The sequence below is a fragment of the Ixodes scapularis genome, unplaced genomic scaffold (assembly GCF_016920785.2).
Source record: "Ixodes scapularis isolate PalLabHiFi unplaced genomic scaffold, ASM1692078v2 PGA_scaffold3__209_contigs__length_174095766, whole genome shotgun sequence".
NCBI classification, from domain to species: domain Eukaryota; kingdom Metazoa; phylum Arthropoda; class Arachnida; order Ixodida; family Ixodidae; genus Ixodes; species Ixodes scapularis.
In genome coordinates, this window is record NW_024609868.1 from 22,276,512 (window position 1) to 22,563,650 (window position 287,139).

Genomic DNA, 287,139 nt, shown 5'->3' on the forward strand with positions numbered 1-287,139 from the left:
TCCTATATACCTTCTTTCATACATGTATCAAACAATGGTGGAGCCGTCTTTCGAGCTACGCATGAAAAGACATGGCTACCAATAAACCTGCTCTTGTCTAATACCAAGATACCCTGACATTTTTATGCTATATAATGAGTCAAAATTAACCAAACACAAAGGTATTCAAAGCACCTGAAAGCCTGAGAGGGGCTTACGACGTTTTGCTAAAAGAAGCTAAATGTATTGGCGCAACGCCGGCTCTCAGTTTGGGAACTCCTCAAGCTTCCTTTTTAAAGCAAACTGAGCCAAGTTGTTAATTATCAATGTTACTCATTATGTTAATATACGCTCGATTACAACGGGTTTGATGGTGGACAGGACGAAAAAATAAAGCCTGGTAATGCGGGTTTAAAAGGCACGCAATTAAAGAGAAACTAAAGTGGTTGTGGATTTGAGGGGAAAAAAGCGCTTCGATCATTTTCATTAGGCCTACAGCATTACGAATATCAAAATTATGTTTCGCATTGTTGCCTCAAAACAGCGCATTCAAAGTAGCGCCGAAGCCCTTCCTTCCCGTCGCGTCCGGTGTGAGGAGAGATATATGGTGTATTATACAGAAACCTGAACATTTCCGGATTTCCCGCAAGCCTTACCAGAGCCGTCAAAAGCGCTGCTTGCGTTCCCTCACGAGCGGCATGCGAAAGGCAGCTGAAACCTCTGGTTATGACGTCACACTCAGCAGTTGGTTTCGGGTCAAATGATTGTGATATCCAAATTCACGAGATAAAAATACGCCAAAAACCGCCGCCGACTCGTTTTTCTTTTTTCGTTTCTTTCTTTTTCTTATAAGATATATTTTTTCACTTTTTTCTCTAATAACAAGGATAACATCTGCAGGCGCCGGGCTGGTACAATACGAAGTCTGCAGATGCGTGTCAAATGGAAATAACAAATTTCCGCGTGGAACCTTACTTAACTGACAACATAAAGAATAAAACAAACTCCGGACAAGGGACAACGAACATCTCTTTCTGCCAGTCATTGTTACCGACACGCTCTTCAGTTAATGTGAACCCTACTTACTTGTAAACGTCTAAGGTATATTGCTCGACATTAAGGCTGTATGGAGCATTAGTGACAAGCCTTGAAACAGCGTGACCGACAAATTGTTGTCATGTCTGAACTCTTTTCTTTGCAGCGCACCCTCTCAGAAAACGTTCATAGATTTTTCAATAGTATCTGTTAGCAGTGTAGAACTAAAAAAAAAGTGCGTTAAAAGTAATATTTTTATAGTGAATGTTATTTCACATGGTAAGCCATACGATATTACATATATACTTAGCTTGTTGTTCGAAAAATATTATTATAAACTTTTACTGGAAAATAGCCCCAAGCTAGAGTAGATCGTTGATATGTCCAAATATGTCTAAATATGCCAGTGTGGACATCATCTTTCGCTTTCAGTTCCTCCATCGTTTGACACGATAAGTAAAGATAAGATCTCTGTGCTCGAAGGCGGATCTATAAGTCTAGAATGCAAGCCACACGGAGTTCCCGATCCTGTTGTGTCGTGGATCAGAGATGGAAATAAGGTTTGTTAACATTTCAGTCACCTTGAAAGTGCGCGCTAGCTTTTGCAGCAATGGTATATATTACTTGGGCAGCGAAACTTTTTGTTGATGTCTACTGAAAATTTCTTGATGCTTGAGCACGAATCAAGGGGCATTAGGAGAGTTAAAAAGAAGCATAAACGTATAACGCAAGATAATTCAAGAACTTTAAGTACTTCCGATTTCCTTGCATGATTCTCCTGCTATTGTTTGAGAAAATATTTATTAAAACTTAGTTAATCACGTCTGTCCTTTCCAACCATTTCAAACTATGTGTATATCAAATGAGTAATAATATTAACCTAAACTATAAAGTAGTTTGCTATATACTTTAAAGCTTTTTTTGAATCTTGTAGTTTATACCCAAACATATCTTTATAGTAATGTTTGAAAAAGTTAAACGAAATGTTCGCTGACCTTTCAAAATTATATTTTAATAATTATCCCTAACCAATTGCGATATCAAAATACTATTAGAACTTGAGAGTGCCTGAAGAGTTACTATCTCAATCCGAAATTCATGAAACATTTCGAGGTTCGGAAATTTTGCTGATTAACATGAGACACACACTGCGCGACACAGCTATTGCGGACACGACTTCGGCGCGTTTTCGCCGGAACTTTAAGTCTTGAGGACCGTGTTTTATTTCTAACAGAAAAGCTGGGGAAAGAAACGGGAGATTGCTTGTTTGTGCTAACAACGTTGGACTACAAAACGGCACACTGTTAGCACAAACAAAACAAAATATTTCAGACTTTTTCTTCAATGTTTTTTTGTTGTTGTTTTTTTTTAGAATGGAAACAGTCATCAGAAATAGTAGTGTAGTTTAAGGTGCCCACTCGGTGAGCCATTCTCTACTATAAAAATTGATGGTCGATCAACACCCTTCTCGAATAAAAGTATAGAAAGCCTCGATGTTGTGTTCCCGTATTTCTGTTGCGCGGCGTAGCTCTACTTTGTCACTGGCTTAATTAAACTTTCCGTAATCTTGAGAGATAGGTCTGCGCTTCAATATATCTTTCTCATAATTTGTGGCGTTATTGCTAGGGTAGACTTTACAATTTAAATATAATACATATCGCATGTTATTTGTTCTCCCAGATTCTTGTAGACAACCCTATCCTGGCATTATCTAATGTAAACCAATCGGATGCTGGGACGTACTCGTGTGAAGCATTGAATGAAGCAGGAGCTGCGCAAGTTGATTTTATACTTGATGTTTTGGGTGAGTTGCCACAATTGTAACTATAAAGAAAAAAGTCATGCATGCATGCCCTGTCTCAAAGGTTTCTTAATTATACATATATTGATGTTCACTTTAGTTAATCAAACCTAGCTTCGATTAACCAGCCTAATGGATTATTTCGAGTTTGTCACAGCGTAGGACATAATTTTTCGTAAACTTGCAGGAAGACCGTCAAAATTCCACATTTAACTGATTCAAAGTGGTGCTAGCGTCGCACTGCAATTTGCAACTGGAGGCCTCACTATTTTGAAAATAAAAAAAATAAAGTAGATCTAAGCAAGTCTGTTTAACTCTTATGAGAAACCTCGTCACTCCGTGTTAAAAACCGCCCGGCCTCTGACGGTAGTATGTACGAAAATATAGGGAATGTTACGGAGACTCGCCAGTTCTCTGGTGCACTTTGCGTGGATGGAAGCGGAGAATATGGAAAAATAAATGGATGCATAAAATAAACCCTTTCCAGTGAACAGGACTGCTGCGTCAGCGGTTGACTTGCAAGCGTGTAAAATCAGTGAGAATATAAGTCCCAGCATGACTTGTGAAATGAATTAATACGGGTGCCCTCATTACTGCCGTATTATTCCGAGGTCGATTTAAAAAATTCTTGATGAAACTGCCATATTTTATATGATATTTGGTAGAAAAAATATTCGATGAATTTACCACCACTCGCTAAAGTGTCATTAAGACAGACAGCGTTTTTTGAGGTTGCATTTTTCATATTATGTCCTGCACATATTCCTAATGTAAATTGTGTGACGTCCAGCTTGTGTTGCAACAAACAAAGCCCCCTGGTTTGACATCTCGGCTGGAAATTTTGAAATAGTTATCCTGGCGTCAATATTAGAGAGACTTACAATCCTGCACATTTTCCTAACACAAATTGTACGTTTTTCGCTTTGAATTGCAACAAACAGAGCCCCCCTGGTTCGACATTTCGGCTGGAAGGTTTGAACTGACTGTCCTCGAGGGCGAGGAGGTCATCCTCAACTGCCCGTATAGGGGCAAGCCCGAACCACGCACGTCCTGGTACAAGGAAGGCAGGAGAGTTCATCCGGGTCCCTCTGTCAAGATCTCCAACGACTCCCTCACCATCACCTTCGCGCGTTCTCACGACAGTGGCACATACGTCTGTGCTGCCATCAGTGAGGCAGGGACAGCTGAGGTCAACCTCACCCTCACCGTGTACGGTAAGAAACAAGCGTGTTGCCGCTATTTGGTCATGGTGCGCGCACGAGCATGCATTTATACCGAGTTCACCGCTAAGCTGGCAGGGCTATGGTAGCTACAAGCTCATTAAATCAGTCATGCGTCGATCTTTCGCCACGTGATCACGGCCCTGTTCAAATGTCAGATGATGAAACGCACGCGGTTGATTGAACGGTCCAGCGCGTAGCTCCCACCGCACTCTGAGGTTGCAAGAGGACGGGGTGTAGTAAACTGTTCGCCTTAAAGATCCTACAAAACGCCTATAGAAAGAGTTGCCCTTCCTTGTGATTAAAATTGACAACCAGAAAAATATTGCAGGAAGATTCATTATTGGATTGTTAAGGAATACGTTAGCATGACTCTTGGAAACGCCACACACGTTCCCCTTTGGGAAACGCTAATTTTATTTTATTTTCTTCTGGCTTTCTCTTTTCCTTCCTATATTTTTTCTGCCTCTTTCTTGCCTCGTTACGGGTCAGTGTTAGTGTTTTCCAAAGCGGGACGTGTGTGGCGTTTCCTAAAGGTCATGCTAACGGATTTTCTAAAAATCCACCAAGGGATGTTCTTATAATTTTTTCACCCCTTTTCTGTACTATCTGCCTGTCCGAGTACGTCGACGCCCTTGGATACGGTCATCCATACCACTCGTGGAAGGAACCGCATCCATATCCTTCGTTGAGGGAGCCGCATACATCTTTTTAATTACACACTCGCATCACAGCCCACCACCGCTACCATCATCACCGCTACTACGGGAACCCAGAGCGAAGAACAACCGGCGACGACAAAGCGGCAACTGCTCACACGCGTAAGTGGCGTCACAAGGGCGGGGCGGGGTGGCGAACCGTCCCGGGTGCAGCGCTCAGGGGATGCAGCTGGGCAGTAAAAGGGGAAGGGGGGCGGGGTCGCGGCGGATCAAGAGAGCGGGGGAAGGGATCACGGCGGGCTACCACCCCAGGTGCCGCTGACCCTGGTGACGCCACTACGCCCGCATTCCACCACGCCGCGGCGCAACACCTCCTAGTTAACAAAGCCGGTGCGCTGAATAAGATGACGTCATCAAAGAAGGTCAACATTGGGCCCAGATTGGACACGACGATTTCGTCAACGTTCGGTTCAAAGTTCAAACTTCTCTAAAGCTAAGCGCTGACGCGGCACTCGTTTCCACTCTCTGTCCAGCGTTGGCCTTCTCTGATAACGCGATCTCATTCAGCCCTAAGGCTTATTTTATCTGGGGGATGTTGCGCTTCGCCTCCTCCCCTCTGGCGCCGCGCCACCTGTGCTCGTGATTTTGACGAAAACCGAAGGGCTCGTTTCGACGAAGACCCGGCGGTGTCATTCAGCTTGTAAGTTACAGGGGAAGAGAAGGAGGAGGAGGGGGAGAGGTTGACGTGTGTTGACGTCAGCGTTTCGGACCAATGGGAGCGTCGTACGCGTCACCCTATCCCCCCCCCTCCTTCTCTCTCTGTCCCTGTGACTGATAAACGAAAGACACCGCCATGTTGTCGTCAAAACGAGCATTCTAGAGCTAACGCATTAAAAAAGTAAGCACATTTGCCGTGGTTGATACGTCACTGGGGCAGTATAATTAAACCTGTTGAATATATATTAAGTTCTATTGATATGCAGCTAGACAATATGTCTTGATTCCAGGAGTACTAATGGGATTTCGTTCAAGAGTTAATGTTCTAGGCAGAACAGATTGGCACTTTTTGTTCCAACCTGTTTAATTTTACAGTGATGATGTCTTACCTTTTCTTGTTTATTTTATTTCTTTCGACATTTTCCTACATTTTGCCGTATCCAATATTCAATATGTTTGCCGTACAATGGCTAATATGACTTGTTATTACCAAAGCGTCATGGAGCATCCCACAAGTGTAGTTGCACGCGCTGTGTACTAGTGGCTGCAGCAGTCACAGTTATAAAGTGAAAACCTCAAACAATGTGCACTCTGTACGTGAGCTCTTCATAAATTTTATGCTGATAAAACTAGCTCGTGGGGCACGTGCATCCACGTTCCCAGCATTCGCATTGGTACTTAGGTAATTTGGCAAAAAGGCCTTTGGCAACCAAATGACTTTTTACTGGTTGTTGTTGTTGTTGTCGTTGTTTTTTGCAGTGGAGCTGCTAAGGGCTAGTTTCCCCAGTATCGTGTCCGTCAGAAAACAAATGATGACACAAAACTCTAGACAGCTACCGCCATCTATGAGCGATGGCGGTAGCTGTCCAGCTTTTCCCATAGCCTCCGAGATCCCGAAGCACGCGCGCGCGAATCTCGGGATCTCGGAGGCCATGCTTTTCCACACTGGCTTGCCGACTTGCGGCCGGCCATTACATCATTCCCACCAGAGTACAGCTTCGCTGGTCTTCCTTTTTCACCAAAATGGAAACGCTGAAGGTTTTTTTTTTTTTTTTTTTTTTTTTATACGACCTTTTTGTCAGCACCTGAGCAAGACGACTTCAAGATCCTTTCTAATTTAAATCTCTCGTAATGTAATCTTCCCCGGAGACTTTTTCTTCCCACTAATTCGTTGTCACCTTTTACCGTAGTGCCCCCTAAAATTCATCAGATCGAGTCCAGCCCCATCAAGGCCATCGACGGTCATCCCGTGAGACTATCCTGCGAGGCCAGCGGAGTTCCCGCCCCGTCCATCAAGTGGTTACGGAGTAATGGAAGCTCTGCAGCAGAGACGAGCAGCGGACGAGCGACGACAGAAGGCGGATTCTTCCTGGACTTCTCCGACGGCGTCCAGATGGAAGACAGAGGTCGCTACATTTGCATGGCGGAAAACGAAGCCGGGGTCGAGCAGGAAGAGGTCTTCTTGGACGTGATTGGTTTGTGCATGCTTTGGAATCTGGCGCTTACTTTTGAACACCTTTGTAGCATTATTAACCATGTATACCCTCTTTTATATGAGCGTGGTTTGAGATCGCCCCGGGCAGCACGCCAGAGGAACACCTAGCATGGCCCAAGTTTGCAAATGTAGGGGCCTGTCGGGTCTAATAAGGTTTTGTTCCAGAACGTTAGGAGCGCCAAAGTAATTTTTTTTCTTTGTGTTGTTGTTGTTTTAGAGCGCAGCTCTTAGGCGCCCGTTTCCGGCTTGAGCGGCGTCGCCGTCGCCGTCGCCGTCGCCGTCGGCGTAACCGCGCGGTGCATTATGGGTAAATTTCCCCGCTAAATCTAGCGGAAAAATTTCCCCGCTAAATTTAGCGGAAAAATTTCCCCGCTCAATCTAGCGGAAACATTTCCCCGTTAAATCGAGCGGAAAAATTTTCCCGCTAAATCTAGCGGAAAAGTTTCCCCGCTAAATCTAGCGGAATATTTTCCCCGCTAAATCTAGCGGAAAAATTTCCCCGCTAAATACAGCGGAATAATTTCCCTGCTAAATCTAACGAAAAACTTTCCCCGCTAAATCCAGCGGAAAAATTTCCCCGCTAAATCTAGCGGAAACATTTCCCCGCTAAATCTAGCGAAAAAATTTCCCCGCTAAATCTTGCGGAAAATTTTCCCCGCTAAATCTAGCGGAAAAATTTATCTTCAGGTCAGGTGACCCCCCGAGGTCACGTGACCCCCGTGGTCACGTGACACCCCCAGGTCACGTGACCCCCACGTGACCTTGGCGAGGGGGTCATGTGACCCCTCCAAGGTCACGTGACCACCCCTCCCCCCCGATAACACTTGAACCTCAGTACCCTTCCCTCCTCCTCCTCAAGAGCTGCGCTCTAATTCGGCGTTACAGGGAGTTGTAAACGGCTTTCATTTTTTCATGTTGTTGTTTTTCTAGGGGGTACATAAATGCCGAAGTGTCAGCCATGAGCCAGAAAGTCCAGGTATCAACCAAACAACCTACAGGGAAGCCGAACTCTGCCACTTGTTTAGCAATTTAAACCCAAAGTTGACAAGGGACGACCAAACAACCAGACTGTGATGCCAAACTCTGCACTTGTTTAACAATTTAGGGCCAAAATACCCAGACTTTAGCCAAAGAATATGAAATTTAATTAACCTCCGGCCTCTTTATGTATATATTAGATGGACTTTCGGGGCCCTAAATTGCAAGACGAGAACCCTATCTTTGTCCAGAAAACTGAGCTACTCGGGACCGTGTTTACCTTTCCCGATTACCAGATTTCTTCAGTCGTAATTTTTAACTTCACTCGAGATTGTCTTTTTTTACACAGATTACGTTTTCGGTTTGTGGTGATTCTTAAAAGATATGCAACATTACGGACAGATGTAAGATCCTGAACAAATGCAACGTCATGGACAGATGTCAGATGTTGCGTAATGGCCAGACGCAGTGCGTCGTGCATCTTTTACACAACGCATTGCATCTGGCCATGACATCTGCATTATGTTTAGCCTACACCAACTAGCCCAGCTTTCAACTTGGGCGTGGAAGTTTACTACATCACGTGACGGGACCACGTGACGGGAAGTCAGTGTCACCTGATACCCCTTCGAAAGACTTTGACGGCGACTTCAGCGGAATAGTTCCAACTCATTATATGGTAAAGAAATATAATTCCGGAAGACTTCAGGTCTTCCGGAATTATATTTCTTTACCATATCATAAGTTGTAACTATTCCGAGTGATATTTGTGACTAATCTGGTTCTTCTTTCTATCTATTTGTTTTCCTGAATACAGCCCCTCCTTCAATCAATCAGTCCGACTGGTCTGGAGTGGACATCCTGGCGATTTCTGGACAGAACACCTCTTTACGGTGCCCGGCCATCGGCAGCCCGCCTCCTGAGATAGAGTGGCTCCGTGACGGACGGTTAGTCCAGCGGGCCGACGCCGCCGCTGCGGAAGAAGAGGAAGCGTTCAGGCCAGCGTCCAGGTTGCAGGTAGACGGCGCACACGGGGAAGTCTTGAAGATACTCAGTGTCCGAGTGGAAGACGCCGGCGAGTATCTTTGCCTGGCGAGGAACGAGGGCGGTACCGTGGATATGAAATACAAGCTTGAAATAGTCGGTGAGTTGTGGTCGTGGTTTCGTAATTAAAACGCACATTTACCAGTGCTTGTGTGGGAGGCAGAGACAGCAGCAACTCGTCTATTTATTTATTTATTTATTTACTCTGAAGGCCCTCAGGGACATTACATGAGAGAATACATCGCACCAATATTTTTTTAAAAAAACAAGCAGCAACACACACACACAGAAAAAGAAAAAGATACAATGCATACATACTATAAAACATTTGGGCGCATACCGGCATTTTCAGCAGTAACTGGATATATGCATAGGGTGACTGAAGTATCGAGGCTGCATTTAACAGGGTTAAATTACAAATAGCGCAAGGACGAGGACAGACGAAGAAGTGGACAGAACAGGCGCTAACTCACAACTGACGGTTTTATATGCAACGTTAAAGAAGAAGGTGAAGGAAGTGTCTGGAGTTGAAAAAAGAAGAAAAAAAACAAGAAAAAATTGGTCTTTTTCTAACCGGGCGCTCTAAGGAGATTGTTAGACTAGAAAGATTAAAACACAGCAGACCAAAACGAAATTAATAAAAATTAAACAAAGGTAATGATTTTGAACTCTATACGAAGCTATTCTGAAGGGTTAGAAAATAACCCCGGACCGTGGGAGACAAATTGAGAATAAAAATATTGGATAAAAATTAATAGAAAAAAAAAAGAGTGATCGTCCAAAGGCCGCCGATCAGTGCCTCGTACAGCTTATTTACCTTTTTACATCAACAGACACCACAGCCAAAGCTATACCGGTGCGAGCGCATAGACCCACCCGGTGCACCACCTCACGCGCTCACGTGCAAGCGTTATTATGTATAGTGGTTCAAGTACTGAACCTCTTTGTTCGTCAACGCCAAAGATGGTGCGGAGACGCATTTTTCTCCATTGGCTTGTATGGTCTGTGCTTCATAGATTTCCCTGTTCCTCTTTTCTTTGAAACGTCCGATCACTTTTGTGTTTGAAAGCAAAGGTGTGCAGGAGCAATCTCGCACATGCATGGCTAAATGTCCAGAAGGTGTTGACTGCAGGGTCAGGGCATGTTCTCTCAGTCGTGTGTTTATGCAACGTCCAGTCTGTCCTATATACACTTTCCCACATGTGAAAGGGATTTCATACACCACTCCGCTGTTGCAGTCGACATACTGGTGCTTGTGGTTTATGTTGCATTCATGATGTTGTTGCTTGACATTGTTGATTTTTGGGCACATTCGTTTTAATTTATCCGGTGCCGATAGGACGGCTTGGACTTCAAACGTGGATGCTATCTTCTTCATGTTGTGCGAAATCTTGTGGATGTAAGGCACCACAGCCGGACGGCGTCTCTTCTCTTTTATTTTTTCTCTTCTTTTGTTCGTTGTCAATAACTTCTCGGCGATGTCAGTCAGTACTGGAAAGGGGTACCCCGAAGCTTTCAAACGAGTCACTTGTAATTCGAAGCTTGACTTTGCTCTGTGCTCACATGACTTGTTTAGCGCCATGCTTAAGCAATTAGACACTATGCCTCGCTTTACAAGTTTGGAATGGGATGAGTCATAGCGCAATAGCCGTTTTTTAGAACGTGGGTGGTACATCCAGCAGGTCTGGTTCTTGTTGAAAGTAATCTGCAGTTCTAAAAACTGTAGGATGCCGTCCGTTGGTACTTCAATGGTAAAGTTGAGCTGTTCAGCTTGTTCCAGAAATGTGGCACGCACACTGTCAATACGATGACTGTCACATTCATCGGGACGAAAAGGGAGGAGGACCAGGTAATCGTCGACATATCGAAAGATACGCGAGACTTGGTTGGTTGATTTATTATGTGTAACCAACTAGCCCGTCAGAATGTTTTAATTTAACAGGGGCCGTAAAAATCAATGCCATCAATTAGTAATCTAAACTTTTCGTCAAAGGTGTATTTCACAGGTGGGTTTTACCTCGTAAAATCACAAAGCGCAGCTCCCCTTCTTCAAAAAATATCGCCAAAAAACTCTCCACGGTCAACGTCGCACGGCGACGCAGACGGTCGAGTCGAGTGGAGTGGCGGGTTTCGTGCACGTATTCATAGATGGCGCTGCCTCCTCTTGTGATCGGTTTGCCTTGCTGCATACCCGACCCGGAGGAATAACACGGAGCCAACGGTTTCAACAACAAGAAACTACATTTAATGGGACATGGACGAGACGATTAACATGGTTACCACCGGTGCCTGAGTCCAGGCAGCGACCCTCTGTGCGCCGCCTCTGATGCGCCTTATCATGGCGGCGCACGCGATGTGCGCGTGGCTGGCGTGACGTCGCCGCCACGCGGGAAAAGTTCGGCACCCTTGCCTCGCAGTCGGGCAACTGGGCTGGGGAGCCGCCAGGGTGCCCACACTCTTTGAGACTCCTTCGGGAGCCATATGTTTACCTTTCTCTCTTCTATTTTTAGGATTTTCGCTTCCGTTCATTTCACAATGTAGCAAACCAGCGCTAGGCGCTGGTTGACATCATTATTTAATAAACGACTACCTCTGTCTCTCTCTCTTCTGGAGCCAGAGTTGCGCATTTGGTTGCGTGTTAATCCCCGTAGCGCCGTCTTTCTTGCACGGCACGTTGATCCTGCTCCTCACGTGACTGAATTCGGCGAATAGCGGCGCCGCGCGTTCGAGGCACGCGGCGCTCAAAAGCTGGGGAACGTACGCAGGGGCGCGTGCAACGTCTACTTGTCTGCGCGGCATTTGATCGGGCTCCTCACGTGATCGGATCTCAGCAAATAGCGTCGTGGCGGCACGTGGAAAACGGACACGCAACAGGAGCATATACAGGAACTCTAGTTGAGACTAAAGTAACTGTATATGCTACGCTTCGAGCAGAGCCTATACAGTTGCTCTAGTTGATGCAAGAGTGGTCGAGACTGTTCACGACGACCGGGGGTTTATTAAAATAAACATAATATTTTTGTAATGTACCAGTCTAAAAACAAATGCGGACAATGACAGAAGAACTGAAAGTAACAGAAATAAAAGAAAACGCGGTTGCATAACAACGGCGCTCTTGCTGCCGACGGATTTCGTTTGCACGTTTTCTGCTTTCTTTCGCTTGTGCGCTACAGGTTGGCACCTGGAGCGCGTCTCCGACTACACAAATGCTTATCTTTGCAGATAATATGATATCGTACACTTGCAGTATCCACTGCAACACAGCCTCCTCATGCACATAACGTAAAGAGGATTACGTTGGTAAAAGAAGCGAAAGATTATAGCAATAAAATGGCGCATCACTACGATGTGTTTAGATGTAACAACAAATGCACTTTGGGAAGACCCTTGAACATGAATACAGCTTTTTATTTCTAGCTTATTTCATGAGCAAGGAAGGTCCTGCAATTCTTTGCAAAAGACCTGCAAATGGAGTTCAAATGAGCAGCAGATTAATATGCCATAAGTTTATTCAAATCCATGACATTTCGATACCAGGCCAGTGTTCTCACTCATCCATATATCAAGTACCTTATCCGGTAAATGCAAACGATTATTGGGTTTTCCAGTGGTACGTTAGTTGGGCCTGCCAACCCTGGCTCTTATCACAGCGCCACCCTTAGTCCATCCACTCCATAACCAGTGTGCAGACTCAGTCGCCTGAGACAGACAGCAGGGGGTCATGCCACCACGTGAATGACTATATTTTCAGCAACAAGAAATATACCGTCATTAGTATTGTATGAGCAAATAATTGGCGCTCGAATAATTATCATCGCGGAACTGCACCTTTTACAAAACTCTGCAAGTACTTCGAAAGTGCACACGAGGTAAAATGAAAATTGATTGAAGGAATAAAAAAAAATGGGCTCGTCCGGGATTTGAACCCGGGACCTCCGCACCCTAAGCGAGAATCATACCCCTAGACCAACGAGCCCGAATGAAAAGCACGAGCTTAGTGGACAGTGTAAATGGTACGACTTAGCGAGACGGTACAATTTATTGGGCCGCAAATATCCGAAGGACATCCGGTTCAGATCCGGACGTCCATGACCCAAACGACCGAAACGGGACATCCAAGGGACTAACGCGGGTCGTGTGATTCTGGTTATAAAGAACGTCCTATTTTATCTGCTCTTGTGGATGTCCTCTCAATGTCCGCTGAGGGATTTTCCCGATCGATCCCGGGCTTGATACCCCCTGGTCGTCTATTGTAACGCAATAAACATCACTTCGCGCTCGCTCGTGCGCGTCTCCGACTGGTGTGTTCACTGTTTAGCGCCCTCGGCTGCCCATGCATCGAGGGTGGTCCGGAAGTGGCAACAAATGACGTCACATAAGCCGGATGTCGGATGTCGCGATCCTGGCGGTTGGTCGTAGAATTGCTTGCGAAAAGCGCGAGAGACCGCGAGTGTCGCTGCCTTTGCGGCGTCCCAACGTGTAGCTGCCGAAACCTCCGTGTACTGTCACACTGGAGACTGACCTGCAGCACAACAGGCGTCTGCCACCCACACCACCGCTGTTGAAACACCGCCAGGATCGCGGCAGGCGACAGCCTGTCACTTCCATGACACCACCAGGCAGAAACCGAAGGACCACTTTTTTGGACGCGGTAAACACTGCATTCGGAGACGTGTTGCACCTTCCGATGCTGCTCCCGACACCACCTATCAATACGAGCGCCAAACGCGCCCAGTCACTCGACCACTCGACTCGGCCGTCTGTGCCGTCGCCAGCCGTTGATCCTAACAAGTTTTTTGGCACTATTTTTTTTTTTTTTTTACAGAAAGGGAGGTACGTTTTGTAGTGTTAAAAGAAAAGACCCACCTGTAAAATAGTCATTTGACTGAAATTAAGGTTGCTACGTGCAGGCGCCGATTTTTACGGAACATTTTAGATCCAGTCTTAGTATTTCAGACACCTTATATATGGGAAAGGACCTATAAGAACATGTGCATAAAACAAAGGACGAGAAGGACAATTAGACTTAGCCAACTCAAGCAAGACAGAGGCTTGCACAACAACCTTCTGTCTTCCTATGTGCAAACTGTTGCGCATTTGTGCGCAGCGCTGCGTCTTCAATAAGGCACCAACCGCCAACTATAAATGAATGCTGATATAATAGATAAACTGTATTCTTAAGTACTGTGCTTTCTGAGCTGAAAGTAACTTAAGTCGTCTGTTAAATCCCTAAGACCTGCCACGCTTCCATAACTTTTATTATCAAGATTACTTTCCTCTGAGAGCTTATCAGAAGGGCGCCCGAAAATATACATAAATATATTTGAACCTTTCCATTTTAGCATCAGATTACTCTTGACATTTATTCTGGTGCGTATGATAGTTTATAGTCACTGACGGGCTTAAGAAACGCAAGGTGTGGCTTATTATTATCACACTTCTCGCTTTTTCATTCGTTCTTCGACCTTCTTTTCGACCACCGCTGCATTTTCATTGGCTGCGAAGCGAGCGCAAGTTCGTCTGCTTCTTTTGCAGAGGTTGCGGTGACGTCAGAACGACGCCCGACTCTGATTGGCTGTGATTGAAGGAGAGGGCGTAGACCTCGAAGCAGCTTGCTTTGAGGTCTGCCCACTATCCTTCCAATCAGAGCCAATCAGAGCTCGGCGTTGTGACGTCACCAGAACCCCCGCAAAAGAAGCAGACGAACTTGCGCTCCGCATAATAAGGTTCTCAAAACTCGCCACGCCTCGAGTTCTTTTTTTTTTTTTAAGTTGTTAGTCATTAAAGTTGTTAAAAGCAAACTTTTGTCGTTTATACTTCAATGAATCGCAGTGCCGCCATACTTTCCGGAAGATCATCCAGAGTTTCCGGCGAGCACCCGGGTCGTGCTGTCGAACCATCCGTTCTCGTTGACGTGCGACGTGGTGGGCGTGCCTTTCCCCACGTTTACGTGGAACAAAGAGGGCGTGCCGTTGCCTCGTGATACCCTGACCAGTGTGAGGGCCAACCGACTGCACGTGTCGTCGGCCAAAGAACACCACTCGGGCTTGTATCATTGCGAGGCCAGCAATGTGGCCGGATCTGCGCAGCAGAGCTACAATGTCACCATTTTGGGTGAGCGAACTGAAACCGTTTTCCTATTTTATTTGTTTGATAAAAAAAATGGCACGGGGACATCTGTTCACGCACGTTTCTATGAGGAAAATGTTTCTGTTGCTGCTGCTGTTGTTGTCGTGCGTGTATGTTTCTTTTTTACCCTCTAGGCACTTCAACGACAGACATCAGTTTCGGACTGAGCGTTTCCTATATTTGCTATATCTAAACTGCCACAGCCTTACAGACCTTTTCCTGAATTTTCCAAGCGCTAAGGAGAATTCTATAAACGTGGGCACACACGCTGCACGTGCTAACCTTCTTTGTACAGAGGATGGGAATGAAATAACCAAAAACAAAGGCGTTACAGAACGCACATGCAAAGTGCCATTTGTTTTAGATTTTCGCTTTCGAACAGTTACTGCTGCAAACGCCAGCACGTGCAGCGGATGTAAGTACATACGTTCCCAGCATTCTCCCTCGTGCCTGGGTAATTCAGCAAATGATCTATTGCGCTCTTTTGTTGGAGGCATTTTTTTCATTAGTAAAAATAAACATATGGCTCCCGTTAGAAAATCGCTGAGCGTAATCAAAAACCACTAAATTAGTAAATTTTAGATCGACTGATCACGTGTGAAGCGCATTGGTGCGTTAAAGTAACAGCCCGTGCTACACACACAAGGCTAGTGGGGTAAAAGCACGGATAAGAAACGAAAAAATATCGTAGGCGTGTCTAAGTTTCATGCATTTTCTGGATCCAGAAAAACGAAACACGCGCCCCAAGTATTTCTACATGTATTTATTGAGTGATTGATTGATTGATTTATACAAATACCTGCTGCACCGTCAGTATGCAGGGGCACATGGATTGCGTACATCATAATAACGATATTCAAAATGCATGCACACACGCAAAAAGAATAATAATAATAATAATAATAATAATAATTTTATTTGCACTTCCAAGGGCGCAGGTGGTGGTGTGCTGGGCTGAACAGATAGGTGAGAACCCTTACGCGGAGCGCCTGTCAGCCCACCACCACCTGCGGGAAAAAAAAAACGAAAAAAAACAACAAAAAAACAATAACTTAAAAGTATGAATAATAAATAAATCTGACCACTGCAGAAAGGAAGGGAGGGGGAGGGTGGAGAAGAGAGAGAGGTAGTATTGATCATGAGGATGCCAATGTTGCCCCATACACCTTCGACAGTTCCTTTGAATCAGTTCTGTTGGTCGGCAAAGGGTTCCGCACATTAGGGGGGAGTCTCAAAAACTCTCTGATGGCTGCTGGGAGCGTCGAAGAAGTGTGGCGCATCGTTCTCCCCCGCAGCTCTTCGGGTTGTCCGGTCCTCCTCCCAACTCGCACAACTGTGGTGAGGTACGAGCCGGTCAAAGAACCGTCCAGGACCCGACAAGCCAGGCTCACGCGGGACACTTGCCGCCGGTGTCGAAGGGGACGCCACCCAAGCGTCTTCAGCCGGTCGCTGTACATTGTGTCCGGCCCGAAGGCACTGCCGCCCACCCTATAGCAGATAGTGCGAGATGCCTTTCGCTGTATGCTCTCGATGCGGTCGACCAGGTGCTGCTGAGGTGGCGACCACACGGAACAACAGTACTCGAGAGTTGGGAGCACCATTGCCGTGTACAGAGTGCGTAGCGCACCTGGCTCGCAGGATTTGGTTACACGTGCGACAAAGCCCAGCATACGCCGGGCCCTGGCGACAACACCAGCGATGTGGGCTGAAAAATCCAGCGTTGGAGAGAACACCACTCCAAGGATGGTGAGCGTCTTGCAAGGCACCAGGTTGGCGCCCATAAGTCTGTAAGCGGGTGGATCAGTTTTCCTGCTGGCACTGAAACGCATCACGCCACTCTTGTTGGGGCTCAGGTGGAGGTGGTTGGCCAGGGCCCAATGCTCCACTTCCTCAAGGTAGTCCTGGAGGTGCTGACAGCTGCTGGGGTCAGAGGCGGGCGACAGGATGGAAGTATCGTCAGCGTACTGGACCACTAGAAGCCTCTCGCTCTGCGGCATGTCATTTACGTATATAAGAAACAAGGTCGGTCCAAGAACCGAGCCTTGCGGTACACCCGACTCAACCTTCCACTCATCAGAGCGAGTGCCCCTATATACTACCTGCTGGCTGCGGTCTGCAACAAAACCACACAGCCACACCAGCAAAGGGCCCCCTATGCCTGCCCCTCCTAATTTCCGCCTCAGGATGATTAGGTTGAGGGTGTCGAAAGCATTCGTTAAGTCCAGCTGCACCAGGTCTGTTGCCACTCGGTTGTCCATGTTGTTGCTGATGTAGTGGGACAGAGTAGCGAGAGCAGTTTCGCAACTCCTGTTTCGTCGAAACCCATGTTGCGATGGCGATATGTGTGAAGTGTTTTCGAGGAAGTCCAGGAGGCATGAGTTGACAACTCTCTCAAAAGTTCGACACACAATTGATGTAATCGACACAGGGCGATAGTTTCGGGGGTCGTTGGAGGGTTTCCCATGTCCTTTGTGAACAGGGGTAACAAGGGCCCGCCGCCAGGACTCTGGCACAGTGCCTTCATCCAGAAGGCCCTGGAAAACCATTGCCAGGGACGGTAGAGCGTGAAGTGAGACCATCTTGAAAAAAGCAGGTGATATTCCATCTGGTCCCTCACCTTGGGTGGGCCTGATTTTACTGATGGCCTCCCGTAGTGACTCAGATGAGAAGGCGATGGAGGAGAGTCCCGTCTGAGAACCACTGTGCATGTGCAGTTGAGGGTGGTCATTCAGCTCGGAGCCATCCAAGCAGTCTGATGTTAACCTAGCGTTAACCGAAGAGAACTGGTCAGCGAAGAGTTTGGCGATTTCCAGCGGTTTGTCTGTGACGTGGTTCTGGTGGGCGAAACAGGGCCGTTGAGATGTTGTTCTCACTCGGCTGATAAACGACCAAAACACTTTGGGGTCATCTTTGGCCTTTCTTGCAATGCCTTGCACATATTTCTGGTGAGCGACATAGATGGAAGTCTTTACTCGACGTTGCTGGTCCTTTGCAAGCTGAAGCGTGGCTGGGCATTTGGTGCGGGCAGCCTTTTTAAATAGGGTCCTCTTAAGTCTGGCGGCTTTGAGAATGTCTCGAGTTATCCAGGGAGAACGTTTCCGCTTTGTACTTTTGGTGGCACACGGTACAGAGTCCCGCTGAATTGCAGCGGCGAAATCGCACCAGAGGTCATAATTGGCCAGTTTGTCCCCGCCACCAGATGTCATGCACCAGGGTGCGATATGGGCAAGCATGGCCAAGTGGCCCAGGTCTGCTTGGTCGTACCTCCATAATTTCCGTGCAAAGTACCCCCTTCGAGGCACAGTCACCGCATAGGCCAGTTCAATAGCACGGTGGTCACTTCCCGGTAAACCGTGGGACACCTCGCACGACATTACCCGTGTTGGGTCGGGCGTAAACACAAGGTCCAGGTAGCTGGATGCACCGCTCCGCGTCGTGTACGTAGGCTCAGAACATACCTGGGCAAAGCCAGCAGTCGTCACGGCGTCAAGTAGGGTGTCATCAGCACAGTCGCAGGGAATGGGGTCATCGTGTGTCAGCCAGTCAACGTGGCAGTTAAAGTCTCCAAACACGAGAATGTTGGTATAATTCTTCTGTGATGCGCTCTGTAGCGATCTGTCGAGCAGCCTGTATGATTGCTCACGCGACGACGGCGGACAATAGACGCAGCATACAAGTATAAGTCCGCGGGGAAGATGGTACTCCACAAAGAGTCCCTCCAAGTCCGGGTGCTCGAGGTCCGTCCGGCGGTTTACACAGAACTGTTGCGGAATCGCCATCAAGACGCCTCCTCCAATACCCTGTCGGTCCCTCCTGATAATGGTGAAGTCGTCGAGGTTAAGAAGCTCGCCGTCCGCTACGCTGGGATCAAGCCAGGTCTCTGTGAGCAGGAAAGTCATGTTTTGTGGAGATGACGCACAGAGAGTTTGAAAGTCCAGCAATTTGTTTTTTAGGCTTCGGCAGTTATTATACCAGAAGCTGGTTGTCTTGTTGATGCCTGCTCGTTGCGCTGTAGGTGACGAGGGATACATATCTATACTTCAGTACAACTCTGTAATCTCTTATAACAAAAAACAACGTCATCAGAAACCGAGAATAGCTCTCCTGAAAGCGAATTCCACTCCATAATAGTTAGAACAAGAAATTATCAGGAAAAACAGTCAGTTCGAAAACAAAACTCTGACACTTTTTTCGACTGATCCAATCTCACAGATACATGATGCTGCTCCAATATATACAAACTTTGTTCAATACCTGTTCGTCCATGATACACTGTGTGAAAATATGTTCAACCTTAAACACCTTCTCCGATTTTTAGGAGTGACAAAACATAATTTAATTTATGTACTACTTGTGTATGGTAGTCTGTAATCTCCTGTCACAAGCTTTAATGCCTGATTCCAAAATATATCTACCTTTTGTACTCTGCTGCGGGTCCCAGTTGACACACCCACATTCTAGAATTTGTCTGATAAATAAATAAATAAATATATATATATATATATATATATATATATATATATATATATATATATATATATATATATATATATATATATATATATATATATATATATATATATATATATATATATATATATATATATATTTATATATATATATATATATATATATATATATATATATATATATAACGTTTGTTTCACGCTACGTGATATATTTGTAAAATTCCTACAAATAAGATACCGGGCGTCACAAAAAAAAAATTTACAGGTTTTTTTTTTATTGCAAAAATAAACTAGGCATCGGAGAACACTCATTCTCCGCCTAAAGGCCTAAAGGGCTAAAGGCGCTAGAGGTCACAACCAGATAAAGCCCCTCTATCCTTTACAACCAGGTGTCAAAGTTTCAGCCCGATCCGATAACTCAATCAAAGCTTATAAGTGATTTTCTGAAAAGTTCAATGGGAAAATGGCGGCCGACGGAGTTCTCGAATACACGGGGCTCTATGGCACCAGAAACCGAAAACTGGCAAAAATGGGCTCCATTTTCTTATTGAAATTTTCGAAAATCACTTATAACTGTTGAATAATATATCGGATAGGTGTGAAACTTTGGCATCTGGTTGTGACCTCTAGCGCTACCTTTGGGCAGAGAATGAGCGTTTGGCGATGCCTAGTTTAATTTTGCGGTAAAAAAGACTGCAAATTTTTTGCTGACACCCTGTGCAACATTTTACTAGCCTTTGCAAGAGTATTAGTCATTCCATTTTTAACTAGAAGAAAGACAGACACTCATGTACTTATAGCTGTCTACACGTTCAAGTATGACATTTTTTCTGTTCATATGCAGTTAGCCAGAAATATACCACGTTGGAAACACATATATCTACACTTTTTTTTTCTATTTAAGCTTATTTTCCAGCTGTCACACCAGCTTTTCAGTAGTTATAAATTGTCATGAAGTACACGAGCATCCGCGTCATGTTCAACTATTCTGTATACCACGCAATCGTCCGAAAATAATTATATATGATATTGTACATTCACAAATATCATTGATAAGTGTAAGAAATAACAAGGAGGGCCGGGCCGTAGCGCGCACCCCTGTGGTACCCCTGAGGTTACTAGAATTGACGAAGATTTCTGGCCTTTCTTTACAACACTTTGTTCACGACCGGACAAATACAGTAATCAGTAACCCAATTGACGATTTTGTGGTGGATACCTATAGGGATATAAGTTTTCTAATAATAAATAATGCGGCACAGTTGCGACTGATTTCGTGGCTTCCGACTATGCCCATCAAGTTTCTAATTAAAATTATGTCATTTTCCCTAATAAAATCACTAATTAGTAAATATTAGTTCGTAACTTAGATCATTTGTGTGTATTTTGCAGTCTCTGACGTGAACCGTGGCTGGCAATTTGTTCCCGAAAATATTTTTTTTAACCACCGTATTTAGGCATTTCTTAGTCTTCATTGAAACACCCGCTATAGGCATTGTATTGTCTTAGGTTCAGTGCTTTTAAAGGGAAGCTGAAGAGACACTTGAAGGAAAAAAAAACGATTAGAGGTGAATCCTAGTGTAGTTTTGTACTGTGAATTTGAATATCACAAGCATTTGACCCGAACGTGTTACCAGGACGTGAAAAACCGAAAAACCAACAACTGGGTATGACTAAGGCCTGACGTCATACCCAGAGGCTTCAACTACCTTGCGTGTGCCGCTTGTGAGGAAACGCGTGGAGAGTTTCTGACTGCTCGGGTAAGGCTTGAGGAAGGCGTGGAAATGTTCACGATTTTCTCCTCCCACCGAATCGCCGGGAAGGAGTGGCTCGTGGCCAAGCACTGCGATGAAGAGAATAGTTGAACTCTAAGGATGCCTGGAGCTCAGCACGCGTGTTCTACTTTGCCAACCCCAGCGCCTGACTATTATTAACGTTGGCGGCATAGGATAGGCGCTAGGTAACTTGGCTGCTTGTTCGGGCTCCGAGTTGAGGGGTTGAACGATACTCATATTTCTCGAATTTTTTTGGCAACTGCCATTGTCTAGAAATAACAAAATAAGGAAAGTTTATTTTGTTATCAACGTTAGAGAGTGATTCTAAGTAGTATATTTAGCGAAAGTAGAAAATAATTATATAAAGTTGTTCAGCAGTACTTCAGGGGTTTCGAGGCTCTCCCTCTTTTCTGGTTTATTGTCGAAAGCGTTGAATATCTTATTTTTTCATTATCGTTTATAATTGAACTTGTCTTATTTTCACATTTCTGTAGAGCCACCCAGGATATTTGGCAGTCAACTTCCGATGCTGATAACCTCAGTCGTTGGAGAACCTACCATGTTCGAGTGCCCCGCCAGAGGATTTCCGCTGCCGAGCATTTCGTGGGCGAAGGAGTCAGTCGCTCTCGATAGCTCTCCAAAAAATGGGACCTTGCTGATTGAGGAGACGCAAACGAGCGACGCCGGGACTTACGCGTGCACCGCCACAAACAGCGCGGGAATAGCCAGCCAAGAGTTTGTGCTGACTGTGCATGGTACGCCTATCTCGTCTCTTATCTGTTGTTCTACATGGGACATGGGAGTTCTTTTTTCAAGCTGTACCATTCACCCGATTAAATTTCCTCTCGTTTTAACAAGGCAAATGCTTCTGACAAAGCATTTCACCAATTATTTATTTAGTTCATAGATTTAGAGGGCTCTGGCGACTTTGTATTTGAGAAAAAAAATCGTAATTTGTCATAGAACTTTTACACTGTATAGACCAACTTAACTCACTGACGTCACGCTACTGCGGTGGCGCTGCTGTCGGTACTGCGGATGCGCAAACACTATACTCTTCTCGAGTTTGGTTTCTGTGCACGCTCAGTGCCCACAGCTGGTGTGGGTAAAGCAGGCTCCTCTGGAAACACTGTGTTGGAGTACACTTAAAATATGTTGCTTCCTTTTTTTTCACTTAGGTTTTTAATTATAATTTGAGTAAAACTTTTGCAACGTTTTTGTTTCGTTTTTCTTTTTGCATCGCTGTGGTATTGTTATAGAAAACAAAAACGTTAATCTAAGTAAATTATGCGGGTTTTTTTTGTTTGTTTGTTATATGTTATAAAGGAAAAGTCGTTTTTCCACTAAGGACATAAGTCCTTGACCTCCAGACTTCACTTTTCGAACAAGAAATATATTGTTTGTTTTGAAGATCCCGATTAAAAAAATATATACCCATCACTTCTACCGTACCTTAACGATGCAGGCGAGTTGGTTCATGACTAAATCGGAAAAAAAAAACGCCGCAACAAACACAAGGACGAGTAGAAGAAGTAGACGGGACGAGCGCTCGTCCCGTCCACTTCTACTTGTCTGAAGGGTACATGATGGCTAAGACTCAGTTTAATTCAAATTCACGTAAACTTCGCGGCATTTTCTTAACGGGACCGCAGTTCCGCCCAAAATAAGGGACCTTCCTGGAACGATGGACGTGGTGTCTGGCAAGCCCCTGGTGTTGGAATGTGTGTCGGACGGCTTTCCTCGGCCCAATTTGACCTGGCACGGCCCCGTCATAGCCGAAGCTGTGCACGAGCACGGACTGCTACGCATCGCTAATATTGGAAAGGAACATGCTGGGAACTACACCTGTACGGCGGCGAGTGAAGCCGGTACCGATTTTAAGACGACAGTCCTGAGTGTTCTCAGTAAGTGATTCGTTTGATATTCACCTCCACACTTGAATGTGTTCCCACAATGGTAAAGAACTGTCCGCGAAAAGAGTGTTTTTTTGTTGTTGTTTTTTTTCTCTTTTAGAATACCACAACTGACGATGCTCGTGGTTTTTCGATAATCTTGTTATCTCAAGTTACCTCAAGATTTCCGCATCTTTAGTGAGATTTTACTGTTCGTTGTATTCTCGTACGTTCCAGGCTTGAATCTCACACAAGCCAAATTTACGAACTAGAGTACTCAAGATACCTCTAACGCTTTGAGTGCGCGGTACAGAGCTTAAAACAGTTGCATCTAAATGAAGTGCACTTTCGCAAGACGAACCCCAGCACACGCGTCCAAACTTCCATTATGAAGCTGCAGTCGCTTCAGTGGTGGAACGCGATGATAACCTTATCGTCTGCGTTCCGCCATTGCTAGCTTTGCGCCTGCTTCACGAGTGGTAACTTTGGCGCGCCCCCGAGTTTCCCGCGAGCTTCAAGTTGTTTTAAAAGAGTTGATTTAGTGGTTTTCGATGACGCTTATGAAGTTTCTAATTGAAACCATATGTCTATTTTTACTAATTAAAAAGTTACTTGACGAATTTCAATTACTTAACCGACTTATGGCAAAGATTAGTCACCCACATAATGTCTCCCTGGCCGTATAACTCACCTGCACAAACCGCATAAATGTAACTTTCCCGGATTTTTTTTTAACAAATCTGTAAAGCTTAAAAAAAACACCCTGTATTGTTACGCACTAACGTATTTTTACTGATAAAAACTTCAACTCCACTGTCCTTCTTTAGCGGCTCCCACCATTCAGAAAAGTAGCGAAGACGTCGTGGTGGTGGCAGGCCAGCCTGCCATATTGTGGTGCAACACATCAGGAGACCCTGCACCGCAGGTCACGTGGCACAAAGACAACCGTCACCTTCAAGACGACAGCGATGGTGAGAAAAATAGCTATATCATGCTAAGGTCACTCTCAATTCTTGTCTGGCATGCTTGGGTCAATGGGGTCACAATTTGCGACGTTCCACAATACTACCAAGAGTGTGGGATTTTTGCTTTTTTCTTGGAGGTATATGTTTAAGCCAGCATGAAATGTCTTCATGCATTCATAAAGTATTCTGACTCTGTGTGTGTTTTCCCTCTGAAGCAATGTGGCGTCGTGTAGAGCCTGCTAAATTCCTTTAGAAAAGTTATATTTGATTTTGTTGTTCCCCGTAATAAAAATTAAGATTTCTTACTCGGGTCTAGAATTCTCAAAAACAAACAATTTTAAGGTTGCTCTTTCATTGCGACTACAAATCTGGGCATTTAAATCAGTGGGCAGCTACTAAAAAAGAATCCAGAAACCAGACAGAGACGAAAAGTACAACTGTTTCAAGAGGCGTACCTTTAGTATCTTATAAGTTATATCATGCCGGTATACAACCACTATACTGCATTCTTTGGTTCATTCGGCCTCAAATTAGGAAAACTTCGCTATTAAATTTTATTGTCTTTTTATAGGTGCTTCGTAGCTCCGCCCTTAAAATCTGCTATTCCGATTTCCAGCTTTCGAGATCCTGCCCAATGCCGTGTATATCTACACCGCCAACGTGTCGGACAGCGGCCAGTACGTCTGCACGGTGCAGAACCACGTGGGATCGTCGCAGGCCGTGAGAAACCTGGACGTTTTGGGTACAACCGTTTAGATGAATTGCTCGTTCTCTTCCTCGTATTTATAGTCATAGTCACAGTCATAGTCAGTCATATTTATTTTGGCCGAGGAGAGTCGCGTCGCCGCAGAAAGGCAAGCCGGCCTACCATGAGAGTATGCGGAGAGCAGGTCGTCTGCTTCTTGTACAGGAGTTGCGGGGACGTCAGAAGCTTTAATTGGCTCTGATTGATGGATAGTGGGTAAACCTTAAGCCAGCTTGCTTTGAGGTCCATCAACTATCCTTCAATCAGAGCCACTCAAAGCTCGACGTTCTGACGTCAACACACAGCACCTGCAAAAGCAGCAGACAAACTTTCGCTCCGCATTTGACGTTGCCGGTGATGACGACCCAGCGTTCGTAAGTGCGCAGTTTCTGGATTGCTCATTCTGCCCATCATGTCCCACCAGTGACATTACAAGCTTGTGCTGTAATGTGTGGTTTTTTTTTATGATTGTGATAAGTTTGGAGCCACAATCGAGATTATTAAAACTGAATTCAGTTGTTGCTGCTGTGACAGATTTGAGCGGATCTTTATATATGGTGTCAGCAATAGACCTGTTGCTAAATTACCCAAGCATCAAGGAGAATGCAGGGATTGGTGTTCCATACGCCGCACGAGCTGGCCTCAGCAGTAGTAACCTTTCTAAATCAAATGCCCCGAAAAATTGCTTCTTGCACGAGTGTTTGTCAGCGCACTATTTTTTTTGGTTGTTTACTTCGAATCTTTTGTACGGGGAAGGCGTGCGCGTGTGGCGCGTGGAGCACCAGTCCCTGCATTCTTCTTGATGCTTGGGTAATTTACACCTATTGCTAAATTACCCACGCATCAAGGAGAATGCAGGGATTGGTGTTCCACGCGCCGCACGTGCTGGCCTCAGCAGTAGTAAAATTTCCAAAGCAAAAACCTAAAACAAATTGTATCTTGCACGCGCGTTCGTCAATGCTTTATTTTGGTTATTTATTTCGAATCTTTTATACGGGAAATGCGTGCGCTTGTGGCGCGTGGAACACCAATCCCTGCATTCTCCTTGATGCTTGGGTAATATAGCAAATGGTCTATAGGTCTTTTGAGTATGAGGCAATCATATTAGTCGTTTCGAGAAAACGTTGGCTGTGCAAATGTGTACAGCACGAGGTTCGAGCTTTACGTGTGTCTGCTGTGCGTGTGTCTGCTTGTGCATCCGTACAGGCGTTAGTATATGTGCACGTGTGTGTTCACGTGCATTTGCGTGTTTGTATGTAAAAGCGTAATGCTTGCTGGTACATACGTTTGTTCGTGTTGTGTGCGTAAGCATCCGTTGGCACGCACGAGTGTGCGTGTGCACGCGTGTTTGTGGACGTGTGTGCGTGCGCGCACACGTGCGTGTGCGCGTGCGTGTGTGAATATGGGTGCGTACATGCATGTGTGTATGCACTGCTTGCGGACTAAGCATTAGACTCTAAAAGTAGTATAGCTTCTTATATAAACAAAAAAAAAATTGAAAAATGACCTCGTGAAAGCTTTCAGTCGCGGACATTTCACTAAGAATCCTGAAGAAGCTGCCGCTCTTGGGCAATCTCTGGCTGCTTTTCAAATTTCTTCAACCAGCTTCGGCCACCTTTGCTTTTATTGCGTAATTAAAAATATTATTGATTTAATCAACAGTATTGAGCAGGATTGAGTAAAAAATTATATTTAGAGGCAATGATCACAAACTAGGATTGCTCATTTCTTTTCTTTCTTTTTCTCTCTTTTTTTTTTTTTTTGCTTTATTTTTGTAAGAAGTAAAGCTATTTTTCTCTAGCAATCAATTAATGTTCGATCGACCAGCGTTGAACATGCCATTTCATCCAGTCCGACTTTGGACTATTATTTTTTTTTTTAATCCCAATTTGACAATGTCAATTTTACTCGTTGCATGTCTTAAAATATTTGTATGTCTGTGACTTTCGCGGTCTTCTTTTTGGAACTTTCGCTCGGCCAGTTCTGGGCTTGCCTTTTTGTCCCCGGTCTCTCTTCAATGAGCTCGGACTTGGAGTGGCTTTAAAAAACTCTTTTTTTTTTTTTGCCTTTTTTGCTTACTTGAATCCCGTTTGCACCCGTATGAAGTCTACAAGCCTCTTTTAGCCGTGCGTCCACGGGCTAGTAACGAGATCTAAAACTTGCACCATCATCAGTGAAACAACAACACTACACTCGTAAGATCGCAACTTGAATACGCGTCATCCATCTGGTCCCCTTGGCAAACATGCATTGATAACAAACATATAGAGGCACTACAAAATCGCGCAATTACATTCTTTTTTTTTTTCGGATTACTCACGAGACGCCAGCATCACTTCTTTACGAATGAAAGCTAACTTTGATCTGCTCTCATCGAGAATAAAATTATCAAGCTTGTATCCTTTTCACAATATTTACTATCATAATCATGACATCAGAACTTCACTATTATTCACAGCCACTAGCATATTTCCTCTCATTAATAACGTCTGCAAAGTTCGTCCAATTTTCGCCTCGTCTGTTTTGTTTCTTGACTCCCACCTTGCCATTAACAATAAAAGACTGCCTAACAGTATCGCGACCCAGACAGATCATAACACATTCATATCCCAACTGACCATTCATCTGCAGCTGCACTAATAGCAAAGTCATTTCGTGTTTATAGAAATGTTTTATATATGTATGTTTCTGTTTAATCAGCTGTATTTCCATAAATATGTTTTCAATGTTTATTTTTTCTTGTTTTTGTTGCTTTATATAACAATGTAACCCACCTTTTGTTTGCTCCTTTATATCATGTTTTTTTTTGTTTTTGTTTTTTTTTTGCAGATACCCCCACTTTGTGTAATGGCCGTAAGGGCCTTCAAGGTTTAGTAAATGATGATGATGATGATTATCCAGAACCTCATTGAAAATGACCTCAGGTTCTCCTTAATTCTCTACGCTGATTCAACGCGTTGCTATTCCTTCCCAGATCCTCCGGCGATCACCGTGTTCTACCCAGAAGAGCGCACTGTGGTGCAGGGCAGTGAAGTGTCCCTCGTCTGTCAGGCTAGAGGCCACCCGAAACCGACTGTGTACTGGGAGCACAATGGCAATCTCATCAGCAATCAGGAAGCGAGGTGCTCGCAAAACTCAATTTGTTTTCTCGTAGCTGTATCTACACGTCATTGAGCTTACATTTGCTTATTCATGCTGCCGAAAAGTTTTGTTTGTCACAATGAAGGCTCTGCTTCCATTTTATTCAGCCTGAACCATAGGTACATTTTTGTGACCGGAGGTGAACTCAAGATACCCGTTGCCGAAGTCAAAGAGGCGGGGGAATACAGGTGCACTGCCAAAAATCAGGCTGGCTGGGATACCCGAACGACAACGGTCACTGTTCACGGTAAGTGGTGCTTTTATTAGATATATTCTACTTTGAAAACATTAGCTCTTTAATATATTTGAGTTGGGGAAAATGGCACCTTTACGCATATTCATGACACCTGAAACTTTGCTTCATTGATTGGATCACGCGATTACTTCGTGTTCTAAAGTTAACTTGGAGACAAAGAGACATGATGTGTGTTATGTGTAACATAGGGCACGATGACGTAGTACTGGAATTATTACTTAGCTCCACGTCGGTTTCTTTTCTATCTTTGATTTTTAGAATGTTAACTGTGCTCATTGACAAGACGAGAACGGCAGGAAGGTCTTCCAGTTCTTCCACCTCCAGCGCCAGCTTCCTATTTTCAGTGACACTTCGACGTCTCGTGAGCTTCGAGCGTGCGCGCACAGCCGAAGCACGGCGGAAGGCAAGGAACACGTACTGAAGGCAGGGCTTCGAAAAAGGCGCTCGCTAGGCAGCCTTCAGAACGAGAGAATAGCTACCAAAACATCCGATGTTTCGTCGGGACATATATCCTTCTTTTTTCTCTGTTATCTACAGTTCCGCCGACAATATTGAGAGAAGGCCAGGAGGAAGAGCTGACAATTCAGAGGGGAGGCCAGGCTGTGCTGCGCTGCAAGGCAGACGGGTTCCCTCTTCCAACCATCTTGTGGACGAGAGAGGGAGACCCCATCTCAAACCCCAGAGCTCGCACAGAAGCCTCCGGGGATCTGATCATCGACTCCGCCGAGGTGAACCTTTACCTTTGCCGTTGGTAGGGACAATACATATCAGTTACGTCAGCAGATGAGATTCTTTGAATACCCTGGAGGTTTGTTGGTTAATGTTTCCTATGCATTCGCAACTCGATCTTACGACCATATGTGTGTAAGTGTACAAATGAAGTATGCGACTTTTGCGGTCAACATTTCAAAATGTTTTACCAATGATGCGAAAAACAACGTTCAAAATGAAATTGCTTTAGGTTCCAAAGCATTGTCATTCAAATGCTTCCCAATCAAATAGTCTTCCATTTGGCACCACAGAAGTGACTCATGAAATAGTTGGAGTGTTATATTAACAAGTTGTACATCCCTTACTCAAATAATACAGTGTTTTTATTTTGTTCGTCTTACGAAACTCAAAAGGTAGCTCACCTCTGATGTCAGACACAAAAATATTACTGTGACGGTTGGTGTTTTTCTTTTTCTTGCTGCGCAGCTTGACGATAGCGGCAGTTATGTATGCGTGGCGACGAACGCGGCAGGTGTGCACCACAGAGTGGTATCGCTGGCCGTGCTAGTGCCTCCCAGCATCAGCCGACTTCCCCGAGACCAGGAAGTGGCCATAGGACAGCCCCTTGAGCTTTTCTGCCAGGCACATGGCTCCCCCGTACCCACCATTACCTGGACGGTCAACGACACTGTGATCACTGGTAGGCATACGTGGTACACAGATGCCATGAAAAATACCAAAAATGATTATATATCTAAACGGACTAACTTAAATCTGAGTTACGGCGAAAAAACAAAATTTGCATTAAACTTACACCCCAAATATTAAAAAGAAGTTGCCATTATAACATTTAAGCAAACAAAAACTTAGTTAACACCTAGTCACGTAAGTTAACCTACGTCAACGCCATGTCAGGTCAAAAATGACAAAACATGGCAAGGAAGTAATCGCCCACTTAACCAGAGAAGCTTATCTCTCTTCAGCAGAGTCAACATTGTGTTGCCTCTTCGAGAAACCCGTGAAGTTGAAGAAAAAAAAATGCTTCCAGGTCGCAAAGAAGAAACATCAGAGGGCGTCAGTGTTCTAGCACTTGACTCCGTGTCTCAGCTGGATCAAGGAACCTATGTCTGCGTGGCGGCAAACAATGTTGGACAGCATAAAGCCTCCGCTGATGTCAAGGTCAGGGGTAAGCCTTAGAAAAAGCATTGATAATTGTTATCTCAAAGCTGTATATAAAGTGTTATCACCAAGTGCCGAGCCGGCAATTGTCTCTTTCACTTGTCTGCTAGGCAAAAAAAAAATATATATATATATTACAGATAAGAAATTAACCAGTAAAAGGATTTAAAGGATTTGATCACTAACACCTTTCTAGTTACATTGAAGACGACCTCTTCTGTAAAAGTTAATAAAAATAACTTTCTAGAAAACAATTGTATATATTTTTAACGTCCAGTACCTCCGAGGATTCTAGAAGCTCCTGCAGCCCAAGAAACCCACGAAGGTCACAGAGCAATGCTGCACTGCGTTGCTCAAGGAGATCCCCCGCCTAAGGTCTTCTGGCTCAAAGACGGCCACCAGGTGCTAACAGTGAACAGTCATGTCCAGCAGTTCCCAAATGGCTCCATTCTCATCAGTCCCACAAAGGTGATTACCCTATTTATGGTTGAATGAGTACGGCTCAGAAATTGCTCACGAGAATGGTGATACCATACGCCACAATCCTTCGAATATTTTTGTTTTTCATCTACTATATTCTTATGTGTTTAAGGCAAACCGCCAGCAATACCCTTTCCAGAAATATTTGGTATCTATAGCCCAAACTCTGTACACCGCAAGACTTGACAAATTTAATTAAGCATGAAAATGGACAGCTTGTCCGAATATTAAATATATTTTGTGTTCAGCCTGGGAAAACAATTGTCTGGCCGGCCACGATGTATACCATAATTTCAGCCTAAAGTATAAATTATTAGAAATAACAGGGAACATACAGGTGATCTAGTGTACTTTCAACCTCTTGGAAACATGAGATCAGACACAAAAAGAAGGACGATACATGTGTCGTCCCTCTTTATGTTATAAATTATTAGTCAATTTTCGGCGCACCAAATTTTAAGAGCGTAAAGCGCTATGTGATATCAAAATGGTAAATAAATTTTCTATCATTCCGAACAGTGTGTTAAGTCAATCATAGCCATGAAAACAGCTACTATCCAGAAATTCCTCTAGGTCTTTCATTTTTTGTTGTTATTTCATGGTTTGATTAAATTTGCCTTTGAACTTTATTCCTAAACATTTCTGGTCACTTTAATACTTGTTTTCAGTGCACTGCAGACACCAATTTTCCATCATTGTTCATTTAAAGTTCCTGTTAACTGTAATGTATTGTTGAATAAACTACCATTCTTTCTTTCCTCAGGCAAATGATACCGGTGAATACCGATGCCTGGCAACCAACAAGTTCGGGGTCTCCGAGGCAGGTGCTGCCGTCACCATACTCACGCCCCCTAGCTTTACAATAAAACCACAGGACACCTTGGTTGAGAATGGGTCCACTCTGGCCCTCGATTGCTCTGCCCGAGGGATCCCACCCCCTGAACAAAGCTGGTCGAAGTTGGGCCATGTAATCATGCTGGCTTCTAACAGGGTCGCCCTGCTGACCAACGGAACGCTTAGAATTCATATGGTAAACGAAGCAGACGAAGGTCTGTACCAATGCAAGTCACGCAGCAAGGCAGGGGTAGCCACCGCAAACGTCCAGGTCAAGGTCAAAGGTAAGGCGAAGGGATATCTCGCTTTCTTTACTCCCTTTTTTAAATGAATTGAATATTTGGTTCGACAGACGAGGAACAAGGCTTGGCACCTATAGACCATTTTAATATTTGCCTTCTAGAAGTTGCCACCTTTGTTTACTGGGCTGCGTAACACGTTGTGGCATGCGCAGTAGCCCCCTTCTGCGACATATAACACGCCGCGCATGCTTCCAAGTTCCACCGACAGCTTGAAAATCGCAGTGGGGCTTAATATGTAAATTTATTATTTGTCCTTCGGCGGTCTTATCGGCTAACACCGCAATGTCATTGGTTGCATAATAAGACGGCCAGGTCTCGCCACGCCCTGCATTTCTTGAGATGTCCGTGAATATGCAGATCGCAAGTTCGTCTGCTTCTTACGCACGCCACTCGTGTTATTACCAATCTTGCGCAGGGATTGTGGTGACGTCAGAACGCCGAGCTCTGATTGGCTTTGATTGGAAAGTAAGTGGGCAGACCTTAAGGCAGCTAGCACTGAGGTCTACCCACTATACTTCCAGCAAGAGCCAATTAGAGCTTGCCTTTCTGGCACCCCCGCAACCCCTGCGCAAGTAGCAGACGAACTTTCGCTCCGCATAGGCATGTTTTCGCCCGAGTGATAAGCGGTGAAAAGGTTTACACAGACCCTTTGTAATTCGACCAATCTAAACTAAAACAGCGAAAGAATAGCAGAGGTCGCGCATGAAGACGCTTTGTTACTCTATAGTGGCAGGTGGCTGGTCCTCCTGGTCACCCTGGGGAAACTGCAGCTCTCTTTGTGGTGGCTACCGTTCTCGGAGTCGTCGTTGTGACAGCCCTGCGCCACGCAACAATGGTTTGCAGTGCCTAGGCGAAGCTTCCGAGGTTGCGCCTTGCCTCGACTGCCCTGGTGAGCTCAAATCGTCTCCTGGTGTTGCATGCTTGTATGTTAAGAAGAAAAAAAAAACTGTGGCCTCTAAATCTCTAGCAATATCGAGTCAATTTGCAAATGTCCAGTGCTTGGCTTGTGGCCTTTACAAAATCATCATCATCGTCATCATCATCATCATCATGATTTATTTTCCTTGAAGACCCAAAGGGTATCATTATACAGGGGGTGAGTATACTTATATACAAAATAACACTCCACACAACTTGAGCAAACGCTAAGGGGTTGTGGGTAGTGGCAAGGGTAGTGGCAGCTGCAAATGTGTAATTGTTATTAATGGAAACAATGTGGGCAGGAAGCGCGTTCCAGTCTTTCATAACCAATGGTAGTGCAGACATTTGATAAGAAACTGTGGATGATGAAATTTAACATAATTTACGAGAATGGTCAAGACGAGGGAACATTCGGTAGTTCAGGTGATTGCAAACATTCGTTGAGATGCTTGTTGTGATAAAAGGTTCTATAAGGAAGGGAGAGGCAGGACACACTCCGGCGGATAGAAAGTGTGTCCAGGGCTTATTATTGCAAAACATATTTTAGTCGTTATTGGAATTTTTAAATTCGTTATTATATAACGAAGTTATAAATTCGTTATCAACGTTAAACATTATTATTGCAACTCATATTGTCTATAAGACTATTTGGAAATTAGTATCAAATTTAAAACTCGCAATATTTTTTGAAGCACACTCAGTATTGAACGTTTGAATTTGGTTAAAGCGGAGTCTAACACTAGCTGAGACAACCAAAAATTAACAAAATGTTGTCACTTGTAGCGGAGTTTCCAAAGTATCACAAAAAATCGTTTTTTTTTTTTTGTTTTTTTTTTGTAAGTCAAGTTGTAATTAACAAATTTAAAACTGACCTGCAAGCAGAAAGCAAGAACCCCAACCCCGCGTTTTCAGTTTTTCTCTTCACCGTTTCTCTCACAACAAGAAATTAAGAAACCACACTAATTTTTTAATTCTCTCCTCTTTCCGAGCACATTTCTTGCCTGTATTCCACAGCACTGTTTCTCAGATTTCGTCGCGTTAGATTACAGTACGAATTTTAAAAAAAAAAATTAAAATTAATCCAGGCACTTGTGTGAGGACGACGTATGTTTTCTTTTTTCTTTGGGGGGAGGAGGGGGTCATTAACTCTTCCACAGAAATTTTCACTTATTTATGTTGTCACCCGAAACAAAACAACATTATCTAGGAGAAGGCGTTGGCACACTACATCGATGTACATCGAGCCCACATTAATGCAGTGAGGTCAAAAGCTGGGCATTACACCCAGAAGAGGGCTATTAGTGCACCAGTCGCAGTGATCGGAGGCTGGGAAAGTGGTCCAACTGGAGTAGCTGTAGCGCCAAGGGATTCGGGAGAGAGTTCGCCGCTGCGACAACCGAAGCCAGGGTTCTGAAGGACTCCCGTGCGTTGGACAATCCCAAGAGGTCATAGCTTGCTTATTTCATGAGTGTTTCGGTGAACATTAACTCGCTACGCCTATTGTACCTACGCAGGAATCATACAGTGATGTAGTGGCATAACCAACTTTAAAAGATTATGTCACTAAAATTCTTCACGTAGGAGATGGAAATGTTTTGCATACAGAAAGCAATATGAAGCTCAGTCTCCTTTGCATGTTTGTGAAAAGTATTGCACCTTTGCAGGAATGACACAGTGCTGCAATGGAAAAACCAGTTTTAAGAGATTGTCTCAAAAAAAATTCTTGACGTAGGAGATGGAAATTTTTTGCATATAAAAAGCAAAATGATGCTCAGTTTCCATCGCATGTTTGTGACAAGTTGTCGAAAACATACACCATTACCAAATGTTTGTGAATTCCCCGCCATCTGTATTTCTCGCAACGTTCTTCAACGTGGAACTACCAAAGGTAATGAATTCGCTCGGTAGCCACGCCAAGGAGTTAAAGAAAGTTGAGGTGTTCGAACGGGCAGATCATAAGATGATATTTCTATTGGCAGGCTGTAGGATCCTCTTGACGGTTGAAGGAAAACAAAACGACGCGAGGAACGCACCAGGATCGATTCTTCGACCTATGTTGCCATGACACTTTTCTCTTACGGTGTTCTGAACTCTCTTGTGCGAACGTTCCAAACAAAATGAAAGCTAAAGTTGGGTTGGAACTTTTGAAAGACACACCCAGAATTTTAAATATTTTTGGAATAATCATGATCCGGCTGAATAGAAGAGTATAGTTATCAGCTCCAACGTTTTTGTCTGTAAGCTGTGGAAAGGGCTGCGCGGGAAGATAATTGCAAACGAAGGTGCCAATTCTGATCATTAGAAACGAAAAGTGCCAATTGTAGTCGCCTTTGTTTAACGGAGACAGCCTTTATTGCAACTATTGCAACAACGATGGTCTGTTGACAAGGGATCTTCGATTCTGGCCCATTGCCGTTTGGCAATGCTCATCAAAATTAAAGGGTCGGCAACGTTTATTTCATTTTATCTCTGCGCGTGCCTTTATAACCTCGAGCTTAAATATTTTTTTTATTTGTTTTTTTATATTATAAAATCACGGGCATTATTTTTGGCTCAATATATCTGAGAAGTACCGCTTCCAATGATCACACTTTTCTGATTGTTACACTTTTCTGATTGTTGGATTTTTTTTTTTTTTTTTAAACAAAGTGGTGTTCTTGCTTTGCACTCTTCAGCTTCAGTGAACGGAGGCTGGAGTCCCTGGTCCCTCTGGTCCCAGTGCACAGTGTCCTGTGGCGGAGGCACTCGCTCTCGAAGCCGTCTGTGCAATTCTCCAACGCCAGCTTTTGGCGGGAAACCTTGCCAGGGAAACGACATTCAGACAGACTTCTGCAACTCCAATGATTGCCCCGGTAAAAATTGGGGGGAGCCAAAGGATCCAGAATAGTAGTTTATATTTTCGAGATGAACAATTCCTGCACTTTTTTTATGTTTTTTTTTCAATTTTTTTACTTTGTATTTTTAGCTTACTTAGTCTTTTCGCGAGCAAAATTTTTGAATATTATGTACACTGTCGAAGGACATGTGCATGCTCTTAGGATTACTGCGTTGTTTGCCTTTTGCCAAGTCAACGGCTAGGTGAGGAAAGATAGAAAATCAAACTATTCCGCAGGCACATTGTGCTATTTACCTAATATACTTTTGGTAAGTTATCCCACTGCCGTACGTCTCATCTACAGCGTGAACCAGTGTCGTCATGTTTCAAAGGCAGATCGACCACGTGACCTCTTGATTTTCTATAAATTATTGTTATAAACAGTCACTTGACTCACCCGACACAAAATCAGATGCCGCGAGTTGGAGAGAAAGATACGAGTCTTGCTTCTCAAGAGTGCGCACACACGCGACGCGGATGACGCTTCCCCACTTTGCAACTGCGCCGAAGGAGAAGCAGATTCAACGGAGCTCTCTCTATATTTTCGGCTCACCGTCTGTTTCATTCTAAGCCGGAATCAAACTTCATCCTTCGAATCAATATTACGTAATTTCTAACATTTTCCGTATTTTGTGTTCCGAGCTTACTGTGTCAACACCGAATACACCGTCCTGTGGGGACATTGTACTTCCATTCACAGTTGGCGCTAAGTGTGCACTTAATTGCACGCAGTGTAAGAGCTTTCTGAATTTTGGAACCAAAACATTTCCATGAATGCAATGATGGTTTTCCGAAATGGACGCGGAAAAGGAGTTATTAAAAGCAGCGCGATAATGGACGAGGGCCGAGTTGACGCACACAAACCGAGCGCTGTCTGTGTGCTTCTACAGAAACAAAAGGTGTTGAGAAAGATGGTGTTCCCTCTAAAAGAGTGATAAGTAAAGACAGCTAGCATATTTAAGCGCTGACAATCCCCCAAAATTGTGTTGAATACGAAAATGCTTTTTCTTTTTCTTATAGACGCTTTACACACGCGCCAAATTACAGCCGCCATTGCTGACCTTCTCTCGTCTTACCGAGATGCCGAGCAACTGAAACGGTAGTTGCCGATCCTTTACAAAGGCCGATGCTTTAGAGAAAGACCCAATTGAATATAATGTGGCAATAACCTGGCCTACTATGGTAATCATGAAGTGCAATAAACGAAATAAGAGGAAACAAAAACTGAAGGTCAGTTATGGCGGCGCCCATGCACAGCTGCTGCAAAGCGTCTATATGTTTAGTGTTTCAAGGGCGAACGGTGTCCAGTATTGAGGTCGTTCAAATTGACTTGAATACCTTAGGCCTAGCTTACCCGATTGGATTCTGGGGTGACAGTTATTACTTCGACGACACTAGGGGGATTGTTGCTATAAAGGACGAAGATCACTGTGATTAAATTAATTTTTCAGAGGTATTTCGAGACGTTATAGTGTTGTTGTTGTTTTCCTTTCTTTTCTTTTTCTTTTTTTTTTTCTTTTTTTACATAATGGCGTTTCCTGAGACGGGGAAGGCAAATAGGGATAAAACAGTAAGAGAGACGGACAAAAGGGGGACATGCAACGTCTTTTTTTGTCTCATGTTACTGTTTTTTATATCTTTCTGCCACTCCAGTCTCAATGTCTACCATCATCTTCAATTTACACCAAGTCACCTGCACCTTAATTTTGTTTTCGATTGTTTACAAACTAGTTTTTACGCTAACTCTTATTTCAATACTCCTCTTAATTTCTATACACGATTAGATTCGAATGCGCAAGGGGGACATAACCTTTGTGTGCAGTTCACGGCGGATGGTCGGATTGGTCAACCTGGGGCGAGTGTTCGGCTACGTGCGGTAGGCGCCACCGCCGCAGATTCCGCACGTGCTCCAACCCCGAACCATCACATGGAGGTCGCACGTGCGTCGGCACTGACCAGGACGTCAAGCGCTGCGCTCCTAAACCATGCCCCGGTGAGAACTGTTCTTTTGTCTTCTGTCAGCCCTACTCATTTCTTTTCCGGTAGGGAAGGAAATTTTTTTTATATGAGTAGTTTGCTATCATTGGACAGATACTGTACATCCAGTAATCCTGGTGAAAGTTGTATTGATTTATGCATTTGGCTACAAATGTGGGTGGTTAGTTAATTTCACCGTGGTGCCTATAATGATGAGCCTGGTCTATCGAAAAACAAAAAGAAAACAAATCAGAACTGCTGCAATCATTGCCCCAGTGATGCTGAGTGTTGTCTCACTACCGTTTAATAAAAACAGCTTTTTTTTTTTTTTGTCCTGTGTTAGATAGGAACAGAAAAGTAGTAGTTAGACCACTTTGGAATATTTTACTTCTAAGCACTTGCTTATTTTGTCATCTCTCTTATTCAGCCATGCAATAAGCCATGTATGCCGCTGTTTATAAGCTAGGTTACTACCATTATATTGTTGCGAATAACAAAGAGCAGATGAGAGCAAAACTGAAACTTAAAGTTTAAATAACGCATGCCTGTGCCTACAAACAAAAAAGAGAAAAGTACCAGTGGCGTCACTAGGGTCAGCGGCACCCGGGGCGGTGGCCCGCGGCGACACCCCCTTCCCCCCCCCCCCCCCCCCCCCCCCACTCCGCTCGTCGCCGGCCGCCACTCGCCCCCCCCCCCCCCCTCATGACCCGCCGCGACTACCCCCCCCCCCCCCTCCCCGCACCCCGCCTGTGACGCCACTGAGTACAACGTATCTTGAGTCGGCGACGGAGGGGTGACTGTCCTGAAGCACCGCGTTACCGTGGCCCTCATACACGTGGATACATCCAGGGATGTTCTGCACCAGAGCACGCAATGACAACCAAAAAAATGCTGTAAAAAAAAAAAAATTGATTGATAAAAAGAAAACGCCGCGTGGGGTTCAACGTGGCAGCCACGTGCTTGGCCAACTCCGCCACGCTTCACTTTTTTCTTCTTCTTTTGTTGAATCTCCGCCACGCTTTACTTTTTTTTTTTTTCTTTATTGCGAGACAACACCGAATGTCTCTTCACCTTAAAAATGAACTGCAAAAATTTTGCAGCACCTCCTAAACTGGTCTCATCTCGAGCGCAGCTTTACAGGTGCCCAGTCACTCGGGCTTGGGCCACGGAGGGCAAACACACCTTCAACTTGTTTAATATCCGCCGCACTTCACAGTGCGCTGCTCATACATTATACAAAATACAGTGTGCAAACAGGAGTCACCGCAATACCCGTGGTTTGAATGTCGCGTGCCAAGTTTATCCTTGAACTTATTGCCATGAGGAACTCGAAGCACGGATCTCGCAGTGACACGCGTTCGAATTTGTACGCACGCTGTCTTCTGTATGATGTATAAGCAGTGTGACACCAGCTTGGCAGTAAAGAGTATGACGAATGTCCTTTTGTACACTTTTCGATTATGTCTCGCCTCCCGTGCTTGGCTAAAACGACTGCCAGGAACCATATGGTATCATGCCGGAATTTCTTGAGCTCTTCGTTATTGGCATAGTAAACCACTAGACGTTTGTATGACACTATCGCATACAATTTTGTCTTCCAGATTTAAGTAACAGTGGGGACATGTTGGGAGACAAAAAAGCGTTACTGGAACTCCGAGCAAAACCAACTGCTTTTGCTGACAGTGTGGCATGCTCCAAAGGCTATGTGTTGAGACATGGCACCTGTGAAGGTGGGTAGCAGTGTGTAACTCTATTGAAAATGTAATAACATTTTTTTAGAACTATTTGTCGCATTTTGTCATACATGTATTTGCGTTTGGAAACAATCTTGCATCTTTACTTTCATAGTAGCAATTGTACAAATGATGTTATCTCTGGTCTCAGGCACGTATCCAAGAAAAGGGGGGAGGGGGACACACGCCCCTAAAGCCCCTGTATACGGAAAAGTAGCGACATCCTCTGAAGAATGCCGCCTGCTCTCCTGGCGCGATCCAGTCGGCGCTACCGTCGACGCGCGAGTGCGAAAGAGCAAAATATAACAATAAGAGTGTACATGAGGCCCAAGAAGGGAGAAGGAATGCCTATGCTGTCGGAGTGCAGTGCATGCTATGAGTTCATGTCGCCAATCAAATAACGCCGACTGTGTAACGTCACGGCTTTCATCGTCTTTCTTTGAGCACATTCTCGAGGCTGGTAGACCGTGACAGTGCGTTTTTTTGAGCCTGTGTGTATGTATTTTGCGTGTCTTTCAGCCTTTGACTTTGCTCTGACTCAAGTATAGGAAGGCCGTCTGATATCTTGGAGCGATCCAGGCGGCGCTACAATCGACGCGTGGATGTAAAAGAGCAAAACACAAAGATAAAAGGAGTGCGCGTCAGAGGAGAAGGGAGATGATGTCGCTACCTTTCTTATTCAGGGACATTACACCCCCCCCCCCCCCCCCCGAAATCTTCTATTCTGCTGGGGCCATACTCTTACCACTCCCCTTCATACATCATTTTATCATAGGCAGATTCCCTCCCCCCCCCCCCTTTCCCCCCTCCCCGAATCAAAATCCTGGTTTCGTGCCTGTCTAGTGTCATGAAATACATATATTCGGACATCATTGCCTCCAATGACTCATTCCAGTTGCACATGCATCTTTGAAATATTGGAACATCCTGCACAATATCGAAATATAAGTGTGTCAGAATCAGAGGTGTGTGCAAGCTCGAACCAGGAATTATGCATAACTTATACGCCTGACCAGTTCTGCTTTAAGGAAAAGAATGAAGCCCTGCTTTAACAAGATTGTGTGGTGCAGTATTTCACTGAAACTCTCACCGCACAAGGGGATCCGTACTAAGACAGCTTCCTCTTTGGAATGATATGATCGCTGTCTAAAGCCCCACTTTTTGTCCCACAGATTTAAATGAATGTTTGGACGACGATCGATGTCAGCATAAATGTGAGAACCTACAAGGAAGCTACAGATGCACCTGTCCACCAGGGTATAGAATTGCAATTGATGCCTACTCCTGCCAAGGTAAGCAACAGGGCAACAATGGTTGTAGGGGCACAGGCTCCGCCTCTACATGCACCGGGTGCCTTCTGCCAGTTCAGTGTGGTTGCATGAAATACTTTGGCAGCAATGAGGTGGTTTAAGTAGTTTTGTATATATATACTGAGTATGTATTCTTTTGAAGCCAGTTAACATAAGGGTTGCGGCAGTTTAATGCGGCCCAGGGCACACCAAAAACGTCCTCTGTCGCTTCCTCACACAGACTCAAGAACCACACGGCAGTTTTGACCTCAATTGGTGTTAGACAGCAACAAGCGCTTCCAATTGGCATTGTGCAGAGAATGTCTTCACTTTTTGCCTTTCCTTCGCCTGCCCCCCCCCCTCCCCCCCCCCCCCCCCCCCCCGGCCCCCTTTCACTTCGCCACTTGCCGTCCGGCCCTCTCCGTGACGACTCGGCCCACCCGCCTGCCGCTGCAAAAAGGTTGGCGACCCCCGAGTTAACAGGTTACACCATGTCTTTGATGGCGCCAACTGCACTTCCGAATTTCAAATCAGTGCCAGCAAGCAGAGAGCCAAGATCAAAATTTCTGGATAAGGCGTTTTCTAGACTTTGTAATTTGCTAGCTATGCCACCATAGATCAGTGATTTATTCTTGGGGTCCTATGCTACACGGCGTGACCAAGGGACCGGGACAATGCCGTCTGCTGCGATTAGTCAGCGCCTAGCAGCTGACCAATCGCAGCAGACTTGGTCCCTTCATCCCGTATCGTAGGGACCTGAGTGCGCTCTATGGGAAACTAGACGCACGGGCTTTGTTCGTAGCCGAAGCACGTAAGGATTTAGCAAATACGGTACATGGCCCATGTTCTCTGCATTTCGTAGAAGAAATCAGCGCACAAAGATTTGTGAGTAAAACCAAATGGCATTTCAAGGCAGCTCCGTACGAGCAGTCCATTTGCCCTTTCCAGATATTGACGAATGCGAGGACGACGTGAACTGTGGCAGGAACCACATATGCTTCAATTCCAGGGGAAGCTACCAGTGCATGTACGCACCTTGTCCTGACAACTATGTTCGTGACACGGAAGGCAGGTGAGCTACTCTGAAGTTCTGAAGGCCAGCATACCATGCAATCCCGAAAACTGTAATGTCCTTTGTGCCCAGCATTTTTTTTTTACGTCATTACAGGGTAAAGACGCTGAATCACTTGGTCTTGAATAACCTTGCTGTTCAGCAACTCCCCCCCCCCCCCCCCCCCTTTTCTCTTTCCTATCTACGTTCGAAGCAAAAATTCATAAGTTAATGTACAGGTACTTAGAGAATCGTTGACCGGACATTCCGTCTCTCCACATGCTCCTCGGCATGCGCTGGTTCAGATTCTATAAAGGCCACCACACTAAAATCCCTTAGAGTAGAACATAAGTATCAATAATAAAAAAGGTGGCCCTTGTAAATTTTACAAGCATTCTTTATTTAAAAGTCTAGAAGCTTTACAAAAGTAAATTCATGCATACGTAAGATACTAATGCCAGAACTCGGTTGTAACGGTCACGTGGCAGTTGCTGGTTATTGTTCACGCAAACAGGCATGCGAAGGAAGCCACGGTCAAGCTTTGCGAACAATCTTTGAAACTGCCCAGGATTTTAAACTTTTTCCCGCAACGTCATCCGCAGCTCCTGCAGGCTAAGCTGTGGCGACGAGGCTGCCTGCGAACCCAGGGCCCACTTCGCAGACGTCCTCACTTTCAAGACGGTCGCCTTGCCCAGTGGCGTCACTGCGGGCAGAGACGTCGTCCGGCTCTCCGCGCGGGACCATGACTCCGCGCTTCTGGCACACACGCTCTTCACAGTCCTCAGCAACAAAAGGAATGTGCCTTTCGACGTTCGTGTCAGCAAGGGCGTAGGGATCGTTTTTGCGACGGAAGATTTACCAGCGGGCTTTCAGTATCGCATCACGTTGCACGCCACCACCCGCGACGACGCCAACAAGACGGCTCTGTTTGAGACTCGATTTTTCCTCTTTGTCTCCACTTCTCTTTATCCCTACTGAGAAAAGTGTTGGTTGAGCGGTTGAGGAAGTTACGTATCCACCATAGAAATCATCCACAAGTGAGAAAGGAATAAACACGCTTCGTACAGCGGAAGAATGGCTGGCGTATGTATCAAGCAATGAATATATACGAGTCAAAAACTAAGAAAGAAACTCTCTTTTTTACCAGCCTACAGAAATTGAGAAACCATCTGCAAATGGTGAAAACATGATCTAGTGCGACGGTACAGGATGCTGACTTACGTTTCGCAGTATTACTTTCAACGTGGTGAGACTTTCCTTTAGTTCCTTAATCAGAAACTTGGATAAACGCTTGATTTCTAATTAATCCCTAGCATCTCCTATCGCTGCACAAGTGAGGTCGCACTACCTCCAAGTGGTTGACATGGATTCATATGACACATTTTATTTTATGTCTGAGTATAGTTTCATCTATATTTTGGTATAATCGTTTGCTAACGGAAGAAAAAAAAATAAACGTCAGACATCCCCAACTCTGTTGTGAATTAGAGCCACTTGCATTCTCATGACCCATCTGCCTCATAAGAGTCAATGGAAGCAGGGCATTTGCGTGAAGTGCTAAAAGAGAAAGCATTGCGTATCAAAGAAACCTTTATACTCCAACTTGGATTTCTCAGTGTAATGTTGACAGATCTTGCTTATGATTGCTGCACAGAAATCGGTCACAAATTAGTTGGATGTATCAGGTTACTTTATTTACATGCCTACAGTTTTACAAAATATAGTATACTCCATATTCAGATTTCTTACAAAACTATACAGTTGCCGCAAGCTTTTGTGCTCAGATGTACTGTTGCCAAATGCTTCACTTGCAGTCATGCATCCAAGAGAAACCGCCCCTGGTTCAACCTGACATCCCTGAATTAAAGTGTACCTGCAATGTTACAACTTTTAGTGTGTGAAGTCAATTCCTTAAAAATAACCCGTGAAATAACCTTTGTAAGGTGTCAGTGTGTAACAAGTGCAGACATTTGTTGCCAAACTAATTACTGTGTTTATGCTGGTAGTGAAACTCTCTGATGACAAGTGTGTTGAAACAGATCCTTCCATTATTATGTAATGCTACCAAGAAAGGTTTTGCTGTTCCTCCAAAAGCTGACTTCTGATGGCATCTTCTTGGGCCCGAATTTGCTCCTGATCAAGTTCTTCATGACTTGGGTGCCACTGGGCAGCAAGGGCTTGTTCTATGCTCTTGGTGTACACAGTGTGTGAGGGAATACAGCTTTTGTGAACCTGCAAAGACAGTACAAAAGACATATATTAAAGGCTTACCTAGAAGTCCCTTTATGTTGAACATTGCTCCATGTGTCTGTTTGTAATTGCCTATTCATGCATAAATGTAAACAGAAACGCAGGCATCTATTCAGAAGAGCCATAGAAATAACTCGCAAGATAAAATGCTTTTTTTACGATTAACACAAAACCACAACATTTCTATTTGTTTTATTTGAAAACCTCAAGACTAAAAAAAGGCAAATTGGTTGTACCAAAAGTTTAGCCAGTGGGAACTTATTCAACCTTGAGACAGATCAACCTGCATACCTTTGTTGCAGAGGCACAACTTGGCCAGAGCACTACAAACTACTAACCCACACTTCTCCAGTGGTCACATAAGTGCAGAGTGGTAGTTCAATGCCCAACCACACAAAAACCAGCAACAGTAGGACCTGAATTTGTAGCATCTGAACACACAATGCCAGCTTTTGCCACAAATTCTGCTAAGCTGCAATGCAATACTAGCCCTTCCCCACCCACCCACCGAGCCCATTTCTTTAGGACCACGAGCTACGGCACTTTGTTTTGGACATGACAACAAAGCATTGCATACACCCCTTTTTTCTAAAAATATATAATGTTACAGGGTGAGCACTGAATTGTTATATGACACACATATTCTTTATCACAATCATCACTCCAATGAGCTCAAGAAAAAGTCCTATAAAAGATTAAAAAAAACATTTCTTTCTGAAGAAAGTTAATTCCCAAGTCCATTAATACTATGGTCTTTTATTAAGCATTAAGCTCATACACGACTTCCACATGGTATCTGAAAACTTTGTTGTTCTGACATAATCACACATGTGGAGCCGAGACCTCACTCTCACCCCTAAGAAATGGGACTTGAAGTACATGCACATGCTACAAACCTTCCAAGACAGGATGAAGTAAAGAACATTGTCACTAAAAGGCCCACTTAAGAGCTTTTTGTAGAAGCCTGTTTTTGATGGCATATCGTTTGTTGGGCTTTAGTCAATAAAAATTACCAGTTCTAGATGGCAAGATGTCCAGTAAACTCGCAGCAATAAAAATACACAGGCACTATTTTCTTTTTTTTTTTTTTTTTTTTTTTTTGGGGGGGGGGGGTTATTCTTAGGCCCACACCACCTCCATAAAGTTTCATCATTGAAAATAGTTCATTGCATGGAGATTCCGAATGCAACCATTATTTTTCTTTTTATGTGCAAAAACGTTGCATCTTTGGGTGTAGGAGATGTAATAAAGCAATTATTGTTTGAAAACGCCATCCGAAGGCGCCCCCTGGCATATGCTTCAAAGCGCAAAAAGGGGGGCGTGTCACAATCCTTGATTAAATTTTTAATGGGAGAATCGGCCATCTACGAGTGTAACTTCTGACTTTTTAGGATACTCGGAGCACGTAGATTGAGCTATCACCATAAACAGACAATCTCAGAATCCATTTGAGTGTTCCTTTAAAGGGACACTGAACCAAAATTTGTAGCTCACGAAACAAGGCTGGAGCGATAGGCGGGGACGCTGCAAAACCCAAAAACATCACTCATACAGCCATATCTCTAACAGTGGGCCGTATATTTGGAAAAGAAGTGAGCAATTGAACACGAACGATGAGACATCTGATACCCCGATTCTCATTCCCTCTCCTCTTTGCTTCATCCCCTCGAGCAGGAGAAACGAAACGAGGAAAAAAGAAGCAACGCCACTTTCCCTCATCCCTAACTGTTCCAGGAGGATCGTCGCGTCAGTCCTCACTTGATCGCGCCCTTCTTTTCCAAGCATATAGCCATCCAGTTAAGATATTGATGTATGAGTGATGTTAAGAAGTTTCTAGCGTCCCGTTCAACGCTACTGCGGCCTTATTTTGCAAAATTTAAATTTTGGTTCAATATTTTTCAAACGAAATTGAAGTACCTCAAACCAGAAACAGATCTGGGCCAGCTCACTCAAATTAGAAAGCACAAAGCTAGCAGTCACTCCATGATTACTAGTCTTGTGAGCTAACACTCCGCACACTGCTGATAAGCAGGCCAGTGAATGAGATTGTCTCGGCGGCGGTTATATGCACATCGAGTAAGTCAGCCTTAATTCCCCGATAAACGAGAAGCAGCATGCTCCTACCTGTAGGGCTTCAACCAGGTCCATGGCGGAGACCGGTGGCAGTCTGGGACGTGGCGTGGGGTCGCAGGCAACCTCGAGTGCCGCCTCACTCTCCGCCCAGTCGAGGGTGGGCACCATCTCTGGGAGGTGCTCGCCCGTCGAGGACACCGTTGTTGGATGGCTGCACGGCAGCAGGATGCCACTAATCGTCACACACACTCATTTTACAACTCGAGAGCAGAAATCGCAGAATGACAAACAAGATTTGTATATATGTAAAGGGCTTCCGCAGGGTTGTTTTGAAAAAGAAAAAAAAAAGATATATAGATATAAAATTTTCATTTCAAACATTCCACACATCACTGGATAGAGGAAGGTTCAAAGTTCAAATTTCTATGGTCCTCGGGGGAAGGGGGGTTCACTTAACTTGAGCACCATGTGTGTTGCGGTCAAACATCAAAAAGGTAGTACATTTCTTGACATATACAAATCAACTGGTCTCTAGTTACTGATTTCACTGCTTCAACAATTCAGTGTTTCATATCCAGTAGCAGTTATAGACCTTTCCAAAAAGAGCTCTCTGGCCACCGCCATTTTGAGATTGTCGCGACCTTATCAGCTAGAAATTTCTATCATCCACCCGGGTTGTGAGAACCCGGCCAGCGCGACACTCCACCTGCGTTGTAATCGGGGTTCACCGACTTTTCTTGAAATTTCTTACTTTATTTGCCTATTCAGGATGCTTACACTTTTTGTGTTATTTTCCTCTATGAGAACCACAGGACACCGGGGCTCGTAGTCTGTTCAATTTTCGCGGGAAACAAACAAAAGAAAGCTAACGTCGACTGGCTCGCGACGCAGGCCGTTCAACGTTCCTCAAATATTATCTCCGCCGAAATATTCTCCGGAAAGCCCCGCCCTTTGCGGTTTTCGCGAAAAATAGCTGCTCAGGTGAGGGGTAGGGGCCGAAACACACTTGTCCGTCCCTTTGCTTCACTGCAGTGCAAAAAACAAGCTCTCCTCAAAACATGCCCTAAAGGAAGTGCGGATTTTGTCCACTCATCGTGGAGCGACTGTCGCTGACACTGTAGAATGGATATGATGTGTTATTTGAGATCTTTCTCAAATAAACCCTGTTCGGATGACGCAGCATCGTGAGGTAAGCAATACGTTGTTCGATTGATGAGGGCTGTTCAATTCACCGTGGAGTATGTACAATATGCTGTTTGATTGATGAGAGTTGTTCAATTTCGTGTTGTAAACAATGAGTACCCATGCCTTTTGGCCATCTTGTGTGGTCATATATTTCCGACACTTAAGACCTTTGTAGACTGACAAGACTGAGTGTATGGCGTCGTGAAAAATCTGTATAAAAAGAAACATTCCAGTTGCATTTTACTTTGTTCTGCCGTGCACAGATTCACCATAAATGATTTCATTTGCTTTTTGTGCTATAAAACACAAAAGAAACAATAAAATGCAGCAATTTAGCCGCCCCCAGCATCTGGAATTCTGCCTATGCAGGCTACCCCCGCACACTGACGAAAAAACACACAGCCCAGAGCAGTCGTGCAACACTGACATATACTCTCAAGACCAGGGAGGCACGCTGTAAATCGCTTCATGTTAAAGTGTCGCTGGAAAGGTCTATAGGTGGGACAAACACCCTTTCTTATGTACCAATGGACTCTCATTTCACAAACTACAGCGCACAAAAACACCTGTCCTATGGTGTTGCCATTTTCCTATCAACAAGAAACAGCACTTCTGTGTGGCACTGAATGGAACTTCTTGGTGGGCTTTTGAAAGCTTTGCACCTTCCTCTAATCAGTGATGTCTGGAATGTGTTCCTGTCTTTTACAGTTTGTTTTAAACAACTTTTTAAATAGGTCCTTTTTCTTTTTTTTTTTTTAAATAGCCTGGCATATTCGAAGACACACTAAGTTCATAACAGTTCGCAGGTGGATCCCTCTTCTCCTCACAAGGCCACTTTGCAATCGATGGGCACCGAAGAGAGGTTGCCCCTGGAGTCACTCGAAAGCTATGCTCAAACCAGTGGTTCTCAAATGAGGTTCCGCAGACCTGTTGGGGTCCGCGAAGCCCTCACCTCACCTCAACCCTTACCGCACCACCCTCCCCCCCTTTTCTTGAGAAAAAAAATGCTTTTTTTGTTCACCATGGCTAGATAGTACAAGCTACCACCCATTATAAAGGATACAACCGTTACCATCTACCCATCCATTCATCCTTTTACTTGATGCTTCTCATTTCTCATATTTATTATGACAGTAGAGGATGCCCTTTTCACACCGCGATCCCCCTAACCTTTCCCCATTGCTACGGCTGGTCCCCAAGGTGTTGCCCATGCTTGAGAACCATTGCCTCAGACTATCGCCACCCTTTTCTCTTCATTGTCTGGCACTAACATGGAAGCTATTCATTCGTTCGAGTCAATGCAACATTCAATTCCATGCCAGCAGCTCATAGGTGCCGACACCTCTCTTCATAGAACAACGCACCTTGCTGAATGCAGTGACGGATACGAAATCAGACTTTTAGAACTTTAACTACAGAGTAGGAAGATTCTTGCAATATTGTGTTTCGCCGCCATGGTATGTTTTAGCAAGCAAGACGCCGGAAAGGGCTTTTCGCGTTTTTCATCAGGCACAATGGCGGAAGTTAGTGGCAACTGGCAATACTTATTATATGCAACAATGAAGCTGAAGTGATGCACACTGAGTGTACCATATTTAATTGCCTCTAGTCGTACCGTCTGTTTGAGGTATAAAAGTCTGCAGTAAGTACACATAGGGAATAGCAGTTTCCCCAACAAACGTCTTTGAGACAAAAAAAAGGCCGGACATTCCTCCGTCACAGCCAAATTCGAAGGCTTCCGAACGCCTGAACCCACCTGTGGCACTGGAGATTTGAGAGTATCCTCGAGTTGCGCAGGTAAGGGTTGGCCGGGGTACAGCCAAGAGCAAACTGGAAGCGGCCCTCCCTCAGTTTGTAGGCATTCCTCCTACTCAGCACTGCCGTCAGCACTTCCTTTACCTGGTGCTGAAAAGGACGGAAGATGAGACTCGGGGGCACTATAAACGCTCAAAGACATAGGAGAGAAGGCTACGTAGAAACTGTAAAGGTCGGTTTAGACACCTGCGTTTGAGTGCGTTTGACGGCGTTGCGTCGAGAACCGAAAGCGAGTCACCGGCACATCTGTGTTTCGTATGAAGAGTGGAATCCAATTCAAGGAAACATCTTGGCAAGCGATATAAGCAGCAGGAATGTTCTGGTTTCTCGCTGCCGCAATGCAGTCAGACGCAATTAAACGCAACTGTCTCAACCAGGCTTAACTCTTTTCTGCCATTCTCATCTGGTCAGTGGCTATCGCCTCACCTTGACTGCTGTCATGACCAGCTGCACGGCCCTGTCATCCACACTGTCGAGCCCACAGTCCCAGGCAATGACAAACATGCGTCCGTGAACCAAGAGGGCATCTGGTAGGCAGTGCTCCCTCGAGCAGAAGCCGAGGCTCTTGGCACTCTCCGAGGGGTCTCTTGCCTTGGCATGGGGCACGTGCTTGGACGGGACTGCTGGCACAAAACGTTTCTGCAAAGATAACATTGACCTCTGGTTAGATAACCAAAGCACTAGAAGCCAGCGATTAATAGAACCCCCACCAATAACCATAACCCCCCCCCCCCCCCCCCCGGTTAAGCTGGACACCTCATAAAATTCGCTAAGCAAAGTATGAAAACTTTGACCATACAACCCTCAAAACCCCAATAGAGCAAGAATTTTTTTCTGAAGAAACCCCCACTAGCAGTATGGTCTTTCAGAATTCACTCAGCGCATGACACAACAATTGCTCTCATACTAGTTTTCAGCTGATCAAAAACAAGAGCAAAACATGTTTGGCTCCTCGTGGAGCATTGATAACTTCCTCCTTTATGCGGTGAATTAAGATACTTGTATGTGCAATCGAGATTAGACATTTCTTATTTTATAGAATCATGCAAGTTTCAAAATCAAAATGAACCTGTCTTCTTCTACAACCACCAAATCTTGTTGAGAGAGCTACTTTGCACAGCCTAATGCAAAGTAGTTTAAGACTTGCTGTTGTCTTGGGTTGATGAGTGTAAAGACCCCTCAGTAATTCTGTGGCAAGATGATTAAATTAATCAAACAGTTTGATTACAAAAGTGTTTAGGGTGATACTCCATTCATCCCTAAGCTGACAGTGCAGCGGAAGCTATGTGCCCGTTGGACCAGTCATATGTCCATCTTTCGCCACATGATTATGCTCCCTCCTCGTACCCAAGCACAGAATCAGGTGATGAAAGAAAGGCGGTTAACTGGTCCGGCAAGCACGTAGCTCCCACCGCACTGTCAACTTGAGGGTGGATGGAGCATACATCCTCCTCCCCTGCAGTAGTTCCCATGAAGCACAATGCAGAGAGGAAAAGAAAAATGCGGGGAAAACGCACAGCCGCAACTCACTTCGAATGTCACCCGAACTGGTCTGCCTTTGGCTTTTAGCTTGGTCTTCTTCGTCTTGTCACGGTTTTGAGCACTGTCGCCAGAAACCGAGTCACGGCCTGTTGTGCAAACATTTTGCCAATATTTAACGGAGCTGGCCAAAACATGTAGCAATGCGGAGAAACAACTCAATATTTCACCTGTGCATGGGCTTTGGCACTTGTTGAAGAAGGCTAGCAGAAACTCGTTGTGTGCATGAACTAGATGGATAAAAATCAAATTTAGTATAAATTAAAAAAAAAAAAAGATTGCAGTTATTGAGGGAACACTACTAGCATATGAACCTTTAATTGTACTGCTGTCGTTGCTACATATTACAATCAGGAACAGATGTTAATGACTTAGGGAAAGTCCCCAAATCGAAAAAGGTTCAAGCAAGCCTGAACTGACTTTTATCCGAGGTAAAACCCCACTAATGTCGTCTAAGCAACTGAAAAATCCGTCAGGTCCCAACTTTGACCTTAGGACCACTTCAAGTCTAGTGGAGTGGTCTGCAACTGAGCCAACCAGGATTTAGCCGTCAGTAGAGCAAATGAATGTGAACAGTCGACACCTATGTTAAACATGCAAACCATAGGTCTGATGAGCACGCTGAGCCAACACCTGATCAGCTCAGTTGGCAGGGTGCTCTGCTAGTCTTGGAGAGGGTCTAGGACCAAAGTCAGGATAAAGCACATTTTTTTAGCAGCACATTAGTCAACCAGAGGGCGCGAGTTACATTCCACCTCAGGTAAAATTAAGTTTATTGTGTGTATCAGTGAATGAGCTCTATAGCAATCAATTAAGAGTAAAGCTATATGCACGACGTAGTGCAAATCAACCGGAAATGGCTAAACACACAATGCGAACCTTGTTGGGTCTCGTATAAGACAACTCGTCAAAACAAGCATCTGAAGCTGTAGCAAAGCTTAGTGGAAAGGTGTCTGCTTCATATGCAGCAGACCCTGATTCAATCTAAAAAGTGGGCATGCTTTTTTTTTTATGTCAAACTTCTTTTTTTTTTGGTCGAACATTCGGCAATATTTACATTTCTTTTTTACAATTATCACTGAAAAATACAAATGTAGACGAAACTACACTGAACTAAATGGTATGGGACTTCCTTTCCGAAGGGGCAATGGGGGACGGCGTGACTTGGGTTGCCGGCTGGACATCGCGAAGTGGCGTGTAGGGGGGGGCCAGGTGGGTTAATAGTTTTGTAATGAGCAGCCTTAGACTGTCATCACAAAGCAGGGTGAACTCAGGCAAGGGGGTGGGTTAACATGCTCCCCAGTGATACAGGCACCATCCGAAAAGGATGACCCAAAAGGCATGAACTCTCCATGTTGCGCATATACCTATTTCCTGTTAAAGTGCACGAAGTCGTGCGTATAGCAACACGCAGCAACTGCAGACACTGTGAGCAGACGACACGACACACTACTGGAAGTATACATGGCTTACGACCGCCTCCATGGGTTCTGTTTAGGCCTCTAGAACGCAAGACGTAGAGTTTGAACACAAAGATCCTTTGGGTTCTCGCTGATCATTTTTACATGTGACGACACTTCGTAGTGCTGGTTGTTGTTCCTACTTACTGCTTGCTTTGAAGCATGCCTATGCAATAATATTAACGTAGTAAAATAAGTTCGCGACCTCGAAATCAAGAAAAGCCCTCAAGTGGTTACAGGCAGGACCGTACATAACACAGAAACAACACCATCATGACGTTAATGCAACAGGAAAAAATGAACTCTCCCGAGTTAAATAAAGGAACAAACAGACACAGATTGTCTCAAACGTACTCGATTCGCCGCTGAGTATCTTCCTGGCTTCGATGTCGAACTCGTCCTTTGTGAGCTGAAACGCACAAGGGAAAATATTTTCTAAAAAAAACCTTCATCAGCGCTCGTTTGCGCGCGCCCTAATTTTTTGTTAGAAAACATTTCTTTTATGAAGCAAGTCGCTCCTAAAACGTGTCGTTACTCACCTTCTGGCTGAACCAAAGTCTCAGGCAGTTTAAGTATCTACAAGAAAATGAACATGTAAGTGTGAATGAGCGAGCGACCGAACATAGCTATGGTACGACAGATCGGCGTCCGTCAGATCGAACGCACTGCGCTCCGCGATACGTCATTCTAAACAAAAGTTTATTCACGAAAGCAGACTGCTCGTGTTTAGAGCGTAGCTTGACCGGTGAGTTTTAACAAAACAGAAAAACGAACACGTATCACTCACGTTTTAAATCGTTCACCTAAAACTTCAGAAAGTTTCTGTTTGGCTGCCAGGAGTTGGTTCGTGGACGCCGCCATCACGCTTTTACCACAGGAACCGGAAAACCGGAATTCCCCAAACTGCAACCTACCAAAAACGTGTCAAAAATTGTAATTAGACAGGACCTTCAATTTTTATTACGCCCCATATATAACTTACGAAACTTTATGAAACAAAATAAAAATTAGTTGAATCTTTTATTTTTGCTCACTCAAATTTTAACCACAATGTTGCTGACATTTTGTTTGACGTGTTTCTCAATTCTTCTCCTTTTCACTTTTCGCCTGTGTGCGGCTGGGAGGTTAGGATGGCGAATGTTCCAGCGAGGGAAGTTATGAGCACCGCCGAAGATTTAGCGGACCAGGTAAGCGCCCAAAAACCGTCTCAGAACACTTGACGAACCGAGCGTCGTCGACCGCGTGCCCCAGCGCCGGCTTTTCTAGCGGTACGGAACGGGCCGCGCTAGCCCGCACCGATGAGCGGGTGACACGTATTTGGGAAGGATGACTCTACGTGTCACACCTTATCGCACGAGACACGGCACAGAAGCACTCTAGTTCGCAACGTCTAACGAGCACGACATCTTCATAGCACGCGGAAAACTCTGTGCGAGAGTGTAATCAGCGGTTACCTAGCATTGCGTGCTGGAAGTCGCAGAACTGCTGCACGGGGTTTCAAGTTCGCCGTCGATCGCCGGTTTCGCCGACCTTTCGAACCGATATCATCTTCCGTGCTCTGCCAGATCTTTAGATGAGACGCATTTGTGTTTTCTGTGCTCCCGAAATCGGTCAGCCGTATTTCTTCCCCTTCGTCTATTTTGTGTTTGTCAGAGAGGCCTGTTGACGTGCATGAGCTAGCGTAAACAACTAGTGTGGCATATGTGTTTCAGTCAGGTCAATTTAAAGTTGTAACTCGTTTATATTTTTAACGTGATAGAGAGGTGTTGTTTCACGCTCTTTGAACATGACGTCTATCCGCATGGGATGTGCTACGTTATTACGTCACGTAGCTTCCACAGGTGGTTGAGGCCAAAGATGAGAGAAGCACCCACTCTTCCCGGCTAATAGCAGCAAGTTGTAAGCCGTAGCTACGTTGGTATTCAGACATCGCCCACACAGAAAAAAAAAACAAAAAAAAACGTCTTCGGGGACTCTTCACACATAAATTTTATGTAAATATTCGTACCTCAGTTACTCGTTGCCCAAAAGCAGTAAGCTCATTTAGTGGTTTATGTGACAAGGATTAAATTTATCTCTACGCTTCTCTGTGCGATGTGACATATAGTAGCGAGTGTAGCATTCGTCCAACTGATTGTCGTCTTGTGGAGAAGAGAATTTTGCTTCAGAGACTTCCTCCAAGGCCTTTTGACAAAGCTCATTGTCTCAAACACAATAACTCGGTGCCCATGGAAGGTCCCTTCTAGGGATGTGTTCTGCTCAAAACTGTTCTCTATGACAGCACAGCTTTTTCTTTGTAAAAATTTGCACACCAAATTCTAAAATTTTTATTGGGAAATGCCAGGGATGGGCAAAATACGTGCAAATATGTATGAAATACAAATACAAAATACTTTGTCAAAAATGTATTTAACTGCAAATCTAATTAGATTTCTAAAAAAGCATTTAAGTACAAGATACAAATGCAACCAAATGTATTTGGTCTCCTCCAAATGCTTTTCCAAATACATTCCTCAAAATTTGTGTCGGCGACTTCAGGGCACCTGCGACGGGTTTCTGGGTATCTCATTTTAATTTTGCCTCGCACACTCGGGAGTTAGTGTGCTGTCTAGTAATGTAATAGAAATGTTGGACGTAATAGGTGAAAAAAGTACAGAGCTTCAAGCAGCTTTTTTTTGTCTATTACATTTTGGTATAGACCAACAAAGAACCGATACGACTAAGACGCGCAGCACTAGCTAGAGATTTTTTTTTATTGTTGCAACTCGCACCAGTTACGAAAATCTGGACGACCCGCGCATTTAGAATGTTCCAGGCAAAAATATGGATGGAAATCGGGCTGGAAAGCATCGCAAGTTGTCACAGGCACTTATTTAGCCAGTCTGCCTGTGAACGTCGATTTCGTCACTATTCTCGCCCTGGACTAGCGCCATAGTCACGGTCACTAAACGCTTGTGCTTGATTGAGAGACACTTCATTCGGTGCAGAACATAGTTTTCTTCCTGCTCTGGACAGTGACAATAAGTTTGAGGGATGTATTTTCGCCCACAAAATTGTATTTAATTACAATTGTATTTGAAATACCCACATTTTAGTATTTAAATACACACATCAAATACATTACCCAATTTGTAATTAAATACAAATGCAAAATACACAAAGTATTTGAAATACATATTTAAAATACTTGTATTTGAAAAACTGCCCATCCCTGGGAAATGCTTTATCCACATATTGTGATGCAGGTCGCCCTAACATGAGGTCAAGCTTGATCAAAATGTTTGACTTGTTATCATGTAACATCAAACTTGATAACTTAAGCTGGTGCTGCACATAGTGCATACTGGTAAAGTAATACAGCGAGTAAGTTTGTCTGCTCCTTGCACAGTGGCGAGCTCTGGCATTTTCTGCTAGTACCGAGGTCTGTTTTGCCTTTTCTATGACTTTTGGATATCTGCCAGCTCTTTACAAACAAGGACTTAGCCTTCAAGAAAGGGGAAGTGAAATAGTTCAAAGGGTAAGTTGTTCTTTGTGGGATAACAGCTACCAGAAGCGGTACAATGGACAAAGAACTCATAGCCATGATGTTGTTTGCCGTCCACCAAAGCTGTAGCCTCTTCGTACATATGATAACTCCCTTTGATGTTTTCGTACACTTGCTCTTATGTTCAAAGGGACACGTTTTGGTTGAGTTGCTCGCCGTACAGCTTCTAGGACAGCCTTTTGGTGGTTTGCTATAAGGTTACAAAAACCCACAATGGCATATCTTCACGCTTACTTTGCTGTATTCTGTGCATCGCTCACAAGCTAGTAGTACTGTGGTCAATATTTTCAAAAGAATGAGTGGGCAATTTCTTTTGGGGCATGCAGCTGTGACATGTAGCCTTAAAAACCAGACCTCTAACTGCTGTAGCAGGAGTAAACAAGACCCAGAAGCAAGACAATAAAACAATGGCAGGAAAGCATCAGTGTCACTTTAAAAGGGCAGCCCGGTTTTCGTCTCTAAAGTGAAAGCCAGAATTGCAGAAATATTGGGTCATTGCCACAGCTTTAAGGGGCACTGAAGTCATTTTTGAAAAAGGTCATTTTTGATCTTATATTGTTTAAAATGTGTTAGTTCCCGCATATACCAAGTCCTATATTACAAAACCGCCTATTCGTCTCGGGGCAATAGAAAAACATGTGGACTCTTTTCTCTCGAGGACTACATTGGGTTCCGAACGATTTTACTAAAACTCGTTTTGTAGACAGTCTGGTGGGTACACATTCGGATAAGATTCCTCTTTTTATTCGGGGGCGAAGCCATCGCTTGCAACTCGCCGACAAGCGCCCTTCGTCTACAGGTTCACTCGGAAAAATTCTTCCCAAAAAGGGCGTGTCGCAATCTTTGAACACACGTTTAACGAGGAAATAAGCTACACAGAATTCTGATTTAGGGTTTGTTGAGTTGCTTAGAGCGTCTAGACTGAGTTGTCACTACAAAAGAATGATCTCAGAACCGACTTCAGTGCTCCCTTAAGTGTACAGCTTGTGCAGCGAAACAGAAATGCTGGGATTATATTGAAACCTGAAGGTGCACCTTGTCTCTGAACAGAAGGGCCTCAGTGCTTCAAATTTTTCCATTGCGTGACTGTCACCAGCAGTGCTCCACGTCACTTTAATTTTAGTGTGATAGTGACAACAATAAGACTGTTTTATCACCAGTGTTGTTGGTGAGTGCCAGTTTGGTGCTTTGAGAACTGGAAATTGTTCACTGAGGGAACTGAACAGGGAAGGCAAAGTTTGACCATTAAGATCTTTAGACATATAGACCTGGCTCTATTGATCCCTCGTAGCTAGGTACCCTTTAAGAGGTTATTGATAGACAAGTGTAAGGAATTCTTAAATTTTCCATATAAAACAAAAGTGCACTCATTAAACTCAATGAAAAAACAGTGAGTGCACAGGCAAGCTGGTGGATGTTGATCATGATGTGGAAAACCCGAGACTGTGGCAAAAGCAGGGAACCTTGGTCGAAGTCTTTTTTTCTTCGACCAAGGTTCCCTGCTCTTACCACAGTCTCGGGTTTTCTACATCATGATCATTAAACTCGTGGTAAACAAGCTGCTATATCACTGGGAAGTCGGTCAGGTTATTGACAATCTTATACAAAAGGAACCCTGTGAATAAACTGTGTCCCACATGACTGATTCCAAACAAAGGAATCTTGAGAAGTGCTCACTGCCAGAATAAAGCTTAATTCTTTATGACTTCCTACGTGACAATGAAATTATTTTCTTGATATACCACTAAATATTCTCAGAACTAAGAGCTTGGGAGAATCCCGGCTCAGGGGAAGGAGGTTAAAGAGGCTGTGCAATGATATTTGTACTTTCAGTAAATACTGCCTAAGGTTAATTCTTGACATCCATAACGTAAAAAGCATGCATTAGTTTCTCTCCACGCAATGGCAGTCGCACAAACAATTGAGAAAAAATGTGATATGGTGTAAAGTTGGACTAGTACTGTCGAGACCGGTTTTAACGAAGTAAACAGGATTTGAAATCGCTTCACTATATCCGCTTCTCCGTTATATATGAACTCATACAAATAACATGAAAACAAAAGATAACATGGGTTGTCATGGGCACATGTTTATCGAGCCTGCAGAAAGCAGTTAAAGCCTCTCTGCATGCGTCCTCTGCTAGATCGGAGCCGCTTCTCGCCAACTGTGAGAAGCTCCGATCGTACAAAGATCCTGCTACGTATGGACCGTGTTGACAGCTGCGACGGCCCCGCGGAGGACGCCGGCAGTGGACGACATCCTTTACGTTTATGCGCACTCCGTCGAAAACGGCATGCTTTCGATTTAGGGAGATTGCCTTCGTCTTCCCCTTCGAGGTGCTGGCGGTGCCGGGGCTCTCCATCGATGAGTGGTGATGATTTGCCGAATCGGTGCTTGAGCGAAGTATACATTTGCGCAAGAGCGGCCTCACTGACCAGACACCGACACTGATCACGAAGCAAACAAAGAAGCACGCTCAAGTTTGTCTCTCGTCGGTTTAGAGAACCTAGATTTCAGAGATGGGGCGACCGCTCGATCGAGGTCACGTGGTTTGTGGGCCGCATTTTCAAAACGAGCTGCAGCATGCAAGGATTCAAAACTCAAAAGCTCTCAGCTTCTGCACACCTCGCCACACTGGCCATGCGACAATCAAATGCAGGCGTGCTTACTGCTCCCTCTCTTAAATGTAGGTTCTCTCCGTCATGTCCACCGGAACGTAGTCTCTAACGCTCTGAAATCCCCTATCGGCATACCACGACGGCTTCTCCGCGTACGATTCGGTAAAGCCGCTTCCCAGGTAAGGAGCGGGGAGCAGACGACGTTGCGGAGACTGCTGCCAGTGGCCTTTCCAGCATTTTCTGCAGCCTGTTCTGGGTGGCTTCTTGGCAGAGGCAGCAAAGTGCGGTGGTCCGAGAATTAGTAAACTTTCAGAATTTTATTGTTTTTTTTTACTTATCACGAAATTTTTTTCGCTTTATCCGCGGGAGCCGCTCAATTTTGTGCGCTAAAAACAGACACAAATCTATTGAAAAAGTGCAAACAGGAATAGGAAATCGTGATCGCTTTGCTGTAGCCGCTATTTCGTTATAACCGGTTTTGGCAGTAGTTGGTAATGCATAGTTATAAAATAAAAAGTGTAAAAAGGCTAGACATAAACAAATGAAGTTCAAACACACGTCTATGAACCTAGTCTAGTTGTCCCTCATTTTTAACATTGATTTTATTTTATAACTAAAGAAGAAAATGAGCAATGTTCATCTTCTTCACTTGCAGCCAGAATGAGTGGCCACATGATCTGGTGCAAATTATATGCCGCCAATGTTCATCGTAGCCACGCGGCGGCTTTGATAGAGCACATAACACAGCTGAGCACCAGACATTGTTAGAGTTGGACTATTCCCATCGTTACAGTGATTGGATACAAACAAATACTTGAAGGTTAACCCTCTTACGGAAGGTTGCTAGCCCAAGTCGAGTATTTGTGGTGTGCTTGTGTCCAATCCACGAGCCACATTTGACTATCTGTTTTTTTAGTTTGATACCCACAGTGCCCTTTGGCATTACAGGAGAGGGCTTGACAACAAATAAATAAAACAGCTGGTAGATGATATTAAAAGCACGGTAAATATAATTTTCGAGAACAAACTCACAAACACTTGTCAACAAGGTTGCATACGGCAGCTTTTAAGTGTGAATACTTGAAAGAATAAAACATTGAGGACGAGACAGGAACGGTACTTCTTTCCTGAAAGAAGTCCCGTTTCTGTCCTCGTCTTCAATGTTTTATTCTTTCAAGTATTCATAATAGTTCAACAACACGCTTGCTTTCAATTATTCATCTTTTAAAAAGTTGACAAATAGCATCAAGATGAGTACCGATAAAAAAAAGAACCTATCAACAGTTTTCTGACATCCCTACAGAAAGGTCTTGTTTGCTAATATGAGATTTGCAGGACTGTAACATGACACTTGGTATCTTGGCAGATAAAGGCCATATCTAACAAGGTTTTATATTCAGCTTTGGCAACAGTTCCTACACTTAGCCTGCTTTTGAGATTCCATTAAGCCTGTCAGCCATATTACATTCCTAGTTCAGGACTTCAGTGTGGCATGGTTTAAATGTTTTTTAATGGCACAGGGAACTGAAAAAATCCCTTCGCTTGTAGGATCTTGCAACCAGAAAATTGTAGGACGACGAAAGTAATCCCTGGAGAAGGGGAACAAGAGGGACAAAGGACAAACATAAATCTCCAAACACAGCTAGGTGACTGGTGAGCGACCGAAAAAATCCGCCTGGTACGGGTATCGAACCTGGGACCTCTCCATTACAAGTGGAGCGCTCTACCAACTGAGCTAACCAGGGGTTAGACGTTTTGCACAATATTGCAAATTGCAAGCTTCACCCTTGTTGGTGTTCGACTGGTGGCAGCTGATAAAACCCGTTTGCTCTACTGACGTCTAACCCCTGGTTAGCTCAGTTGGTAGAGCGTTCCACTTGTAATGGAGAGGTCCCGGGTTCGATACCCAAACCAGGCGGATTTTTTCGGTCGCTCACCAGTCACCTAGCTGTGTTTGGAGATTTATGTTTGTCCTTTGTCCCTCTTGTTCCCCTTCTCCAGGGATTACTTTCATCATTCTTGTCCAGCTCGCTTGCACCTTTGCATTCAATTGCATTATAAAAATTGTAGGACTATCATCATATGAAGTTGACTGGGATTAAACACACTAGCAAAACAGAAGTAACATTTTATAGCAGCCTTACTGGCTGTGTCCTCCCTATTCCCACTAAGAATCTCCTTACACAACATCTACATGTTAAGATCAACAGCGCCCTTCGACGCAGTTGGGACAAAGTTTTGCTGGGTGCCGAGTCACGTTGGAATTTCGGGCAACGAAGAGGCGGATGAATTGGTCATGTCTGCTCGAGGCTCATCAATAACATCCGATGGCTTACCATACCAATATCTGAAACCGCTTCTGAGGAAATCTATTTTTCACAAATGGCAGCTGGAATGGTTACAGAGAGCAACAACAAACTCCACATTATCAAGCCCGTTCTGGGCATTTTAGAGAGCTCTTGTAACAGGGAACGTTGTGTGGAGGCTTTTCTCTGCTGTCTAAGAATAGGGCACTCCCATTTGACAGGTCAGTATCTGCTTCTGACCATTTTACACATTTGATGGCATTGTTTGTCCCATCAACTACTCCGTCGATCATGTTTCTTCAAACTTTTTAGAGATCACCTTCCATTTCATCCCTCTTTTTTGCTTGGCGATAAACATTTAGTTCCTCTTGGCCGTATTTTAGACTTTTTAGAACAAACAATATTTATACCATTTGTAATTTTGTTATAGTGTGCTCCAAATATGGTGAGCTTGGCGCATTATAGCCCTCGTTGCTGCTGCTCCAGTAATCTCATAATCATCATTATCATCATGCCCGTGACATCACATCCAACCGTCCGTAACGTCAAATTTTGTTCCCCCCTTCCTCCCTCCCCCGAGGTTGACCCATAAATCCACCCCCAAATATACACCCTGGGATCCGCAACAAAACTCCGCCAGTAGGGGCAGTCGCCGTGAAACGTTCGGTTGGCCAGTCTCAAAACGTTCCTTTTGGGGGACCGCCCAGGTGCTCCGCAAAGGCAAGCATGTGCTACCGCACCTGGCCCGCTTCTGCCTGGTGAGCACCTTCCTGGAGGACGGCTGCCGGATGTGGTACCAGTGGGGGGACCAGCGGGACTACATGAACCACTCGTGGGGCTGCGGCTGGTTCCTGGCCACCCTGTTCGTGTTCATCAACCTCGTCGGGCAGCTGGGCGGATCCATTGCAGTGCTCGCGCGCTTCCAGGTGGCTCCTGCCTGTGGCCTGCTCTTCTTCATCGTCGTGCTTCAGGTGAGCCAGGCTCCTCTCTGACGTCTGGAACCAGTACCACCCAGAAGACAAGGCCTCCGTTTTTAACCCTTCCCTATTCCTCACTAGTGCATCCACGCAGCACCGCCAGCGAGCCTTGCAGCATCTTACAACGAACATGACACTTGCATGTGGCAATGCCGAGATGAACGCGTCTGCCGCTTTACGGCGAGGCGCATTTGCTGCTTGCGGCCTGTCGGGCATCCACTAATGACGACGTTAACGAAAGACCTCGTCTTCTAGATGGTAATGCTGGAATGCGTCTCCAACTAGCATGTTTACCGTGTCCTCCTTCGTGGTCCTTTGATGTTCGCTGGTTGGCATCGTTGAAGCATCGTGGTATTACCTGCCGAGATTCTGGCTGTGGCACAACAGCAGAGGTGAAGATGGGGGTATTGCTGGTCAGGCATGTCGACGCACCGCAGTTTGGAGCGAGTGGAGCGAAAGCTCACGGTATAGCGCTCGGGGATCCTGGGTTCAATCCCCACCCCTTCTCATTTCAATTTGGTCGTGCAATCACTGCTGCATGATTCGCATTAAAGACCCCAGGCTTGCAGTGGTACCGCGCAGGCTAGGCTTCTCACCCACAGCGGTGACACCAGACGCACAGTAGGGCGCTGACTAACTTATTGTCTAAACATGTACGCAGCATAATTACTTTTTCACAGAAACTGTGTGGCCTCAAAGGAGCCTTTCATGGGCTCTTTATTTTTTCAGTACAGAAGCATGCCTCTGTATTGAGTTATCTTCACTGTGTGTGAATCAAGCTTTTGTATATTGGGCTTTTGGTGTGGTAGTAATGTTTGAAGGTGGGTTAAACATATTATTGAAATAGCTTTCAGGTTCAAGTTGATAGATTAACTTTAGCAGGCTTCCCAAAACATGTCATATAGTGAAGGTAGCAGAGTCCCTTTTAAAATTGTTCAGCAATCCCCTTGGCATACTTTACAATGTTAGGCAAAAACCTGCTTCTTGACTGGTGGTAATAGCATATTTGCACAGCTTCTCCCACAGGATTAAGAAAGTGGCTGATAAGTACAAAGTCCCTATAATCTTTTCAGCGCCTTCTAAGTTATCTCGTTTGTGTGCTTCCATTGAGAGAGCAGGACTTCAATCTGTGGGCAGATTGAAGTCCATTATTATTTCATTATTTCAAATATGTAGCATTATTTCAAATATGTAGCATGTGCTGTCGGGGTCGTTTGTAAGAACCTTTCTCCTGTGGTAAAGTGTATATTGGGAAGATGGGTAGATGTGTTAGTGTTAGAGCTTGGGAGCATTCTCTGTCTCTGAGATCTCCACCTTCGGTTCACCTTGCTGTTCATTGCGGTAGATGTGGCTGTTCACCTTGGATAGGTGACACTAAAATTTTGGTTAGACATTCACAAAAAATGGCTAGGGAAATTCATGAAGCATTTTACATTCGGCTGCACGGTTCCGATCTCTGCATCAGTTCAGAGTCAATTATGCTATCCACTGAAGAGTTCGAGTTTGTTCATAGTTTGAGCCCGTTTGTTTGATGCTTCGTTTCAGCTTCCGTGGGAACAATTCCACGGATAAAACTGCGTACATGCAGCCTGAAACGGTGCCTACACTCCTCGAGGCCACGTGCAAGACGGGGACGCACAGGGCATTGGGGTTCGCGCTGTAGTTTTGGCTTGGTTCGGACCTGAAGTGGAATGATGTATAGTCTTATTTTTTTTCCAGTTTTTATTTGTATTTTTCTTTAAATGGTACTTTCTAATGATAAATTTTTCGGATGGCAAATGACAGTGAAGACGTCCTACATGTGGGATTCTTCTCTTTCCTTTGTTTGCCTTCTTGTTTTGATGTGTTTTAAGAAGACGAAAAAGAGAGTGAGTCGTGAGTCAGCGCTGTGTCTGTGTCCTTCTTCTACTTCTCCTTGTGTTTTCTTGTGCTGTTTTAATCATATGTTTTCTGGTATGTGACCCAGAAAAATTCTGGGCCACATATCAAAAGCTTAATAAAAAAAAATGTAGAGAAAACTTGTTAAAACTCTGTAAATAGTTATGTTTTGCAAGATGTGATGCGTGCATGAACACCTGCTGCTTATCTGAAAGAATTGTCCCTAGTTTTGATTTAAAGATGTCTGTTGTGTGGATTTTAGCTTATTTGTGAGTGTGATTCCAGCTTCTAGGTGTTTGTAACTAGGTGGAAGATGACTTCAGATTTCTGCAATAAACCAAGAAATATTAAGGATCTTTTTCTCACAAAGTTAGATAGGACAGAGATGTTACGATTGAAGTAGGAGACTGCGCATTCTAATATATCGTGAGTTTCAATATCTTTTAAATCAACCTATTAGATGAAATGAATGTTTTGCTATACTAAACTCTATCAATTAAACAAACTTCACAGTAATCTTAGTATTGGTATGCATAATATCAAATTCCTAAAGAAGTCTTCTTATGCTTCATAGTCGCTATTGCATTTAGTTTCAAGCACAATTTTTACGTCTTTGCCCTCGTTGCATCATGCTTCGTGGCCTGCTCATCAAATGAACTGTCTTTTCATTTTACTTCTACAGACATTTGCCTACAGCATATTGTGGGATCTGGGCTTCCTGCTTAGGTAAGCATTAAAGCTAAGCTGCTCCTTGTTTTTGAACATGTTGCCTACTTTACCCCTTGAATAGAACCGTTACTATAATCCTCAAACAATCTTACGCCTCCAGGTCAACTTTTGAGAGGTGTCCAAGATGGGGTACTCATCATAATATCCCGAGATGTAGCCTACCCAAAATCGAAGGCAAATCAAGTGAAAATAAAAATTGGGCCAACTTTGAATGTGCAATAAAAAGAGTAAAATAATTATTTTATTTTTATCTTGTGATTGGCAGAGGCTTGTGATTGCAGGGAGGGGCGATGAACCAAAGACGAGTGTTCTTCCCAGTCAGCAATGTTCTCTCATCTACCTCCGTGGCCAAGTAACACCAATTCTGCCGAGGTCACCATTGGCCAGGGTTTTGCAATTACTAGAAGTGGGCTATCTTTCAGTGTAAGAGATATTACATACATATTACGCTTTGACGGGGCTCCCTTTGGCCACTGCGCATCAGTTTCCACGACCGACACCCCATGGCGCTGCGTGTTCGTCAACGCGCCGCTAAAGCGCTGTTCACATATATGCGACCAAGTAAGGTTGAGAGAGACCAGACCGGTTTTTAAGCAGAGGACATTATGTATAGCTGCATTTGGTTCACCCATAAGCTGACAGACAATGGGGTGAAAGCTATGCGCTCGTTGGCAGTTTCGCCGCGTGATCGTGCTCCCGCCCACACCCATACGCAGAAAGCGGGGTTGGGCGACGATAAGGAGGCGTCTGATTGGTCCGGTGAGCATGTGGCTCCCACCGCACCGCCAGCTTATTGGTGAGCCTCCGCTCACCAATAAGCTGGCGGTGCGGTGTAACAGTCGGGACACGGTTCAAAGCCAGATTTCTTCGCCCTTTCTGCAGGAGCGTGTCCCTGATGGGAGCCCTCCTCCTGCTGGTCGCTGAGAGCCGGGTGGAGGCCAAGAGCCTGTTTGCGGGCGTCCCGTCCCTGGGCGAGAACAAGCCCAAGTCTTACATGCAGCTCACGGGGCGCATCCTGCTGGTCTTTATGTTCATCACCATGCTGCGCCTGGAGCTGTCCCTCTTCCAAATCCTTCAGAACCTAGTGGCCACGGCCCTGATGGTCCTGGTCACGGTGGGCTACAAGACCAAGCTGTGCGCCCTGGGGCTGGTGCTGTGGCTTACGGCGGTCAACGTGTACTTTAACGCCTGGTGGACAGTCGAGTCGTACAAACCCATGCGAGACTTCCTCAAGTACGACTTCTTCCAGGCCATGTCGGTCATCGGAGGCCTGCTCATGGTCGTGTCCCTCGGGCCGGGTGGAGTTTCGCTGGACGAGCACAAGAAGCACTGGTAGCCTCCCGCCGTCCGTTTGTCCGCACTCTCCAAGAAGAAAAGGAATGCGCGAGAGGTTGGGAGGGGGGGTTGCTCGTCATGTGTTGGACGGCATGCCGAACAAGATTTTGTTTTTCTTCGCAAAGGCTGATCTGTTGGATCGAGGTTTCGTACGATTCGTGGGCTTCATTTGTCCGTATTATATGCCCCATTCACACGACCGGCGTAAAGGTGCCTTTAGCAAAGGTAGGTAGGTCCCTTTGCCATCGGCAAATCAGCCCATGCTCTTGGGTTGCGGTTACATGGCACACGCATAGGATCACAAACTGATTCGTCGCTGACCATAAAAGTCCCTTAGCCGAAGGCACCTTTATTAGTTTGTAAATAGGGCATTACTTTGTTCCTTTTTCTTATTTGCCTGTATAAAAGGAAATTGATGGTAAAACAGTAAAAAATTATGTGATTTTTTTTTTTTTACTGTCATTTTGCTGTTTATCTTTGCATTTTTCGTTTTTGAAGAGACGAGAAAGTGGGACATAAAATACAAATATGTTTTTTATATATGTATGTCAAGAAAGAGAAAATTTGCATGGACGCGTATGTTTGGTTTTTCTTGTTAAAGATTCTGCATAATTCATTCATTAAAGGGGAGTGTGGAAGTGCATAGTTGGGGCAAACTTTGTCAGCCTCGTCAGGTTGCAGGGCAGCGACTGCCCCCTCCTTTTTTTTTACATGCCAACGAAGGAGTGGACTCCAGGGCGAGGAAATATAGGTTTGTTTTTAACAAAGTAGCACTTGGGTACTGGTCTTGCTTTGATTTTCTATGCGGTATCGGTATACAAGTTGGGAAGAATTAATGATTTTTTTGCTTGGGGGATTGAGACTCTATCCGCTTCAAATTTACTTACAGTGGGCGAGGCATTTGGGGTGGTCCCAGTTTTTAAGAACTCTTGGATTGTTTGGAAGTTGTAACTTTCCTAATGGTCCACATCTACATCGCCTTCCTTGCGGAATCTGGACATTGTTTCCGACTATGGGAACCTCGCTTGAGGAGCCAAACTATGTGTCACCGAAATCCGTGAGCGGTCACATTCTGGAGCCTGATTTCGTTAATTAGATGTTAGCTGATCAAAATTATTTGGCCATGACACGAATATTTATGTCTGGATTAGACTACGTAATCGAATCCGTGGCTGCGAACAAACAAGAGGTGTGGCACTTTGGAGGAGACAATTTCGCTCTGTTGAAGCACAGGGCCAAGGTGATTTTGTCTTGCGTGCTTCCTAGTCCCCTGTCTGGGTTTACATGGACGGGGTTTTTGCGTATAATCTTCACTTGCCCCTAGCCCTCTCCCTCCTTGCAACTCCTTGTCTCAGCATCTCTGTCATTACCTTGACAACATTCTTTTTCCAAATGAGATCTAAGCCAATAAAAGCCTTTCCTCACTTTTTTAATGTGTTGTGCTGCTTCTGGAGTGCACAAAATGCCCTTTTTGATAGTGCAGAGAGGTGACCTGTTGAAAGTCTGGCAAAGCATTTGCCAGACATTCAAGCCTGGGGTCACTCCTCTGCACTTCCACTTGCTACATATATATGTATATATATATATATTTTTTTTAAGCATGAGTGAAGCACTTTGCATTATATCACACTGTAGGGCCATGAGGCTTGTCAAACATTTAGTAGTATCCTTTTACTTGAAATCTTCAATCTGCGTGTGCTTTTGCTTCCACAGTTGCTTGCCAGTTTCGGCATTTGCTTTTCGAACAAATACTACTTGCTTTTTTCACCACCTCATTTATAACATCTACACGTGTATGGTTCTTTTGGAGACCTGAAGTATAGTCTACTTTAGCTTATATGTGAGCAAAGCCGAAGCTACATGCACGAGCATGTTGCAGTGTGTTGCACTGTGCAAGCAACATGCACGAGCATGTTGCTTGCATTGTGCGAGCTTGCATGCTTGGCAGACGGGTATGCTGAGAGCCCGGAGCTCACTCCTGTAGCTCAGCTGTGCTTGCAGTAAGCTGGTACTGTCATGGCATGCGATTGCTTCAGGGTGTTTCTGAACCATTGTAGAAGTCTCTGAGGATTCTTTTGCATTCTAAAACTTGGTTTCTTTGGAATCCAGGAGTCTCACCCCAAAGTACATTTCTGTAAACGATGGTTGAAAGGGGTTGGTGAGGTGCTTAATTTTTGTCTTAAATATTACATTTGTTGCCTTCAAAATAAAGTTTTTAGCCTAAAAACAAAATGGGAGCAAAAATTAAAAATATTCAGTGCTGCCATTTGTTGGCAGAGCCACAAACTAGCAATGAGCAAGCCTGGTTCGTCTGAAACGGTTGAGTGCATGAACCGGGGAAAGCAGACGAGCTATACTCGTCATGAACGGTTTAACTGTCAAGGGGTTAATGCACCGCATACATTATTTCTTGATAGCTCAAGTTATCATTCCGGAAAGACATAATTATGTAGCAGGCTTGTGTTTTTAAGGTTCCAGCATTCGGTGCATGTTTTAAAACCACTTTTAACAAAGTATGTATGGTCCAGCTCCTGTGATTTCCGTTGTGGAACAGGAATATCAGTAGAAGTATAATTAGCCGTAACACTTCTTTGCAGGCAAGTCATGAAGACAAACATATCGTCACGACAAGGTTGAGAAAATAATACATTGATAGCATACACAATAGACCTCTTGCAAAATCTAAGCGATCCTACCAGCGTAGTGCGGCGCAAAGCACCTTGGGATCTCATTGGCAACAGCTTCGGTTTGGATTTTTCAATCTCTCTTCACGACACCCTGTCACGATGGAGTACAGTGCTTGCATTTTCGAATATATGACTTTTAAATTTGTAATGCCTGCCAATACGGATAGAATGCTGGGGCCCTTTTTGGGGGCAGATGCCCTGTTTGCAATCATTTAGTTAAAGAAATTGCAGTTTTGCCAAACAGCCTGTGCACGCTGAAATATTTCAGTGGTTAAAATTTGATAAACTGGTCAGATAAAGCATGCATAAATGCGCACTGGGTTCAAGGGCTATGCAATCTAGTCTTCCATGGAAGAATGGGTGTTGTTGAAAGTGCCTCAGCTACAAAAATGCTCATCTTTGCGGATAATATGACATTGCACTTTTGTAAATCCAGTGAAACTAGCCTCATCATTCTCACAACATAAATAAAATTATGTTAGTATTAGAACCGAAAGATGATATCATCTTTCGGTTCTTTTACCACGCCACTATGGTGTCGTGTTTAGATAGTACTAGCAACAAATGCACTTTGGGCAGATCCTCGAACATGTAGAGAGCTTTTTATTTCTAACTTATTTCATGGGCAAGGTCCTGATATTCTTTAAAAAGGAGCCCTGCAAATAGAGTTAGAAGGAGCAGCAGATTAATGTGCCACCAGTTCATTCTAATCCAAGGCGTTGCGATACTTGGTCAGAGTTCTCACTCATCAATATGCCAGATCTGGTAAATGCAAACGATTATTGAGTTTGCCAGTGGCACGTGAAGTCGACCTGCCAACCATGGCAACCTGGAGCACTGTATGGTTTGGCACTTTCTAGCGACTGAAGCCGGAAACATTAGGTATGCCTGAGAGTGGGCATTGTTCAAACGTGGGCTATGCGGAGAGAAAGTCGTCTGCTTCTTGCGCAGGAGTTGCGGTGACGTCAGAAAGACGTCGAGCTATGATTGGTTTTTATTGAAGGATAGTGGGTATAGCTCAAAGTAAGCTGCATCGAGATCTACCCACTATCTTTTATTCAGAAGCAATCGGAGCTTGGCGTTCTGACGTCACCACAACTCCTGTAAAAGAAGCAGACGAACTTGCACTCCGCATTGCTCCGGTGGAGCCGCTTAGCATAGCAAAAAATACTGGGTAGGCCAGGAAGCCATAGAGTAATATATTACTCTATCAGGAAGCTGGCGATCGCATAACATGCCAGTATTGTCGGAGGCTACCGACCTGGCGAGCCAATCGGAACGTGACCATGTATCACCGGAGTGCGCTTTTAAGCTTTTACTACGAAGGATAAGTATCAGGCTTTTCGTTGGGTCATATGCTCCATTATGTGTGCATTGCGCTCGTATACGTAGCGCGTATCGAAGTTGTCGGCACGCAGTGTGGGGCTTATTGTTCCCCCTTTGCCAAGTTACGAGACAGGGTATAAGCGTGGGCTCTTGCTCTGCTGGCGCCACGTGACCGTTGCCATCTGGCTATTGTGCAGACTGAGATTTCTGAGACGTCCGAGACTGACATAGTAGAGCTAGTGCCATGCCATCACGTCAACTACTGTAGTTTGAATAATAATAAATAATTCGTCATCAGTTTGAACAAGAGAACCAAATGTGTTTGTCTTTCCGTGTTCCCAGAAAAATCCGAAAAACACTCGCCAGTAAATTTTTCGTCAATTCGGATATATCCGAAAAACTCCGAATGTCAAGGTCACAGCGACAAAAGAAACAGCAAAAAAGACGGAGTTTTACAACTTAACTTTTATAAGAGCACAAGGCAGTGGTCTTGAGGAGATTCCACTTCAGTTTCATTTGAAATTAAGAACTACTGACAAAAAGGGGTTTGCTTTTTAGCACGTCAATGTTCCTTCGGGGGTCATGGTACCAGGACCTTATTTATGTTTTCGAATTTTTAATTTTATGCAGTAAAATAAACTTATTTCTAAAGAATAGTCAATCTAACAAAACTATATATTCCGATAAACCCCGAATCCCCTCCGAATAACAAACTCCGAAAGACATCCTCCGACTTTCACGAGAAACTTTGAGAGAGCTCACGTGGTAAAAAGAAACTCGACTGAAGGAGGAAAAAAACGCGGGCTCGTCCGGGATTTGAACCCGGGACCTCTCGCACCCTAAGCGAGAATCATACCCCTAGACCAACGAGCCAGGTTGGAAATCGTGTGCTTAGTTAATGAAACAACTAGTACGACCTGCCAAAAGATACAACGATAGATTTTCTTTTATTGTAATTGCTTTATCGTTGCTTTTGTTTTCATTTAATTTTAGCCCGCTTAGATAAGTATTTCAGCTCATTAGAGCCGCGGCGCCGCAGAGAGGCAAATCGCCTACCTTGAACGCCTGCGGTGCCGCTGGCGCCGGTCAAAAATTGCCGGTGGGGGCGCGTTTGTGTTTGAACCTCCGCAGTGCTATGCATGAAATCCGAAGTGCATGCGAAACTAGAAATAAAACAGCGCGGAGTAGGTAGACTGGCTTTGGGGGCGCATTGCAAAACGCCAAACCAGGGAGTACAAGGAGACATGGGATGGGCATCATTTGAGAGCAGGGAAGCGGTGAGCAAGGTAGAATTTGAGGATAGGTTGAGGCTAATGGATGGGGAGCAATGGGCACGAAAGGTTTTCAGCTATTTATACATGAGGAGTGTAGACACAAAGTGGAGACAGCGCACTAGGAAATTAAGAGGAAAGTTTTTGGGCTATAGCGAAGATACGGAAGAGCAAGTCTCAGTTAAGAAGAAAGTTAAGGCCACAGAAAGAGATCGGTGGCTAGAGGGAATGCAGGCAAAGACTGCTCTGGAAAGCTATAGATTAAACAAAAGAGTTATTGCCAAAGAAAGCATTTATGACAATTCTAGGGGAAGCTCATTGCTGTTTGAGGCAAGAACGGGTGTTCTGCGAACCAGAACATACAGAGTGAAGTACCAGGAAATTGATACAGTGTGCACTGCTTGTGGAGAGGAGGACGAGACGGCTGAGCACTTGATACTCTACTGTAAAGGGCTTCACCCTATGCCTACCGAAGACAACATAGATTTAATAAAGTCATTGGGTTTTAGAGACAGCGAAGGGAGAGTGGATTTCAAGACTGTAGAGATTACCAAGCAAAGATTAAGTGAATGGTGGCAGAAATCGAGAGAAAACTAGGTATTTTCTTATTCACTGATGGCAAGGGGGTTTCATAGCCTCACTTTCTTTGCACTGCGGAGTGAATATAGATTTCACATTTAAATATTCTAAGCTTAAATGGTAAAACAAAATGGCTAGGTGGCGTAAGCTACCGCCTGATCCAAAGGGCTCAGCCGTATTCATCCATCCATCCATCCATCCTCCGGCGGCGGCGTGTGAACGGCGCGGGGCCCGGTGCAAAAATGCAAAAACCTCGAAGGTGCACGCTTTTTTTAGTGCGAAAGCATTAAAGGGATACGGAATCGAAACTTGGAATATAGAGAAAACATCAAGAAATGAGTTCAATATGATCAGCTAAGCCTGTAATGAATAATCGCACTGTCGTATTTTGAGCAGATGGCTATATTTTATGCTCTAAATGCCGCGATTTTGGCGAGCGCTTCAAAATCAGCCATGGAGGATCAGAGTAGCGATGTGGGCGAGTTGGTTCATGCTTAGAAATAATGGAAACAGCGCGCAAACGACAAGGACGGGAGCGCTCGTCCTGTGTACTCCTTTTCCTCCCGTCCTTGTCGTTTGCGCGCTGTTTCCATTATTTCTAAGCCATGGAGGAGCGCGATGCATCTCGGGAGATCCGGCAGACGTCTTGACGTCATCATGCCTCGGACGACCAAGCGTACCGTAGTGACGAGTTTTGCCACTTGGAGGCGTCAACGCGTTACAATCTCGCTTTGTCGAAGTACCCAAGGGCTGTAGAGATCGCGGGGCCAGCACGCGCACCAAACCTGAGAACGACCGAAGCACGCGTTTGCACGTCGCGCGAGAGCTGAAACCAAGGTTTCACTTCGTTTTGGCTCTTTCCACCAAGACGCCTCGGTATTGCGTTCAGGCCTAGGCAATCTATACCAGTGAGCGGACATACCGCTGCGGCGCTGCTTTCAGAGGCCTGTTGTCGTCACGACATACCATTGAAGCTTCATAACCAACTACCAGGTGGTTTTTGATTATCGTTTAATTCACTTTAAAATATGTTTTCTTGCGTTTTCTAGCGCAATATTTATGTTTCTGTGGTTGTGCTGCTACCTGCGTCGTGTTGAAACAAAGAAATGAGCTCCAGAATTTGGTTTTCGTACCCTTTTAACTGTGCCAGGGAGAACAGCCGGCGTTGTCTGTACTCGCGAAAAATGGCACCTAAATTCTAGCGACGATATGCGAAACTGCTTGGCGGTTTAGCAGCTGCTGGCAGCTTGGCTGGCAGCACTGTGCACGCGGCCATCTTGGTAGTGTCAGGCATCTTGAGTTTCGTTTTCTCAGCATTTCCTGGGCTGCCGCTAAGTGCGATTCGGGAACTTTATTGTTTTCTGACTTCCTATCACCCAACGTGGACAAAGGACTAGGCCATCATGCCTTTCATCTCTGAGGGCACTTTGAATTATTTTTTTCGATGCAAATAAGCATGAAGTCGTACTGTTTAGTAGTAGAAGGTTAATATACAGGGTGAAACAAGGAGACGCCAAGCTCTTTAAATCGACCGCGAAATTCGGTTTCTTAACCTATCGCGCCACGACTTTGTACAGCGTTGCCCACAGATGGTGCACTTTTTTTGTAAAATTTGCAAAGAGCGAACTTACCTGAGGAAAAAGTAAAGAAAGAAAAAGGCTTAGCTTCTATGGAAACGCAGCGACGCCACCGGTCTACAAACAACACGGCGCTGTTTCGCACGGGAGACAAGAGATGGCGCAACAAACTCCGCCAACGAACGAGCATACGGCGCCGAGAGCCAGCGTCTTTAGCAGACGATCTTTTCGACTCAAAAGCGGCGCGCGTTCCGCAGGCGGCGACTAGTCGCAGAAACAAAAACAGGCCCGGTAACAACAAGGAACCGCAGTTCCTTGTCTGCTAATTACGCCGGCTCTCGGCGTCGTCTGCTCGTTCGTTGACGGCAGTTAACGTCGCAACCGCTTGCGCCATCTCTTGTCTACCGTGCGAAACGGCGCCGTGTTGTTTGCAGACCGGTGGCTTCGCTGCGTTTCCATAGGAGCTAAGCCTTTTTATTTCTTTACTTTTTCCTCAGGTAAGTTCGCTCTTTGCAAATTTTACAAAGAAAAAAAAATGCACCATCTGTGGGCAACGCTGCAGAAAGTCGTAGCGCGATAGGTTAAAGAAACCGAATTTTCCGGTCGATTTAAAAAGCCTGGCGTCTCCTTGTTTCACCCTGTATATATATATATATTTGTTACTGCCGAAAGTTTTCTGGTGGAAAATCGTGTGTTCTACAGGAAACTGTGCCCTGAGCAATATTTTTCAGGCGTAGCAAAAAGCTCAAATTGGTTTCAGATAGCATTGACCTCAAGCATAGCTGACGGATGTTTCTCTATAAATGAAGACGTGTCCAACACCGGCAGAATAACTGCTTTGACTTTCTCAAAACTACCTCTCGAGCTTCTTTCGCACTAAACAAAAATTGTGCCTCACAAAAAAAAAAAAAAAAAAAAAAAGGAGTTTGTGAAAATGAAGTTGGCACGGTTGTGTTGCTCCACTTGACGTCTGGAGCGCAAGTTTTCGCCGCCGCCGACATCAAAGTTTTAGCCACTGCGATGAACCTAAGCCGAACGTGGCGTCCTACAAAAAAAAAGAGAGCAAAATCCTGTCTCCGTGAGTGTTGAGCAAACAGACACGTCGTCCGTGCCGGCCAAGGAGGTTAGAAGTACTAGGAGGGGGCACGTTGCAATATTGGTGAAGCCTAGTCATAAAAAGTTTAAACGATTTTGTGCCCAGCGTGACCGCAGATCTCTCTGGCGATTGGTGCGCGTGACATGTCACGTGTGAGATGGATGGTTGATTGCAGAAGGACTCCTTGCATGCTTGAGCGCGCTCCGTCCGGTAGGTTTTATCAGGTCGAAGTCTAGACTGTGGTGTATTCTATTTCTAGTACCCCACAGCAAGACGAAGTCTAGCTACGGTCACGTGATGTGGTCGCGTTGGCATGGTAAGTGAGGAGAGTAAGGAGGAAAATGAGAAAGAGGCGAGCCGTCAAGGGAGCATGGCTTGTGGAGGCTACGCGGCCGACGTCATGCCCTCTCCTACCCTTCTATTCTCCATGGTGCCGGCTGTGTTTTCTATTCTCTCTCACCCCGCGCGTCATCTGCTCCGCCGTGTGGGATGTGTACCTAACATCCGGCTGGCGTTCAAACTTTGTTTGAAATCGCGTCATTTTGGAAATTTCAAGCGCAGACGCGCGGGCTTCTGATATGCAATTTATCGTGTAATGCTATGCTCGATAAAAAGACTAACCGGGTCCAATTTTGTTGTTTTTTGTTTGCAAATATAAAAAAGAAATGGGAAAACTGTGTCAGATTGGCCGATCTCTCCGGCGAAAAGTAAATCGGGTTGCTGTAGCTTTTTTTTTACTATTAAAAGTCCTTCTGGTGTGGGCCTTTGCCGACAATAAGTGCAAGTCTGGAATAATAAATAAAAACGTGTTGTTTTGACACAATAGACGCAGTGGTTCAGCCTTCAGGGTAGTACTGCTGGTGGAACAAAGATACGTTAGTTGATCATTTCCTGAAATAAAACAATTAACAGAGCGCTATAGGCTGATTTTGGAGTAGCTTTAAATATTCGAAGAACGCAAATCACTTCACAACGGCAGCCACGAGCGAGAGTTCGATGTTCGGTACAGCCCGCTGGTACAGCCCAAAGATGGAGAACGGCAACCTTTCGGTTTGTCGTCTGCTAGCGGAATCGGGCGCGTGTTCTCTCTCGTTTTACCCATAGAGTAACAAAAAAAGGGAGAAATCGCATCAAGCAAATTGAAATTTCATATGATCGGCAGCAATAATTAAAAAATTTAACGAAAAAATAAATGGCCTTTTCCGATAAAGTGGCTTCAAAATATCAGTTAGTTTCATTTTCGACGATATTTCAAATAATGTCACTTTAATAAGTGACAAATATAATCACTAATGAGTTACAAGGCTCGGATATGTCACCGGATTGTCAAAGAGACGATGTTTGGCATTTTTTACCTCAATAAACAAAACTACAAAAGTATTTTCTTTTGAACCAAACAATAGTCCAAATAACATACAAGAGCACAAAAAAATAACTGTGAGTTTTGTATGTTTCCCGTATTCATACCAGCGTACAGAACTGGGTAGAAAAATCACGGAGTAAAAAATAGATTTTCACCCTGCTTCACTCAATAATTTTTTGTGAAGCGAAATATAAGCGTCTTTAGCAGACAAGGAACTGCAGTTCCTTGTTATTACCGCGCCTGTTTTCGTTTCTGCGACTGTCGCCGCCTGCGGAACGCGCTCCGGTTTTGAGTCGAAAAGATCGTCTGCTAAAGACGCCGGCTCTCGGCGCCGTATGCTCGTTCGTTGGAGTAAAGCACTGGATAATCCAGTGCTTTACGTTGGTGGCGTTCGTTGCGCCATCTCTGGCATCCCGTGCGAAACGGCGCCGTGTTGTTTGAAGACCGGTGGCGTCGCTTAGTTTCCATAGGAGCTGAGCCTTTTTCTTTTTTTACATTTTCCTCAGGTAAATTCGCTCTTTGCAAATTTTACAAAAAAAAAAAAAAAAAAAAAAAAAATCACCGCCTGTGGGCAACGCTGCACAAAGTCGAACCGAATTTTGCGGTCCATTTAAAAAGCCTGGCTTCTCCTGAATCACCCTGTAGTGCCGTAAATCATATACAGGATTACCCAAATTTCTAAATGGCTTCACGCCGCACGAGAACGTCCGTATTTTTCTTCGCGTTGTCACCGATTGTTTCAATCAAAAGCAGCTGCGGCTCAAGCAATGAATAAAAATAAGAAAAAATTGTGAACCCTGCTCACGATTGCGTTCACGTCACGCACGAATCAAAGGTTTATCGCTGCATCCGCAGCGGAACGCAGCAACAGTAAATCAAGCGTGGTCGCTTGATTTACATCGTGTCTTTGCCGCTTGGGTCACTGGTTTCGTTTTTCGCCTTGTGGTCGTTGCTGCTGATGATGATGATGGTGATGATGATAATGGTTTGCGGCTGTTCCCTTTTGAATCGGGCGGTTCCGTAGAGTTTGGGACCCATAGAGTTATTATAATAACTCTATGTTGGGACCTAGCCAGTGGGGATTCGGTTATCCCCGTTGGTGAACTAGCATCCACCAGTTCTCTAATCTTGAGTAGGGAGGCTGAGGTGCACACACCGCGCCATCCAACGGTACGATTGTGAAACTTGTGGCGTCCCTAGACGGCCGGCAGCAGTGGCAGCAGCCATTAGTATGTCAGTCGACGTAGCAGCGAAAGATATCTGTTAGCAGAATGACGCCTGGCCAGCTTGTTGGACTAACCACGAAGATAAATGATATCCCCGATACTTTGCAGCAATTGTGATGCCTTTCAATTGCTGCGTGCCACTCTGCAAACAAAGAGGAGTGAGAGATGCCTCTGGAAACAAGGTGAGCCTCCCTCAACAAATCTAGCGTCCTACTGGGCTGCTGAGCTCGCGGCTAAAACTACCCAGCCGAAACAGAAAAAACAAAAAACATGCCCGCATAAAACCCGTAAAAAAAAAAAAAAGAAAATGCTTTATTTTGTGAAATTTTAAGCCATGCATATAGCTGTTCTGAAAAGTGAGAGCAGCATCCTTACAAATGTGAACAGGTATGATTGCACATGAGAGTCATGAAAACGTCCAACTACCCCAACGCTGACTTTTCTTTTTTTTTTTTTTCTTAACGTAAGGGATGTGTTTTATCAACAGGTCGCATCGAGCTCTCACGTGTATTGTCAATCAGTAAACATTTTATTTGCTAAAAAGGTATGTACATCATGCATGTCTGTGACCTTTGATGCCATCTTCGATAGAAACTCCACACCTCTGACCACACCTAACTCTTAGCCCATCACCATGCTCTGTCCATGGCCTCCAAGAGTCCCGGTGTACTCCAGCCATTCCAATATCCCTCCGGAGAGATTGGAACTGAAGAGGCTCGTGCTAAACCCCCAACTGCTTTAGCTGCAGGTCGTTGGATGTTGACCTTCTGCTAAAACTGCAGGGTTTGTAGAACATTACATTATCTAGACAAATGACATTTACTGCCACCGTGCCGTGGTGCTCATTGCCCAAGAAGGGATGGTGCACTCAAGTCTCGTGCTCCGAGCGTGTAAGCCCTTTTCACACAACGAGTGCCACTGTGCTATGGCAGTAATTATTCTGAGGAACAATGGCTAGAAAACTGATGTGTCGTCCCAAGCTGGGAACTAACCAGCGACCTCCTTCTAATGTGGCTGGTGCTCTACCACGAGCAATGCTTCTCAATCATAGTATCTCCCAACGAATGCAACGGCAGAGGAAAGCTTAGTGCACCGGCAGTTTCGGAGGCCATGCTAGGCGTGACTCGGTCGTCCCTGCAATCAACCGTCATTGAAATTTTCAGGGATGTTGTCATTTTTCAGGGAAACCAAGGTATGCCGTGAAAATGCTCCAAAAGTTTCCCCTCCCCCAACATGCACACACACACACGAAAATACAACACATTTAATGAAAATTCGAGCTTGCTATCTGCAGTTGTCGATTTTTCCAAAAATAATTTTACTGCCAACCTCAGGATCGATGCCACCCTATTCAATCAATATCTAGAAAGAAGGGTTGTGCAAAAAGGTTTGAATCGAATAGCGCAGTCATCCCTAGCTTCTGCACTGTTGAAAAAACTGTCTTTCTTGGCTTCCCTTGCACTGTCAAGTTTATGAATGATGCAGCGCTATTTGATTCAATTACCATTTTCACAACCCCAGTATAGACATAAAGGTAGTCAGTCAGGTGGAATGATAGAGTACCTGTGGAAACGTAAGTGGATTTCGCAGCTTGCATGTTTGCGAGCACTTTCGTGACAGAAGGTGCACGCTCGTCGTACCTTTCTCGTGATAAACGGAAGTTGCATTGCCGTGCATAGGGGTTAAGACAGTGTCAACATGCTGCGACGCTGAGATTCAAGCACTGCGTAGGAAAACTCATAAATTATCATGCTCTCTTCCTTCCAGGTGTCCATGTTCGCCTTCCCATCTGATCCGGCTGTCCGGAAGAAGTGGATTGTCGCGATAAAACGCGACGACGACGAGTACTTCAGGGTCACAAAGTATACTAAAGTTTGCTCTGGACACTTTCAGCAGTGTGATTACCTTCCCAAAGTTGCTGGTGATCGCCGGTTCTTGAAGAAAGAGGCCGTGCCCAGTGTGTTTGCCTTCGGCAATGCTGAAAGGCCTCCGAGGAAGAAATGCCGTCGGCGATGGCCAGTGCCGGCAGTGCAAAAATTCACCGTTGCCAACGGAGGCGTAACGAGTCATGCACTCTCCGATTCGGCCACTAAAGATGTGGCAGGCAAAATGGCAAGTGGTGTAATCGCTGAAGTCAGTAGCAATGCCATCAGAGACTTGACAGGCCACACTGTTGCCGATGTAAACGGTGCAGTCGACGAGGATGCTACCATCGGTGCAGTCGTCGACAAAGCTAGCAAGCTCGTGCACGTGCGTCGATTTCAAGACCTACAGGAACAGACCGAGTCGCAAGCAAAACTGATTCAAGTTTTGGAGCTTGAACTCAAGAAATACAAAGAACAACTCAGATTAGCTGGAGACGCGTTGTCCAACGCCCATTCAGCGCTCAACTGTGCACTCTCTAAATGTGAAAGGTTCGACGATCAAGAAAGAGAGCTCAGAGATACAAAACAGGCTCTCACCAGAACTCAAAGAGAACTTGAGCTCGCACTGGCAAGATGCAACTCTTGAGCCATAAAAATAAACATTAGGCTTTCAAATTGCACCAGAACTGATTTTTCCACCATCAGCACTTAGAAAGCAACCCTGGGGCAAGTACCATGCACTACCTGCTTGATGCATGTCGTTACTGCAAGAATGGTACCCCGAGACTAGTCGCAGCTCATGTGCTTTATTCCAGTTTGTTACATGCAAGACAGTGAGTTGAAGTCACAGTGGCAAACTTTTTGCCCCGTTCTGTCAGTTAGTTACCGCAAGCTGCACACAACTCCAAGATTGGATCGACGGTTACAACCAAAGAACAGGTTGAAGAATAATAGCCGCTCCTGCCTGCACTTCCGTCTGCCATGGTTTTTCATCCGGGACAGTAAAAAAGTGTAGGTGGCGAGCCCACCGTAAAATATTGCGGAAGCACCCACTGTTGTCAAGCACCCACTGTTGACATTTTCCAGACTCAGAAATTCTGCAAATTATATGTTAAATGTCCGATTTGACCGGACAAGCACTTATGTCTAGATTAACCGAGTTTTCGATGACAATGAGGTGGGCACTCCCCCGGTATTTTACGGTATGCTTGGGTCAGTAATAAATATAATTTTTGTGTGGTTAATTCTAATGCCCACCTTCACATTGCTCTCCTGAAGCCCTAATCTACATGGCGGGACCAAGGGACCAAAACATTGCCGCCTGCTCCGATTCGGTGCAGTGCCGTCCAATTGCAGCAGGCAGTGATAACCCGGTCCCGCCGTGTACATTAAGGCCCCTGGTGTTCACATCCTGTTTATATGACCAATGACGTCATCAGCTACATCCACTTGCCATTCTGTCTAATGTAAATATGACAAAACAGACTTGTCAAAATGGAATATCTTGCTTTACATAGACTTTATAGCTGGGACTTGACTCGCCACGCTGCCTATCCACATGCTTGAAACCTCCATCATGTTATCGTGTCCCCCCTTATTTAAAGTATAATTTTTGTGCAAGCTTCAGTTTATTTACGCAGTCCTCTGGACTTTAATAAATGTGTAGTTTTTAAAAGAGCAGAAGGGTAGATGCTAACTTAATGGTGGCACACAAGATGCGTGTCGAGATAGTTGGACTGCTTACACCATATGGGGAAAATAGGACTTCCCATCTTGGCTTCATTGCAGGATTTTTTTACTCAAAAGGAAGTCCAATAACCTTCGAGTCCCCAAGACACGGTCGAGCAACATAGAAAAATGGGTTTCTCCGAGATTGAAATGTGCTTCAATACCATACCGCACAAGCGTAAATGTAATAGGTGTGCTCGTAGCATGCCCTTTCATTCCCTCTGTTGAAACAAATATTTATTCACTAAAGCACAACAAAGCCCCTCCTACTAATCCAACACAGCTTGTAGCACAGTGGCTGACAGACTGAATGAACACAAAAGGTGATTTCGTTATGGTCTTTAATGCCTCACAGACATCCTTTTGGTTTGTACACTGGGAAAAGGTTGGAGCCAAATCGAGTGAAGAAAGCATAAAAAATGTTTCATATACTTAAAAAAAAAAAAGAAATCCCAAGAGATGGACAACGAGCGGGGTGTGAAGCTTCGGGTGCGGCATGGTGGTGGTGACTGCCGCTGGCCGTTCATGTGTCACTCCGCCAGAGTTTGATTGTTTTGTCGTTCTCGAGCGCGGCTGAGCCAATGATGTTTTCCGTGGGGTGGCAGGCGGTGCATAGGACGACGTCTGCGAGAAAGGCAACAGAAATGTTGGGGACCTGCTAGGCACACACTGCGCAGAAGTACTGCACTCCAAAAGACGAGATGTAAAGGGATGAGAACGGCAAAAACAACTATTTCCATGAGCCATGCGTTTTTCCGTTTGACATCCAAGATCGATGCTTGAAGCATGAGCAACAAAAAGTGCAAGCACAAAATAAACTGTTTTACAAAGCCTCGTAACAGAGAGAAAGCAGAGGCACGTTGCTTGGCCACCATCATTTGGTTTTTTTCCCCCAAAGATTCCGATGAAATTAAAATCAGTTTTTGCAGCGCTCTATGCAGCGACACTTGACAAACTTTGGTTTCAGAGAAACATTATGTGCTATTCTTTAATTTACTACTGACTGTCCCTGCACATTCTTGCTATACCGATATTGGCATCTGCATTTAGTGCTCTTTTGCCGAGATGCCCAAAAGACCTCGCAGTGCTGCACCACCGCTGATGCCAAGTGGGAAATTGGTGCCTCATCTTGCTTCGTGCAGGCCTCAGCATTTTAGTATGTACCGTAAAATATTGAGCACATGCCTTATGGGTGCCCACATTACATCCTTGGATCTCGAAACCAGCTAGAATTCACAAAGCAATGCATAGGCTCAGCTTGAGCGAGCAACCACCTCCAGTTTTGACTGACAAACCATACATCTCCCAGTTCTGGATAAGTGCTTTAACAGTATTTTCAAGTATATACGCCTTTATTGTGCGCAGAGCGTACCGGTATGTCCTTGGAGCTTCTGCATCACTTCCTTGGTCTGGAGGTTCCAAATATAAACACAGTTGTCTTCTGATCCGGATACAATCCACTGCAAAAGCGTGAAAAAAAAAAAAAAGTTAGCATGACTTTCTCGTGAAAGAACAGTAAGAGACATCAACAACAGCGTCTGAATTAAAATCTGGGGTGCCCCTCGAAAGCCTTACCTTGCCGCCGGTCACCGAAAAGTTTGCAAAGATGCAGTACTTTTCGTTCTTGTGCCCCGTGTACGTCTTCAAACACTGGAAAAAAAAAGTAAGATATCAGCATACACCTTGTCAGTTCCGGGATATCCTGAACTTTTGTCGTCGCTGACTTTTTATGAGTTCATACCTTTCCCTTGCTGTAGTCCCACAGTTTCAATGTGCTGTGAAAAAGACAAGTACACATTAATGCATTTAGCACTATAACACCTGTTCTGCACTGTTAAGCCAAATGAGGTGCTCTTATCGGGCAAACGATTTTGAAAGAGCTTTGGAGCTACATATTCAATATCTGACAGACTAGTGAAGCTCCGCAAATAAGAGAAACATGTTCAAAAGTAGCATTAGTGGAGAGCACCACATCTTCATGAAATGACTACTGAACAATGTATACTGGGTGTTTTTGAAAACACGGGCCAAATAGCTCCTGCGAAAAATGTGCATCGCACACAAAAAGGTGGATCCCATAGTGGTATGTGCCAGAGGGGTACCGCAACAAAATTCTAGCGACTATTTTATTGTCTAAATGTCGACCATGTTCCGACCACACCACAGAGGCACCAATTTTTTGCTTGAAAAGGCACCAAACATTAAGCAAAAGGAATAGACCAAACATCGTTATGTCAAACTACTCGTAAAAAGCAGCGCCGCTCCACGGAAGTACGGCAACAAGCTGCGTGCGCGCGAGCCCTGTCCCAACTTGGCAGGACCATATTTCCATTCTCTTTTGCGCCTACTCGACTTCTGCGGGGAACCGGGAGCGGACATCCTGAACACCCAAGTTCTAAAGCGTTCACGCCACCAAGTGGCAAAGCTCACAAACACAAGAGGTTCCTCGTAACTTCGCCTGCAAAGAAAAGCCTGACGTCACGAATGCGCTGGTGGCGCCGGATCTCACGAGATGCATCACGCTCTCCAATGGCTGCTCTTTGAGCGCTCCCTAGAATTGGCCGATTGGAACAAAAGATATAGCCACCCGTTCAAAATAAAAGAGCGTGATTGTCATAAGCAGCTTTCCGTGATCACGTTTAACCTATTTCTGAACGTGAGAAATATATTTCAATTTTAATTTCAGTATCCCTTAAAGCAGGGGTCGGCAACCCACGGCCCGCGGGCCGCATGTGGCCCGCGGGGCAGTTTTATCCGGCCCCCGGCACGACCCCAGAAAATAACCCCCCCCCCCCCCTTTGCAGCTTACTTACAGCTCCAAGAACCACTCGGAGGTTAGAACCACAGATGGTGTTAGACAGGAACATGGAGCGGTTCCAATCACCATTGTCCGACATCCCCACACTTGGGCAGAGAACGCCTTTAATTCTTTTTTGCTTTTTCTTTGTCTCCCGCACCCGCCCCGCCCCGCCCCACCCCCCCCGCCCGCCCCGCCCCGCCCCGCCCCCCCGCCCCGCCCCGCCCCGCCCCCCCGCCCGCCCCACCCCCCCCCCCCGCCCGCGCCCGCGCCCGCCCCCCCCCCCCCCCCCGCCTGCGCCCGCCCCCCCCCCCGCCCGCGCCCGCCCCCCCCCCCTTGCCCGCGCCCGCCCCCCCCCCCCCCCCCCCCGCCCGCGCCCCCCCCCCCCCCCCAGTCTTCCCGACTTGCCGTCCGGCCCCCTCCGTGTCAACTTCATGACGACTCGGCCCGCCGCTGCAAAAGGTTGCCGACCACTGCCTTAAAGGAAAATTGTATAGGCTCCTTGCACTGACGTCACATTGCATACTTTTGAACACTATGTAAGAGGAGGAGAGAGAAGCTGCTTTTGTAAGAATTTTGAGTGACAGGCTATTCTTCTATAATCTTCTGGGAGGAGAATAGCGACGCCGGTGCAAATCCGGGAGCTACAAAAGAGGGTCCTGATAAAAGGGAAGCTCCTTCTTCCCCCTTTCTCTGGAGGGCATCGGAAGTGACGTCATATGCAAGCCACGTATTAGCTTTCATTATAATTGTGATTAATGACTTTGTGAGGGCGCAATGCCGCAGACAGAGCGCCACGATGCACACAGCAGTGTTGTTGGGTGTCGTGGCGCTCTGTCTGCGGAGCGAGCCAAGGGATCACGGGAGGAGAGAAAAAAGAGATGGAACTAGAGCAAGGGCTCGGACGAAGTCGGTTGTTTTGGGTAAGGAAAAGGTCAGTGGAAAGAATGAAACCTTAACAACTTTCTAGTAATTAAATTTCAAAGTGGTAGCTTTACAAGCGACACTTTGTAGAGATTTCGACCTGAACCGTCATCGTCGCTGCTACAAGGAGACCCCCCTTCTCTCCACTCTTGGTGCGAGGCCAGGGAAGTCATGTCTTCCCATCGTCCGCGCAACGCGGGGATGGGGAGCCCCGGCATCCCGCCAGTAACGACATGACAAAAGGACGAGTCTCCCGTGTTGTCTGCTTGAAAGACTTGTTTTCCAACATTACTCGCGTTATGCAAAATCCCGCTTTGGCAGTATCCAGCTGCTACGAAGAATTTAGTATAGTTTTAGAGGCTTCCACCGTGTTTACCTCTTACTTCAGGGATCACTGGTGGCGGCTATTCATGGCATCCACGACAGCTATGAGAATTAACTACGTTGCACCTCCGTCCTCGGGTACATGACAGCACCATTCCACTCGCATTGTGCAACCGTGCCACAGCTGTCTCATTGTGGGCGAAAAATATTCCTTTTTTTGATTATTAACTTTACAGGTATGGTTTATGTTAGGAACCTGATGCAAATCATAAACTGCTAAATCCACCCATATTACCATGATGAAAGGCACGCCAGCATTTTATGAAGCTCCGAAAAATTGCTAGATTTGGACGCGTTTCTATGCTTTGATTTTTTAATGGAGTACATCTCACGCCAGCAATCTTGCCCCCGAGGCCAAAATGCACAACGTTCGTGCACCGCTACACCAGTACGTAAAGGTGCGTCTTCACACTGGCCCCGACTTCAAAAAGGCCAACCTCATGTGGTAGTACGGAGGCTTTCGCATCTCGTCTCTTCTACGAGTGATGCGTGGCGGTGCACATACATTTCACGTTTTCGCCACGAAAAGCAGGATTGCTAGTGCGGAGATGCGCTCCAGTAAAAAACGAAAAATATTACGCGTCCACATTTAGCTTTTTTTTCTCTTTTTCTTTAACGTTCTGAAATGCTGCGCTTTCCTTACATCATCGTAATGTGGGTGGATTTAGTAGTTTCCTATGATTTGCATCAAATTCCTGATTGGAACCACACGCTTAAAACTAAGAACTCGAAATTTAATTATGGGAAAGTAATTAATTACCTAGTTATACTAGACTCTAAATAATTTTCCGTAAAGGGTAACTGCAAGGAAAAAAATGTGTATTTTTAAACAACCTAATTGGGACAAGCATGTCACAAAACAATTTTTCCTCCAAAAACGAAATTTTTTACAGAAATATTTATTGCGCCAGACCGATTTTAGTTTGCGGCTATTTCGTCTGTTTTAAATCGCACAACATAAAGTTGGTATTATACGTAACATAGTGGCTGCTATACTTCACGGAGTGATGTATAACAGCCACTTTACGCGCATCGAAAGAGCAGGAGTTTCAAATGTGGAGAAGTTGTGACTCCAAATAAATTACGTCCTGAGGCGTAAATATTGCTAGAAAAAAAATTGTTTATTCGCGGAAGATTTGTTTTGGTGACATGCTTGTCCCAATTGGGCTGTTTAAAAAAACACTTTTTCTCTTTGCAGTTACCCTTTAAAGGGCCCTTTGGCACAGACCACCATGACATCAACCTTCTTTCTGTGCGATGCGTAGTGTTCGCAGGAGAAACTTGGCCCGCGTTTCCAAAAAACACTCTGTATATAGGACCACATTTTTTTGCCATTCTACAAGACTCATTCTACAACAGACCTGCTTCGTGCACTTACGTTTACTGTACCATTACAAAAATCTTGTGAGATACACAACCTATTGGTAGTCTCTGAAGTTGGCAATCTTCCTGCTTGAGTCAACATTTCGAGCATGCATGCAAACATGACTAATACATGCAACAATGTAGTATGTCACTCAAAATGCTCTACCATCCTGAATTTGAAGAGCAAAGTTGCTCGGACTCACTTGTCCAACGTCGCCGCCAAGATGTACTTGCCGTTGGGTGAAAATTTTACAAAGGAAACTGGTGGGTTGTCATCGTCTAGAACGAAAAAGAAGAGAAGGCCGCGTTCACATTGGCCTTTACGCCTTCTGCACACATGCAAAATACATACACTCTAGACCACAAAACGAGACATTCGTAAGGTATGTTTCAAAGGAAAACTGAAGTGGTTCCGTATTTGAATAAAAACAGTAAAATTGTCTTCATTTGGCTTCCAGGATTACGAATATCGAGATTATTTTTCTATTTGGTGCACGGAGGCTGCAGAAAAACATTTTCCAAGTATGGCGCCGAAGCCCCCCTTTTCCCGGAGCGTGACGTCATATCCAGAGTTTTCTAAATCTCCGCTTTCGCGCCTCTTCAGCCCCTATCAAAGTTATGCATGTGCACTCTGGCTATTTTCAAAGAGGTCAGAAAAAGACGTCAAGACAGGTGTCAATGCTGGGGAATATACCTGGCAAGCTTGCAATTGTACCCGCTGCCTCATGAGCCACGCGCGCTTGGCGGCCAAAAGACAATTTAAGACGTAACGACTGGTCAGGAGGTTTTTCATGTTTTCTTGCGTTTAGTTACACCTTCAAGGAAAACAAACGTGACATTCAGATTCACGGGATCAAAATACTCTAGAATTAACCTCTAACTTGTTCTTTTGTAAAACTCCAGCTTTTTTTTTTTAAGGACAGCTCCATGATTACAGACATTTTGTGTTCTTAATTTCTAGTCGAATGACTAGTTCCCAACACTCCCCGAATAGCAGTGCCATTAAGTTCTGAGAGGATGCTCGCCCCCGAGAGGCCGTCCATCCCGTTTTTCCGGCATAAATATCTCTAACATAAAAATTCCGTAACATCACCCGACCCCCGATTCCCGTCGGATGTCACGCGACGTCCGACGGGAATCGCATCAACTGCGCAATTTGCCGCACCAGCATGTCTGACAAGCAAGTTCATAACGGGTTACTACATTTTAATGCATTAACTGTCCCATGGAGCGAGCCGACATCATCAGCTTTGAAGCCGCGCCAAACGGCACTTCAAATCCTTTCTCGAAGTGAAGCCAGCTCCCAGCTATGAAACCACGCAAAAAGCCTAGCCAAACGGCACATAGTTTCCCCGATCCTAAAGGAGCGGACTAAAGCCGATGGATTTTGGCTTCGGTTCCATTGGCTGGCGCACGTCGATGAGGCTCCCATTGGCCACAGCGTGTCAGTTTCAATGACCGCCACCCCATGGCGCTGCGTGTCCGCGAGGCAGCGGTTCCACCGGTACACGCCCAAGGTCAGCACGCAGAGGAGAGCTAGCATGCGCGCTTGGCCGTCGATTCAAGTACGCTGCAGACGAAATAAGGCAGCGGAAGAATGATGTGCACGCTTTTGCATTCACAACTCATAAGAAGTGCTTAGGTGTACCTCGAGCCTTTTTTCTGCTATCTGCGCACGTGATATCGGCTCCTGTAACACGAGAGTTGTTTCTGTGTATATGCTGCGCTCTGAAATATCTGCAGTATTCGTTCCCGTGAAGTTTGTAGTGGACTCCCACGTTTTTGTCTGCGATCTCGATTCTACGCAAGATGGTCTTGCACGTATAGGTATTGCATTGTTAAATACAAATCTGCTGCGTTCGTAATCTGCGGTATTTGTTCCTGTAACATAAGAATTTGTATCGGACTCCCACATTTTTGACCGTGATCTGCATGCACAATATCGGTCCCTGTGACAGGCAGGTTTGTACTGGGTTCACCTAACTTGAATCTGCTGCATCTACGATTTGCGGTATTCGCTCCCGTGAAATGCGAGTTCTCGGCGGGTTTCCGCGGGTCTTTTGCACCGTGAAACACAAATCGACTGTGTCCGCAAACTGCGGTATCCTTTCCCGTGACACAGGAGTCGATAGCGTATTGTCGTATGTCTATTGCATCATGAAACACGAATCTGCAGTGCCAGCGATCTGCGGTATCAGTTCTCGCAACACGTGATTTGTGGCTGGTGCCAGGGTGTTTATCATTCATTTTTTTTTTTTCAAAGTTTTGCTGTGGCATCCCCAAAAATAGCCCAACCCCTGTTTTTCACCATTTGTCTCTTCATTATGGGTGGGCGTTCTTTCGGAACTTTACGGTAGTAGTAGTTGCGAATGTTCCCATAAAAACACATCTAAAATACTAAAGCTTGCAACTTGCGTTTGTTCGTAGCTCGATGATCTGCGAAAAAGTTTCCCCGTTAGTCTTGAATCTTGAAACTGCCATACTTCTGTGGCAGTTTCGAGGTCATCATATTTCTTGTCAGGAGAGCACAAAGCCACAGAAAATACCCAATAGAGTTGCTGCTTTTTTCTCAAGTTAGCCACATCTTTTTTTACAAGCAGCACATGAAATGGATAAGTCACTGGTGACGATAGAGCCTTGTTCACAGAGGGGTCGACCTAGACTCAAAAAAGATATAGCAGCTGGACAGCGGACAGTGTGACACTGCCATTTTATTGCCCAAAGGTGACACAACTCCATGCAGTTAAAGGTATAAAAAAAATAGTGTTAAAAGTTAATAAGATGTTCTTAAAACATGTTCAATGACAGCAATAATTCTTATTTCTGCACCAATTGTTTTTTGTTTTTTTTCTTTTGATAGAAAATGAATTTTCTTACCACTGTGGGAATTTTTCACGGCTGGAATTTGAGAATTTTAACGAGGTATTTTTGGCGTTACCTCTCTTATAATGATAGAGAAGGGCGTTAGTACTACGGAACATGTAGAAACAGTAATGACCTAGGAGAAGTATGTGAACACCAACCTATCAGCGTCTTCAAACATTGCCCAGATGCAGTATCCCAGATGCGGCTAGAAAAAGCAGAAAAAAAAACAAAAAAAAACATTACTCACACATAAGGAAATTAATGTTTTCCTTACGGTTCAATGAAAAAAAGCAGCATTAACAAGACAATGTTAATTTTCCCACCGGAAAAGGTACCCAATCAACACTGCAGGAATAGTGCATCACTTACCGCTCATTCACACTGGAAGCGGATCCGCGTTCGCAAAGCGGTTGTATAAAGATCCAATACATTTTCACGCGCACTTGATGTCACCGAGTGCGCGTGCAATTGTACTGGATATTTATGCAACTGCGTTCGTAACCGCTTTGCGCACGTGGATCCGTTTCCAGTGTGAATGAGCAATTAGAGTAGTTATCTTCTGTCAGACCTAATTTCAGAGCCCATTTTTATTCCAGAATGATGCTCCTATATAATGACAGCGGATGTCTAAGCTTCTCTAAGCAGCCCACCATTTTCAACTGTCTAACTGCCAGAAATCCTAAATTGCTAATAGAGTAATATGACTTAAACTGACTAGTTCGAAATAGATTAAAGGGGCACTCAAGTGGATTCTCGGATCGTCTATTTACCGTCATAACTCAATCTATGGGCTCTAAGCATCCTAAGAAACCCTAAATTACACAGAAGGGCAGCCAATTTCCCTATTAGAAATCCAATCAAAGATTGTGCTATGCACCCCTTTCTGCGCTACAGCGCAGAACATCAGGGGGTGCCACCAGACGGGAAAGCAACTGGGGAGGGCACGCTACAGCCAATCACGGGTGACTGCTTCCCGGCGGACAAAATTTTCGAATACAACTGCCTTAAAACAAAAACAGTCTGCCGGGAAGCCGTTGCTCGTGATTGGCTATCACGTGCCCTCCCTTGCTGCTTTCTTGTCCGGTGGCACTCCCTGGTGTTCTGCACCACAATGCAGAAAGAGGGCGCGACACAATCTTTGATTGGACTCTAAATAGAAAAATTGGCCGCTCTTGAATGCGACTTCGAGTTTTTTACGATGCTTAGAACCCGTAGATTGGGTTTTCACAGTAAATAGACAACCTCAAAATCCATTTGAGTGCCCTTTTAACGGTGGTAAATGAAACATTCTCATAAATGATGGCCAACAGTTCATACTATGTTTACTAAAGCAAATATTGTCCACCCACTCGAGCACAAACATCTTTTTCTCATGCTTTTCTCTGAAATGTGTGACGCAACCGTGAAATGTGAAAGGAGACGACATTATGAAGAAATTTAAGGTCATCTGTTGTTTAGATGGTGTTGAGGGACCACCCAACGTGTAAGCTCACCACTTCGCTTACAACGAAACCGACTCAACAACTCCAGAACTCACCAGAGGCCGTCGTAGCTACTGGAGACGATCAGGGATCCGTCCCTGTTGAAGTGTACCTGAGAGCAAAAGACGGAGTGGTCGTCGATTGTCTTTGGGTTCAAGACATGGCGCGGCAGAGATGTTGCAAAAAAACTCACGGCGGAGACCGGGTCCGAGTGTGCCGGCAGGGTCTTGAGGCACTTGCCCGTCTTGACGTCCCATATCCGGACGCTCTCATCAAACTGCGAGTGGAAGGACACTATGTCAACCCCCAATGCTACTCCCCAAGTATACTCGAGCGCCTTCCCGCGTGGTTTCGGTTTGCTCCCTGTCTCTCCCAACTGGGCCGTCATTTGTTTTTACATGTAGCAGCTGGGGTGTCGAACCGGAACCGGAACTGAACCACTTGCTTTTTGGACCAGAACGGAACCCGAACCGAAATGGTTGGCGGCACTTTGAAGCGGAACCCGAGCCGGAGCAAAACGAAGGAACCGTTTCGAACCGGTTCGCAAAAAGTCACAATTCATTAACAAATATAGGGCGAGAAAGTGCTGGGCGTGGGAAGACTTAATGCTGCGGCTCGTCTAAAGGAAGCACAAAACCGCCGTCCACGTAATTTCGAGGGTAATATTACCACCCTCGCACTTTCTCGCCCATTATCTGTTTGGGACTTGTTGCTGTTGTGACATTTGCTGCATGTGTTGCTGTTAAAGAAACAGTGCAAAGAAAAATAATAATTTAAAAGGAAAAAGCCTATTTACAATCCAAACACCAAAAGATGCATTTTCCCTCAAAATGAAAATTAATTAAAGCAATATTAACAGTCTGATACTCATCTGAGTTTGCCTGAAAAAGTTGCTCTTAGATACAGTGATGAGCCCCTTTTCAGAAAAACACATCAGAAAAACACAAACAAGTCTCGTGCTGTTATTATTGCTCTAATTCATTATCTCTTGGAGAAAAATCATCTTGGGCATGTAGATTATACAATCTAAGCTTGTTATAACAGACCTGAATTTGATTAAGTTGTTGGTCTGTTCTAAGAGTAAGTTGTATGCAGATATGAAGTTGAGTCCATGCATGGTATGTAGAGGAAAACCAAACTTCACAAATCAATATGGTATATCCAAATGTCTGTTGTAACCAGGTCTGCTGTAATGAGCTTAAACTAATCAGAATGTTAAAAAAAAAAAAAATTTTTCTCTGCTGTGTTTTTTAAAGACATACGCAAGGAGGCCTTTTGCCTGGTAGCGATAGAGGGAGTCGTTCTGATAATCAATTTCTTTTATTGCTGCTGTTTCATAAAGAATTCTTGTTCAGCTGTCTCCGATATCAGTAAACGGGAGGGAAACCTTGTAAAGATTCCATTTTCTGTCCTCTCTGTGCTCCTTCAAACATTAACAATTTAATCAATATTAAAAATTTGGCTTCTGGCTGAACCTTTACGAACCGGTTCAAACCAGTTTGAACCGTTTTTCTTTCCCATTCCGGGGCTGAACCTGAACCAAACCAAATGTCTGAACCGTAAACGGACAGAGTTTCGGTTCGACACCCTGGTAGCAGCATGTATGAGCAAGCGACAAAAACAATGTTTTATCTTGTGGCATCACTTTTTGATGGCACATAATCTTTTTCTACTTAGGCAACTTCGGTTTTGGTGTGCCCCTTCAGCGTGACGGAATCGCAAATCCACATTGTTCAATCTTGCACTTCATGGTGAACACCGAGATTTAAAAATTACAAATTAACTCGGTATTTGACAACCGTCAAAGTGAGGAAGCCATGGTTTTTAACAAACAAATCTGCGAGGTCAACGTGCCACCTCATAGCATCGCAACTCGAAGAGCATAAAACAAAAAACACATTAGAAGTACACAGACATCGATTAACTTTTCCCGATAAAATAGCACATTGCTTATACGCAAATATTCTTCACGAAGTATGCTACGGTGTCATCGAGACCAAAAATCTGCATTTGGCATGTGGGAAAATAAACCCGACACTGTTATGACATGCCAAAAATAAAATATGAGATAACTATACTGCTGAACCCATTGTATGTTCCTATAATCCTGCTGAATTTGTTTTGAAAATGATGCTATAGTTTTTGCGGAGAAATCAATTTATATGCGGGTCTCTCGGAGGGCGGATCCGAATGGCGCGGGAGGCTGGCTACATAGCCAGCCTCCAGTGCGGCGTCCACTTGCACGCACTCACAAACTTGGCTCTCTTGGCGTCTCGAGTTTCAGCTACCTCGTTTACTTTCCCCGTTTCGCGCATGCGGCCCATGACGATTACGTCTACGGCATTGCTCGCCTTGTCAAAGTGTCTGACATTGATCGCAGCAGCGATGAGTGGGATTGCTACCAAGAGATGTTGGAAGCTGTTCATTCTGACTGCGACCTGCTGCCAACCTGCTCCAGCGACGGCGAGTTACGGACGAACTCGCTGTGGTCACCGTCGTCCTGGAATATCTCGCAGGCGCATACAGGGTGGAAGTTCAACGGGCCGGGGGCGAGAGCGAGAATAGCATTCGGGTTACCGAGTTGTGTGAGCGGTTTTGATCGCACCGTGGCGAGGAGAGCATGGGCGATCATGGGGGCGCCTAGAATGAGAGAGCGTCCATGATCACATGGTTTATGGACACCATGGTGTGACTAACTTGGGCAGTGTTGCCTGGTCGCCAGATGATAATGACACAAATTCGTAAATTGATTATCGCAATTACCAGAGCTCTAAAAATTGTGTAACTTGGTGTATATACTAAGTAGCCTATGAGCATTCCATTTCAAGAATAATCTATCCATTTAATTTTCGTGTAATAACCCCTTTAAGGAGCGCTGCAAGAGCCCCTTGTAGTTACGCAAGTTCTGGAGTAACACAAAATTGGCAGATCCTCAGGGGTTCTTAAAGTGGGTTTGAATCTCCGTTTTTGAGGCTCGGTGACAATTTTGCTTTTGACTGCGACCAAGTGCATTGCAAGGGTTTGCGATGGCAAACACACTGGCGGCACCTATCGGGTAGCCCAGGGACCCTTCCGACCTGCGTACATCTTCTCATTGTTCTTACGCATCATTCCTTCGCCGTGGGCTCGAAATAATTCTGGAAATGTTATGAGTGACCACTAGAGCTGGAATTTCCGGGACATGTCTCGACTTCGAAAAGTGTCCTCATAACGATGTCGGCTACCAGTACACATCTATCGAGCAACTCCCACTCGGTTCTCGTCAACTTTTTTTGTCACAAATTTACTTCAAGTGTCCCGAAAGATACAATGCGGAGGGCAAGTCGTCTGCTGCTTGCGCAGGAGTTGAGGTGACGTCAAACAACGCCGAGCACTGATCGGCTTTGGTTGAAAGGATAGTGGGTAGACCTCAATGCTAGATGCCTCGAGGTCTACCCACTATTTTTTTTAATCAGCCAATAAGAGCTCGGCATTCTGACATCATCGCAACCCCTGTGCAAGAAGCAGACCTGTGCTCTGCATATTTTCCCAATTTTCCATTAAGTTTCCAGTCCCTTAACTGAAACGCCCGTATACAATGTGCCTTTCACTCATCTATGATATCTTTGTGTCAGCAAGGAGCCAGTGTGGCTTTCTTTTGCCAATGGCGGAGGAAAGGCACAGCCTAAGCAAACAAATGCAAGAGATGTTCCTGGCCATTTCCTCCAATGCACGAGACTACAATGTGTTTTGGAATAATAAAAAGAATACATATTTCGACGCTAATAAACACTGAGCATACTCACGGAATCATACATTGTCCTGGAAAGTGTCCTAGTGTTTTGGCATTCCCTGTACCGATTTTGTCCCGATTTCAGCACTAATTTTGTCCCGGAAATCCCAGTTCTATTAACCACCTCTCGTATAGCAAAGATTCTTGACCTTGCCAATACTGCAAAACTTCCAGTCTAGTTATACAGAGATCAAAAGCGTTCCAGGACGACCTAGAACGCAGTTGGCCTCGATCCAGTTTTCAGGGGCAAAATAAGTTCACAGTGCCTGTCGACTCCTCCTTGCTACGTTAGTCGACAGAGCACAGCACTTGGAATCCCCAATTTTGCCAACACCTGAAGCCAAGATGTAACGCAAACAGCGATGCCAACAAGGAGATAGCCAACAAAGAGCACTCACAGAGCCAGAGACAATGAGGTTGGACTGCGGATTGAAGTTGCAGCAGAAGACGTAGTTACTGTGGCCTTTCAGTGTTTTCAAGCATTTGCCCTGCGAGGTAAAAGAAACGTTTAGGACAACAAGGCTCTGCACAACCTTTGACGTGGTACAATGTAGAGTACTGGAAAGGATGTGTTCGAGGTGGATGCAATGCTACCACAACGACCGGCTCAATAGCCACTCTCTTTTGACTTTCGAGCACTCCAAGCGAACGACAAGGCTAGTTGGTAACATGTTAACATGCGTGCATGTAGTACGATATCAACTTGCTCAACTAAGTTTCGGTGCCCAACTTGTATCTTAATAAGGCCAATGCTAATACATCAAGCTTTTGCTGATGTCGTAGCACTCTGAACAATTGTGCTCAATGTAGAATAAAGAATACACAGCAGGCTTCCTAAAGTTTGCTGCATACAATTGTGCAACAACTGCAACCCCTTTTTCGAGCCAACATTGCTACAAGCCCTAGGTATCCTCAATTGCAGTCATTAATTCAGGGTGTCTAGCAAATTATTATTTTGAAATTGCCCATCTTTTCCAGGTTTTCCCTGACAATTTCAGGTGAAATTCCCCGACCACTGTAGAGGCAGTTAAATATATAAGACCATTACAACACAAGGAATTGAGCACTAGGACGATCATTTTGCACGAACTTAGTCCAACTTGCATATTCCGAAATATATGTTTTTTTTATACGGGTTCGTCCAGTCCGGATTAAATGAGCACTTTCTTACCGCCGCCATTGTCAGTGAAGAAGCCACTTCCGAAAACATGATTAAAACACGACGCTCAACCACTCACGTCATAGCCGAATGGCAGCCTGGCTGCCAGATGCACACTTTCGGATACTTTCGGTTTTAAGGCTTGGATTGGATTGGGGCCTGCGGCTTTCCATTTGTTACTAAATCTAGTAGCTCTAACTGGATCTAGCCTAGTGCCACGCCCTCAATTGAATCCAAAGCAACGCTTAGACGGGATTGTTCCCTTTGCATTGGGTAGCACACTCCACATCAGATAAGCAGAGCCTGCACACCGCATCAAGCATAATTTATTGCCTATTTTTCTGCCCCTAAGTCTTCAAGGCTTTGCTCAGGGCACTCGATGGCATTTCCAGATCATTTTCCCTGACTGGGCTCGCTTTTTAAGAATATCCCTGACAATTCCCCAACCTTTCCTGGTAATTAAAATTCCCCTGACAATTCCCTGTTTTCCCGGTCGCTAGGCACCATGTTAATTGCTGTGCAGCTGAGCTCTGATGTAGTGCAAGAAAGCTCTCTTATCAAAAATGAAATACATAGGATCCATACTAAATGTATTCTCAACAGGTAAATGTGAGGATTGTGGCACAAGTCTACTCACACTGCTCACTTCCCATATTTTCAAGGTCTTGTCATCGGACGCACTCACAAGTAGGCGGCTGTCTGTGGACCATGCCACGTCGGAGATCCCCTGGAGATAGAGAGGGCACAGTGTCATCGACATGGGCAGAGATCCATCTGAAATATTATGGCGACACAATGGCCTACAGCACAATGCCTTTAAAATGAATTCTTCTTCTAGGATAATGCCAGCTTGATGGGGTAGATGCAAAACCCGGCCCATTCCCCATGGTCTCACTATTTTAGCATTGCAGTGATGCGATTGGTCAGAGTCACTTTGGAGCAACTCTTGGAGGAGCCAAAAGTTAATTTTGGAGCACCAAAAATAACTTTTGTATTATCATTTTTATTCATACCAATGCAGACATTATGTTAAGATTAATCTGTCGGCGTGTCCAAGTAAAAGGCAATGTAGACTACATTGCCTTCTCACTTATGTGCAACCCTTTGTTAGATCAATTGCACAGCATGACTGAGTCTCTCAAACGCAAAACTAGCGTTTAGTTGCGTGGAGAAGCACAAGACAGGTGAGAAGGTGAGTGGTGAAGGACAGCAGTAACTGCTGTGAATGGTTATTTTAGGCACTGAATCCCACTGAAATAATACAATAATATTGAGCCCATAAATTAATGGTTCCTTTAAATTCTAAAGGTTGTAATAAGACAGCAATTTATATTTCAGATAAAAAAACACAGCACTTGTCATTTGATTATGATCGTCAATTACGTCTTATGTGTAGACCTTCATAACAAAATGGCATGCGAATGAAACCTAAAAATAATCTCGCCAAACTTACTAAGGGGGGACACTACCCAAAAGGGTCAACTTCTGAACCTTTTGCTTCAAGGGATGCTGAAACAAAATCTGGATTCCACGAAACACGCGGCAAAAGCGTGCAACGGGATGCTACATACACCAAAACATCACTCATACAGCGATATCTCGAACAAATGACTGTATTTTTCAAAAAAAGGAGGCGCATTTGACAGATATGTTTACGTCTTGTTTCTCCGAGAAGGAGAGGGAACGGCCTCGCATTTTCTCCGCCTCGCCGCCTTGAAAGAGCGAAGTGAAGAGAGGAGGAAACAAGATATCTCTGCGTCACACACCTCGTCGGCCTGGTTCAATCTCGACCCCTTTTTCCAAAAATACGGCTGTCCATTCGAGATATCGCCTTATGAGTAGTGTTGTAGGGATTGTACCGTACCGCCTGCATCTCCTGAAATGTTTTTTTAAAATCCAAATTTCGGTTCACCATCCCTTTAAGGTTATTCCCTAACTTCCATCCACTGCTCCTGCCAACTTAGTTTTAATTTACTCACATCTCTATAAAAGTGATAGCTAAACAAATGAGTTGGCACCAATAAATAAACATATGAAAGAGCGCATGTAAATGTCCTTGCAATACCGAAGTATTCTTGCTAAATCTCAATTTGGAAAAAGGTTCCACCAGGATATCGTAGTCTATCATATATACAAGCCAAAGTTTTATTCAGGAATTGAGTTGCGTCTCGCTCTGGAAGAGTGCTTTCCCCTTAGCATGGGGGTGCGCTGCGGCGAAGCAAGACACGAAAAAATCGCAGTGCTTACACCGCAGTTTTCACTTCTCTGCAGTACACTAGTGTGCGAGGAGAAGCACACTCAACGAGACAAACTAACCCTCCAGCACATTGTTTCTCAAATGGGAGTCCGCGGACCCTTTGGGGACCACGAAAACATTCTAGGGGTCCGCAAAGCCCTGCCTCGTCAGTCAAGCCCGGCAATAAAAGTCGTCTTTTATCCGACTGAGAAGAAGCATTCCAATTTTCAGGTGAGCTTTCTCATGTATATGTCAATAAGAAAATTCGTGTTTCATAACAGCCCTTAGTAATATCCGCTTAATAAATCATTATCATAATTAACCTATATACCATTCCCTTCCCCTCACCACAAACGGGGTCCTCTATTATCTCCGCCGATCCACAAGGGGTCTGTAAATCATCAACGGTTGAGAACCACTGCTCCAGCAGAACAGACGACTAACATGAGAATCATTGCGAAACTTCCGAGTACTGTCAGCCTTTCATACGAAATGCGATAAAATAGTATGCTATTTAAGACGATAGTCAAAAGTTCTCGAGAACTCACATAAGCATATCGTAACGGTTGGGCCGGACAGCGAGGCCTGAGATATTATATTATTAGTACAATTAAAGTGAAATTAACTTTTGCGCAACGTTGGTGCAAATTCCTCACATTTCAGTAAAATGTAGCAGGATGTAGCAGGATAAGCACATTGGCGCAGCAATCACATCCCTGCATTGCCACCGTGACAATATTCCGGCTTAAGTAAATTATATGGCCTCGCAAAATTTATTTATTTATTTATTTCGTATTCTGACGAAATAAATAAACGTCTTCTGAACGTCTTCTGAGTAGAACCACCTTCAAGCATCTTTAGCAACTATCCCATCACTTGATTTATTTAAAGAAGTGCTTACTAATGACTTATGTTAATATTTTGTCAAATTGAGTGTGTTTTAATCACTGCCTTTTACGTTTCTATTTTCTTTTGAGTGAATTCTTATATGCCCTGCCCCCTCTGTAATGCCCTATGGGCCCTGAGGGTATTGAAATAAATATATGGCCTCGCAAAATATATGTGAACCAGTCCTACAAATTTACCGGGAAGCAAGCAATTAATTTCACATCAGTAGGAAATGAGGAGTGCTGGGAGGAGAGCTTTGCTGGCGACAGAAGGCCACAAAGTGCCGCGGTACCCTTTTTTTTTTTTCTTTCTTTTTGAGCATGTTTGAAACCAGAAAGAAATTAAAAAAACAGCTTTGCCACATTCTTCTCAGCTAGCCTAGGTGGTGCAAGCTACTGCCCAATACAAAAGGTTAGCCAATACAATCTACCTATCATGAGGATCTTTGAAATTAACCTATTTGACAAAATATCACGCTTCAAGTCAACGAGTCACCTGCAACAACTTTGGCGTCACCGTTTCCCAAAACAGTGTGCATGTCGCAAAGACATACCACTAAACGGTAAACCAGGTTTGGATTCAAATGTTAAACTTTTGGTGCCACATTTGCAGAACGATGACATTTGTACAACAAACGTTTTGGTCGGTCCCGCGGAGTTTGTCATGACGATGTGTGACTGTACTTAAAATTCGAGGCCACTTCCATATTAAAAAAAGGCCTGTGGAGGCCCTCCTCATTGAACCTGGTAGTTTGCACTGCTAGTTTTAATGAAGTGACAGCTCTTACTTCAGCAGAAGTCCATATGGACTCACCAGTTTGTGTCCTGAAATAGTCTTCTCAAATTTGCCATCATAAGCACCCCAGATCTTGATGAGCTTGTCTGCCGCTGAAAATAGTGGATGTACATCAAAACAATGCTAAGAAGTTTATTGTTGGAGATCTATTGCAACTGAGCAGCTCTCTGCCTTGAAACGAAACAACTCCTGCTTGACATAAAAACAGGCAATCCCATCGAGCTTGTACAAAACAACATCTCCTGCACATAAGAAGAGGCAATTCTTTAGAGCTTGTACAAAGGAATGACTGCTCCACATAAGAACAGGCGACACCTTTACAAAAGAACACCTGCTTCACATCAGAACAGACAGTCCTCTCAAGGTTTAACAAAAGAACACCTGCTCCAAGTCAAAACAGGCCATTCTTTAGAGGTTGCACAAAAGGACACCTGCTCCACATCAGAACAGGCAATCCCTTTGAGCTTGCACAAAGGACACTTGCTCTACACAAGAACAGAAAATACTTTTGAGCTTGCACAGATACTAATGCATAAGGCTATGAGAGAAGGCAAGCTAATCTGCACTGTACAGCTCATTCACAGATGTACATTTTGTGTTCACTGTGCCAAAAGCTGCGTGCTTGAACTTGCATCCTTTCAGAGTCCCAAACGGTTGTGTGTCATCTGTGTTCCTCCCTTTCCCTTATCTCTGTTATTCAGTGCGCTGTTTAACAACGGACCCTGTGCAGCACCTCACTCCAACGAGCCTTTTTCCGTAGTTGCAGCCCAAGCTCGCAGATTCCATAGACTCCACTCGGAGTAGCAGGGACCAAGGGTAGCCTCTCATTAACTGGCTTACTACGCCAGTTGACGAGAAGCTACCTTTGGCACCCGCTGTTCCGGGCCGAACTACCATCATCTGCCAGTCACTGTTCCCGAGCTTGTGATAACACAACAACCGCAGGACTCACAAGAGCTGGCCAGCCACTCTCCATTTGGACTGAACTTGACCGACGAGACGGCCTTGGTGTGCCCAGCGAGGGTGAACTTGAGCGAGTAGTTGGGTTTCTGTTGAGAAGCCGAAAACATTGATTTCAAAGGTGCACGCTCTCCCCTAGAGTCACTCAATAAACTATGCGTCAGTGACAATGGTTCGGCCAACTTGGTGCATAAAATCACTGTCGCCAGATATCAAGATTTATTTTTGAATTGTAGAAAGCAGGTTTCCGTCCTCTAGAAACATTAAAATGTCCACGACAAAGCTAAGTGATCTCGCCCGAACTTGCTTGCACTGTGTCCAAAGCTAAGAAAGTTACATTTCCGATTAGTCCTGATTGTCAATTGCACCCGACCAGCACTGAGCACCAAAATTGCAGCACCCACAAGAAAATCAGGGAATGCAGTGTCGATACTCTAAGAGCAGCTTATTTGGTGGCCCTACTCTCCATTATGGAAGGTCTATCAGGGTTTCCTGTAATCTGATCTACCGGGCGTTTGGGAGAGAAGAAGACTGTGTTTTTCTTGCCCTGAAAATAAACTGCACTGCCCAATGCTCAGCAACTACACCTTGACATGCTGACAAATGTAAAGCACCAACACCACGCATTACCAGCTAGCCTATATTCATACTTTGCTGCAAACCACACTTTATGTAACATCGTTTTGCAATGCCCTTTGGCAGTGTCGAAACGCCGACCCAAATGCCATCATCTGTTGTTGCAACCTAGTTTGAGCATGATCTGCTAATTGTAGGTGTTTGCGCATGTGCTCTGCCGAATGGTCTCTCAAACCCTTGCCGAATTCTGCCAAATGCAAACTTTGGCCGATTCGGCTCATCACTATACTCGTTTTCACTTCAAGAACCGTAGTAAAAGAAGTCCGGCTCTTCGCGGAGCATTATTAATTTCCCCCTTTATGTAAACAATTACGATATATGTAGGTGCATTTTAGATTAGACAGATGATATCTTATCAACATGTACACACTTCAAACCCGTAAGCGTTGCTTCCTTTTCCGACAACTAGGTCTTGTAAGAACTACTTCGCGCGGCGTATGAACAATCCGTAAAACATACTTTTTTCTAGAGGTGAAAACAAGTATAGTGATAATGCCAATGCTATAATCTTCAATTGCATGGCATAAAACTAAAACCAGATAGAGATACATAATAAACGGAAGCGACAAAACGCAGGGAAGCAAGGGAACAAACTTTATAATAGAGAACCACCATTTTCAGGGTTAAGCCTACTTCCAGATTGCAGCGAACAAAGATGCACATCAAACGTATCCTCTGGTGCCGCGACAACTTGGGCTTTAAAAATTATTTCCTACCCTCAATCTCCCGTAAAAGTTAGTGTAGGAAAACTGTTAATTTTCTGTTTTAACTGATTTAACTTTTTCTTTTTTTGTTACTGACAGATGGTTAGCTCCTGCTTCAAGCCAAAAACCAAAAAGTTTACAGCCCAACAATGTGCAATGCATGTGACATACCCGACAAACAGGCGACGTTAGAAATTTAGGAGACTCAGAGCTTACAGGAAACAATGATTTCAATGGCATTAAATCAATGAGAAATAAGGTACACTCCTGCTTTGTACAAAATACACTGCAGCGGCAAAATTGATGCAAGGAATTTTGGCACTGCATGTCTCGTAATTTGGCAGACCACATGATACTGTGCCAAATGAAATAGTTTCTTTGAAGGCATGCATTATAGATCATGCATATATCCGCCTCCAATCCGACGAGCAAAGTGAAATTAATTGCAGCACCTTTTCGTTGAGAGCAGATCTGTCGTCACCATCATGTGTCTCAATCGAGAAACCAGATGATCAATTATCCCAAAAGTAGTTGCACTGTTACACTCATACTCATACTTGATTAGCAATCAGGAGTAGAAAAGCTTGAAGCAGGGTATGAGTGTAACAGTGCAACTACAGGCTGGCCAGCATGTTACATCGGTGTCACACGCCAATTAAACCGAATGATTAATTGCCCCAACGAATGGGCAACAAATAGAAGCGACTGAAACAGAATATGAGTGTTAACAGTAGACAAGCAGGGCAACACTGTAGTCACACGTCAATTAAACACGGCATGCATGCAAGTTCCCCTCTGTGATAAGATTAGGCGACGGCGCTCGCTGCGACACCAGGCGAAGAAGAAGGGCAGCTCACGAGTTTCGCAGCCGCCGACGGGTCGCCCGGCTTGGAGCCCCCGAGGCCACTTGCACCCGACTGAGCCGTGGCTGACAGTTGATCGGCGACGCACTCCGGAATCTGCGCGATGGGCGAGCACTCGTCATCCCCGGTCCCACTCATCGTCGCGGCGGCGTGGACGGCGTACAGCCCAGATCTTTTAGGGACGCCGTCCACGCAAGGCGGGCTCGCGCGGCGTTCGCCTTCTCGAAACTCCGTTCCAAGTGGCGGGATCTCTCTGCGGTCCCACATGGCCGACGCGCGAGCGCGCGAGAACGCTATTTTTTTTTTTTTTTTTAACAGACCTGGTGCTAGATATCGAGGTAGGAACCAGACTGTGTAGCACAACCGCTCAACTAGCCCCGCGTATTCTACGCGCGGTTCGTTCAAGCTAAAGCTCTGGGCGCTCGAACATGCTTCTGGAATTTCAATGGGCGCAAACTCGCGTTAGGGAGTAGCGTATGACCGCTGTACACCGGCTCATACAGAAAATGCTGTATTGCGGCGCTTTTTTATTATTTTTTTCGTCGTTTCATGGGAGGTTGGTCCAAGCGACACTAACCTCGTCGATTTGTAACGTTCGGAGACGTCCGGTTGCGATCATATGCGCGCTTCTGTGCAGCTTCCCTCAAAGCGCGGCCGTAGGTGGACATTGGTTAGAGCGCGACAGGCGAAGTACGCTAAAGTGAACGTGCGACGATCGCGTGCGTGCTTCGAGAGTGGTTTCGAGCGGAGATAGGTATGATTTTTACGTACAGTGTGGGAAATCTTAGCGACGGTCCAGCTCCGCTGCCAGGTTTACTGAAAAACAAAATCGCGTCAATCAGTGTTTGCGACTTCAATGTGGCATGCGGCTACTAGTACTTGGTTGACTTGGTGCTTTTGCCGTTTGAATGGAAAAAAAAGATAGTGTAAATCTAAAAGAAAAGCTCTAGTTTGTAAAATTACTTTATTATAATAGTTACTTGTTCAAAGTTAGGGGGTAGCTTGATTATTTGATTAAAAAGTATATTAACGCGGAATCTTTAAAGCATTCAGAACCGAAACTCTCGTGCTATCGCGCAAAACCACGCATCCTAGGGGGCGTAAAAATGGTATTAAAATTAATTGTATAACTAAAGTAATAAAATTATTTTGTAAGCTGTAATAAAATGTATATTAATTAGACAAAATGAGGCCGTCAACTTGTTCTTGAGTTATTTGTGAAACGTGGTGGGTGCTGTCACGTGACCAGTAATGGCGAATCAGCTTTCAGACCGACAACATTTCGGTTGGTGCTCAGAAGGGCGGAATGTCTGCTTTCTTCTCATGACCGAGCTTTTACTTTTGGACTCGTAAGACAGCGTCGTTTGGACAGATTTTCGAAACTCCGTTCTCGCCGTGGATTTTCGATAAATATTCGTCAACTTTCACCCAGAAACTAGCGAGAAAAGACGAGAAACGCCAAGTTCGGGGGTCATGTGATTTGAACTGACCAATAGGATGTTCGCATTTGAACGTCCTCATATAAAAGCCGACCTTGTGCTGCGTAGCCATTGCTGTTGGCAGGTTCTGTTATTCGGGAGAGTAATCCGGGTGGATAATGGATTTTGAGAGCCATCCGACAGCGCAAAGCTACCGGCAGTCTGCGCACAGCGTCAGCAAAGGGTACTATATTGTTATTTTCAATCTAGGAGATTTTTTCATGGCCTTAAACGAATTCTATACAAGCAGTTCCTACATTGTGGTTCGTCCGAAGGACAGCCATTATTGATTCGGCAGTGAGGCTTGCTAGCTTGTTCCGTAAAATGCTAAACTTTAATAAAGTAGTGTTTTTGTAGTGACAAACGGTGTATCTTGTGATTCTCTGGTGTCCGCGGCACGCGAACGTCACTATTCGGCCTGCGAACTCAGCTTGCTTGCCTGACGCGAACGCTAAATTCGTCAACCCTAACCGCTGTGGCGTTTGTTCTCGCGAAGTGCGTAAACTCCGCCATATTCTGAACGCGCCGCTGACTGAGCGATAGCCGGCCGAATTTGCCACGGCTCCCACCGACCGAGCGAGCGCTCACAAGTCGCCGGAGCGCGAGCCGTTTCGGCGCCTTTTTTGTGCGGATCGGAGACCGAGCCTTGATCTTGTGCAGTAAGCGAACCGCCGTCTTTGCCGGCAGTGATTGTCAAAGCCTTCCCGAGCTCGTCTCCCCAACGCGTCAGTTGGCTGCGGTCCGTGCAGAGACGGCGCCAGGACGCCGAGCTTTTGTCGGCGGGTGCCGGTGAGCGGGCGGGGACCGTTGTCGGAAGCTTTGGCGTCGTGCTGAGTCTATCTGTGCCTATCTACGCCGCTTTCTGTGCATGACTAGCTCGCCTTGCCGGCCGGTCGGCTTGGGCGACGTGTTCGGCGTCTCTTGTCTCGGCGTGTGTGTAGCGTGTTTTTGAACTGCCTGGGCGTCCGTTGGACGTTTTCGCTGCCGTTGCACGTTCGGAAAGCGCGGACTTGTAGAAGTCAAGGTCTCTTGTCGTGTGCCGGTACGTTGTGAACAGAAAAAAAAGCCGTAAGAATTTGACGCGCTCAGCTTTCCCTTGGCGTGCCGCGTTGGGACTCGTTGGGTTTCCCGCCCTGTGACTTGTGCGCGTTACCTGCGTGTTTTCAGAAAGCTCCGTATCATTTGGATGTGAACTCGTTGCCTTCTAACAAGTACCGTGCATTCCAGAAAAAACGGATTACGAGTAGTCTTTCGACTGTAAAAGTAATTGTGTCTTATTTGCGCACGTTGGGTTCAGTGACTAGCAAGTTAGGCATGCCTAACCATGTTACCCTATCAGAACTAATGTCGTTCTTGAAAAAAAAAAAAAAAAAGGGAATTTGTGGGGAAATTGTCAGGTTGACTGAGGTGTGCATGAAGTCTGCACATGTTCTCTCTCTTCCGACACAGTGTTGCAGAACGTTAGGTTTATTTGTGGTGGGATTTGGTATGCCTCCCCATTTTCTATGCCACAGCGCTTGTATGGAGCTGCGTCTTGCAACTGTGGAGCACAATCTTGTGCGTTGTCTTTGGCTTGCAGGTGCCCGCGCTGTTGCATCTCACACTAGGATCCACATGTGCTTGGCAGCGATGAAATGTCCTTGACCTTTTATCTCTACCGTGCAGCGTATGATCGGCAGCTGCGGCCCTGGGAAGTCGTGCCGGCCGTGCGTCGCCTTCCCACACCGCCTGCTTGAAGGTCCTGGCCCCTTCCTGTGCCCCTTGTCTGCACAGCACCACAGGAGGCATGCATGGAGTGAGTACTACTTTGCAACGTTGCGACCCCTGCTGGCTAGCCTTGCCCTTGCGTCTCGAGCGGACCGCCGCATTGGGGCATTGGTTGTGTAAGGAGGCACACTGTGGCCTTTTGCGGAGCTAACAAACGGCAGGTGTTTTCTGGGTGTGGTGTTGGCGGGAAGTCTGCGTCTTCTGTTGCAGTGGGCGCTGCTGTGCAGTCGAGCGTAGTTGCCTACCGAGGATTCTATAGTTTCAAACAGGTGGTCCCTGGGAGTCGACAGGCGCTTACAGTTTTTTTTGAAGTGGCGTTGAAGGTATTGGTTTGGCAGTGATGACTCGCGAGTTTGAATACTTTGCTTGCAGAACTGGTCGAGGAAAGCAGTCTCTTAGCTGGGGGATACGAATATTATCGTGCGAGCAAGGGGAAAAAGCTCCAGGTACACCTAAGCACTCCTTATGAGTTGTGAATGCGAAAGCATAGAAGTCCCTGCGACGATGTAGATGCTAGAGGTGGCGTCATGATCGTTGGCGTCAAGACGAGCAGAAGCTCCGGCGACGATGTGGATGCTAGAGGCGGTGCCATGTTCGCAGGTGGTGATACGAACAGAAGCACCGCCGACGATGTGGATGATGGAGGCGACGGTATGTTGGTCAGCGGTGAGATGAGCAGAAGCCTCCGAGTGGTGCGCCAATTTGCCCGTTTAGTGGCATGGGGTTGCAGCGGTTAGTTTTATCGGCGCGCTGGCGGCACTAGAGTTCCTGTATAGGCTCCCTACGGGAGCCAGAGTTGCGTGTCTGTTTTCCACGTGCCGCCGCGCCGCTATTCGCCGAGATCCAATCATTTGAGGAGCTGGATCAAATGCTGCACTGGGAGATAGACGTTGAACGTGCCCCGGCATACATTCTCCTGCTTTGGAGCACGCCGCGCGCCTCGAATGTGCGGTGGTGTTATTGGCCGAATTCGGTCATGTGAGGAGCAGGATCAACATGCCATGCAGGAAAGATGGTGCTACGGGGATGAATGCGCAACTCTTGCTCCCGTAAGGAGCCTATACAGGAACTCTAGGGTGCACTAAAGCTTCTTCATGTTTCAAAAGTAGCGCAAGGTTTGTCGATGCACGAGGTGCGTGCAACGTGCAGCCCTTGGGAAGATCATTTATTTTTATTTATTTATTTATTTATTTGGAAATACTGTCGGCCCTCACTTGAGGGTCATTACAGGGAGAATTTTATAACAATACAATTACATACACAAAAAAGCCGGTACAGCGCATGGCGGTACAGCGCAGCCCTGAGCTAGATTTTAGACGCCATGTTCTTTCCAGAAATGGCGCGTGTCTCGAGCATGTCAACAGCAATGAGTTGTGCCACTTTCCCCAGGATAGAGGGGCTTTAGGCTGCACTAGAGTTCCTGTATAGCTACCTACGGTAGCAGAGTTGCGCATTCAGCCTCGGCGAGTGGCCGTAGTGCCGGCTTTCCCGCACGCCCTGGATGCTTTGCTCCTCACGTGACTAAAGTTTGCGAATAGCAGCGCCGCACTTGGAAAAGAGGAGAGGAGGAAAAGGAGACGGAAAGCAGGGGAACATACGTTGGGGCGCGAGCAACGTCGGCGGAGTGACCGTAAAGGTGGCTTTCTTGCATGGCGCCGGATGCTTTGCTCCTCACGTGATGGATCTCGGCGAATAGCGGCGTGGCGGCTCGGGGAAAACAAATACGCAACTCTGGCTCCTGTAGGGAGCCTATACAGGAACTCTTGGCTGCACGGACACGCAGTGCCATTTGGCGGCGGTCGTTGAAACTGACGCACGCAGCGGCCAATGGGAGCCTTGTCGCCGCGCACCCGCCATAGGGATCTTTGGGATGAGGAAAACTAGGCGCCGTTTTCGCGCTTCATATTGATGCCGTCGGCTCGCTCCATGGGACAGTTAAAGGGACACTGACAGGGTATTTATGCTCGCCGAGGTTTTTAGTTGTACGTGACATATGAGAGCTCAACTACCCAGAACAGCATTTGCGGCTCGAAATTCGGTTTCTTTCCGCCCGAAAACCGCAGATCAAGAACTGGCCGGTTCGAGTCTCGCTCACTCTCTTTTCTGCGGTCACGGGCCGTTTTCTAAGGCACACACTCAGTATTAAAAATAGAAAAAAATATGAAACCCATTTTTCGTGGCTTCTAAAAAGATGCAACTACGTTGATTGAGAAAAAAAAGTTCCACAGACAATCGGAAGCATTCTGTGCGTTCGTCGTTTCGCGTATCGTGGGACTTGCGGGAACGGCGATGGCAGCGGACTACGGGCGTGGGACCTCTATTTCAGAACTGTCGTTAACGCTATCGGCGAATTCTGTCTACTTTTAAAAGAGAAAATTGGGACTGATCAGAAGAATTGGTATTATCCCGTACGACACGCCCGACCACCACGCCGATTTGCACGAAGACGTCGCCGCGCCTTCGCTCCATTCTCGTGGCTGAAGACATTGCTCGCGCAAACGTCAAGCACGACGTGTCTACTTCGAGTTGAATATGCACGCGTACGATTTCTTTACTAGGTGCGAATGTCGCCAATGTGTGGTGCTTCCCGACTTCGACCCGGGAGTGCTTTTGCTAGAGGAAAATTGGCAGCAAACTTTACAACTTACAGTTTACCAGCTGAATTATTACTAAGGAAAGAGATCCACCAGTAAAGAGTTGCCTTAGTAGCTCAGTGGGAAAGACGTCCGCTTCACACGTAGTAGGACCGGGTTCAATTCCTCGTAGAACCTTTTCTTTTTTTTTTTTTTTCTCATACATTTTCTGATGTTCACATATCTTTTTTCTTTTTTACAATTATCACTGAAGAAACAAACAAATGTTGTGGACGACACTTCGCTGAATTAAATGGTATGGGATTTCCTTTTTGACACCTGCGAACTCGATGTAATCACTTTCCACAAAATGCAAGGAGCATATAAATTAGGTAGCGTCCGCTTTCCGAGGTGCCTGGGTATGTTCTACAGGAATTGCAGCCAGCCATTGGTCCCGATCCCGTTGATCCTTCGGAAACTCTGTTGCACAATGTCCCTTTTTTTTGGGACGCAGGACATGTGAGCCAGCTCTTCACGCAACATCTTGGGTGTATTCTTTTCGGAGCCGATCATGGAAATTCACCACGTGTACTCACTACTCATCTCCAACTCCTCAATGTACAAAACAGCTCATCTTGGAGTACAGAACAACGAGCGGAACAAACATAACTGCAAAACAATCGCACAGCGAACAGTTCCCATACGCCGCAATGTCGTGTCGTCTGCTATGGATAAGAAAAAAAACCAAAAAAAAAACCGCACGGTTGGGTGTAGCCCTGTGACTTCCGCCACTCACTCTCTTCTCTCCACTTCTCCGATCTCCGTCGGGTTTCGGTTTCCAGCAGTTGCGTCTTTTGGCTTTATTAAAAAATACGCTACTCTGTTGCAAAATATTAATTGGGTAGTCCTCCAACACCATAATAAAGCGCCTGGCAAAAAAAAAAAAAAAAAGTTTGGGGAGTGTCAGTGTTCCTTTAATGCTTTCGCATTAATAACCAAATTGGTGTCTGGTGGCCGCCACGTAGTGTGCCTCGCTCATATTGTCACGGGTGGTGACCAATAAACAAGAAATGAATAGGAAGAAATAAACGCTTAATGTGGCGAACTTGTGCCAAAATAAAAGGGTAGAAACGATAATAACAGAGCGTCGCGGGCGTCGAAGTCGCCGGTCGGCGTAGCAGCAGAGTCGAACGCTGGGGCGAAAACTGAATCCTGCTTGCCAGGCGGAGCCGCTTTTGTACACGCGTTGGCTTCTGGAGCGTTCGATGTAGAAGGTTCGACGCGGAGAACATTCTAACCTCGAATCAGCTAGACGGTTCTCGAATTCACTAGAACATCACATTACAGTGTAAACAAAAATGCGTAGCCGCGGCCAGGAATCGAACCCTGGCCCTTCGCGTGGGAGGTAAGCGCGATAACCGTTGTGCTACGGCCGCGGTGCCTACTTGGCGCGCGGCAATATTTTTTACAGACCTTGTTGCAATATTTGGTGGGGGCTGTACCAGTGGGTACGGATTAGGCGATTTCACGGGGAATTCACCATCTGCCGAATAGTTCTCTGGTAGCCTCGTTTGCAATTGAACAGAGCAATTTCGTTTCTGGGGTTAAGCATTTATAAGCAATTAAATGGCCAGTCAAGTTGCGATATCTCTGTGGTCACTCCTGGCAGGCTGAGTCATTTGGTTTGTATTCCACTACAGCCTAGGCAGCTGGATCTTTGCATGGGTGATTGCCATAGTGAGTGACAAGTGAAGATTGCGGTAAAAGTTCTGCCTTCAGCAAAGGCTTGTTGCATTCCGTCCTGGTCTGTCTGCGCGTGCCCATGAGATGTTTTCAAAGTTAGAAAAACGGGTGCTGGAGACCTTGACCTGTCACGGACTCTACATTAATCATCTCGTGCGTGTCTTGACCATAGGAAATGTGGCAGTTCGCGATTGGAGAGGATTCAATTTGGTCGGCATTGCATAGTATCTCGTTGTGTAGTGTCTCATGGGGTCTGGATGAAGTGTTGATGGGTGACATCATATGATCATAACAGATTTACAACTTTGGACAGCTGGCCAAGTGTGGCTCGCTGCAAGAGCCCACGTGTCTCTGGCAAAGTTTGGCACTCTTCTGATGATCAACCTTGTTTGCAATCAAGTTACAACGATGCAGTATCTGTAGTTTAAAGATGCCGCAATATTACTCATCGGTCTGCTATGCCAAGGAACCGGTGTCGGTCATCACAACAGCGTCGCCTGCGGAGAGGCGGCAGCGACATTACACTTGAAGGTCTCTGCCGATGGCGATTTCAATATTTGCACCCAACTAGCATCTGTCAGCTTTATTTGTAGCTATAGCTACATCTCTCCCACAATCCACAATAGTTTATAATTGTAGAATTACCCGAGACTGCGGTGATGACAGAAAAACGTTGGGAGAAGGTAAAAAGACTCTTTCCTTCTGTCTTTTTTTTTTTTTTTGTCATTGCAGTTTTGGGTCATTCTATAATTATGAACTTCCACCAGCTCACTTGTGCCCTCAAGTTTTGTTCACAATAGTTTCAGTCTAGGCTTGAATGCCTTTGGGATGGGCGTGGGCAAATTAGGATGCCCATTATGCCAGACATCTTAGATGTATACTTTTCACAACATTATATGGGAACATAGTGCGGGCAGAAGTCGCGTTGGCTAGTCTACAGCCTCTATAAAGAACTCTGCCAATTCCTTGGGATTGTTGTTCAGCGGGAGAGCGCAGGCTATCGGAAAACGGACGTGACTGCAAAAATTGCGAGTCATTCCAGCAAAATAGCAAATCCAATGGGCATTTGTTTTTAGAGCAACTTAAGGCCTGCTTCAAACGGGGCACTATCTTTTTCCAGCCTCTCGACGTTGTCAACCTACAAAAACTCTCCTTTCTGCACAAAGGCAATTCCCCCCCCCCCCCCCCCCCAAAAAAAAAAAAAAAAAAAAATAATGCAGCTTTCAGCCCCCCCAACGCGAAGCCAGAACAAGCGGGCGCATGATCTGGTGCCGATTATATACAGCCAGTGTTCATCATGGCCGTGCACTGGGGTTTGCAAAGCACAGGGCAGGCGCTGAGTTCCAGACATTGTTAGGCCGCTTCAGACAGGGCAATTTTGCCCAGCAACTTAACATCGCAACACCAGCAACATGGGCTGCCCGCATTCACACGCAGCAGCCGAATTGCTAGGACTTGCCATCATCATCATTCAATTTGATTTTTCTGGCACTATTTAGACGCATAGCTACGCGCTAAAAACATGTTTTTATATCTTTAAATGGTGTTGAGAAGACTAACTCATCTTTCTGAAAAGGTTATTTTCAAAAACGATCAATTTCGAACCAGAACCAAGTATTTGGCTTTTGTCATCACCACCACAGGGGCTTCATGTGAAAATATTGTGTCCCTGATTGGCTGCTGCTGCTTCAAAAGTCTCGCGAGTTGTTCGAGTCGCTCGGCCGTTTCGAGCCGGACCCGATCTCGGCAATTTGTGTCGACCTAGGGAAAGCTAGGGAACAACCCGCCAGCAGCCTTAAAATTGCTGAAAAAGCTGCCCCGTCTGAGCGGGCCTTAGGCCCGTTTGAGGCGTGGCGATTTCACTTAGCAACTTGACGTCGCAACTTGGGCCACCCGCGTTCACACGCAGCAACCGAATTTCCGTGACTTGCTATCATCATCATGAAGTTTTATTTTTCTAGTATTATTTAGACAAACAGTTACATGCTAAAAACATGTTTTTATATCTTTAAATTGTATTGAGAATCTTAACTCATCTTTCTGAAAAGGTTTATATCCAGAAACGGTCCATTCCAAACCAGAACCAAGTCTTTAGCTGTCATCATCACCACCACAGGGGTGTCACGTGAAAATATTGCGTCCCTGATTGGCTACTGCCGCTTCAAACGTCTCAGAGTTGTTCGAGTTGCTCGTCGGTTTTGAGCCGGACCCAATCTCAGCAATTCATGTTGATCTAGGGAAAGCTAGGGAACAACCCGCCAGCAGCCTCAAAATTGCTGGAAAAGTTGCCCCGTCTGAAGCGGGCCTTAGGGTTTGGCTCCTCCCATCACTGCAGCGACTGGACCCGAGCCATTACCCGAGCGCCTTTTTGAGGCAGTCACGAGCTTGATCGCGCGTTCACTCCATGCTCGCATCCAGTCTATAAACTGAATTTGAATTGCGTCACCACGGGCATGGTCCTTATGGCCATGTCTGCACTGCAATCTCTTTGGATATGTCATTGAGTTTTACACAGTAGGGACTGAAAGGAAAAGTCCACTTTTTATCCTTGAAATTACACTGCAACAAAGAAGCTTCTTAGTCGGTGGTGTTACGTCCACATGTTGCCGGGTTACACTAGTACCTGAAAGCTTGTATAAGGTGACAAATGGTCCACCACAATATTGTTGCCTGGGTTCTTTAAACGCCGTCTTTCTTTGTTATCGTCACCATCACGGGGGATCGGCAGCCAAGTTTGTAAATGCACACCAACTCGGAGCGCGTGAAGCGAAAGCTCGTGCTGCAGGACCCAAGGATCCTGGGTTCAATCCCCACCCATGCCCGTTTCGATCTGGATGATCGTCATACCTGCGTGCAACCGTGAGTCACCACTGCGCGGTGCACATCAAGTACCCCGGGATAGTGGTTGTATTTAGTCACCCATTGAGGCAGACTAATTTCTGGCTGTCTAAACATACATACATCACAGTTACATTTTTGACCACCATATGGTGGTCACGTGAAAATATTGCGTCACCGATTGGCTGCTACCGCTTCGAACGTCTCCGAGCTTGTCAGTTTCGAGCCGGACTCGATCACAGTAGTTTGTGTTGCAGTGTGAGGCTTTATAGGTAATGACAGGTCGAGAGTTCAGGGGAAAATCCTCCACCCGTTCTCCACTTTGGCAGGGCAAATGGTGGAGAGAAGGTCACCTCTCCAGCATTCGCTCTGCTAAAGTGGAAAAAAGTTGGAGAAACTTCCCCTGAAATCTTAGCCTGTCGCCGACCATAGGCAAAAAACACTTGGCACTGTTCTTGTGGTTCCCGATGTGCCGAATTTGGGCAAAGGCAGGGAAATGTAGAATGATGGATTGCAACATCCCTGCTGGTGCCCCTGTCGTGCAAGCACCTTCTCATGCATGTGAAGAAAAGTCGTGCGGGCTTGAAAGTTCACGTGCTTGGCTGCAGGAGTACAGACAGCGGCATTTGACTATCGGCAAATGCCAACTGTATCGGCATTTGACCTACTATCTACAAACTTTGGTTAGAGTTTACCTGCACCTGCCCATTTAATTGCAGATACCAATGGTCCATGGGCATGTTAGGCTCCAATATCCCCTCCTAGTAGTTGTGTCGCAAACAAACTTCGATAGTGAGAGAAATGAAATTTCTCTTTACCATCTGACACGGTTTATTTGAATCGAGGAGCACGAAAGAGCAGCACCTCCAAGGCTACCAGTCTCATTGTGCTAACTGTGCACGAGCACATAGGACTTGTGTTGCCTGTAGTCATGTGCATCCCAAGCAGGTTGCCCTTGACTTCTGCAAGTGAAAGCTGGTCTAGATTAGCAGTGCAGACTCCGTGCAAGTACATGTGTGTACTTACAAGGCACGTAAACGGTCATATTCAAGCTCGTATAGCACAGTTGCGGAGAAGGCGCCGTGTAACCGAGCTTTCGGTTGCACGTCAAAAGATCCCCAGGTAGTCGAAATTTATCCTCGGTCCTCCGCTGGGGCGTGCCAGATGCCCGTCGTAGGTTTGGCAAGTAAAACCCCCAAATTTGACGTTTCGTATACCACAGTTGCCATGCAATTCATGTCCTGTGCTAGATGAGACTCAAATATCCAAATTCTTTGCCACCACATTCGTTGCACATTTTGAAAGGATTGTTACTCATCCCTGAAGCGAAATAAGGATTTCTGCCTTCTCTTCAGTTTTCTGCTTCTATTTTGTGCCATTCGGCTCTCTTGCGATGATGTTACGTGGAACACCAGCTTAATAGTCCTTGCTCAAATAATGCATTGTACAGTAAAAAAGGTAGATGCTGCCAAAGGGTCTTTTTAGGAAAATGATTACGTCTAAGTTAGCTCCGTTTGAGTAGTTACCCTTTTAAAGTTTCCCTGCAAGGACTTTTTTGCTGGTTTTTAATTTGCACCAAACCGGAGTGCACTGAACGTAGCAACTTCATGAAACTTTTCTCAAGCATGTTCTGGCTTGGCTGTATGAAGCAGGTTGGAGGGCGGCTCGCATTGCATTTGCTGCACGATTAAACACTAATTCGGCATGACACTTCATTGGCCACATACAACAGCAAAAACGAGGCAAAGATCAGTTCAGAACGGGAGCCACTTCACGCTGCCATACCGCCAAAAGGCCAAACCGCAAGGCAAAGCTGCTCGCCGAAGGCCTTGGGAATGCTCGGAATTGGTCGGATCCTCCAGTCCATACGACCGCAATGCTCCCGCATACATCCGGGAGCTTTCTACGCTCGCCGCTCATTGGGTCCTGATCCCACTACACCTTTCTAGTATGCGCCGCCTTTTCCACCGCTTGGGGCAAGTATGTCGATGGGTCACTTCTTGTTTCCATACTTTCTAAACTGCATTTGTTTCTTTTCTGATCTAAAATAGTGAACAAAAACTACTTGTATAAATAATTGAAGCAGTTTGCACCTCTTATATTTTGTATTTTGACTAAAAAGAAGCTTTTAGCGGCTCTGACCAGTAGTAAGCCCTGGACCAAAGACGTCACATTTCGCGCGCTTTCCGCACCGCCGGTCGCCCCGTAGGTGGAGGAGATTTCCGCATTGTCCGGTTAAAATATGACACACTGATATTTAGTTAGTCTCTCCATGCCCGCTAGCTTACCTGAACCCCAAGGGACGTGGAAACCACAAAAAAGTTAGACGCCTAAATAGGATTCCAGGGCCTCAGTTTCTGCAAAAAAAATTGATTTTGAAAAATGACATACAGCCATCGACATTAAGAGAGTATTCCCAGAAAGTTTTAATAGTTTACACTGCATAGGTAATTTTTTATAAATTATTTTCTGTCCACCAAAGCTAAAGAAAAGTTGGGGTTTGGAGCGCTTAGAACACATTTTTCTCTGTTCCACTTTTTGGTATAAATTAAATTTTAGTCAATCTATCGTTTGAGAATGGCAATACAAGGAAGGCTCAATCTTTACTTTTCCTGACTGAAATTTAGTTAAAAAAATGTGGCTATGGAATTGTTTTGTCACTTTACAGATGTCTTTTATGAAAAATGTTGACATTTTGTCAAAGACAGAAGATAAAAAATTGACAATTTTCGCAGAAGAGAAAATTGACAGAAATAAATGACTTCTTACAAAAAGACTTTTCATAGCCGTACCCCCTAGGCATTCTGCTACCTATCTAGCGAATAAAAATCTTAAATATTATGATAGTTTTCTGACGATAGATTAAACAATGTAGGTGTGTTGCTGATAGAAGCTGATCTAATTTCCTTCCGATTGAACCAACAGACGTGAAATTTTGTTATGGCACCCTGTAGCATGACCACCAGCCTACCCTGTAAATTTCATTCATTTTAAGCCAAGGATTCAAACATTGACCCCCCAGGGGGTTTTTCTGCTTAATTAAAAAAATTAAGGGTAGAGTTTCAACGAGAAACCTTCTGGGCATCCTGGAACACCACTAAATCAGCCCACTTTGCAAAACCGTAAGGCACACTGATCATTTAATGACATTTTGAGAGAACGCTCGATTTGGACACATTTCTTGGTTTCAATATACTCTCGAAACGTATCTTTGTGTCAACGGTCCTTGTCCTGGTGGCCAAAGCACGCAACTACAGCCATGCCTTTATGTTAGAAGAGATGCAAGTGTGGTGCCAGCCGGCGAAACACCATGCTGGTCTAATGATGTTACAGAAGTTAGCTTTTATTCTTGGTTTCACATCCGTCATGAAAAGAACACGTGACGTCGCACGAGTTAGCACTTTGGTCACAGGGTGCAGGACCGCTGATGCAAAAGGTTGCTCGACAGGATGCCGAAATTTATAAATGCGTCCAAATTGTGCGTTGTTTCTTTTTGGAACGGTTTAAAATTCTGCATGTGCCTTATATCTTTGTAAGTAGGCAGATTTAAGGATTTTTGACGATGCCTAGAATTTTTATAACATACAACCATACCTTTAAATTGACTATCTCAAAAAGTTAATTTTTCAGAAAGAATATTCACTTAATTATTGCAGACATTATTAATTTTCCTGCACAGGCCATTTGGCAGAGACTAATGACATAATCTTTTTCCTACTAATATTTTTTTTCTGCTGTACATAGTTTTCGCTGGAACGATGTGGCTGATGTCCTGCAAAACACTTTCTATAGTTGAATTGGTGACTGCACACTTAATGCCATGCTGACGAGGTGCAATAGATCTCGCATTGATTTATCAATCACAGACACTGGTAAATGTCTAAACATTTTTCTGCACTTGTGCCAAAATTTACAAGGGGAGTACCATAATGATTTAAAATATATTATTTCGCTACTGTGGCAGCCTTTCCATCACCCATTGAACCTGCTCTTTGGAAGTGCATCACACCTGCACTTGGACAGCTGCTTCCAGCTTGTCAATGACCGTGAAAAGGCATCCTCGCAAGTTTTTACAGATCCCCAAACTGGCAATGATCACTGGGGGCCCGTTGTGCCGTACACGCACACGACCAATCATTTGACGCATCAGAAAGATGGCCAAACCCTGCCAGGTGCCGCCCACTCATGACCTCTCGTGAATGCATGCAGCGCCACAATGGCCGGCACCCAGTGAGGTTCGGCCATTTTTCCAACACACGTATGACCCATCGAACTCTCGATCGTGCACATGTTTGGTACGATCTGGCCTCCAGTGGTTATCACTCGTGAGGGTCCGCAAAAAAGACCCTGTGAGAACGCCATTTTGCAGTTATTGAGGAGCTGGAAGTAGCGGTACATGCGTAGGTGCGAGGCACTTTTAAAAAGTGTTCCAGCAGGGCTTAAGAAAGCTGTCATACTTGTGGTGCAAGGGCATTCGGCTCTAGGGTGATTTGTCGGAAAAGGGACATATCTGCTGAACCTCTCAATGGCCTGTACACTCGCAGCAAAAGCAATGAATTGTAAATCAATACGGTTCGTCTTTTATACATATACCCCTGGCACTCACTCTGATATTACCATGTCAGTGTAAAACATATGCACGTAATCAGTTCGGTCTTTACTGTAATCGGTTTGAGCAGCAGCCACTTTCGGCGTTTTTCAGAGTCGAAAAATCTTCCTTTTCGTGGCGCTGGTTTTAATACAGACATTCCCCATCTTTTCAAACATGCTGTACCGCTGCTGCCTCATGTGAACTTAAGGCATTGACCATTTGTTGCCTCACGGTGTTGCCCGGTAGCTCCGAGGCAAATCCCGGCCGAGGTACCCGTAATTTGTTAGAGGCTTACGGCAGACACGACGCTGTGCAGCCAAGACTTCGGTTGCACATCAAAAGATCCCCCAGGCAGTTGAAATTAATCCTTAGTCCTCCGAAATCAATCCTCCATCCTCTGCTGCGGTATGCCAGATGCCCCTTGTTGGTGCGGCACATAAAACCTCAGAATTTGACTTCCATTGCCTCATGGCTATGTGGCCTCTTGCTTTCTTTGGCTGAATGTTAATCTGAGCTTTTAGTTTTAAAAGCTGTGGATGCTGATAAACAGCATATGATTTTACCTGCAAGTGGTAGACTCGGTGAGAGAACTTTTCTAATTTCAAACTACCTACCAGAGAAACACATACAGCTGTTCCTAAAATTAAAAGAAAAGCCTGGAGGGATTCACACAGCACGTCCCCATAGAGTATTTGTAGTTCAGTTGATTGAGGATTTTATGTAACTTTTGACGTTGAGGTGGGCAGGCAACGTTGGGAATCTTTAATCCTGACTACGGTTGGTTTGTTGTCTAATATAAATATCTTGTGCACGACGTAGAGGTGTCTGGGCTTCGGCTGGGGCAATAATAGTTGTGTGGCCTTCTCAAAGCTCACTGCCAAGGATAACTGATAAGAGTGCCCACGACCTCCTCTCGGGCAGGTCATTGTACGGCTTTGGTTGCTTGTGTTAGAGAAGTGCGTTCACCTGCTCAGGAGGTGAGCCGATTTGGCAAAAAGTCTGCGACTGTATGACTCACCATGTGAATACTGTTTCATTCTAGTGTGACCGTGCGATGAAGGCCATGGGAGTAAACTTTGGAATGACCATGTAGTCATTGTGTAGTGGGAGCATCATTGAAAATATTGAGCACACACTGGTATCTGTTTGTGTGGGGCGCGACACAGTTAGCATGAATAGGCAGTTGTTGGCTGCTTTTCAATTCAGTGCTCCTCAAACCTGGTCTTATACCCCTGTCAGACGGGCATTTTAAAGGCCCTTAGACCAAGCTCTTTTATAAAATCGGCAAACCAGCTCGCGCCGTAGGGCACGTATGCACTCAATATCGCGAGCTGATTGGCCGATTTTATAAAGCAGTGTAGTGAAAAGGACTTCTAGAACGCCGTCTAACAGGGGTATTAGTTAAGGTCTAAAAAGTTTCCATGTCATGTTTGTGCTAACTGTGCCATGCATTGTTCCCATTTAAGGTCAAACACGTGCATAAAAACTTCTCTTTTACTTGCTGTATTCATCCCTCTGTTGCAATGGCTACAGCAGCTTATAACAATTGGAGAAAGGTTAACTAAATAGTTTCTGACTGGATATAAGCACTGACAGGAGAGGGACTGAGAGAAGGTAACAATAACATGGAGCGCACACACAACTGAAAGGGTCAATGCTCCAGGGAAGTGATGAATGCAAAAAAAAAAAAAACTAAAATATGTTCTTGGCATGTACAACCTCCGTCGTCTACGGCATTCCATTATCCTGCGGGCGCACCTACGTAGGCTAAACAGGCCGCTGCGTAAATGGCAGCATAAGAGAGCTTGCAGCAGCTATCAAACAGATGCTGTCTGGGCGTCTGTTAGTGCATTGCGATTGATGTCCGTGCACACCCTTATTTTCAAACACAACCATCCTGGAACAACACAATGAAAAAACAACTAGGGAAATTCAATTTGTCATCAAAACAAGATAAGGAAATGTTATTTTCCCAGAGAAGTGAGGTAGCTGTAGGTGACACTGTTTTATTAAAGTGTTTAATTTGGTGTGTTTTCTAATAAACCTTCAGCTGCGAGTGTGCTCCGTGTTGTCGTTACCTTCTTCACTTTGTCCCTGTCGTGTCGGTGCTTCTATCCAGTCATGAACCGCCGAACTGAACATTTTATTGGAGAGTTTATTATCTGTAATTCGCATTCAAGTTTCGCTAAACTTGAAACAGTTGAACGTCCTTGAGCGGTTTGGCTATGTCTGAATTTTTTTTTTTAAGTGTAGCATTTGTTAAGTTTACAAGTTGGTTCAAAAATTTCACCAAATTTGGTTAGAAGTGAAGTTTTTTACATTTTATTTTCCCAATGTACCTATTTGTAAACTGATTCAAAACATAGAAAGGTTAGTTATAAACACTGGTGAATTTAGTGGCCAGGGATGCTGCAGGAGTCCTGCAACTTGCAGGTGCATTGTTTTGTTACAGCATTTCTCTTCAAGTGCAAACTTGGAGTGCCAGGATCACAAGCATGCCACCTGAATATGCTGTGTAGCAAAACACACGCACATGGCAGGGAATGCGCTTGAGGTTACGGGGTTCCGCCTAAAAAAATTGGGGTTGACTTGTTTCTCAAACTTTATGCCGATTCACACGTGCATTTTGCGGTTAAGCTTCAAGTGCTGATAATTATAGGGATGCCAAGCGATGCTCTGCTCAAAGCCAGTGCCATGTTAATGCTAGGAGTGCACGATGATGCAGGGACCCATAGGCACGTAATCTTTGCGCTACTGCTTCACGTTGCCTGTGCTCGTACACAGTATCTCTTTTAGGGCCAAGTCCTTGCATGTTGTACTTGAGGCTCCAAATTTTCAGATAAACAAAAATAAATTTTAGAAACACCCGCTGGTAAACTTTTTGTCAAGGACTATCTCGAGTGCTAAAAAGGCTGTTATACTTTACATTGGACAGCGGTGCCTGTGACGTAGCCCCTGTGACCAGTACATGCTCAACGTGCATGCCCAAAATATGGCAGCCTCAGATAATTGGGACAGCAGCTACTATAGGCATCGACAGGGTCGGAGTTGCAGGGATGTCCTTGAGTTTTCTTGCCTCCGGCATGAGCTTTCTACTTTCAAGAGCGTCTCACGAGCTTTGAACATGCACGCTCAGCCAGACTCCAATGGCATGCTGTATGATGCCTCGCTCAGACGGGATTGGTGGGGGGGGGATAGCTTTCACCTTTTGCCAAGTTACACGGAACCAGAGCTGTTGATTGAAGGCTTTGTTTTAGCTGTGAAGGGGGAATTTACTTGCTGGGTCACAGTTCTTACCACCATTCGCTTGAGAAAAATTCAGTATGTATTTTCGAGGTCGTTGCCACGGCATCAGAGCTTCAGCATCCTTGACTGTAGAACGTCCTTGTTGAGTGGCTAACCTGTGTTTTGCACCATTGAGGCAGTTTCAGCCTGGAGGTGGTTTGGGTCAAATTACCCACTTCACTATTTTTAGTGTTATTAAAACAATCTAGTCAATACTTTTTGAATAGGAAATTATCTCGCATTTGTTGGATGCCACAAGGATGTTTGTGGTGGTCAAGGATGAGTTGCTCGTTGCAGCTTCTGAAATGGATCTTTGGTATGGAATGGTCATACAAATGCTGGCGTGGGGAGCAGGCCATAGCTGCTGTAACAAAAGCTTGTCTTTATTGTGGCTGTTGTGCTTGGAGGAGGATGTTGCGCATGCTTGACACAGAATATATGGGTCGATCTCGTTATTTCTGCATATCAATTGTCCCAGGCTACTGACTTCTTGAAGCTCAAGATGCTCATATGCTCCTTTTCAAAAGCGTGACAGACCGTTTTACTGTATACTCGGTGCTGGGTTTAGCTTTTATATTATTGCAAGGGGGATTTGCGCTGCCTTTGATATGAATGCTGAAGAGATGAATTTTTGTGCCCTATCTTGATGCAAGTGTGCTCGGCGCACACTTGCATCGAGTGCTGCATGATAAGTGATTTGATTTCTTTTGTTTGAATTTTCTTGGGTATTTGGAGCTTTTTCTCCAAAGAAAGGCGATGGGAAGGCGCGGCGAACTAAAAATCTGAACCTGTAATTTCTTTTCCCCTCCTCAGGTTGGCAAGCGTTCCTGCAATGACTGGTCAAATTTATTCGGTCTGTTTGACGTTAGTAGCTGATGCAAGCTTTCTCTAAAACAACCGTGGTGCGATGGTAAATTATTCCTTCCCTTCTTGTTGATTTTGCCTCATTGGTCTGATGCAAGTGCATTACCCTTGACTGTTTTTTTTTTTTTTATGCACATTTTTGAAACTTAATTTGGGCTGAAGATGTTGCTGCATGTAAGCATTTTTATTTGTGTGCATTACTTAGCTTCTTGTCTAAAATATTTGCAAAGTCCAAAAAATGTTGCTTTTAATATCTATTTTTGCCTCTGAGGAAATGAATCATGTGTTTGATATTGCATGCTGGAAAGGGCATGTGATAGTTCTGGGCTGCTTGCATTTTGCTTAAACGTTTTCCTTGGATATTAACATTTTGATTCCAACTTTAAAGTAGTGTTGACTTTTGGAGTGCATGTAAGTGCAGGTAATGCTGATGCAGTTTTGCCTGCCTTGTTTTTTTCATTTGGTTGATATAAGAAGGGCCGTGGTATCCTTTAAATTAGCTTAATGATGAGTATTACACATGCTGGGAGGATTTTATTAGCATTTCAAAGTTTGTATCCATTAGTCGGTACAAGACAGAACCAGGTGCATGGTTGTACACAGTGTATGCACATAGTTGTACAACGTGGAACCACCTGTAGACTTTCAGCCATAAAAAAAGTGCATCTGTTTTATGGGTGTAATGTACACTAGAGCCACCACAGACTCTTGTACCATACTTCGTAAAACATGTTGGGAAGTGATATAGAGCTCGCTGATTGGCTGCTTGCGGTCCTATTGAGGCCGGCCATTCTAGTTAAGCTGAAGCAGTTGTGGGGAGGTAGCATAGGGTCCTGTGCTATGCTACCTTTTTTTCTGTTTCATCGTGAGACATAATTCCTTTTTAGTTTAACAGAATTTACTTTCAAAGGGTTGCTTGTCGGCGTAGTTTGAAGCGCATGCAATCTTGTGTGGGGATGCTTCGTTCGGTGGATTAATTTGGATGCATGATTGCTGTACTAAGTGGGGATTCTTGGGATTTCTGTACTTGGCATTCATTAACTCTAGCCCCGCTCTCCTTGCGTGAATTTGGTGGTTACTAGGAAACTTTTTAAATGCTGCACGATATTCGTAGACTTCCGCGCTTACTTAGCAGTTTTGGGCATCATTGGTCCTATCTCCTCCTACACAGTTTTCCAACTTTGGAACTAGACATGCTTTAGGAGACCAGTTTCGATGCTCCGACGTGATGAATAGTGGAGATGAATTTGAGTATCGTCATCAATTATATGTCGTTTAACTAACATTCTCGTGACCAGAACTGCCTCTGTTCTTGGTTCATTGCAGGAACTTCCATGCAATTGGGAAAGGATTTCTTTGAGGGTGTGGGAATGTTGGGACATGGAGGGAGTGTGAGAGCAGTTGCCTAAATATGTGATGCCACTTCCCATTGCAGAACGTTGCGCTGTCGCTTTGTGTTGGACGAGTGACGACAGGTGGTGCTCCCGCCTTTTTGTTTTTTCCCCCCCCTCTTTCGTCTCCTCTCCCATCGCCTGTAGGTTGTGCCCCGTGTCGCAAGGTTGCCTCCCCATAAGGACGATGCTCTGGGCAATGTCCGGAGTGGGACTTAGAACCCTCGGTAGGCAGACGCTACGTTACCACCCATCGCCTGACTTTTGCGTTTCGACTGTTGGTCCGACTCGAGGGTTGTGGGTGGTGGGGGGGGTTGGTCGTGTGGTGTTTGAGTATGAAACCTTTTAGATTGGCTCCCCTGTTTGGCCTACAGATGACATTTTTTGAAGCAGGAAGGGGAGGCTTGGAAGTTGGCTGTCTCCGGCTATGGAATGGGGATAAGATCTTTTTTTTTTTTAGATTCGAGACTTCGGGAAATTAGAATTTCACGTGTGAAATAATAGAAACGAGTGGACTGTCACAATGCGCACGACCTATGCTCCTTTCATTACTAAGTTAGGGGCGGTGGAAGCTATGTGCTCGTTAAATTGGTCATATGACCTATGCTCCTTTCATTACTAAGTTGAGGGTGGTGGAAGCTGTGTGCTCGTTAAATTGGTCATATGTTGCTCGTCAGGCCCACGTGCAGAGAGGAAGTAACGTTGATTGGTCCAGCACGTACGTAGCTCCCACCGTCCTGTCGGCTTAGAGGTGAGCGAACTATTCGACACGCGACACAACGGACACTGTCTTTGTGGCTGGAGAACCGCCTTCCAGTGCAGATGCAAGGTCACTCCCGTTGCACTCGTACCAGTTGGCGTGCCGCAACTTCACCGCCTAAAAACGTGCTGCACGGGCACACATTTCACCGAGCTGAAAACTTGACCTGTAACTTTTTAGGAACCGAAAGAAATTCGAAACTAGCTCACAAAAATGTACAAATAAGTTTTAACGTGGCTCATATTCTTATTTTTTGTTTCTCTAACTTTCTGTTAGAATTATTTTTGTGCGGATTTATTTCGACATTCGATGTTGCGTCGGGGATGCTGAAGGTTTCGTATTTCTGTTCTTTCGCAGCATGGGAGGCACCCAGGACGATAGTAGCCATAACGAAATGGTGAGTGCACCTTCCTCCATCCTTGTGGGTCTGGCACTTTTTATTTCCCGGTCTGGTCTCTCCCTTGGATCGCCGGGTAGGCTAAAGTGCGACACAAAGAGAGCCGTGAAGCACTGGCTGAACCCCGGCTCCTTTTATCCCTCGGGATGAATATTTGTGGGGGGCGGCTGGCAAGATTGGCTGACAAGCTTGCTAGATTGGTGTCACTCTCGATTCACAGTTAATCCCAAACTATTAGTGACTGACCCCTAATACTTTCGAAGTGTAACCTATGTATAAACTAGTGAGACAAGTCCTTAAACAATGTGGAGTACTTGTATTCTAAATTTTGTAAGAATGTCCGAAACAGGTCTCTGTGAACAATAGTGCCCTAAACTTTCGTTTATTTATTTATTTCATTATTTTTTCGAGCGCTGTTACTGGAATACATTTAAATCGATGCTACATAAATATGTCATTGCCTTCCAATCAATCTGAGGTTTTGTTTGTCAAAAACCTGCCATGGGCAATTACTGTTTTATTGCATGTTTACAGGCTCTGTACTCTGGCATTGAATTTACTCTTCACAAAATATCTGCTGGCTAAAAGGAAGATGTAAGAGCTGGGTACAGGTGAATGAAAAAAAAAGAAATGGCTTTATTTTAGAATTTGTACCGGAAGTATGCTTGTACAAAATCTCTAATGGTATAATTTTTCAGAATTAATTTTTCTATTATTAGTAGGGTTCCACATTTTCGGAGTTTAATTTTGCAGGAAATTTGGAGGGTGTTTCTCGGAGTTTAGTTTTGTTCAGAAATTCGGAGGTTATCAGATTTTATTTCTCTTTGATTATCAGTTCTTTAAAATTAAGGTTTGATTTCATCTTTTTTTCAATTTTGCAAGATTCCGGGCTAAATTTGTAAAACAGCTCTTCGGTGTCAAATGATATTTCTTAAGCTTGATTTGGCGTTGGCACCCTTGACAATGGTAATACTAATTGTCTCACGTCGATACCTCAAAAAAGTCCGTGAACCCGCTGACGTAGTTGGTGAGAAACTAGTTTTCTTCCGATACCATTCCACTACCCCACCCTACGGTTACACGAACCCGGGGAAGTGGTGAGGCATTTTAACTGCCCTAAACTCTCATAAAATCTAAGCATTCGTAGCTTTCACTGTTATAAAAACACAAACCTCTTTGCCCCAAAAAAGCAAGAATCGTATGGTCTAAATTGGAAACCCAAACAGTGGCTTTTATTGGGACTCACAAGTAGAATGACTCGTTGGTCCTGACCAAACCTTGTTGAGATAAGCGGTACACTCTCTTTTTTGTTGGTGATCTAAGATTTGATAGAAAATTTTGAACCAATGAGCCTGTGCTTTGAACACTTTTTTTCATATAAAATACTTTTTTTTTTTAATTGTGATTTGAACTTTTGAAGGTATTGGATAAATTTGAATTGACAAAAATTTTACAGGCAAAGAATGCTTTGGATTTGGAAACACGAAACCCTAATTATAAGCAAACAATAAATACAAGCTTTAGAGATGTCACAAACTTTATTAAAACCTGAGGATCAAAGATTGAACCAAGGGGTTTGAAAGTTGAAAGTTAAATTTTATGATCTTCGAACTTTCATACCTATTATATTTAAAAATTGTGAAGTTTACAAACTCACTGCATTGAGAAATCGAAAGTAACGGAGAGCATGCAGGTGAGCTGGGGGACTTTCAACATCTTGAGCGCTAGAGACTTGGAAGCAAAAAGTTGACAACCCACTTTTTGTCCACTTTTTTCCCCGCTCAAGTTGAACACTGGGTGTTCAAGATGTCGAGAAATCTGACAATTTTCAAGCTTTCAACCTGCAAAGTTCGAAAGTCTGACTTCGAAACATTGAAGGTGGTTCAGAGGTGAATTGAATTTATCCAAAAAATATACTGCAGCCAGAACCTACTTACATCAAATGAACTGTTTGCAATGGCTGTAAGTTTACAGCAACTTTGTACAAGCTTTTCTAGGAGAGGGAGGTGCCTGCTTTTAAAGGGATGCTGAACCGAAATCTGGATTCCCCAAAACCCGCGGCAAAAGCGTGCAACGGGATGCTACAAACACCAAAACATCACTCGTACAGCAATATCTCGAACGGATGACCATATTTAAAAAAAAAAAAAAGAGGTGCATTTGGCAGGAACGTTGACGTTATGTTTCTCCGAGAAGGAGAGGGAACGGCCTTGCGTCTTCTCCGCTTTGCGGCCTTGAGGGAGCGAAGCGAAGACAGGAGGAGACTAGGTATCTTGACGTCACGCGCCTCGTCGACCTGGTTCAATCTCGACTTCTTTTTCCACAAATACGGCTGTCTATTTGAGATATCGTCTTACTGGTAGTGTTGTAGGCATTGTAGCGTACCGCCTACACTTCCAGCATTGTTTTTTCGAAATACAAATTTCGGTTCACCATCCATTTAAAGAGGGGGGGGGGGGGGGGAGAGAGGAGGGAGGGAGTGCTACGCATATGCGTGGCATTAACTTGGCATTGAATCTTGACATAGCTCATGTGTCAGCTTCAAAATTAACGAAAATACTGTTGCCTTTAAATATATATATACAATTATTTAAGGTGGGAAATGTCGGTAAAACAAAGATGTGAATGCGAGATTAGAAAACTTGGAACTTTGCGAACTTGGGCAGAAATTAGAAATATTCAGATTTTTCTACCTTAAAACTTAAAAAAAAAAAGAAAAAAGTATGCAAAGGGGAAAAAACGTACTTAAACAGTCTGGTGACAAAAAGATCTCGTTTAAATAAATTTACAACGAAAAAGAATTAAGGGAGCCGCTACTAGTCACGTGGTAGACCTGTGCGCCGCCTGCCGCTGCAAATTACGCCGAAGGAAATCAGTGCCACCGCCGTCAATTTCTGATTGGTGCACAGTTCTGTCACGTGGTGCTAGCACTCTTCGTATGAGCTCTAAAAGTTACTTTTAATCTTAGTTTCTTTTTCTTTTTTTTTGTGGCACTTAATACGAAGGTTAATAGCAGTTTCTAGAGCCCATAGGTAGCTCTCGAAAGAGTGCAAGCACTCGTTACTATAGCAGCCACTTTTTCGCTGGCTCCTGTGGGCAGAAACTACAAATTTGGTTCACACTGTAAATATAGCTTTAAATATATATATACACAGTCAGGTCTCGTTAATATGGACTCCATTAATGTGGATACCCCACTATATGGACACCACTTTCGGGGTCACACTGGGAAAATACATGCATTTTTGTCTCGTCATTATGGACAACTCACATTATGGACGGTTTTTTACAGGACCCGAGATGTCCATATTAACAAAACATCACTATATATATATCAGGGTGTCGAACCGGAACCGAACCAGTATTTTTTCCGGAACTGAACCCGAACCCGAACCATTATATTGTTATCGCGATGAACCCGAACCGGAACTGAACCGGAAAAAAAATAACGGTTACCGGCTCATGTCAAAACGGTTCGGCCACACGTTGTTGACAATGAATGTGCTATCAATGCCATTTGTTTTTTAAGTGCTGTCAACTGACACACACCCTCGCTTACATATTTTTCTTCTCCACTCAGTCTTAGGAATATAAACGCTGCATCCATGAATCTTGACATAGGAACCAGTATTGCGCTGGTCGCGGCTTGCACGGAAGAAAAAGAATTAGAAAGCTGTGCAAAAAAAAAAAAAAAAAATCGCGTCACGGGATTTCATTTTCCTACAATCTCGTAAATCCTAAATGCTGCTGTGTGCTCATTTCATAACACGTTTCTAGAACGCGCGAGTTCCTGAAGCTTGCTTTTATCGGAATGAGAAAAGAAAAGGCTGTGGAGTTTGATAATAATGCATCCGGTTTCGTATAGGCACTTAGAAGCTAACATATTTGTGAGACAGCGAACTCTTATATTTTAATATTTATCCTATTACGTCCTTCTGGCGTTGCGTTCGGTGAAGTGTTTTTGATATTCCGTATCTTGTTTAATGAAAACTTCTGTAAGGGTCTAATTTGAGTTACCGAAGGCAAGTTCAAATAAAGAAAGCTGTATTTTCTCCCCACTGTTCCTTCAATTGCTTACACGCCGAGGTGGCGGGATAGTTAGCGAGTTCTACTTGTAAGTGGGTTTCTATGGAGGTCGCGGATTTTACAGCTACTGCGTCGGACCCAATTAGATGAAGTCCGAATGCGTAAACGTCGGTGAGGTAACCTTTGAGTCCACATAAAGAAACCATTCCTGGTAGAAATCCCTGAGCCTTACACTACGATGTATCCCGTTTCGTATGTGCTGATTTCAGACGTTTTGTTTGTAATTTATTTTGATGTTGCAATTTGTCATTTATCATTTCCAAACCGGTTCGCGAACCGGTTCAGCGGCCCGAACCGGTTTGCGGATCGAATTAATCGAACCGGAACTGAACCGGAACAAAATTAATTTACCTGAACCGTAACCGAACCCATATTTTTTTCGGTTCGACACACTGATATATATATATATATATATATATATATATTTTTTTTTTTTTTTTTCGTTTTAAATTTGTTTTATGACATCCTTTTTCCATCCAGGCTGTTTTTGATTTTTTTTCTTGGGTTTTTTAAAGAAATTTGAAACTGTCAGACTAGAACTTTCAGAAACATTGAAAGCTCGAACCTTGGAAGGTTTGTGACATCTCTAGTAGTGGCTGTCCATCTGATTTGTGGACCATGCTTCTGAAAGCATGGTCTACAAATTTGGTTAAATGGCCACCGCAATGCTTGGGAGGGCAGTGACAGCTACAGTAAAGTGAGACGGTGAAAATGGGTGAATATCCAGAGTAGGTTATGCACACTTGACATGGATCACTACGGATTCAAGAAAAAGTCACTATATGACGTCGCCCGTACAGGTGCGCCGCGTTTTGATCTTGTAAACAGAACATACTAAAGAGTGATTAAAAGGTATTACTTGTCCAGAGTAAAACACATGTCCAACGTATTTTGTGGTTCATTTTAGTTCCTTTACGGATTCCAGAATTGTAGGTTTTTCTTCGGTAGATCACTATGCAAATAAAACACTTGGTAAAGTTAAAGAATTATGGAAGTATCTTTTGTGGTGCTGCAGTGGCGAGTTACGCGCTCCTTAATTGGGCTGTCATTGTTGTTTCACGCAAGAACGATGCTCGTGAGCCAGGGCAGTAAAGATGGGGGCAGAATGGGGTAAACCGTAAGCGTCGACATCGGTGATCCCCAGAGAGAGAGAACGAGAAAGAGAGCAACAGAAAAGTGGAGAAACAAAGTAGCCGGAAGGTTAGGTGTTTTCACTTTGCTGCGCCGAGTCAAAGTTGTTTGTGTGCTTCTCAACTTTATTTCGTTCTATACAATGTGCATTTCTGGGGGTGTCCTGCAAAGTAATCTTGAAATGAACTAGGTACAGAACTTACAGGTCATGTTTTGCCGCTTCTTTGTATATATTAAGATGTCGCCTGTGGTGTAAGCCCATTGGAACCGCCCACTGGGACCGCCGATGTTCGCATCTGTGCCCGCCATTCCAAAGTGGCCAGATAGAACGGGACCTTTTCCTCTAGATCGGCGGGGTTCTCAACCATTGCTGTTTCGCGGGTGCCTTGTAGGTAGGCGTAGATGATGGAGGACACTGTTCGGGGTGAGGGGATAGAAAGGTATAGGGTAATCATGTTAATGATTTAAGAAATGAATACAACTTATCGCTTGTATGAAGTAGACTTATCTCGTTGACATACACACGAGATCACTCACTCGAAAATTGGAATGTTTCTTCTCAATGTGAAAAAAGACAAGTTATATTATCGGGCTTGACTAATGACAGAGGGTTTTGCGGACCCCTAGGATGCCATTGCGGACTCCCATTTGAGCACCACTGCTCTAGATTATTATTACGTTAACTGTTATGTTGGGAGCATCACGGGGACATTGGGGCGGTGTTGTAAAGGGGGTGCCCCTCTCCGACGGGCAGAGCGCCAACGACACGACGTCGATCCGGGAGGAGGAGCCGACGCTGGAGCCGGTGAACGGCATCGTGCAGCCCCCCTTCGTGCCCCCGGCGAGCAAGAAGCACCGCAACACAAACCAGCTGCAGTACCTGCTGCGGGTGGTGATGAAGGCCATCTGGAAGCACCAGTTTGCCTGGCCCTTCCAGCAGCCCGTGGACACGGTGCGGCTCAACCTGCCGGACTACCACCGCATCATCGACCACCCAATGGACCTGGGCACCATCAAGAAGCGGCTGGAGAACTACTACTATGCCTCGGCGAGCGAGTGCATCCAGGACTTCAACACCATGTTCACCAACTGCTACGTGTACAACAAGCCCGGGGAGGACGTGGTGCTCATGGCGCAGGCCCTCGAGAAGCTCTTTCTCACCAAGATCAACGAGATGCCCAAGGAGGTGGGTTGAGCGGAAACCTGCACGTCTGCTTTCCCAGCGTCTGTCCAGGGTGTAGCAGGGTTTTTTGTCGGCCTAGCTGAAGCACAATGCTCAGGAAGCTATTAAGCACGAGCAGAAACGGGCACGAACAAGCGCTTGTCTGCGTCCCCTTTTTCGTGTCTGTCTGTTGGTGCTTGCAAGTTCCCTGAGCCTGTGTCCCGAGACTTGGTCGGCTCCGTTTATGGAAGGGAAACTACGATTGACAAGAATTATATTGTGTCTGAACCGCAGATGATAATCAGTGTTAGGATTTCGAGCATGTTCAGTATCCCAGCGTAGAAGTTGCCGTTGGTTACTAGAATGAGACCGATTGCTTCGCACGATTAAATGTGAGGTGCGTTGCTCTTTCTGGATGAAAACAGGCACGTGATATTGCTATGCTTTGTTTCAGTGTAAGTTACTCGGCAAGTGACGAAACTGCAGCCCCAGTGACGTGAAAAAAGCTTTAGAATCGGGCTTGCAACAGTGCCCCACAGAAGCTCACTCCAAGGAATATCAGCTTCCGTCGTTTGCCAAATTATGTTAGAACAAAGTATAACACTTTTGAGAGGCACGCATTGCTGACCATTTAATGGGGTTGCTTCGTTGCGGGAGGGGAATGTAGTATGTGCAAGTGGAAGATGAGATTAGATCATTTGCTTTTGCGAAATATTTTTCAGTTCATCCGCACCGTTGAGAAGCAAGTTTGCAGGGTATTGATGGTAATGAAGTGGTTATTCTGGCCTACGATGCCCTTAAGGGGGTGGTCAGTGACTGCTTACAACTGAGTCTTTCCACTTTTGGCAAATAAGCCTAGAAAACTAACTCTGAGAATGTTGGTGACATTCTCAAAGCATGTTGCCACACCCACCCAAAAGTTTTGGAATCAAAACAACATTTCTTTTGCGACCCGACGATGTCGCTCGGGACGACATACCAGCAGAGATATTGGAAGCACATGTCCACAACCTAGTTAATAATGTCTTTGTGGTGAATTTCAGCTGGCTTATGCAGTCTAGTGGTATGACGTCTATTTGAAAAGACCCTCTCTAGCTCGCTGGGAAGTGTGCTTCCTCCACGTTTTCACGTCTATCGCTCGACTACACGTTTGCCTCTCCATACTGGGCATGACACGCAGGGTTAAACGTTACCTGCGCTGTCAAATCTTGGGAGGCTACAAAAAAGCTCTCTGTTTAATCCCTGTGTCGGCCTACTGCCCCGGCAACAGATTCATGGCGGAGACACACGCTATATAAGCAACGGGCCTGCTTGGCAGTTCCCACTCGTGAAAGTGCGGACATTGTCGAGTCATTCGAAAATAGTCGCTGACGGGACAAGATGCCCCTCTTCCATGCGAGTTTACTACTTTCTATGACACTTCACCGTCTCGTGTGCTTTGAGCGTGCACGTGCGGCCGAAGCACACGGCGGAAGGCAGGGAGGGCGTGCTGGAGGCCGGACGTTCAAAAAACACCCCTTACCGTTCTCACCTAGCCGGTAACTATTAAAGAAAGTTGTTGCTCGGTGCTCGAGTCTCGTGTACGGGCATAGCTTTTGGCACATGGTGGAGGCGACTTGGCTACGGCGAGTAGGTACCGATCCGAGAGACGTATCGGTGCAGTGGACGTTTTCTATCTATGAAACTGGCTCTGGTGCCGAGAGGTTGCACACAGTGGCGGCACATTTGTAACCCGGCATGACTGCTCGCCGCAGGAGGTGGACCTTCCGCTGCCTCCCCCGAAAGCCGGAGGGGCCAAGGGCAAGAAGGGCAAGGGCAAGACCATTGGAGGCGTGGCTGCCACCACTGGGGTGGCAACCGGCCCTGGCTCCGCCGTGGGTGCCAGGGGCAAGGGTGAGTGTCCCGTGCAAACGCACGCGCTCTTTTTTTTAAAGGCGGGACGGTTGCATGACACACAAACTCCGTGCCATCCAGGGCTCGCAGCTTCCACTTATATTCTGGTTTTAGACTGGTGAACTTTGTGGAGGTGCTATTTGATTCAATTTGTTATTGGTGCCTGCACTGTTTTATGCACTTCTAATTTCCCAACTGATCCGATCCTCTGGGCTGTTGGGTAGGCTGAGGTGCCACATCGACCGCTGCCGAGACTTTCCTTATCACCCTTTCGTATGACAAATCGGTCTGGTTGAAAGTGGTGGCAAGTGTGCGCACACACTCCTAGTCTGCCTGAGGTCGAAGCTAAGTTCAACGTGGCTGGTGACAAAATTGCCGTCACGTTTAAGCGAGCATGCTGTTAATTAACTGGTGTTTGAATGGACTTGTGTAAAAAAATGAAAGCCGTTTACAATTCCCTGTAACGCCGGTTAGAGCGCAGCTCTTGAGGGGGAGGATGGAAGCGTACTGAGGAATAGGTGACTCCTTGAGGTCACGTGACCTCAAGGGGGGTCACGTGATGTTGAGGGAGGGGGGTCACGTGACCTCAGGGGGCGACGTGACCTGATGGGGGTCACATGACTTCAGGGGATCACGTGACCTCAGAGGAGGGGGAGAGGGGGTCGCATACCTCAGGGGGTCACGTGACCTCGGGGGGTCATGTGACCACGCGGGGTCATGTGACCTCGCGGTTACGCCGACGCCGCTCAAGCCGGAAACGAGCCCCTAAGAGCTGCGCTCTAAAATCAACTATAGTTCATTGCAACTCAAGAAGGTAGGGTGAGGGTAAGATGGGACGGGAAGGAGGAAGCAGACAAAACGCTAAAGAGAGGAGGTTTCCCCCTTTCTTCTCCAGCGTTCCGTCTGCTTCCTCCCCTTGGCCTATCTTACCCTCGCCCTACGTTCTTGAGTTGCAACAAATTACAATTGTGTGCTTTAAAAAAATTTTAAGCATATTAATGTTGCATTTTCTGGCTGTATTTGGTCGTTTACAAGTGGCTCTTTGTGTTCGGGATTCATCGGATGGGGCCAAAGACAAGTGCTTACCCTCGGAAATGGCTTAAAACAAAGGTCACCGGATTCCGAGTTCAGTAACAAACGGGGTAGAAGCTGAGCTAGTTAGTGGTACATATTACAAAGGTTAAACCAGCTGAACTACGAAAATAGGGAGAAAGGAGTAAAGCCCAGCGATCGCTTGTCTTTACTCCTTTCTTCCTATTTTCGTAGTTCAGCTGGTTTAACCGTTGTAATCAGTAACAAAGTTTGCGATTGGCAGCTGGTGTTGAGATACGTCACCTCCGTCCCTCGTAAGAGATCTGTATGCCTAGGAGATGCTTTGCACACAGTCTGTTTAGATGGCTCCTTTCCAATGAAAGAAGTGGCTGGAGTGGTGTTTTTTTAATAGGACATGCACCTCCTCCCCCAGCATTAGTGTAATGTCTGCGGCGGTCGATTAATGACGAGGCGATTCTCGCACGTTTGTTTGCTCTGCCTGGATACAGTAAGCAGTCTGTCTGGCAGTTAGCAACAGCTCGAGGAAGGCGGGCATGGCAAGACAGACACGGCATTAGCCAACAAGAAGGCGCAAGTAGGAATTGGGAAGCAAGAAGTGCAAACTCAGAGGGGTCTTTCAATCATATTTAAGCGTCTACCTTTTTTGCGGTTTCAGTGTCTCTTGGGGGTTCGGGCAAACCAGAGGACACAGGGAGAGGAGCTAAATATCAGTGTGTCATATTTTAACCGGCCGGCGCGGAAACCTCCTCCACCTATGGGGGCGGCCCGCTTTGCCGAAAGCGCTTGATATGTGAGGTGTTTGGCCCTAGGCTTACTACTGGTCAGAGCCGCTAAAAGCTTCTTTTTAATTGAAATACAAGATATAAGTGGCACGAACCGTTTTAATTATTTATAAAAGTCGTTTTTGTTCAGTATTTTAAATCGGAAAAGAAAAAAAATGCAGCTTATAAAGTAAGGAAACAAGAAATAACCCGTCGACATACCCGACACCAAGCGGTGGAAAAGGCGGCGCATACTATACTTCGTTTCAGCTTCCGTCCGAGCGCAGCCAGAGGCTGAGGGACGGTTCGCAACTTCGAGAAGAGCATTTCTACGCACCACAAAGTAGTCCGCAAAAGTTTTTTTCTTTTTAGTAACTGGTACGTAACCAATGCACAATGTTCCATATGTGTACTGCTGAGAATGATGTGCAACTAAAATAATTAATTATCTGAAGTTTATGTTTTTATTATTATATGTAAATGCATGTGGTTTGGAGAAAATACGTACATCCGCTGGCAACACGGCTGCAGCGCTCGGTTTTTTTGTGTGATTTCGTTCCCGTAATGGCCAAATCATGTGCTTCGCTGCTTTCCTCACCGAGTCGCTTCAAAACATCCTTTCACAAAGTCACGCTCGGGCGTCAGGCGCGAGAGGTCGTGATGAATGTCTACTTTCATATTCGGCAGAAGACTCCGGCCGCGTCGTACCGCGAATGCGTTGTAAACAAGAAAAGCGTCCGGGCCACTACAATTCACTGATGCGCGGCGAAATCGGGACACCCCTTTACCTGCCGATCACATTGAACGCCGAGAAGCTGGTGGAAAGGACTACGCTTCGAGCCCTGGTATATCCAGACAATACAAGGAAACATCAACGGCCGGGTCATCGGGCACCTTGCATTGTGTACCTACGTCTCAAAACTGTGCCGGAATGCCAGACAGGTGGAAAGCTCGGACACAGACACCAGCGGCCAGCTTACGTACTCACATCCCCTGTGACTAAATTTCAGAACGTGTACAGGCACTTTTTGGACTTGTAGCAGATGATACCGTTGATACACCCTTAGCAGACGAAATACTCGGAGAGCGCGGGCGGCGCGGACGACCAGTGGCGCAGCGGAGTGATACAAAAGTGCAGGCAAGATCACGTGACTTATTGCCGGCGTGTGATTAGCTCCGACCACACGTAGCTTTGGCTGCGCTCGGACGGAAGCTGAAACGAAGTATAGAAAGGTGTAGTGGGATCAGGCACGGACGAGCAGCAAGCGTAGAAAGGTCCCGGATGTACGCGGTGGCGCTGCGGTCGAGGATCCGACCGGTTCCGAGCATTCCGAAGGCCTTCCGCGAGCAGGTTTGGCCTACAGTTTGGCCGTTTGGTGGTATGGCAGCGCCGAAGTGGCTCCCGTTCTAAACTGATCTTTACCCTGTGTTTGCTGTAGTTTGTGGCCACTGAAGTGTCATGCCGAATTAGTGTTTAGTCGTGCAGCAAATGCAATGCGAGCCGCCCTGGCTGCCCGCTTCCTACAGCCTATCCAGAACATGCTTTAGTGGCGCCCTCTCGAGCCGTCGACACTGAGTGCGGCAGCCGTGAGCGCTCGCTGAGCTCACAACCCCTTTTCTAGTTCATGGCCACTCAAGCGACCGAGGACGTCGTGAAGGAGGTTATTTTTTGCTTGTTTTTGTAATTTTAATTTGCCTGCAACTTTCGAAATAAAGTGAAATTCGAGAAAGGAAAAGTTTCAATAAGTTACTACGTTCAGTGCACTCAAGTTCGGTGCAAATTAAAAACCAGTCTAAGGCCAGTGTCTGAAACAACACCGGTAACCATGGTTGCGCACCCGAGCGGATTCCTCCGACCGACGTGTGGAAATTTGCGAGAGGGATGGGTTCCGTCTAACCGCGAATGCGTCTGTCCCCTCCCCCTGTGCAGGCCCGAGCCCCGCCCGCAATGCGGTGAGCCCCGCGCCCCTGGTGCCGGTGCCGACGACCAACTCGCACTCGCCGGGGGAGGCGCCCTCCCTGGCCGCCGCCGCTGCGGCCATGCCGCCCCCGGTGCCTGGGAGCACCAACACCACCACTGCGCTGAGCGCCACCTCTCCCACCCTTCGGTCGGCCACCTACGCTCAGCAGGTGCGTGGCTTGGCCCTGGGGCTTTGTTACGGTTTGCCTGGCTCGGCTTGGCTGCTGGGACGAGCTTGGGAGCTTGGCACAGTCGGGGCTTTTTTGCTGGCCGTGCCGTCGTGGCGCCACAAAAGACAGTGAGGGGCCACGTGGGGTGCGGTGGGGGAGATGAGAAAGCTTGTTTTGAATTCTGAGTTAGCAGATAACCTCATTATGGTTTGTAAGACCTTATTTGATTCCCATACTTTTTTTTTTTTTTTAGGTTATATGTGCTTGTATTTGCTGCCCATATCTTCTATTGTTGGGTTCTTGGAGAAATTTATAAATTTTGATCGTACCTGAAGCATGAACAATGTGAGGATAATATATCTTTATTTCGTTTCATCGTACGGGGGACCAAAACAGAAAGCTGCTGCAGCAGTTTGACGGACGTCCTGGCCCTTTTCACAGCAAGCAATTCCCATGCAATTTCAGAAAACTAACAAAATAGGTACCTTGAGAGTAGGGGCGCTATTTTAAATGTACAGATCATACAAGGTGAGGAAAAAGGGGAAATTAATAAATTCATTGTAGTACACAATGGTACATTGATCCGTATGCCTTAGCTGTACCAAAGAAAACGACCCGAAAATAATGCTCGTACCTCTATAGTTATTTTCCCTGTTCTAAATGGCAGTATCAGTTGAGCGTTTCATGTCTGAACAATGTCCAAAAATAAAGACTAGCCGCAGCTACCTAATTTGTTTCTTTCCTGAAATTGCCATTTGATTGCGTAGGATTTTAGCTTCTTTAGGTAGATGTGTGGCTACACTGGCTTTGCTTCTTATATATATATATATTAATTTTGATAGATTGACCCTTACCATGCAGCTGTCGGCATTTCTGGGGACTCATAAGCTGCATGCAGTTTCTTGTTGACACGTTACTCTTAAAAACAAATGGCTGTTCCTGACCACCTGGAAGCTAGACCATTTTTTCTTGTTTTTTATGGGCTCACTCTTGTCCTCCAGTAGTGCCTAGTTGTCAGTAACGGCAGTGCAGCTCTATTTGACAGTTTTCAAAAAACACTGACCGGTCAAAATAGTATTGTTTTTCTTTATTATCCGGAACGACGAAAAACGATGCCTGGACATTACCCTCAAAATTCAAAGCTTGAGAACTCAGTATTTGTAAAGCAAAAAAAAAAAAAGAATTTCCCACAGCCAAATTAGAAGTTCCCGCGCGATCCGCGCCAGTGCAGGGACGTCAAAGATTGAGCCGTCCTGCGACTCGAGTTTCTCTCACGCCTCCGGACCGAAGTGTCGCGTTTACCCTCGTCCCATGATCAACCGCTCTCCTCCATGCGTGCCCGCCTATCGCTGTGAGCGGACGACGCTTCACTTTTGAGTCGGCGGTCTCAAATTTTTTGAGACTGTATGAGGTCGAAGAGAATGTGCAGTGGACTTTTGCGAACGACGTGAGGGGCCACGTCGGGGCCGGTTCTGCGTGAAAGGCTGCCCCAGCAAAGTCGCAACTGAAACTACGGTGCACGGACACGAAACCCACTTGTTTTCACCATTTGACGATTTCCTTTTTGAAGTCTAGAGGTCGTTGGGCAACTAAAAAAGAGAACTTTGTTTGAATCCCCGATTCATTGATCATCCTCGGTGCATGTGCCGAGCGACATCACTCTGGACTCCGATTTTCTGTATTTCAAAAAGAAGGCCAGTGCATTCGCAATTACATTGAAAAACATATTTTACAAAAGCTGTTATTAAATGTTATAGAAATGTCGATTACAAAGCTTATAAATTTCATAATTATTACGTCGCAGATTAAAAGAAGCGAGGAAATGAGAAGGAAAAGAGAAGCAACAAAAATAAAAAAGCGTGCACATTAAAAAAAAAATTTCTGCATGTCGTATTTTTTTGCATGTGTGCAACTACAACTCATCATTTAACAAAAAAAAAATACAACATGCAAAATAAAAGAGAAAAAACTATAAATAATGATTGTGGTGAGTCTTAAAAAGCAAGTAGTCTTTTAGCTTATGCCTTTCACTGACACCCTTAAGTACAACACCCATTTAAGGCGTAGAGCTCTTTTTGAGGCAAGCCCTTCTTTCCAAACACGGCAGTTTTGAGGTAGATGCTGCTGTTGGGGGGGGGGGGGGGGGGGGGGGGCTGTTTGCAAATGTGTTAACGGTTGTGGGGACCCAGAATCTCATCGCTGTTTATTGAGGGCTTCGCATTAGCTTAGCACCCGGGCCAACAATATGCGCCACATAGAAAGGATTGGGCCGCCGTTGGCACTCGGGTAGCTGCACCGCTGGCTTAGGTGGCCCCGGAGAACCGAAGAGCGTGTTGGTGGCCGTCAAGGCCCGTAAAAAGAACGAACCGACGAGGCGCTCACGTCGTTTGACCGGCAACCTCGGGTTTGGTTCCCGTCGGTGCGCTTTGGCACTGGTTCATCCGTTCTGCGGTGTGGGGTGTTCCGTTGTGGTGCCTAGAAGGTATCTCTGACTGGTGTGCTCAGCATCCTCTTCCCGTCGTGCATTGAAAGCGAACCCGAAATGGCAAGAAATGATGTTGCAAAAGGGAGGGTGTCATGCCGTGGGATGTTGTGACCCTGGCGGTTGGGCATAGAAGTTCTGGAAAAAAGCACGATAGAATCCGGGCGTCACTGTTACCGCGGTGTCCCAACTGCTGGCTGTGGAAGCTTCCGTGGCTTGTCGAGCCGAAGAGCTACCTGCAGTGCCGCTCCGCCGCTCCTGCAACATCGCCAGGGTTGCAGCCGGAGACGCACTCCGGGCGCCGTAGTGTTGTCATTGCCACGGGGCTTGTGTGTATGTGGGGGGAGTGCTCGCTGCCGGCTCGTGGGTGGAAGAGGCTGGAGCTCTGGGGGGAACGCGCAGGCTGCGGCTGCCCTGGCGTCGTCTGCTGCTGCCGCGGCAGCGGCCGCGGCCTCTCTTGGCGGGGGGCGCCACGGTGGCGGCGGCGGCGGCGGCGGCTGCGGCGGCGGGTAGCCCCGTGGGGGCGGCGGCGCCCCTGCCCGGCCCGCCCCCGGTGCCCCCCGACCTGGCCCCGGCCCCGAGCCTGGCCGGGCCCAACTCCCTCCTGCCCCCCGTGCAGATGGCCCCCGCCCCCGCCTCCAAGGTGAGCTTCCACCCCCGGGGAGCGAGGCGCTGGCCCGAGAGGCGAGAGGTAACTAACGACCCCTCCACGGAGGCACACCACCCCTATCTCTCTCTCTCTCTCTCTCTCTAGTCCGCCGTCCCCTTCTTTCTGTGCGCTTTGGGCCGCTCTTGCTTGCAGATGCGCACACATTAAAGCCCCTTCATAAGTACAGCATAATTGTCTTGGTTATACCCGATAAATTTGGAGACTCGCTGAATGTTTTGTGAAGCAGCTCGTTACGTAAGTGTGCGGGACGTCGCTTCACATCACGAGGCAACGAAGCGTCACTGCTTCGCATGACTCGACGCCTCGAACTATATGTCGGCCGAGCGTAACTTGCCGCTTTTTTCACGAAACCCAGCCCTATATCACATTCTGCTTTAAAAGTATTGCCGTTGGTTGTTGTAAAAAGACGCCAGACTCTGAGCTCGCACCACTTCTGCGAAGGTCTCGGCACTACTTTTAACGTACGGAGGGGCTTTAGAGCATGTAAATTGGAAGAGTGGTCAGTTTTCTTTCTATTGATTGTGGCAGAACCTGAATCTAAAGCTTAATTTTACCCTTTCGGGGTTCTGTACCGGGGTCCTTGCGTAAAAAGTACTTGGGCATGTGTTCAGCTCACGTGAGGATTTGCGTAACTCGGGCACTCTTTGAAGCTGTGCGGAAGCGTGTTGTTCTTAAAATTAGATGAACAGTTTGATCTCAAGAGCTCCCCTAGATGACGCTGTGCTGTTGCACATGTTGCTCTCAGCTTGGCATTTATTTTTTCTGACTTTTCATTGTTTGTATTGTAGGGCAGCTCTATTATAAACATTTTTACCCTTAGGGCAAAACTGTTTATAACAAAATCTTTTGAGTGTCACTGGACTAGAATAATTTTACTCAAACGGCACCAGAGAGGCGATTCAGTTTTCAAAAAAGAGAACACAACAGACTGTTCTTTTTCGTGCTCAGAGTGAGGTCTCGTGCACCGGATCTTCACGCAAAGTCAAAATTGGACATAATTAACAAGATTTGTCGAGCATCATTAAAAAAAAAATTCTATGTGTATTACCATAATTTAAGTACTTGGTGAGTGTTGTCAGCATGTTACAGATTCACTCATTGGGTGCCGGATGAATGACCTCACCGTAAAAAGGAAGGCTGGAAACATTTATAGTCAGTAACAGTTAAGAATGCGGTAATTTCCTCAATCGTGAGCGTAATGAGCCGGCATCAAGGCCCTCCGCTGTCGAGAAGATAGTGCATCATGTGCTCCGTGCCACAGCGACTGGCGACGTCGGTTTCAGGCGTCGGCTGAAAAGCGAAGCTGGACGCTGATCGAGCAGGACGTCATTGTTGCAAGGCGGTGAAGGTTGAGCATTACTTTGCACAGTGACAGAGAAGAGTGTGGGAAAGACATGGCTGGTAACTTGTCCCACGATGTCTACGTCTGCGACGGTGGTGGGATAAGGCAATCTTAGCTTACCCGACTTACCGTGCAGCTAATTGCAATTAAACTTGACAAAAGTGAATACCCTTGTCAACATTTCACGGATGAATAAATACAGCTTTGAAGGCTTCGTTTCACTAGGCATCCTTCATTTCCTTCGTTTTCATGTTGCCCCACAGAAACTGCCGCGAAGGAACACTCTTACCGACATGATTTTGTGACATAACTTGAGTTGAGGACAAGCAGCAAACGAACGAAGAGAAGCTATTGGCATTAACAAAGAGTGTCGATTTTAGTCTTCGCTAGGGATGTCGCGAACCACCCTAGGTTCGATTTCGAAAGGTTTCGATATTTGCGAAGCGAATTGAGATTCGATTTCGAAAAATTTCGATATTTTCGTAGCGACCGAGGTTCGATTTCGAAAAATTCGCAACTTTTGACCACAGCGGAGTTTCGAATTCGAAAATTTCGAAGCTTTCACGGTTTCCACAATTTCGAATTCGAATATTTCGACTATTTTTTTACTTCAGGTTCGATAAATTCGAAGATCTCGAAATTCTTTGTAAAAAAAATTCGAAAACTTCGAACGCTTCGATTTTTATAGACATGAAGTTCGAACAATTCGAAGATTTTGAATTTCTTTTTGCATAAAGTTCGAAAAGTTCGAAGGTTTCGATTCTCTTTTAACGCTAAATTAAAAAAAAAAAAAAAAAAACTTTGAAGATTTTGAATTTCTTTCTAATCCAAGTTTTCAAAGTTCGAAGTCCGATTTTCAAGTTTTTCCACAGTTTCAGTTTCAAATAACGTTTTCACGACTCACTGGTTTTCACGAAATCAAGTTTAGAAAAGTTAGGGTGTGAGATATAGATTCTGCGAAGTTGGTCAGGCAACTAAATGAGACGACGAGTGTCCCGGACGTGCTAGAATATTTGCCAGTGCAAAATTGTGACCGCCAGCCCCGGAGGGGGGGGGGGGGGGGGGGGGGGGGGGGGGTCTTTAACCTGCATCACGCAGTGATCACACGAACACACTGTTTTACGAGACTCATCCAGTTCGAAACGGCCAGGGGTGAGCAGGAGGTTGAGGCTCAGAAAAACCTTGAAGCGACCTGGCAAACTAGCTCGCCACCCCTTGCACGCTGGTAGTAATCCGATCCGGTGAAGTTTACAATTGTCCTGGAGGTTTATTTTCTGGGACGGAGGAATCGCCTCGCAAAAAGCACAAAAGCCGACACAACTCGAGGTCGAGGAGCGTTCTACCATACAAGTGGCGTCGGAAGAGGAAAAACGGGGGGAAAGAGGGTAGCGGGGGGGGGGGCTTCAGCCTCCTTCTCCCCCTTGCAGGTATTTCGAACTGTTAAAGAAAACAACACGGGGAATGAGGGCGTGGTCGAGCTTATTTTAATCTGAAATTATTTATCCATATGTATAGCTACTGTCGCTCTTCCCTGCATAAAAGGTTGCGTAGATGGTCATTGTTAGAAACTCGTTGTCAGAAGGCACTGCTCGTCACATGCTTAGTGGTTCGGAAGTTCAAAGCTGTCTTTTCGACCTAAACACCTGTGCCGATAGTAACAAAAAAAAAAAAAAAAAAGAATAAATGCGGAAATAAAAAGCAGGAGAAAAAAAAAAAACTATCAAGAATTCGTCGGAAGTGTTCTATTCTTGCATATTCAGAGGTTCAGAACTTCGAAACAAGTTTCTTTTAGCAAAATGTGTACAGGCTAAAAGAAACACGTCCCAGGAACGTGAAGCGAAAAAAAAAAAGTTTTCTTTTAATGACGTGCTGAACTTGAACACTATTAGAAATCTTCTCCCATGAGTTAATTTATTCCTTAACGTGAAAAAACAATAAATATATTATTTCGTATTCTGCAGACGGCAATGATTTGTACTGTCTGTGGTGTTAATTTAAATGCGATACCTCAAACAACTTAGACGAAAGTAAATATCATGTTTAGGTTATAATTGCATGCAGATACATGTTTGGACATTTCTTCGAAACTCACGTTGAATAACAATAATCACATCTTAAGACGGCACTTACCTAGGCTATACATAGATCATTCTTAAAAAAAGTATAACATATCTACCATAAATAGCTCCGGCTGCAGCGTGCTTCAAATCTGGCACAAACGATAATCGTCAAAAACCCGTCGTCCTTCCTCGCCCCTTCGGGGATTTATTTCTTTAAACCTAAGCATGCCAGAACATTGAAATAAACGACATTGTCTTTCGTAAGGAACGCAGCACCGCGTGTAAAAGTTCGAGAAAAAAAAATTACGAATGTACCCCACTACTTGAAATCATATGAAACCGTCCGCCGGTCTTTCGAAGTTCGACGAACGTCGAACTTTTACCCTAAAAGTTCGAAGTTCGTCGAACTTCTGACTTTTCAGAATCCGAAAGTTCGAAACTTTTCGAATTCTCTTGATAAATAAGTTCGAAAGTTCGAAATTCATCGATTTTTTGGTCAGTCAAGTTCGAAAGTTCGACAAGCATCGAACCTTGCAGCGCAATAAGTTCGAAAGTTCGAAAAAGATCGAATTTTTTAGCGTAATAAGTTCGACGGTTCGAAAAGCGTCGAACTTCTTAGCTTAACAAGTTCGAAAATTCGACCTCCGTCGAATTTTACGATATAGACAATTCGAAAAATCGAAATCTTTCGAACCTTTCGAAACGCTTGATTCGATCATCGAAACTTCGATTCGAAAAAAGTTCGCGGCATCCCTAGTCTTCGCAATTGCTAGGCCTTTTCGCTCGAGGAAGCGGGCCTATTGAACACAGACGACGACACAATCATTGGATTGTCATGCCATCGTGCTAAATGTACATTGGACAGGAGTAGGTACCGGCATGGTTTTGTGACGAGTTCGGGTAGGCAAAGTGCAGAAAAGTTGCTACGAGATGCCCAAGTTTATTGGCATTGCCAACAGCACGCGCTGCCATGTTGAAAAAAAGTGTTTGTAAAGCCTTGGCGTACGTCAAAGAAATAAGCCATTGGCTGGCAGACTGATGCTAATCCCTACTTACCGTTACATTCTTAATCTGTTACTGACTCTACCTGCTAGGGTATTTGATTTTTGAGTTTAATGATGTTGCGCTCAGTTTGCATGCTAAAAGGGGGCACTCAAGTGCTTTTTGTAGAAGCTTGTTTTTGATGGCCATGGTGTTTGTTGGGCGTTAGTCAATAAAAATGACCAGTTCTAGATGGCAAGACGTCCAGTAAACTCTCAGCAATAGAAATACACAAGCCTTTTTTTTCTTGTGAGGGGCCAAATTTGGGTTCCCACTACCTACATAAAATTTGAGCAACAAAACTAGTCAGTTATGTGGACATTTCGAATGTTACTAATATTGCTCTTTTTAGGCACGTTGTGCATTATATTTTGGCGGAAACGTTGCACCTTTGTGTATAGAAGACGTAATGCAACAATTATTGTTTAAAAACGTCGTCTGACGGCGCCCTCTGGTGTTTGCTCCAAGGCACAGAAAGAATGATGTCACAGTCTTTGATAAACTTTTAATAGAAAAATCGAGCACCCATAAGTGTAACCATAAATAGACAATCTCCGAATCCACTTAGTGATCCTTTAACAATTTAAGCTTTGTCTTCATAACAACCCGTTTCTAGAAGCATGATACTGTATGTGGTCATTGGCCACTGACCAAGCTATTGGCTGGGTGTTCTTCGAGTTATTTTGTGTCGTCACTACCCTTGTGTTACATGTTTGGTGCGGTCACGCTTCACTTAAACTGCCGCCTCCGTTCGAATTATGCTTAAGCGAGGATTCTGCTGACACTACTCTCTCTTTATGATGTAGTTTCGAGTCTCTACTATAGCCACTGAATGTTCCCAGAGTACTGCATTCCAAAGCGTCCTGCCAAGAGGCAAAAATACACGTAGGACATTTGCTCGGGAGCTACGAATGGCTGGTGAATCGCAGCCAGGTAAAAGGCGATGGGCGTGTTGGCTCTTGCTGGAACTTCGTACATCGAGTAGCTCGTAACCTAGTTTGCCACATTTTTGTCTGCGCAAGCTCTTTCAGGCTTGCCCTTCCTAATTTGATTAATTTGAAGTCAGCAATTGCAGCACTGTAATGTGCTACTCTTGGAACTCTCGAAACATTTAATGACTCTAGCTACATCACATGGGGCTCAAAGAATGTCGTTTGGCCATTTCTACGTTTGCTCCGTCTCTCCTGCGAATTTGGCGCCTCATGGTGGCGGCAGGGGACAGACGGGCAGTGCCGCCCGGCGACGTGGGTTCGGCAAGTGAGCGCAGCGTCTCCTCCCCCTCACTAGGTAAAGAAGGGGGTGAAGAGAAAAGCGGACACAACAACGCCCCTGGGTAACGCGCCTCTGGAGGCCGGCAGCGGCTACCCTCCCCTGTGCAACCTGCCCGAGGCCAAGAGCTCTAAGATCTCGACGCGGCGGGAGAGCGGTCGCCCCATCAAGAAGCCCTCCAAGGACCTGCCCGACACCCAGCAGCACAGCTCCAAGCCAAAGAAGGGCAAGCTGACCGAGCAGATGAAGTACTGCAACTCTATCCTCAAGGAGCTCTTTGCCAAGAAGCATGCCGTGAGTCTCTCTCTTATGCTCTCTTTTTCTCTCTCTGCGGGCCTTCCAGCTGCCGTTGTCTTGCTGCACCGCGCTTTTCTCCGTCCTGCTCGTCTGCTGTGTGGGTTGCCTGCTTGGGGTGGGTTTTGCCAGCTCCGAGGAGGGTATAGCTATTGGGATAAGTCTACGTTTCTGGGGTTTTGGTTGTTCGGTTGCGAGAGATCGCAGAGGCGTAGTGCGGCGGCTGCTTTGGGTCTGTGTATCTGGCTGTGGGCTCGTGGAGTGCTGGCCTCCTGTTTTGCTTCCATCCCTGCCCGGTTCATGGTGCACTTTCGTGACAGTCGCAATTTCTGGAGGGATTCGTTTCGGGTATAGCAGGGTTTGGGGGCATTGCCGGTGGCTGCAAACGAAGCAGGAAAGCATTTGCAGACTTGAGGGCCTTGCCTGCTCTGTCCGATTTTTTGGGCACTGGTTATGTTCCTCTTCTGTCAAGTGTCCCGCTTAGCTAGCACTGTGCTGTCCCTCCCTCTCATTCCTCCCATATGCAGGGTGTTTCACGAGATGTGGACCAATTTGATATTGTGAAAACTATGTGTCGCAAAAAAAAAATGCTTGTGTCGTTTTGGTTCTGGGCCAAGGGCCTATTTTGGAAAATTATTAAAGTCTGGGATAATTAGATTCTTAATTTTTGCGTAATTACCTTTTTTAATGTGCTTAACAGCATGATTTCAGTTAGAAAATTGCTTAGTATCATCGAAAAACACTAAATCAGCAAATCCCAGAACGATAGAAGGCACGTGAAGCATTTTACGGCTTTTTGAAAAACCTCACAAATTCAACTGCTTTTCAAGTTCCGGTTTGCATCCAGAGCGCATCTCAGGCCCCGACGGCAACGCGCCCCGTGGAGAAGTAGCGTAACCAGCCTCTGCTGAGGACAGTGCAGCAGAGGTTGTTTGCACTATTTCTCCACGGGGCGCGGTGCTGTCGGGGCCGAGAAGCGCTCCGATTGCGAACCGAACCTTAAAAACCCGTGGAATTTGTGCGGTTTTTCAGAAAGCCGTAAAATCCTAGTGTGCCTTTTATCGTTCTACAATTTGTTGATTTAGTGTTTTTTCGATGATGCTGAGCAATTTTCTAATTGAAACCATGTCCTCAAACACAATATTAAAAAAGTTAATTATGCAAAAATAATTGACAGTCTAATTGTGCTGGACTTTAACAATGTTCCTAAATAGGCCCTGGCCAAGGGCGAAAACGACACAAGCCTTTTTTTGTTGCGATGAGTAGTTTTCGCTATATTGAATTTGTCCACTTCTCGTGAAACACCCCGTATATTCCCTGGGTGGAAGGTGCATTTTGTGGATCTTGAATCATGTTTCTAAACCTCCGAGTGCATTTGTATATTTTTTGGCGTTTCTGTGTTTGCGGGACTTTGTTGTGCGTCATGTTGTAATTTGGGGTCGCGTCATTTCTGTGAAGCAAGGGGGATCAGGGACTAAATGGCAGAGATGCTTGCGTAGGCTTCGGCATTGGAGGCCCATTGGAAGCTACTTTTGGAGCAGCGCCGGCTCCTCAAGTGCTTTTGCTCAAACTGACTTTTTGTGAAGTGTTTACAAAGCGAGCTATGTCCAAGAGTGCCCCGCAGATTTTGGGCACATGCAGGGGCACATCGTGGTGCGTCATCGGCGGCCTTCAGTGCGCAGGCCCGGGCAGACTCTCCGCCGGCGGGACCTCCAGTTTTCGTGTTCTCGGCTATTCGCGATTGGCGTCCCGTCTCTCGCGTTGCCTCTTGTCGTCATAACTCGAATTGGGAGCTTGGCCCGTCGCCGGCCGAGAAAATTACATTAACAGTTTTTGCGCTTTGCCCCGGCACGACGGGATGCAGCTACAGACAGCATCTGGGGTGTCTAGGACGGAACGGGGGCACGAAGGGTGACCCCCACACTCCCGAGCTGTTTCCCCCCCCCCCCCCCCCCCACAAGAAGCTCGGTAACGGGACGAGCAGGCGGTTTGTTTTGCCGACGGGTGCGGGGTGGTTTACGGGTGGTGGTGCAGTCAGCAGTTGTGTTGTGGTCTGCCGTGTACTAACGGAGGTCTGCACGGGCCGGTGTTCAATTGAAGGCCCCGCCCGGGCCCAGCTCCAATGCCAGACGTCTCAGCCCCCGGCGGGCACGGCCCAGGCTTGTGAGTTGCTTTCGATTGCCATCTTTACGAGAGGGGGGAGTTTGGTTGATTTGTCCTCCTCTGGAGCGGGGCTAATAACCAACCTGGTGGGGGGCTTCTCTTTGGGGTTGGAAGGGGGGTGAACGGGGTGTGGTTGGGGGTGGGAACGGGAGCCAACCCGACCCTGGCCCGTGCAGACCTCAGGCGTGGTTTGTAGAGTGGTGGGCGGAGCGAGCGGGCAGCTAACCTCGCTGGCGGGAAGTTTTCAGGGGAGGATCCTCTCGCTCCCTCTCCTTCCTGGCTGTCTGTTGTCGGCATAAGCCTCAAACTCCCGGCGCCTCTGGGCGAGCGGCACAGCCCAAAGGGCTGGTCGGAGCCTCTCTCTCTGGACTCGGGTGGAACGTGGCCTCACTTTTAATCCCTTCCTTGACTGCGACGTGCCCAGTTCGCCTCGTGCTCCGTTTGGCAGTTCAGGTCGCTTGCACTGCCCGCTTGCCCTGATCTCGCGCTCAAACTTTCAAGAACTTGAGGAGGAAGTGCTTCTTGTGTGAGCCAAGGTTGTCCATGGCTGTGAGGGAGTCTGAGCTTTCTCCGTTTTAAATTTAATTTTTTTTTTTTTTTTGTGCACGAAGTTGTTTTGATTAGCTGGTGTCTTTAGTTGAGGCAGCTGAGTGAGCGATGCGGAGGTGTTGCTGCCTGCTGGCCGACACCCTTTGGGTCGACGCGCCAGACAGCCACGAAAAGAGGGGGCGGGGGCATGCTAGTAACAGGGCCTGTGGCATGTTTTAAGTGGGCGGTGTGAATGGAGGACTAGAAGCAGCGAGCCTGCCAATAGGGGAAAGGAGAAAGAGATGGGGGAGAGGGTGTATCCACCAGTGACACCTGGTGTCCTTATGTTTGGGGCGGTATGTCTGCACTCGGTGGTGCCAGTGGAAGGTGTTGCGAGCATGTTTTGGGGGCTAAGTGTTGCCGCATGTGGCATTGTGTGTTGTTTCTGCATTTTTGAACCGGGCTGCGGTGACTTGCGCTGGCCGTCAAAATTTAATCTCTGCGGGGATTTTTGGGCCTCATTGCGGGGGTGGTGAAAGGGGCCCAGAAAGCGTACGAAAAATTTCTTAATTGGGACAGTGGGAAACGCTACCGATTGCTTTGTGTTTGCTTTTGTGTGCAAGAGTGTCTGTGTGGAGTGGCGTTCGTAAAATTTTTTTAGACTTGGGGTTGGAAGTGACCTTTTAAAATGCTCGGACAAATGTTGCGAGAGACATTTGTCTTGAGAACCTCGAGGATGCGAGTAACCATGGGTCGTTTGCCTGTTCCTCGACGAGGCTATAATTAATCTGTGTGATGTGGTGGTACCCCAGAAAACATAGTGTAGGCTTGCTCTCTGTCTTATTCACATTAATTGCCGTGTTGAGTTGTGAACTCAGAAGGCAGCCCGAGATGAATAGGCTAACGGAAGGGCCTGGTCTGTTCTTTCCCATCTGCCTGCATTGTCTAGGGTTACGCGTGGCCATTCTACAAACCTGTAGACGCAGATCTGCTGGGGCTGCACGACTATCACGAGATCATTAAACATCCCATGGACCTGGGCACAGTCAAGGTGAGAGGAAGCAGCTGCTTCGCACGCTTTTTTTTTTTTCTCTCGATCAACTTCTCACGGAGGATACTCTAGGATGACTCTCGCCACAAGTGGAAGCCTCGGAGTGTCTGAAACCGTTGCCGGCTCCTTGCAATTGACTTTATTTCGGCATAGCGGCCGAAGATGGGGTCATTGCTGGGGCTGCAACATTTGCCAATGCATGCGCTTGTTGTTTCTGCTTGTGGTGGGTTGTGCACCCAGTTTGTTTTTGCAAAAGACTTCTAACGCATTGAAGTTACGCTACATCTCAGTTTTACATTTGCTGACGGCAGGGAAAAGCTTTGGAGTTGGCTTTATGAAGCGCGTGAGATGAGATGACAGCATTGTTAGATTGTCGGTGTTCTCAGGCTCTTGCCTCGCACGTGCGCTTGGCTTTAGTTAGAATGTTTCGTTGGTAGGTTACGCTTTCAGTTGAACACTGTAATCGCTGCCCTGCGTCTTGAGAGCTAGTCAGCTTGGAATGATATCCACAATTTTCCTCTCCGTCAACAGCAAAAGATGGACAATCGGGAATACAAGAGTCCGGAGGAGTTTGCCGGGGACGTACGGTTAATATTCACCAACTGCTACAAGTACAACCCTCCCGACCACGAAGTGGTTGCCATGGCCCGCAAACTACAGGTGCGTGGGCGTCGTCGTCTTTGCATGCAGTTGTATAAAAATTTTTCTTACCAGGTTAACAATGTATGCGAGAGTTGCCTAGCATTCCTGTCATGCGGAGCCTTTGTACATAGTTCAAAGTGAATTACCTCCTCTAGAACCTGCATAGCCAGCCCGACGGCCATGATGAAAACCATGCGCGTCATCTGAAGTCTTCCCGCTTGCTCGACCGTACGACTCCTCCCCCTTTGGTTCTCAAGGGGGCCGAGGAGCCTGCAGACGAGTTTTGGGAAGACCGAGATGCTTTGGTTCCTCTGAGCTCTCAAAATTAATTGTCGTCGAGGGAGACCTCGTACAGGCCCCCCCTGTAAGATGTGCGAGCCGGCGCAGGAGCACATGAACGGAGATTAACGCGCGTCTCCCCTCACTGTCCTCAGGATGTGTTTGAGATGCGGTATGCGAAGATGCCCGACGAGCCTCCCCAGAGTGACCCGGCGCCGGTCTCTCAGACCGACAAGACGGAAGACTCCGACTCCAGTTCAAGCTCCAACTCTTCGACGAGCGGTAGCTCCTCTTCCAGCGACACCGAGGACAGCGACGAGGAACGGGAACGGAAGCTCCAGCAACTGCAGGAGCAGGTGAGGTCCCACGTTTCTTTGGTTTGGTAGCGGTTGCTGTATATTGTCTGTCTGAGTATTTACTTTGCCAGGCCAGGCACAGGCTTTATGCCCCTCACTCGTCGTACTTGTGCTTTGGCAGCCTCCTTTTGGGACACTCGATGCTGATGTCAGCTTGGCTGGAGTGGCCGATTCCGTTGCGGTGGTCACGGGGTGCCTGAATAAAGCTTCTTGTTTAGTTGCAGTTTGTCTAATGGGATTGGTGGTGTGGGCTAGCGAACAGACTGTCGGCTGTGAATGACGTGTCACGATATCGGTTCTTCGTGACGTCGTGTCCGTGCTGGGAGCTTGTACTACTAGCTTGATTTCATGACTCTTAGGGTTCGTTTTTTGGAGGCATCTCTGAAGTTTGAAGTGTGGTTTTTTAAACTTTATTCTAGATGACACGTTCATATTTAGGTCTTGGAGGCAACAACTGTTGAAATTTTCAAGCTGATTGAAATCCTTTGTAGAAGTGTACACCCTGAAACACCATGAAATCTTAGCAACACTTCATCGTCGGCGTCCTAGTCTCGCAACTGGGCTTTTCTTTGTTTGCAGATTTGATAGCGTTTAATTTCGGCCTTGCTTTGTACTCTGCGAGCAGTAACACCTTGCATTACTGCTTTGCTGGGTAAGAAAAGGGAGGCATGCAATTGACTAGCTGTAGTAATGAGGAAAGTGGGCTGTAGACCAGTGAGAAAAGAAGAGGCCAATGATGAAAAGCATTGCGTGTCATCTGACCCCGATGGCTCGCGGGTGGCGGGAACGTTCGGATCCCTTCGGACAGCCCCAGCTTGCGAGCGGCATCGGCCGTGATCACAGCTTGATTGCTTTTCTGAGCTGCCAGTTTGTTTCTCCAACTTCCTGAAACTATTATGCTGTTGCCTGTTATGAAGGGATATCAGATTTGGGAGTCTGCAGCGGGCTCTTCACATTAGGCGCAACGAGACAGGTTCGCTGGAAAGTAGGGGTGTGCGAATACTCAAATATACGAATTCGAATCGAGTAGAAAGTTCCCGAATAATTCGATTCGCGAATCGAATTCCTAGTATTCGGTCGCTCGAATATTTGACCAAAGACGTGCGGTCGGCACGGAGCTGACAAGAGCGTTTTTTTTTTCTCGGTGTTACCGCCGTGATGTTCGACAGATGATGCGAGAAACACCTCTTGGTCCTACCATTCCACAATAAATCAAACGCACAGGTTAGAAAAAAGAAAAGTAACGAACGCCACAAACTTTATAGCCCGCAGATTTACTCATGATCGTGTTGCAATCTAACCTTGAATCAGAACCGAAACATCCAGTTTGCGCCGCTTCCAGGGAGGAATTGTTGGGAAGCCGGAATTCCATGCCATGCCTAATTCTTTTCACGAGTAAAGCTTCTCGTTTCAAATTGAAGCGCCAATGTAAAACACTGGCCACACTCACAGAAATCAGCAACTGCAAGATCACAAAAACAAAAACCACGTTAACCACGCCGATGAAGCTGGCCGAGTTAGCCAAGTTGTCGTCGTCCTTCCTTTGGAACCGCAAGCCTCAAATTCTGACTCTGAACGAAAAAATAGTGTGCCTAGATTTAAGAGGGTTTCCAACCGTTCAATAGCTGCGTTTGAATTACGAACTGCGAGAAGGTGACGAAAAGGCAAAAGCTCCCATCGGGCATTCGTCGTGTCTCTTCCGTTTGTTCGCCTTCTTTTCATACGACTACACAACACATGCGCACTTACGACCAATCTATGCAGGAGCCGTTTCCGTAATTTTAGTTTCGCTTGCTCCCTCTTTTAAATCTAGGCTCTCTAAAACAGGATAGATAAACGGAGGAATGGATGCATAGCGCCAGTTGGATGGTGACTTGCGCCACCTAACCACATGTTTTCTTTTTTCTTACAGATTATATTGTTTAAGCCTGTTTACTCAGATTTAACAGCTATCTGTTTATTTGTATAAATTAAAATCCCGGGTGCCCTTTTTCTTTCTTAAAATTGAGATCAAATATCGCAAAATGCTCCTTTTCTGAGATATATTACTATAAAAAAAAAAAAAAGGACATGTCACAGTGTTAGGTCGTGCTTTTAACGAGAAAAAAAAAGCACGCGTGGCTGTTCCTGGTTTTTTGTAACGCTTAGGGTAGATAGATTATGTTTGTGCTATAAAATTGGATCTTCAGTGCCCAACGTCCATCACCAGCAGCTTTTCTTTTCTTTTTTTCTTAATTAGAAGTTCTATACATTCAAGCTTTTGTTCCGTACGAGATGCATATTCTGCATCAAGCGCATACTCTGCACATACAGTCGTCTCATTCACAGCACACTTTGAAAAATTCCTACAAATAAAATCACTATTCAATATTCAATTCAATATTCGGCTTTTTTTCTTAATTCGATTCAATAACCATCATTCGGTATTTGCACACCCCTACTGGAAAGCTCTCGAGGCTAGTATTTGCGACGGATTGGGTTCTCTGTACCTGAGGCCCCGTGCGGCCTGCATGTGTGTGTGTTACAGCTGCGCAAGGTGACGGAGCAGATCAGCCTGCTGGCGGCCAAGAGCCGCAAGAAGGACAAGAAGAAGAAGCACAAGAAGGCCAAGCGGGGCGACAAGGAAGAAGGGGCCAAAGAGGTGAAGCTGGAAGTGGAGCCATCGGGCTCGGCGGGGGGCGCCTCCAACCCCCCGGACCTGGCCGGGCTGGCGGGGGCCGTGCCCGCCGCATTTGCCTCGGCACCCGCGGTGCCCGCGGCGTCGGCACCCGCCACCGCCACCCCGAAGGCACCCAAGTCGTCTTCCAAGGGTGCCAAGGGCGCCGCATCCGGGGGTGCCAAGGGGGCCTCGGGAGCCGGGGGCGGCGCGGCGGCCGCGCCCGGCGGAGCGGCTGGGGCGGGCACGGGTGGCGGCAAGTCCGGGCAGCAGAAGCGGCAGCGCTCCAACAGCAAGTCGTCCAAGAAGAGCAAGAGCCTGCCGGCGTTTGACAGCGAGGATGAGGACAACGCCAAGCCCATGTCGTACGACGAGAAGCGCCAGCTCAGCCTCGACATCAACAAGCTGCCCGGTGAGCTGGTGCTGACGGGTTGTTTGTACGGGGGCGCTGCACAGCTGGTGCGAGCGAGAGAGAGGCACGTTTTTCCCGTCTGCCTCTCGGAACTACGCTTGTTTTCACCTTGAGAGAAAAGGAAGTTTAGCGCATGGATCGTGTACGCCAAGTGAAATAGTTCTTCCAAGGTTTGGTTGTTAAAAGAAGATGATACGCTTTTGGCGTTTGAAGCGCGTACGTCTTGACAAGATAACATATGCCTAATTTAAAATGCACCTACTATATCTTCATTCTCTACATAAAGAGGGAAATCAGACTTTTTCTACTACGGTTCTGTAAGTGAAAACGAGCGTAGGAGGGCCGTTAAACGACATATGCAAAGGAAAAGGGCAATTTTTTAAAACGGCATAAATGGAAAAGGAATATCATAATTACAATTTATGACGAAAAAGAAAAAAACATTTTCCGAGTTTGTACAGCACGAAACGAATTTGTAGTTGGCACCTGTGGGAGCCTGCAAAAAAGTGGCTGCTATAGTCGCTTGGTCCTTGCGCTCTTTCCAGAGCTTCCTACGGGCTTTAAAAGTGACTTATTAGTCTTTGTTTTAAGTGCAACAAGCAAACAAAGGTTAACCTTTAGAGCCCATAGGAAGCTCCTGAAAGTGTGAAAGCACCATGTATGGCGGCGGCGAGCCACGCTCAGCGTTTGGTGGCGGGGGTACTTCAGTTGGCAGCTCACAGGTCTACCATGTGACTAGTGGCGGCTCTTGCGGGCGCCACCTCCAAATTCGTTTCACGCCGTAAAGATGGCTCTAACAATATTTTTTTATTTTTTTATTGTGAATTCATTTTGTGTTATCCTTTTCCCATCCAGACTGTTAATAACAAATTTTTTTTTTCTCCTTTGCATTTGTTTTTAAAGACTGCTGGTGTGGGTAAAAGTGCACACTCAAAACACCAACCATGTGTCGAAATTTGGCAGTCATCGTTACCCTGTCCGATTACAGTGTGAAAAGGGCCAGCGTTGTATTCACGCCAACTGCGTTGTGCAGTGTATGTTTGTAATGTCCTTTTTTTTTAACAATTTATAGCTGCATAACGTGTTTTAGCTTTCTGCCCTAGCGAAGGTTGAGTTGTTTTACCCTCTTCAACTCGTGCTTCTCATGTCCTTAGTTCTTGGTGGGCCGATTCGAAGGAAGATTTGACCTGGCGTGGTGCTTGTCGCAGGTTGTTTGGGGATGCCTTGCCCGTGGCTGTGATGAAAACCATGCGCGTCATCTGATTGCCTCCCATAACCTGGCCTGTTGCGAATCGTGTCTCCGGTCTTCGGGGGCACGGGGAGCACAGGATTTTGGTTCGGTGGCGCTGGATGCTAGCTTTTTTCTGAGCTTTGTGGCAAGTCGAGAAGTCCAGGGATGGGTCAGTTTGTTGGGTTGGATACTTTAAAGGGCACTGCGGTGGGAAGTTGGTGTGAACGGCTATAGTTTAGTGCACGCAGAAGTTGTTAATTTATGACTGCCGTTCCACGGCAGTCAAGTTCGCCCTACCAGCTTCTTGTACTCCAGTGTTTTGTTTTGTTTTTTTACAGATAAATACTGTGATTAGGGATATGTGAGATGTAAGGACTGTTCAGAATTGTCTTCATCTTTTGTGGCTCTTTTCTGGTAAGGGCCCAAGGTCGCAGCAGCGTGCCAATAACAGCGTTTACAAATTTGTAATCAATGTAGCAGCATACATCGGTTATTTGAGTCCATTGAGCATTGGAATTGTGCATTGCAACTTGGGATACAATATGGTTCAGTTAAGAAGAAAAAGGGGAACACTGATCTCTGAAATTGATCAGTGTTCCCCTAATCAATTTTCATTTGATCAAATTGATCAACTGATCAATTTTGAATGCGTAGCAAGCAAGCGCATTAGAGTGTAGGAGAGGCTTCGGTACTCGACCGATAATTACTATTCCGTGGAAGTTGAGGTTCTGGAAATGTGTCCGGGTCAAAAGAACATCTTTGTAAGCATGAAGATGTTTAGTTTTAGTGTCTTGTTATTGATATGGTGCATGCCACTTTTGTGAACAAAAGGCTCCTTTTATATCATCTTTGTGAGAAAAGGAATCATTACACTTGTAGCAGCGAGTCAGTCTTTGGCGCTTGCGTTTGCCGGCGGTTGCCCCTGACCTTCATTCTCTTGTGCACTGCTGCAGGCGACAAGCTCGGCCGGGTGGTGCACATCATCCAGTCCAGGGAACCCTCTCTGCGGGACTCGAACCCGGATGAGATTGAGATAGACTTTGAGACCCTGAAGCCGTCGACTCTGCGGGAGCTCGAGTCGTACGTGGCCTCGTGTCTGCGCAAGAAGCCCCGCAAGCCTTACTGTGAGTGTTCTCTTGCTTGACGTGCCAACTGGTCTTCGTTTTTTCTCGTTGCGGGGGTCGTTCTCGAGAGGCGAGAAAGAACCAGCACTTTGTTGTCAGGTACGGCCTGGACAAGAGTCTTTTGAAGGGAACCCTGGAAAATTTTTGCTTTCGGGGTAGCTGGTGAAAATTGGCCCTCATATGTGTTTTAAACTAAAATTTGAGATGCAATGGAGGTGTTCTCACCAACTTTAGGTGGGAGTTGTCAGTTGTTAGCTGTTGTTTCAAGCAATGGGATGAAGCAAACAGTATTTGAATGTCTGCTGAGATTAGTGGTGGTACCCAAAAATTGCCATTTCCATCTCGCCTAGGATTATCCGGACTGGAGCTTTTGACTGCAAATTTGTGGCACACATCATGACTCTTACCAAACATTCGAAACATTTGCCAACACGCCCACACCATAATCCGTTTCACAATAACTTGGCGAAATGTGGAGGCTGCGGCCCCCGCGACCCAACAAGGGTGCTGGAGCAAGGCACGTGGTAACCCCTTATAGTCGAGGCCACCAGGGCCTCGTTACTGCCACAGCAACAGCCCTCCTCAACCAAAAGTAGTTCTAGGATATTTCTTTTGACGCCAATTGAACTCTGGCAATTCCATCTATAATGAGAAGATCCGAAGAATAAAGAATAAACGATCACAAATTTATGAGTTTCGGTTATACTATTTAAACCAAACAAGCCACATTCGTATCCGCTCAATTTTTTCCGCCTTGTAGTGCCGTGGCCGCTGGCGATCGCCACCAATCGCAGCCGTGTTATCGGCCGTTTCCACTCTAAACATTGCACTGTGCCCTGGCATTAGCACCGGTCAGATTCACGGCTAAATTGAGCGTATGGTTATCTCATGAACTGTTCCTGAAGTGCTCATTACTCTAGCGAACGGATATGTTGCTGCGGTGGACGTTCATCCGAAGTTGGTTGGCTTTTGAGCAGACGACACTTGGCTAGCAGACGACAGCCGGTTCACCCGGGCCTCGCGTCTCGCATTTGGCGCGGTTACACAAATGCTCCCGTGATGTCAGGTTACGTGCCTCGCTCCGACGCTCTTATTGGGTTGCGGGGCCCTAGCCTCCGCAGTTGGCCAACTTATCGTGAACTGGAGTGTAATCTTCCACGTTAATGAGATATTGCTTCACCGGGAAAATGGCGAAAAGTGCGTTGACATTCTTGAATCTACTTTACACTCCTTGATGGTCGGTTGATGTACAGCCCCTTCTGTTGTCTCCTCGTGTACAGCCTCCAAAAACAAGCTTGCGGGCAAGTCCAAGGAGGAGCAGGTACGCGAGAAGAAGCAGGAGCTTGAGAAGAGGCTCCAGGACGTCAGTGGCCAACTGGGCACTGCGCCCAAGAAGCCCCTCAAGAAAGGTGAGCCCACCCCCAACCACCACCACCGGCTTCGTGCTGGGGTCGCTGACGGGATGAGGGTGGTGCGGGGGATCTTCCAGTCGTCCCGCTGGAAGTCCCTCGATAAAATTCACGCTGGGCACTTCTTACGGGTGCCGAAACTGTTGCTGCACGAGCACGCAGGACCTGTGTCACGAGTGAATGCTTCGCTGCCACTCGCTTCCAAGGTCCGCTAATTACGATGCTGCGCCGTCGTTTGCTTCCAAGGCCCGCTCGAGGCACAGGCCCATTGTTTTGGCACATTCGACGCAAATTTGCGAGACAAACACATTGTCTCGCAAGACAAGCGCAGACTTTCTACCTTGGATCGAATTTTCGCAAGCTTGGAGCGTGCGCGGGTAGTCGTAGCACGGCAAAAGCCAGCGAGCACATGCCGGAGACTGAGTGCCCGAAAAGGAAGGTCCGCCGTTCTCAACCTTTCGGTGACCGTGGTATTGCTCGTGTCTCAAGACAAACCCGTAATCCGAGTGTGGCGTAGTTTGTCATATAAGTTCGCTCTGCATTGCAATGACATCAAGGGCAGAAAAAACTGTGGGTCTGTATCGGGGTCTTCGTGCAAGCTTCCCGAGCAGACTGCAACGTGGCCCTTGGGATTGGCAAAAACGAATGCCCGCAATCTCCCGTTCTTGGTCTCGCCCTATGAGGAACTGCGGTTGGAGGTGCAAGCTGTAAAATCCACTCGCAAGCCAGATTGGAACCACATGGTGTATTGCCCGGACGCTTGCATCAATGCCCGTGTTGCCCTGCACCAGTACGCTCGTCGGAGCAATATGACCGTGCTGTTTCCAACTGGCCCGTGATTGGACCTGGCAGCCTGCAGCTCCGGCTGCCGCTCATTGTGGGTGTCACAGGCCGTGAGCCGGTGGTGCCATCTTGGACTCCGTTCTGCAGCTTGCTTGCATGCACCGTTCTTTCACATGGCACAGTGACGAGCACGAGCCACGGGTTTCCCGTTCGTGTTGGCAGATAGCAATTGTGTCGCTACGAGATGCGCCATTGTGGTTTTTCTAGTGACGCGGCGTGTTTTCGGTCTGCTCATTCTCTTTTGGCCCCCGGGGGCCGTGCGGGCATGTTTGCAGACGCGGAGAACTCTCACGTGGACGTGGTGGGAGGTCCCAGCCGGCTGAGCGCCAGCAGCTCGAGCTCCTCGGACAGCGACAGCTCGAGCTCCTCCTCGACGAGCAGCTCCTCGGACAGCTCAGACTCCGAGTCAGGTTAGGCTCAGCAGCAGCCGCAGCAGCAGCCACCGCCGCAGCCGCAGACGCGTGCCACCGCTGCCCCCCCACGCCCGCTCTGAAGGGCCCAGGGGGGGACAGGGGGGCCGTGCCCTGAGCCCAGGCACTCACTCGGAGGGAGGGAGGAGAAGAGGGCCTTCCTCCTCCTCTTTCAAACCCCTCCCCTCCTACTTTTTCCCGGTCCCCGTCTCGTTGCCCCTTTGGTATCTACCACGGGGCTCGGTAGTCTTCTCAGTATGGTGCTCTCTGTTCGTTGGACGCAATAGACGATGGGGGGGAGGGGGGGAGGAGGAGGAGAGGAAGGGTACAAGCGCCCGTAATGTACAGTACCGGCGGCCGCCGCTTTCGGTCGGCCGCCTTCTTTCCGTCTTTCCCTCACCTTTCCTGGCCCGCTTTGTCTGTCCTTCTTTTGACTGCTGCTCGTTTTACTTTGTTCTACGGAGTTGCACTCCAGACTGGCTTCTTATTTAAAGCGACTTCCCGTATTTTTTTTTATCCCCCATTTCCCTTCGCGACGCTCTTTTCCGCGAGTACCCTGGGGTCTTCCCCGCATCTCGAATCCCCCTGTCAAGGATCACAGACACGTGCCAGCTGAGTGTGCAGCACTGCCGTATTTCGTCCCCTCTTTCCTTTCTTCCCGTCCCGTTCCTTCTCCCGCTTTGTCCTTCTGCGTGTGTCCGCAACGGCCCGAGCACGAAGCACTCGGCGTCGCCCCGGCGGGTGTCCAGTTGTACAGATTGCGTCGGGGTGGGCTCTGTTTTCTTACGGGGTTCTCCGCGGTGCGAGCGGCAGCGTGGACGTTTCCTGGACACCTTGCCACGTCCGGGGTTGCGGCCTACTTCTTTTTTTTACCCCTTCAAAACTTGCGTAGTGTGCCAGAGACGCCCGCGTTTTCCTCGCGAAGGCGTTTCTATCTCTGTCTTTTTGTAGATGAGGGGGCTCCTTTGGGATGGGAGGGAATGGGGAGCCCATTAATGTGGTGAGTTCCTTTCATCTGTAAATAAAACTTCATTACCATGGTCCCGATTTTTTTTTTTTATATATATATACATATATTATATATAAATATACATATTGCGAGCACATGTTGTCTCACACGCGTGACCGTAAGGGGGACGTGCAGTCTTTGCGAGAGTGGAAGCGGCGTACACGAGCGAAGGAGAGGTTCCCCGCTTGTTCCTGGTTTTGTTTTCCTTTTCTCAGCGGGAGGAGAGACACGGCAACTGTACGATGCACGGTTGTTGCATTTCTAGCCCACGAGTGCAGTGTTCTGTGAGGCCAGCCTTTGTAGAGGAGAAAAGAGAACTCCGGCGTTGCTCGGTTTTTTTCTCGCTGTGTGCCTGGACAGTGCGATGGATGGATGGAGGATGCGTGCGTGTGTGAGCGTGCTTGGATGCTGGACGTGTGTGCGTAAGAGACTGGTGGGGGATTGTGCACGTGCTGCCGGTTCATTTCTTGAGCGCCGAGCCAGTCGGTCCGCCGTCTTGCGCGGCGACTCATTGGGCGGCCTGCCGCAGAAAACGACTACCTTCGTCCCTTTTTCTCTTTATTTTTTTTTTCTCTTCCTTGCGGAGTGGGGAGGAGCGACATTTCAGTGGGCGTAGACTCTAATGTAAAGTCCCGGCGCGCGGCCTTTGCACTGGCAGAGATGTCGGGACGGCGTCGGCCATGAAACACTCTCTTGCTTCTCGTTAATGGGAGTACACGGGCTCACTTCTCGTCGTTGTATCACGGGGCAGGGGTCGAAGAGGGACTCATACTTGCAGACTGGGGCAGTTTTGGGCGAGTAGAAGTGCAGCACAGCCCTTTTGTGGGATGCGGGAAGGGGTGCTCCCCCCCCCCCTGTCACCACTCCCACACCCTTGTCTGCTGCATTGACACGAAGCTGGCCTCCTTAGGACACGTGCACTCTGTGGCTAGGGGTGTTTGTGTCGTCCGTTCCCTCGGGTGCGCGGGGGAAGGGGAGGGGTCTGTGCCCCCTCCTCCTTCCCCCGCGCAGGCTCCTCCCCACCCGCAAAACAACTGTGCTGCTCTGGGAAAGAGGGGGAGGGGGGCGCGGGCGCCCTTTTGACGACTCACACACAGAATCTGGTCTGGGGGAGGGGCATCTGCCTCTGCCGGACGTCCCGTCACTGTCGCGACGGTTCTTGCTCGGGTGGAGGGTGCCGTCTCCGCACGGAAGGCGCACGTGCGCAAGAGGTGGCCGGTGGTTTGAGTGTTCTCGTGTCTGACATCAGTTGCAGTTTTTTAGGGTGGGATGGGGAAGAGACTGTGTGCAGTGCTGCGGGTTAACATTGCTGTGGTCCTGCAAGATCTGCTAGGAAGCTCTGGGAAGGTGTACACGTTACCGTGTGCCGGGGGAGAGCCTGCGTCGAGTCGAGACACCGAGAGTCGCACAACCCCTGTCGCCTTTAACGAGTCACAAAAGCTTCCTTCCCTGCGCTGTTTACTAAGTGGAGAGCTTTGAGAGGGTGGAAAGGGGGGGCTCGTGTCTGGCTACCTTGTCCCCTTTGCTGGCGTTGGCCCTCTTATCTTGTCGAGTTTGAGACTGGTAGCTCTTTTGCCGGTCATCGTAACTTTGGCTTATTTATTCTTAATTTTTTGATGTTCGAAACTGGTTGCAATCGTCGGTGGGGACGATTCTGAGGACCTTGTTGGGGGGGTGAGTCACGAGAAGTGAAGTGGGTGCTGGGAAACGACGAGCGTGAGCCAACGGCCAGAGGAGTGACAGAACAAAAACTGCAACTTGTTGTCACACTTCCCTGCCGCACTGCTAACTCCCCCTCCCTCTCTTTGCCTCTCATCACCACTTACATTGTCAAGTCACCGAAGGTTGACTGCATGCATCTCCGATCGCCTTCCTCATCCTTCATGTTTTGCTTATGTTGCTTATTTTTGGTTGCATCTTGTGGTAGTTTACACCCGTGCACCTTAGCCGCCGTCCCGGCACTGCACCTCATTGGCCAGTTGGTGGAAAACAGGTCCAGGTGTAGCAAAAGGGCGTTGCATCGTATCTCTCTGATGTGGTGTCCAATCACCTTCATTCATCTTTTTTTTTTTTTTTTTTCTTAGTCCTTCATTTTTTGTCATCTCTGTGTCTCATCTGTTCGCAGAATTTAGAGGAAACGAAAGTGTGCGTGTCCCTTTTTCGTTGTTTTTTTTTTCCTTTGGGCCCTGTACAGTTTGCCCGTCGCCATCGTCTCACTCATTGTCCAACTTGAAACTTTGGTCTTTTTTAGATTGTAAATTTTTAGAAAAAAAAAGAAAATGAAAACTTGTGTGCATGCCTGATTGATTTCACGAATTGTGTTCAATAAAAAAAAGAGGAAAGCTGAGAATGCTAGCGAGACGAGATGAAAGAACACTACTGCAGGTCTGACGTCACTGCAGACTTGGAGCCATGAATAAAAAGATGCAAGAGAACCCTTACTCGACCCTGTGTGTGTGTGTCTGTGTGGTCATTGGCTGGCGGCCTCGCTTGCTTGGTCTCTTCGGCCGAGACGCCGACGCGCAATTAGAAAGGCTGGTTCTAGAGAACACTGCACTCCAGGGTTGTGGGCGGGCGTTGTTTAGGAGCCGTCGAGACCTGGGCACGGCAAGCCTTGGTTTTGCCTTTCGAATCTTATTTGATCGACTTTCTTTTCTCTCCCCCCCTTTTTGACTTTTTTCTTAGGCCGACACAATCTCTGTGTTTACACTTGAAATGGACTCAACCACTTGACCAAGCTGTCCTTGTTTCTGAACCTCGACCCTGCTTAAAGGTAGTTTGCGACCAGCGTGGCCATCATTGATGCGCCACAAAGACCTCGGGAAGTTTGTATGTGGCAAGTTCAAGCTGTGCTGTGGAACATGCAAGGAGGAGCTGTATTTGCTTTAGAAGGTCTCTTCGATGGGATTTTGGCGTTCAAAATAGTGTTACCAATAGAATCGTTGTTCCTGTAGTCTTTTGAACGGTTGTGAGGAGCTTGCCTTGCATCGGTGCTTAAATAGACCACCTTGTCACGTTCAGTAAAAGATAACAAGATTTTTTTTTTTTTTTATTGGATGCATTGCAGCATGAGACTTAAAAATTTGAGGAGAAATTCAATATGCTTGAACAGAGTTCTTTCTTCACTCTTGGATTGTCGGAATCGTGTACTTCCGTTTTGAGGTAGCTTGGCGAGGAGAAAAACAAATGGTTTACGACAAACACTTGGGGTGCCCCTCCTCCCCAAGCGCAGACAATTGTCTCTTGCCCTTGTTATCAATTAGCTGTTCTACAAGCTTAAATGTGCAGCATTTAGGGAAATGGGAAAGTAGACGTTTGGGGGGGCTGGAGGTAATGAAACATGTCTGTCGCTGACAGAGAGGATAGCAGGGCCCCTCTTTTGACCGCCCAGCCTTTACATGCACCCCTTGCCCTTTGCTGTGCCTGCTCCGAAAGTGTACAAGGCCTTGGAAGTGTCGCCGTAGTTGGGAAACTCCTTGCCGTTCTCGCTTTGTGGCAGTTTCATTCGAGTCGAGACAGGAAAGCCACCTTGCCCATTGCCGCGTGAATATTGAATCTTGGGTGTGCTAGTAAGCTGATCTTGCATAAGTATATCTGTTGAACAAAGACCCGATTCCGAGGGGGAAACTTGGAAGCAAAAATGAAGCCAAATCACATGTACCTTTGGGATAGAGCTAGGCAGAAGGCATCTTCAGCTTTGTCCAAATGGAAAGCTTTTTCTGCACTAGGAAAGAATTCAGCAGCAGTGTGTATGCAGTCATGTTCTACTTGTGTGAACACACTTGACTCCTTGAAACAATTTTTGTTTGAGGTTAGGCGATCTAAATGTTTGTACAGCCAAGTCTTTACCAAAACTGATTGATCTGGCCAATTGAAAATTCTGTCTAGTGGATCAGAAGCGGGACATGACTGCATATGGACCAAACCCTGGAGTGGTGTAGGTTCAGAACGGTTTATTTATCCAGAAACAATGAGGCTTGAAAGTATGCACAGTTGCAAGCATAGCTTTTGTTGCTGTCTGTGTGTAACTTTAGAGACCCATCATTTGATCTTTAAACTCTGCTAAGTTGGGTCGTTGGGTGTAAAGTTTCACAGCTGGGGGATGTGCATCGTTGCTCGTACCCACGATGAAGTTCGAAGTTATACTTGCAAAGGTGCACTGCTGCTTATCTAACTCATGCCCGTCATTTTGGGACTTCTCCCTAGTTTTTCTTCTGGCAGGGCCCCCTTTTTTTCTATTAGCCTTTTTAAGGCCAAGTCAATCTGGCAGGTTAGGAATGATCAGGCATATTTTAGCTGTGGCAAACCTCTGGTTCTACCTTGCTGCATTAATTAACGGCCCCCGTTATTTTTAGGGGCCTTGATCAAATGTCGAGCTTTATGGAGCTGCACAGGTTTTCAAACTTGCTGGAATTTTGGGATTCCTTGAGGACCCAATTTACGTCCCCAAGCCCCAAGTAAAGTGTTTGAGCTGAGCAAAATTTGAGCATGGCCATGCCATGCATTGATGCATTACTATGATGCAATAGCCGCTGCGCTTTGTCCACTGTCAATATAAAATGGGGTTTATGAACACCTTTGTGTAGAGGTTTCTAGGGATTCCCGTTAGTGCCTATAGAACGTGGCAACACATTTTAAACACTAGGACTCTGGGATGGGTAAATTGGCAGACAACTGAAAGGCAACTTTAGGCATGTTGCGGCGTCGCTTGATAACTGCAAGGAGAGCCGAGATCTGTTTTATGGACTGTTCCGAATGCTGGTTGGTTCACTACGGAACAAAAGAAAAACGGTCCCCGTTTGGTTTCATCTTTTTTAGAGCCCCTTGTCAAGAAGGAAAAGCAGGATCCTAACCAGGTAAGATGACTTTCGAACATGTTCCAGCAAAAGAGGCGTGAATAGCCATTGCGGCAAAAAACGCTTTGCTACTTGCGAAGCATATTTGCCTTCAAAAAGGGTGAATGCCATTTTCTAGGTGCTTAAAAGCTAAATAAATAGTATCATTCCACATGTCTATTTGATGAGGTATGTTGAGAGTTTCCCAACTATTTATTGAGGTATGTTGAGAGTTTTTGACGCGACATACCAAATCCTTAATTTAAAAAACTAATGCATGCAGAAATCTTTCCTCCTTATCCCTGCACTTTATTCAATCTTACCGGTGTTGGACATTTTAGCCTTTTTCTCTCAATTTAGGGTAAATTTATTTGTAAACAGGATCCGTTCCTGGTGTGGAATTAAAGCTAGCAAACGAAGGTTGCACGACGGAAGCTGGTATACTGCATTCACAGCGAAAGAAGTCGCATTAGCTGGCTTTACCGGCTGCATGTTCAAATAAACTGGTTATGACAATATAGTGGCCCTGTCTTTTTATGGTTGGGAATGTTTATCTTTAGTACATCTGATATTATTATAGAGGTGGTTTCGCATAGGCTCATCACCAAAGGGCAGTTATTGCTCTAGGTTTGCACAATATCCTTAATGCATTTGACATTCTTTTCTGTGAAGTTTTCCTGAGGCTTTTGGTCGGCAAGTAATACTTATTAGTACCCTTAATTTGTACAATTTCAATTACAAAAAAAAAAATGCAAATAGGTTGCAATTGTGGAGAAACTTCAGCCGGTCATAGTTAAACAAGATCCAAAGTGTGTGGTAAGATCGTAAAAGCATTTCTACAGTGTTCTATTTTTGGTAGCATTGGTTCTGCTAGAGCTTGGTAGCTATCCTGTTGGTAGTAGTTTGGGATATCTTTGCCAACTGGCAGGCATTTTGCGAGTTGCAAAGAAACCTTGTTTATTGTACATATATCTGAGACAATTTCTTTAAAAATACCCTCAACTACTTCAGCAACTTTTTAAAAAAAATTTTTTTTCATTCGCTTGAGCATTACAGAATGACGAGAAAAAATAATTTTCAGTCGTTTAGACATAGCTATAATTTGTTTCCGGTCTGCCCATATGCGGGTGGCATGGGTGACAGCAAGTTAAAAACTGCTGTCCCGAAAATAAAGAAAAGTAAAAATCTCGATTTTTAAATTTGAAAGTTATATCTGAAAGCGATCAAAAAACATCTATTGTCGGTAAAGGTGTCGAAACTGGATGAAAATGTTAACTTGCCTTCTTTGCTAGTACTTCATCCCCACTGTATTCTCGTGTGAAAATAAAGGTAAGTATGGGTAAAGATGCACTTCACAATGTATCTCCAGGCTGCTGCTATGATTTCATTTTTAGAACCAAGCCATAGCTTCTTTTGCTTTGCTAGTTTTGGAAGGAGGTCTAGCTCAGACTGAGCTTGGAACACGAAGTTTAGGTCCCAGTTTCTAGAGTTGCAGCTTAGTGTCTGGGGAGTATGAATGGTATGGATGGTTCCTCATGAAATTGCAACCATTTTGATGTCTTGCCCATCTATTGGTATATAGTCGCTTATACATAGAAACTAGCCCCTAGAATACATTTAAACGTCTGGAAAGCTTCGTATGCTACACAGTTCCCAGAAAGGGGAAAAGTGGTGGGCACGTTGGTGTGGATGTAGCATAAAGACTGAAGAAAGTGGCAGCAACGACCCCTTCAGTTCTTTATTGTCAATATTTCTGACATTCATCGGTCTATGCATACCTTTTTATTATTAGATCTATAAGGAAACTTATCAAGGGTTGTCGCCTGCAGCAAGTATAAACATCCAGTTGAGGATAGTCCTGGTAAGGAAAGAAAGAAATAGGAGCCTGAGTCTTGGCATGCTTTTAAGCGCACTTTCTCGTATGTGCTTACAATTTGTGCAATAAACACCAGCAGAATGATATTGAGGGGCACAGTGTCTTCGCGGGCTCGCCGCCTATGACGTCGTGAAGCCCTTTATCGTGCATAGAAATCCATACAAGTGCTCATTGTTTGCTTGCAAGCTGGAATTTTCAGATAATTGTGCAAATGATCCTGAAAGAGCTAGCAAATTTTCACACGCTTTGTCTTTTGAGATATTAAATGTATTGCAGCTGCCATCAGTTTTCTCTCTGGTCTAAATATGAACAGCTTGATCAGTATTTTAATTACTCGTCCTCACAGAGAACCATACCAGGGTCGGGTATGCTGTTATTGGGTTATTGATTTCAGACCACTTCATTGTGCAAAAGTAGTCGGCGAATTTGCTTCAAGTGAACGTGAAAAAGTTTAAAACCTGCGACGCAATCGCTGGGTTGGATTGTTCGAAAGCCACGCAGTTGCGTGAATTCCCACCAAAAGCCTCGCCGACAGTAACTGCTACAGTAGTGCTTGCTCAATGATATTGCTATTGGCGAAATCAAATCAACTGGACAAACATTTTTATGCAGTGTGCCTCGTGACAAGGACTAGTAAAGGGATATCAATTAATCCATTCATTGCGTTGTTTGTGATCACATGGTGTCACATTTCATGGGCAAAGGTTGCAAAGCAGTTTAATGTTAACATATAAGGATCTGTGCCCTTGCCTGTACAATGATTGGGACTCGAAAGCTTTATGGATGCTTTCAATTGAAGGGAACCAAGGAATCCGGGATAACGTCGAGGCGTGGCAACATTCCGCTACCGTAACATTCCGTAAGAATGCCCACCTAAAATTAAGAGATAAATGGTGAAAAACAAGGGGTGGGCTATCTTTGGGGATGCAACATCACAACCTTATCAAAAATAATGATAAGCACTGGGGCACCCTCTACAAATTATGTGATGCAGGAATTGATTCCGCAAATTGCAGTCAAGACAAGTTCACTTTTCACCATGCAATAAACACTCAGGAATTCGCTACAAACTCGTGTCACGGGAAAGAATACCGCAGCTTGTGGACTCGGCAAATTCAAGTTTCATGGTGCAATAAACGCATGGGAAACCGCTACAAATTCGCCTATCAGGGGAACCGACAATGTGCGCTCAGACCTCGAACAAAAATGCGGGAATTTGTTACAAACTCGTGTCGTGGTAACGAAGACCGCAGGTTGCGGATACAGCGGAATAGCATTTAGGATGCAATGTGCATGCGGGAACAACTGGCGTGTTAAAAGAATAGATACCATGCGTGCAGGGCACGGACAAAAACGTGGGAACCCGCTATGAACTCTATTGTCAGACATACCGGTACCCCAGATCGCACGGTTGTTTCGGAATTTTCATGTTACGGATATTTCACCAGAAAAATGGGATGGCATCTATCGGGGAAGGGCTTTCTTACGAAATTTTATTGTAGCTTGACTTCTGTCCGACAAAGAAGTCGGAAATAATCTTTTGGGAGTGTAGTTACCGACACAAAAACGGCAGCGCGCCTTTTTCGGATGCCCGGCTTCCAGCATGCCCTCGTTGCATTCCGTCGTGGCTGCGCACGCACACTCCAGGCGCGGGAGATGCCAAAGCATCGTTCCAGAGAGGACCTCCTTGCCGGTTTCATCACGCCCGTGACTATAGCGTGCTGCATTCGCAAATAGGAAAACGGGCGGCACCTCTCCCCATTCTGCTCAACGACGTCCGAGAGACGCAACGCCTAACGACGCCCCGTCCCGTTGTCAGGCCCCGACGCTGGAGCCGCAGAGCCTGCTGGGGCCCTCGCTGCCCAACGCGATGCCGTCGCTGACCCCCGTAGCCCCGCGGGGGTCCCAGCCCCCGGCGGCACCTCCCCCCGTGGCCTCGGTGGCCCCCATGCCCGCCCTGGCGAGCAACGGGGGCGCGGGCTACGCGGTGAACAGCAACCACGCCGGGGTGGCAGGCGGCCCCCACCACTTTGCGGGCATGGTGCCCTTCCCGGGCCTGTCCCCCGGGCTGCCCCTCCTGCCCCAGGCCCCGCCGATGCCGGACCCGGCACTCACGGCAGGTTTCCCAGGACTCTCGCACAGTGAGTTGAACACCCTTCGTTCCTTGTCTGCCTGTGGCCCAGGCCGCTTGGTTGGGGGTAAAGCCTCGCAAGAGGTGGGGACACACACATCGCGTGTTTTCTACCGGTCCAGTTTGCTCTTGTGCCATTCAGCCTACATTACGCCGCGTTTCGAAGTGCATGTGCGACACTGTTTTTCAGAAGTGGATTTGCTTGCACGAATGTTTGTAAGAAAGTCTCAAAGTTGCGTGCATCTGTCCGGGCCACTAATTCGTCATCAATGGTGGAAATTATTGCGCCTTATTAGAACTGTTTCTACAATTGGTTAAATTTTGAATGCAGGTTAGCTGCAAACTGTTTTGTCGTTACCACGACAGCCGGCACAGAAGATCCGGGAGCAACGAGATTAGATGGCGAGTCGGTTTCCACCTGAACGGGTAACCAAGTTTGGTTTAGTGCAGTGTCAAATCGCGCCTTCAACTTTGTCGCGAAAGATAGCACTCTGTCCCATGTGTTGCCCACTAACCAGGGTGCACTGTGTCTCTGGCAGACCCGCTCCAGGGGATGGTGGGTCCCAACGGGAGTGGGACGTCGGGGAACGGGCGCGCCCCCGTGGTGGCAAGTCACAGTTTGCCCCAGCAGCCGTCGCGCCCCTCGGCCATGGCAACGGCAGCCCCGGTCAAGAAGAGCGTGGCCCCCTCCCACCCCAGGTCGAGCTCCGGTGAGTGAGGTCGACGTTTCGAGGGGGATGCGGCTCACAACCGGGGATTGCGGGAGCGTTGGGAAACACGGAGATGTTATGAATTTCGTTGGCCACCCGCCCGAGGCGGGGCTAGCCAAGGGGAAATGGACGAAAGAACAGCGATATGTCGGATCGCTCAAAAGTGGTTACACCGGCGTCGGCTTCCTTACAAGGACTTTTCCAGGGCACGTGGCAGAGTTGGGGATTGTGGGAATCTGTGCTCTAGCCTTTCGTAACCAATAATTGTATCGCCGTGTCCAAAATTTTTACGCAGTTCCAGCTGGCGAACGGAGGTCGGGAACAGAGCTTGGTGTGACATTTCTAGGCTCTCGTGCGAAGGTGGTGGGCAGTTTTGACCGACCGAAAGAGCCACAAAGTGCCCCAAATTTTCCGGAGGGGTGGCGGTTTGTGTGACCACCCTGTCTTCGCTTTCCCCTCTCCCCCAGGAGTGTCGGCCCCCTCGGGCTCTCCCACCCCGGTGCCCTCCCTGGCGTCCCCGCAGGCGGGGGGTCCGAGGCACCCACTGCCGCCCTCGCCCATCCTGCAGCAGGACCCCACGTCCCCCGTGGGGGGGCCTCCTCCTCCGCTGCTGGGGGGTGCGATGGCCCCCCTGGACTCAAAGCCCCCCCGGGGCCCCACAGGGGCCTGCCACCAGCCCCAGGGGTCTCCCCCTAGGATCAAGATGGAGCCGGGCCTCAAGCTCGACGACCTCTTCTCTACGGGGGGCCTGAACAGCGCACCCCTGCCCCAGGCGCCGGGAGGGACCCACCCCGGTGAGCCCGCACGCGCTTGCTGCTCGGTCAGACCCCGTGTTCGGTTTTTTGGTTGGGACGATTCTGCACTCGCCATGCCGTGCGTTTCTTTAGCTGTCTGCAACTGTGGTGGTCACTTAGTTTGGCACCAAGTTCGTCCATTTTCCTCTTTTTGCTTTTATTGTGAGAAAGGAGAACAACAACCAATCAAAGGGCCACATCCTGTGTCATAAGGTTTCGGCGTGTTGTGAAAAGTTGGGAAGGCTCATAATGCACCATTTAGCTTTTCTTAACCCGTCCTCTCTTTCTTTTCTTTTTTTTTTTTTCAACAAATCGCAGCTGAATTGATTTGAGTTAGCTGAAGGTATCTATGCAACTGACACAACCCTTGTGCTAGCTGGCTGCTAGAAGCCACTCTTTCGGAGCTGCACCACCACATCCAAATTTTGGGGAGTTCAACACACAAGTGCTTTTGCGTTACAGTTGTCGTGCGTGAATTACACCCGTGTCCGTTGTTTGTTTCCTATTGGACGCTTGCCGTAACGTTGGCAAGCTCCCTGGCTGAGCATCGTGTGGCGTCTGATGACATTGTCGCTTCGTCTTCTGGCCCAGGTTCTGGACTGCCAGTGTCGGGGTCGACAATGCCCGGGGACTTTGTGGATCGCAAGCCAGCGGCGAAAGCGGGCCCGCCACATTCCACCCCAGCCACCGCCGGCACCCCTACTCCAGCCACCACAGCCGCTTCTAGGAAGGTCGGGTACCCTTCTTTTTTCTCGTGCAGCTTCCAGAGATTTAATTCGTGGCCAGAGGGGACATATAAAGGACTCTGTGTGCTGTGTCGCAGTTTAAGACAGAGTTGCTTTATCATTTTGGTGAGAATGTTTGATCCATGGATGGCGTCAGCATATTTGGCACGATGACCGAGAGGGTGCAGTAAAAAATCCTAATGTTTGCTGGGGTCAGCTTATGTCAAATTCATTTGCTTCATTAGGGCTTGCATGTTGTTGAAGCCCCATTGAGGACAGCACAGCTACACCAGAGGCCTGTCATTCACCTGAGCCCTATATCCTCCTTTGCCATAGTCTTTGGCATCTTTCACTGTAGTGCAACTAAACAAGCTACGCTTCACAGAAACGACACCTGCCCATACTGTGGCTTAAAATTATGGTTGCCAGTTATATTAAGCTTTATCTGAAATCGCAGGAAACGCTTTTCCTCCCTTCATAAATGTTTAAACAGTTTGCGACAGAGCAAGGCAATATTATATGAGCTTTCTAACACCGAATCTTATGCAGATAAAGTTGCACATTTGAATCAAGACGATCGGCAGTTGCGTCTGCTCTGCACAAGTACCAAAATGGCGGCGCCCACAACAATGTCGGGGAACAGAGTGCCGATACTCTAAGCGCAGCTCGTTTAGTGGTTCTAGTTCACTGCGTGGAGCCTTCATGAGCTCTTCCACCATTATCTTTTTTCATATTATCTTGTCATGCCCATTCTATGGTAATCACCACAATGGAAAAAGGGTAATGTCCAAATGGTGCCGCCTCTCCGTGAAACAAGTGTGGCGAAGGTTCACTCGCATTTTTGACGAACGCCATGAGATGGCGCAGCATGCCTGGGGGTAGTAGGAAACCAATGAAAACCACTGGAGCAACTGTCAATATTTACACAACATTTACAATCCTGCGTGACCACGCCTGCACAGTGGCCCTGCCGAGAGATGAGCAAAGCCCGAGCAAGTTTGTGCCGCCTTCGCTGGCCGTGTTCAGACACCTCACTCATCGTGTAATTTGTGCATGCTTAATTTCCATGTTTGTGGGAGGGGTATCTGGAAGCCTCACCGTCAAAACAGGAGTCTTAACGCCCCCTTATGCCCTTACAGCAGCCGTCGCTGTCCACCCCTGTGAGCGAGTCCAAGCTGAAGAACTATGGGTCGTGGTCGAGCCTGGCCCAGTCGACAGCCAGCAGCCCTGGCCAGGCCCTCAAGACCTCCCACGTCAAGGACAGCTTCCAGCAGTTCAAGAAGCAGGCTAAGGAGAAGATGGACAAGGTAAGCGCTCCGTTCCAACAGTTTTCCATGGCCTCCTGTCACTTTGGCCGTGCGCAAGGTGTTGCATGTGTCCCGGAGTATTGACTCTCTTTATGTATGTTTGTAACATTGCGGTTGCTACTAGGATCAATGCAGCCACATGTATGTGTCCCTGCACTCTGGTCATATCTCATGTCGTCTGGTTTAGGATGCCGGGAGTACTGGCTGTTGGCATCCAATAGATATGTAGAAATTCTCCAAGAACTGTCTTAACGACAGTTGAAAGTTGGGGAAAGCCACGTAAAATACTCGTCGTTTGGGCTTGGGGGGCTGTTGAGCGTTTGGTTTGTCGAGCACCGGGTGTCGGGAGGTAGGCATTTTCTATAAAGTCCCTGGATAAAATTCATGCTTGGCGCTTCTAACTGGGATAGAAATCTACCATTGTCCGAACACGCTAGACACATGCTATGAGCAGAGGTCGGCGTCCTAGGTCGCCCTCACTCACCCTCACCCTCACAGCCGCACTTACCTAAGCCACTCACTCACCCCCACTTTCACAGCTACACTCACCTTCAGCCCTTCACTTCCTCTCATCCTCATAGTCACACTCACCTTCAGCCCTTCACTTACCCTCACTGAACCTCACTCCCCTCACGCACTCATGGCCCTCACGCCCCTCACAGACTCACGGCCCTCATGCACTCTTATCCCTCTCGCCCCTCTAGCACTCACTGCCCTCACGCACTCATGGCCCTTACGCCTCTCAAGTACTCATGGCCCTCACGCACCTTACGCACTCATGGCCCTCATGCCCCTCGCACACTCATGGCCCACGCACCCCTTACGCACTCATGGCCCTCACGCCTCTCACGCACTCCTGGCCCTCACGCTTCTCACGCACTCACCGCCCTCACACACTCATGGCCTTCACGCCTTTCACGCACTCGTGGCCCTCACGCACTCATCGCCCTCATGCCCCTCACGCGCTGATGGCCCCACGCCTTTCACGCACTCACGCCCCTCACGCACTCACGGCCCTCACACCCCTCATGCACTCACAGTCCTCACAGCCCTTACGACCCTCACTCACCCTTGCACTTGTGAATTTTCCTGGTTCAGAGACTCACCCTCACCTCACCTGTGAAGATGAGGGTGAGTGAGGGCCCTTATGAGTGAGGTTTGCCGAGGTGCGGCTACCAGCGAGGGACCCGCCGCCACTTGCTTCCACTGACCACTTGTGTCAGTGTTGCCATTTGCTTCCAAGGGCCGCACGAGGCACAGGCGTCGGGGAGCCTTAGTTTTTCAATTTTTTAGCTCATTTTTTATCATTACTCGAAGCCGTAGCGTGAAGAAGCGTCTCTGACATGTGCCCGGCCTTGCAGCAGCGGCAGCTGCTCGAGGCCCAAGAGCAGCGGAGGCACCAGCGGGAGATGCAGGAGAAGGAGCGGCTGCGCCACGAGCACGACAAGCACCGAGACGAGGACGACCTGCCGTTGGTGGCGCCTTCCTCGCACCGCAAGTCCTCGCACCAGCAGGCACCCCCGGGGGCCCAGGCGGCGGTGGCGGCCCCCGTGGAAGCCGCCGTCGCCCAGGAGCACGCCGGCAGCAACGCCACGGCAGGCAGCGGTGCCGGAGCTTCGCCGGCCGTGAGCGAGCGGGAGCGCCAGAGGCTCAGGGAACAGGAGCGCCGGCGCAGGGAGGCGGTGAGTTCCCCTCGACGGGCAGCGGGGAGCGTGTGGTGGTTGCGTCGTGGACTCTGTGGCGGAATTATAGAGGCCCGTTTGCGCACAGACCACAGCACTATTATACAGTCAAACACCTCTATAACCAAGTCTCCGGGACCGTAAAAATTCTTTATTGTACGAGTCACTACATTAAAAACATTCCAACCCCCTCCCCTTTGCGACGAATCTAAAATATAAGGCAGGATACGCATATGGCATGAAACCAGCCTTTATAACAAAGTGCCAAGATATCTACTCTCAAAGCGGCTGCACTGCTTTTGTAGCTGTGGGTGCGGAAGCACTACCGTCGCTACAATAGACCGTAGCAGCACCGCAGCGCTACCGTAGCTACAATGGACCATAGTAGCACGGCGAAATCGGTCACATGACCATAAGGCGCACGCGAAAGCTGCAGTGCACGGTGCAGCAAGGAGCGAGGATGGGGCGAGTGGGTGAGGCGCTATGTAGTTATGTAGCGCCATCTAGACACAAGGTTGCACACGGTAACAAATTATTTGAACTCAAACCAAACATACGGTGCAGTGGTGGCAGAAGGGCACAATGGCAGCCCGAACCTTCGCCGCTATTGTCGCTTACAGGCCAGAAAAATTTTTCAAAGGAAGGGAAGACTTTGGAGGAGGAGGCAGATGGAATGCTAAAGAGAGGAGAAGGTTTCCTCCTCTCCTCTCCAACATTTTGTTCGCTTTCTCCTCCCTAGCCTTCCTTTCCCTCGAAAACTTTTCTTAACCTGTAACTGACTATAGCCGTCACCGCTGCCGCAATATTTCTGTTCACTACACGCTTCGCTTGAGGGCAAGAATTTAGGTACAATTCTATAGCTATTGACAGAAAATTTGTAATACCGGTTATATTTGCTCTAGGGGGTCCGCACAATTGCTTCGTTAAACAGGAATTCATTGTAGTAGTCTGAGAAACACATTGAACACATAGGAGACTGGCCGGGACTTAATTTTTGCTTCATTTAACTTCGTAGTAGAGGCTCCCGTTATAGGGGCGTTTGACTGTAGTCACTGTGAGGAGGAGAATGGGAGGGATGTCCTTGCATCAAGCATGCACGTGTAGCGAATACATGACAGAAGGCAACGAGCGCATGCTGAAAGTCGGGGATCTGGAAGAGACACCTTGTCGGTCGGTGCTAGAAATAGTGCTGACCTTGCCGATGCAGCTCAGACTTTGCAATGTATTAGTGACACAGCACCAATACAGCGCTGTATCAGTGCCAAGTTACGTTCAAGTCAGTGCTGTTTCGAGCGTTGATTGAGCGCTACGGTGTATATATACATGAACCATGCTTGGAGAGTATTGAATCTGTTGGCCTTTGTTTTACTTTAAATCACAATGTTAGTGCTTGAAAAGGAACTGTTCATATTCTACGGCTTATGTCTGCCTCTTTCCTAAGTACTTCGAATTTATTTAATGTTTCGTTTGGTGTTTTTTGCGCACCTTCTTGACACTGTGAGAAGATAGGGTTGGCCATCTTTGTCGGTGCCGCCATGTACGGCCAGTGCTTGCTTGTTTTATTAACGGATTGACTCTCGTTCCGATGCAAAATCAGATCGGTCGATGAACTCTTCTCGGTGACACGGATCTCCGGGCTTGCTCGTACCCCCGTGCGCTCACATTAATTACGCCGCCCCTTTTTCTTCCTCTTTTCAGATGGCGGTACAGATAGACATGAACCGGCAAAGTGACATTATGGCAACTTTCGAAGAAATGCTGTGATTTTCCGTTTGTTTTTCTACAAGTGCTCTCACACACATGCAACTCTTCCCATCTGGGCTGCTCGGGGCTGCTCCTCTCGGCGCCACATGGCGAGCGGCGGTTTGCGGAACAGACGCAAAAGGACGACACTCTGCGGTGGTTTGCGTCGCCGTCACGTGTCTCCCGCTCTTTGTGCGAGTGCGCGTCGGTGGGTGACCATACTTTGTTTTTCCTGGGTCTTTGTTGTTTTTTGTTTTTTTCTTTTGTTGGCTGGTGATTTGTGATATTGTGCTCTCGTAGGCACTCCCATTCTCTCCCCTAGTTGCCGTCTTCGCAGTTTCCCCCGTCTTTTAACACCCCCTCGAGCCGCGCGGTCTTCCGTCTGCCTTTCCCGAACCTTGGACCCACCACTACTTGAGCTCAATCCTTGGAGGCCAGGCGACAGGCGGGGGAGGGTAGACTCTTCGCCCCCGCTCATCCTGGCGGGAACATTTGTGATGGACCCGATCCGTTTCGTACCGATGCCATCCCCCCTTTTTTTTCCCCCTACTTCTTGTACATAAGGTTACTCCATTGTGTGTTTCTTTTTTTTTTTTTAGTACGTGTTTTTCTTGGCAGATAAAAAGAGCCAAGCTCGTGGGCTCTCTTTTGTGCCCCTTGTACATTTGGATGGGAGGAACAGAGTAGAATACTTGAGAAGAAGAAAAAGAGAAGAAAGGCCTTGTTCCTCAGCTTGGAGGTGCAGCAACAGAAAGGAAACTCATGCTGTTTCTTGTTTATGTGATTTCCTGGATCGGTGCAGATTTCTGTTGATTTGCAGCAAGCTTGCTTTATGGCGTCTTCTTTCTTTTTTCTTTTTATGCTTTGTTTTCCTTTTCTTTCGGATGGGGATGCCAGCGATCTCGGGGGTTTCTTAGTTGTTTTTTTTCTTTTTCAAGCTGGAAACTCTCTTTCGTAGTGTAAGATGCGGTGCAGTCATAGAAAAATGTGAGTTTTAAAAAGAAGCAGCTTCGTGAAGCACGCAGCTGCTGTCAAACACTTTTTCTTTTTTTCCTCCTCCGTGTTTCTAGGACAAGTCAAACACTGTATCGGAGTGATACTTCAAAGTTTCTGTGTATGCAAGGTGTGTTGTGGATAGTAGCCATCAAAAAAGAGAAGGAAAAAAAAAAAAGATAAGCGGACTGATGTAGGATTTTCTTCGAGGCAACAAGGTGTGCCACATTGTTGGCCAACGTGGATAGCCTTTTTCTGGAACTTATACATAGCGTCTCATTTTCTTTTTGTTTGTGAGCCTGCACGTCTGAAGGATGTTGGTATGTGTGCATGTTTCATATTGAGTAGGAACTTTCTCAGGCAGTAAAGAGAGTTGATTTTTTTAACAGTTGTTACGGTAGAATCATCACTCAATGACAACAACAGCAACAACGGTGGACATCATCAGCCAAGGAGGATATTTTTTCTTCCCGTTTTTTTTTCTCTCTTCCCTCATGCTTTTTGTGCAGCAGGTTACGCATTTTTAAACTTTGGCGGGGATCTGCTGTCGGCGCAGTTTACTGCACTTGGAGCTGGTATCCAGAGCAGCGTGTGTTTGTGTGGGTGCGTGGATGTGTGTGCGTGTGTGTTAGCAAAAATGTGGGATCTCCACAACCCAGGCCTGGGTGTATGTGTGAGTGTGTGTATATGTGTGTGTGTGTGTTTGGTGGGCTTGCTTCCTCCCTGATCTTCACATACACCTAGCTTCAGTGACATGGGGCTTTATACATAGCTGCGTTTCCAATACTACATAATATTATAAATACACAATGCATATACATGTCCTACAGTATGTATATATTAATGTGTGTGTGTATTGTGTATTTTTCTTTGCCCCTATTTATTTTGCCGTGGTTGTAACAACTTAGATGATATATGTTTGTACCTCTGCTTTTTTTTATTCATTGTAAATATAAGGAGACAGTACCGAAGGTGACTTGAAGCGGTCCATTCAACATTGTAATCAATGATGAGGTGCAAAATGTTGAGGTAATTGTTTCCGGGACATCCCCCAACTTTTTTTTTTTTCACCTTGATGTATCATGCTGGCAGATTGTGGAAAGTTTTTAAAATACACAACAGCAACCTTGTGTCGTGTCCTGTCTTTGGCTCAAATGGAAAAAAAATGTGGCGAGTTTTCGTTGCACTTTTGGGTGGTACCGTTCACCATAAGGGTCAAGAGCCTTCCATTTGAGAGAGCTCTGGCAAACTAGTGGGTTACGCAAAACCTGGTGAAGTGCCGTGGAGGCATCTGGAAATAAAGGGCAAGCTCGGAAGTTGAACAGGCGTTGTGCAGTGTTTGATACTGTGACACTGAAAAAAAAAAAAAAGTTGCCTGTTACGATTTGGATGAACATCGTGCGAGCGTGCGGTTATGTACTGCGCGATGCACGTTAAAGAGGCCCTGCAAGGCCTTTTGTTTACTGGTATTTAATTTGCACCGAACCTGAGTGCACTGAACGTAGTAACTTAATAAAACTTCTCGAATTTCGCTTTATTTTAAACGTTATAGGCAAATTAAAATTACAAAAACAAGCAAAAAATAACCTCCTCCATAACGTCTTTACAGGTCGAGAAGGTAGCGGCAAATGCCCCTCGAAGGGATTCATTATCCCTCCGCATCCAATAGCTTCCCACCGTTTCCGTGACGTCGCGGCCAACGCGGAAGGAGGGTCTTGCCTTCCTGTAAATATTTGCTTTATCTTTCTACTTTGACACGTTTTGAAAGCCACGAGAGGGAGATAGGGGTTCTCCGCCTCCAATGGGAACAAATACGACTTTCGGGGGTTAGGTTCCCCCTTCGATGGATACAAAGGCTGCTTTCAGGGGCTCGGTCCCCTCTCCAATGAATACAAAGGTCGCTTTCTTAAAAAGTGGGAGTCGGAGAAAAGTTGGCATCACTCTCTAGCCAATATCCATCCATCGAAACGGAACAAGGGGCGTTTCCAGTGCAATATTTCGACTACGGATGGTTTTGAAACGGGCGCATCACGCTTGTGAGAGGAGCTTCTCCTACCAAAGCCGCCTGTATTTTGCTCCTACCTTCTTGACAGCGCTCACGGCTGCCGCAGTCGGTGTCAACGGCTCGAGAGGGCGCCACCAGCGCATGCTCTGGATAGGCTGTAGAAGCGGGCAGCCAGGGCGGCTCGCATTGCTTTTGCTGCGTGATTAACGACTAATTCGGCATGGCACTTCATTGGCCACAAACGACAGCAAACACGGGGTAAAGATCAGTTGGAACGGGAGCCACTGCCATACCGCCAAACCGCAAGCCAAACCTTCTCGCCGAAGGCCTTCGGAACCGGTCGGATCCTCGAGTCCGTTTACGACCGCAGCGCCGCCGCGTACATCCGGGACCTTTCTACGCTCGTCGGTCGACAAATCTTTTTTTTTTTTTTTTTTTTGTATTTTATAAATTGCCTTTGTTTCTTTTCTGATCTAATGTACTGACCAAAAACTACTTTTATAAATAATTGAAACGGTTCGCTCCACTTATATTTTGTATTTCGACTAAAAAGAAGCTTTAGCGGCTCCGATTGCTCTGACCTATCTGAACCCAGTAGTGAGCCCGGGACCAAAGACGCGTGCGCGCTTTCGGCACCGCGGGTCGCCCCCTAACCCCAAGAGATGTGGAAACCGCAAAAAAAGGTAGACGATTAAATATGACTGCAGGGCCCCGTTAAAGGGATGGTGAACCGTAATCTGAAATAAAAAAAATAAATAAATAAATAAAAAAAACAATGCTGGAGATGTAGGTGGGACGCTACAATCCCTACAACACTACTAGTAAGTCGATATCTGAAACGGACGGCCGTATTTTTGGAAAAAGAAGTCAAGGTTGAACCAGGCCGACGAGGCGCGTGACGTCAAGATACCTAGTTTCCTCCTCTCTTCACTTCGCTCCCTCAAGGCCGCGAGGCGGAGAAGACGCGAGTCCGTTCCCTCTCCTTCTCGGAAAAACATGCCGTCGATATTCCTACCAAATGCCGCTTCTTTAAAAAAAAAAAAAAAAAAAAAAAAAAAAAAAAAAAAAACCCGTAATTTGTTTGAAATATTGCTGTAACAGTGATGTTTCGATGTTTGTAGCATCCCGTTGCACGCTTTTGCCGCGTGTTTGGGGGAATCCAGATTTCGGTTTAGCATCCCTTTAAAATGGCCTCTGCCGCTGAACCAATTTGACCGTCAAAATAGCACCATCGCGGTGTTCGCAGTGATGTGATTGCTGCGCCAAACCGCGCCAAAGGGCTTACCCTGCTACATTTGGTCCAAATGTGAGGAACTTGCACCAGCGTTGCTCTAAAACTTTATTTCACTTTATTAAACGCTGAAAATATAATGGCTGAGGCCCCGCTACACAACCGGATCGTTATGGTAGGCTTGTGCGAATCTTCAGAACTTTCGATTTTAGCCGCAAATACCGTACTATCCTATTTCATTTCTTTATAAGTGTCGCGCACTGGCAGTACTCGGAATTTTCGTAATTTATTATGTTCCTAATCTGCTCTGGCGTGTAAGCTAGTTCTGTTGAGTGCGCTTCTCACCGCTCTCTTGTGTACTGCAGGGGAGCGCTAAGGGCGCGAAATAAGCATCGTAATTTGGCTTATCTTGCTTCGCCGCAATGCATCAGAGTGCTAAAGAAAAAGCATTCCCCACAGCGGGACGTTAAACAAGCAAGCGTCGGGCATATTAAATAAATAAAAACTATACTTTGTTTCAGCTTAAGTCCAGACGCAGCCTATGCTACAAGCGCGAGCTCCGGGCTTTCAGCGTCCCTGCCAAGCACGCGAGCTCTCGTGCAGTACAAGCCAGCTCGTTGCTCGCCCTCCCTCGGTGGAAAAGGGAAGCGCTCTAGTGAGGGTCCCCCGGGTTCTCCTGAACAGCGGGCACGGCGGAACTGGTCGCAATAATGGCTCGCGAACAGTCATTTCTGAATGCAAACAACACTCTTCACTGACCCGATAGAGTGTTGTAGCCGGCATGTGACTCTACCTTACTTGAGAGTTTTAATATTGCGTATGGAAGCAAACGCAAGTGCTGAGCGTTTGCGCGTCGTTGCCATGCGCCAATCCAAGACCGCAATTTCGGGCTCCGCGAACGCGCAATGTGGAGCACCCAATGCTAACGCAAACACACGGTGCTTGCGTTTGTTTGTATACGCAATACTGAAACATGCTACTGTTTCACCGGTTTCCCAGCGCGCCAACGAAAGGTACTGCAGTGAGCAGACGTGCACGCTGGTTCCTTCGAGCGGGGAAGGCTGAGATTGGCAAAACGGCGACGCGTAAAAATTAAAGAAAGGTTCTGGGTAGCCTTGTAATTAAAACAACAACAACGGAATCCGTTTTTTTTTCGTATTTCGGAGAATTTGTTCCGGAAGGATTGGCGGCGAGCTTGGAAGTTTTTCTGATTGCCAAAAGTCGCGACTTTGACATTACCATATGCTTTACCCACGATTAATGTCGTTTTACGGGACTTTCTCAGACAAACTTGAATATTTAGACTATTTTTATTTTATAACTCGGTAATTAGGAATGCTGCAATTGACACCAGTGATGATGATTTGCCAACTTTGCACTGCCATAGTAGCTCGCGCGTTTGAAATTGGATCATAAGCAACAAATTATAGTAGAGTTTTAAAAACTATGTATTAAAGTATCTTAATTGCAATATTATTAATACAAAAGTGCCGTAATGTAGGCTGCGGAAAACGCCCCAATCGCAAAAGCACGCCATTGAAGCGTAATAGTCTTTACAGAAATGTCTTATTTTGATTTCTCTTAGCACATGAAAAACTCTGACATCGTCGTCGAGATAGACACATACCTGATGTAATATAAAGTCCTACGCGTCACGCTTTTCTTAAAAAAAAAAAAAAACTGCATTTTTGTTGTCTGATTTGGATTTTGTTTTCGGGTTTTTTCAGTGAAAAGAGCGTTTCTTAATTTATACATTTTGGGAAGATATTCTAAACTAATCACCCGTAGCGATATTTTGTAAAATTTGGATTGATTTTATTCTTGTGCTGGGAATAATTTTAGAGGAATTAATCATCGAAATGTACAAAAACCCATTAAAAGGGCTGCAGGTAATTATTTCACGTGACACTTATTTGTGTAAAAAAAGAAGGCTCCAAGAACGCAAGAACACACAAATACCAACGCCAATTTTTGCAACAAATCCAATATTATGTTGCCATAAAGGTGTAAAGAAGACCATGTTTTTAAAGGGACAATGAAGGCAATTTCGGACATCTTTTTGGCGATTGAACTGGGTTCCAAGCACGTCTCAGGCCACGTTGCCCAAATTTCAGCCGAAACCGGCGCTTGTGTGCCGCGTAAATCAAATAAGCAGTCGCGGTAATAATCGTACCGGAATCGACTGGAGCGACGCCCCGAGAGTCGTGGGAGAAGCCAGGAGAAGCGGAGCTCACGTGACCGATGCGCGGCCAAGAAGCGCGACGTCACAAGAGACGCGTGAGTGATTGGTCGAACCGAGAAACGCATTCTCGGTCACGTTTTGGTTCTCGGTTTTTAGGAATACTGTTCTAATTTCCGCTTGAGTAACCATGAAAAGCATAAATCGGACCGGAAAGGATTACTAAACCGTAAATAAAGCAGCATAAATGTTTTTTTCTTTGCTACGCTGGACGCGAAACGGCCAACGAGCAACTATGGGCACTTCGGCATGCGGGCCGCTCGTGACCGGCTGGGCGGTCTCCCTCGGGTGACGGCGGAGGCCGCCACACACGTACTCCCGTTCCGTTTGTGTTGGGTCACTGAACGGAAGCTCAAACTCGCTCGCGAGAGCGGCATTGCCGTCCATGTTGACAGATTCGACGAAACGACCGCGCCACCGCACCACGCGCTGCTATAACCCACCGCGGTAACCAGAATCTCGATCTCCTAAATACTACCGATACCGACTATTCACACTTGACGTCACCTCCGTTTTTGGGGGCCCAGAAACGAGAATGGAGATTGTTCAGTTTCGGTTTCTTTACTTCTCTCGTAGGCACAGAAATACGCGTCACAAATGGCTACAAAAAATTGGGCAGCATGCTATGTTCCCAAGAAGCATAGAAACACCATTTAAAAAAATTAAATAAAATCGTCTTCATTGTCCCTTTAAAGGGACGCTGAACTCTCCAAAATATTTTCGTTCCTGGATCGGACATGCATGTCGCCAAATAAAGTTTCCGCGAACTATATTTTTAGTATAATAATTACGCTGTGAGGCAGATCTTGAGGTAGGAAAGAAAAAAAAAAAATACCGAAATGAACATCTTTCTATATCAGAGAAATTAAATCCAAAATCGAAGTTAGTTTCGGTTTCGTTCCTAATTTAAAACGTGCCTCCCTTTTTTTTTTTTTTTTTTTTTTTTTAGAGTAAAGATGGGACCTACGCGCATAGCTACCTAGCTTCTTCGTTTAAGCGGAAATAATTTGTGTCGACTAGTGTTTCGGCGTCTTGCCGCAGCGGGGCGCCCATCACGTGGCTCTCTTCACACCCATTGTCTGCCGCTCTACCTTTTCAATTTCGGCGGCCACTTCTCGTGGCGATCTGCCAGGCTTGGTCAGTATAGAGGAGGCTATGGCACTGTTCATGGACGCATGTTCGCGCTTGCAGCATCGGCTGCGTCTGGAAGTTTTAAGCTGAAACGCAGTATAAATTAGGTGGAGCAGTAGAAGGAAGCGTGGAAATAACCTGAACAACTTTAGCTGGATTTTTTTTTTTTTGAAAGGCATATACTTATTGTTTACATGGCGATCTCGTATTCTTAGGTTCTACATACATAATATTAATTTTCATAATTTAATGACGAAGTTTTAAAATCTAAATTAAGATTTTTTTACATCCTTTAGAATTTAAACGAAACATCAATTTGTCTGCTCAAGATTATTCTAGCATTATTTTAGTGGTATATACTATTTGCTTTACATTTTATTTTGTACATAGAACGACCATTGACAGCAGTGCATACTGTGAAAGGCAAGGCATACACGCTTTTTTAGTTGGATGGGCCAGCACAAAAATTATTCACTGTCGGTAGCGGATTCGGAGGGTGGGTCCGGATGTCCTGACCCCCCTCTTGTATCTTGCATGTGCAAAAATTTAGGGCATGGAAAGGGGGAAGGGGGGGGGGGAGGGGGGTCAAACATATGCTACGCTGACCGACACTTGACCCTTCCCTGAAAATACCTGCATCCGCCACTGTTCACAGTGGCATGAATAAAAATGAAGTGTATGCTTGTGCTCTAAAAGTACTTTTTGCTGCTCCATAATTGACTTCTGGCTGTTCCAAAAGGTGCTACGAAATGACTTGGGTCAGTCGCATCACTGTGCTCGTCATGTCTCTGTACGTGTTTATCATGGGTGAACCAATCGTAAACCGACAAGGCTTAGTGACTTGTGATTTCGACGCTGCTTCATTGGTCCCATTACCTCGTAGTGTCGTCTGCGATCGAAATGTACTGGCTTAATTTCTGGTATGGCAAAGACGGGGCAGACTTAACTTTCATACAGCAAACTACTTTCTAAATTAAAAAAAAAAATGTAAAACACTAATATTTGAGTTAACATGCCAGGTTGAGATTCTTGTATATTATGAGTGAACATCTAAACCAAGTTGTAGCATGCAAGTATGGTAAACGAGAGTAGTAGTACAGCCGAAGCTACAAGAGCGAATTCCTGGTTTTCAGCGTCCCTTCCAAACTCGTGCAGCGCAAGCATCGTACAGGTACAGTGTACAGGGTAACATACCCGGGTTTGTAGCTTCGGCCTCGCTCGCATACAAAACTCTATGCCCGTGTTTCCTGCTGTTTTTTCGCACCGCACCGCAAAAATAAACTAGACATCGCGGAGAGCTCAAACTCCATCAGAACGTAGCCCCAATCGTTCCAGCACGGTGCCAAAGCTTCAGCACCAACCGTTATCTTAATCGAAATTTATAAGTGATTTTCTGAAATTTTCATTCGGAAAATGGGGCCCATTTCCGCCCGTTTCTGCGGTTTCTGGCGCCATAGAGCTTAATGTATTCAAAAGCTCTGTCGGCCGCCATTTTTCCATTGATATTTTCAGAAAATTGCCTATAAATTTTAAACAAGAGAACGGTTGGTGCTGAAACTTACGCATTTTGCTCAAACGGCTGGGGCTACGTTCTGACGGAGTTTCAGCTCTCTCCGATGTCTAGTTTATTTTTGCGGCGATAAAACAGGGTTCGATTTTTTTCGCAGACGTCTGGTATAGTTCATCGCTGTATAGAGCATAGGGATGAGAACAAGCGGGAACCACCAGAATCGAAAGGTGAACAATCTAACTGGCTTCGGCAAAGCTTAGACTAAGACTAGATTTTTGTTTCGGTTACAGTAGCTTTGCTTGAGTGAACAAGAGACGTGTGGAGCCAAGCCAAGCCGCCAAGCGGGCGCGCGATTTTCGGATACGTTTTGAAATATACTGCTCTACCCAAACGGCTCGCTGGGCGATCCTGGATCTGTTTATTTCCCGCTTAATTATTTTCTGCTCTGAATCCGCTACTGGGTGTAGTCAATGGTCTAAGTAATATAACTTCATACCTTGTTGCACGAGCCGAAATATTCTTAGTCAGGGTATCCATTCCAAGTGCCGAGTCGGGCGATGATGCAGTGCTCATGTTCAATCCGTAAGCTGCATTCGGCTGACGTGCTCTAGGACCGGCAGTGTCACCGTATGGGACCGCGGATGCCATTCGATGAAGTAAAAAGAAAAAAAAAATCAACGGAGAAAAATATTACATTAACGGTGCAATGACACGATGGAGATTTCTTCCACAGAGAGGAACAAACGCCATCACGCTTCGTGTGACAAGTATCACGTGATGATCCCAGGTATTTTCTCCGCTTTGCTTTGGTTCTGTGCTTTAGCGCGTAGCAGCAGAAGATGTTCGCTCATTGTATTTTGTTTTTGCTATCATGCAAATCGTGCGTAGTTTGAAACCTAAAAATAAATCCGAATACGTCAAGCAAAACGATTAAAAGTTGTGTGTTACGATGGAATCCTACGATAGCTTCATGACCGCCAAAACCACTCGGATACTTCGCCGCACAGACAAGCGACTCACGAGCATACTTCTACGTGCTCTTCGGGCCCTTTCCGACTTCAAACAGCAAACCAAAGGAAATGCGTACTCGAAACTATAATTCTCGGTGAAGGCCTTTATATACACGAGCTCTGGAAACAACGACAACAATCCTAACGACATTAGCGGCAGCTAAACTTGGTGGGAAGGCCCAGCAAAGGTGGGTCGGTGGGTCGGAAGGCCTATAGCAAGGTGCCCGTCGCTCGCTGCCTACGACCAGCGGCCTCGTTGAATGGATATGTTCTCGCGACCCGTGTCTAAACCACAGAGAACTGCACGTGACCATGGAGAAGAAACTGAGCGCGACTGGAACTGGCCAGTTCTTGATCGATGGTCGTCGGGCGGAAAGAAACCGAATTTCTAGCCGCAAATGGTGTTCTGAGTAGCTGGGCTCTTATATGTCAAGTAAAAAAAATAAAAAAAATAATAAAGATACAAACTTGGCGAGCATAAATTATCTGTCAGTGTCCCTTGAATGGAGTATGGCAAGCATCCATGATGTGGCGCATCTGACCTCGAAGCGCGATGACGTTTGCTCCTCCCCGTGGAAGAAATCTCCGTCGTGTGAATACACCATAAAGCACTCGTATGACTCCTGAGCTTGAGCGGGCTGAGATATTAGTGTATGCCAATCCGTGCAAGAGCGACAACATCGGCGGTGTTTTGCAGCTCGGTGCTAACTTATCGTGGGAGCAGACTTGTACAGGAGACTATAGAAAAAAGTATTCAAGTCAAGTTCCCGAGCACCAGGCAAACAGTAACTGAGTATAGCACTCAATACTGAACTGTGAAAAGTACGTGAGTAGAGTAGCAACTACTCAAAATAGTAACTCGTCACTTTCAAGCTACTGTGAAGTTAAAATTTTTTCCGTAATTCGAAAGTCACATAATCATAAAAAAAAAAAAAAGGCTTAGACAGACCCTTCCGCATTGGTGAGGGAGAAGAAGTGCCTTCCCGCCTTCCCCTCTCCTCCCAGGTCCCTACACGGGAAAAGAAACTCCATATCACTAGGGAGTTTTGGAAGATCTTTCCGATAACGATACTGCGCCGGCGCGCTGCGCAAGTATCATATCTTCATCCGGGTGGAGTGGTTATTGATGTCATCGGAATGTTCTGCTAAATATCTGTACTGTCGAGTTTTGTCAGTGTTCTGTGGCAGTTTTCTCCTCGCAAATCGCAATGATAATGTCCTCCCACATTGGCTTCAAGATATGTCCTCTTGCTTCTGTGTTGATGTCGAGACGCCAAGACCATTTTGCGAACGTGCCTTAACTTGCACTAGAAACTTGTGATGTGAGTACTAGTTGTTCTCAGAAGGTATTTACAGTGGCGTCACGAGGGTCAGCGGCACCCGGGGCGGTAGCCCGCCGCGACACGCCCCTGAGCGCTGCACCCGGGGCGGTCCCCCCCCCCCCCCCCCCCCCACCCTTGTGAAGCCACTGGGTATTTATAGTTTTGACTACTAAATACTGACTTCTGAAAGTATTTGTAAGATACAAAGTTATCCCAAAACTATTTAGGACAGAGTAATTTGAGTAGAGTATTTGAGTACCGTACAAGTGTGCGTGCACTAAAAGCCAGTGCTGCGCTGCATCCCATGATGCAGCGGAGGGGCTCTAATCTGGACACTTGGCGAAAACGTTGGCGAGGAATTGGACCGCCGTGATTGGCCGTCGCCAAGGTCAAGCGCGGCACCAGCCAATCACGAGCGCCCTTTCTGGCTAAGAATTTCGCTTGCCGATTTAGCAGTCACAGTATACGGTGCTTCAAACATGCGTCTCCGACTGGTGTATTTCCCTCACACGCATTAAAAGTGGTCCCGGCGTAGTAAGAAATGACGTCACAGGCACCCGCCTGCCATGCTGCCGGAGGTTGCAATCCTGGTAGTTGAACGCAGAAGTACAGGCAAAAAGTACGAGCGAACGCCAGTGCCGCATGTCGTTGCGGCGTCCCAAATCCTGGCTGCCGAAGATTCCGTGAACTGTCAAGCTGTAGAGCGACCTAGAGACGCTGGAGCAGAACAGGCGTCTGCCACATAGACCGCAGCGGTTGGGACGCCGCCAGGATCGCGACCGACGACAACATGACACTTCTATGACGTCATCAGGCAGAAATCGAGAGAACCCCTTTCTGGACGCGGTAACCACGCCAGTCGGAGACGCGTTCCAGGCACTATAGTCATAGGCCAGAGCCGTTTATACTGAAAGAGTTTGGCCAATGGGCGGAGCTTTTTGCTTGCTAGAACCAGCGAATTTCGCGATTACACAAAATGGCGTTACTTTTTTGTCGTGTTTATTCCTGAGAAATCGCATAGAGTTCCGATGAGCCAGAGGCACAAAATGACGGACGGAAGTGGTCATCGCCCGGTTGTCAGACAACGCTGCTCTGGTGGCCAGGCTGTCAAAATCTCCTTAAGAAGGCCAAACTCTCTCAGTGTAAACGGCTTTGCCATAGGCCATAGCATCATAGAGCGCGCCTCCGATTGGAGTGTTCACCTCTTTTTCAAAAGTGTCCCTTGATTTCCGCCTGATGACGTCATAAAAATGTCATGTTGTGGCCGGCCGCAATCCTGGTGGTGGCACAGCAGCAGAGGCGAATGCAGCAGACTCCTGTTCTGCTGCGGGCCACTCTGAAGCCAGACAGTCGATGGGAACCAAATCAGACACGAGATGGGATGCCCCGACCACAGCGACTTCACCGTTCACCACAGCGACTTCAGCATTCACAATTTTTCATTTGCTGTTACCCTCCAAACAAGGTAAAACGTGTAATTTTACCCCCAGAAGGAGGTAAAAGTAGCCCCGAGGCATGTTCTCTTAGCCCCAAAAGGGCTTAAAGTTGCCTCCTTCAGGGAGCGAAGTTACCCCCTAAGCCAGGCTGTACGGTTGTACCCTATTAGGGGTACATATGTATACGTTTTGCACGACCAACCGACAGCATGAAGGCCTGTCCAAACAGGATACTTCAGAAATCGTGAGGCGAGTTGACTCCGACGTAAGTCCTACAACGGTCCGCTTCCGTCTGTTATTGCTTTCCTTCCTTTTTTCTTTTTTTGCCGGGGGGATGTTTTTTTGTCAAATTTCGGCCGTGTTCTCCGCGGGCACCTTGAGTACATCACGTGAGTCCGGAGAGCCACTCACTCACAAGCTCTGTTGACTGTCGGTCAATCGCTTCAGGTCCCGAAAACGGGAAAGAGAAGGGCTGGTGTTCGAAATCTTACCAAATAGATCCGAGCTACTCCGTCGCGTACTGTCACGTGATAACACAGGGGGGGGGGGGGGGGGGGTAGGTTTTCAAACCCAAAGGTACAAATCTCTTACCCTGGAGTAAGATCAAGTAGATTTTGGAACGCAGTCCATGCAGGATATGAAAATCGTGATGTTTGCTTGGTGGTGTTCAAAAAGACATCGGACTGCCGAACGCTTCAACTAACACGATTTTTTGACGGAGTCTTGACGCCTCACAATTTATGAAGTGCCCTGCTTCTACAGGCCTTGACACGTCGGCTTCGTGTGTTGTTGTCACTTGGGTACCACATTCGATGCATGGCCCATAGGGCGGTAAACACGACAGTCGAAGACATGTTGCAGGCATCGTAGTTGCAGTAACTTATAGGCTATATGTTACTATCGCTTTCGCTGTCTGTTTGAATCAAGCTATAGGCTATAGCTTAATAAAAACAGACGGCAAGAGCGACTTAATCGGACCGCGTCGGCATATATCGCGCCGATCTCGGCCCCAAACCAGCATTGAGGCGATGTCCTTCGAACGGCGCGTTCGGCTTTTCGGGCGAAGGTCCCGCCCGATCCGAACTCGATTGTCAACCTGACCGACTCCGAGGTAAGACCGGTTAGCACACTATTATAGGCCGTGCTGCTTTAATGCGAACGCACCCCGTATCAACACATTGCGGAGTTGTAGATGTCTTTTTGCTTTCAGCGTTGTTGTACGACCTCTCCTTGACGTTACGAAAGAGAGATCGGAAAATCCTGGCGAGCTAAGCTTCCAGTATCAAGTTCAGTGTTCCCTTACCGTGATCTTGATCTTTGCTGTCAAATGCGAACAGCTATGTTTGGCACAAAATGAAAGCGAAATTTCTTCCGAGAAAAATCGCCGCGGTATTGGTCATTGTGTGTCCACATACTTATTTATATGTGATATCCTTGACAAGACGCAATACTAATTTTGTACTCGAATAAAACAAATGTTTTCAACATTTGAAGCTTACTTTTAATATGCTTCTAGTGTGCTTTTTTGTTCGAGTCGCGCGCTGCACACGCGTGCAAGCTCTGCCATTGTTATACAGACTCTGGCCACCAAGCTGCAGAAAATAATAAAAAAATGGGTATGCTATTTTTTAAATTCTAATGTACTTTTACTGTACGTACTTATCCAAGTGCATCGTTTCTTTGCTTGATCGAAATACAAAAATAAATTAGGATACTATCATGGTCACTCACAGGCTCTTTTTTATGCTGCACCAACTCGTCGCCCTCCATCATGCTTCGGCGGCGCGTGCACGCTCGAAGCTCCCGAGACGCCGAAGCGTTATCGAAGGCAGGAAACTCGCACTGGAGTCGGCCGGGGGACAACTGAAAAATTTCTCGCTGCCATTCTCGTATCCTTTTTCGCAAAGTGCACGGCGCGGCCTTGCGCAACGAATAGTAACGACTCGGTTACCCGCTAACCCAGATGGCACGATGACTTGAAAACAACCACCCAACAAAGCAACCAACACGAGCAACAAGTCTAATAATTAATGAGAGAGAAAGATATGACGTCCGTCAGCGCGGGTGTGAGAGGGCGAAAAGAAATAACTCTGCGACCGACATTTTTCTCTCCGCACGACACTTTATTCCTCGTCAATGTGCACCTGGTGACACGCTGGTCTACAAACGCAAGAACAGCGTGGAAAAGACAAAACAATAAAACTCAGACTCGGAACGGTATACGGCAAATAAATAACGCGGCTGGCCAAACCAGTTGGCCTCGCGTATATTGAAGGGAAGGGAGAAGAAATCGGATTCAAGCGCGCGGAAAAGGAGAACGCGACATTGCGTTCCTATAATCATCACAGACAACGTTGTTTTTGCGTCACTTCGTGACCCGCCGCTTTCTTTTTTTTTCTTGCGGCGACTCAGTCCGTCACCGACCTGTTCCGTCGATCGTTTTCGGCATAAGTTGGGACGAGACTTTTCGTTGCTTCCGTGCGAGCGTTTCATCGGACGAACGGTGTGTTCGGGACTAGCAAACGCAGGAGACGCGATCTTAAAGCAGCGTTCACGCTGCTCGTATATCAGACAAAATAAGGTCGTGCCCGCAAATAATTCTCTCATCATGTCCGCGGAAATACACCGTGTCTCTTCTATATGATTTATCGGAGCAGTGTGATGGCGGCTTTAGGGTTCCTCTTATGGCTGAGTTGTAGTTAAGTTTTTGTTAGAAATTAATATACGGTTTTCTTGGATAGGAGTTCTCGCGTAATAATAACCCACCTGACTTATGATCACGATACTATACACCTTTCTAGCGCTTTGACACCCCGAGGAGAAATGCTGAGTCACTGAGGGGCCATGATTGCGTGGTGTCTGATATTTTTGAAGAACTACTGCGAAAGCCTAAAATGCGTTCCACAGCCCAGTAGGCATAGATGGCAGCCAGGGGAAGGCGATTAATGGAATGCTCTAAAATTTAACAACAAAAAGTGGTAGGCAGCTTTATCCATGCTTATGAGCTTAAAGGTTGAAGCGTATAGCTATTTACAGGCCGCAGATACCTAGTGGTTATTTTAGGCTTAATTCTGCTGATGCTTATTTTTTCTTTTTTTTAGAAATATGAATTATCTGTTGTGCTCTGTTATTGTTATATATTCCCTGTCAACTTTTCCTTTCTGAGCGTTACAAACGTAGGGTTGGACGATGAGATTTCTCATAGTAAATGTCGGTGAAGACGTTACCGCGACAACAATGCTGAAGGGAGCAAGGACATTACTGAATGATATTCGCTTCTGTGAAGATAATAATTAGCCCCGACTATCATCTGTCCGCAATCCGACTTTCGCCGGTTTTAACCGTTTTCGTACACTTTCGTCGTCGACCTATATTTATTGGCTTCTTTTTTTAATTTAAACAGAAAAAAGTTTGGGGCCAGGGATTCCTAACATAGCATGAAGTCACGAGGTTCGAACATATTATGTAAGACTTGAAAGACTTCTGAGCATGAGATGTCGTAGACCTACAACACAATTTTTAGCGGTTTTGGCTGAAGCTGTTCCTGTGGAAAGCAAAGCCCACCACAGTTCAAATTGATCATAGTTCGGCAGTGGTACTAATAGCCGCACTCTCTCGCAGGCTTTGGACCATTCTATAGAAAACCGACGACCTTCCGTTGGCGGACAGGCAGAGTAGCACGGCTCATGAATGCAGAACGAAACATGAGCCGTGACGGCTGCTGGAATCTTGGTCCTCCGATTTCAACCGAGGTTCACTTCTCCCGTGGTGAACTTGCAGACTAGAGTCTTGATTTCGTCTCCCTCGAGCTCGAGTGACGGGTGGAAGCGGATGGTCAGGCTGTTCGTGAAGCTGCCGGTGGCGTCCTGCGCATAGAAAAAAAATAAAAAATTTGTAGGTAAAAATAGCGTTTAGTGGCAAAGGGCTCATGATCCGTAATACAGATAGATGCACGCTCTTTCCCTATTATGAGTGGGGAGTCTGCTGATGGGGGCAAGCAATTGTCACTGTAAGACTCTCGTCGTGAGAGATTTTAAGTAATTTTAAGACAGACGGTTCTAAGCATTCGCAAGTGTGTGAACGGGCCTTTAAAGGCTGGTTTACACACCCGCGACTATTTAGGACCGTGTGCCAGTCTTCTCACCGTGTGCCATCATCATCACCGTCATCGTCGATGACGACGATGACGGTGATGATGATGATGAACTGGGGGCCCTTTCCCCTTTGAAACGGGCGGGCTCGAACAGGGTTCGTGCCCAAGCCTGGGACCCTATGAGTCTTAACGACTCGTGTGGCGAATCTTATTCCACTAGTCTTCAAGTCGTCTTCTGGTAGCCCCTACAGTAAGCCTGTGCAGGCCCCTCGGGGTCGCGTTGGACTTCGTAACAAGGTTGTCAGCCTTTTTTTCTCTCTCTGTGCGTCATCAAGTTGTAGCGGTTGCCCTGTTGGTACAGTAAAGCCTAACGCCTAAGCGAACGAGATGCAATGCCGGCGATTGCAAAGGGACCTATGTCGAAGGGGCGTTTATGCTGAACGTGTGGATGGGGTATTATACCCCATTCACATGGTCAGCATAAACGTCCCTCTAATATAGGTCCTTTTGTGATCGGCGAATCAGCCCGTGCTTTTGGGTCGCGAACACACGCCTCGTGCGGATGATCGCGAACTGAATCGCCGTCCTTTAGCTAAAGGTGTCTTCATGGTCGTGTGAATGGGGTAGATGAATGGTAGCGACATCTTCCCCCTTCTCCTCTGGCGCGCACACTTTTAATTTATATTGATTTTTTGCTCTTTCATACTTGCGCGCCGACGGTAGCGCCGCCTGCTCCGCTCCAAGGTCAGGAAGCCCTCCTACCAACACGCTGTTTAAAAACAGGCCCGCGTTTGCCCACACCTGCTGTGGGCACTCCAACCGCATTCGCCCGAAGCATCTGCGCATGCGCAGTGCCGACAGCAGCGCCACCGCAGCGGCGTGACGTCAGAAAGTTAAGTTGGTCCATACTTGCGGCTCTAAACTCGTCAAACACGAAGTTGGGGCCGAATTTCACGGAGCTCACCTATGCGGAGGGCAAGTTCGTCTGCTCCTTGCGCAGGGGGGTAGCGGTGACGTCAGAACGCCGAGCCCTGATTGGCTGATCGAGCCCCCCTATCTGAGCGTCGTCTGCTTCTTTGCAACGTCGTCTGCTCGCAACGTCGTCTGCGTCTGTCTTACGTTTCCTGCGACTTTCGGAAGTGCAGGCCAGATTCACGAAACGATCTTACGGCAAAAATGTGCGTAAGACAAAACTTAAGAACAAATTCGTATTCACGAAACGAAATTTTCGTAAGTTTTGCGCAGGTTACGGCGAAATCCTACGACAGCTCCGAAGCTGTACGCACTTCTTACGATCAAGTCAGCATGGCCGACAGCGTCGCGGTCGCGACGACCCACGGACGTTTATTTTTCTACGTGAGCTTCTCACGCGTCCTGACTTCAAGCAGCAAAAAAAAAAGTAAAAATTACTTGAAACAGAGCACGACGAACAAGAACGCTGGATCCACAGACACCGGGGAAAAGCTCCAACGGCGACGATTCCACCGAACGCGACCAAACGAGCTGGGCAGTTAGGCCTAGCAGGCACTCCGCGACTCGGCGACCGTCTGCCCACGACCGGCTGACGTGCTGAATGGAATATGCCCGCGCGACCCTTGTGAACCCTTCCCGTGTTATACTTTGATCGCTGACCTCAATTTTAGATTAAGAGGTCAATTTCTTCCTCTTGTTATCTCCTTGTTTCCCGAGGCAACGGTGACTCTCGCCGGTGAAAAAGCGGCGAATCTCCGACAGACGCAGGAAAGGTAAAGCAGCCATCGCTTTGACTAGCAGACGTAAAGCAGACGACGTTAACTGTGCCAACCCGCCGGCGCCGTTATAGAGTGAGGGGCCTCGCCGCACACGAATGGAGGTAAAAAGTATTTGGGAGGGAACTTGCGGACACTAAGCAAACAAACCTCGGCGCCCCGGGACACCTCGCCAGTGGGTCCTTTGACTTCCCTCCTTGATGCCCGTCTGCTAGTTGTTAGACAAAAACAACGTACCGCTCGAGTTATTTTGTCTGCCCTCCCTTAAAGGCCAAGTCGAGTTCGCTCCGAAAGTCGCAGGAAAAGTAAGACAGACGCAGACGATGTTGCGAGCAGACGACTTTGCAAAGGAGCAGACGACGCTCAATAGGGGGTCGCGATCAGCCAATCAGGACTCGGCGTTCTGACGTCACCGCTACTTCCTTTCTCATGTGCAGAAGACGAAAATGAGCCCACTTGCGAGGCGTATTGAACTATCCCGACGAAGACTTGGCGCTTTTGTCGCCAGCGCCCAATCGGCGCGCTCCGCGAACTTTCGGCTCCAACTTTTTGTCTAACGAGTTTAGGGCCCTTGATCTAAACTGAAGCAGCGCAGTTAAAGGCTAAAAGACACACAGACACATACACGTATACTTAGAGCACGCTGTCACGGTGTGTCCTTCCGCGTCCACTTAATTGGACGAGCCGCAAAAAATATGCTCCCAAAAAGAGGATGAAAGTCATGACGTTGCGCGTTCGGAGGGGCTTTAAACGAGATAACACCGTGATGCCATCTATCGGGTAGCCGTGGAACACTTTCCCGCTCATCGTTATTTTTGTTTTGGCTTGAAAATCTTTCGTCGTGCTAATCTGACCTAGCAAATTAACACGCCAAATGTCGTTTTCACTTCCCGTAAAAAGTGCGTCACGGATTGAGGTGCATCACCGAAGACTTGTAAGCTAAGTCGAGTAGATTTCGTAGCATGCACAGCGTGTGACGTTAGCACACGGGTGGTAAGCTCTAGTGTTAGCAACATCCTGGCAGCGAAAAATGAAGAAAGAACGCCGACGTCATGTTGGCGCCAAATCTGTTGCGCAGTGAACTTCTCCGACTTTTGGAACATGTGGCTGTTGGAACAACAGTCACATGTTCATAAAACTGGCTTGCACCTTTGCATGAATTGCATTATAAACAAGTTTTAATCGATACACGATTCGTCGACACTGGCGTTCTGTCGAAGAGTCGTTTCGTAAACGGCACGACGCTTCGTGGACAAGATCGTTTTCGCTGGATGGATTTTGTAGAGATACTATGGCTTCAGTTTGCCCGCTGAAGGTACACCGGAAGGACTGACAAGGTTAGCCATGCTTCTGCAACGTGCCTCCGAAGGCTAACCTAACCTGAGCCGGGAGACGTCACAGGATTGAAGCTGCCGACGAAACGTCACAAGACGTATCGGTAAAACGAACGAACCCCGGCTCCTAGACGGTTTATTGACGCGCAGTGTCGTCGACACGATGCGGCGAGGAAAGAGAGCACTCACGTTGTGCGTGGTGCTGCAGTCGTTGAGCGGCACGCGCAGCGTGTAGGCCCGCGACCCGTCGCCGCGGATCTTGCACTTGCCCTTTTTGTGGCCCGCGTGCACCACGCCCCGGAACGGCTGCGTGAAGTTGATCTGGACCAGGAACCGCTCGGGCTCGCACGTCAGGGACACTGAAACGCCGGACGGAGGGGGACGACGCCCGATCAGCCAATGGCCACATCATATCTGCACGCAGGAAGCTCGAACAGGCGAGCCGCACACGTGAGGAATGTTTACACTCTTGAGAAGGGCACTCGGGTGGATTCCGAGATCGTCTATTTATGGGGATATTTTAACCTACAAGGTCTAAACAAACTAAAAAAAAAACAAAAAAAAAAAAAAAACAACAGAATTTACACTTATGGCCGACCAATTTCTCTATTAAAATTTTAATCGAAGATTTTTCTGCGCCTTGGAGCAGACACCAGGGATCGTCGTCAGCCGGCGTTTTCGAACAATAATTACTCTTTTAAGTCTCCTACGCCCATAGACTTCACGTCTTTATCAAAATTTAGTGCATGAGGCGCCTAAAAAGAGCACTAATAGTAACGTTCCGAATCTCCATCAAATTAACTATTTTCATTGGTAATAATATTATTAAAGGGGCGATGCAACGATTTTTGTAGTTTGCGAAAATATCGCTTAGAACGGATCCCTGATGTTAATAACTTGTGAAATACCCGTTCATTTTTCTCCACACGCAATCGAAGTCGCAGAAAAAAATAAAGAAAAACGAGCACCGTTCACCCCCTCAACTCGCAGCCAGAACAAGCGGCCACGTGATTTGGAGCCGATTACATGCCGCCAATGTTGATCGTAGCCATGCGCTGGGGTCGGCAAGGCACAGGACACGCGCTGAATTCCAGACATTGTTATGGTTCGGCTGTTTTCGTCATTGCAGCGATTGGACACAGGATACTACCGGAATGCTTCTCGAGCTATCGATTATCACGAGCCCAAATCGAGTGTCCACGCTATGCTCGGGTTCAATCTACGAGCCGCATTCAAATATCGTCACTGGGCGGTACTGCTACCGCCCAGCACCAGGTTTTGCGAAGGAGAGATTCAATGAAAACACTCGGTTTTGCCCTCGAAATTACAGCGCAATAAAAGAATGTCTTGGTCAGTGGCGTTGCGTGCGAGTATCCTTGAGTCCCACTAGTGCCAGTAAGCTCGCGTAAAGTGAAAAACATTCCAATTGAATATCGTTGCACCGGCCCTTTAATAATAATAATGTTGCGTGTACTTTCACACGGCCGGAAGTTAATCAGCTCAATGGGCGTCCGGTGTCTCAGCTGTAGATGAGAAAGCTCCATACATATGCATACTTAGAATATCTCTGCAGGAAGTTTTCGTATGACCAATATAACCTTCCTACAAGCGAGTATAGCACGCTTCCGCTACTGACTGCAGAATGCCTTTTGTATGACGGATTATAATTCAGCACTGTGAATTATAATCCGTGGAAAGGATGTTTCCCATACCTACACTCATGGCTACACCCTTTCAGTACCCTTATTTTGAGTAAAACACCATTTATAATCATGGAGTAGGGCCTCTGTATTGGGTGCTGTTTCTTGGAATATTCTTGGTTCGTTAAAGGGTGTAAAAGAAGGTGTTGGAGTGCGGTGCGGGCAGGTGACACCATAGTCGTAGGGAATGTCGTTTTAGCGAAGACACTGGATAATTATTGTCTATGTAACAATGATTTTGACTCAGAGGTACTTGCATATCCTTGAACTTGGAAGTATTACGTGTTTTGTTAAAATCATTGAACGAGACCAAAGCAAAGTACTCGTATATATCCTTCAAATTTGGTGAGGTTGTCTTGCGTGGTTTACCAATTTTCGTAAACCGTCCTCCTTTCTTAGATTTATTTGAAGGAAAGGGTTACAAGTAATTTTAGTACTTTCAAAAGTAATCAGATTGCTGTTGTGATTACTCCCGAATCAATGTAATCAAATGATTATAAAATTACTCAAAAAAGTAATCAAAAGAGTACTGCACAAATCTACTTCTAGGACACTGTTAGGATCGCTAGCACCCTATTTTTAGCTGATTCGTGCCCCGAGGGGCGTGAATCAGCTTGTTCCACCCTTAAAGGTGTACTCCGCCGATTTTTGAGCTACCTCAACTAACTATATTTTCTGACTCCCAGGCCTTTACCCTTTCTGGAATGCTATTTAATATCGTGAAATTCATAATAGTTATTGCGAAATCGGCAAATGAAAATGATGCAAAAACAGACATTCAAATATACCCGCCCTTTTCAGGGCCGTGACGTCAGTGGAAGTTCAGCTTGCCAGTCGGGCGAGTAGTCTAAAAAATAGAATATGCCAATTATTTGTTCCGTGCTGGAGCGCGGGGACTTGAGCGAGCTTCCAAGGCATTCATTTGACACCATGAAACTGCTTCAAATCAGTTGGGAACAAATTCTACAGTCCAAAGAGTGAACCCCTGCACTTCCAATGACGTCACTTTTTCATTGTTGCCAGTAGAGACTTTCAGTTTGAAAAACACGGTGAGGACCGAAATTGTAAATTCAATAACTTCGTGAAAAAAAATTATTTTGACCTAATATTTGGGATACTATTTTGGCGATGTTCTTTGGCGAGTTTAGCAAAATTTAAAGCAAATCGGGGACCATGAAGAAATCGGCGGAGTACACCTTTAAGGGTGTAAAAACTGTTGGTGTGTAGGCTACTGTGGCCTACGTGACAGCTATTAGTGCAATATATGGAGCGATATAGCGACAAACAGGACGTTGCGCGGCGGCTCGTTCTGACATACGTTGTCCGCAATTGCACAAGTAGGAATACCGTCTTGGACGACCATGTCCTAGAATCTCGCGAATCTTTACTGCGAAATGAAAATGGAGTGGTGTACAAGCTTACATAACAGACCGCACCGAACGTCACTCTACCATGGTCGGAGACCTGCAGACCGCGACTTTTAGCGCGTTCCGACGCCACTGAATGCCTTGCATTGCATTGACGTCGCACCCATTGGGGTGGCCTTGCTGCTGACCGGGTACTTTCTGTAGCATACATTTCCGTTCATGTTCTTATTTATTTATCTATATTTATCTATTCATTCGAGGTAGCCTTCAGCGCCCGAAGGCGTCCCAGAAAATGGGGGTATACATAATCAAAACAAATATACACACACATAAAGATTAAGCAGAAAATAGTACACATTCTGAGAACCATAAAAAAAAAAGATCCTTATACAATGCTACACACTCACACACACACACACACACACACACATATTCAATATTCTCAATCAATAGGATGCAACCAGTCTTCAATAACTCTACAGAAAAAAAAAAAAAAAAAAAAAAAACTTCGGTTGAATTATGACACGAGGTCCAGGTAAGCGGTTCCACTAATGAGCAGTAAGAGGGGAAAAAGGAGTGTTTTTGAAAATGCTAGTCCTGCAAAAAATATTTTCGGTCCTTTTTTTGGTGGTTTAAGCCGCGTGAGATGAAATGAAAGACTGAAGGAACCTTTCGCTTTTATACCCGTTTTGTTACTGTAAATATTATAAAAGAGCTTTAGGTGCAAACTGAACGTATACGACATCCAAGTGACTTCTTAAAGGCACTGGAGCTAGCAGAAAAATCGCAATTGCCACGAACATATCTTGCCGCCCTGTTTAAAACTTTTTCAAAGTCATCACAGATATACTCTTTTTGGGGATCCCATAAAACACACGGATATTCAAGAATTGGCTTCATGTTTGTAAAATATAAAGTCAATTTTGGGAGGACAATGTTTGAAGTCATGCATTAAGAAATATAACAGACCAGTTAGGTTGGCGGTAGTACTAGTTATATGAGACTGCCATGATTAACTGTTGAAAAAAATGTGCTCAAAAACACTTTATCTGTGGAGGAACAGTCAGTGTAGTGCAATTAAGGCTGTATTAAAAAAAAAAAGAAAGAACAATACCTTTTTTTTTTTTTGTGAAACGCACCTAATAACATATAGCAATGTTTAGTGTCATGCGCCATCTTTCGCACCAGTTTGAATTACAATCTATATATTGTTGCAAGGCACTGCTATCTGTAGGATTTCGAACTGTTCGATACACTACGCAGTTTTCGGCATAAATACGAATTTTTGACTCTATGCCCTCGGCGATTTCATTTATGAAAATGAGGAATAAAAGGGGACCTCGAACAGATCCTCGCAGGACCGCTGAACTGACATTCGCATATGTAGTATGTTTACCTTTTATTACAACACACTGTTTTTATACATTACTCTTAAGTTTTGAACCATAGTAAAACATTTCGGGGATATTGGAGGTAGATAGTTTAAGTAAAATCAAATCATATGAGACCGAATCAAATGCCTATCCGAAATCAAGGAATACGCACGAGGACGCCACATCGTGAAAACAATTATTATAACTTTGTTTCGCATGAAAAGTCGGATCTAAACCTATGCTGGGAGAGAGGAAAGAAGTTGGTTACGTTAATCTATTTTTTATAAACTGCTGTATATTACGTGCTTCAACTGTTTCGAACTGGCAGGCATCGCGACAGGGATTGGTCGGTATAGTTATCCAATTTGCCCTTGGAACAGTTTTTATGCACGCACATTGCCCGACGGTGGCTGTCTTCCAATATGACGACGGCTTTAAAAGGGATAACGAGTTATTTTAAATAAAAAAAAATAAGAAGAAAGAAATGAAACAGCGTCAGCACATTCGTCCAAGACACAGTAGAGAATTCCGTCAGGATCGGTGACTTTGTTGGGGTTCAAGTTAAGGAATTGAATACCGTCGGCGTTTATTTCTATCTCTGCCATCGGCAAAAGTGACGTACTCAGAGGCTGGTGGGATCTTACGAATAAGAGACACGATAACTGGGCTGGTTGATATGGGTTCATCTTGAAACAGCGCGAATGTTAACGGACAGAGGAAAGAAGTGGACGATACGAGCGCTGACTAGCAACCGAGGGTTTATTCTAAATAAACTGCCAAATAAAGATAACAAAAACACACGACTTTCTAATAATGGTGGAATGGCGCCTGCGCATCACAGATTTTGGAGCTATCGGTTATACAATTGAATGGGCGATCTCCCCCATGTACAAATTCCTACCACATGCACTGTCCATCGGTGCCAAGCAAGCCTGACTCACGCAGGTGAGGCCCTCTTTTGTTATTCTGTGAGCCCTCTACAACCTCGCGAGCCTTTTGGCCCCCATGTTTATTCGACACGACGGCACTTTCTAGTAAATGTGTACATGCACAGTCACGGCAGTGCAATGGCAAATGTGAGCACGCGGTTCCCTCAACGTACGGTGCTCCCAAAGGCGAATGTTGAGGCATCACTCCGTTTGCCCGATGTACACCTTCCCACACGAGAAGGGTATATGGTATACGACGTCCTTTTTGCATGGTACGCACTCGATTCAGTGTTTGATGCCGCAAGCGCTCTCCCCCCCCCCCCCCCCCTCCCTCCCCCCCCCCCCTGTCTCTCCTTTGTATTCGCGCGTTTTTTCCCCAGAGCGGAGCATATTCCGCTTAACTTGTTACATGCCGCAAACAGTCCATCCACCCGATATCTTGAGGCGGCTCTTTTAAAACCGTGCGACATGCGGTACACGTAAGGGATGACTGTCACATACTTCTTTACTTTTTTTGTAACTTGGCCCCGCGCATCCCCTTTAATACGTTTTGCTATTGTTTCCGCGGCCGAGACGATTGCAGACTCTGGGTAACCGGCGTCTTTTATTCTCCCGACCTGGGCGGAAAGGGCTTCTTTCTACTGGGTAAAAGCAGGACTTTTTTTTTTTTCTTTTCAATTTTTTACCGGCGAACGCATTAATGTCTCATAAATTCTTTTCTTTTTTGACGCGCTTTGAATGCTCCGATTTTAAATCAAGGAGAGTTTTTGCGGTTCTGGGATGATGCCACCAAAACACGTCTGCGCAGATATCCAAAAACTGGATTGCCTGGTGCTTAGGGGTCTCAAATGTGAAAGAGCCCTGCGTCACCGCGGATCATCCGCGGATGTTCGCAGTCAACTGGCGGATGCGGATAAAAATGAATCAGCCTTTGGCGGATTGCGGATCGGATGCCGGGCGCTGCAGCGGGTGCAGATCGAATACGGCTATCCGCGGGTCCGGGTCTACATTTTTACCGAGTTGGTCCATAAATGTGCGCGATCGCAGAGTGTAGAGCGAAAGCGTTAGTGATACTATGAAGTGAAATTCTTTGTCAGGCAATTAATTTCACTATCTGTAGAGCCAGTGACGCTGGTTCGTGAGGAAGTCTGTTTTGAACTTATCTTACAGTGGTGTGCCAGCACGTGTCGGTTTTCATTTGTATATATATTTCTTTTCTCCAATCTAAGCCATTCAGTTGCACGTTATACGCAACAATGTGACGTGTTGGGCTAGTTGGTTTGAAGCGAACATTTTGAGAAGGAACAGCGGCAAAAAACTTGGACAAGGGTAAAGAAACACACACGACAGGACGGCACTGAACTAACAACCGTTGTTCAAGAAACAAAACAAAAAAAAAAAGAAAAAGGAAGGAAGAAAGCACGAAGCATTTTAATCTGAAAACACACACATACACGCACACACACGCCAACCAAGCAGTTGATCGAAGGTGCCCGAATTGTTTTTCAGATAAAGCCACTGACGGTTCGCTGACGCATCTCCCGCCAAATTCAGAGATAAAAAAGGCCTCGATGATTTCTCTTGTCACTCTGTCTGTATGCTTATCCAAAACAATGACGCCACTAAGATTAGGCTGGCACTTGCAGTCCTTGCAGTGTAAAGGTGGCAACCCCCAAGAGTGGCCCTGAGTGAATACGAATGTTCTCTAAGTCTGTCCTTTAGACAGCGGCCCGTCTGTCCAACGTACTCAATGCCAAACGATAAGGGGATATTATAAACCACGCCAGACACACGAGCCACAAGCGGTACTACGTGCTTTTTGATGCATTTCCTTTTCGACCGATTTTCGGCGGTAGCACAGACCTTTGCACATATCTGACCCATTTTTGTGGGGCAGAAAACGCCACCGGGACACCATAGCGACCTCCGCGATACCTGATGAAGATAGGGCACGACCACCATCCTTTTCTTGTCCAGATCAGACTTCATTCTATCCAACCCTTTAGCTTTTTCAAAATGGAGCTCGCCACCGCAGTCAAAAGGGCAGATGAAAACCCTGACAGCTTTAGTTTCTCTACTGCACGCGTTAGAGTCTGACAAAGGGGACCTTTTGTCGTGTTCGCAATAGGCATGTTTTGTGACAAAGCGAATTCTGCTATGAGCAAGTACTTCAAGAGGGCGGACATTAGTCCGCCCTCTTGAATTGCTCTAAGTATAGATGGCAAAGATTCGGGCCATGGAATTGTGCGAGAACCTGGCCTTGAAAAAGTTGGGGGAGAGCATTAAAAAATCGGAAGGTCTGCACCTAAAAGTCTTTTTTAGTGTTAAAACAGATATAGAGTCATGCCCGTTTAGGGCTATTATAACAGAGAGGTACTTGGCAGCGCCAATTGTCGTCATTACTGCAGAAACAGTTGTCGCCGTTGGTCATTGGAGGTACTTTCAAAGTTTCTAATTCTGAGGCAGTGACGGATTTCTTTGGAAGTAATACGTTTGGAAATTTGTCGGCATTTAGTATAGATGTTGAGATCTTTTTTATTCTCTGCCTCATGATCATGTTGTTCTCTTCAGTTTAGTACTGTATAAAGCGCAATGGAGAACTCGCGTTCAGAAATTCTAGCGGTGTTACCCTGGGAACCTTTCTAGAGCTTTTTAGTTTTTACATCAACTCGATGGTGGTTGGATGGGACAAGGATATTTTTCTACAAAAAGCAGGAGTTGGCATTGGATCTATCTTGGCGAAGTGGATATAAGTATTAAAAGTGTTCTTGCAGTATCCACCGTCAAAAAAAGTGCTTCGCTATGTGGACGATTTTTTTGGTTCTGTTTGAGGGCGCTGATGGGATTGACACGCAGGCTAAAGTACTTTGTTTTTGAGAACTGTGGCGGGGGGCTCAGGTTTACGTATGAAGAACCCAATGAGGGGGTTCTCGAATTCCTTGACCTTTCGTTGTGCTTTGAAGAAAAACGTGTTTGTTGGTCGTTTAGTCCACACACAAAAAAAGGCCATTCTGAACTATAGGTCATGCCCCTCAAAATTGGCAAAAAGGGGCATTCTGGTTTCTTGTCTTGGGTCCGCCCTAAAAAAGTCGTGCGTCCACTTGATGAAGGACAGTTTTAACAGGCAGGTTAAAAAATTGAAGCTGTCAGGGTTTCCATCCGCCCCTTTGACTTAGGGGGCGAGCTTCCTTATGAAAAAAAAAAAGTTAAAGGGATGAAAAAAATAAAATCTGATTCAGAAAAAAAAAAAAAAAGAAGATCGTGGTCGTGCTTTATCTTTATCGGGTATCCCATAATCTTAAGCAAGTCGGAGGTCGATATGGTGTCCCAGTGATGTTTTCTGCACCACAGAAAATGGGTCAGTTATGTGCAAAGGTCGGCGGCTACCACGAAAAAGCGGTCGAAAAGGAAATGCACCAAAAGGCCCATAGTACCGTTTGTGGATTGTGCGTCTGGCATGGTTTATAAGATCTCGCTGTCGTGTGGCAATGTCCAGGTCGGACAGACAGGCCACTGTCTGTCTGATGACGTCATCCTTTGTATTCACTCAGGGCCACTGTTCGGGGGTTGCTATCTTTACACTGTAAGGACTGCAAGTGCCAGCCTAATTTTAATGAAGTAATTGTTTTGGATAAACATACAGACAGAGTGACAAGGGAAATCATCGGTGCCTTTTTTATTTCTCAACTTGTCGGGAGATGCGTGAGCGAACCGTCAGTGGCTTTATCAGAAAAAAGAATTGGGGTAGCTTCGATCAATTATGAACGGCATTACGTAACTACTGATATGGCCTATCTTGACATAATATGCTGCTTGGTTGGCGTGTGTGTGTGTGTGTGTGTGTGTGTGTGTGTGTGTGTGTGTGTGTGTGTGTGTGTGTGTGTGTGTGTGTGTGTGTGTGTGTGTGTGTGTGTGTGTGTGTGTGTGTGTGTGTGTGTGTGTGTGTGTTTCTGATTAAGATGCTTTATGTTTCCTTCCTTCCTTCATTTTTTGTGTATTAAACAACAGTTGTAAGTTCAACACCGTCCTGTCGTGTGTGTTTCTTTACCCCTGTCGAAGTTGTTTTTTTTTTGCCGCTGTTCCTTCCCAAGATGTACGTTGTACCGTACGCCACGTCCTGTAGAAACATTCCTTTGTATTGTCCGTGTTTTTCGGCGCATTATCCAGCGATGAGCAACCGCTAGATGCCGCCGCTGTTGCCACCGGCGTCACAACCTATGATGTCATCAGACAGGTTAAAAAAATGGGGTGTGTGTATGTTTATGCAGCCTAGAAATTAGTCTGCCTCAACGGGTGACTTGTTTCCCAGCTGTAGATGAGCAATTTAGCCAGCGCAGTACAACCGCTACCTTGGGATCTTTAACGTGCATCACGCAGTAGTGATGCATGACCGCATGCCAGTACGATGCTCATCCACATCGAAACGGGCAGGGGTGGAAATTGCATCCAGGATCCCTTGGTTCCAGACTGGCTACAAAAAGCGAAACCCCCGACGTGCAACCAGAGAAGCAACCTGGTTGCCTACAAATAAAGTACTCGGCAGCATTCACCGCCCCTTGCCTGTATCTGCACACGGAAGCCACATGTAACCATGTAACACGCGAAAGATCGCGGCTGCCTGGTTTTAGTTAACTGTGTCGCGCGCTGCAGGTTCGATGGAGATGACTATCATTTTAACCTTGATGAGATTCCTGGTTTTGACTCGCGCTCTGCAGGAAGCACGTACACGTCAGCGTAACGAGAACTCAATGCATCCTTTTCTAGGATTAGCGATTAACGTGGTTCGTCGCCCATTTGAAGAATCGAAAAGACAATCGAAGTGAGATCGAGACATTCGAGGCCGATGTTTTGTACCGCCAAGCTCGGGCGGGATGCGAACCGCTCGTTTGTTGCGTAATGCGCGAGTTATCGGCGCATTAATCAAACTTCGGATTACGGGTGTAAATGTACGTTTCGTAGAAGGTCTCGACGGGCTTTGCGGCGTAGAGATCCGGCTTCTATAATTTTTCTCTCGAAAAAGCCTACTCCCACTTGGAACGAGGGAGCCTCAACTTACGGAATATATTAAACTTCCCACTTTAATAGACGTAGAAGGATACGACCAGAATACTGACCAGACTACGGTCACGTGATGGCCCTGAGTTGTTTCTTTATTATGCCGGGAGGCGATGCTCATAAGCAAATAAATCATAGAGCCAAAGGCGAAGGGAGCGCGCATTATTCTACGTCATAAAACGCTTTTTTTTTTTTTTTTTTTATAGACGTGCTATTGCGTTAGCAGAGGTACGCAAACGTTTTGAGATCGCGACGCCCAAAGGCTAAAAGAGATTCCTTCTCCTAATTTTCTCTCAAGTTTCCGTCCACTTAAATATTTAAATAAAGAGGCGGTAAAACAATAATCTAGATTCGCCGCCATTCTTAATTGAATATTTAGGGAATTGCTCGCATTCCTAAGCCCCAACGAAGTTGGAACAAGTAGGTCGACTCGCAGAATCTTTTTGCTTTCGTCTTTTTCGCATCACCGCATTGATGTGATTCTGACAATGTTGTTCGGCCACTTTAACGGAAATGGCCATGCCAATTTGGAATTTTTCTGATAACAGGTTTTCCACCAAAACTTTTTTTATAACAGTAGATTTTTAAAATAAGCTCTCCGCATGAAGTCTCTCGGGATATTGATGGAATCCCTTTTGATATAGTTTAACATGCTGATGTCATGTAGTATGCTCTCCCGGCGTTTTCTGTACACTGCCCACAACCCAAAGTTAAGGACGCTTCGACGCTTCAAGATGTCGTGACTTCCACTTTGCGACTCCCATAGCTAAAAGCAAATATGCAAACAAACAAACATCAGTGTTGGTGAGCTTATGTGTAACCAGCCTGCTATATCATGCAGACGATGGCTTCAATTGCTAACGAATGAAGTCACCGATAGAATGAGAAGGACAGGGCGTGTCTTTCGAACGGCCCGTCTTCCAGCACGCGCTTCATGCCAATACCGCCATAGCCTCCTCTATACCCACAAAGCCTAGCAGTTCGACGACGGAGCCATAGAGTGCCCGGTCGCAGATTTGAAGCGCGAGGGTCCGGTTTCAATGAGCATCAAAAAGCCTATTCTTGGGGAACCTAAACGTCAGCGTACAGCTGTTGCAGCGGGGAGGACCCGAAACACACTTGCTCGCTCGGGAGAAATGTGTTTCGGCGTCTCGCCGCAGCGGGGCGCCAGTCACGTGGCTCTCCTCTCATCCGTTGTCTGCCGATCCACCTTTTCCATTTCGGCGGCCGCTTCTCGTGGCGATTTGGCAGGCTTTGTCAGTATATAGGAGGCTATGCTACCGCAATGCTTTGGCTGCGCGCTCGAGGTTCACGAGACGCCGTAGCGTTGTCGAAGGTAGGAGGCCCACGTTGGCGGCGGGACAACTGAAACTCCTCCCTGCCGTTCTTGCATTGTCCGCGAGACTATGCACCTTTCTAATGCTAACAAGCCTACAGCCCAACGTGCGTTCTCCACAACCCAGCACGCGCATGTGAGTCGCTTTGCAAAGCAAGCAAAGCGCACGCGATACGCATGAAACGCTGGGTATGGCACCGACCACAATCCTATTTCTGGAATGGTCTACATAGTACAGGACATAAATGGCTCGTAGTATGAGGCTGCTGCTAATTTTATCTGAACGTAATCTACGATGTGTCGCGGTATCCTAAACAGTGCGAGCGCCCTGTAATAATGATAAACACAAAGTGGGTTGTCCAACCTCCTCTTCCCTCTTATTCTTTCAAATTTAAATGACAGTACTACTAGTTATTCGAAGTATGTTCACCAAATTATGCGTATGGTAATTTCAATGTCCACATAGGACGCGACGCTATAGCGGTTACAAGCTGAATTCAAATAAGTACTACAGAGATACGGAACAGTGGAAAGATACCCCTCGTCCTGTCCGTGGCGAAGTAGTTCTTGATGACTTGTTTGGTTGGAGCCCTCAGTACTTCTCTTCCTGGTGCGAGGGCACCCGATGTGCAGACCTGCGCGAGAGATTCGATGTTAGCAATTATAAAGTCGACACGTTTTGCGCTACGTAAAAGGAGTATTCACTGGCGGGCATAGATGTGTGCTGGCAAACGGCGAGTCTGGCAAATAGCGAGAGTTGGCCAGACTTATTTTTCTGCGACACACCTTTGGTTTATGGCAGGCGATGAGTTGTTAAGTTTTTTTTTCCATTTTTTTCCATTCCCACCACGTGCTGGTGACTGCAAGTGAATACTTCTTATACGTGTATACCAGCCGGGATTCGGTGTCACCTTTGCGCCTTTTTCGGCGATGGTCTGGCCTAGAGCACCTGTGGCATAGCCAGGAATTTTTTTAGGGGAAGGGGGCCTGAGGTGGCTCGTATGTTCATGACTTGGGGGAGGGTGATCGGCTGAATTTCGTGGGGGGGGGGGGGGGACTGAAGCCCCATAAGCCTCCCCCTAGCTACGCCGCTGTACAGCACCTATATAGGTCACACTATAGTGAATAAGCGTGTAGCCTACGCGCAGCTAAGGCACTCGAGGGCGTTTTAACATCATCCAAGAACGTGCTTTTCAATCCTCTACAACAGAATCATGATTAAGTACTCGCGTGCCTGGTGACCTTTTCATTTTATACATTCACTTTGAAACATGCATGAGCGTTTAATTTACCGCAGAGCGAATCTCAAAAGACAGTTTGGTTTCACGTGAGCATAAGGTTTCGCTTTCTAACCCGCTGTTGGCGCTCCATATCAGTCGCTGAACACGGTCCGCGTATCTTAGTGATTTGTCCGCCGTGCGCGCCGCGGGAAAGAAGATGGAAATGTATTTTTTAATGGTCGGAGTTTCCTATAGTTAGGACATCGAAAGAAGGCCATGTTATTAACATAGCTAAGACCTGCCGTGCGTCTAGACCAGCACTTGGACATTATTGATCACAGTTTAGAAATTAAACTGGCGTTTATTTCATGTGCTCGAAGCAGTTCCAGTCACACTGATCCACAGAGAGACACAAAGAGCGGCCGTGCGAAGTTTGCGAACATCCCATCGAGCGCACGACGTAAAGCTCCACCCACGAGGCAGAGAGATGCGTTCGAGAAACGCGGGAAAGTGAGGCGGTTCCCGCGCCAGCGCCCCGCGAGGCGTCCGAGGAAATAACCCCCCGGCAACAAGCCGGGAGCTCTTGCAGCACTCACAGTGATCGAGCAGGCCAGCAGTAGCAGCAGGACCGGCCGGATGGACATGCTGGCTGCAGACATTGCGCCGCTCTGAGTCTGTCCCCTTGAAGTCTGCGAGGGCGGCGGGCGTCGATAGCCCCGAGGACCGGTCTTTCGCTAAACTGGTTCGATCCCAGCCAGAAGGCTGCACCCATTTCCTTCCAGGTGGGGCGCTACGGGCGTCTCCTTCCCTCTCCTGTTTGGCGTGCGTGAAAAAAAAAAAAAAAAAAAAAAAAATCAGGCTCTACCATTACTTTACTCTGTTCACCCCTAAGCTGACAGTGCGGTGGAATCCATGTTCTCGTTGGATCAGTCATCTTCCGCCACGTGATCACGCTCCAACACTTACCCACTCGCAGAGAGCGGCGTCAGGCGATGAAAGGGAAGCGGTTGGTTGGTCCGGCGAGCCCGTAGCTCCCACCGCACTGTAATCTGAGGTGAGCGGGGTTACCCCCGCCGTCGTCGGAGGTCCGTAGTGAAAGGGACTTCAGGTACAACACGCGTTTGCGGTTGCCGCACCCTTCCCCGTCGCTGCTGACTCGCCGAGGTATCGGCAGACAAGATCCGAGAAGAGATAAATCAAAAGCAGCGCGTCTTTGGGTGCTTCTTCGGATTCCAAAGTCAAGGTGACGGCGAGGGAATACGTATGACGAGGCTACCGGGGACTTCCAGGGATTGCTGGAACTTGCGGACTGTACGAGCTGTCAAGCGTCGGCCGGAGAGATTATGTCTGGTCTGGAGCTGGCCTCATGTCGGTGCACTTCAGATTCGCTGCTGGGCGGCGGGAACGTTGACTCTGTAGGCACGTTGGCTCGTGTGGGTCGTGGTACATGCACGTCCTGGAAGGGTGAGAGGGCGCAGAATGATGGGCATTCCGGCGGACTTGGGAAGGCAATCCATTTTGCCAGGACATCGCTGGCGATGCAAATCTTTTTTTTTTTTTTTTTTTCCTCCCGGCGGACGAGGTTCGGCATCTGGCACCCGTGCTGTTTTGGATCAGACGGAGTTCTATGACCAGACAACAATGCAGACGACCACTGTGGAAAGCCCCGAAGAAGAAGTCGGGTTCCTGGGAAGAAACGTCGTACGATGTAAAGGCTGGTTTTTGTTTCCTTGTTTTCTGGGGTTATTTTCATGTTGGTAGACGGGGAGCGAGCTCTCAGCGAACACCCGCTACCAATTGCTTTGAAACATGTACCTTTAGTCTGTTGCAGGTTCAAAGAAGCGGGACAAGTCCATCCCATAGAACTCTCTGCTCTCCATGATTGGTGCTTGTCTAGTTTCCACTCGCCTCCTCTCCAGCGTTAGATCTGCTAAAGCGGAAAGAGTGGAGGTTTGTGCACTAGCGTAGTCAAATATTTTTATCAACCGTCCCTCCGCCCCTCTGAATAAAAATTGATGTGGCTGGGATGTCCATGGCTCGGGGTCCGGAGGGGGGGGGGGGGGGGGGGGGGAAGGGGAGGTCAAAATGCAAGTTTATGGTATAGGGTCAGCTGTATATCGGGGGGGGGGGGGGAGGGGGGGGGGGAGGGGGGAGCTGAGGTCCCATAAGTTCCCCCCTGGCTTCGCCACTGGTTTTGTGGGAGGAGCTTGTTTTGCTTTTCTGAATCTGTAACGCACTATACGTAATTGTATCCGTCCTTTCTGTGGAAGCATGTTTTAAAGTCTCGCATCTGTGGCTTCCGCTGATCTGTAAACAGAGAGACCCGGGCTGCATAAATAAAGTTGAGTAATGCGGATTCTTGGGCGAGTTGGTACTGAAACTTTGAGAACATGATAGCGCTTTAAGACAGGGATGGGGATATAGGAACGAGACAACACAATGCGCTACATTCTAAAAAAAGACTGTGCGTCTACTTTCACGCGCTACGCTCGGAGAGCCAATCAGCGCAACTTACGGAGGTGGCTCAGCGAATGACGAAGCCGAAACATATAGACCAAAAAACGCAGTCTGAGTTGTGACATTAAGCAGTGCAAAACGTCACGCTTGAATTGCTCAATGTCACAACTCACTCTGCGTTTTTTGGTCTAAACAGATGTTTCGGCATCGTCATTCCCTGAGCTGCCTCCGTAAGTTGCGCTGATTGGTTCTCCGAGTGTTGTGCGTGAAAGTAGACGCGCAGGCTTTTTTGAGTGTAGCGCATTGTGTTGTCTCGTTCCTACTCTCGTCCCTGTCTTGAAGCGCTATCGTGTTCTCAAAGATGCATAAATAACCGCTTTTCTTATCGCACATTTTATAATCACAATTTGTTGTACTGATTTTCATTTTAATACCGTGCGCGATCTAATTATATTGTTTTACCTACATCATTATTACAATAACTTCTACACAGTAAAAACAAAAAGAGCGCGAAGATGAGGACAAAGTAAAAGGTAGCTGATGTGTCCTGTCAGTTACCTTTTACTTTGTCCTCGACTTCGCGCTGTTTTTGTTTTCATTATGCGTAAAAGCCAACGAGCCCAAACGTGGACGTTAATAATTTATAGTTGGAATAATGCATTATAACGGTAACTCGTTCATTAAGTTATTTTAGCAGAAGAACAATATGATGAGACAAAGGAAACGCTCACTTGTTCTGAAAATATTTTATAATTACCGGAATTTTAATTTAGTAAATCAACCTGTTTTTTTTATCCATTGCTGATATAAAACCGAAGGTGTCTACCTTCCCAAGCCATTGTGTTTGTTGACACTTGGTCAACGCCGCGCTCAAGGGCGAATTACGGCCTCCAAATGATGAGTTCTTCTCTTCCAGATGTTTTGAACAGTATGAAAAAATATGACGTAAATGTTACGAGTACGTCCAGAAAAATTATTCGGTTTCTGTTTCTCTAGTTCTAGCCTAGGTTAATTTTGCTTGAGATGGTCCTCGGTGCAAGTGATAATTTCCCTCTGTTTCTTTTTTTTATTGCTATGTTCATCAGACTGCTACCTGGGCGAGTGCTCTGTGTCGGGGTTTTCTTGTCATGATAGCCGGTGCGCTTACAATCTGTGTGTGAGTTTTCTTTCAAATTCCAGTACTCTGTATAATACATTTTTTTCTCTGTTGCAGGTGGCGCGGAGAAACATACACTCTAAGAAAAAAAAAAAAAAAGGTGTATACGGGTACTCCCCTCAGGGGAGTTAGACCGTGTCCCATATGTGACTCCCCTGGGGTGTTTGTGGTATCCCCTCAAGTTGGGGATTTCAAGTACTCCCCAGATATACGGGATCACTTAGCACCCCCTCAAAGTCCATGGGCCTCAACCGACACCCCTTACTTCGGGTGCTGTTTGGCGCCCTCTGTTACATTCAGGTACTTATGTTATACCGCTACTTAGAGAAATTATTTGGAACCACTTTCAATTCTCAGGGAGTCAACGGATCCCTTCTGAATAGGGTGCTTTTTGGCACCTTTTGTTACACCCAGGTACTCATGCGACATCCGTAAATTCAGGCATTATTTAGTACCGCTTATAACTCTCAGGGAATCACTTGATCCCCCCAAATTGGGTGTTTTTCGGTGCCCTTTTTTACACCTAGAGACTCGCGCGATCCCCATAATTGCGAGTGCCGTCGGACACTGCACACAACTTCCGAGGTTTTCCGCGACTCCCCTCTTTTGGGGTCGCTTTTGTACACCATGGATCTCGCGGAGCTCCAAATAGTGAGGGCCTTTTTTCAGACCCCGATACTCAGCTAACTGGCTTGTTCAGGTGTGCTGGAGGGGCGATTCCTAAGGTCAGCTGTCATACGAGAGAGTTCTGAATTCTTTTTGTGTCAAGTTCTTCGAGGAGGTTTCAGGGGTAAGAGAATAATACTCATAGCAACGTGCCGGCATCAAAATGTAACTGAAAACTTCTAGAAACACACAATCCAGACATTTAAAAAAGTCGTGCCAGTCATGTCAGCCAACAATATTGTCAACCACGTTTTTATTGTAAAATCAAAAACTTGAGACAGGGCAAAAGCTTAAAAAAATAGTAATTAGTAAAAGATTGCAGCCTGCCAAGAAGCTTCAGGGCAACCCTTTCCAGTGGTGTTTTTTTCAGCCCGATCGTGCGTTCAAAGAGAGCCAAGGTGGACTTGATCCCCGGTGCATATTGAATATCAAAAGTCCTATAGATTATGAGGCTGAAGCCATGGTTGACGTCGCCAACATCCACCGACAGGTAAAAAAATTGGGTTGTCTGTGTGTTTATACAGCCTAGAACTTGGTCTGCCTCACAGGGGCGACGAGTATCCCAGCTGTAGATGAGAAATTTAGCCAGTGCGGTACAGCCGCTAGCCTGGGGTCTTTAACGTGCATCATGCAGTAGTGATACACGACCGCACGCCGGTACGATGCTCATCCAAATCGAAACGGGCAGGGGTGGGGCTCGAACCCAGGATCCCTGGGTTCTGCAGCGCGAGCTTTCGCTCCACGTGCTCCGAGCTGGTGTGCGCTAGACCACTCGGCCACCGATCTTTTTTTTTTTTTTTTTTCTTTATTGCCGGGTTTTTCTTTTTACATTGTCAAATAGGCAGGCATAGCGCTCAAACCATAGGAAGCAGGGCAAAGCTAAACTAAACCAGTCCGAAGTGACTGGCGTCGGAGGCTAAAATTGTTTTATGGACAAAAGTGCCTCAATGCGCGGAAGCCACTCAGGCTCGCACTTCTGTGCTCTGTTGACTTCAACTAACAAAGATACACTTTCACGAAAATATTCCCGCGCCTCCCGTACGTTATTGTCAGCGTTGTGTACAGCCATTCGGGACTTCCAAATACTGTGCAGACCCAACAGCATAACCAGGTCAAAGGGAAAACCTTCCTCGTTTTTAACCGATAGATAACGGATTCCATGCGCATCCAGGGAGAGGTCCTTCTTCAGGGTACGTTGGAGGACGTCCCAGAAGAAGACCCCATCCCAGCACTCAAGAAACACGTGTTCGACCGTCTCTGGCTTCTTGCATAAAAAGCAGTGATCCCCCCACGGTACAAAAAGTCCCCTCTCGTTTAGCCATGTCTTGACCGGCAGTGTACCTGAATGTAATGTAAAGAAGAAAGTCTTGGTGCCTGCGGGCACCACCATACGCTTAACGCGCTTCAAGACATCTTGCCCTGGGCCTGCACAGTATAAGGTTCTGTATAGAGGTACAGGAAACACAGTATCGCACACAGCCTTATACAATCTTTTCCGAGGAACCTCACTCAAATACTCAACTGAAAAACGAGATAACAGAAATTTACATGAGGCAACGACTTCCTTTAAATATCCATGAATACCACCCGACATCGATGACGTGGAAACAATCAACTCAGGCAACCTGCTTGCAACTCTCACTTGACAAACGGTGCGCAAAAAGGGGTCACTTATGTCCCGAAAATACATGAACCGATTAACAACCTGACGTAAAAACAAATGCGTCAAACTAAGCCCCCCATTGCGTACGCGCCGGAAAAGATTCGTCCTACTCGATAGCTCCCACGTGGAACCCCAAATAAACACTGCAAATACCCGGTGCAATTTCTGTAAATTTACCCGCGAACAATGCAAAACTTGTAGAACGTACCACAGTTTGCTGACAAAAAACAAATTGCAAACTGTGGCCCGTGCAAAAATAGACAGATCATACCTCCGACTTTTTTCTACTCTTTCGCGAAACTCCATTACCTGCCGTCGCCAATAGGGTTCGCTATCGCGATAATTTTCTAGAGGCACTCCCAAATATTTTACGGGGTGGTCACCCACTGCATGTTGGCAAACGAACTAGGAGTAGAGCTCCATTCTCCATGCCAAAATCCCAGGCACTTGGCCCAGTTAACAGAGCTGCCACTGACTTCGCAATAACGTTTAAGCGTGTGAACGACTTGAACAATACTCTCGCGGTTGGAACAAAACACTGCAATATCATCAGCATACGCTAACACTTTAACTTCGGTCGCGTGAAGCTGAAAACCACTGATAGTACTGTTTTTAAAAATACTAATGCAAAGGGATTCTATGTAAATGCAAAAAAGAAGTGGTGACAAAGGACACCCTTGGCGGACGGATCGAGTCACTTTTATACGTTTTCCAACCGACTTGTTCACCATAAGTCTCGTCGAGCAACCGTTGTACGCCATGCTGACACCTTCACGGATAACAGCGCCGACGTTTACATGATCGAGAATGGTTAAAAGCAGGTCGTGAGGCACGCGATCAAAAGCCTTTTCCAAATCTACCTGAAGCATCGCAACGCAAGTACGCATTGCGTCGTAACACTCCAGAACACTGCGTGCTTTGTGGATGTTGGTGCAAATAGTCCTTCCTTTAATGCCGCAAGTTTGATGGGGCCCCACTATTTCCGATATTACAGATTGCAATCTCCTTGCTAAGATTTTCATTAAAAGTTTGTAGTCGACATTAGTCAGACTGATCGGCCGATACGCTGTGACGTGCTGCAACTTAACTGCGTCATCTGTTTTGGGAATTAACACTGTGTGCGACGACATAAAAGATGGAGGCAACATATTCAAATCATATGCTTCATTGAATACCTTGGCTAGGACTGCGGCAATCTCGTGCTTCTGAGTCTTATAAAAAACTGCACTTAGGCCGTCTGGGCCAGGGGACTTTCCCGGGTTTAGGGCTTCTATTGCAAAGACCACTTCCTCTACGCTGATGGTCGATTCTAGTAATTCTTTCGTTTCGTCATCTATGCGCGGCATGAAACCCAAAAATTCATCTTTAAAAAGCTGGGCATCTACTGGACAGGACGCAAATAATCTACTGTAATACTCGAAAAATGCGAGTTCGATTTCTTCCTTATCGGTCGTAAGTGATCCGTTCCTCTCTACCCCCGTTATCTCGTTACGCCGAGCATATTTTTTCTCGAGGCTCAGCGCACGCTTAGTTGGCGCTTCGCCTGTTGACCATCTTTCGGCTCTGGCTCTAACAATCGCCCCACAATATCGTTCCCGATCTAGAATCTCGAGTTTATCTTTCACACAAGAAATATCGTCTTTGTATGCCCCAGGCATTTTAGTCTCTTCCTTTAGCAGTATCCGCAAATTATTACGCAATAACATTTCGTTGCTCCTTTCAGTGCTTTTAAGTACGCCTGCCCGCTCTAACGCTTTCATTTTTATTTCCTGCTTAAAAAGCTCCCATCTCACACCATACCCTAATTTTTTCTGGCTCTCCAGTGTTTCAACCGCGGCCTGCACTTCGGCAGTGAAAACGTCATCCTCCAACAGTTTCGCGTTCAATTTCCATAATTCCCAGCTGAAGACTTTCCTGGCTTGGGATTTACTACGCATACAAAAGGAAACTAGACAGTGATCACTAAAGGAAACAGGGTGCACGCGATATTCAAAACATAATGGTATCAAATCTAAAGAAACGTACGCTCGATCTAGACGGGCGTGACTCGACCCTTGGAAATGGGTGTACTGGATGTCGCGGCCATTCCTCAAACATTCCCCGACGTCATCAAAGCCGGACTCGTTGATTAACCTCAGAAGGCTTTCGGTGCTTAAATCGCGATAGGGCGTTGAGCTGGACTTGTCCCCAGCAGAGCAGACGCAATTGAAATCGCCAAGAAAAATAATAAGGCGATCACTTTTGCAATACTGATGCATGAAATCAAGAAGCTCCCGCCGCTCATCAACCCTGTTGGAGGGGTACACACAAATGACCCTCCAATCATACGATGAAAGAGAAAAATCACATACAACAAAGCGCCCTGAATCACACGTCGTCACCGCCTCGACTGTTGCACCCAAACTCTGGCGCTCTAACAACAAACAGCCCGCTGACGACCCAACCGCGTGACTAACACACACTTCGTAACGCGCCGAAAAAGGTCTAACCATGAAGTTAGTCTGGTCCTCACTCTCGACCTTGGTCTCCTGCACAGCGATGATGTCGAGGTCCTGTTCGACTGCTAGACGGCAGAGTTGCCTCTGCCTCCTGCGATCTGAGAGGCCTCGGACATTAAGGGTCGCTACTCGGACAGGACTTTGTAAGGAGACCATGGGTTAGTGAGGACCAACCCGCCTACACTGCCGTTCACTGCGACAGTTTGTCGCTTGGTCCTCCTCGGTCTGCGCCGGACCGCTGGTGGCCATCCACTCCGCTCCCGCCCGACACCATTCTCCACCTGCGCTCGAGCTGACGCAGCCGAAGTTCCTGACCAGTCGTGTCCGTGACGTCTTCGAGCCTACGCTTCGCAGAGCCCAGCTCGACGTCCATCTCTGGCGTGATGGAGACTTCGTCTGGCAATGGCGAAGCACCAGCTGCCCCGCCGGCGCTCCCTGTTGGAGGTACCGTCGAGCGCTCGACTGCAGGTGGATCTGCATGAGCCGTAGTCGACGGCTTGTCCGGCAGTACGGTGTTGTTCACTTCGGGGGAGGTGCCGGAAGCGTCGTCGCTCTTGGCTTTGTTCGGCCTGGGTTTTCACGGGCGCGGCCGCTCTCTCCGCCTCTTCCTCGTCCATCATGTCGTCGACGTGGTCTTCGTTGACTCCTCGTCCCACGGCTCGGGCGTAGGAGCGGACACAGTCGTCACTCGTGGCCATAGGCGCGGCACTCGGAGCACCTGGGAGCCCGGCAGTCTCGACGTATATGCCCCGTCCTACGGCACCGGAGGCATACTGGGGCCCTCCCAGGGACGACGACCAATACCAAGCCGCCTCCTAAGCGCAGCTGATGGGGGAGGCGGTCAAGGTTGACACCCTCCCGGAGTACCAGCCGCACTATCCGGGTGGTAGACTCGGCTCCCTCGAAGCCCGGCACCTTCCAGCGATCGCTCGCGACGTCCTTCACCTCGCCGTACTCCGAGAAAGCCTTGCGAATGGTGTCGTTCGACACGTCGAACGCCACCCAGTGCAGCTTGATGCGCACCTCTTGCCTGGAGGGGTCCACGACGATGCAGGTGCGTCCTTTGACAGCGAGCCGCCCTGCGTTCACCAGCTTGAGCTTGGCCGCGTCGGTCCTCAGGTCAAGCAGCCAGACATGGGACATCTGGTACGCCCCAATTCCGGCTACCTCCCTGAGGACCCCCAGTTCGTCGAGCGGTTGCCGGAAATCCTCAATCCTGTATGGCCTCCCGGCCATGTCGCAGTGAAGGACGACCGCTTTCTTCATTGAATCACCTGATGGAAGCTGGGGCAACAAAAACCTGTACTCACTTGAGCCGGGAAAAACAGTATCACCGCGGCCGGCGAGGGCCGTTATCGCCGCTCCTTCGGAGCTCATGATTTCACCTCCGTGCGCTCGCGCGTTCGAAAATGGAATGACTCGGCCACCGATCCCCCCCACCGACGGGTCCTCCACCTAGACTTAGACAGCTGCAGAATAGAAGACGTCCTCTCTAGGGAATAGCACCGTCGGATGAGTTTATCTTTCTCCTGGAACCTGCAATATAATAAAGTACGACAATAAAAAAAAAAAAAAAAGTGGAAACATGGGTCATGATTATACGTTCTATTATTTTTCATATTTAGATATAATAATCAGAGATAGCCTGCTTCCGTATGCTGTGTGAGTGCATAATTTTTCTTTTAATGTCACGTAATGATTTCGATGTTCGCAGCCATTAACTTTGCATAGACTCTTGAGGCCTTTCACGAAATGGTCACATATCACAAGATGTAGTGAACAGTTAGTGTTTAAATTATTTTAACCTAAATGTGACCTTCATGTGCCTAGTACGAAGCGAGCAAATGTTTAGGTGATGCATATAATTCGAATATAAATTTAGCTCAATTTGACCCAATTAATGCAACGCCAATTCTCGAAACGCCGCACAAGATTTGGCCATGTACTAGGCTAGAAAACTGGGCCAGTTGAACTTCGTAATTTGTCAGGGCTCATAAGGAACCCCGCCAGGCACGCGCAGGAAAAGGAAATATTGTCCTGCGCAGACCGCGTTTTCGATTTAAACAGTGTTATGAGCTGCGTCATTCATTTGGAGAGCTCTGTAGATCAAAGTGATTAACCCACCGCGTATTCTGTGAGGACGTCGACACGAGTTTCACTGCACTTTTGTGATGGGTAGGTTTTCGTGATCGGTTGCTTTAGCTACTCTGCTCCAGCTGCGCATGTTTGAGGAATAGCGAGGCGTCCTTCGTGAGCCCACCTTCGAGGATCTGCTAGGACTTTAGCTAAAAAAAATACAGTGAGGCTTTCATAGGGCATCTTATCACTGCGCTGCTCAAATCTGTTGAGAATCTGTGGAAACAAAATGATTGTCTCAAATTAATGTTGTTCTTAGAAATAATTAGTATAAATTTGAAGAAGCGTACATACGTAGACCCTCAAGTTAGAGATATTTCATACACGACACTGTTCCGACAAACTGATTTTTCAAGATGTGCCTTTTGCACTCATTCGTACCCGCGTGGAATGGCGTCATCCTCTGAAAATCGAAATAGACACAGGTAACTACACCAAAGTCATTCGCATAAAAACAGGAGCACAGGTTTAACCTGTGTGTCTGCGTTCTGTAAATAGTCTTTTTAAGGTTGAGCCCCCTTTCATCTTCCCTTCTGTGCCTGAACGTGTGTGTGTTCACATTCTGTCACCACAGCATCATAGGGAATGGTTTTGTGCGCCTCATGCAGATGGCGTCATGAAAACTCACCCAGATGTACAAAAATTTCCGTCACACCGGCCGCCGCGCGTTGTTTAAAGACCCGAGATATTACCGTTTTTTGCTTTGCATTTTACGAAACGGAATCGTGATATTCATTCAAAAAAATAGACGTGATTTCTACCTTTTTTTTAAGATAAACGATACAAAAATTACAAGCTGTAAATTCCTTCAGCATTAAATTCATTGCATCGCCCCTTTAAATATTCTTGTTTTCGAACCACCACCCCGCCCGTCTCACGTTGTATTGTTACCTCTATTCGGTCGGATCTCGCGTATAACAGGGGCATAATAAACGAAAACGACCTAAACCCCGCTTGCAGTTTACGCCAGGGCCGTAAGCTTGTCGCAACTGGAACACACAAAATGTAATTTACGGAATGGCGTCTCGGCCCCTCAGGCAGTGCGCCAACGCCGTACATGAAGCAGTCAAGAAACTTCTCAAACTGACAAAATAAGAAAAAAAAGGTGCCTCCCAGTTTTTTTTACCCTAAAACATCCTAACGCGAACAGAGAGGGTCATCATACCAAGTGAAAAATTCCGACGATGTCCTGACTCTACTCTTCAGCTCTAATAACTTCGGTTGAGCGAGTTAGGGCGCTGTGTGACAAAAACTTTGTGAAAAGTTGTGCCCTGAATGAGTATGTTGGCGGGATTTTTATTTTGCAATTTATTTGTACGATATATAAAACGCGGCATAAATTTATTATTGGGTAAGCTTTGAGAGTTCGCAAAAACGTCCTGCCCGCGGAACTTCAAATCTACAATAAATGCTGGCTTCACGCTTTCTCCACGATTTTATTTTTTTGCTATATATTTCCAAAGTTAAAAGTTTTTCGGTCGCCAGCGCGTGCAGCTGTCTAAATTGGTTGTCACCGGAATGCACCTTTCAGTGTCTCTCACCGCTAAACAAATTAATGGCGAGATATTTTTATTATCGTTTTAGCTTCCCAGATTGTCTCACATTGGTTTGTGTTTTCTATCTTACCGGATCAGACCTGCGGCAAAGACATTTGTATCAGAAGCGTAAACAAGACCGATCTAAACCTCCTTTGAAGGTTACATGCTCAACCGTAAGCTTGTAAAAACTCGATCTCGTAAAATGTAAGCCATGGCACGGTGTGTCGGTCTCTCGACCTGCCCGCCAGCGCCCTCCATGAAACAGTCAGGTAACTTCTCGAACTTGGAAGTAAATAAGAAAACGTAAAGAAGAAAACGAAGGTAAAGGGAACGTCAGCAATTTCAAAGCATCTGTGAAGCAAAAAAGAAAAAAAGAAGTAAAGCAAAAGCATAAACTCCAGGATCGGATTTAACTTTCTCAAGGCTAGTCATCCACTTTCCCCCTTCGCAAAGGAAGCCTGTCCCGAGGGCAGGCTTCCCCTTCCCATAATCCTTTCGAATCCCCAGGGGACTCCTGTAGCACCCCATTCTCTTTCCCCTTGCTCGCTGCTTCTATTTGAGAGAGGATATTCCTTCCCAAGGGGTGCTAGCACACGCTGTGGGTGTTGTCACGCCGTCGAACTCCCTCGAACTCCCCTCATTTCTTAGAGTGTAGTCAAGCGACTGCAGTCTGCTTTTTTTTTCTTCCTCCCCCTCTCCACTGGAAAGAAACAATGAAGTTGAAAGTTGAAAACCGGCTGGTTCATACAATGTACCATATATTATAACAGGTTACAAGGCAATAAAAGAAGCAAGTATCGCGCATAGCTCCTACGGTGCGCGAAGTAATTCTTACAAAATTTTATTCTAAAAAAGCAGTTTTTTTTTGTTGAAACGTGTACGTTTTGATGAAATAGGAAATAACTCGTCATAAATGCGCTCATAAGTGTGCACTTGTCAGCTATTCAGCCGCGGTGGAGTCTGCACTCGTCTATACATGAATTATCTGTGCGATACAGTCATTACAGGAAACGAACAAAAGAGACAGAGTTCTTACGGACTTAAAGCTGCAATTGTTTTCACCTAAAAAAAAAAAAGAAGACGTTTTGCGCAGAGTTCATACGCCGGGCGAAGTAGTTCTTTCAAGATTTGGTTGTCGGTGGGAAAAGCGATGCCAGGCACATAGCCAGGATTTTGTTTGAGGGGGGGGGGGGGGGGGGGCGCCCATGACAAAATGCTGTATGAGGGGGAGGGGAGAGGGGGGCCCCAGCAAAATGAAAGATTTCGAGAGAGGGGGGGGGGGGGGGGGGGGGCGGCCGGCGCGGCAGCGAACGCAGCAAGGAGCACTTCTAGATATACGTGAGGCGAGGATGTTGGAGACCGCGTGCGCGCTTCGTTGCAACAGAAGCACCAGACGTCAGTTTTGAAGAGCTGATTTCCTCCCTCCTTGGGATGCACCACGACCCTCCACCATCCAAACTTCACATTGGCTACAATTTCCAGGCACAAGGTCAGCAACAGCCGTAAAGCGAATTCATCAGTAGGTACATTGCGACACTCAAGAAACTTGTAGCGGACCGCAAATTTCGGCATTTCGAACACCGCAAACTCCAACTAACTTATCGACATTGAATTCGTACGGTCATAATAAGGGAGAGGTTGGTTTCTGGGAACCTGAGACGAGCGCCTCTAAAGCCGGGGTCACACTGCTCCCACATCATACAAAGGACACTCTCCAAACACGAGTCGCCGCAATATCCGTGGTTCGAATGCCGCGTGCCAATTGTTTCTCCTTGAACACCTTGCCAAGCGGCATTCGAAGCACGGATCTCGCGGTGACTCGCGTTCGAATCTGTATGCAGAATGTCTTTTGTATGATGCATAAGCAATGTGACCCCGGCTTTCAAAAAAAAAAAAAAAAGTTTGACTTTGCGGAACGAAACATTAGCTATGTGCACGTGTTCCGCGACGAGCGTGCTGCAATGCCCTTCGTGTTTCTGCAGGAGGTGAGTGCACCTGAAACTCGTACCGAGGCGCGACAGATCATGGCGTCTACTTTCCCGCACAGCACAGCAGGTACGAATTAATTTGATGAATACGCAATTAGCCCTGAAAATGTGAGACGGGAATGTCTGCACGTTGCCCGCAATTGAATTCAATTTGGTACCGAGTGGAGAGAACCTTCGAACAATTTCAATATTGGAAAAAAAAAAAAAGAGGACCAGTTCAATTGTTACTTTTTTAATCTGAAAATGATTGTAACGACTTTAATATTTCTTCAGTTTCTGTTCGTTTTTATGTCGTGTTATCAAACGCATATATTCAAAGTTTCATTCTCTTTTCTTTTTTTATGCTTCTCTTTTACGATTGTTTCTCCACTCCTGTTAGGTGTCCCTTTTAGAACGAAATTGATAAGTTCCTTTTCCTGGAGCAGAATACCCGTTCCGGTTATTACAACACCGGACTTCTCTCATCCAAAGGGTTCACGTCGCTGTGGTACACAGAGAATTGTGCTACAGCCGCGACGTGGCATTTGTAGCAGTTCGAATGCTCCGCGCCCATCGTCGAGAACTCTGGTAGGGGAGGTAGTTGGCTCCTTCTAATATAGCGTGTCCTTCGACCGGTGGCGGCACCTCTGGGCGCGAGTTTGAACTAGGTAGAACGAACCATGACCTCCAGTTCTTGGCGCGCAAAGCAAAACTCTCGGAGGCCATGCACAGAACAGACGGGACAAGAGCATTGCTGTCAGCAGCACAACGCGGCACTATACGCAACATGGTTTCGTGTAAACAAAAGCAATTTAATATAGAGCGATATTTTTGTGTGCAAATATTTTAGACTGTTATGAACCATGTCTAGAATGATACAGCTTTTCTTTTAACTTGCATGGCTAATTTTCTTACGAGATCGCAAACTTGCTATAGAAGAGGCGAAAATGTGTAGGCAAGCTGGTCGAGAGAAATCATAGTCTATGACCCGAGACAGGGAGGAATAAAATAAAGCGCAATACGTCTTGTCGTCTTGTCTGTTATTTGATGTCTTCACGTCTCACGGTTGTTGTTTTATTATTCCGATTGAGGACCTTTGTTGCAAAGATACTATGCAAGGATTATTTTTTTCTAAATTATTTATTATAACGAGACGTGACGGATTTTGTAAACGTCATAGTATGTTAATTCGATGGTTTATACACGTACCACAAGGGCGGATGCAGGAATTTCCTGAGGGGGGGGAGGGGGGGGGGGTCAGGTGTTGGTCAGCGTACCTATGTTTAGGAACCCCCTCCCCCTCTCTCTCGTTTTACGCCCTAAATTTTACACATGCAGAAATCAAGAGGGGGGTCAGGACATCCGGACCCCCCCTCTAAATCCGCCCCTGTACCAGCTCCTTTGTGAGCAAATGATATGGCTAGAATATTTTTTTTTTTTTCAAAATGTGCTGTGTGCGAGTTTGGATTAGACATTAGCCGCGGAAAATGCACCGAGTCAGACTATCTGAGTAAAAACTCTTCTCTTCAAGTTGTACTTGTCCTAATCTACCGGAATAAATTTGGAAGATTGTTTGTAGCGCGGTTGATCTGTTTTGACTAAAAAATTATATTTTACATGCGTTAATTTGTGCACGCTACCTGAAAGTTTGCTACCTTTTACTTAACTCCACAACAAGCTTAGCGAGATCAAGGGACACCTTTCACTGTAATTTGTTCTCCCTATATGTATTTTCCCAGTGCTTTTTTTTACTCGTAAATAAATTGGTTTGACCACGGTGAACCATCATTCTGTCATTTTCTTTGCGCCTATTCTTTCGCCTACTCTATGACGTACTGCTCTCATCAGGGCGGGGCTTACCACAATCAGACCAAATGGATCCAGATTGCCCGTCAAAACAAATGCTTACCCTTTCCCTAGTTTCTACGATTTGAGTTAACTCTAGTTTCCTCTAAAGCCTCCGGAATAAGAAAACGTCTTCCCTGATTAAAAAAAAAAAAAAAAAAAAAAAAAGAAGTAAAAGGTTTTATTTTTTAACTTATATTACAATATCTCAATTATCTCAATTTTAAGCGACTGTAGTGTTTTGTCGTGCCACATTTATGATGTTCCCAAATATCCCCACGTGGGCAGGCGGCTCCTATGGGGCCGCGAGGGAAGACTAGAGTATAGTATTTTGTAGACTATAGTCCACGGACTATGCGTGTTTAAAAGTTGATATCTTAATGGTTTCGCCTTCTCGGATGACCTACAGGTACGTACCACACGAACGCTTAAAAGGGCACAGGCCAGAAACCCTTCCCTGGAAGGGTCGTTCGATTTCGACTTACCTGCATGTCCTGCACGGGTGCAGAAAAGGGCACGGAAGTCTAACTTCCGGTACGTGTATTCAGGTGACCGGAAGTACGACGCCCTACACTTTTCTGTACCGGTGCAGGGGGTGCAGGTAAATCGAACGAGCTTATTATGCGGACCGCAAATTCGTCTGCTTCCTTTGAAGGGGGTTGTGGTGACGTCAGAATGCCGAGCTCTAATTGGTTCGGAATGAAATGTAGTGGATGGATCTCAAGGCAGCCTGCTTTAAGGTCTACCCACTATCCTCCAATCAGAGCTCGTTCGATTTCGACTTACTTGCACGCCTTGCACGGGTGCAGAAAAGGGCAGGGAAGTCTAACTTCCGGTACGTGCATTCACGTGACCGGAAGTACAACGCCCTACACTTTTCTGTACCGGTGCAGGGGGTGCAGGTAAATCGAACGAGCTTATTATGCGGACCGCAAATTCGTCTGCTTCCTTTGAAGGGGGTTGTGGTGACGTCAGAATGCCGAGCTCTAATTGGTTCGGAATGAAATGTAGTGGATGGATCTCAAGGCAGCCTGCTTTAAGGTCTACCCACTATCCTCCAATCAGAGCTCGTTCGATTTCGACTTACTTGCACGCCTTGCACGGGTGCAGAAAAGGGCAGGGAAGTCTAACTTCCGGTACGTGCATTCACGTGACCGGAAGTACAACGCCCTACACTTTTCTGTACCGGTGCAGGGGGTGCAGGTAAATCGAACGAGCTTATTATGCGGACCGCAAATTCGTCTGCTTCCTTTGAAGGGGGTTGTGGTGACGTCAGAATGCCGAGCTCTAATTGGTTCGGAATGAAATGTAGTGGATGGATCTCAAGGCAGCCTGCTTTAAGGTCTACCCACTATCCTCCAATCAGAGCTCGTTCGATTTCGACTTACTTGCACGCCTTGCACGGGTGCAGAAAAGGGCAGGGAAGTCTAACTTCCGGTACGTGCATTCACGTGACCGGAAGTACAACGCCCTACACTTTTCTGTACCGGTGCAGGGGGTGCAGGTAAATCGAACGAGCTTATTATGCGGACCGCAAATTCGTCTGCTTCCTTTGAAGGGGGTTGTGGTGACGTCAGAATGCCGAGCTCTAATTGGTTCGGAATGAAATGTAGTGGATGGATCTCAAGGCAGCCTGCTTTAAGGTCTACCCACTATCCTCCAATCAGAGCTCGTTCGATTTCGACTTACTTGCACGCCTTGCACGGGTGCAGAAAAGGGCAGGGAAGTCTAACTTCCGGTACGTGCATTCACGTGACCGGAAGTACAACGCCCTACACTTTTCTGTACCGGTGCAGGGGGTGCAGGTAAATCGAACGAGCTTATTATGCGGACCGCAAATTCGTCTGCTTCCTTTGAAGGGGGTTGTGGTGACGTCAGAATGCCGAGCTCTAATTGGTTCGGAATGAAATGTAGTGGATGGATCTCAAGGCAGCCTGCTTTAAGGTCTACCCACTATCCTCCAATCAGAGCTCGTTCGATTTCGACTTACTTGCACGCCTTGCACGGGTGCAGAAAAGGGCAGGGAAGTCTAACTTCCGGTACGTGCATTCACGTGACCGGAAGTACAACGCCCTACACTTTTCTGTACCGGTGCAGGGGGTGCAGGTAAATCGAACGAGCTTATTATGCGGACCGCAAATTCGTCTGCTTCCTTTGAAGGGGGTTGTGGTGACGTCAGAATGCCGAGCTTTGATTGGTTCGAAATGAAATGTAGTGGGTGGATCTCAAGGCAGCTTGCTTCGAGGTCTACCCACTATCCTCCAATCAGAGCTCGTTCGATTTCGACTTACTTGCACGCCTTGCACGGGTGCAGAAAAGGGCAGGGAAGTCTAACTTCCGGTACGTGCATTCACGTGACCGGAAGTACAACGCCCTACACTTTTCTGTACCGGTGCAGGGGGTGCAGGTAAATCGAACGAGCTTATTATGCGGACCGCAAATTCGTCTGCTTCCTTTGAAGGGGGTTGTGGTGACGTCAGAATGCCGAGCTCTAATTGGTTCGGAATGAAATGTAGTGGATGGATCTCAAGGCAGCCTGCTTTAAGGTCTACCCACTATCCTCCAATCAGAGCTCGTTCGATTTCGACTTACTTGCACGCCTTGCACGGGTGCAGAAAAGGGCAGGGAAGTCTAACTTCCGGTACGTGCATTCACGTGACCGGAAGTACAACGCCCTACACTTTTCTGTACCGGTGCAGGGGGTGCAGGTAAATCGAACGAGCTTATTATGCGGACCGCAAATTCGTCTGCTTCCTTTGAAGGGGGTTGTGGTGACGTCAGAATGCCGAGCTCTAATTGGTTCGGAATGAAATGTAGTGGATGGATCTCAAGGCAGCCTGCTTTAAGGTCTACCCACTATCCTCCAATCAGAGCTCGTTCGATTTCGACTTACTTGCACGCCTTGCACGGGTGCAGAAAAGGGCAGGGAAGTCTAACTTCCGGTACGTGCATTCACGTGACCGGAAGTACAACGCCCTACACTTTTCTGTACCGGTGCAGGGGGTGCAGGTAAATCGAACGAGCTTATTATGCGGACCGCAAATTCGTCTGCTTCCTTTGAAGGGGGTTGTGGTGACGTCAGAATGCCGAGCTCTAATTGGTTCGGAATGAAATGTAGTGGATGGATCTCAAGGCAGCCTGCTTTAAGGTCTACCCACTATCCTCCAATCAGAGCTCGTTCGATTTCGACTTACTTGCACGCCTTGCACGGGTGCAGAAAAGGGCAGGGAAGTCTAACTTCCGGTACGTGCATTCACGTGACCGGAAGTACAACGCCCTACACTTTTCTGTACCGGTGCAGGGGGTGCAGGTAAATCGAACGAGCTTATTATGCGGACCGCAAATTCGTCTGCTTCCTTTGAAGGGGGTTGTGGTGACGTCAGAATGCCGAGCTCTAATTGGTTCGGAATGAAATGTAGTGGATGGATCTCAAGGCAGCCTGCTTTAAGGTCTACCCACTATCCTCCAATCAGAGCTCGTTCGATTTCGACTTACTTGCACGCCTTGCACGGGTGCAGAAAAGGGCAGGGAAGTCTAACTTCCGGTACGTGCATTCACGTGACCGGAAGTACAACGCCCTACACTTTTCTGTACCGGTGCAGGGGGTGCAGGTAAATCGAACGAGCTTATTATGCGGACCGCAAATTCGTCTGCTTCCTTTGAAGGGGGTTGTGGTGACGTCAGAATGCCGAGCTCTAATTGGTTCGGAATGAAATGTAGTGGATGGATCTCAAGGCAGCCTGCTTTAAGGTCTACCCACTATCCTCCAATCAGAGCTCGTTCGATTTCGACTTACTTGCACGCCTTGCACGGGTGCAGAAAAGGGCAGGGAAGTCTAACTTCCGGTACGTGCATTCACGTGACCGGAAGTACAACGCCCTACACTTTTCTGTACCGGTGCAGGGGGTGCAGGTAAATCGAACGAGCTTATTATGCGGACCGCAAATTCGTCTGCTTCCTTTGAAGGGGGTTGTGGTGACGTCAGAATGCCGAGCTCTAATTGGTTCGGAATGAAATGTAGTGGATGGATCTCAAGGCAGCCTGCTTTAAGGTCTACCCACTATCCTCCAATCAGAGCTCGTTCGATTTCGACTTACTTGCACGCCTTGCACGGGTGCAGAAAAGGGCAGGGAAGTCTAACTTCCGGTACGTGCATTCACGTGACCGGAAGTACAACGCCCTACACTTTTCTGTACCGGTGCAGGGGGTGCAGGTAAATCGAACGAGCTTATTATGCGGACCGCAAATTCGTCTGCTTCCTTTGAAGGGGGTTGTGGTGACGTCAGAATGCCGAGCTCTAATTGGTTCGGAATGAAATGTAGTGGATGGATCTCAAGGCAGCCTGCTTTAAGGTCTACCCACTATCCTCCAATCAGAGCTCGTTCGATTTCGACTTACTTGCACGCCTTGCACGGGTGCAGAAAAGGGCAGGGAAGTCTAACTTCCGGTACGTGCATTCACGTGACCGGAAGTACAACGCCCTACACTTTTCTGTACCGGTGCAGGGGGTGCAGGTAAATCGAACGAGCTTATTATGCGGACCGCAAATTCGTCTGCTTCCTTTGAAGGGGGTTGTGGTGACGTCAGAATGCCGAGCTCTAATTGGTTCGGAATGAAATGTAGTGGATGGATCTCAAGGCAGCCTGCTTTAAGGTCTACCCACTATCCTCCAATCAGAGCTCGTTCGATTTCGACTTACTTGCACGCCTTGCACGGGTGCAGAAAAGGGCAGGGAAGTCTAACTTCCGGTACGTGCATTCACGTGACCGGAAGTACAACGCCCTACACTTTTCTGTACCGGTGCAGGGGGTGCAGGTAAATCGAACGAGCTTATTATGCGGACCGCAAATTCGTCTGCTTCCTTTGAAGGGGGTTGTGGTGACGTCAGAATGCCGAGCTTTGATTGGTTCGAAATGAAATGTAGTGGGTGGATCTCAAGGCAGCTTGCTTCGAGGTCTACCCACTATCCTCCAATCAGAGCCAATCAGAACTCGGCGTCTTTCTGACGTCACCGCAACTCTTACGCAAGGAGCAGACGACTTGCCCTCCGCATTCCAATGTTCGTACAGCGATCGTGGGTATGGCTACGGTGAACTGTATGACGCGATATTTTGCTCCTAACGCATTCGTTACTTGCTTTTCGAAGTGGCAAACATACGCGTGCTGGGGCTGTGAAGATCGCACGATGTGCTGTAATTTTGTAAGCGGTGGAATCTTTTTTTTTTTTTGTTCGCTTAGTACGATTGTTGTGTGTCGTGAACGGCGCATGAGCTAGCGGCATTCACTTGCACTTGGAGGTTGCACTTTGTCACGTGAGCATATGGCAGCGGTCAGATCTGCTTGAAGTCGTGCATAAGAATACGCTGTAATCGGCAATGGCAGTTGTAACCAAAGACGCCGAAGGGTGGTTAGACGGTTTATTCCAAATAGCAGGACAGCCAGATAGCGACAACTCCCTGAGTGCGATGGGTGCGCAATTTTGTAGGCGGCACCGACAACACTCGAAATGCCGTCACATGGTACCAATGCAAGATTCCACATGTGGATGATAACCGTAACAACGCATCAATACAAGTCACCGCGATTCATCAAGAATAACAACAATTATAATGATACATCATTTTCAATAATACAGCAACAGTCGAGTCGGAAAGCGTTCGACCAGAAGTCTCTCTCCAGTGGTCAAGAGCAAGCTGCTGACGTATTATAAATATAATAATGATGTTAATATAAATATCCTTACGCTCTCCGTTCCAAGTATAATAATTACGTTGCGTGTATATTTAGACGGCGGAAAATTATTCAGCCTCAGTGGTCGCTCAATGGGGCTAGCTTTCCGCCGTCTAGATATACACACAACATAATTCTTTTATATATATATATATATATATATATATATATATATATATATATATATATATATATATATATATATATATATTATATATATATATATATATATTATATAATATTTGCTAATGAATTTCGCCAGTGCAGTACCGGAGGTCTTTAATGCGCATCACGTAGTAGTGGTACACGTACCACATACCGGTACGATGACCGTACAGACTGAAACGGGCAGAAGTAGGTAGAGTCACTAAATGATTTACGCCTAGAGTATTGGCCCTCTGTTCCCCGATATTGTGGGCGCGCCGCCATCTTGGTGCTTAGTCCAGAGCGGCCGCAATCGCCGATCGTCATGATTCCAAAGTGCGACTTCCTCAGCATTAGGTTCGGTGCGAGAAAGCTCACGTAAATATTGCTTTGCTCGGTCGCGAATTTTTTTAAAAATTTGTCGAGGACAGAAAAAGCGTTTCCTGTGATTTCAGATAAAGCTTCAGATAACTGGCAAACCACGATTTGAAGCAGCAAGATGGCTAAGAGTCGTTACTCTGAAGCGTAGCTTATATAGTGGTTCGAGGGGTGGGGGACGAATTGATTGAACCCAGGATCCCTGGGCTCTGCTGCGCAAGCTTTTGCTCCACGTGCTCCGAGCTGCGGTGCGCCAACACTCTCGGCCACCGAACCCCGTGACGTGTGATACGCATGGTATGAGGAGAGCGGAAGTTCGTCTGCTTCTTTTGTAGGGGTATTAGGAACGTCAGAACGCCGAACTCTGATCGGTTTTGATTAAAAGATAGTGGGTAGACTTCGAGGCAGCTTCGTTTGAGGTATACCCACTATCCTTCAATCAGAGTCAATCAGAGTTTGGCGTCGTTTTGACGTTACAGCAACTCCTGCGCAAAGAAGCAGACGATTTGCACTCCATGTATTTGTCTGTTTACGAAATCATGAAATAGAGACTGCAGTGATGTGATTGCTGCGCCATTTGCATCAAACCGCGCAAACGTGCTTGCCCTGCTACATCCTGCTCCAGTTTGCCAAAAGGTGGGAGGAATTTAAGCCAAGAATGCTCCGAAACTTAGTTTCGCTTTAATAATACTGAAAATATAATAACTCAGACCTCGCTACCCGGACGGATTGTTAGGATATATTTAAGCGAGTTTTGAAAGTACTCGGAAGATTCGCAAAAATTCTCGTGTTCGTGGTTTGTTCTTGAGGGTTAGTTGGTTTCGTTGAGTGCGCTTCTCATTGCGCACTGGTGTACTGCAGAGAAGCGACAACTGCAAGGCAAGCATTGCGATTTTCCGTGTCTTGCTTCGCCGCAGCGCACCCGTATGCTAAGGGGAAATCACTTCCCAGAGCGAGACGCGACACGATTTCTGAATACAACTTCGGCTTGAGTGGTAGACTGCGATATCCCTGCAGTATACCTCTTTCCAATTCGAGATTTATCCAGGATACTTCGATATTGTAAGAATATTTATATACACTCTTTTGTAGGTTTATTTTGTTTGCTAACTCCTTTGTTTAGTTCTCGCTTTTATATATATGTTGTAAATTAAAACAAAATTGGCAGGAGCAGTGGCTGGAAGCTTGGGAAGAACCTTAACGAGTTTGGCGGGATTGTTGTTAGGAAGGCATACAACCGTCCACATGCCCACTTTTGTTATTAAGTTGTACCTATGAAATGTAATTGACGTTCATAATGAAATGCCAAGTACTATGTTTTTTTAAAAATCTGAATTATACATTGCACTTTTATTACAACCTATAGAGCTTAAAAAAAAACAACAACAACATACATTTAGGTGCTAAAAATGATTGTATTGTAACATTAGTTCAGTTGGATTCAGTACCTGAGGTAACCACTCACAGCAGTACGTGCTCTACTTCACTGGTCATCTTGATACTGTGTCTGATGCTTCTCTACGCAACTAAATGCTAGTTCTGTGTTGAAGGGAATCGCTCCAGCTGTGCAATCGATGCTAACAATAGGTTGTACATAAGTGAGAAGAAACAGCTGATATTGCCTTTTAGTGTGACCGGCCGACACATTAATCGTAACCAAATATTTGCACCGGTATGAATGGAAATTAAATGTGCGCTCATGCTCCAAAAGTTATTTTAGCTGCTCCAAAATGTACTTTTGACTGCTCCAAGATGTCTCAGACCGATCACATCGCTGCGACTAGGAGCGACAATAAGTCTGAAAACGTGGCTGCTAAATAAGTGGCCCTGAACGATAAGCTCCCATTTATTTACACAGTCAACCTCTTGTATATTATTATTCTTTTGCACGCGTCACGATTGTCACGACTCGGAAGCACCCTCGCCACGTTGTACCACGAGGCGTGCTGAAGGGACGCCACCGGAATATCTTAGGACCGATGTTAACCGCAAATAAATAACCTAGAAGCTGCAAGTTTGTGCTTGGGCCTCGATCGGTGCTCGTGGTGCTCTTCATCACCGACATGACCGCGCACTTCCAGCTGGACGGGCTCACGACCCTTCGGCTGAGCGGCTGCCCGCATCTGCCGTTGGTCGCGCTCTGGTTCCCGCCGAAGGAGTCAGAACAGCCGAGCAGCTGCATAGATGTCGGCAACGACGGACGACTGACCGGCTGGAGTTCGCGGTAGACCAGCAGCGCTGGATCTTAGCGCACGTCTGCTTTGGTTGAGTTGGGAGGGGCGTATGGTATTACTCTACATGGCGGCTGAGTAAGAGCAGCATATGGCCACATTTAGGTGAAGTTTTACATAACCGGTTTGTAGAAGGTCGTTACACACTGTACATACACACACACAAAAAAGAAGAAAACTTCCTAATTTCGAGACTGCGTTCACGCAGTCTTGAAATCAACAAATGTAAGGTTTTTTGGCGCAGCAGCATCAAGAGTCGCAGTGCGTAAAAAACACGCGTACTGGTAGCGTGCTGACAGTACTTGATTGTCTGCAACGCAGTCTAAATTTACTAGATTTTTTTTTCAGTGCGTACAGCGCCGTTTTTGTTTGATTTTAAATTCCTAGGGGTCAAAGCCCAGGCCGAACCTAAGTATTGAGCAACCTCGTGTTTACTTATGTTATTTTTGTTACATGCCATTGCAGGAGGGAAGCTGTAAGTGTAAGTACACAATGAGAGTTAGGAACAAAAAATGATATCAATATAATTTAACAGATAACCAATAAACTAACATAATTAATTTAGAGCAGCTCACGACTTTTTATAAAGAACCCTGTTTGGGCGAAGGAAGGCAGTTCCTGTCAAAAGATGCTAATGGATGGTGCTCGTTCAACTTATTTTGTGTTTTTATGTCTTCGATGATTATTTTGACTGGCTGCCTGATGTTGAGTATGACTAGACTAGTGAGGAGTTTTTACGTTTCGGTGCGGTCATGATACGTACTGCATTGCAAATACTAAACCTTAATTAGTACACAATCTTGTACCATAAATCAGATAACTTATTCTTAAAACAAACGTACTACTCAAAATGACAGTACTTGACAAGGAGCGCTCTGAAAGTTCCTATCCGGCATTTGACAAGCCAAACTTTTCAGCAATATTCATGCCAAAATAATGTCTTTTTTTATTTTTTTATTTTATTTTTACAATATTTACGCCATTATTTTAGTTTAATTGACCCTCTCTCCGATGTCAGTAGGCAATGCATCGGAGAAAATCCTTTCAATGAAAACATGTTTAATACTAACACATTCTTTAAAATTCTGAAAAACACGTCGCACACTGCAAAAAAAAAAAAGAATAAAGAACGGTTATTGCTTTAATATATAAATACACAATCATATTAGCAAACAAAAGAGACGCAGGAACGAGCAGGTCGGGGCAGAGGACCACAATTATGCAACGCCGCGACACATCTCGTTAAACGACGCCGGACAATGTGCCACATACCTGTCCCACATTTGTAACAGCTTCCCAAAACGTAGAAAAAAGAAGAAAAGAAAAACAATCTACACATAACGTCCACTGTAGTCCTTGACACATGCCATGTCCAAATTCTCGTCACGTAAAGCAACGCAGCGTCGACGCGAATCCAAGTGAAGACGAAAAGAAAATTCCATAGCGCTTTATTCATAGATAAAACGTGAGTCCAGCTGCACTTGCGAGGATTTGCCAGATGTCGCGAAATAAATCTTTCACAAAAGCTTCTCCCGATCTGGTTCGAAAAAAAAAAAATCTTTAAAGGCACGTTTGTTTTATGCTGCATTCTGGCCTGCTTTCTGCCTTGAAACATGGGTACGCGCTAAAACTTCTCCCCGTATTTTTTAATTTTTTTTCTAGCATAGAGACATTTAGGAGCTTAAAATAAAATGTTTTACGGATACCTCACTTGGTTAAGGATCTGATGTAGTCAATCAAGCAGTGCACTCTAAAAGAAGATCATGCGTCGATTTTCCCGCACAACACTCGAAGAGCCAATTACCACAACTTACGGAGGCAGCTCAGCGAATGACGATGCTGAAACACGTGTTTATACCAAAAAAAAACCGCAGCCTGAGTTGTGACATTAAGCAATGCAAAAACGTCGCGCTTGCGTTGCTTAATGTCACAACTCAGACTGCGTTTTTGGGTCTAAACATATGTTTCGGCATCGTCATTCGCTGAGCTGCCTCCCTAAGTTGCGGTGATTGGCTCTCCGAGTGTTGGGCGGAAAAGTAGACGCACGGTCTTTTTTTAGAGTGTGGCAAAGGTGCATCGTCACGCCGTTGGTCGTCTTTGTGCGTTTGACCAATCAGGAGCAGTGACCACTGAACCAATCAGGAGCAGTGACCGTGATGCTCCGCTCTTTTTGTTCGTAATTGGCTTAACCGGTGACTGACAAGCGCACAAAGACGAAGAGCGGCGTGTGTCGGTTAAGGTCGAACGTTAAGTGAAATGGAGTTATATAGGTACGACTTAGGGGGGAAGAGTGACATTTTTTACCTCGATGCGCGCGGGCGGTCAATGTTTAAAGTAACTTTCTGCGTAACGCGGGGATATGTCGAAAGGGAACGTCGAGATTCAGTACGGATTCAATATGAAAAGCTATGCGTCGGATGGGCAAAACAAAGAGGAGCTATTGTGGGTTATCAACCCAGGTCGTATACCACATACAAGAAATGGGGGTTCTACGAACGGACACTCAGAATAGAGTTGTTTGCATAAAAATAAATAAATAAAACGGAGTTACTTACGTACGGGCACGTCTGCCGGCGTGTACACCTGGACTCTGTGAGGTCGCGCGTGCCCTCTGGAAACGATCTTTGTCGAAACGTATATCGGGGTGAACGTGACTTGTCCCGAGGTCCCAAGCTTGAAAAAGTGGAATTTGAATGAAACCCCGCTTGAATTTCGGCCTCGCTTCGGTCGCTCTCTGGTCGTTTTTTCTAACATTGGTTTCTGGGTGTCGAATTTCCGATCGGTTTTATACGTGTACCTTTCGCAAGCTGGGTGGGAACGGAAACCTGGTCAGTCTCCTGAAGCCATCGAGCACGACCGCTGGAAGCTGTAAAAGTTCTACGCCTTGCCTTGCCCTTGCGTAAGGGGGGAGGGGGGGGGGGGGATGTTCCCTTTTTTTTTTTGCAGTGGAAATTTGTTTCCTCATTTTCCGCGTGAATCAGGCACGCAGGACTTACAATGTATAGAAACTTACTTAAAATAGTAATCTTTGACATTTTTCTTAGATTTCCATACGGTCAGTTTTGTGTTATTGCGCGATGCAGTTTATGAAACCATGACTGGAACTGTTGAAATGTCTCCCTCCCGATCCTCTACTAATGAAATAAAGCTCCTTTTTTGACGGTAGACCTTTCACATGTTGTAGGATGAACGAATTTTATTTGCAGTCTTTTAAAAAGTGCCAATCTGCTACGTGCGTGTATACACCTGAAGTCCCATTTGCGTGAGAGTGCATGCATGAAAAATAGAACACCAAATCGACACATAGGCATACGCCAACAGCTTTGACTAAGTATAAAACGAAGTTTTCGCCAGCAAGTGTGGCGTCTGATCTTTTCTGTAAAACACGCTTCTGAACTTTGACGGCAACGATCCAAAGCTAAAGCGATCCTTCAGACGCTGATACTGCCGGCGCGAGTCACAGATGCACCCGCCAGGTTCTACGTCGGCGAGGGCACATTCCACCAACGGGATCTCGAGCAGTTCAGCGGCCATTTGGGGAGAATGATACTTGAAATGGTCTCGAACTAACGGAGGAGATAACTCTAAACAGCTGGCGAGGCCAGACGTCTTCAAGTTCACCTTTTAAATTGGGGACATCAGTGATCTCCCGTTAAAAACAACAACACCCACAAAAAACAACAACAACAAACAAGCAGAAAACTTAGTTGACCACATTTTATATATAAAAACAGTAATGAACTAATTTTTTGTTGTATCATTAAGATTCCACCGGTAGGTACTTGTAGATTTCTCGTGTTTCTTTGTCGTTCTTGTTTTCTACCTTCACCCTTCTGTCGTTTGGTGCTTCAGATGCACCAATTACCAGCACCTCGACTATAGGATGATTAGATCTTTTTCAACTCATGCATGAGACATAGGCCCCCTACTCCCTTTTAGATAACGATGGGTCTCGGAGGACTTTACGAACCATTAGCCTATTCTACGCCTTGTGAGGATCACGTGTCCCTTGAGAGAGGCACTGCGACGCGCGTGGAGCGTGGTCAGGTGGTCAGGTGTTACGTCCACAGCGTTGGAATTGTTGCTAGTTTGGCTGGGATTGTTTGTAGCGTCCACTATGCTCCATCGCAAGGTAAAACGAAACGAAGCATGGTTCCTTTCCCGTCGGTATACAAAGAAAAAAAGAAAAAAAGTCAAGATTGTAGGAGCAAAAGCAAAATTTCTCTCTCTCCGTTCATCCACGTGGACCCGTCACAACGACCAGGCCGTTGCTCGTTTTGCCTCCAGAGCATATTCGGAAGTCTTTCCTTACCCAAACCACATTTCTCGACAAGGCGAGGACGGTGGGCGCGCGTTCTTCGGCCCGTATCTAGGAGAGTGCCGCAGCATTATACATGCAGCAGACAAACCGAATCGCTCGTTTCACAGTCGGGTGCCCCTCGATCTGCGAGGTCCAAGTCCATGCGGCGGAGCTCTGCGCAAGCATCGCAAGCCGCGACCGCGCGTCCCTTCTTCCGAGTGTACACCTGGGCGCATACAAAAACAAACAGGCAGCCCAGAATAGCGGCCGAAGCCTCTCGAGTCGACCCGGTACGCGGTGGTGGCGCCACCTACTCGAACGCGCAGAGCGCGCGGTTGGTGCGGTCCTCACCACTCGTGCAGTTTGCATCGGGCCGCGCACGCGGCGCGGGCCGAAGCGCGTTTCGCTAAGTCAGCGCGCGAATACCAGAAGACGCGAATTCCTGTATTTTACGCTTTATATGTCGCACCGGTGTATGAGTCCCATACCCGTGTAAACGGGTGTTTTTACAAAATAAGAGTTGGTATATAAGTCGCACTTATAAAAGTATATATTCCTACGGTCGGCGCGGCGAAACTGCTCTGATGAGCCTGCCTATGCGTATTGTGATTGCGATGTATGCACGAGCGCGAGAGCTAGTTTCAACATTGTCGCCAACGAATCGAGCGATAAATATAACCCCCGCGGCAAATTTGCAAAACTAAGGTCCATAGTGACAAAAGAGGAAACAGTCCACACAGAACAAGCGCTGACTCTTACTAAACTTAAAAAAAAAAAACAGCAATAACGAACACCATTGTGGGGTTTAAAAATACAATATTTTTGCCGTGCGAATTCAGCGACGTCTGGCTGACGCATTTCGTACCTTCTCTTTTAGTCGCATAGGCTTCTAAACATTTCCCTCGTCATTCGGTCTCTGCCCTTGCGGACAACCTCCGCCTTTTTGAAGATGGGTCAACTCCCCATAATGGGTTCGGTGTAGCTGATTTTATTTATATTGAAGTTCAGTTCAGTTTAGAGTCAGCGATTGTCTTGTTTGCACTTCTCCTTTGTCATTATTTTCTGGGAGCTGTTTGCCCTTTTGTCAGTATCAACCAACTACCCCACATCGCCACCCTAAAACCCCTACTTGAAGGGAAAAAAAATCAGTTGCACAAGACGGACCGAAGGAAATTTGGTAAAAACAACGCAATTTATACACCGGAAAATATTTTAAGACAATGTATCCCCACCCACTTTAAGAAAAAAAAAAAAAAACTAAAAACATCGGCTTCTATTTACCGAATATAAAAATATAAAAGCCGAAAACGTTCAACCCGCTCTCTACAACCTAGACGTAAGATATTTATAACTTACGCATTACCGTCCAACCTTTCCCAACTAAATTTCAAGCACTTTTCTGTCATTACTCACGGGAAAAATTCCCATGGGGGACTCGGAAGGATCCACAAGCGCTCTATGCCTTTAGTGCCAAAGATGCGCTTGCACGCTTGCGCGCGCAAGAATATACAAACAAAAAGGCGCTCACAAAACGCTCAAATCCACCAAGGTAATTCCCCCTTAGAAACCAGGATGATCAAACAGGTAGTATGTTAAGTAGAACGGGCTTCGACGCCTTACACGGGTGCTGAAGGTGTGACTTATACGAGGGAGGCTCAGTTTCAGCAAGTTTTCCTTTGGCTCGCTTCTTTCGCTGCGATCCCTTCAAGAGATTCTCCTACTCGACCGGATTGATGCTACTCGCCCTGTCTCAGAGCAGAAAAGGGTAGATGACCGTGCTTAGAGGCCCGCAATAAAGTGACAGAAAAAAGAAATGCACAAAAAAAAAGGAGGGTAGGGATGAACGCAACTGAAACACACTTCATTCCATCCAGGCGTTTCGTGCAGAGTTGCGGGAGTCGCGGCTTGAAAAGTGAAACATTAAAAAGTGTGTATTTTTAAAGAACGAGTGCATAGAAGCGCTTTTCCTGCGCTGCAGGTTTGAGCCGTCATAACCAGGGTGTCGAACTTGAACCCGAACCGAAAACCGGAGCAAAACCGTTATTTTTAACCAAACCGGAACAAAGCTGTAACCGAAATAGAAGATTTGTTAACAAACCCCGGACTCGAACGAAACCACAAACCCCCGCAGTGGCTACCGGTTCATAAAAAAAAAAAAAACAAAAAAAAAAACAACGTGCCAACATAAAAAAAAAAAAAAAAAGTGAGCCACGCCAGTTTTTGCGGGTGGGGCACGAGGTCAATTTAACATTCGTGACGATAGAGTCTGCGGCGAACTGTTCACTAAAAAGCTCAATAAAAATGCAAGAAATAACTTTTCTATTATGTGCACCACGACTTAACGTCGGCGAGTCGGCGCGGAGGTGTACACTCCTACAGATGACTATGCGAGATTGCTTAAGAGCAATTCTTTGTTTTGTTTGTTGTGCTAAAGAATATTTTACAGAGAGAAACCAAACACATAAATCAATATAGACAATGGACGGCTGCTGCGTGCGTTTGTTTCGCGGTGGCAAAAACTGGAGGCGCCACTGGAGAGGCGAACCCACGAGGAGCGAGACATACAGGCGCCGGTCAGAGTAAATGCCGGTTGCCTGGACACCGCTCCTTAGAACCCTAAATGTTGCTTAGGAAATATATATATATATATATATTTTTTTTTTCTGATACAGCATGTTGCCCTTTTTTTCTTCTTTTCGTTTGAAAGTTTTTTTACTGCCCTTTGTTGTTTTTCTTCTCTTCAACTAAGTAATCCAAAGACAGGGCATTTGCTAGAATTGTGCGTGCAAATGTCTCTATGCGTGCTGGGTGATTTACTCGAGTACTGTACATTGACACTGTTTCGGAGGGCCTGTATGACCAGATAATTTGTATAGAATAGTGCATAAAATCAGGGAGCTAGGTTTTGAAACCGAGGGAAATATATCAACGGATTCGCTCTGGGAAAATTGCGCAGCTTTTCAAAAGACGGACATGTCTTACTTACAAAAAGGCGTGAAAACTAACAGATGCCGCGAAATTCTAACTTAGACGGTAGGAAAGTTACTGTACTGATTTTATTTTGGTTAACACGACACTATAAAAGCGATCTTGTAGTCGTAGCCTCTTGGGTTCTGGCGGAATGGGTAAGCGCCTCTTGTATCCGCAGACGGTTCTGACGCATTTGGTAACCGTTGCGTGTTTCCCGTGGTGTGAACCACCTAAGGATGAAAGGACTGAAGTAGACGTCCCTGTCCAAATGTTCAGAGCAAGCAAGTGAGCGAGCGAAAGCTCTATTTCATTCTGGCCCACACCGAGGCATTTTCGCAGACGCTGTCGACACGCTTTTAGCGACCCAGGCCGGAAGAGTTGATTTCCCCCTTGGATAGAAATTTCTCAACAAGCCACTGAAAATGAACATTTTTGTTATGTCCAAGGAAGCCAGCCCAATGGCAGCTGGGAGCAGTGGGCAAAAGACGAGGAAGTGAAGACGTTGTTCGACCAGTGTGTTTGTAGCCATGTTAGCGTTGCTCACTGTGTTCCAATAATAAACAGAATGATTAAGTAAACACTGGCGACGAGAATGGGATCTTCCAGCGTTAATCTTGCCACCAACTCGGCTGTAAGAGGCGTACTTGGAAGGGCTTCGAACATGAGGATGTCACCAGGAGCGCGAGGTTCCTCGATGCGATCTGGTAACGGCAACCTACTTAGCGCGTCTGCGTTCTGATGGAACTTGCCGGCTCGGTATTTCAGGTCGTAGTTGTAGGCTGCAAGCAGTGTTGTACGGAACGGCGTTCCAAGGAACGGCGTTCCTGGAACGCGTTCCTTTTAGGAGGAACGAAGGAACGCCGCCGTTCCATTTTGCATCGCTGGAACTGGAACGGGAACGCGTTACATTTTTACTGTGTGGGGATTCCTCTGGTCTCCCTTCCCCGATGGCTGCGATAACGGCCGCGGGTCGGAACGCTCGGCCGCCTTCGCCGTGAGCTCCGACCTGTTCGTGAGGCGGAGGGCCGCCCTGGCTTGGGGGGCCCTCCTCTCACTCTCTCCCGGGGGGACCGCTTTCCGTCCTCCCGCTCGGATGCGAATCACTGCTGACAGGCGAGGAGGTTTCGCCTCTTGTTTTCCCGCTTTCGGGAAAGGGACTCGTCCGGGTGACCGCGAAAGAGATAGGACGTGTGTCGGCGACTTCTCCGACGCTTTCCCGGTCTTGGCTCTCCGGAACCCCGCGTCTGGCCAGGTAAGGACCTTTTCTTACCTTGCCGGCGCGGGGGGCATTTTGGATGGGGACATAGTAGTTCGTTTAAAAGAGTATGTAAATAAATGCTCTCGCGAAAGAGATAGGACGTGTGTCGGCGACTTCTCCGACGCTTTCCCGGTCTTGGCTCTCCGGAACCCCGCGTCTGGCCAGGTAAGGACCTTTTCTTACCTTGCCGGCGCGGGGGGCATTTTGGATGGGGACATAGTAGTTCGTTTAAAAGAGTATGTAAATAAATGCTCTTGGACTCTGTCCTTACTCTGGTACGTGTGTCTTCTCTTCCGCTATATTCGAGAGAGTGAGACAAGGTAGACGATCATTGGCACCGACGGAAGTAATTAATCGAACCGACCCGCGGTAATGTAGCCCTAAACGTTCGTCTATATTACCGCGGAGATGTGGGGACCGCGCGCTACTAGGTTTGACGTCTCCTTTGAGATATCGCCGCTGTTGAGACAACCCTTTGGTTACTCTATCGGTACCTGTGTTAGTTGGTAGCTAGCAAATCCCACATAAAATGGCGCCCAACGTGGGGCCACGACTTCCTTTATCGTGGTCGTGGCTCCTGGCCTCCGTCCCTTTGTCCGGCCTATTTGCCGACCATCCTTGCCTTTGATCGCCCCGTACCATGAGCGTCCTGATCTCGCCACTTATGGTTGAGCGATTAATGCCGAGTCGGCAACCCGCAGTGCCACTCCTTTGAGCGAGCGCAGTGTGATTCGTACGCGCGTTCCTGTTTTGAATTAGCGTGCGTCAAGCAACATTCGTTGTTGCGGGAGACCCTTTGTTCTCCATGCTTGAGGCGAACCCTTCACCTGTGTGTATTTGGGTTCCTTGCGCGCCACCAACAACTTGTCCTGAAGGGAAAATGTAAATAGAAGTTTTGATGACGTTTTTGAGTACCGGGTGGACTTTTATGTCCGGCGGGGAGCGAGGCTTGGCAGAAAAGAGTAGCGAAGGATCAGCAGTGGAATCTGGGAATGTAAATATTCGCGTTTTCTTTGACTCGGAGTAGTCGCGGACACTCATTTAGAGTCGGACGGTACGCCTGCCAATAACGTCGATAAGTAGCTGGTACTGCTACTGACGGGCTCCAGGAGCCGGGCCGCGTAACCGTCGGCGTCGAGAAGCAGTTTGCACACTGTTGACGCGCGCGCTGTATTCACTGCTGGTATTGCAGTGGGCGCGGAGGGTTTTCTTCGGGAAAGATTTGTATCTGCTCGATGCCAACGTACTCCTGCAGCCTGTTGTTGTTTTCCAAGAACGACACTAGTTTTGCGTTCATGGTGGTGGCGCTACGCGGTCTGATGCGCACTGTGGCAGTATCTGGGTGGACGAGTGACTCTAAGACTTTCGGAAGTTATGTTGCTCTGAAACCCAGGCGCCATGTAGTCAGAGCCCCCTTTGGCGATATCTGTCAGACTCGCGTAATCCAGGTGGAAGAGCGACTCTAAGACTCTTAGCAGTTACGTTGCTCTGAAACCTGGCCTTGCCTCAAAAGAAGGGTCCACACCGTTGTGAGCCCTTGATCAAGCCGTATCGGGTGCAAGACATGTTTTTCTGGCCTCGGTAAGCTAGCTAGCTCAAATAGTTGGCGAAACTAGCAGGTTTGAGCATGTGAGCTGCGGCCCCTTTTGTCTTCCTCCGTGGGGAGCAAGATGGCGGCTATTTTGCGCGGGAACTTGCATCTTCCCCGCTCGCAGACGCGCATGCATGGCGGTTTGTTTCTATCCGCCCCTTCGAAGTCCCCGTATCCGTTTACCTCGACTTCCGAAGACGGGCCAGCTGCAGACTGTTATCTGTTTTTGGCCACTTATAGTCAACGGACTCTTCCGGTAACTATAAAACCGGGTATTGTAGGCAGCCTCTGTCTTAGCTGCCTGCGCAATGGATTGAGAACTCGGCATGTTTCCTAGAAGCTCTCTCCCCGGTGCCCACATTAAGCGAACTCAATTAGTTTGCATGGTATGTGGACGCGTTTCGAACGGAGGGGCCCCCTTTTTATGGCTTCTTCCGGTGTCGAATCGGGTCACTCTGGCATGTTCCTGTCACCGTTGACAAACTGGCCACCTTTTTTTGTGGTTTTGGTTGTCGTTTGCTGCTGCCCGTTTCTGCCGCCTTTGCGGCCCGGCAGGCGAGCTACGGTTGCGCGCGCCCCCTCGCTTGGAGGCAGCGGCGCCCTTTCTTCCCTTTGGGGAGGTCTACGGCCGGCTCTGGGCGTGTTGGCTGCTGGCGCAAAACGACTTCGCAGGTCTGCTCCGAGGTCGTCCACCCCCCTTCACCAGCCCACTGCGGCCGAGATGGCGTCAAACCCCCCGGGCAGCGTCTCTGGGACTTCGCCAGCTGGTCTCCGCTGGCGGGCGGCGGTCGTCGGTCTTTTTTGGTGCTGCCGCCTTCACGACGGCCTGGCTGCCCCCCACTGCAGGCCAGCTCGTACCGCGACACCTGGGTCCAGCGGCGTCAGCGCGGTGCCTGTCATGCTCTGCCGTGCTGTGGCGGCGGCTGTCAAGTGCTTGGAACTGGCACTTTCCTTTTCTTCGCCCTGGTGCGTGAGCTGTTGACGACGGACACTGTGAAGACGCGCGCTGGGTGTCGCGTGTATTTGTTGGGGGTGCGCAGAGAGATATATTATTTTATGAGAGCAGGTGGGCCTCCTTTATTCTTTATTGAGACCCACCTACCGTTTTAAGGAGGGGGGGATGTGGGGATTCCTCTGGTCTCCCTTCCCCGATGGCTGCGATAACGGCCGCGGGTCGGAACGCTCGGCCGCCTTCGCCGTGAGCTCCGACCTGTTCGTGAGGCGGAGGGCCGCCCTGGCTTGGGGGGCCCTCCTCTCACTCTCTCCCGGGGGGACCGCTTTCCGTCCTCCCGCTCGGATGCGAATCACTGCTGACAGGCGAGGAGGTTTCGCCTCTTGTTTTCCCGCTTTCGGGAAAGGGACTCGTCCGGGTGACCGCGAAAGAGATAGGACGTGTGTCGGCGACTTCTCCGACGCTTTCCCGGTCTTGGCTCTCCGGAACCCCGCGTCTGGCCAGGTAAGGACCTTTTCTTACCTTGCCGGCGCGGGGGGCATTTTGGATGGGGACATAGTAGTTCGTTTAAAAGAGTATGTAAATAAATGCTCTTGGACTCTGTCCTTACTCTGGTACGTGTGTCTTCTCTTCCGCTATATTCGAGAGAGTGAGACAAGGTAGACGATCATTGGCACCGACGGAAGTAATTAATCGAACCGACCCGCGGTAATGTAGCCCTAAACGTTCGTCTATATTACCGCGGAGATGTGGGGACCGCGCGCTACTAGGTTTGACGTCTCCTTTGAGATATCGCCGCTGTTGAGACAACCCTTTGGTTACTCTATCGGTACCTGTGTTAGTTGGTAGCTAGCAAATCCCACAACTGGAACGGAAAGAGTAACGGCGTTCCTTTTTTTCGTCCAGTAGAGTCATTTTTATGTTGTTTCGAACAGGGAAATTTCTAAAGTACAAAAACGTTATCATTACGAAGTGCAGGATCTCGGATCTCGTTACCTTTTTGGATACTAATATTGTGGATTATTTTGTGTAGTCCTCGCTTGCTAACAGTTTCGGGTGCAGGAGAGCTGGTGGACATTGATTCTTTTTTGAGTTCCCGAAACCGCGGTACAAAAAGCAAGGCTTTTAGTCGTAGGAAAAGACAAAGAAAGAGGGTTGTTTCAAGCTCAGCTACTTTCTTTGGTTCCACGAATCCTCATACACCCAGAAATCTAAGGCCGTCTACAGCTACTTGTGAACTTCCATAACGGGACCTACAGTTACAGCAAAATCACAGACTGCCAGACATCGAACGCACCCTTGTATCCCGAACATTGGTCACTTAAAAGATACAAAACAAAAAAAAAAAAAAACATTATTTCTTCTCTTGTCCCCCCACCTTCAAAATGAACAACAAAGCCAACCTTACAAAGAAGTATTTGTAGTTTTTAAGACTGACCTTCCAAAAGCCCTATCCTCTCCTCGACTTGCTCGTCTTGCGGACAGCAACATCGAGAAGCAACTGTTGTTAAGTTCGAACAAGGGACTTTGCTGAATTGAAACGTGTGAGGTTGCTGTAAAACGCTCATACAATGTTGGGTAAAAGTACATTTGGCTCGTCTGAATCGTCCACTACAAACATGAATATGGTTAAAAGATGAGATTTTTAATTTGAATATATCAACAGATGAAACCCTGCTTCCGCTTGTTTTCTTCTGTTGCCCTTCCATAACGACATACAAACTCGCATGTTGACTATTAATGGGATAGATAAAAAAAAACTCCGCTTGATTAAACTAAATATAGTAATTAGCAAAATACAAATGTAACGTATATGTAACGATACGTTCCATTTTTTAAACTGTAACGGGAACTAGTTCCTTTTTCACAGATGTAACTTGTAACGAGAACGCGTTCCAAAAATCAGAAGGAACGAGGAACGAGCTTTCGTTCCTTTTTTTGAGGAACGTGTACAACACTGGCTGCAAGCTTTAGACACCAGCGTGTCAGCCGGGGTGAAAGTATCTGGGGAACCGGTTTCTGCGATCCGAGAATTCCCAGTAGTGGCTGTTGGTCGGTCACAAAGGTTACCAGTCGTCCCGTAATATACTTGTGAAACTGGTTGGCTGCGAACACCACAGCAATGCCTTCCCGATCAAGCTGAGCGTAGCTGCGCGCAGCAGCAACTAATGTCCGGGACGCGAAGGCTATCGGTGCTTCCCTGCCTTGAGTGTCTTGCTGGGCTGGCACCGCACCTACACCATACGGTGAGGCGTCGCATGAGGCCAGTAGTGGCTTTGTCTCATCGTAGTGCGCCGGAAACTGTCCTCTTCAGGATCAGTTTCTTGAACTCTTGGAAAGCTCTGATGTCTTTCTTCCCATTGCCATGGGGTGTCTTTCAGGAGCAACTCATACAGTACGGATGCTACTGTGGCTCTATGTTCTAAAAAAACGGTCGTAGAAGGCCAACATGCCCAGAAATGACTGCAGAGTCTGCTTGCCATGGTCAGAGTGGGTGCTTCCACTATCGCTTTTACCTTTTCGTCAGTAGTGTGTATTCCCTTAGCATCAATCTTGTGGCCCCGAAAATCTACTACCGGTACACTGAAGCGACACTTAGCCTTGTTGAGACGCAAGTTTGTTTTTGCCAGTCGCTGTAGCACGGCTGACAATCGTTCCTTGTGCTCTTGTTCCGTGGCACCACTGAGAATGATGTCGTCGAGGTACACACAGACACCGGTTAGCCCACTTAAGGTGGTCTCGGGGAACCTCTGAAATATTGCTGGAGCTGCTGCCACACCGAAAGGACGCCTCTTCACCTTGTACAGTCCGTTTACTGTGTTTTCAGTGAGCAGCTCAGCCGTAGCTGTAGTCACGTGAAGTTGTTGGTAGGCTTGCGCTAGGTCGAGGGTGATGAATGTCGTTCCTCCCCGCAGTCGGCTCAACACTTCCTCCGTTGTTGGCAAAGGATAAGGCGCCTTTTTCGTGGCCTCGTTCACGGTGCTGCGATAGTCGCCACCGAGACGAATGCTTCCATCCTTCTTTCTCACCAACACGAACGGCGTCGCCCAGTCAGAATGTTTTGTAGGCTCCAAGATATTTTGCTGTTCCAATCGGTTAATCTCCGTCTCGACGGCTGAACGGAGCGCAAAGGGGACGGGCCGCGCTTTCAGAAACTTGTGCCGCGCTTCATCTCTTAATTCCAGGTTTACTGGCGTTCCTACATAACCACTGATGGTCTCGGAAAAGACTGACTGAAATTTCTGTAAAAGCTGTGTAATGTTGCCATCGCGCGTGGTTTGATGAATGCCACTGACCTCAATGCCCAGTGGTCCCAGCCAGTTGCGTCCAAGCAAGTTGCATCCAGCGCCTTGAACCGCAAGTAATGGAAGCTGGAAAGCCTTGCTTGAGTGGCTGACATCCACTGTTGCTGTTATGAGGACTTCTATTTTCTGGCCTGCCCAGGTGCGCAGACGAATGTCATCTGGCTGTAAAACAGGTGGTTTTGTAGGCCATACTGCTCTAAAAGTATCACTGCTGACCAAGCTGCAAGCGGCACCTGAGTCAACCTCAAATGTCACTGGTTGGCTCTGTACAGTGACTGTCACTGTGATTTTAGGGGTAGTGGACTTATTTGCCTCTGAGTTAAGGTCATGCAAGCAATGGCACTGACCCACGCAGGTCATCGAGCAGTCGTGTCCATGAAAATCTGTGCGCACAGTTATTTATGGTGGCCAGGTTTGGATGACGACATTAAAACAACAGTTGAAGCATGCGATCCATGCCAGCGCACGCAGACGAATCCGGCAAAACCTCCGTTTTCTTTGTGGACGAAACCATCGGCACCATGGCATACGTTCCATATAGATTTTGCTGGTCCCTTGGAGGAACGTACCTTTTTGGTAGTTGTGGATGCCCATGCTAAGTGGGTAGAGGTCAGACAAGTAGCTCGTCCCACATCGGCATCGGTCATTGATGCACTGCGCTCACTGTTTGCGACATTTGGGATACCACGCAAGGTGCACGTGTCAGACAACGGAACAGCGCTCGTGTCTATCGAAATACATAACTTTTACAAGGACAATGAAGATCGGTACGTAACGTCGGCTCCATACCATCCCGCTACCAACGGGTAGGCAGAGCGATACGTTGGCGAGTTGGAGAGAGCGCTGGCTCGAGAACCGTTTGCATCGGTGGACCTGAGACTTCCACGGTTCTTGTTCCGTCAGCATAGTGCGGTTCACCAAACAACAGGTGTTACTCCAGGTAAGGCCATGTTTGGTCGGCAGCTACCAACTGTCCTTGATCGCCTCGTACCGACAGCAGAGTCACCAATAGTAACGGAGAAGTTACCGCGAAAAAGGCAACTGCAACTCGGAGAAGAAGTAACGGTTCGGCAGTTTCTGAGGAAGCCCATTTGGATTCCTGGCACCATAGTTAGACCAATGGGTCGACGTTCGTGGCTTGTTAAGTGTGCAACTGACACCACTCGCCGACACTTGAGCCAGATTCGCAGACGTCGCCTTGAACAAGATGCAAATAATGGGGCATCAGCGACGCTCACATGGGGCATGGGCCAGGACGATGAAGAACCAGAAACTACGGCACCAGAAAGGCAGCCTTGACAGAACGTCTCCGCGCCGATCTAACCGGACAACACGGCCGCCTCCCAGGTACCACGTCTGATTGTAGAGAGGTGTTATGTCCAAGGAAACCATCACAATGGAAGTTAGGAGCAACGGACGAAAGACGAGGAAGTGAAGACGTTGTTCGACTAGTGCGTTTGTCGCCATGTTGGCGTTGCTCACCGTGTTTTGATAATAAACGGAATTATTAAGTAAACAATTTTAGGCTTAAACTAAGATTGTTCAGGTGCACCGAAAATTGATGGCAACTCTTATGTCAGAAATTGGCGATCAAGATGACCTTCACCTGTTGCAAATGGCAGTGTTTTATTTCAGTCCGCGGGTTATAATTCAATCATTCATGCACTAATCCACAAGCAGAAGGGCCCGTCACGGGCATCAACACCCTCTCTTTCTCTAAACAATTATTACTAAACAAGCCGATGAAGATGCACGCTAAAGGGTAAACAGATTCCTTCGGGGCAACTTAATGACCATATAAAAACAGTAGTAGACAAATCTCGTAACCAGAAAATCTACTCATACACTGGTAACTGAACTGCGCAAATGTGTTTTTTCACGCTCCCTTTTTGACGTAACTGCTATGGCTCGCTATGCAGGTAAACAGACACCCGTATAGGTTTCTAAATTCCACTTAATCCCTCCCTATACGCCTTCGTTGGGCTGTCTCGTACTTTTCACTTTGTATAACACCCAGAGTTCTATACGCATCCCAAGCCTGAATAAGACCGATGAGACGTGTCTTAAGTCTTAACAGCGTTATAAATCCCCGCGCACACCGTCCTTTTTGTTTACGCGGCGGGGGGAACTCGATCAAAAAAGACGCCGCCTCGGTTGCCTTTTAGTTCCGCACGCTTTCACGTTCGCGTAGCCTACCCCGGCATGGGGTATTTCTTAGGAGAAGGAAGGAAGGCCTTATTTTTAACGTCAACGGCCACACTCCTTTAGCCGTTTTGCGGAAATACCTTGAGATCGCTTTGTCACGCCTCTACGAAGAACATCCTCTGTCGGTCGCTGTGTGACAGTAGATGACGCGGAATCCGCGGGAGATTGGAACGGGAGCTGGGAGGCGAGGCGGCGAGACACAATGAGGAACCCTTGTAGCACTCTCCCGAGAAAGGGTCGGGGAGAGTCGGCAGGACGGAAACAGGAACGGCTCGAGCGGCGTTTGTTTCCTCCCGATCTCGCGATAAGAATACACGCCGCCCCGTGCCTTCTTCATTCGAGGACTCTGGGGGGACATTGAACCTCGCTCAGCGAGAAATTGTTTGCAGGGAAACTCGTTACTTGGTTTCTCACCTGCGCGACCTGGTCGGGACTCTTCAGGTGCCACGGTCAGTGGTTCGAGCCCTGGATCTCGCGGAATCGCGGGCCACTTTACTTCCTGTATTGTGTCTGCTTCCGTCTAAGTTTGAAGTGCTATGGTGAGACATTGGAAACGAGTAAGGTCTATGGCGGGTGAAGAGAAGGTAAACTTTATCAAAGTGATGGGTCATGTAGTGTTGATCGCCCAAAGCAGCAGTGGGGTTGTTTGGGCCAACGAGGTACGGACGTAAAAAAGGTGAGACAAAGTGCAATCAAGGGTATATAAGTTCCCGTTTACTCTATAGTTTACAATTCCATGAATTATGAGTTACAGGTCTGACGGACACGAGCCGCACATTACAAGCGCACCGTGGCCGTCAAAGCTCCCGCTGATTACCCAAGAGCCAAAAATTGATGTGCAGATTGCGCGGTGAAGGTGGTAAGAAGTTTTTTTTTGCAGCGCAGCTGCTAAGGGCTAGGTTCCCCAGGATCGTGCCCTCCAGCAAAATAATGATGACACCGAACTCTGGACAGCTACCGCCATCTATGAGCGACGGCGGCAACGAGACTATTGGTTTAGCGCGGTAGGATCAGTAATTACGCTCAGTACTAAACCAGGTCTACTTTTTTTTTTTATTGATGGTAGGTTGATTCCCAGTTTTAAAAATCTGCGGCTAGAAAAAAAAAATGCGGGTCTATATTTGGATAAATGGTAACCAAGATTGTTCCCGTGCAGTTCTTGATCGAAAGAACAAAAACTTTAAGTTTACTCTGATTCCAACGCCGCTAAGGAACAGTGTCGCTTGCACCAGTGTAGGTTTTCGTAATATTTAGGGGTGGTTTTGGCAGTTCATAATATTAAAGTCTGGAGTTTGGTAGCCCATAAAGCTTGGGGGACGTATTTTCGTTGATACGCGAGATGACTTTTGCAGGCATTTTACAAAACGTATACATAGAGGCTAAATAAACTACCGGCTGTAAAAGGGCAAGGGGAAAGAAGCTTTTTCTCAACTGAAGTGTTGTGCTATGATTCATTTTTATCGATTTTGTTTTAGCACCCATTGTAAATGGAACCTTCTTCGACTAGAGCCTTATTTCTAAAAATAACGCTCTGTGTTCCTTTGACGCCCTATTTATTCTTACAAAGGGTAATAAACAATACGCTCCAGTGTCAAAGAGTAATCCTCAGTCGTTATCAAAGATAACTCATTTAGCGATGCAATCACTTTTTTCAGTGTCAAATGATGCGCTAACAGATGTTGCCATCCGCTCCAAAATGAACAGTGACTGCTCCAAACCAATGTTTTGCCTGCTACAGAGCCTGCTACAAAAGGTCGTCTGCAACTTCCATCACTGATGAAGGTATAAATTTCAAATAAAAAACCGTTACTTTTGATCCGGCAATGAAGAACCACTTTATAAAGTATTTGGATTCCCATAAGTATCCCTTTAGATATTAGAATACAGAGTAGAAGGGCACCGCGGGGCACTGTATGTTCCAGCGCGGGGCACTGTATGTTCCAGGCACCGCGGGGCACTGTATGTAACCGGAAAGTGCGTTACAATCACAGAACGCAGCGTCGGGTCGAGAACTTTCTTCGCCAACTATTCTACAAAACGGCCCTGCAAAAGCCTATAACAAGCCGTCCCGCCCATACAGGTGTAAAACACTTTAGCGCTTTCGAACTAACGAGCGAACGTTACATTACCGACGGCTCGTCGCACCTGTCTATCTCATTGCAGGAGGGCATCAACGCCGAACCTCTTTCGTCGCCTTTCCGCGACCTAGGAACAAAGGAAATGTCTCCGTGGGCTGCTTGCTTCGGGAGTTCAACAGCGGTGCAAGGAGCCCCGGTGGCCCGACAAACGGACGGCCCATTCGTGGGGGAAGCCGCGAAAACAAACGCTTTCATTGTTTGCTGACACCTCCTGTCCCGTTCCGTCCCCGGAGCGGCGTGCACGGTGCAAGCAAGGAGGGGCCTCACAATTACACGGGACTCTGTAAAAAAGTGCGGGAGCAAGAGAGGGATGCCGCCGGATGTGCGGCCAGAAATACGATGCACCCAGGGAGCCTTGTTACTTCGCCTCGGTGGGAAACCGCGGCGCGGCTTTATCTGCGTGCGCCGACTCATGTCTTATGACATCACACCGAAGGTCTGCGAAACGGAGGGTGCGCAGACACTTCGCTTTTGGAATGCGCATGCGCAGTGGCTACAGCTTGTGTGGGCAGAAGTTTTCGTTCGTGCAACATGTATAGAGCGATTTACTGTGTGGCGTGGCGAGTCCTAAGCCTATTATTATTAAGTTGCGGCTTTAGCCAAGAAGAACGCCCGAGTACGAATCAGGAAGCAAGAAGCACGTGAACTTCATAAGTCAGGCCCTGTTAAGCTGTCACTGTTTATAGCATATCCAACAGTGGGAGGGCCGCGATCATTATTGAACTCCTTAAATAGATAAATACAAATACAACAAAATAATTGCTTAAAAAGTAAAAAAAAAGAGAAAACGTTTGCATAAAGCTTTTTTTTTCTTTTTTTGCAAAAAGCTTCAATGCAGCAAAAAAAAAAAAAAAAAAGAAGAAGAAAACAAAAAGGTCAAGTGTGAAGTTTTGTAGATAGATGGGGTATTTCCCGTTCGTCTACTTTCCCGCAGGGCACGCGAACGATCGTCATGGTTACATACGGAAGGGGAGCTGCAAATAACGAGTCGCTGATAGTCGCTCGGACATGCGATTTGCGCGAGGATTTAAATGTTATTGGTGCCTCGCCATTCGCTGGCAGCTCTCCGTAAACGACAGTGATTAGCTGCTCCCACTCTCTGCGGTAAAGTCAACGAGGAGGCTTTGTTGATAAAAAGCTCGCACAATCTGTAAAACTTTATGATAGATTTTTTTTTTTCTAAAGAGAAATTTGCAGACGGAAGTATGTACTAAACTTTCGTTCCTGTGTTTGTGGTCCCCACAAAATCTAAGCTCAAATGACTACTCGTTTTATAAATTGTACGAATCATGCTGCTTGCTGTCTAATTATAATGATCGCTGTGTGCGAAAAAAAAATATTATGTGCTGTCCAAAGGAGTTTTGTGGTTGCCAATATTCTGTTGGAGTGCCAAGTTGCTCTCTATTCCCAGTCTTTCCCGCAAGCCTTAAGCATGCTGTCACTAAATGAACTTGAAAAAAAACATGCACGTGAACAAAACAAGCAAACAACTTATAACAGACAACCAAAATGACTTATTAAAGGAGCAATGAACAGAAAAAACACTGATCGGAAGATAAAAAATGGAAGACATTTACTATTCTCTGTAATGCCAAATTCGAGCGCAGCTCTTGAGGAGGAGAAGAGGGTACGGAAGGGAGGGTATGCTTTCTCCTCACTCCTCCCCCCCCTCCCCCTTCTCCCCTCCCATTTAGCGGAGAAACTTTCCCGCTAAGTTTATCGGGAAAATTTCCCCGCTAAATGTGGCGGAAAATTTAGCGAAAATTTCCGCGCTAAATTTAGCGGGGACAACGACGTCGCGTGGCCTTGACCCCAGTTCAGTTGATAAAGCAACGCGCGCAGTTACACCGACGCCGACGGCGACGACGACGCCGCTCAATCCGGAAACGGGCGCCTAAGAGCTGCGCTCTAAAATAAATGTTGGTAGATATTCTTGATAGAGGTCTGTCAAATGTCTGCTTGATTTGTGTCCTGTTTAATTTAATCTTCCCCTCTCTCGTGAATTTCATGTGTCTTCTTCTCTCATCCTTTGTATTGCACAAGCGAATAATCGAAGTCAACTGATTTTTTTTTTACTTTTCGTACGTAGGAACCATGCCAAACCCAAGACTCATCGTCTTTCGTTATAAAGAAAATATATAATTACACCACATAATATATAGAATGGCATCGGGGAAGCGCAGTACCGGAAACTTTCATGGCTTATCACGATACAGATCATCAGAAACATAACGAATACTACATTGGCCGAAGGTGCGCACTCCGTATACTACAAGTGGACTGAGTGAAGTTTGGAATTTACCTCCAATAAATAAACTGTTCTAATAGAAAAAAAAAATCATTCAGCCTTTCCACTTTGGTGAAGAAGGAAGACCAGCGAACCTATACTATGGTGGGAATGAAGTAATGGCTGGGCGCAAGTCGGCAAGCCAGAGTGGAAAGGCTCGAAAGGTTGCGCCATTAATGAGCGACGGCGGAAAGCGGACAACCGGCAAACACAACACTCTGGACAGCTACCGCCATCTATGAGCGACGGCGGCAACCAGAGTTTTGTGTCGACATTTCTTTGCGGAGGACACGATCTTGGGGAAACTAGCCCTTAACAGCTCCGCTGTAAAAACCCTTAAGATTTGTCTTTCTCGGGCGAAGAAAAATGGACAAATCTGCGTGAAACCACGCAGATGTCGGTTGCTACACACCAGACACGTAGCCAGGATTTTGTTTCGGTGGGGGAGGGGGGAGGGGGGCACCCATGACAAAATGCTGTATGAGGGGGAGGGGGAGAGGAGGTCCCAGCAAAAGGAAAGATTTCGGGGGATAGGCCCGGGCCCCATGCCCTCCTCCCCCCCTGGCTACGTTCCTGCTACACACACTAGAGTTGCGTCACACCGCTTATACATCATTCACAATACACGGTGTTCGCTGCAGTCGTGTTTTACATAACTGTCTGCGGACACAACTCATGCATATATTAGACAACACATTATGTCACGAATGAAGCGATACCACCGCTAATCGGACTGATAAACTTGCAGCGATCTTTCAGAGCCTCATTGCATGCACACAGGTGGCCGGGCTCCTCCTCGCCTACCTCTCTGGTCACACGATCTTCCCGTTAACCAATCAGCGTCGAGCACCCCACTCGTCCTCCTCCACCCGTCAGCCAATCAGTGTCGAGCCTCGCGGCCAGGCTTTAATGCAGGCTTCACCGGCTTTACAAAATGCCGAACAACTATCCAAAAAACGTATCACGTTAAAAAGAAGCCAAGTCGAGCTTTTTCTTTTTCTTTTTTTTTTTTTTTGTAGATTGCAGCCATGAGCTCTTTTATGTGCTGTGCGGGAAAGTAAACACTCACGATTTCTTCCTTCAGTCATTCATTTAATATGCCTAGGGTTCCGCGTTTTCGATTCTATTTTTCCAAAATTCGGCGTACGTTTTTCGGTGTGTATTTTAAAATTCAATTTTTGGTTTTTTACGGCGTATATTTATGCCCACAAAAGTTTATCGGCTTTTTTCGATGAATATAAAATAAACACCAACGGACGGCGCATCAGGTGATCCTTGTAGCTCTGATATTTGTGATCACTCAAATACCCCAGAGATACATTAAAAAGAAATGGACACTTTATATGGCGCAGATCTGTGAAACTGTAAAATAAAGAAGAAAAAAAAAACACAGTAGTACAAACAAGTCAGATATAAAGCCTATGCACAAAAAACATGGAACTTCACCTTCTGCACATCAGGATTACGCATTCTTATTATAGTAAACACACTTGTACTTTGCCAGGTTCTCCCCGTTGATCCGCACTCTTTCTTTCCTGTTAATATGGACCTGAGCTTCGAGAATGCCCTCTCAACGCTAACACTGGACACTGGCAGGCTGAGGAGATGAAGCGCTACCTGAGCCAAAATTGGCCAATCAACCAATTGTGACCGCCAAAAGAGACACGGTGCGAAGTTTTGAAGCACAACAGAACATGCAGAGCTTGCATCAAGTCAGTCTTCCTCACAACGAGTTTGAAAACACTCGTGCATGGCGAAGTCATGGGGCATTTCAGACTTCACGTTCCGATCGATGATGGGCACTTTAAACTAAAACGCCATGATGGCATCTGTGTATCCCATACGTTTGGACACGTTTCGATAGACACTGTCGTTCCACTTTTTCGCCACGGCTCTGCGGTACGACTGGAAGGTCAAATTGACCTTTTCCGGTTGAAACTTAATTTTAGAAAATGGATTCTACGTACTTTTATCGGTTTTTACCGGTTTAAATCGAAAATGCCTAACCTAAAGACTGACTTTTTTTCGGTTAAAACCGAATTTCCGAAAATGAATTCGTACTTCTATCGGTTTTTATCGGTTTTTATCGGTTTAAACCGAAAACTCTGAACCCTAAATATAGCCTTAAAGCGCCCAGGGCTTTACATTAAGGGGAGGGGGGGGGGGGGGGGGAATACACAACAGATATTTAAGAAATAAAAAACACAATGATTGATATTGCTATGTATTAAAAGAAGTGGCAAGTGCAGCTCTGAAACCGGACGATTCCTGAATATTGACAATATCTTCTGGAAGTGAGTTTTAATCTCATCTCTGTGAAGGAACTGAACAAATCTGCGTGAAACCTCGTAGATGTCGATTGCCAATTTGCCACCCATGGGTATTGAAGCCTGGAACGACCTTAAGCACACACAGCTAAATGAGGCTCTTTTTGTGGGGCTCCGATCAATCAGCTGCGCTCCGCTGGAACGTGGGCCAACGCCCCGTCCGCTTCGACAAAAAACCGAATGATCGAAACGGCCCGTCGAAACGACTCGAAAACCGATAGCTCCAGTGTCCGCCTATATCTAGAAGTATTGTCGCTCGTAATTACTGTGATCAAAGGTATAGTTGCGGCGATTTTGAGTCTCTCTCTCGGGATATATCAAAATACTTTTTAGCTAGATTCGGGACGGGCTCCTGAAACATGTTTCGTTGCTTCGTTTTCTAGTCAGCGTTTCTCTCAGAGGAAAAAGGGAGTCTAGAGCCATTGTGAAATTTGTGAATTGCGATAAGCTGCGTCACTGTGATGGGGAATATTTCCCGAATTGTTTTTATACTCCAAATACGATATACGAAAAAGAAAGAGATCTTAAAGGTCTGAATTTACGATGTGAACAACCAATATGCCCATTTCCTGACGTTTTTAGGTCAACATTAAGTAAACATAGCTTAGTTGTCCTGTCCTGTTTGTACCCAAATATGGTTTGGAGACAAACAAGAAAACATTGCTGTTTTTGTTTTTTAATGCTCCAAGAACATGCGTGCACACATATATCTTTGCCTAAATGTTATTAAAAGAATAGTCCAGATCCAGACAACAATTTACAGATATAAAACGTCACGTCGTTGACTGATTTACAAACAAAACAAGATTGTTTCGTCGTCATACAATACCTTTATTTACGTTTACTCGAAACGTTCTGCCGGAAATTGCTAGCAACCCACTATTTGCCTGTGTAGTCAACGACTAACAAGGTCACAGAGCCGCTGTGCATGGCTACACTCGTCGTAAGGCAGTTCATGAGGCCTTTCTTGACAAACATCGCGTCAAACATTGCCGTGGAGTCCCAGGCAAAGAAAGTCCTAAAAGAAAAAACAACGTCCCGAAAGGTACTGAAGGTGTAGGACTCCTATAAGAAGCATGCAAGATAGTTTCGTCGTCGAACAATCGCTTTAAAGTGCGGCCTTTTTAAAAGATCCGTTTCCCTGGGAGCATTACCGCGTATTAGTATTTCAGTGGCGTCTAGCGCTTTTGAGTTACACGGAAACTAGCTATCATTTCTTGATTTTATATTTTCTATGCCATCTTTATGAAGACATCAGCTTCGCAACATCGTTTGGACTTCAAAAATCAAACGATTATGTTCAATTAATAAATGTTCTCAAAACTATCGATATTCCTGAAAGTTAAAACACTTCTTGCAGGGCAGAACGTTGGTAGACATAACGGTCATAAGACTAAACAACAAAGAAAAAAAAACAATTTTTAGGTCATGATCCAGGTATGGGTACGCATATACTGCCTTGGTGTATTTTTTCTTTAGGTGCGTTAGGAATCTTGACTATCTATACCGCAGGTTTGAAGATTCGTGTCGCATGAAGCCAATCTTTTTACGTAGGTGTCACATCTTGCAAGCACTGCTGAGCGCGGGCACGTTAGTCACGAATTACTGAACACGATTAATGATCCTCGTTCTCATTACGTAGCCATTTTCGGAGGAGGCAAATAAGAGGTAAGCAAATTGCTTCCCTTTAAGACGTGTGCAAGGCCCAAGCATTTTACCCATCACAAATGCAATTGCAAAGCGACGACATGGCTGGAAAAAAAAAAAAATCTCACTTTAACACGAGTAGTTGTAAAACTTGTTAACTAGGTCCCCAATTCGGCCCTCTAGCAACAGCAAGGAACACTTCCACGTGACCTTTAAGCGCGCGAAGCGTCATGCACGTGGTTCCGGAACATATCGCGTATACTTCGCGGTAGAAGCATTTCCGCAGCACATCAAAGCTGACTGCATCCGATATCAGGCATTCGACTTCGACCACTGCGACGCCGAACCGCCGAACCGTCTGGCGGCGCTCCCATTTCATGGGCGGTGAAAGTCATAAACACCGACAACGGAGAATCGGAGAAGACGGTGGTGGCGGCGGGAAACCGTGGTCATGTTTCTTCAGCTGGGAAACGTGCGCGCCGACGACGGCCCACCTGCCTGAGAAGCGATCGCTTTCACTTTCGAGTGCCGCATCAGCTCCTGCCTTCCCTGGGTCGCCTGTTCATCCAACCCCCTGGTAACCGGGACGGAACTATGGCCCCTAACTTCGATGTATGGTTTCGCATGACTAGCGTGCCGTACGTCACCTTCACATGGCTTATTTGTTGAGGCGATTAATGGACGACTGCGCATAACCACCAACAAGACCCCCCCCCCCCCCCCCCGCCCAAATAAAAAAAAAAAAAGAAAACAGGAAAAACAAAAACAAACGTACACTGTGATTGTTGCAGACATGGCGACATAATTATCTGCGGAAACGCCTCATACATGCTCGAAGCACGCTTGCTTCATGTGCATGTATGTTTCGAAAAATGCCTGCAGCCAGTTTTTGTACGGCCGATGTGACTGTCACACGAGGGAGAAACACACCTCATCTGCAAACTGTATTTTGTATGACGTAAAGCTGTGTAGACAACCTTGCTTTAATGTTGCACACCCAGACACCCAGTGACGGGAAAGATGGTATATATACATATTTTATGTTTCAAGCTGCAACTATCTATCAGTTGCCATCGTATACCTTCTTTGAGGGCCTAGATGGGATTAAGGGAGGAAAGGGGGGGGGGGGGGAGAAAGCCGTCGAGGGGATTAAGTCGTCCCTTGCGGGGGGCTTACGGAGCCCTGTCTCCAACGAGTGCAAGAACAACGGGCGGCTTTGGAGGAGTTGATCCCGCCGAGAACCCGACCGCGGTTGTTACTCGCAATTAAGGGGACGATTAATGCGAAGCGAAGAAGCCAATTGTTCGCTTTAAACAAGTGGCACTTCGGGTGAAGGGAGCTATTATCGCAGATTTATTTGTATATCGCGAGGAAGTTGGCATCAGAGTTTGGGTATTTGTGCCTAATTTGTTGGAAGTGGTTTACGAACGTTTTCACAAATTATACTTTTCCTTCCCCTCGATTCTAAAGGTTCTTTGAGCGTCCTAATGACAATATATATATATATATATATATATATATATATATATATATATATATATATATATATATAGCATTACCTAAACTTAGAGTTCCATATTCTTTTATATAACAGTATACTTTGATTAGTGACCGCGAATTTAGAATTCCTTCTATATCAAAGTGGGGGAAAAAAGACAAGTATAATTGGAGTTGTTTATTGAGTGGGAAAAATCCAAGCTTCGTGGGAAGAAGAAAATTTTTTAATGCTTTTTTTGGTATTACTATTGACTTGGGATACAGCCCGTACTGAACTGTATGCAAAGCTGGTCCCTGCTTCAAGAACAATGCCATGTTTTCTTCTCTGCCTACTAAAAACGTAGCAATTTCTTAAAAAAAAAAAAACTATATAGTAAGTTATTTGTTCTGAAAACAGAAGTCAAAATATACGATTTCATGCCAACGACAACAATAGACACCGAAGAACGCGGGACCTAGAAGGCGAAATAAACCGCAAAAGACATCCCCGTGTTAAAAAAAAAACAAAAAAATCTGAAATTACGAATTCTTCCCAATACAGTATAGTATCTCAAAAATCCCTTACTGCGTTTGGAATACGCGGTCCCTAACGCATAACCTGACGAAGTTTTTTTTTTTTAAGTATGCACTCAAACACAGTTATTTTTTTTTCTTATAAACCCACGCACTTACGAAGTCGCGAAAAAAAAAAAAGAACGTATCTATCCCAGCGAATTGTTAACTTACATATGTATTACGAGGAACGCTACTGCAACGTGCTTAGCAGACACTAGTATCTAGTTTATCCTTTGTACTACTGCTACTGCACTACAATCATACATCATGAAAAAATTCCTTCAAACTTTGATTTTGTGCTGCAGGACTCAAAGAAGAAATATCTTCTTTATTAAAAAAAAATAAAAATGACACCAAAGGGTGGCGTCCATGAACTTCACGAAAGTAGGCAGTTCTGTCCCGCGCACGCATTCTGCGTGCTACATACCGACTCCTATCAATAAGGGTCGCTCCTCTGTCGTTGAATGAAGTGGGCAGACTTTCTTTCTTTCTTTTTGTTTTGCGTCCTGGAACTTTGAATGCGAGGCGTCCGCTTCAGCGAATCCATTGGGAGGAAAGTTGTCTCTGCCTTTTTTTATTGGCCTTCTAGTGTTTTTCGTGGAGGGCTTCGCCTTGCAACCGCCTTTCAACTGCGAGATCCTTTCACACGCGACAGGAAACGGAATTTGATTTATTCGTTATATTTGAATATTCTCTTTCTTAAAACAGTTCTAACAAAAGTTTCTTAATTACGCGCCTTTTTCGTTTTTGCCTGTGATTGTTTCATGCAACTCGCCAAAAAAAACTTCTGCGGCTAAAATTCTTGAGTTTTTGGAAATTTGGAAGTTCGATGCCGTTAGCGTCAACTCGAAGCATCGTTTAATCTATTTCACACTTTTTCTCGTCCCACCTATCCAGTTGGACAGAATTGTGATGATTGTCGATCTATGACTGTTACTTCTGCTAATTATGCATGGTGTCTCAACTATTTCTTACTATGCACCACAACCAATGTTGCTCGGTTCCTATACGGATAAAAAAAGCCTAAATTCATGCCGACCACTGCGCAAAACGACCTAAATTTGCTTTTTTTTTTTTTTTTTTTTAATTTTTACCCGAAATTTTTTTGTTCTCTTTTTCCTTTTACTGGAATGAAGGCCGCTGATCAAATTAAAGGGGTCATCTCAAGACCGTTGCAGCCTGTTCTGTATGTGTTCGTTCGTTCGGTATGTGTATTACGAAAAGACCATGACAAACCGCTAACCTGGATTTCTTTTTTTCGTTGTCTTGATCGCGATCCAATTGTTTGGCTGATTCCAGGCTCTGAGAACTCTGCACAGGATGCGTGTATGTTTTAACATATAAGAGAGCTCGGCTGTTGCTAGGGAAATGACGTCCTAAAAATCTGGTCCTAAAGTGTTTCTTGAAAGCGGCAGTGGCTCTTCAGTGCTCCACAGGGAAGGCCAAATCACCCCACGTTTTTCTTTGGTAGTGATGACCATCAGCCGACGCTATCACTAGCGGACGGACATGCGTGAGACATGTCACATCATGTCTGCAGCAAAGCCGGTGTCGTTTGTATGTCGAATGAGCATAGTGTGACCGCTTCTTTAGGGATGTAACACGATGCGTTAAGGGCCACGGAGCTTGTGAACTCGGATCCTGGCCAAGCTGCGCCGACACGTCGTTCTTCTCTGGAGGCGCCTCGGGTCTGCATATATCTTGGGAGGAAGCTGCAAACGTGTCGTCACTGACCCGTTTAACACGCTCGCACTCTCCACCAGCCTCCGTTTCACGCGTTGACGTGGTCGGGAACCTCTTTGCCATTTTTTTTTTATCTCGCGTGACTCTCAACAGCCGCAAGATCGAGTACCTCTAGGAACTGTCGGTTGCAAGCAGTAAAGGGGGGGGTGGGGGGGTGGGGGGGGGGGGGGGGGGGATGCCTGCAGTGCAGGCAGGGGGTGAGCTTCTGCGCGACAACTGTAGAATGCAACAGCGTCGGAGAACTGGCGCGCTATTGCGCTGCCGGAATCTGTTTTCCATTCGTGATCCTGAACGTACACGTTGCATTCTAAAACAGAAAAAAAAGATAGGACGCTACGTGACTCTGTTTAATATGTCCAAGTCGCTGTATAGACGTTTGTAAGTACGGCTTCTGCAGGCGCCGCCATCTTGGTGCTGGTGTATGTAGATCGTCTGATAGTCAAGCATTACTGAGGCGTAACCACGGCCCCAGCAATGCTTGACTACCAGACGATCTACCCACACCAGCAGCAAGATGGCGGCGCCCAACGTTCGTACTTGCAAACGTCAAGTTTCCCAAAATAATACGTCTTTGGCGTATCGGATAGTATGGACGGGCACGCCAATCAAAGGGGGAAAACAGAAAACACAAGGGGAACGCCCAATGATGTCGTCATTGGTTTAGGAGGGGGGGAGGGTGGCGAAAGCACGTGGGTGCATTCGGGCGACCGAACTTGCAAGCCGTAAACACACGTTCCATGCCAACCAGATCACCATGGCTGAACATTTCAACGTCAAAGCCTCGGAGCACGCGCTGTGACGTTCTGAAGAGTGTATATCTTTTTCTGCACCCGCCGACGCTGCATTAGATGTGTAGAGAATGTTTACTCATTTGGGATATCGTCTTGGGGGCTATTAAAATTTGCTTTGTCGCGTTTATTTCTTTTTCTTCTGACGTTTCTTGGCGGGTTTTGTTGACTAATAAATGTTATATGGCACCTTCTCAAACCTTCCAGAACAGGTAGAAACAAAGTAGGCATTCGAGCGAAGAAGGGGTTATCTAACAGGGAACACAAACAACTTACTCCGTTTTGAAAGCATCGTCGGGGCTGACCGATACATCGAAAGAACCCCTAAGTATTTTTAGCTCGGAAATCAACGGGAGGACACCGCAAGGCTCGAGGCGGAATTTTGAGTGCTTGATGTCCGCAGAGACGGTTGCTCGCTTGATGCATGATATAAGTGCGTACTGGGCACTATTTTTATACACCGAGCATCTGGCTCTATTTCTGACAATATCCCCATGGTAAGAGGAGCGTGCTCGCCTCAGCTCGTACTTCAGCTGGGCTTGCGGCATTTGTCTCTTTAGACACGCGCCATACTTCATTACGGTCGTGGGTTCTCACGCCAAATCTGTTGCGGTTATGGGGCCGGGAAGAACACCCGACCGACGTTGTTTTGGTTTGGTTCCGAAATGCCTGATGCATGTTGAAGACCACAGGCCAACCGTCGCACTCAACTATTAACCTTATATATATATATATATATATATATATATATATATATATATATATATTCAGGGAAAACTAGTGTTGCTACATTTTAAAGGCAGAGCGACGAGCGACCCCTGCAGTCTAAACATGAACGTCTTATTTGATCTGTTTTGCCTTTGTTTAGAGAGCCAGCTAAATTAATAACTGTACGGCTAAAAGAATATACGCAAAGAGAAAAGAGACACAAGTAGACAAATTAAACAAGACATATGGCGTTGACCTTTGTGCGTATTTCTGGGACGCCTGAGCCTTCCATTAACGATTCAACTGACCAAGCTTGAAATCACGCTAGAGTAACTATGACTTACTTGTCTATCGTTTTATTAAAAAAAGCATGAAATGATTTTTAGATTTCTTCCTCCTTTGCGTTTCTCATCAAATCAAAAGCGAAATGAGAAAACACGTGGTCGTGACGTGCTTGGGCACCGGTACGACGACTCCACTGATCTCCACTAGAGGGCTAGATGGCGCATTGAGCAAACAGGTTTGAAGTCGCCGGAAGTAAGCGGCTTGTCCCGGAAGTGACCGCTTGAAGGCTTTCCCGCTCTTACGAGCGGTGGTCCAAACAGTGTCCAAGGTTATATCAAGAGAGCCTGCTTGTTGCACAATAGCAGCTCATGCAGGCCCGAGAAGTCTTCTTGGAAGCCGTTTGAGGTGTGGGAATTTCGAGATTCTAGTTGATCAAGTGTACATGCACCACGTTCAAATGCCTTATTCGCAAGATTGAATATTAAAAGGGATTATAAAAATCCACGCAGAAATGCAAGAAAGCACGAACCAAAGCATTAACTAAATGCACTATAAAACCCAGCAGACACTCAATTTCCGGGACAAGCATCGAACTTCCGGTCGCTTCACTCGCGCCCGACTCGGAGCGCGGCTAAGATCAGTGGATGACTCCAAGCTTCCCCGATCCTCTGTAAACGCACCATAAAAAAAGAAAAAAAAAAAAGGTGTATGTTTATACAGCTTGAATTTAGTCATGCCTCAACGGGCGACCTGTCTCTCAGCTGTATAGATGAGCAATTTACCCAGTGCGCTACAACCGCTAGCCGGGCTCTTTAACATGCACCGCGCAGTAGCGATACACGCCCGCACGCCGGTAAAACACATCGTGGAACTTGTCATCCGCAAGCGATGATAAGTGCCGTCACGGCACTCACTGGCCACGAAGGCGAATCCAAATATTCGTCGACGTATTGGTTGTTGACGAGCGCATACGTCCCAGTAACGCAGTTCGTGTCCAATCCGTGAGCTGGTTCGGCTGACGTGGAGCGTGCTTTAAGTAGCGCGAATGTATCACTGTAAAAAGGAGTAAAGCTTTCGAAGTAAGGGAGGTGCGAAATAGTCCGCTGTATTTTCGAACGTTTTTTTTTTTTTTGTACCGAAAAGCAGGCTTTTGACTTTCTACCCTCTTTCTTTTGGCCCACGAAACGATATGCGATTAATAAATTTCCAATCTAAAATAATTTCTCCCAGCCCAAAATGAATTTCAAGACCCCTTTAAGAGGATATCACGGTAGGATTTTCTCTCCGATTCAATGTTTTTACGAATCTGTATGGCCCCACCTAGAGACACTAAATGAGCTGCGCTTAGAGTATCGACACTCCGTTCCCCGACATTGTTGTGGGCGCCGCCATTTTGGTTCGTATGCAGAGTAGATGCAACTGCCGATCGTCATGATTCAAAAGTGCGATTTCATCAGCATTAGATTCGGCGTTAGAAAGGTGATGCACTATTGCTTTGCTCTGTCGCGAACGGTTTAAACATCCGTGAAGGGCGGAAAAGCGTTTGCTGTGATTTTAAATAAAGCTTCAGATAAACTGACAGCCATGATTTTAAGACACAATATGGCCAAGTGTCTTTACTCTGAAGCGTAGCATATTTAGTGGCACTGTACTCTGTTTCACCTTATGATGTACCGCAGGAAAGGCTACAAGCGCGAGCTCCTTGCTCTAGGGCACATCTCGGCGGCACAAGCTCTCGTGCGTTAAGAGCAGCTCCCAACGCTATGAGCTCGCGCTTCTAGCCTTGTCTGCGGTACAACGCTCTGGCTTGACCAAAGACGCTTTAAAAGCCAAGCCAATCTGACATGCCTATTTGCGCTTGACTCTAGTTTTCGCTTTCACCGACGACTCCTCAGCGTGAAATAACCACTATTCAACTTCCGCTTAATGGCAATAATGGCAATAATAATGCCTGGAGAAGGGGAACAAAGGGGACAAAGCTGGCACGTAGCCAGGATTTTGTTTCGGGGGGGGGGGGGGGGGGGGGGAGCTGCCCTTGACAAAATTCTGTATGAGGGGGAGGGGGGGGGGGCGGGCCCCCCGCCCCCCCCCTCCCCCCTAAATAAGAACATATTTTGAAATATGTTCTTATGTTCTATTTCTTGAAAGAAAATATTTGAAATATGTTCTTTCAAGAAATAAGAACATATTTTGAGTCCGTCAGTGAATAAACTTTTATTGTAGCGATGTGTGACAAACCCACGTATGGGGCCCCTAGTCCGGGGCCCCATACGTGGCGGCGACCGCCTTGGCACGGTCCACCAGCGATTGCTGGCCAGTGGCCGTGCAATCGGTCAGCCGCTCCTCCCAGGAGGTAGGGGTGGGATTGGGATTGGGTGAGACGGCAGGAATAAGCTGGTGCTGCCAGACCATGTGAAAAAGGTTGGGACGGTCGCCGCAGTGCGGGCCCTGAGGCGGGCTGAGTGACGGGTGGAGGTAAGAGTGCGTCAGTGTTCTTTTAGCACACGAATTTTCGATTTCACCGAAGCGCACGCTTCCGAAATTCATTTCCTAATGACAAAACACCGAGGAAATCAATTAGAAGATATAGATGCACAAATACATTTTACACTGCAACGCGGCACTACAATTTGTATTTATCTTTTGCTTTAATTTATGAGACGCTTGAATGTGGAAGCTAAAAAATGTTTTTTTCCCCCCTTCGAGGTCCTGTAAAACAATATCAAACGAAAAAAAAAATAATTTCGCGAAGTTGTTAAGTTTTTTTCACTATCAAATAGAACCACTCCGACGCCAATAGATTCAGTAGTTGCTAAGAATAAGGACCAAAAAGTTATCGTAGGTCCTGGAAAAGCTATAGCTTCAGCGATGTGCTTTAACCAAAGCCACGTTTGAAAGCGTTAAAAAATGTGTTTATCACTGAGTTTACAACGGTTGATCGAATGCCATTTGATCGAAGCACGTTTTAGAGAACGGGCACGTTTTATCGAAGTTCGATTTAGAGAGTGCGGAGCCTCCGTTTAGAGAAACGCCGTTTATCAAAAAAGGGACGCTGCTTAAAAAAAAAGGCTCGCCTACTTAACACGTGTATAACTGGGGCGCGTGTTAACCATACCTCGGCAAACCTCACTCATGAGGGCCTTCACTCACCCTCACTCACCCTCATCTTCACAGGTGAGGTGAGGGTGAGTGAGTTTCTGAACCAGGAAAATTCATGAGTGTGAAGGTGAGTGAGGGCCGTGAGGGCTGTGAGGGCGGTGAGGGCCGTGAGTGGCTTGAGGGCTATGAGTGCGTGAGGGCCGTGAGAGCGGTGAGGGCCGTGAGGGCGGTGAGGGCGGTGAGAGCGGTTAGGGCCGTGAGGGCGGTGAGGGCCGTGAGGGCGGTGAGTGGCGTGAGGGCGGTGAGTGGCGTGAGGGCCATGAGTGAGTGAGGGGCGTGAGGGCCGTGAGGGGCGTGAGGGGCGTGAGGGCCGTGAGGGCGGTGAGTGCGTGAGGGCCGTGAGGTTCAGTGAGGGTGAGTGAAGGCCTGAAGGTGAGTGTGACTGTGAGGGTGAGGATGAGTGAGGGGCTGAAGGTGAGTGTAGCTGTGAGGGTGAGGGTGAGTGAGGGGCTTAGGTGAGTATGGCTGTGAGGGTGAGGGTGAGTGAGGGTGACCTAAAATGCCGACCTCTGGTGTTAACCCACCCGGGCTAAAACTAGGGGACCTGGTTTAGGCTGCTTCGTGGCGACAGTCGGCAGCGGCTCATTACAAAAATGTTAACCCAGCTGGCCCAACCGTACACGCCGCTTCGCGGCGGCCGAATTCGCTAAAAAGTGGCTCCCGCCAATTTCTCTAAACTGGGCTTTTCTATTAAGGGATTCGATAAACTGGGATCGGCAAAACGACGTTCGCTTAAACGAGCTTCTCTAAACCGCATATCTCCGTTTATCATTGTAGTATTTGCACGCAATTCGCAAGAACATTCTAATTAAAAATACTCTCCCAAAAGTGATTTCGCGTATAACGTACAGTATCTCGCGGCCGCATTCTCCAGGCCTCGGCAACAGTCAAGTAGTACTCCGCGAAATGAAGTTTTTTTTTTACTCCGCTTATGTTTTGATTGCATCGTGCATTCAGCTTCCGAAAACCAGAGGCAGCTTTTTAGAGGACACTTTCTCAATCCGTTTCTTTTTCTTTTTTTCGCCGTTTGACCGCAGACAAGAAAGTTGGGGTCAGCGCCGTGACGAAGTGCTCTTCTAATGTAGCGTGACCGATTGCGCAGCGGGGCTATGCACGCCTTTCCCCTTCCTACGGAGCGCGGTGGACGCTACAAGCCATCGGAGCCAATCAAATGCCTCCTGAGTGTCACGTGGCCTTCGGAAGAATCGATGCGCAGAGCGCGTGGTCACGTGATGGGGCGCCGGACTGGCTCGAGTACAGTCCGCCGCGCTCCATCGTGCGATTGAACCGGAGTATGGCGAGACCCAAGCAGTGACCACACAAAGAAGCGACTGCGACGGCAGACATCGGAGCTCGCGTCACCCTTTTACCCTTCGAAAGACGTACCGAAACATACGTCGACTCGCTTCTCGTGTTGCCTCTTTTCGTGCGGACTTTGCGCTCTTCACTAGGCCACATTTTTGGCCGTGGTTTTTGGATGAAGCAACTTATCCCGAGGACATCATAAATTAAAAAGAAAAAAAGATGTCTGGTAAGTATACGCGCACGCCGACTTTATGCTTGGGTTCACCCGGGCCGCATGGTTTATATATATCTATATTTCTCTCTTCATTGCAGTGTTGAATGAATCGGTGTCTTTCCTTCTTTTCTCTCTCTCTCTCTCTTTAATATATTACAAATAAAGAGATGTTGATATTTTAGAGTAGCGGCTAGTCCGTGAAACCTTTTGCTCGAAGCAAAAAAATCGTCTATTTCGAATTTCTTGATGTTGTCGAGACGTTTATTGAGGTCCGCTGTCGCCTCGGCCAGGGTACTCGAGGAAGAGCTGAAACCGCATAGAATTATAGATGGTGTTGGGCAGAGACCAAGCGTTCGGCGCATGTGTGGCGCCGCCATAACTTTAGTTCACCGGAGGCAAACGGCAATGTACGAGAGGGCTCGTGCTGTCTCGTGTTCCACACGCGCAGAGCTCCAGCGAAGTTGCCGCACGTGCCGAAAGACTAAAGTTCCCTCGATGCATTGCGGCAGCGGTGGCGTAGTCAAACTGGTAAGTGTAGAGTGCCTTCATACACACGCGCGCTCAGACATCTAGACACCCTAGGTTGGTGAGATCGGTCTGTTGCAACCGTTGGTGCGCTTGCTCTCAGAGACGAAGTCAACCGCGCTCGCTTCGAATCGCGCGGACACGGATACAATATATTGGCGATATGGCGAAGGTAGGATGTATATCGATCGAGAAATGTGCAAAATTGATTCTAGGGCACACATAGAATGCAGCGTTTAAAGGGCGCTCGCTTAAATTTGTTTAGAAGGCATGAACCGGTCGTTTAGGGGAGGGAAAAACAGATTGTTCACCAATGGACATCACGTGACCCGAGTTCACGCGACGTGGACGCAACGTCACGGTGTCCCGTGGCATAAGTTACTGCACATATTCCAGTTGAGTTTTTTCGCCAAATTTAACGAAAAACGATTTCCGCGTTACCAGTAATTCGTGACGCGACCGGAATCGGTGCATAATTGTAGACCAATTAAATTTTCGCACTAAATGTAGCGGGGCAATTAAGTTATGCACGGATGAAGGAACTGAAAGATGAACAAGTTTAAGAGAAACACACACACACAAAAAATTTCTTTGCTTTGCTTTTTTTTTAATGTTTGCAGTGTATGCATTTCATAGTGTTTAAAACGCCTACGTTCGGACTGTATACAGCTCCGCGAACGATTTCTTGCCCGCCTGCCAGAGCCCGGAAGGCCATTCGAACTCGATGAATGTTTTAACGCGTTCCAACGCTTTACACGGGCTGCGCAAGGCGGAGACAAAAGAAAAAAAAAAAACGAAGGAAACGCAGCCAAGTAATAACCGAAACTGACGAAAAAATAAAGAAGCAGGGCGAAAAGGGATACGGAAACGCGGCGGTAGTTTGACGCCGATGCGCGAGTAAAAGCTCGGGGGAACAGCAGGCCGTAAATCGTCGAAACGTTTTGCGAGGCATCGACATCCGCGTTCGCGACCTTCGAGAGGGCGAGTGTTCGGGGAGGACTGGAACTCCCCGGACGCGCGCGGACCCCGAGTCCTTCGCCGCAGAAACCTCGTAACTCCCGCCTAAAATAAATACCACGGAAAACGGCGGTTGGGAGAGGCAGGCAGATGCGTCCGTACGTATGCACACCCAAGCAGAAAGAGATGGACGAAGCCCGAGAGAGAAAAAAAAAAGGATATGTTTCAGGACGTTGGCCACGTCAGCTTTCTCAGAGAGAGGGAAAGAGAGAGATAGAAGAGGTGGAGGTTGAAAGAAAACTTTGAGTTCGGTTGTAGTCCGTTTTAATATTGCGATGGACCGCATAGGCCGCTACTAGTCCTCAAAGTCATTCTATGTGAGCGTCACGGGACTTTTGGGGAGTGGGGCAGCGACGTGTGGGGGGGCGTGTAGTTGCCACGTGACAGGTTCCCTGCGCTGGATTGGCTGGGATGGCTCGTAGAGTTGGCTGCGAACCATCCTCCGGTGAAACGGAGCATGGCGTCCGAACGGTTTGTTTTTCCGGTGATCGCGGGACGGACCAGACGAACTCCAAACAGATCGCGGGAGGAGGGAAGCGACCGATCGGGAGGAGCCCTTGGCTTCTGCCTCGGAAATAAACCACACTGGTGCGTGCACATATAGATATATACGCATAACACACAGGGGAAAAGAAAAAAGAAAGAGAGAGATAGATTGAGGAAAAGAGATAATGGCACCCCGTGAATGAAGGGAAGATTTACGTGCTTTGTTTCGGTGGGTGAATACGACTGTCTATTTTCTATATATATTTTTTCTCATGACTTTTACGGACGGACGTTCAGAATGAAAGCATCGCGTTGAACGCGTCTGAATGCCTTCGTTTGAGAAGAAGGCTCACTTTATCCAGAAAAGCTAAAATAAAGAATAAAAAAGGAGAAGCGGAAAGATGAATGTCCGAGAGGTGACCACCAGTCAGGCGCAGACAAGACAAGTTCGTTTTTTTTTTTGTTGTTTTGTTTTGGCTCGGGACATCACGTTTTGCTGCTTATTCAGCGGTACGCTTCTGTTTGAAAAGTTAATCGCTCGGCGCTCCATCATGTTCGCCGCGTTTGTTGAGCCCTGTTTTGGTTTCGAGTCTTCCGACGCGTTGGCTTCTTTCTTTTGGAGCGAAGACTCTCGGACGAGGACGGTATACGCTCGTACCGCACGGCCGATTTGCTGCAGGGTTGCTGCTCGCCCTCACGCACGGTGGTCTCGCGTGGGCTCCGACCGTTTCCAGAAGGGAACTCGGGGTTCGCTCGGGTGAAGGAGCATACACACCGAAAGATTCGATACCCCGAAAGCCTCAGTCACAATGCTCGCACATCAATTAAAAGACAAGGCGTTCGCTGCAGGCGTGATGGCAGAAATCTGCGCGGTCCGCCTCAAGCATCTTCGAAGCACGTTCGCTTCATGCACATGTGTTTGCTGCGAACATGCCTGCGGACATTTTTTTTCTTGCATAGTCGATGTGACCGCCATACGTGCAAGTATAACACGCTTCCGATACTGTCTGCAGGCTGTCTTTTGTACGATGTAACGGCTGTGTAACCGCGGCTTAAGGTTGTAAAAAAGATTAAATACGTTTACAAATATCTGTAACGCGAAATTAGAGCGCAGCTCTTGAGGAGAAGGAGAAGGGGCGGGTATTACCCTCCTCCGTACCCTCTCCTCCTTCTGCCCTCCACCTCCCAGCTTTCTCCTCCACGTCCCCCTCATTTCCTCCTCATTCACCTCCCATCCTCCCTCCCGCCTTTTCTTTTCTTCCCCCTCCTCCTCCTTTCCTGCTCTTCTTCCCTCATACTCAAACTCCCCTGCTTCTACTCCTCTCCCCTGCCTCTCCCCTCTGCTACTCCTTTCTCCTCCCTCCTCCTCTTCCTCCTCCGCACCCTCCTTTCCTCTTTCTCACTTGACGTCGATTTTCCCCCTAACCCTAACGGAGAAACAGAATTTGTTAATAGGTGGCGTGACACCAAGTCATGGGACGTCATTTTGCCCGCTAAATTTAGCATGGAAACTGAATTGGAGTTGAGGTCCTGTGACGTCAATTTTCCCGCTAAATTTACGTATAAGCGTGTGACCCGGCTTTAGTTAAATGGACACTGACACCCCCAAATGTTTTCCTTTTTGTTAAGCGATTTATTGTGGTGACGACTACCCAATCAATATTTTGCTACAGTGTCACGTACATTTTTAAGAGAAAAAGACAAAAAAACAACAACAACAACAACAAAAAAACAGTGACTTTTTGAAACCGAAATTGTACTGGGGTGGAAGAAGAAATAAAGAGGAAAAGAAAGTTTCCAAAAGTTACGTGGCTGTGCAGATTTTTTTTTAGTCAAAGTATTTGCAACGTGTTATAGAAGCCACAAAAAAAAAATGTGTCTTATTTTCAGTCTATTTTTAGTATTGAGCGTGTTCCTTCGATAACTCACGACTCTGATTATCTTTGGTGGTTGCGTCTACACCATAGAAAATGGCACGTGACCACGGAGAAGGGAGTGAACTCGAACCGGCCAGTTCTCGATCGGCGGTTTTCGGGCGGAAAGAAAACGAATTTCGAGCCGCAAATTGTGTTTTGGGTAGTTGGGCACTCATATGGGCATGTACAAATAAAAGCCTTGACGGGCATAAGTACCTTGTCAGTGTCCATTTAAAGCATGCTTCATCCAAAAGGAGAAAAACACATTTCATGACACTCTCTGTTTACAATTTTGCTAAGATAATGACTAAGCCCGCACCAACTAGCGCAAATTATACCCTATTACAGTCCACTTGAAACGTTATGTGAGGCTGATTGCAATAAAACGCAGAACATATGCCTCCCCGGAAAGCATGTCCTGATACAGGGAGTTGTAGTTCATGGAAAAAAAATGTGCAGCTTTTTTTAACCTTGAAACACATGCCCAGGACTGGTCATTAAAACGTTTTATGAGCTTTCGCAATGAGTAAGCATGCCTTAAATTTTACCTTAAGTACTCGAGCTCTGGAAATGCTTTTCGTGCAGTCACAGGATTTGCGTATTTTAACGACTATACGCAATGATAAAATCCCAGTGTTTCTATAAAAGAAAATAGATTGATATTAAATGTATTATTTACGCATGGCATAGTAAAGTAACACATCACTTCAAGACACATGCATAAGTTAGCACCTATGAAAACAAAAACATAAGTAAAGAAAGAAAGAAAGGTACTTAACAACCCCTCACGGTTTTGTTACGTGTCAGGAATTTGGGAGTAAAAAACGACGTTGATAAGCTGCTTTGGCTTGGAGAAAAATGTATACACCAGAGATGCCCGTGTCTTTGTTCTGGAGAGGATAATGAACGAGGCATAAGCAAGTAACCTAATTATATGCTTCCTTTATTAGTTTACGTATGCTTATAATGGTCCTGGACATCACAGCAATCCTGCGAAAATCCGTGACACCGTGACAACGAAGCGCTAGCTACTTTGGAAATAACTGGCCCATACCGAAGCAATAGTCAAGTGGCATTTCTATTTTTTTCTACGTTCAGTCAAAGAAGCTATAAAACGATTTTTTTACTTATGCTAAATACTACCTAGAATCACTTCCTAACGTTAATAACTGAATAAACTTGTCTTAGTTTTTTTTCTTCTAGGCAATGGCAGTCGCCAAACAAATTCGAGAAATATGGGCATCGCTCATCCCCTCATCTCGGAGAAAGAACAAGCGGCCACGTGGCCTGGTGCCTATCCTATGCCACCAACCATAGCCTCCTCTATACTTACAAAGCCTGGTAGTTCGACGACAGGGCCTGTTAAGTTTGTAAAAATCCTGCTTATTAGTTAAGGTGATTTTTGTTAGGAAAGTTTATCTTTCCAGAGTAGCGGCGGCATTGTTTTTTTTAGCTTTCTATGTTTGTGTCGGCGGGGCCAGAGCGGCCGCGACGCGGGAGCGGTCCCCCCCGCGGTCGTTAAGAAGCGTCTCGGGTTTCGGAAGCCTGCTCGGACCGGGAGCGGGACACCCCGCGCTTGGAGGGGCTTGTAGCTTTTAGCCGAATGTGCCTGTACACAGAGGTTTTTGCCTCTTAGTATCAAATTGTCGCTTTTTACCAGTTGTAATAATTTAGCTGTTGGCGCCAGCCCGTCTGCCTAAAATGCAGGGGTTGATTCTAGAAAGAATTTGGATTTGGCCGTTGGAAGTGCTAGGCTGACAGCTTGTCAACCATTGGAGAACAGTGTACCACGTGGGAGTGGTGAAATTTGAAGGGATTGGTTGGACCCTGAGGGGAAAGGAGGCCCCTACGAGGCTACAAAAGGATCCCCGAGAGAGATTCTGGGGATTGGCTTCGATTCGATTTTGGGAGACTGGGAACAAAAGTATGGGGTTTAATTTGGGATTTTAACTCACTGTTGAGTTGTTTTGTTTCATAATAAACGTGGCCACACTGGCCACCGTAAAGTCAACCAACGTCGGAATGTGTTCAGCGGGATCGAACAACTTTTAGTATTTCTTTTTTTATTATCAACTTCCCGGGGGGCTGTCATCGGGCGAGCACCATCATCGGTCGTCACCATCCGGACCAGGTCCAGGCCCTCCCTCGGAAAGTTGACTGGGCCATAGAGCGCCCGGTCGCAGATTTAGAGCGCGAGGATCTGGTAGCACAGTACATTTCTCGGGGAGTTTGGTAGTGAGCGCACAGCTTTCGAGCGGCGAGGACCCGAAACACACTGTTCGCTCGGGAGAAACCGATGCGGCTGGCTGCTGATGTCGAGGCTACGGCGATTGCGGCCGCCGAGGCCTATGGCGGAGGCTACGCCGTCAGCGTGCTCAGCCTCGTTGTCGCATTGTGCAGCTGCGCAGCGGGATAACCTATAGGGAAAAACCGACTGTTTTGTTTCGACGTCTATTTACGGCAGTGTTTCAGAGGGCTTTATCCTAGATGCCAACGTCTTCGTCTTCGACATCTTCTAGAAGTCTTCGTCATCTCCGAGACGTCTTCGTCGGGACGAAGACGTTCGACCAGCTGAGGAATTGCTCAGGAGCATCTGATTGTCTGGGCAGTTGTGTGTCCTATATCTCATGGACCGCCGAAAACTCAAAGCAGGGTATACTGATATTTCGACGGTGTTCCCGTGTATCAATATCTGTGATCTGTAATCAATCAGCCCCGGCAGTTTGCCGCACTATTTTGAGCACAAACGAAACAGACGAAACCAAAACGGGGGAACGCGGAAGGTGGCGTTCCATTTACCCTCGCCAACAGGAGAAAAAAAAGTGCAAAATATGTTTCGGCGTCTCGGCCGCAGCGGGGCGCCCGTAACATGACTCCCCTCTGGACTCCCCAGAGCCGTATATGAGGAGTGTTTGGTCAGTCTATGGGAGGGGGGGGGGGGGGGGGGGGGGGGGAATCTCGCCGCCGTAACGCTCTCCTCCCAAGTGAGCCAATCAGCACGCCGCGTAGAGCGAGAGGCTAGAGCGCATGCGTGTGAACTCCCGGCTGCTCCCACCTGAGTGGGGAGGGCCGCCATCTTCGATCATTCTCCCGGCGGGATGCGTGGGATCGGCATCTAAATCTCGATTATTGCCTTTTATATCGCTGGCTCTGGCAAGAAAATGACATTCTGTTATTCCTCGGGGCGTTAAAAAGCTTATAAAGGAAGATTTTTCGGCGTATGGCCACAAACTTTTATTCAGGCGAAAAGAAGTCGGCCCGTAGCAGACGACGCGTAGCCTCAGCAGTGCTCTTCTCCGACCAGTCTCCGAGAGCGTTGCTCAAAAATGGCGGTCGTCTCCTCTCTGCTCCCTTCTTTCTCTCTCGCTCCTTCGGCGCTCTCCTCCCTTTCATTTCCTTTTCTCCTCTCCGGCGCCTTCGTCGCCACACCCCACTGGCCAAACTCTCCCAATATACGGCTCTGGGCTCTCCTCTTATCCGTTGTTTTACCGCTCTACCTTTTCACTTTCGGCGGCCGCGTCACATGACTCTCTGCCAGGCTTTGTCAGTATAGAGGAGGCTATGCACCAACAGTAATCGTAGCCACGCGTTGGGGTCGGACAAAGTAAAAAAACGCGCGCTGAGCTCCAGGCGTAGCTATTCCCGTCACCGAAGTGGTTGGACACGAATCACTAGACGAGTGTCCCACGAGGCAATGACTGTTACGTGCCGAAGTCGAGCCTCAGGCAGTTCTCGCGTCCAGTACACGAGCGGCGCCTAACTGTCTTCAGTCGGGTGGTTTCGATCCGACAATTACCATATCAAGCTTTGCGGAGGCAAGACTGAAAGACATAAAAGACCCCTTTTACCCTCGCAATTTCACCACGACAAAGAAGCTTCTGAATCGGTGGCGGTCTGTGCGAGAATACTTGGGCCAGACTAGGACCAGTACGCCTCTGCAAAGTCACGAACATTCCAACCCGATATCGTTTCATGATGCCTTTAAGTAAACGAAACACATGAAAATTAGTGCAGGTACAAACTGAGCGACTTTTCTTTAATTTTAATAGATTTCAATGGACACACCAAAAGGATGCTGTGTTTTAACTGAAACCCGATGGGCTATTGTTTGCTAAATGAGCGATTTGTATTTTTTACTAAAAAAATATGTGACACATGTAAAAGCAAGGACGTAGTGCCCCGGTTTACATATGTTTGCTGCAATTTCAACATTTTTTTTTGTGGAGTGCATTTTATGATTGGCGACTCCTCTCAGTGAACGCTTTCAAACAACATAACTGCTCTTATTTCTTATGTTTTATGTGCTTGCAATTTATATGACTTTGCAGTGACTCTACTTCTGGCGATATCTAAAAGATATAAACTAAATGTATAAATCACTCAGTCACGGACAGGTCTTGGTTACGGATTAAGGCATCAGGCATTCGTTTACTAAAATATCTCCCGACTGCTGACATTCACAACAAAAACATGGGTCATTCAGTGTGATTACGGCAACAAATGTTTCATGATGAATGCTCGCGCGCTTGCTTTTCTGCAAAAAGATTATGCCGAGGTTCACTCATTGCGATTACGATTGGAGACAAGAAAATTGCATGACACAGGAGGGGTTATCATTTAGCAAGAAGTTCATGCCTATACTCAAAATGGACGCTTTGTCTGCTCAATATGTCTACTTTCGTAAGCTGAAATAATCGACTCCCTGTATCCTTTCCTACCGTTTTTCGTAAAAAAAAAAAAAAAAAAAAAAAAAAAAAAAAACGAAATTAATTTTTTGTTTTACCGCAAGGACACAGTCAAAGGGTAACGCGCAAAGTCACGGTGCATTCACTGCACTTGATTGCTTCAACCAATTTTAGTAGATGCATAAGACGACAAGCAGCGTGACGTTGCACTTTTGCAGCTTTTTGAGGGAAGACATCATCGTGAAGCGAAGTTTAGGGCGATGTTCCTGTTATTCACTTGTTTGACCCCGCGTGCTATTTGGAATTCGTTAGCTGTGTCATCAGTGGGCCTGGAAATGAGTGAATGGATCGATCATAGCAGGAAATGTAAGTGGCGGTGGGACAGAGTGTCGTGCTGTTTGAGCTGCTTAGGCGGGCGCGAAAGAATATTGAGTATATCGCATAGGGCTTGCATGGAATTGCGTTTTTTTTTTTCGCGAAAGGTTGCAGGGGGAACCACGAACGAGCATGATTTCGGAGTTAGCATTTTCTGTGTTCTCAAGAATAGAAAAAAATCTGAGAAATAGAAAAAAAAAAAAAAAACAAGAAATAAAAAAGGCTGTTATTTTGAATTAACTTATATTTTCGAGTGCTGATTTCCATATAGAAAACTTCCCAGGTAGGGAGATGAGTACCTTCGATTTGCCTCTTTTCAATATTGACACTCCAGATTTGTTTATCCCTCAAAAATATCTAGGAAACAGACATTGTCAATACAACAGGAGGCTTCACCATTAAACATTTCCTTCGCTAAACTCAGGGCTAAGCAAAATGTATACACAGATGTGTCTAAGCGAGTAGACAAATGAAAACAAACGTAGATATATTTTAGGAAAGTACATAAAGCAAAACTGCCGTCATATTTACACGAATCAGCGGAATCAAAATGTCACGGGAATGAAAGAAATTGTCTCATACCAAACGGCTTATGCTAATTTGTCTGTATACTCTCGAATGTACTGACAAAGAGCTTAACAATGCCAGAAAACATTAACATGTCTTTGCAGGCAGGAGGAAAAAGTGGAGGGAGGGGGCGTGGCCTGCATCGTGTTATCACTCTGAGTGTGAACAGGATAACGCACGTCTTGCGTTTCTATAGCTGTCAGTACGGTATAGTGGCGCCCAGCACTTCCTAAATTATCGATGTCCACGGACTCTCGCTCAGTTTTCCCGAACATTACGTGCACTGTTTGTCATTAGATTTGTTTATTTTAAATCAAACTACGAACCGCGGAGCTTCAACCTTGGGTTTCAAAGCGCAGTTCAGATGCACCGATCGCAGTCTACTGACGCAAGGCTTCGCGCTCGACGTCCACGCACGTGAACGTTGCGGTGAGTCTAAAGCCGAGGTCGCACTGCTCATACATCATACAAAAGACAGTCTGCAAACTCGAATCCGTGATTCGAATGCCGCGTGCCAAGTTTCCCCTTGAACTCATTGGCCCGCGGCATTCGAAGCACGGATCTCGCGGTGACTCGTGTTCGAATCTCCATGCTTGCAGGCTGTGTTTTGTATTATGTTCAAGCAATGTGACCCCGGCTTAAAGGGGTCATGAAACGATGTCGGGTGGAATTGTTCATGACTTTTAAAAAGCGTACTGCTCCTAGTCTGGTCCAAGTACTCGCGACTCCAGCAAAATGGACGGCACCTAGAGGGAAAACACTGAACTGGCCGGAAGAGGTCCTTTCGCGATTTCTGCTCGTCATGACTTCCGTGATTGGATGTTGTCGGTAGTTTGCGCGATGGAACAGTTGTCCCGGTGACTCTGTTGTAACTTCAGTATCAGCTTGTTACCCAGGCTGCTCTGAACGCAACCTACATAACCGCCTGACGGCGTGAACCAGACATTCCGCGTTCTCCAACGTTCGTCAGCACCGTGGAAGGACAGTAGGCAGTCCTTTCATCGCTTCCTCGAAGAAAGTCAAGCCTCTGGGAGCTCCCTTACCCCAACACATCGCCGCAAGTTCGAAACGTGGAGAATAAAAATCGGGGTAAACCATTCTTAGTCCAATGTTTGCTTGCTGATGCCACAGCGTTGTGCGTTGAGCTGGCACATGGCACGGCACGACCTGTTTTAAGCCGCGATTTTTGCCCGATAGTGGCGTCCCCTATAGGTCTCTGGACTCGCGAATATATACTCGCATAGGGACCACCACTGAGTCAGAAGATATATTTTGTCGCGGTGAAATTGCGAGGATAAAAAAGGGGCTATTTCTTTCAGTCTTGCGTCCGCAAAGCTTGATGACGTAATTGTGGGTTCGAAACCACCCGCCTGACGACAGTCGGGCGCGACTCATGGATTGCACACGAGAACTGCGTGAGAACTCGACTTCGGCTCGTAAGAATCAATGCCTCGGCGGACACTCGGGTTGTGGCTCGTGTTTAACTACTGCAGTGATGAGAATAGTCGAGCTCTAACAACACCCAGCACACGTAGTCTGCCTTGCCAACCCCAGCGCGTGGCTATGATTAACTTTGGCGGCATAGGATAAGCACCAGGCCACGTGGCCGCTTCTCCTGGCTCCGAGTTGAGGGGACGAACGATGCTCACATTTCTCGAATTTGTTTGGCGACAGCCACTGTCTAGAAAGAAAACCCGAGACAAGTTTAATCAGTTATTAACGTTAGGGAGTGATTCTAAGAACTGTCTAGCAAAAGTAGAAAAAATGGTTTCATTACCCCTCTAAGTTTAATTTTGACTGTGTGCACTTTTCCAGCTTTTATTACCCAGGCGCAAAACGCCGAGTCACTGGTTAGTGGAAGCATGCGAAACGTCTGATTCTCCGCTGAAGAGAGCTACTGGGTATGCGTCCCATATGGGGTTCCCAGTCCAATAGACAAAAAATGTCAGTGCTAAAATTTGGTTTATACTATTTCGCGCAATGTTTCGCCATGAATGTGCCGAGTTGCACGTGTCATTTCAGGAAGGCCGTCGGAAAGATCGGACGTTCGAAGCGAGATAATCGACCCCTTTTGAAATACCGCCCTTTGTTAGCAGCTGTGGGATCCCCGCACAATGGCGAACTAAAACCCCAACGTCACGGCACACTGGAAAAACACACCTACAGAAAAAGGCGCAGTGGCGTTGCACTTTGGACGCTGTTTGGTTGGCTCGTCGGCTCGTAGTGTTGGCCCCGCTCCGACATTCGCTATCTTATGGAATTACTCGCACGCTCCTCGATGCAGTTGTTCCGCCATTATGCGGTGGTTCCGACCTTCTAAAATCGGCACGTAAATTTCGTAAGGGGTCTATACTTTTAAATACAAAGCAAGAAAGGAAACGGAGGGACCTAGAACCCCGTCACCAAGGGGATTGTTTATGCGTGCCACCACAGGTTATTAACCGGCTCCATTGAAAACATGACTTTGAGACTAATACGTTGAGAGCCTTCACAGGCCCTCCAAGAACCTAATGACATGTAGTACTGTCATAGGCGTACCAGCGGGCAGCCTATGTTCGAGCTGCCCTGATCGGACATCATTCTGCCGAGTAAAATGGAAGTTTTCTATTTCTGCATAAACCTGAGTGAATAAATCTACGAAATACTATCCTCCGGATGAAAACAAGAAAGGTTGAATCAGGCTTAAAAAAGTAGTTGCCACACGTTCAAGATGACATTTGCTCTCCTTTCATGTTACGTGTTGTGAAAAGATGCCTTTCTTGTGCACTTTATTTAAAGTAAGAATGCTTTTCTTGCTCTGAAACGGCTACCTTACATGCAACCAAAAATACAAAACTAATCTTGACGGCCGATTCGGTTAGCCCGAAGTGGATGGAAGCACGGTAAAAGAAAGCTCTCGTAAAAGAACCCACGGATTCTGTCTTTCATCGCCATCCTTACCCGTTTCGATAAATATGGATTAGCATTTTAGTGGCGTACGCTCGAAGAATCAGTATTGCGTGGCAGACATCACAACTGGAGGTTGACAGTCATACTGCACTGGTCAAATTGGTAATCTAAGAAGAAAGAGAGCCAAGTGGCCTTACTTCAAAATCTCAAAAAGTTCACGCTATCGAAATATCCAACACCCTTCTTTTTCAGTGCAGATTTGTTTTCTATGTTTGGTTTTTATTTTTGTTGTTGTAATTTTTATTGCTTCATAAATTCTTTAGATTATATATGGACAGTTGGCACATTGCCTCAACTATTTCCCTACACTACTAAGGGATTTAATAAAAACCCTCTCCAACTTGTGGAATTTTCTTGAATAAGTATCATGTGTTCTTTCTCTAAAACGAGTTAATAAAAAAAAGGAAAGAAAAAAAGAAGTGTTCACTATGTGCAGACTTTAAATCGAGGGCAACAGCCCAAGCTTGCCTAAATTTACCCTAGTCCATGATTGTCAGGGCCTGTTTGCTATGGTGAGTGCCGCACAAGGCACAACACCCTCACATTCAAATATATGGTTTTTCATGCATGTGTTGGCTCACACACAGCCGCCAAAAACGCCTCTTTGTTCTTATTCCTTTATTACCGATCGGAACAGGAAAACAACGAGACACGCATCGCATTGTTTACCCAAAAATAAGATAGAGTAGGTGGGAAGCACACACGCTCTGGATCGTGGTAGCCGTGGCAGCCTAACAAATAACCAGGGAATTCTCTTTTTTCCCCCTTCCACAAGGACGCTGAACGAGCGTGACATTACTAAATTTGCGTCTTCCTCCTCCTCCCTCCCCTGCGCCCACTTTCTCCCCCTCACCCACCCGTCTCTTTCCTCTCTCCCGATATTCCACGGCTCGTTATGAGCCGTTTCTTAAAAAAAGCAAAATGTACGGCGGCGCACGCCCCATGCGAATTGCGGGTCCTATCCAATTTCAACGCCGGTGTCCCTTGTTTTATTTTTGTCTTCCCTTTCCAAGCCTTGAGGAAGAGTGCCCAGTACTCTTTCTCGACCAGACAGACACAGACGCACGCACATACACAGACACGCACGTACACACGCACGCACGCACACGCACACACCCTCACTTTGAAGACAGGATGGGGAAAAATGGGGAAGAAAGAAACAAATCGGTGAACGCTTTCCCCTAAATTTTAGGTGGGCGCTTCCCCGTTCTTCAGAAGAGAGGGGAAGTCCTCCTTCGGGAGTAGGTCATCGCAGAGCGTCCGCCTTTTCTTTTAAATTTTTTTTTCTTTGTTTTTGGGAAGGAAAAGAAACCTTCAATTATATGCCGGCGAAGACCGTTATGCGGCGTCGGATATCGTTAGCTTGGTGCTGTGTTTGGGCTTTGACTATTTTTTTTAGGCCGATTTGTTTTACATTTGTTGGAGGATATACTTTGATTTTGAATGCATGATTGATTCGTAACTGAATGGGGCGTCACAGCTCACCAACGTTATTGATTGCCTTTTTTTAACACGCATTTTGCTCAAAAGTGTTTTTAAACGAAGAGATTCACAAAATAGTGGCGAATTTTGTTCGCGTCTTTTCATTAAGGAAGAAGTGTTTGAATAGCGCCGCTGGCTTCGAGCTTTTTTGTTACCATTTCGTTTTCATTCGTCTATCATTTCTACACGGGTAGGCTGACCGTATATACCGTCGCTGCCCCAATCCTGAGCGTAGGCTTTGAGACTTCCAGCTGACCCACGCGCAAGGTACGGCGAGCGACCCCAGGACATCGACCAGTGATTTATACACCCTCGCCACCACACTCCTCCAATACACCCCGAGGCTGAACAGTCAACAAACCTATAACCCCCGGACCCGATGCAGCCGCTTCGGTGGCTCCGAGACAAAGCGCCGGCCTTATACAGATCCATAGGTGGTGGTTTCGAATCCCCACCGAGGTGCCCGCAATCTGACAGAGGCTTATACCGTGAAAGGCGCCGTGTAATCGAGATTTCGGTGGCACGTCGAAAGGTCCCCAGGTGGTTCAAATTAATCCTCAGTATTCTGCTGGGACTTTCCTTATGTTCTTCGTTGGTTTGGCACGTAAAACCACCAAGATTAAGTTTATCCTATCTTCCCCGAAGACCCTCCCAAAGGTTAGACAATCCTGGATAAGCTCCTGACATCGACGAGCACCTGCGCGGTTCGCCGTCCCCTGTGTCGTCCCCGCCGCGGCACCCGTTCCCCGTCACCGCGACGGCCAGCACCCCTCTGCGCTGATCCCGTCAGGCGAGCGCATCTCCCCCGTCTCGCCGGGAAAGCTTTTAGGGAAGCTGAGCGCGGCACTGCGGGGAGAGGGCGATGCCGAGGAAGGACGAAGCAAAGAGGGTCCGTGAGCGTCGGAGAAGATCCCACTCTAACGACGACACGCATCAGAAGAACGACGCATCTGTAACGGTGTCGAACAACCCCCAACGCTGTTATCGGCGGCCACAACGGGACAGCGGTCATCGACGCCGGTGCAGATTCTTCCGTTTTGAGTGGGAAGCTCTCTCGCCGCCTTTGGAAAGGGACGACGCGGAGGAAGGGGGCACAAACGGCGAACCAGAACCTGCCGAAAGGGAAATGCACAGAGTCGAGACCACGATCCGAGTTGCCGTATTTCTAAAGACGTTTGTTTTTAAGGCCTCAATAAAATCGGCCAATCAGCTCGCGATCCCGACTCTGCACATGCCCAATTGCAGATTCTGTGATTCTTTTTGAAAACTTACGTCTGGAACCCTTTTCATTACCCGCGAGGCAGGGAAATACGTCTGATGGAGCACCGGAGATGCTAGCATGCACCTCACTGCGCTGGCTCGTGGTTCCCAGGTAAAAAATGCAACTTTCGCAAATGTTTTTTTTTTTTCCCGAGGAACAATACATTAATTTTGATCACCCTTCACTTCCATCAGGCCGCGTACAATGTCGCGAAGCGACACAGGAGTGCACGTCTTTCATAAACGCGTGAGCACAACCCGAGGTCGGATGTGTATTGGCCTCCAGGACGCGCTCGTTACCCTCCACTGTGCTTTGGCTGTGCGTGCACGCTCGAGGCCGAAGCACCGTCGAAAATAGGAAGTTCGTGCTGGCGGCACTTACAACTGAGTCACCTCCCTGCCGTTCTTATCCTGTCAGAGATTATTTGCGATTTTAATCACACGTTTTTGAACCTGCTTTCACGGCTTCGTCTTTAGACCGTCAGGCGATGTGGGAACCTGATTTGCTCAAGAAAGCCGGCGGGCGAACCTGCCGTGACGGCTTTCTATTCCAGCTGCTGTAGGTGTCGTCGGTGCTGTCCAATACCATAATAATAGAAACGACACCAGTCGCCAGCAGTGGCCATTTGTATGGGCGACGCCTCTTTCGAACGGCGCGACGGACGGATGAAAAGGCATTTCGCTATTCGAGGTCGTCGTGACGGTCGACAACTAGCCGCTTTAATGTAACGCGGGAAAGGGCAAGCTTACGGACCTCGGTCGAGGTCCCCGAGTGACCAGGTAGCCGAGAGACGAACCTATTTCGGTCCATCGACCCATGATCCATAAACGGGGGAACGAGACATAAATAAGGTCGTTTTATACTGGGTTCGGACCGCGACAGTGAGACGACTCTGCGCCTCGCTGGCGGAAGGAATCAATGGAGCTCGACCGATTGAGTACCGCTGCTGGGATCGGTTGCGGACGACGTTCAAACCTTGACCCATTGATCGTCCGGGTCGCTGGCGCGGGAAGCGGACCGCACGAGTCAAGCATATTCGAGTGCGAGACGGGTCGCTGTTCAATCTGCCTCGGTTGGCTAGCTTCCCATTATCCTGAATTAAAATGGCGGACGCGATATGCGATCCCGATGAGGACCCCACGTGATTGCGGGTATTGATACTGGGTCTGTTCGATTCGCCTGTGGAACTGGTTGAACTAGTTCAGCAGAGCAGGAAACTGGCGCATTCGATTCAACCGGAAGTGGCACGGCCGCTGCACCTGCGCGTTCGATTCATTCCTGTTCTGAACGAATTCAGACCTAGTTACTCCAAACCTTGCACCGGCTCTGAAACCAGTTCAGCATGGTTCAGTGTCCGTGCAGAAGCAGACGACGGAAGCAGACGACACTCTTCGTACGTTTCTGTTCGCTGTGCCACTTCTCGGAGCTTTTTCTCAAATGTCCGCGATGTTTAACAATAATGCCAAGACGCGAAAGCGATATCCTAAAGGAGGGTAGGAATCAGCTCAAATATCTTTTGAAAGCGTCTTATCCACCTTCTCGCGCAGGTTTGACTCCCTGTAGTGAGTGTTGGCAGATTGACTCACGTAAATTCATACTGATGCTACGTGGGTACGCACTATATGTTAATATTCTTCCTAAAAACACAAGAAAAGTATTGCACTCGTGATAACTCGCTCTTCAGCAGCTATTGGATGCAGACTGACGACTCCGATACATTGCAGAGGTCTGCGATTTAGTACGGAACTCGCATGTCCCCGTAGCTGAACATGTTACTGCAGGCTTTGGCCGCTGGTATCTGCATGTGGCTGCCCACTAACGGGCCTGGGAAAACAACGCCGAGAATCGGCTTGGTAGTTGCACGTGGATCTCTCTTGAGAATCAGACTAAACGCTTCAACTCTGTTTTCAAAGCGACGGTCGATAACTGTTTTAGCCAAGGTGACGCCGTCGTCAGGCATTCGTCTTGGAAGTGTCGGCTACCACGCGCTGCCGCCAGGAACTTCCGACGCGAAATCATCCACATTCCGCGCCACTATCGTCAAACCCCGAAACTCGAGAGACTTGGAATTAATCCACCATTACCAAATGAATGTAAATTGTATCGTGGCGCACGCGGTGAAAGACACGAACCCTTTTGGAAACGATAGAAAGCGGATGGTAACAGTTAAAAATGCAGACATAAACGCATTTCGTGCTTAAAACGATTTCAGTAGGCTCGAATAAAGAAACATTCACAGAAAAGAGTTCGTTTATATACTTCAAAAACTGAAGAAACGCGAACGATCTCATCAAACCGCGAAGGATTAAATATAGCGTACGGCGTGGCGTAGACAAACAATAACCAAAAGATGCAGATGATACCATGTGCTTCCGCTAGGGAAGCCGATCACAGAACCAGCCAAGCAGTGGATTTACTCGTTCTGTGCTATCGCTGCGCTATCACTGCGCTATCGCTGCGCTACCGCTGCGCGACTCCTGCACTCCTTTGAACTCGGACAGAACTAGTTCAGAACTTTCCGACCGAATTGAACAAATCTACGAGGCTGGCCAGAAGGGGGAGGTTTTCTCATTGCCTGCATCGACTCAATCCAGAAGAGATCCAGGACGGCACTAAATGGCGCAGTCATCGGTTCCGATTAAAATTCCGGCCAAGAACCGTGCCTTGTGCCGCGTCGCCGCATCTGCTGGGATCACCTGGTATTGATAGCGGTCAACAGCACTCAATTGCATGCTGCTGCTAACCGCTTTTCCATCACTTGCACTTTATCTTAATTTATTTAACGGCCTACGGGTACAGCAATTAATTCAGGCCTTCATGAGTATCGTAGCAAGTGGAAAAAAAGTATGAGAATTGACTAGTTCGGTTCAGGGACGACCCAGACTATTTGTCACATGGTGCTGTACTTCTAAAAAGTATGATGCCTTCGTAGAATCCTGAAATGTATGGACTAATCACATGGATGTACCGGTGCCACCTGACTAAAACGACTTTAAAAAGAAATTTCGCATAATACTGGTAGCTATCCGATAATATTTATTTTCCAGGCTTGGAGACGGGCTCCGTGTTTTGGTGTAAGAAGAGAAAAAATGCACCTGTAAGGTTAGGTGGACGGGCTCTCACTCAGCCGCAGAGCGGTGGCGTTGAGTAGTATTTCCCCTCTTTTCACGTCCTTCATCAGCTGTAATTCTTATGAACAGACATACTCGTACAGAACCTTTCGAAATTTTTGTTGTTTTTCACCTTGGGTTTTAATGAGGGAAAAAAAATCGGGCTTCACAAACGTTTAAATAGTGAAAGGACAATCATCCTCCGAGATTTGGCGGCATGGTTCGACGTGTGGAGGAGTAACCTACTTAGTGCGGTCTGAAACTTAACCTGAGGTCTGTAACGTGCTCCACGCTACTGTAATTACAACACTGCGTACCTCTACGATGCTTGTTCAAGCCAAAACACGCAGGGGGCGCTGCTCAGGTAGACGATTTAAAGCCCCTCGATATGTTTGCGTTTGTCGTGCAAGTAGCGCCAAATGCGCGAGTGCACGAGACCCACGTCTCGAGCGGCCCTTGGAAGCGAATGGCGGCGCAGCACTGAAATGAGCGGCCCTAGGAAGCAAATGGCGGCGGAGCACCCGTTCGTGGCACGTGTCTCGCGCGTTTCCACAACAATGGTTGGCGGTACTTGTAAAAAGACGCCTTTATGAAGGGGCTTTAAGACGATTGACTTAGCCACAAACTCCTATATTCGCGGCAATAAGTTTGGGTATCGCCGCCTGGTGGAATTTTTTCACAACACAGAGTTAGGATACTTCAACTTCCTCTTCCGGTGCAAGCATGTGCAATGGCAACCTTCTATGCACTATGAAAATTAAAGCATAGCCGCGTGGGTAGCACGTGCCCTATCCATATAGTGAGGAAGACAGAAGCGCCCCTAGCGAGCTTCTCACTATGAATAAGATTCGCTAGGTCTGTCTTTAGGCCTGTCAATAGAGAGCAAAATAGGCCTTGTGGTTTCCATGTGGTGGCGCTCGTGATGCAGCTATGCGGTGAAAACCCTGCTCCGCTTCGCAGGAGCAGAGTCAAGTCAGAGCCTTTTAGAGCTTGAGGCACCAGCTCCAGAAAAATATAAATTCGTAATATTCGGTGTATATTAATGTTTAACTTGGTATCTGGATTTGCGGTAGTAAGAACTGGAACCCAGAGGGTAATACACGAGAAAATACCCAATCCGCAGATATCGTCTATTACGTCTATTGAAAATTGTGAGACGAGCCGATACACTCTCAAGAAAAAAGGGTGTAAAAGGGTATCACCTTA

At 46.5% G+C, this 287,139-nt stretch overlaps 9 protein-coding genes and 2 non-coding genes across 13 annotated transcripts; 6 read left to right on the forward strand and 5 right to left on the reverse strand.

Annotated features, from left to right (window-relative positions):
* The first annotated feature begins 6,804 nt into the window (after positions 1-6,804).
* Positions 6,805-15,250, forward strand: LOC120848927 (hemicentin-2-like). The gene is made up of 4 exons (XM_040221019.3): positions 6,805-6,886; positions 8,702-9,028; positions 14,761-15,042; positions 15,192-15,250. The coding sequence occupies exons 1-4, from the start codon at positions 6,805-6,807 to the stop codon at positions 15,248-15,250; spliced, it is 750 nt and encodes a 249-aa protein (XP_040076953.2).
* Positions 12,834-12,904, reverse strand: Trnap-agg. Its single transcript has one exon. It is a non-coding gene; the product is annotated as a tRNA-Pro (tRNA).
* Positions 15,251-21,800: 6,550 nt separating the features above from the next.
* Positions 21,801-30,208, forward strand: LOC120848928 (roundabout homolog 2-like). Its single transcript, XM_040221020.2, has 6 exons — positions 21,801-22,056; positions 24,021-24,164; positions 24,775-24,900; positions 27,878-28,025; positions 28,152-28,291; positions 30,060-30,208. Exons 1-6 carry the CDS (start codon positions 21,828-21,830, stop codon positions 30,206-30,208), a joined length of 936 nt encoding a protein of 311 aa, XP_040076954.2. The 5' UTR covers positions 21,801-21,827.
* LOC8033775 (hemicentin-1) lies at positions 30,066-43,237 on the forward strand. Its single transcript, XM_042292334.1, has 10 exons — positions 30,066-30,197; positions 30,468-30,658; positions 31,434-31,788; positions 32,534-32,695; positions 35,403-35,579; positions 37,425-37,595; positions 39,181-39,309; positions 40,485-40,604; positions 41,550-41,673; positions 42,255-43,237. Exons 2-10 carry the CDS (start codon positions 30,527-30,529, stop codon positions 42,628-42,630), a joined length of 1,746 nt encoding a protein of 581 aa, XP_042148268.1. The 5' UTR covers positions 30,066-30,197; positions 30,468-30,526; the 3' UTR covers positions 42,631-43,237.
* Positions 43,238-43,320: 83 nt separating this feature from the next.
* Positions 43,321-52,878, reverse strand: LOC8033774 (transcriptional adapter 1). Its single transcript, XM_029984476.3, has 9 exons — positions 52,762-52,878; positions 52,514-52,550; positions 52,329-52,383; positions 50,685-50,744; positions 50,506-50,603; positions 49,402-49,614; positions 48,917-49,065; positions 46,027-46,186; positions 43,321-43,884 (listed from the first exon to the last, which is right to left on the reverse strand). Exons 1-9 carry the CDS (start codon positions 52,833-52,835, stop codon positions 43,714-43,716), a joined length of 1,017 nt encoding a protein of 338 aa, XP_029840336.2. The 5' UTR covers positions 52,836-52,878; the 3' UTR covers positions 43,321-43,713.
* Positions 52,879-53,023: 145 nt separating this feature from the next.
* On the forward strand, positions 53,024-66,794 carry LOC8033777 (surfeit locus protein 4 homolog). Its single transcript, XM_002405881.4, has 4 exons — positions 53,024-53,161; positions 61,150-61,413; positions 63,980-64,023; positions 64,909-66,794. Exons 1-4 carry the CDS (start codon positions 53,105-53,107, stop codon positions 65,360-65,362), a joined length of 819 nt encoding a protein of 272 aa, XP_002405925.1. The 5' UTR covers positions 53,024-53,104; the 3' UTR covers positions 65,363-66,794.
* Positions 66,795-70,175: 3,381 nt separating this feature from the next.
* Trnap-agg lies at positions 70,176-70,247 on the reverse strand. The gene has a single exon. It is a non-coding gene; the product is annotated as a tRNA-Pro (tRNA).
* Positions 70,248-76,461: 6,214 nt separating this feature from the next.
* Positions 76,462-79,028, forward strand: LOC8033772. Its single transcript, XM_029968671.3, has 2 exons — positions 76,462-76,668; positions 78,254-79,028. The coding sequence occupies exons 1-2, from the start codon at positions 76,603-76,605 to the stop codon at positions 78,995-78,997; spliced, it is 810 nt and encodes a 269-aa protein (XP_029824531.2). The 5' UTR covers positions 76,462-76,602; the 3' UTR covers positions 78,998-79,028.
* A 1,375-nt stretch (positions 79,029-80,403) lies between these two features.
* On the reverse strand, positions 80,404-102,721 carry LOC8033771 (WD repeat-containing protein 5; the record flags this gene model as incomplete). Its single annotated transcript, XM_040221023.3, has 14 exons — positions 80,404-80,703; positions 81,452-81,539; positions 81,655-81,729; positions 81,821-81,854; positions 85,753-85,828; positions 88,573-88,619; positions 89,952-90,007; positions 90,089-90,172; positions 94,066-94,155; positions 95,464-95,553; positions 98,764-98,837; positions 99,698-99,794; positions 101,903-102,004; positions 102,680-102,721. Coding segments are annotated over 14 exons (1,056 nt in total), but the record flags the coding sequence as incomplete, so codon positions are not given.
* A 458-nt stretch (positions 102,722-103,179) lies between these two features.
* On the forward strand, positions 103,180-177,008 carry LOC115310104 (bromodomain-containing protein 3). 3 transcript variants are annotated; one of them, XM_042292335.1, is made up of 24 exons: positions 103,180-103,570; positions 105,052-105,181; positions 123,556-123,595; positions 129,567-129,998; positions 131,729-131,867; positions 135,612-135,811; positions 138,913-138,984; positions 144,694-144,969; positions 147,070-147,132; positions 148,610-148,711; positions 149,243-149,371; positions 149,788-149,988; positions 152,516-153,056; positions 155,241-155,411; positions 156,692-156,820; positions 157,939-158,073; positions 163,901-163,938; positions 167,613-167,934; positions 168,464-168,634; positions 169,102-169,428; positions 170,020-170,159; positions 171,293-171,460; positions 172,822-173,142; positions 174,841-177,008. In XM_042292335.1, the coding sequence occupies exons 2-24, from the start codon at positions 105,177-105,179 to the stop codon at positions 174,904-174,906; spliced, it is 4,188 nt and encodes a 1,395-aa protein (XP_042148269.1). In that variant the 5' UTR covers positions 103,180-103,570; positions 105,052-105,176; the 3' UTR covers positions 174,907-177,008. The 3 variants fall into 3 exon arrangements, with proteins under 3 accessions (XP_042148269.1, XP_042148271.1, XP_042148272.1); XM_042292337.1 differs by having other exon boundaries at positions 138,913-138,936; XM_042292338.1 differs by lacking the exon at positions 147,070-147,132 and having other exon boundaries at positions 103,181-103,570.
* Positions 177,009-191,207: 14,199 nt separating this feature from the next.
* Positions 191,208-208,635, reverse strand: LOC8033769. The gene is made up of 4 exons (XM_029968377.4): positions 208,514-208,635; positions 207,236-207,332; positions 195,127-195,296; positions 191,208-191,628 (listed from the first exon to the last, which is right to left on the reverse strand). Exons 1-4 carry the CDS (start codon positions 208,574-208,576, stop codon positions 191,506-191,508), a joined length of 453 nt encoding a protein of 150 aa, XP_029824237.1. The 5' UTR covers positions 208,577-208,635; the 3' UTR covers positions 191,208-191,505.
* Between the last annotated feature and the right edge of the window lie 78,504 nt (positions 208,636-287,139).

What these genes read in the sequence shown, in the direction of transcription:
- LOC120848927 (XM_040221019.3), top strand. Translation starts at nt 6,805, where the DNA reads ATGGAAGACAGAGGTCGCTACATTTGCATGGCGGAAAACGAAGCCGGG. An exon ending in ATACAAGCTTGAAATAGTCG is followed by an intron (nt 9,029 to 14,760) that starts GTGAGTTGTGGT and finishes AATGAATCGCAG; the next exon opens with TGCCGCCATACTTTCCGGAA. An exon ending in CTACAATGTCACCATTTTGG is followed by an intron (nt 15,043 to 15,191) that starts GTGAGCGAACTG and finishes TTTACCCTCTAG; the next exon opens with GCACTTCAACGACAGACATC.
- LOC120848928 (XM_040221020.2), top strand. Translation starts at nt 21,828, where the DNA reads ATGCTGATAACCTCAGTCGTTGGAGAACCTACCATGTTCGAGTGCCCC. An exon ending in ATCAGCAATCAGGAAGCGAG is followed by an intron (nt 28,026 to 28,151) that starts GTGCTCGCAAAA and finishes CATTTTATTCAG; the next exon opens with CCTGAACCATAGGTACATTT. An exon ending in GACAACGGTCACTGTTCACG is followed by an intron (nt 28,292 to 30,059) that starts GTAAGTGGTGCT and finishes AAATGCTTCCAG; the next exon opens with GTCGCAAAGAAGAAACATCA.
- LOC8033775 (XM_042292334.1), top strand. Translation starts at nt 30,527, where the DNA reads ATGCTGCACTGCGTTGCTCAAGGAGATCCCCCGCCTAAGGTCTTCTGG. An exon ending in CGTCCAGGTCAAGGTCAAAG is followed by an intron (nt 31,789 to 32,533) that starts GTAAGGCGAAGG and finishes GTTACTCTATAG; the next exon opens with TGGCAGGTGGCTGGTCCTCC. An exon ending in CAACTCCAATGATTGCCCCG is followed by an intron (nt 35,580 to 37,424) that starts GTAAAAATTGGG and finishes CTTTGTGTGCAG; the next exon opens with TTCACGGCGGATGGTCGGAT.
- LOC8033774 (XM_029984476.3), bottom strand. Translation starts at nt 52,835, where the DNA reads ATGGCGGCGTCCACGAACCAACTCCTGGCAGCCAAACAGAAACTTTCT. An exon ending in GACTTTGGTTCAGCCAGAAG is followed by an intron (nt 52,384 to 52,513) that starts GTGAGTAACGAC and finishes TGTGCGTTTCAG; the next exon opens with CTCACAAAGGACGAGTTCGA. An exon ending in GTGCCAAAGCCCATGCACAG is followed by an intron (nt 50,604 to 50,684) that starts GTGAAATATTGA and finishes TTTGCACAACAG; the next exon opens with GCCGTGACTCGGTTTCTGGC.
- LOC8033777 (XM_002405881.4), top strand. Translation starts at nt 53,105, where the DNA reads ATGGCGAATGTTCCAGCGAGGGAAGTTATGAGCACCGCCGAAGATTTA. An exon ending in CCGAAGATTTAGCGGACCAG is followed by an intron (nt 53,162 to 61,149) that starts GTAAGCGCCCAA and finishes GGGACCGCCCAG; the next exon opens with GTGCTCCGCAAAGGCAAGCA. An exon ending in GATCTGGGCTTCCTGCTTAG is followed by an intron (nt 64,024 to 64,908) that starts GTAAGCATTAAA and finishes CCCTTTCTGCAG; the next exon opens with GAGCGTGTCCCTGATGGGAG.
- LOC8033772 (XM_029968671.3), top strand. Translation starts at nt 76,603, where the DNA reads ATGCCTTTCAATTGCTGCGTGCCACTCTGCAAACAAAGAGGAGTGAGA. An exon ending in GAGATGCCTCTGGAAACAAG is followed by an intron (nt 76,669 to 78,253) that starts GTGAGCCTCCCT and finishes TCTTCCTTCCAG; the next exon opens with GTGTCCATGTTCGCCTTCCC.
- LOC115310104 (XM_042292335.1), top strand. An exon ending in TCTTTGCCAAGAAGCATGCC is followed by an intron (nt 144,970 to 147,069) that starts GTGAGTCTCTCT and finishes GTTCAATTGAAG; the next exon opens with GCCCCGCCCGGGCCCAGCTC. An exon ending in CCATGGCCCGCAAACTACAG is followed by an intron (nt 149,372 to 149,787) that starts GTGCGTGGGCGT and finishes CACTGTCCTCAG; the next exon opens with GATGTGTTTGAGATGCGGTA.
- LOC8033769 (XM_029968377.4), bottom strand. Translation starts at nt 208,576, where the DNA reads ATGTCTGCAGCCAGCATGTCCATCCGGCCGGTCCTGCTGCTACTGCTG. An exon ending in TGCTGGCCTGCTCGATCACT is followed by an intron (nt 207,333 to 208,513) that starts GTGAGTGCTGCA and finishes TCTCTCGCGCAG; the next exon opens with GTCTGCACATCGGGTGCCCT. An exon ending in CGCCACGGACAGGACGAGGG is followed by an intron (nt 195,297 to 207,235) that starts GTATCTTTCCAC and finishes CCGGCGTTTCAG; the next exon opens with TGTCCCTGACGTGCGAGCCC.